This window comes from Notolabrus celidotus, chromosome 12 (genome assembly GCF_009762535.1).
Source record: "Notolabrus celidotus isolate fNotCel1 chromosome 12, fNotCel1.pri, whole genome shotgun sequence".
NCBI lineage: Eukaryota > Metazoa > Chordata > Actinopteri > Labriformes > Labridae > Notolabrus > Notolabrus celidotus.
The window spans coordinates 3,147,385-3,363,264 of record NC_048283.1 but is presented as its reverse complement, the minus strand read 5'-3'; the positions used below and the strand labels follow the sequence as shown (position 1 = coordinate 3,363,264).

General features: G+C 41.9%; 5 protein-coding genes across 16 annotated transcripts; 4 read left to right on the top strand and 1 right to left on the bottom strand.

The window, feature by feature from the left end:
* The first annotated feature begins 18,655 nt into the window (after positions 1-18,655).
* Positions 18,656-27,487, top strand: LOC117822379 (homeodomain-interacting protein kinase 2-like). 3 transcript variants are annotated; one of them, XM_034697078.1, is made up of 15 exons: positions 18,661-18,818; positions 20,155-20,415; positions 22,394-22,585; positions 22,707-22,888; positions 23,014-23,137; positions 23,260-23,373; positions 23,490-23,746; positions 23,884-24,380; positions 26,027-26,141; positions 26,252-26,374; positions 26,472-26,597; positions 26,695-26,835; positions 26,918-26,988; positions 27,140-27,197; positions 27,346-27,487. In XM_034697078.1, the coding sequence occupies exons 1-15, from the start codon at positions 18,816-18,818 to the stop codon at positions 27,431-27,433; spliced, it is 2,352 nt and encodes a 783-aa protein (XP_034552969.1). In that variant the 5' UTR covers positions 18,661-18,815; the 3' UTR covers positions 27,434-27,487. The 3 variants fall into 3 exon arrangements, with proteins under 3 accessions (XP_034552971.1, XP_034552970.1, XP_034552969.1); XM_034697079.1 differs by lacking the exon at positions 26,472-26,597 and having other exon boundaries at positions 18,658-18,818; XM_034697080.1 differs by lacking the exons at positions 26,252-26,374; positions 26,472-26,597 and having other exon boundaries at positions 18,656-18,818.
* Positions 27,488-37,328: 9,841 nt separating this feature from the next.
* Positions 37,329-133,874, top strand: cspg5a (chondroitin sulfate proteoglycan 5a). 9 transcript variants are annotated; one of them, XM_034696889.1, is made up of 6 exons: positions 38,055-38,606; positions 66,408-67,335; positions 92,963-93,151; positions 106,044-106,119; positions 111,739-111,795; positions 119,199-120,097. In XM_034696889.1, the coding sequence occupies exons 1-6, from the start codon at positions 38,507-38,509 to the stop codon at positions 119,364-119,366; spliced, it is 1,518 nt and encodes a 505-aa protein (XP_034552780.1). In that variant the 5' UTR covers positions 38,055-38,506; the 3' UTR covers positions 119,367-120,097. The 9 variants fall into 9 exon arrangements, with proteins under 9 accessions (XP_034552781.1, XP_034552783.1, XP_034552777.1 ...); XM_034696888.1 differs by having other exon boundaries at positions 106,041-106,119; XM_034696890.1 differs by lacking the exon at positions 111,739-111,795 and having other exon boundaries at positions 37,329-38,606; positions 106,041-106,119.
* A 4,255-nt stretch (positions 133,875-138,129) lies between these two features.
* On the top strand, positions 138,130-142,180 carry elp6 (elongator acetyltransferase complex subunit 6). The gene is made up of 7 exons (XM_034698576.1): positions 138,130-138,618; positions 138,802-138,880; positions 138,972-139,042; positions 140,747-140,871; positions 141,069-141,264; positions 141,371-141,532; positions 141,673-142,180. The coding sequence occupies exons 1-7, from the start codon at positions 138,565-138,567 to the stop codon at positions 141,796-141,798; spliced, it is 813 nt and encodes a 270-aa protein (XP_034554467.1). The 5' UTR covers positions 138,130-138,564; the 3' UTR covers positions 141,799-142,180.
* A 1,386-nt stretch (positions 142,181-143,566) lies between these two features.
* Positions 143,567-193,458, top strand: scap (SREBF chaperone). 2 transcript variants are annotated; one of them, XM_034698603.1, is made up of 23 exons: positions 143,567-143,788; positions 155,402-155,602; positions 162,124-162,244; positions 162,610-162,767; positions 164,751-164,971; positions 166,051-166,156; positions 166,421-166,593; positions 167,441-167,567; positions 172,127-172,239; positions 172,910-173,004; positions 173,202-173,300; positions 174,900-175,112; positions 175,285-175,670; positions 176,712-176,861; positions 182,272-182,473; positions 182,573-182,688; positions 184,092-184,635; positions 184,737-184,822; positions 185,224-185,306; positions 185,519-185,685; positions 187,108-187,188; positions 187,839-188,045; positions 188,226-193,458. In XM_034698603.1, the coding sequence occupies exons 2-23, from the start codon at positions 155,481-155,483 to the stop codon at positions 188,469-188,471; spliced, it is 3,816 nt and encodes a 1,271-aa protein (XP_034554494.1). In that variant the 5' UTR covers positions 143,567-143,788; positions 155,402-155,480; the 3' UTR covers positions 188,472-193,458. The 2 variants fall into 2 exon arrangements, with proteins under 2 accessions (XP_034554494.1, XP_034554493.1); XM_034698602.1 differs by lacking the exon at positions 143,567-143,788 and adding an exon at positions 149,051-149,648 and having other exon boundaries at positions 188,226-189,419.
* On the bottom strand, positions 193,456-214,686 carry ptpn23a (protein tyrosine phosphatase, non-receptor type 23, a). Its single transcript, XM_034698601.1, has 24 exons — positions 214,439-214,686; positions 211,049-211,123; positions 209,585-209,712; positions 209,253-209,329; positions 207,380-207,429; positions 207,155-207,286; positions 206,995-207,075; positions 206,769-206,900; positions 206,591-206,638; positions 206,006-206,062; positions 205,830-205,888; positions 205,289-205,368; positions 203,564-203,678; positions 203,403-203,468; positions 203,114-203,259; positions 202,584-202,901; positions 201,293-201,447; positions 200,821-201,152; positions 198,144-200,727; positions 197,833-198,017; positions 196,569-196,673; positions 196,297-196,435; positions 196,018-196,131; positions 193,456-194,701 (listed from the first exon to the last, which is right to left on the bottom strand). Exons 1-24 carry the CDS (start codon positions 214,520-214,522, stop codon positions 194,102-194,104), a joined length of 5,862 nt encoding a protein of 1,953 aa, XP_034554492.1. The 5' UTR covers positions 214,523-214,686; the 3' UTR covers positions 193,456-194,101.
* Positions 214,687-215,880: the final 1,194 nt, after the last annotated feature.

The window sequence follows — 215,880 nt, the reverse complement described above, 5'->3', positions numbered from 1 at the left end:
GGGGGAACAGTGATGGTGCAGATAAACTCATGAAGCTCACACGTTAGCCCTAAAATCACTGGATGCTGGATTTTAAACTCAGCTAACAAACCTATTTAGAAAAAGAAGCAATGATGCAAGATCTGAGGTTCCAACAACTGCAGTATCTTGAGTGACCAGTAGAGGCTTGCCCCAAAAGTGAGTCAATCACCATTAGAGGCGTTTTTCAACTGGAGGAACTTTACCCAGGAAATACGTGCTTTTTGACTGGTGGACCCAGGGTCTAAATTTAGTTCAGGGTTAGATTATCTCCCCCCTAAAAAGCCCCTGCTCCTTCGATGGTCCCGGGACCTCTGGGGGCAGGGCCTGCAAGCTGCACGTTTCTGATTGGTTCGGCATTTGTAGCGTTTTCATCGGATCCACCATGTTTAACACACTGCAACTGCACACTACAGTGTTAATTTTTTCATTTCGCTATAACCACGGGTATTTAGAGCCCAACATGATTGAGAAGAAGATCTACGACCGGTGGTGCGATGAGGAGGTGCAGGCCTACCTAGCAGTGTACTCCAAGGAGGAGATCCAGCAGGAGTTACGTATGGCTGTACGGAACAATAAGGGGAAAATGTCCGCAAGACTCACCAAGATGGACACACTGGGAACCAGGTCTGAGAGAAGCTTAAAAAAACTGCAGCAAGACCAGAGTACCAGCAAGTGGTTAGACCGCCTGGACACCAACCATCAAAACCCCCCCTGCGCATGCAGAAGATACGGCCTGCGGCTTGCTCAATGCCATGTCCGAGGACGCGGGTAGTGAGTCTGCTGACTGAAGGTAAATTACTCAATAACACATGACCCATGTTTAGCTTTGTAGGTGCCTTTACCTTAAGGCCCCTTATTAAAATGTTATGTATGTATGTATGAAGGTAAGTAAAATGTAGGAGATTTAAACATATTTAAAGCCAACAGAACTTTAAAAGCCAATTTTTTATAAGTCTCCAATTTAAATCAGAAAGAGTCTTGACATGGTGCATGATATGAAGCGTGTTCCCTGTTCCTGTGTGTGATGCAAAACCTGAAGAGGAAGTGGAAGTCCTGTCGTCTAAAATGTAAACATGTTTTCAGTCACTAAGTGGTGAGTTAAGAAATACTTTCCTATCCATTTTTTTTAGCTAGCATCCTCCTGCAGAATTAGATGAGGTATTTGTTTTACAGCTGTGAATGAAATGCTAAATAACAGCTGTTATATGCATACAATTACAAGTTAGCATGTTAGCATGACTATTCAATGTTAAGCATGCCAACATGAGCATGTTAGCATTTTCTATCCAGTGTCCAAGTATATTCAAGCTAGCAAATGTCAGTGTTATCAATCTAATGTTACTTATCAAAAGTAGGGCTGCCACCTTGGATTTGTGAATAAAAAGGGACACTTGATCAATTGTGTGGGACGGAGAGCTCGGCCACTATTACCAGTTCAGACGACCAAATGACAATAAAATTCGGACATAGGACACTGAAGCTCTGCCGCTGCAACCTTGTCTTCTTCTGGTGAACCTTTTTCAGTCATAAAAGTTTCAATGGCTGCCTGTTCATGTTTGTTTGAAACCACAGCTTGATACTTTTTTGTTTTTGCGTGGATTTCCTATGCGTTTTTTTTTCCCCTTCATATTTTATGGAGATTTTCACTGGACACAAAACGCATGGCGGAAAAATTGTCTCCCTGGGTCGGCCGTACTCTTTCAAACTCTGACCGTGTCACCCAGTCAGGATTGTAACTAGTATATCGTGTTTTTTCATGCTGGTGGCTTGCATGTATTTGCTCCATCTCCTTCCTCGCCAGTCCTCTCCTCTCATTTCAAATGGAGACGCCACATGTTGGTCAATTCAGCTTGCTGTCTCTCTTCGGTCAAGTTTCCCTCCCTGCTTGAGCCGCTTTGAGTGCTAGGGTGTCTGTGTGTGACGTACGCATAGACGGGACGAAAACAGAGACAATTTTAAATAGAAGCAGAAGCAAGGGGGACCTTTCTAGACTACAGAACGAAGGAAATCAAATGAGGTTTTTGTGTTTCCCCCAAAAAACGTGACAAATTGTGTCCCAGGAGAGATTTTTAATATTCCCTGGACAGCTGGTGAAAAAAGAGACTAATTCTGGGAAAACTGGGATGGGTGGCAACTCGAATCAAAAGGATCATGCAGGGCTAGCATGCAAATATACTAACATTTTGCGTAGATTATTGTGTAAGGATGCTATCGCTGTGCTAATTTAGTGTAGCTGATGGGACGTCTTAACTTATCTAACATTGGTTAACAGGAAGTTGTGTTTGCATCTATGTAGCTCAGAGTAGCATCCTTAATTTTAACTAAGATGAAGCTAACTTCATTGTAGAAGTCATTTTAAGAGCAAGAACTGAGAAGAGAGAGAGTCTGTTTATTTTTCTGTCAAATCTGATTCAAACAGGGAACAGCCCAGCAATAAAAACACACTGAAGACAGACGTGCTGCCTGACAGAGAGGCTGTAGAAACAGACCAATTTACATTTTGCTGATGTTCCAGCTGAGAATATCTGACAGAAAGTGAAGAAAAGAAGGTTGAGTGTTTCACACAAGGGCATTTAAACCCCACACATGAGCTCAAACCGTGACCTTTTATTTACAAAATGCTGTCTGCGTTCATGCTGACTGAAGAGGAGTTGATATTTAGGTATGAATTGAATATTCTTGGAGCTTTAACTGTCTATTCCTCTCATGTCTGAATGATATGAGCAGAGCTGACAGCGGAGGGTTAAATGATTGACGTGTGTCTGTTGAAATTTGTGTTGCGGTCATATCTGGATGTAAATTGTGTCTCTTTCCATCACTCAAAGAAATGATGAAACCACATGATGAGACTTCATACATGTCAGGAGACGGAAAACCTTTGAAGCAGTAGATTTATCAGGTGATAAACTCAATGATCAAGATGTGTTTACCTCATGTCATAAATGTTGTTCACTAAAAGAGAAGATTGATTTCACATCAAGAAAATCCAGGAGCTACAATATTACATCAGTGTAATCAACTGCATAACAAGTACAAACTTAGGATAAAACCCGAGCGGCAGCCTCCGGTGTTGAAAAGTGAAGCCAGAGTAGAAGTGCAATGGCAGCAGTTCTTTGAGTGTCCCCTTGAGGCTGGCTCCGAACTCCATTCACTCAATAGACTGTATAAATAATGGATGTAGTATCCATGACGTCACCCATCTGTCCCTGAGCGCTGTTTAGAGGCAAATTGTCGGCGGGTGCCATACTGGAAATGCTGAAAACAATCAAACTTTGTCCAAGGTAGTGTGGAGTAAAGAGGCGGGCCTTAAGCCTTTTGGCTAACAGCTACAGTGTGTCTGCCTGTCAATCACGTCAGCAATGTCTTTATTTGGGCAAAACTTGTAAGTTTAATATCTTAGAAAATACAGAGTTAAAAAAACTACCCCCATACAGAGAAGAAGAAGAAGAAGAAGAAGAAGAAGAAGAAGAAGAAGAAGAAGAAGAAGAAGAAGAAGAAGAAGAAGAAGAAGAAGAAGAAGAAGAAGAAGAAGAAGAAGAAGAAGAAGAAGAAGAAGAAGAAGAAGAAGAAGAAGAAGAAGAAGAAGAAGGTGAAGAAGAAGAAGAAGAAGGTGAAGGAGAAGAAGAAGAAGGTGAAGGAGAAGAAGAAGAAGGTGAAGGAGAAGAAGGTGAAGAAGAAGAAGAAGGTGAAGAAGGTGAAGAAGAAGAAGAAGGTGAAGGAGAAGAAGAAGAAGAAGAAGGTGAAGGAGAAGAAGAAGAAGAAGAAGAAGAAGGTGAAGGAGAAGAAGAAGAAGAAGAAGGTGAAGGAGAAGAAGAAGAAGAAGAAGGTGAAGGAGAAGAAGAAGAAGAAGAAGGTGAAGGAGAAGAAGAAGAAGAAGAAGAAGAAGAAGAAGAAGGTGAAGAAGAAGAAGAAGAAGGTGAAGAAGAAGAAGAAGGTGAAGAAGAAGAAGAAGAAGAACCCTCCTGACGGCATTAAAGAGAGCTGAGATGACAGAACAGGGCCTGAGTGATTTCTAATTCCTTTAACTTCCTGGAACACCTGCTTTTTTTCACAGGGATTCAAGTCTTTCAGCTCGACTCCAACTATCCTGGAGCAGACTTTAACAATGTAATTAAGACTCTTCTTGTTCTCCACGGACAACCTATTAAACCAGCAAATAAAAGAAAACGTTAAAAGACTACAAAAAGGGGCGCTGGGGGCCTAGCGGTCTAAGCGCCCCACAGACAGAGGCTACAGTCCTCGTCGCAGGGGTCGCCGGTTCGATTCCCGGCCAGTCGACCATCTCCTGCATGTCTTCCCCCGCTCACTACTCCCCACATTTCCTGACTCTCTTCAGCTGTCCTATCGAATAAAGGCAAAAAGGCCAAAAATATAACTTAAAAAAAGAAAAAAAAAGACTACCAATAAAAGATAAAAGCTCATCAAATGTTCACAGAGACACTAAAAGAGTTCAGCTTCCTCATCAGGTGTTTTCTTCTGTGTGAGTCAAACACTGTTCCAACATGCGGGTATGTATCACTTATTTTAACCTCTGCATGAATGATGCTGGCTTTGGATTTCAGACAGTTTTCTTATCTTCTAACAGTCAATAGAAATAAGCAGGAGAATCCTTGATTCAGTGATTACCATGGAAAAACCTTGGTCACATGACTCCAGCGGTCCGGCGGTCCAGCTCCGTACTACGTTCCGAAAACGCAACCGGTGGGTGTTGACGGATGAAAGAACACGGAGCCGGACCAGACACGGATCTGGTGGAAGTCCTGTGTGAGTTTAATGTTGTCCCGAGTCCAGCCCTGAGTAAATGTACAAACACTCTTCTACTGTCGCTATCTGAACTTTCTGTATTCCTCTCGGTCAGAGACACTTTATGGATATTTTTATTGACAGAGTTGGTAAACAACTTCTAAATTCTTAATTTCTCCCAGACTAATCACTAACTCATCGTGGTCGTAGCTTGTTCCCTCGGTTTCATCCATCCTGGTGGCGTCTTCATTATGCCGCCCTCCTGCTGCTGCTGACTGTGAATAAATGAACAAAGTAGCTGCAGAGGGTTTCTATCATTTTTGGGAACATTTAAAAAATATAAAAATCATCGCCTCTTATTCAGTCTCCTCAAAGCTCTTCGCCTCTTCATCGACCAAAGATGTGAAGAGATGTGTGATGTGTCTTTGGGTTCACACTGAGTGTGTCTGTAGTGTGAGTGTGTGTGTGTGTATTTGAACACACACACAGTCTCCCAGCATGTTTCATAATTAACAGGGTCGCTCCCTCCGGCCTCCCACATCTGCACTAAATCTGCCACTCCTGATGAGCCTTACACTTTACAACTCAACCGTTCGGGTTCTCCTTCTCTGGGTTTGATCTGTCCGATCTCTCCCCTCACTCTCTTGCTTTTCAACGTTTCTGACAATTTTACCTCAGATATCACCTTCTCCTCCTGGCCGCACTCTTTCTTTTCAATCATACCAGCTGCTTAGGACACAAAAAACATCAGTGAATACAGTTCAAATATGACATTTGGACAACTGGATCAGTCACCACAGAGTGTACTGAATTGTTAACTAAGCAAGGTCTTGATCCTCCTCTTGGACATTTGAAACTTCTTCTCTCAAAGAAAAGCAAATCAGGAAAAGAAGAAGGCTGAAACATGTTTAAAAACAGAGAAGAATAAGCTGCCAACCTGCATGGTTCCCAGTCAGTGACGTTCAGGGAGCAGCAGCCTGGTTTCAATCTTCTGAATCCTCTCCTTGTGTGCTCATTTATAGTTTCTTTTTCTATAAACCAGTAAGAGCTATGTAGAATGACTTTTCAGTCTTCTAAGAGACGAGCACTCGTCTGTCAACATGCTTCTTTTAACCTGCAAAGCCCTTAAAAATCCGGCACCCTCATATCTTAAATAGCTCATAGTGCCCTATTACCCCTCTAGAACTCTACGCTCCCAACATGCAGGCTTGCTAGTTGTACCTAAAATCTCTAAAAGTAGTATGGGAGGTAGAACCTTCAGTTATCAGGCCCCTCTCCTTTGGAATCATCTACCAGTCAGGGTCCGGGAGGCAGACACCCTCTCCACTTTTAAGAGTAGGCTTAAAACTTTCCTTTTTGACAAAGCTTATAGTTAGAGCTGGATCAGGCTTGGACCAGCTTTTGTCATGCTGCTATAGGCTTAGACTGCCGGGGGAACTGGCACACTGACACACTGGGATCCTAGCTCACCCCCTTCCCCCCAACCCCTTCATCACTTACTTTAACTCTGCCTGTCCCATTAAAGTTACTAACCATAGACCTTTCTGGAGTCCCTGAGCTCCATTGTCCAGTAGATTCCTCTGAGCTGCCGTAGACGTCCTCCTGCTGTGGACGATCTGGACTCCAGCTGATACGGACGATCTGGACTCCAGCTGCAACAGCTTCTACTACTCATCTCATCACTATCACTTCTCTCTCTTACTCCCCTCTATGTCTTTCCAGACCCAACTCGGTCGAGGCATGATGGCTGTCTAACATGAGTCTGGTTCTGCCTGAGGTTTCTGCCTGTTAAAAGGAAGTTTTTCCTCGCCACTGTAACTTGCTAAATACTGCGAGGTGCAATGCTCATGATGGATTAAGGTGGGGTCAGACTGAGTCTTACCCTGTCTTGGTGTTGGGTCTCTGTTCATAATTTGACATAGAGTGGTCTAGACCTCCTATGTTTGTAAAAGCGTCTTGAGATAACGTTTGTTGTGATTTGGTGCTATATAAATAAAGATTGATTGATTGACTTTCAGTTTGTGTTGATATTGCGTCCCTGTGGACTTAGTGGTACTTGTAATCTGTTTGCTGTTTCGTCCTGAACATGAATAAATTGTGATTTTATTTTAACAAAAAAAGCCTTGAGTTGCAAGAAACCTGCACACTGTCCAACTTGCAAGTAAAAAGTTTGATGGCAACCTTTTGGTTGTCCAGCACCGAATTGTTGCTGTTAAATTTTGAATTTTGTGACCTTCTTCTCACTTCCCTTCTACGCATTTCTCCTTTGAAGTCGATGTGTGAAGCCTTTTCTTAATTTTTGTATGAAAATAACCTTCCCTCTTCTTTGTTTTAGGAATTAAATGTACAGACATGGACATAGTATCTGTGATGTCCCCCATCTGTTTCTGAAGCGCTGTTTTGAAGCCAATCGTCGGCAGCAGTCATATTGGAAATGTTGAACTCAACATAACTGATGTTGAGCGAGTGTGACGTAAAGAGGCGGGCTTTGAGCCTCCTAGCCAACAGCTACAGTGTTCCCGCCTGTCAATCAAGTCAGCTGTGCCTCTCATAATGGAAAACTCGTAATCTGAACATATTCAACATTGCAGCGTTATGAAAAATTCACCCCCATATGTGCCGATCGAGAAATGAGCTATCCAGACTACACTCATTTCTTGAATCAGGCTGTAAACATGTTTATTTCTGCTGTAAAGATCAGTTTCTTTGAATTTGTGGGTATGTGGTTTCCAGTACTTCTGGAGCCAGCCTCAAGTGGATCCTCGATAAACTGCAGTCTTTAGTACCTCCTTATTGGCCTGATATTTTTAGACCTGAGGTTGCTTGGTACAGATGTAAGAAAAAGAAAGGTTATTCAGGCAGAATGCTTTTTAGCTCTCGCTCAGACACCTCCCTGCAGCAGCAGCTCCATAAAGGATGATATAGAAATAGTCAACAGGCTTTATGCTGATGGTATAGCTTGCCTTTGTGGGTCAAGTAAGGCAACAGAATTATTTTCAGCCTGTTTCATAACCAGATAGAAAGTCCTTACATGAGCTGAGAGAGTCATATTGATTTAGTTTTCACTTCAAGGTGCTTTCTGAGGACTTTCAGAGGAGTCATTGGTGGTTGTTAAAAAAAAATATTTTTCGGGCTTCTTGAAAATTGTTCTTTCCAATACTATGCGTGGTGTAATGGTAATTTTGGTTCCTTTGTGTTCAACTGCTTGAGATGCTGCACCTCCTGTTTTCTCACCAAGATACCAGGTCCATGTGTGTTTTAAATTGTGATGTCTAGACCTCCTAAACCTCCTGCCTGGATACAAAACCCCGTCCTGGTGCAGATACCTGCAGCAGACAAAGGGTGTGAAGCATACCTTAGGGGGCGTTCCTCAGGTATAAATGTTTAGGTCTCCCCATGCTCGGGGTCTTTTTTCATTCTGACCGCTCGTGTGTTGATCGACCGTTTCTTCGCAAAGAAAATAAAAACCTTGTCGGCTGGCAGAAGTCTTTATTTCATTATTCACCAGTAGCGGAAAACTTCCACAACAGGACATGGATTTAGTCTAAGTGACATCACCTGTCAGTTTCTGAAGAGCCAACACATCACGCCTCTAATTATGTAAATATCTGCATCACTCTTAGCCTGAATACATCAAAACTCCTTATGCAGATGTGATGAAATGAGAAATGAGCTCCTAAGAGAAAGACTGTTGTTTGTACCGAAGTGTCAACATGTTTAATTCTGCTGTCAGACGGTCTCCAGCCTTTAGTGGACACTGCAGTTTCAACTCTTCTGTACCGGTGTCATTTTTCAACTCCAGAGGTTGCTTCTTGCAGAAGTGATTGATAAAATGTGTCCTCAGCCAAACCCTGTTCCTTCCACTTCAGGAGCCATCATGTGATGCATACCACTACAGAGCCAGTCTGCATAAATTCAATCACTGAAAACCTGTTTGATGTCCCATGTGTTTGAGCCTCACATATTTCAGTGACTTTGTGTTTTTCATTGCATCCGTGTGTTTGTGTGTGTCTTGAATCCTGCAGCAGCTGAGCCGCTTCAGGTCCTTGCCCTTTTGTTGGAGGAGCTTGTTGCTATAGTGATGGTCCCTTAGTAACAGTGGATGAGCCCGTGGCGCCCGGCGTTCCGTCTGGCAGGTAGGTGTGTGAGGCCAAAGGCTCGGCGATGATCGCACATGCTTTTGGTATCGTCGTAACCCCAAAACCACCTGCGGCACAGAGATGTGTTTACAGGATTCTGCTGCTAGAAAGAAGATTTCTATCAGATAGATCATGTTTGAAAAAACCTACAACAGAGAAAAACACGTGACCCAAATGTATGATTATGTAAGCTGCTGTGAGTCGACTATTAATTCACTTCATCATGAGGAATTTGTCACATGTAATTAAAGGAATAGCAGCAGCTTTCTCACAGTTTAACTCAAAGAAATGATCGGAAATTAGGAGTCGGTCACTTGTTATGTGCTTAATGAAACAGACAGGTGACTGAACATTTTGGGGCGTTTACTCTGTCCCTCTCGTGTGATATGTGCCAAAATTTCACATTTACCAAAACAAATCTGCACTTTTCTTTCACATGCCAGAAGAGAGAGCATTATAGCTTAATTTGATAAACAAGCAAGTCATTTTTTCTGCTTTATTTAAGTGACAGCCCATAGGAAAATGAATTTAGAGAGGAGATCTCAAAAGTGTTTCATTTATGTCTCCTAGACAACAATGCTTATGTCTCCTGTTTCTCATTCTTGCCTCCAGAAAAAAAGTTGCATAAAGTCTCAGCTTAGTCTCCCTTTCAGGTCAAAAGAAGATCTGGTCAAAATCTGAAATGATTCTCAGGTATTTCTCAATTTTTGTGACTCCTTTTGAGCTCGGGTGGAGAAATCAGGGAGCTCTCTCAACTGTCTCAATCTAACCTCATCCATTTGTTTTTGTCAGACTCAGTTTTTGTGTCTCAAGTTGAGCTCAGATGGAGCAAAGAAAGAGCCTGAGCTCATCTTTTCATCAACATTTATAGTGCCCTGCAAAATTAAGATTTATATGTAATTGTCCACAAACTTACAATTCTCATTAAAACATTTGAACCACTTCAAGATCAGCTTTTTAGATGTGAAATGATCTCTTCTTTAACTTCATTATATGGTCATTTCTTTACAGTTTGAGAACAAAACAACTTCACAAAGATTTAATGGATTTTAGAGAAATTGCAAAAGATAGATATTTCATACCAGGTCTGACAGACCATTTATTTAAAATATGGGCCGCAAAAGAGCTGACCAGATTTAGCCAGATTATTACAATTAAAGGAGTAGATGATTTTGGGCGCTAGTGGCCTAACGGTCTAAGGGCCCCACATACTGAGGCTACAGTCCTCTTCGCAGGGGTCGCCAGTTCGATTCCCGGCCGGTCGACCATTTACTGCATGTCTTCCCCCGCTCACCACCCCCCACATTTCCTGTCTCTCTTCAGCTGTCCTGTCAAATAAAGGCAAAAAGGCCAAAAATTATTTTAAAAAAGAGAAGAAAATTAGCCATTAATGAGATCTCTCATTTTAGTCTCAAATAAGACTCATGTCATGGTCTCAACTATTTCTCCTAGTGAATTTTAGGAGAAACTAATGAGAACAATTTGAAACTTGAATGAGGCTGAAGTGAGAATCTCAATTTTGTCTCTAGAGACTTAGAAGAGAAAGCCTTGAGCAGTAAATTTTTCCTCTCCCATAGGAAAATAAATTGAGAGGAGATCTCAAAAGTGTTTCATTTATGTCTCCTAGACAACAATGCTTATGTCTCCTGTTTCTTATTCTTGCCTCCAGAAAAAAAGTTGCAAAAGTCTCAGCTTAGTCTCCCTTTCAGTTCAAAAGGAGATCTGGTCAGAATCTGAAATGATTCTCAGGTATTTCTCAAGTGTTGTGACTCCTTTTGAGCTCAGGTGGAGAAATCAGGGAGCTCTCTCAATTGTCTCAATCTAACCTCATCCATTTGTTTTTGTTAGACTCAGTTTTTGTGTCTCAAGTTGAGCTCAGATGGAGCAAAGAAAGAGCCTGAGCTCATCTTTTCATGAACATTTATAGTGCCCTGCAAAATTAAGATTTATATGTAATTGTCCACAAACTTACAATTCTCATTAAAATATTTGAACCACTTCAAGATCAGCTTTTTAGATGTGAAATGATCTCTTCTTTAACTTCATTATATGGTCATTTCTTTACAGTTTGAGAACAAAACAACTTCACAAAGATTTAATGGATTTTAGAGAAATTACAAAAGATAGAGATTTCATACAACAGGTCTGACAGACCATTTATTTAAAATATGGGCCGCAAAAGGGCTGACCAGATTTAGCCAGATTATTACAATTAAAGGAGTAGATTATTTTGGGCGCTAGTGGCCTAACGGTCTAAGGGCCCCACATACTGAGGCTACAGTCCTCTTCGCAGGGGTCGCCAGTTCGATTCCCGGCCGGTCGATCATTTACTGCATGTCTTCCCCCGCTCACCACACCCCACATTTCCTGTCTCTCTTCAGCTGTCCTGTCAAACAAAGGCAAAAAGGCCAAAAATTATTTTAAAAAAGAGAAGAAAATGAGCCATTAATGAGATCTCTCATTTTAGTCTCAAAAAAGACTCATGTCATGGTCTCAACTATTTCTCCTAGTGAATTTTAGGAGAAACTAATGAGAAACTAATGAGAACAATTTGAAACTTGAATGAGGCTGAAGTGAGAATCTCAATTTTGTCTCTAGAGACTTAGAAGAGAAAGCCTTGAGCAGTAAATTTTTCCTCTCCCATAGGAAAATAAATTGAGAGGAGATCTCAAAAGTGTTTCATTTATGTCTCCTAGACAACAATGCTTATGTCTCCTGTTTCTCATTCTTGCCTCCAGAAAAAAAGTTGCATAAAGTCTCAGCTTAGTCTCCCTTTCGGTTCAAAAGGAGATCTGGTCAAAATCTGAAATGATTCTCAGGTATTTCTCAATTTTTGTGACTCCTTTTGAGCTCAGGTGGAGAAATCAGGGAGCTCTCTCAATTGTCTCAGTCTAACCTCATCCATTTGTTTTTGTCAGACTCAGTTTTTGTGTCTCAAGTTGAGCTCAGATGGAACAAAGAAAGAGCCTGAGCTCATCTTTTCATGAACATTTATAGTGCCCTGCAAAATTAAGATTTCAATGTAATTGTCCACAAACTTACAATTATCATTAAAACATTGAACCACTTGCAAGATCAGATTTTTAGATGTGAAATGATCTCTTCTTTAACTTCATTATATGGTCATTTCTTTACAGTTTGAGAACAAAACCACTTCACAAAGATTTAATGGATTTTAGAGAAATTACAAAAGATAGAGATTTCATACCAGGTCTGACAGACCATTTATTTAAAATATGGGCCGCAAAAGGGCTGACCAGATTTAGCCAGATTATTACAATTAAAGGAGTAGATTATTTTGGGCGCTAGTGGTCTAGCGGTCTAAGCGCCCCACATACAGAGGCTACAGTCCTCGTCACAGAGTTCGCCAGTTCAATTCCCGCCTGGTTGACCATTTCCTGCATGTCTCCCCCGCTCACTACTCCCCACATTTCCTGACTCTCTTCAGCTGTCCTGTCAAATAAAGGCAAAAAAAAATAATTAGGAAATTAAATTAAATTCACCATTAATGAGATCTCTCATTTAAGTCTCACATAAGACTCATGTCATGGTCTCAACTATTTCTCCTAGTGAATTTTAGGAGAAACTAATGAGAAAAGAATGAGAACAATTTGAAACTTGAATGAGGCTGAAGTGAGAATCTCAATTTTGTCTCCGGAGACTTAGAAGAGAAAGCCTTGAGCAGTTAAATTTTTCCTCTGGGAGAAGGCGTTAAAAATGCTGGTGCATTTCCCAACAGCAGCATGAGTAACCTAGTTTATATACACTAAAAAGTTGTAAGCAGTCTTATCTCCACTAAATGAGTTTTATGACTTTAACTGCATGATATTAATATTACAGCCTACAAATATTTAAAATTAAATGTAAATATAAAGTGTGGTGCTTGTTTAATATACAGCTAGCCTTTACATGAGTCATTCTTTATCATAAACTGGAACTATCAGCATATTTAAAACATTTCTGGAACCCGTCCAAAACATTATATAATTAGTTTGCATTAATATATATATTTTTAAGGCTTGTTGTTAAAATCTCATGCAGGTCTATAAACATAGTGGGTTTTTTTTTTACTTCTTGGAAAGCAGTGGCTTTGGAGATGCAAGGTTTTTCCTTGACTGTGATGATATGTTGGTTACTTTTTGAATAACATCCTGCTGGCTTAGTTAGAAGTGGGTTATAACTACAGGCTGTATGAATAATGGATGTAGTCTCAGTGACGTCACCCATCTGTCTCTGAAGCGCAGTTTTGAAGCTTATCGGCGTCAGCAGCCATATTGGAAATGCTGAACACAACCAAACTTCTTTCAAACTAGTGTGACATAAAGAGGGGGGCTTTGAGCCTCCTAGCCAACAGCTACAGTGTTCCCGCCTGTCAATCAAGTCAGCTGTGTCTCTCATAAAGGAAAACTTGTAATCTTAATACCTTCGAAATTGCCGCGTTATGAAAAAGTTCACCCCCCGTACTGTGTGCCGATCAAGAAACGAGCTATCCAGACTACACTCACTTGAATGTGTGTGTATGTGGTTTCTAGTACTTCTCGAGACAGCCTCAAGTGGACACTCGAGGAACTGCAGTTTTTAACACTTCCACATTGGCTTCAATTCTCACGGCTGGAAGTTGCCGCTTGGTTATAACCACCTACATTTAAATATGGCTGCTGTGCATTCAAGTGTTTATCAATCAGACTTATTTATAAAGCACTTTTCATACAATGACATTGTAACACAAAGTGCTGTACAAGAAAAACAACTTAAAGTAGAATAAATTAAGAAAAAGATCCCAGCCCCAACCCCGACCCCAAACCCACCCCACAATCCTAAGGTTAACAATACAATATGCAACAAAAGTAATAAAAACAATAAAAATAAAAGAAATAAATACAAAAATCTAAATAATGTGCCGAACGAACTGAGGAAACGCTCTCATGTTATCTTAATGAGGAAACACTGGAGGTAAAATAAGATGTTAAAACTCAAAACAGGAAATTAAACTCACCAGTAAAATACATTTCTAAGATAATAAAAGACTAAAATATTAAACCATTAAAAGAAAATAAGATGCAAGACTTAAAATAAATAAATAAAGTAGAATAAAAGTGACTAAATTTGAAATAGATAATATATAAATAAATAGATAAAACTGTTAAGAATAAAAATAAAACTTAATTAAAAGCAAGATTAAAAAGGTAGGTCTTGAGTTTGCTTTTATACAACATGAGAAAGTTCATTCATTATTCAAAGATTTATATTACACACTTCAGGCCTTGTGGTCACGCCAGTTAGAATGAAATGATCTAAATGAGCCTCCAGATACAGTAAAAGTTCTGGACTCCAGCTGATACGGACGTACTGGACTTCAGCGGCAACAGCTTCTACTACTCGTCTCATCACTATCACCGCTCTCTCTTACTCCCCTCTATCTGTCTTTCCAGACCCAACTCGGTCGAGGCATGATGGCTGTCTAACATGAGTCTGGTTCTGCTCGAGGTTTCTGCCTGTTAAAAGGAGGTTTTTCCTCTCCACTGTAACTAGCTTAATACTGCGATGAGCAATGCTCATGATGGATTAAGGTGGGGTCAGACTGAGTCTTACCCTGTCTTGAAGTTGGGTCTCTGTTCATAATTTGACATAGAGTGGTCTAGACCTCCTATGTTTGTAAAAGCGTCCTGAGATAACGTTTGTTGTGATTTGGCGCTATACAAATAAAGATTGATTGATTGATAAAAGCAATTAGCGCCAGGATTGAGAGAACTGATTGGTGTTCAGTGAGGGCCTGTGTCCACCAGCAGCGTTCTTGTACTGGAAGCATCTACTTTGTGCAAAAAAATCTGAATGCATTTTCATTACCAGTGTCATTTCATGTAAAGGCAACATTTGCAAACTCAATGAAAACACCTGAGTGTGATTAAACAGATGAATAGAAGGAAAATAAATCCTATATTTATCAAATATAATACATTACATTCACATACATGTGGCACACTTAAAGAGAGCTGACTCAGTTAACACTGCAAACCACCAACACGTTCCCTGCCTCAGTTAGTGAGTGATCACACATGTTTATATAGCTAGCATTTCACTGTGAGTGTGTGTGTGTGTAGGTGTGTGTGCAGGCGTTCTTAGATTTGTGTGCTGATGAGCAGTGAGTGTGTGTGCATCAGTATTTATGAGTGTGTGTCATAAAATATGTAAAAGGCTAAAGTAGGGCAGCGGTTCACAGCACCATGGGGGCTTGTGGGGTGACGGAGCCGTGCAAAGACACCTCCCTCTCCTCTCCACTCTGCCTTCCTCTTTGTTGTTCATCTTCCTCTTCTTCCATCCATGCCTCCTCTCCTCTAATGACTCCTTGTCTGTCTCCTAACCATCAGGGCTGTTATTTCCTCACTAACTCCTTCACTGGTAAAGTGAGCACAATCATGTTTTGTGATTATAATGCTGCTCAGAGCTGGAATGTGGCGATTTGGCAAATTTAGAAGTGAGGAATGATAACATTTCTGGTGCGTTACTTTACAAGCAAGGTAACAGAGTTCTCCACATTTACAGGGTCATCTATGAATTCATTTAACTGACAGTAAAGCCATGATAATGACCAACAAACATGTCCAGAAAGCGAAGGGTGAAGTAAGAATAAAAATGAAACCCAGGAAAAGGAGGGAACTAAGTGTTTGCAGTTTTAAAGGTTTACAAAAATAAGGAAAAACAAACAACTTAAAACAAGCTTCAGTTGAAAAACACGAACAAAAGAGAAGCTGATCTTTCATAACCATAATCCAAACACTATTAACTTAAACTACAACAAGAAATAAACTCTAAGGCCTCAGAGAAACACCCTCCTTACAATGAAAGAGCATCACTAGTTCTGTCACGATGGGTAAAAGGTGGAAGGAGGACCCAAGTGCAGATTAAAAAAAAAAGATTTAATTTACAAAAGCAATAAACAAAAACTTATTTAACTCAAAATCCATGAAATAACAAAAACACTGGGGATGCCTTGACATAACATCACACAACACACAATGAACTCACATAGAAGGAATGAAACAGAGGCTGTTTTTGAAACTGTCCACTATACCAGCAGTATGTACTGATTTGGCAAAAATTCAGTATGTAGTATGTGAACAAGAGCAAAATCTGCAGCATGCCAAAACCTGGATGTCTACTGATTCGGGAAAATTCCACAGTATGCATCAGACCAGTCTCCCTCACGAACTGTTTCCCGCAATGCACAGCGCTAACGTTCTGCCTCTACTTCTTTTTTTGATGGGGGAAATTCAGTTTTTTTAATCATAAGTGATGCTAAAGAAGCAGTTTATCTATCAGCTTGGTCGTTTTTTACTTCCGCTTTCCGAAACCGGAAATCCAGCGACGCCTGACCCAGCATCCTGCAGAACAGATCCAACAGAACAGTCAGACTACCTTCAAACACAGTATGAAGTACGTACTGCATACTACACATCTAGGAAGTATGTAGCAGGACGTTTCAGAAACAGCCAGAGACTATAAACACACAGGCTGTTTTCGAAATGGCCTGCTACATACTACTTACTAATGTAGTAGACAGTACGTACTGCCTACTACATACTGCGTTTGAATTTAGTATGTAGTATGACTGTTCTGTTGGATTTGTTATGCAAGCCTCCAGGCTCACAATTTTCTTGAGTGGTTGGGTCCATGACCTGGGTATCAAGGTGCTCAACAACGATTGTCGTTATGTTTTCACCAGGGTGAGTATTTTTCAATTAAAGGGGACATATCACGCTTTTTTCATCAATATATATTGGTCTAAGAGGTCCCCAAAACATGTCTTTAAAGTTTATGCTCAAAAAAACACTTTGAAATCCGATTTTGGTTTGCCTGAAAAGTCCTCTTCTTCAGTCCTCATCAGAACACTCTGTTTTCCCTCTGACCACGCCCCCTCCGGAAGTGGATGTGCCTCGGCACTCCAGCACGTTGATCTAATGTTTACATGTTGGCTGAATATACACGGCTGCTCAGAGACCGCGTTACTTCAACCCTCTGAATCTGATCCTGACGGAGAGGCGCCTGTAGCAGGACCTTTCTGAACGATTGGTCATAGATTTAGTGTTTCTTGTTGTTTTATTTATCAGTATGTAGACGTGTGTCTTGGTACACAGCAACGAACATGTAGCTATGTGGCTATGCTAACTAGCGCTAGCACTTATCCATGATAAATACAAATCATCCACTAGATCTTCAAATCTGCAGACATGGGGAGTAAAACCGACCTCTGCCAGAAAGGCAGCGGAACCTTTTCTGAAGGATTGGTCACAGATTTAGTGTTTCCTGTTGTTTTATTTATCAGTATGTCGACCTGTGTCTTGGTACACAGCTACAGCTATGAACATGTAGCTATGTAGCTATGCTAACTAGCGCTAGCACTTATCCATGATAAATAAAAATCATCCACTAGATCTTCAAATCTGCAGACGTGGGGAGTAAAACCGACCTTTGTGTTTATTAAGACAGCCTACAACTAGCATGCCTCCCTCCTAAGCTCCTTGTTAGCACACATTTGTGCAGGTAATGAAAAACGGAGGAGGGATTCAGTATTATTTTATACAGTCTATGGGCTGAACAAGCTCCGAGCTCTGACTCCGGGACAGACCGGATATTGTTGTTACGTAACAAAAACACAGAAGTCTGAAACGGCTCGTTTCACACACATTTACAGAAAGGTGGAGAAATCAGAACAGGGGCAGAATGGATTTTTTTCATTCTCGGGGGGTTTGTAGACATGCCAGGGAAACATATTTCAGGTAAAGAACCATTAGAACGTCAATTTTGCATGATATGTCACCTTTAATTTCCATATGAATTGTCCTCCTCGCCACAATGCTATCAACACTAACGTTTGTTTACTTAGCGCAGGTTAACCACTCTAAACGCTCCAGTCAATGGTAGATTGCAGCAAGTAAAATAATAACTTACATCAGCTATCAGGCTAACATTACCAATTACTACCTATTGTTTGTCGTTAATGGTTAAAAACTCCAGCAGAACAAAGATGGGAAAAATGTAACATTACAATGTATGGAAGGAGTTAGCTCCTTAAACATAGACATATATACAGCATACATATATTACTTTAACTTACCCTGGACAAAGTGGTCACCACACACACGGGCAGAATCCGACTCTGCTCCTCCTGACCATAAACGAAGGTTTGCTATCCATTGTTTCCTGGTTTTCAGAGAGTTTTTAACATTTTCCCCCTTGAGAACCACGACCTTTAGGATATGATAAACACTTGTCGACTTCTCTCTGTTTGATCGGTTAGGGAAACCGTAAAAAATGCAAACTGTAGGCATTTCTCTGTATTTAGACTGCTGCTAACCACTTCCTCATCTGCATTTCGTGCCACTGCCAAGCAACAGAAATGACGTCATATGCAAACAACCTATAGTGCAGGATACAGGGTTTTTAAAGCTAAATGCACCATCCCTCACACAGAGCAGAAATTCCTTGTCCGTTTACTCATTTAAACCTGTGTAAAGTGATTGTGGTGCACTTCTTTAAATTAAAGGATGGCAGTTTTCTAAACATCTACATCTACAAACTTTAAGTTTTAAGATCCTTTAAAGGTGGATTTTATGAACATGGTGGTTTGCATGACAGTATTTAAAAAACAACAACCAACAGGTTGCTGTTCAGAAGCCCATTTCAGTCAACAGCCTGATTGTTATTGTTTGAAAATAGAGAATGTCGGTATGACATTACAGGCTCCATTATGATGCGTTACAATGAGAACTCTGAAGGGTAGAGGATACATGATCAGGTTGTTCATTTTAACTCTGACTTCTTCAGAGTTAGCAGCAGCGAGAGGATCAAGATCAACAATGAGGACCAAGATTTTCAAGATTTGATTTCACACCACAAGTTTCAACTTACAACATGGTAAGATGATCAAGTTTCAGCCTAAATTAGGCACAAATTGCGATCTGCAAGAAAAATGAGCTCAAGCGTTTGTAAAAAACCCAACAAATCTTGCTTTAGTTTGCATGTAATTTAATCCCACTTTTGTACACTTAAAGTAATTGTATCTACTTACTTTTTACTGATTAATTTGACTTTATTGAGAGACAAATTCTGACAGTTGTCTCCCATCAGAGCAGCTTAATTTGCAGCTCGAAATTCAGAAAAGATACAAAGATGTAAACATTTTAATTAAAGCTGCAAGCTTACAAGTCGTTACTGTGCTGCAGGAACAACCAACATGATCTTAATGACCTGGGCTCAAACTGTGAGCATACTCATGCAGTTTGAAGCACAGCATACGTTGTAGTACTGCTTTTGACCAGAAGACAAGGACATGACTTTAACCCTCAAAGACAGACAGCCGGCGGCTACTTGTTCTTAAATGTTTGATAACTTTTGAACCGCTAATCCTATCAGCAAGCTGTAAAAACTAAGTTACAGCAGACATATTCAGCTTTCTATTGATACCACATTTGTCTCAGTCAGCATATTAAAAAATAAACTCAGGAGAGTCTGGCGCCCCAAAAATGGTCTAGGTTAAGGGTTAATGAGGTTATCATCTGAAGAAACGTTTGTGACAGATCATACTATAAGCTGTTATGATGGGACGCATGTTAAAGATAGCTTATGAGAGGAAATACTTCATGTGTCTGATATGTGTTGGTTGTATCTGCAGCACAGTAACGACTTGTACGCAAGCAGGCAGTGGTTGCAGGTGTGCGAGGGCCTGTTGAACGCTGTTTGCAGCTTTAGTTTGTTTTGTATTTCTGCAGCCAAATTCAATCTGGTCTTAACAGGATAACACATGATTGATCAAATACATTTAGGTAACTAGATATGTGGCGTAAGCTTGATTCGTTAATTTACTTAAAGTGAAAGAAATCAATCAAAATGTGCATTTAATGTAACCGTAAATTAGATTTAGCGAATTGGGTCTAACTCTTGAGCAGAGATTTATCTAAACACAAGAGAGGAAGTGAGAGGACTCACTCAGCTGTGATTAGAGGAAACGTTTCCATTTATTAATGTGTCTAAAACTGAAATTTGACACCTTTTTAATTGATTTTCGTTTTGGGTAGATCTGAAGTTAGATTTTTTCTGCCCCAAATATCAACAAGATATAAAAACATTCAACCCTGAGATAATTCAGGGACATTAATATCTGCTGACAATGATCCTTTATAAAATGCTTGTTTTTTTTTAGCAGAGTTTGACTAACACAACATTTTGTGTATCTCATTTCTTTCCTCTCCAGGATACATACAGAGACCAACCACAGTCTCTAACATCATCTGGAGACAGGGACACCAACCTGTCTTCATCCCCTTCTTCAGACGACGAAACAAAGGCCATCCTGGATGTCATCTCCTCCCCGTCATCTGACTACCTGGTTCGCTCGTATGTGGGAGAGGGATGTTTTGGAAGAGTTGCAAAATGTTTAAAGACAGCCACCAATGAGACGGTGGCCGTGAAGGTCATGAAACACAAAGATTTCACACTTCAGGCTGAGAACGAGGTACGGCAATAACATTCGATAACATTCAATGTAATAATAATAATAAGTGTCTGAGGGCAAAACATATATATTTCCTATGTCTGACTGTAAAAGTTATTTAACAATGCAACTTTAAAAAAGAGGAGAAAAAGTAAGAAGGTTTTTTATGTAGAAAATATATTTGACTTCTTCTATTTTAACTCGTTCAACTTAAAGCTCCTGTGCGACGTTTTTAACTGGTTGTGAATAAGATTGAAATTGATGGTGATGCCTCTTTATGACCTAAAAAAACAAAGAGATCCACCAGCTGCATGTTTACAAACGTTGCATTGGAATTTTGAATGCCTGTAAGCGCTGAGAGGGGGTAGGTGTCAGAGCAAACGATCAACAGCACTCCAAAGAAACCGCCTTTTTACACATTTTAAATCAGGAATATTCACAGTTAGTGGTATATTTAACATTTAAAAGAAAGCTGAATGAGATTTTATGTCAGAAAATACTTCCTTGGCATAACAGCAGAGACACAACTTGTCCATAGGGGGCGCCAAAATCAACGCAAACCAAGAGTTCCTCTCAGGAGCTTTAAAATAATCAGGGCTGAAACTTTTCCTGTAATTAGAATAAGTAAATAACTAAATTCAACTTAGAAATCAAAGCATTTCTAATGCTATATCTAAATCATGTGATTGGCAGTCAACACTTTGACTTCCAATTAGAACATTTCAGCTTTAAAAGCTGAGTTTTATTTTATTTTTGACTTATTCTGGCAGAAATCAGCTCCCATACACAACCAATGAAAGAGCTGATTATCCTCTCAATTAACCCTCCTGTTATGTTGCGGGTCAAATTGACCCATTTAAAAAAAAAAATTAAAGTATTTTTCGCTATGCAACTTCTTCTGCTTGGCTTAATTAGCTTGAACAACATACACAATGAAAATGGTTCATTTCACACATTTGCAAACCTCCCCTGCATGCTTTTATTACATTGATACTGTTAGTGGGTCAGTTTGACCCGGCAGTCAAAGTAGAGGCTAAAAGGGGTCAGAGGTGTCAAATATTGAATGTTTCTTTGCAACTATGTGACATATTTCACCCCAATCACTTTCCAATGTACATAAAAAAAAAGTTTTAACATCCCCAACTGAATTATCCTCATTGAACTATGATCTGTGAGAATTAAAGAATATTGATTTAAATGGTTAGTAATGGAGTTAAAGGCCCTGTGAGGAGTTTTTAACTGGCTGAGAAACAGACTGAAACTGATACTGATGCCTCTTTATGACCCTCAAAAGCAAACAAGACCATCTACAACAACACTGATACCTTCTCTGTTCTCATTTTAATGTCTAAAACTGCTCTGAGGGGGTAGGTGTCAGAACAGATGATTGACATCTCGCTTTAGAAACACCCTTTTTTGGCTGTTTTCATTGCAAATAATCACATTGTAAGATAAGTCTAAATGTTAAAAGACAACAGGATGAGGTTAATGCCTGAAGACAATTATTTTGCATGTACAGGACAAGAGATAAGAGGTATCACTTTGTCCACAAGGGGGCGCCAGAATCGATACAAGCTAAAAGTTCCTCACAGCAGCTTTAATAATGATATTTTAATTGGGATTTTTTGGGGTTCTGACACTTTTGGATCATCAAATATGCCCCGGGTCAAGTTGACCCAGGATCATTATTGCTGTGCCTAAGAAAGGAACATAACAGGAGGGTTAATGATGATCTTTAAGTAACTGCAAGACGTAAACACCCTTAGACTTTGATCATAAACATTAGCTTTGTGCTGAAACCAAGGTGCTTCTTATCCTCCCACTGTTAAACTTACAGTTTTCATGATCTAACTATGTTTTTGCACCTTTCTGAGGCGGTGTTCTGACAGCAGCCGTACAAACATCTTTTTCTTATTTCCTTTTTAAATATTTGTTCTCATGTTTGTACGATTGTCTACCAGTCGTTCGGTCTCCTTAACCTCTCACATCTCTCCCTCAGGTGGAAATCCTTAAAAAGCTGAGAGCTTTCGACCCGGACCGATACAACTTTGTCAAATTCTACGACTCCTTTGTCGACAGCGGAAACATCTGTCTGGAGTTTGAATATCTCGATGTGAGTTTGTGGCATTACTTGGAGAAGAAACCTGCATACACTCTCACCGTGAAAGAAATCCGGCCAGTCTTGTACCAGGTATGTTCAGTATCTTTTATCACCGTCAAACAAACTGAACTTTTGGGGTGAAGCATGCGAGTGCAGCTTTAAGTATCAAGTGAAGCAGTGACTGACTATCTTGCATGTTTCATATCTTTAGATGGGAATAACTCTACAACTTTTGAAGAACCAAGGACTAGCGCACTCAGACTTAAAGCCGGACAACATCATGTTGGTGGACCACATTAACCAGCCAATGAGGATAAAGATGATTGACTTTGGATTAGCATGTTACTTTACAGAGACAAAGTGTGGAACATACATGCAGCCAAGACATTACAGGTGAGTAAATGGAAACATGCCAGAAGTCCAGATTTACAATTTCTGTCATCTCCTTAAAGTCCTTTTTTTTAGACTTCCTTTGAAGCAAAACATACATGATTTAAATGTTGTTACTTTTCTTAAAGGGCTCCAGAGGTCATCCTGGGATCTCCCTTCACAGCAGCCATCGACATGTGGTCTTTGGGTTGCATCGCCGCAGAGCTGTACCTGGGTCATGTACTTTATCCTGGAACATGCGAGTACGACATGGTATGTTCATCAGAGGACAATTGCCTCCAAATTGAGCTTTTTTCTAAGCAATTTAACTCTCTTCAAGTCAAATCAGGAAGTGTTAGAAGTGAGTGAAAAGATTGACTGTGTTGCTCCAACAGATACGACAAATTCTGCAGACTCAGGGTCAGTTCCCCTTTCGAACTCTCAACGCCGGATTAAAAACAAGAACCTTTTTCAAGAGGTGGAAGAAGGGCCGCCGATGGAGATTAAAGGTATGGACTTTCACCTGCATTGTCCTCTTTTATATCTCTGTCCTTTACATTCATGTTTTCATCCCATGCTGCTCTTTGTGTTCAAATGAATCTAACTGAACATCATTTCTCTTTAGTCGTTGTTTGAATGTGGATACAGCAGCTTTTCTGATACCCAATATAAGTCCCTGGATGACCTGAAGAAAGTTAGACCAGCTCATCACCTTACAGAAGAGGACACCGCCGCAGAGATGAAGGACCGAGACAGCTTTGTGGAGCTACTGAAGAGGATGCTTCATTTGGACATCGACAAACGGATAACACCCAGCGAGCTCCTCGAGGATCCGTTCATCACCATGACGGACATTGCACAGAGCTTCCCTGACAGCTTTTAGTAAGTCCATGATGAACATTTCTAGTCTTTTTTATTGTGATTAAAGTCATTTGCTTTTTTGACAATCTTATCCCCAAAGGATTGATAGTTATCCACATTTCTGAACTCCTGATCTAATGATTGTTTATTCCCTGCAGTGTAAAATCGGGTTGTGAAATGATGAAGGTCTGCCAAGACTCAAAGGTTCAGCAAGACCAGCAGCTGTGCTTGAACCAGCAGCCTTCCACCAGCACCGCCAGCCCCGTCCAGCAGGACAACTCCTCCCATGTTACCCCAGCTTGGCAGAGTCCCGTAGAACACCCCGTCATACTGACGATCGCATCTTCCGTCTCCAGCAGCCTTTCCATAGACGAGCCCCAAAAATCATCCCAACAGCCGGAGACCGGTTTCACTTTTTCCAGGAAGAGAACCCAGCTGGATACGGATTCACCCATGCACTTTGACGGGGCTCCATCTCCTCACAGAGGTGGTCTCAGACGAGGACTAAGACAGACGAAAACTACAACTGATGATCCCACCAGCCTTGCAGAACAAGCAACAGTGCAAAAAAGGAAAAGAGACATTTTAGAAGAAGATGGAAGCAGAAGTCCAGACGACCAATCAGAACACAGGAAGAGGAAGAGGAGGAGAGCAGGTAAGCTAATGAGGACGTAAGACTGCTTTGTCTCAAACTTTAAATCATCTGTTACTGAGAAAAGAAGTGACAACAGTGTTGAGTTAAAGATGAAAAAGCAACACAGACAACTTTTTAAACTAGCGAAGGTGTGATTTAAAATTCAACATTAAGCATTCATGCACTTTTGCATGACCTTACTGCAGATGCAATGAGCCATAACTAGTTACAACATCCAGACATCCATCTTCTGCCAAAGACAACATATAAACACTCACTTAGTGGTGTATTTAAGCTACGTTTGAACCTACACACTGCAGCTGGTGCAACAACCTGCAGTTCAGATCAGCAGATGGTATCTTTAATTCTCATGTAACTGATGATGTAATGTTTTATCAGCGCTAAATCCAGAGCGCTGGTGTTATAAGAGTCTTTGAACCCAGAAGCTCGTCAGCATATTGGCACAGGTTCCTTCATCCTTAAGTCTGCATGTTTCTTTATTATGTGCTTTCTGTAAGATGTGTGGAATGAGACCTCCATCAGGCAAACATTTGGCAAAGATAGGCAGAACAACTTAAAGCTGGGGTTGGTAATCAGATTTAGATACACTTTTTGTTATACTGGTTAAAATGATCTTTATGTCCCGATAGCAATCAATACATAATGTGTTCTTAAAAAAGAGCAAGAAAGAAAGCTGCTATCTAGAGCCAGAGTCAACCTGGGAAAACACCAACCAATCCCTGCCATCAGGAGCCAAATGATGAAACCAATCAAATCCTGTCCTGCCGTTCTGCCCGCCTCCTGCAAAACGTACATTTCCTGTTTGTTTGTGTTTTTAACTTTCACTTTGAGAATGTTTTGGTGAGGACCAGTTTTGAATCAGTCCCCATCATTTGGTCCCGAATCAGTGGCACTCCTGCATTTGAGCAGGGGCGTGGTTTTGGGGGAGCCCTGAGGGGAGGGGGGGAGGGGTTAGACGGAGTCCTGAGGAAATGCTACATTCAAATTCATGCTAGTTTTCCGTGTCTACCAACCCTAGCTTTAAACCTTAGCTTTTTAAGCCACACCCTTTTTAAGCCTGTCTTTGCAAAATGTTTGCCTGATGAAGGTCTGTTACCCAAATGTTGCAATTAAAATTTTTATTTGCAAGTTGGAGAGTGTGCGTGATTCTTGCAACTCTAATATTTTTACACCTGACAATTATTTTTAATTTGGCTCTTAAAATGAGAAGAAAATAGATTCTCTATTATTCAAGGTTTTTTTTTTATTGTCATTATTATTATCTTTATATACAAAACAAATTCCTCCAAATCTTTAATAAGAGAACCGAGGTGGATCATTTAGACTTCAGATGCTTTAGAGTTATTATGCAGCACATAGAAGAGGTGGTAGGTTTGAGGTAGTTAAATTGACGGTCAACTCAGTTAAGGAGAAGATGTGCGACCGAGTTCTTTAATTTGAAAACAGATTTTGATAAATGGTTTGTTTTGATGCTTCAAATTATCAGAGGATATCGTTTCATTGGTTGAAATGATCTTGCAATCAGGGAGAGTCTAACTCCATCAACATCACATTTTCCAACTTTTTTCTTCTTGTGAACACGCCCCTTTACTTCCTAAAATTAAGTTTTGCTATAACATCATATTTCTTATTTTTTGATGTTTCAGACTCACCAGAAAACACAGAAGACGCATCAGTCAACGCCTCACCAGACACAGACCAAACCAAACCAAACAGGAAGAGGACATGGGACACTTTTATAGCTGCACACAGCAGACACAGGTAGGTGTTATCAGACACACCTGCATTAACTTATACTACAATATTACATGAAATTATTACATCTTTCAAACTCAAAGTTCAAGAGATTAATACATTGTTATCGTACACAGGGAACCAGACAATCCGCCAGTGAGAAAGAAAAGGAGGCTTACCTATGACCTGGAGGAGGCTGAAATTAAACCAACCGGGGAGAGGACATGGGATGCTTTTATAGCTGCACACAGCAGACACTGGTAGGTGTTATAAGACTTTCCTGCATTAACTTATACTACAATATTACATCTTTCAAACTCCAAGTTCAAGAGATTAATGCATTTTTATTGTACACAGGGAACCAGAAAACAATTCACCAGACATGAAGAAGATGAAGCTTACCTGTGACCTGGAGGAGGCTGAGATTAAACCAAACAGGAAGAGGACATGGGATACTTTTGTAGCAGCACACAGCGGACACAGGTAGGTGTTATCAGACTTTGCTGCGTTAACTTATACTACAATATTACATCTTTCAAACTCCAAGTTCAAGAGATTAATACATTTTTATTGTACACAGGGAACAAGACAATAATTCACCTGTGAGGAAGAAGAGGAGACTTACCTGTGACCTGGAGGAGGCTTTACCCAGTGAGGCAGACATTAAACCACAAAGGAAGAGGACCTGGGAAACTTACAAAGCCTCACATACAGGATTAAAGTTGGTGTTTTGTTCACTTTTTTAAAGAAGTTTAATTGAGCTGTAAAGTTCTGTGAATTTAAACCAGGGTTGCTTCTTGCAGAAAGTTTACAAGTGATTCACCAAAGAAGAAAAAAATTAAGATGAACCAGGAGGAGGAGGAGACACATAGAAGTAAGCTCATCTTGGACTCCTATACAAACAGTGCTAAGTATAGCAGCATGTAAACGACACTGTTTTGGTTGAGGTTTGGTGAAACTGCTTGTTATTGTATGATGTTTAAAATCCAAAATGTGACTTAATTATCTTCATTTGTTGCCAACAGATCCCCTTAATAAGTCTCCTGAGGCTGTGCCCAAGAAGAGATCTCGTAAGAGAAACATGTACGTGTTACATCCTTCCTTTTTTTTCATTTAACTTTAATGCTGCTGTAAAATAAATCAAATCAACATTTGATCTGTGCAGAAGAATAAGAAGGTAAAGAATAAGGAGGTATCAGCTCCATAACTTTGTGTTTGTTTGTGGTTACAGAAAGGAAGAAACAAGCACTGAAAAGTCCCCACCTATGACCAGGTCCATGAGAAAAAAAAAAGCCCCTGATAAAGACTGGGAAACATGAAGGGGAAGGTAAGTAGGGAGGTATGCTCATCACCAGCTGACATGGCACTAAACAGAAGTCAAGAAAAGTTTTAAACCCCCAAAAAGACTAGTTTTGATTTTTAGCCCACTCGACACTCAGATATCTCTGGAAGGGAGTTCCCTCTTGTGTGATCCTTCCCAAGGTTTCTTCCAGTTCTCTCCCGTTAAAGGGTCAGCCTGGGAGTTTTTTCCTCGCCCGCTCGAGGGAGGTGTCGTCTTCACGTGGGCTTTAGATTATCATTATTGTTTTTTAATGTAAATACAGAAACACACACAGAAATGCATAAAATAAAGAAATACATAAAATGAAAAAAAAATGAAAAAAATACATAAATAAAGAATTAATCTTAAAAAAGATCATTTTGGATTTGTTGTTCTTTCATTTCATGTCTCTTGCTACAGTTTATTTCTCAATCTCAATTGTGTCCATGATATGTGAAAATGGAACACCAATTTACAGTTTTTTACTAGGGGGGCAACAAAACACAAAATCTGCACCACTATAAGCACAATGTCAGCCTCACACTTTTTGATTAGCAAAACACTAAACACACTTTTATACATTAGACACAGAAGTATATCACTTACCTTGAAATTCCAAAGCACTGACTGTCACATGACCACACCTATGAGCCAATTGGTTTAACACAACCATCAGGTGCACAAACACATTATTGCTTAAGTGTAGAAACACCAATTCACCTGCAACTGGATCCAGTATTTCATGTTTGTCTGATATTTGCTGAGTTTACAGTGTTATGCACACTACTGTACGTATTAGCATGAAAACTGGGACCTGTTTTGTTGTGCTTCTCCATGTTGACATGTTGACTGATTTATAGAGAGAAATAAATGATATTCTCATCAGTCTGCAGCGTTGGTCTTGTGTAGTGTTTGGTGAATTTATTGTAAATGCACTTTCTCTCTGTGTACTTCACTTACAGTTCTCTTATCACTGAGAAGTAGAATTGCTGAAAGTGTTTTAAGTTAGCAGCAGCAGTGTGTAACTGGTTCAAACAGAATTCATTCATATGGTAACCAAATAGAGTTTTGATAAATTAGTGTATAATTTTTACAAGAGTGTTTCATTTAGCAAAGGATCTGAGGTGTGTAGTGTTTTGACAAAATGAGCCCTGTTTTCAAAATCATGTTTAAGCAATTGTAAAAAAAAAACTGTAATCAGATGAGTTAATTATTTTAAAGAAAAATTACAAAGAAGTAATGATAAAAATAAAATAACTCTTCACAGAGTTAATGAAGGCTGTACAACTCTGGACGAGAGCTAGATGAACAAGAAAAGCCTCTGTAAACTTGTAATACTAGTAAAACTTACTTAGTGTCAAGGTGGTATAAGATAAGATAAGATAGTCCTTTATTCCTCCCACAACGGGGAAATTCATGGAGGTACAGCAGCAAACAAAAAGGTGTACAGTACAATAATTTCAACGAGACTATATATAGAAAAGAAAATGTCCATCAGAGACGACAGCTTGGCCATAATTCTCCTGTCAGCCACCATACAACGTCAGAAGATGAATTCCATTCATGGGTTTCACGTGAGATCACACAGCATTTGCAGCATCACCTTTGGGACTGACCTGGGAACGGACGTCAACAAGTGCTATCCTATTACACAGCATGGAATCACCAAGCGGAACCTACATAGGAAAAGTATGTAATCATCACAGCATCTCATTTCCATCTGTGCTGCAAACGTCGTCCTCCATGGAAGAAGCTTGGAGGTGAGTTTCTCCTCTCATTACCTTGGATCAGTCTCAGAGTGCACTAATTAGACTTGATACAGCTGAACCTATAGAGATAGATATAGGTCATTAAATGACCCCAGGTCTGCTGCATACTAACACACTGGCTGTATTGTTTGTTACTGGCTGCTCCAGTTTTCAGGACCAGAACATAACACAGGATTCCCACTTGAGAGTTAAAGGACCTGGATCACCTGTTTTTTTAATGACTCGTACTTCGGCAGCTCAGGTCTCCTCTTGGTTTTTGTACAATATACACTTTTGTGACTTAAATGCAGTTTTAATTCTTGTTTTTTAAGCAGATAAATCAGAAGAATTTCATGTTTCCACCTCAGTGTTCTCTCACTGTAGATTTGTGGTGACCATGTTTGTGTTATATTTCCCTCCTTTAAATTAAAAATAGGAGAATCACTGTGTTTAACTTCTGTAGCACACACGTACTTGAAAAATTTCATTAAAGAATTAAGTTTGATTGATTGGTTGAAAGATATCAAAGTTGATTGGCTTGAAAGGCTTCTTTTGATGATCACATTTTCATTCCTTCCTTCTTCTTGCAGAGAGATTTTCAGAAGCAGTTCATTACTTTTTATTTCTTTTGCACAAATCTAATGAAAGCACACTTTGAGGAAAACAAAACTCCTTCAGAAAATATTACTGTTTGCTGTGTGGAGTTCCAGCTGGAGCCGAACCTGGGTCTCACTGTTTGTTTGACTTTATTGGATATGAGTTTTTTTATGTTTATGGTTATGAAAAAGAAGAAGAAGAGGAGAGAGATAAAGAAGAGGGTAAAGAGTGATGGAATAACTGTGTGTTATGCTGAGGATGGCGTATTATATCGTACTTACTCTCTTAGAGATGGAGACAGTCTGGAGGTCTTTATGTTATGGAGGTGAACCTGAGATTAAATGGCTCTAATCCCCGTGTGGCCCCTATTTAATATCGCTGCAGCAGTTGGCCTGGACCGTCACAACAACAGCACATGATAGCTGTAAGAGGAATTAACCCCGAAATACTGGAAAACACCGTGCTGCCAGACAGCATTAGGCTGAGGGCCAAGTTTGTGTGTCTGTCCTTGTGTGTGTGTGTGTGTGTGTGCGGTGAACATAAACATAGCTCTGTTTTAACGAAGACTTTAAACATGACAATCAATTAACTCTCTGTTTCCTGTCATCAGTTGTGTCACTGTGATGCCAACGAGGCAGATTTTAAATATCACATCAGTGTTCACAGTCATCAAGCTAAGATACCAAACATGCCTTGGCTGCAGTTTTTCACATGTTGGAGGTTATCTCTTGAAATTGTTGTCAGCTCAATATTTCAGGATTTTTTTTCTCAGCTCATAGAAAATATAAAGTTATGAACTCTCATCCAAACGTTAAAAGCATCTGTTGATTGACTTTGCTTTATCTTTAAGTGGATTCAGAGACCATCAAGCAGGTTTTGGATGTGAACACTGCAGATGGAGTTTGTTGTTGTTGTTGGTTAACAGTTCATTGTGCTAGCAGCATCAGCTCATCGCCATTTTTTATCTTGAACAACAGTGTTGGAGCTGTTTACATTGTTTCGTATATTTGATTATTTTTACTTTAATCAATTGATTTATTTATTGTTTAATTTAAGGTGATTAACTTTGATGCCATAGGGGTATTAGTATATTTCGTTAGTCACTTTTATATGTTGATAGTTTTGCCCTGGGTGACGTCTATATAGATTGGCAGGTAAGATAGGAGGTAGGAAGTAGAGACTAAAGGCTGATTTATACTTCTGCGTCGCCCTACGCAGCAGGGGCTGACGCGGACATGAGCCCCTCATACTTCTGCGTCGGTGTGTCTGTGTCGCGCAGCAATTCTCCGCCGAAACGCCTGAGGGCAGTGCGGTCTCTCTGATAGCCGGTCGCCTGCTTCCGGTCCCGCTACGATCTCTGTTTACTTTTCCACATCGATTCAGGGCGTGTTATGTTAATCTACAGCTGATACATGTTGCTGTTTATCATACAGACATGATTACATGAAGAATAGAGAGGAGGAGATGAAATACACGGCCGATGTGTGGCCGATGTCCGGGACCCCGGAAGTGCTGTGAATGCGGGAAAGACAAAGCCGTCGAGCGGACCAATCACAGAGCTTGCGGTCCGCGTCGGCTCTACGCGTAGTTACATTTTGGAGGAGGTGCACGTCAGCTACGTGCGTAGGCCTCTGCGTAGGTACGGGAGCTACGCGGACCTACGGCGTAGGTTACGCCGTCGATTCGACGCAGAAGTATAAATCAGCCTTTATGCACACCAATTGCAATATGATGTAAATAAATAAACAATAAGGGGGAAAAGTTAAGAGTTAAAGTTAAAAGCGCTAAAATAGAAACAAAAAAAGTAATGAGTAATAAAAATTGAAGAGTTAAAAATAAATAAAACTATAGAATATTAAAGTAAATATGAAATGGAATTACAATTATATATTAAAATAAGTTATAAAAAAAGCCTACATGAAAGCCAGAATTATTAAAGGGTCTTTAATTATTTAAATTTAATCTGGTTTGGCTCTGCAACCAAACTAGACAAACACAGACTGCAGCGGACTATAAGGACTGCAGAAAAAATCATCGGTGTCGACCTGCCCCCCATCCAGGACTTGTACCGGTCCCGGGCCAGGAAACGGGCAGGTAGCATCACTGCTGACCCCTCACACCCTGGACACAAATTCTTTAAACTCCTCCCCTCCGGCAGGCGCTACAGATCACTGTGCGCCAAAACAACCCGTCATAAGAACAGTTTCTTCCCCCAGGCTGTCACTCTGATGAACACTAAACCATAACAGTGTCACACCTGTCAGATAAATACTCTCTGTAAATATACATGTAGATACACAATGCAACAATTCTCAAAGCAGAATTCCATATTTCTATTTTTTGTACTATTTAACTTCTATTTTATAATGTAAAACTACCTCTGCACCTCACCACTGCACTTTATCATATTATTTTAGCCTGTACATATTAGTGAAGCCTATTTGTTGTTTCTTTGTATTTATAGCTAAGGTTATTGTTATTATATTTTTATTTTATTTTTTATTGTAGTTCTTATTCTTATTCCTATTCTGCCTTGTACAAAGAGAGCACAGTTTACTGAAGTCAAATTCCTTGTGTGTTCAAGCATACTTGGCGAATAAAGCTGATTCTGATTCTGATTCTGATTAACTTTTAAAAGTCTCAATATTCCTGGCTCTTTGTCTAACACTGAATTAATCTGTTGTATAATTAACTCAAAATCAGTCGTCGTTTTAGGAAATTTCCTTGTTTCATTAAGTTGAAATAATAGCTACAAAAAGTCAGGGATAACTTTGGAGTGAACCTCCCCAGTTGACAAACTACATGTCTGAACTGTTGGCTTGAATGTCTAACTCTTTAAGATTTCATCTATATGTGTCTTTGCAAACTTTGGACCGTTGGTTGCTGGCCAGGTTGATGACCGATTTCAGTCCTGAGCACTAAAATACATCACACTTACTCTGCATAGTTTCCATACCACTCCTTAAATCTCTTGAAGGAAGCCAGAAGAAGGAAAGAAGACGTCCAAGAAGCACATCAATGCAGGGTTAGCAAAGCCAAAGGGCAGATAACACGGCAGCAGATTGAAGTGTTGATAATAGGACTGATTGTGACGGTTAAATTAGCTCTGACAATTCAAGTCAAACAACGACCAGAGGACGGTTAGCATAAGCATTCAGAACAGTGAGACAAATTAATGAAAAAAGGGATGAAAAGACAAAGATCCCTCTTTATTAGATTCTGCTGGATTGGAAGATACGACTGAAATGTGGCCAAAATTGAAGTTCATAACAGATGGGAGGCTTCTAGTTATTGTTCCCCGTCCAACGCTGCTGTCAGCTCATATTCGGATCACACAGCGGAATAGATAAAACCAGTCGCCCGATGAAATCAGATAAAAGCACAAATGAGCAGGAAGGTCGGTAGTGTGCTCATAATGAATAAACTGATGGTTGTGTGGATCTGTGCCCGAGGCGGAGAGAGAGAGAAGTTAATGGAAACAGAAAAAGAGAGAGAGGGAGAGGAATGACAGGTGCTTGGTGCTCAGTCAAGATTTTTTTGACAACATATTTTGGAAGGATGGACATGACATGGGTTTCTATTATGGTTTTAGGTGTGTGGGTGTGTGTGTGTGTGCGGGGGAATTTGATGATTTAGACTTAAGAGCTGACTGGAAATGTCTGCAAACAAAATCATTAGATGTATGAGGAGCAATGTGAAGATTATGACAGTACAAGCATGCCACTAAGTCTATCCAGAGAGTAAAGTCCAGGTGAAGCTGTTTGCAGTTCACCTGGATCAAGTTGGGAAACTTCAAGTAGTGTAGTGCATGTGTGAAAAAGGCTTTTGTAACTTTGCTTACATTGAAAATAAGTCAATGATTAGATCTGTGAGTTCATGGAAACGGAATCTGAACTTTGACGAGAGGTGCCAGATAAATGCTGGACAACCCAAAGAACTGATGGCAGATTTCTGCTCGCACATACCTCGACTTCAGCCGTACTTCCTGCGTCAGCTCAGGAAGTTCAACCTGCCCCAGGAGCTGCTGATCATGTTTTACACCTCCATCATCCAGTCTGTTCTGTGCACCTCCATCACTGTCTGGTTTGGATCTGGAACCAAACTAGACAAACACAGACTGCAACGGACTATGCAGAAAAAATCATCGGTGTCGACCTGCCCCCCATCCAGGACTTGTACCGGTCCCGGGCCAGGAAGCGGGCAGGTAGCATCACCGCTGACCCCTCACACCCTGCACACAAATTCTTCAAACAAAACAACCCGCCATAAGAACAGTTTCTTCCCCCAGGCTGTCACTCTGATGAACACTAAACCATAACAGTGACATACCTGTTGGATCAATACTCTCTGTAAATATACATGTAAATACACAATGCAATAATTCTCCAAGCAGAATTCCATATTTCTATTTTTTGTATTATTTAACTTCTATTTTTATAATGTAAAAACTACCTCTGCAACTCACCACTGCACTTTATCATATTATGTTTAGCCTGTACATATTAGTGAAGCCTATTTGTTGTTCTTTTGTATTTATAGCTGATGTTATTGTTATAATATCTTTTATTTTATTTTTTATTTGTAGGTCTTATTCTTATTCCTATGCCTTGTACAAAGAGAGCACAGTTTACTAGAGTCAAATTCCTTGTGTGTTCAAGCATACTTGGCCAATAAAGCTGATTCTGATTCTGATTCTGACTCTGATAGGGAGCACTCCTAAAGAGTTTTTGGGACACTGTAGTCAATACTTGTGTTCAATAATGCTTACATTGTGCAAAAGCATGTCCAAACATTTTTGTTGTGCATTGTGTGCTGCTGTGTTTTCTAATTTAACTTTTCTAATTATCTGTGCCCTGTGTGGCTTTGCTCTACTTTCATTCTTTGACGCTGTTAGCAAAAGGCACTTACATACTGATATTTAGAGGCGAGATTCTTACAGCCCTGTTACATCTTGTCTGCAGTGTGTAACACAGAGAAGTGTAATGGTGGTGCAAAGTCATACTGCCTCTGATCTTCCCTAAGAGGTAGAAATATGTGTTGTTTCTGGTGTCCTTGGTATTCTCTTCTCTGGTTGCATGAAGCTTATTGTTGGTTTCTAATTTTGTTCTATGTATTTGTTTTATTTATTGTTTCTGTATCAAATGTATCATATAATATTGAATCTTATTGCATAGCATTGTATCAGAGGTAGAAAGGAATGAAGACAGTGGTTGTGGCGGCTTTGCTATGGGTTTCTGCCCCCTTCCTCAGTTCAGAGGAGACCTGCAGTCCTGATGCGCTCCAGTTAAAACAATCAGTCTGGCTTGGATTAAACTGAAGATTTATTACTGTGGATGGTGCAGTTTCCACAACAAAAACATGAGCACAATTAGACTTGGTTAAATAACGAAAAAAAGAGAGCGGTCCAAAAACAATACAGCTCTCCCCTGTCTCATCAGCAACACCTCTCACCCACTCCCTTATATCTCATATCCAGGGAGGAGGATCTCATAATATAAACATTTACACAGCTGAAATAAAAAAATCAACTTAGAGCCATTAATCATTTCATTGTCCAGAATGTATATTATTAATAATAACGATAATCAAGCAAAATATGCAGAAATGGCTCTAACAGTGGTGATGTGTACCAGCTGAGCCGGCATGGCAGAACAGTGTCGTGTGTGTGTGTTTTGGTGTGTGCATGTCTGAATGTGTGTTGCACTCCTGCTGTGTGTTTACACGCTGAGCCATTGGTACTTTCTCCGTGCTACAATGCGATGTAAAATCACACACTTGGACTCCATTATTGCGTCACTGTGGAGCTCAACGTGTGAGTACAAAGGCTTAATGATGGTTTCAGGGATTTCAGCGCTGTTGCAGAATTTAAGAGGCGGCTCAGGGCTCATAGTAAGCAGCAACATGCAGCTTCTATAGATGAAATTTTAATGGAGATGTTCTGATCAATACGAGAAAACTATGGCTCTTATGACACTCTATTATCAAACACACATTATCTTACTGCCTCCCTCCATGATGATTTGATGCCATTAATTAGGGTCTTATCCTACTTAATATTGTAATGAAACATATCCTACTTTAAGCATTCATTCTCATTTACAATTTTATGTAATTTAAGGTTAAATTTGACAAATATTTGGATTTAAAGTTTGTCAGTTTTTAGAGAGCTTGCTGGAAAAGGGTTCATGTTTAATGTTATTTAAAAAAGAAGCCACCCAAATTTAATCTTGACCTACTTTTCACATTTCACCAAACACGTTTTCTATTCCACTAAACATTGTGGATTTCATCCTGGCAGTACCACACACACACACACACACACACACACACACACACACACACACACACACACACACACACACACACACACACACAACAAACTGCAGTTACTCACACACACACACACATTTACACATACAAAACATCGCCTGTTGCCCAGCCCCTCTCTCTCTTTATGCTTTTTTTGTGTGGAAGAATGGCCACGACCCCCACCACCATCATTACCCCCGAGGCCCTTGAGCATTCATCACCATGTGCATCCCCCCATTTACCCCCCCAACTACCCAACAACCCCCCTTATCACCCAGACACCCCCAAACCCCCCACCCACCCATCCTCCTCCTCTTCTTCCTCCTTCTCCCTTTTGTTTGCTTCTCTGTGTCACACCATTAGACAAAGCTGGTTGTTTTGATGGCATCAACCCCACACTTATTATTATTTTTTTTTTTACATAATCTCAAAATGCTGCATCCTGTCTGACTCAGACACACACACACACACACACACACACACACATTTACATGCACACACAACAACACACACACACAGATGAGGAAAGTTAAGCTCCTTCAAAACAGATCGAGATCCCTCTGGGAAAAAATAATGGCGACCAGTGTAGAGTGTGCACTATTGAGATCCAACACACTCAGATGAATGAGGAATAACTGAAAGCTTCAGGAGGGAGAAAGGGAAGGAGGGAAGGAGGGAAGGAGGGGGAGGTGGAAAAGTTTTGGGAAGTGAACAGAGGATGTGGAAAAGATTGGGAACAAGAGTGATGTAGGAGAAAGAGGAGGAGGAAAAGTTTGAGTTTAACAGAAGAGGGAGGAAGTTTTGGGATGCAGCTGAAGGAAGGAAAAAGAATTAGAGGGAAGAAAGGGAGGAGGAGGGGAAGGAAGGAGTTTGGTGGATGGAGGAAGAAAAGGTCAGACAAGAAAAGCAAAGGGAAACATCAGTAACAGGTGTCGGAGACAGACGAGACATTTAGTGGAAGACAATATGGAAAAAGTACGTTTCAAAAAGTCTTGGAAGACAACTCTGTGAGGAAAGAAAGGAGGGCAAAAGTAGGATGGAGTTAGATGAGTTGGAGGATGCAGAGAGGTAACAGAAGAAAAGAGAAATGAGGTTAAAACAAAAAGGTCTGGAAAGGTTAGGAAGAAGGGAACAAAAAGAGGAAGAGACGTGTGTTATAGTACAAAAATAGCACAAAGGAAGGATGGAGAAAGAAGAGGGAAGTGTCTCAAGGAGGAAGTGGTTGGAATGTTTTGAGGGAAAGGAATTGAAGACACTAAGCAGAGGAAAGGTAGGAAATTGAGAGTCTATGAAGGGAAAGATAGAAATAAAGAAAAGAGGAAGGTTAAAAATGTTTAACAAATAAAGAAGTGGGGATGAACACAAAGGAAAAATCCTCATGAAAGAGGGAGTGGTAGAAACAGTGGATGATGTCTTGGAGAAGGAAAAGGAAAGACTCCTTTAGGAAGGAAGGCGAGGAGACAGAGACATCTTGGGAAGGAGGGAAGAGGAAAAACTTCATGAGAAACTATTTTGGGGAGAAACCAGAAATATTATTTAAACATTAGACGGTTGAGAGGAAACAGAAGATGTACAGAGGGAAAAGAGGAAGAGAAATAGATGCTTTCAGAGGCAACAAAAAGACTGACATGGGCAGTGATTGAGATGATGGGATCCAACTTTGGAAACATGCTTAGAGGAAGATTCAGAGAAGGAAACTGAGAGGAAGAGAATAAATCTTTGGGGAATTATTTAATATGAGGAAAAGAAGAGATGTTGCATGAAAAAGGGGGAAAAGATTGGAGGAAAGGAAAGGATGGAGAGAGGAGAGGAGGTGGGAAGCTTCTTGGGAAAAGAAGGGAGGAGGGAGGGATGAAGTTCTGTGGGTGGGGGGTGAGGGGCATTAACAGCCCTCCTCCACCCCCCTCCCTCCTCCCTCTCCTGATGATGAGGAGGCTCCGCCGTGCGTTTTGTTCCCTCGCAGTCACAAAGTACCCAACAAGCACCGATCCGTTTCCGAGCCAGACCAAGCCAAGCCGAGCTACGGCGTGCGTCTGCGCCCCTCAAACACCACCCCCCTGCCTCCAACACCACCACCACCACTACCACCACCACCACCCCACCCTCGCCTCCACCGTCTCCCACCGCCGTCTCTCTGGCAATGGAGCCGTGAGCGAGCCTCTGTGTGTGTGTGTGTGTGTGTGCTGAACTGAGCCCGAGCGTGTGAACCAGCAAGCGGACCCGAGGAGACAGCTGAGACCGAGCGGCTATGGAGGAGCAGCGCAGGGAGGCTGGAGTCTAGACCTGCACACGAATCAACAAGAGCTGCTTTATCCGGATTACTTTTTTGTGCAACATTTTGAACTCTCTTTCTGTGACTTGAACAGGGATTTGATTTTGTCCTCGGTCTGATCATCTTGTGTCATTGCACGGTGAGGATGCAGGGGAAGGAGAGGAGCGTTTTCTGCACGGGATGCTGGAGACTAACGCTGCTGTCGTGCGTCCTGGCTCTGCACTTGATCCCACTGACTGTGCACGGTAAGAACATGTTTCTTTACTGTGCATTTAAATCATGCAAGAACAATTACACTGAATATTCGTGCAGCAGCAGCAGAAGCAGTAGCAGAAGCGTGTCCTCTGTGGCTTCAGGGTACCTAAACACACTCCCATAGAGCAGGCAGAAACGAGGTCAGTGAGGCTCTGGATTGTGGGTTAGGAAAGCACTTTACACTCAAATAGCACTCAGCAAAATTTCTTTGCAAAAACATCCTTTTTCCAGTGACTGCAAATTGGAAATAAATTGGATTTTGGACAATCTGTCATCAAAAAAAATGCAAGTAATGCACATTCTGAGAGCTTGAATCGCCTTTGGATCATACAAAATGAATATTCTATTAATTTTAAAATTCTGTATCAGTGCCTCAGGGACACAAATGTCAAAGGTATGTTATTATTGAACCCTTTGTTTCTGTAGGACCATCCTAAAGATGTCACATGAGACAAAAAAGCGCATGAAGCAAAATTAGGTCACAATAAAGACACAAGTAGACAGTCCTAAATCCTTATGAATATTATTTAGACACAAGAGGAGGCAGCATTTAGGTCAATATAAATTCATTGGACACACTGCAAAAGCAGAGATTATGGGACATTGATTCAAATATTATGAGATTTTCCAGAGGAAGGAATTACATTACAGGAATATCATGAAGATATTTTGCACAATGAGGTCACTGTCAGCTCCACGCTGAGTGTGGCAGACATTTGTAAGTCATTAGACAGCATGGGGGGGTTAATAATGTCATTTAACTCAACCCAGACACAGAGCAAACACTGATATGGCATGTTGGGATGGGAATCAGGGCAAAAACAGGTCACTAAATCTACAGCATGGTGCACTGTGAGCCACTGTGTGTGATATTAAAGGAGGAAATTACAGAGATGTGTGAGAGTGACAGCGGCCAGCCGATGCAGTAAACCGGATCCCCTGGAGGCGCACTGGAACTACAGAGACACAAAGGCTCGGATTAGAGCCCAGGGATCTGATGAATAATTCATGAGGGGGATCTGGACGCACATTCTGATACACACTGAGAGGGATGAAGAGCAAAGAAAACACACACACACACACACACACACACACACACACACACACACACACACACACACACACACACACACACACACACATGGGTAAACATAAAAAAAAAAAAGGCTCCCTTTGTTTGAGAGTCATTGCGCGCGGCGGGCAACATTACTGTCAGATTAATAATGCAGGAGCGTGCACGAGATGGAATCACTGTGGCGTTATAATCCAATATAATCTGGCTGATTCTTGTCATTGCATTGGCTGAGATTCATGGTGTGTGTGATTGCAAGGTGTGTTTGTGTGTGTGTGCGTGGGGGGGTGGGGTATATGTGGAGCGCAGGAATCCATCTGGATCGTCAGTGGAACATCCAAGAGTAGTGCTGCCTGTCAGGTGCATGTCTACCTGTGTGTCAAATATGGCTGCACACTGATGCTTGTTTCAGTCACCTCCATTACTTCAGATTTCCTCCCAAAATTCAAGATTTCTGCAGGGTTTGGTCCCTAATCCAAGATATACATAAAGCTCCAGTTTTTTGAAAGCTTGTCCAGATAGTGATGCTCATGAGTTTAATAACAGTGTGCAGGAACCTTGCCTTTATCCCTCTTAAAAGAACAGTTTAAGTTTTGGTTTTGCACTTTTGCACTTACACCTGTCTCTTGCCAGGAGTGGGGTTAGTCTGTATATGAATCCACAAACAGCAGTGGGTTAGTTTGGCTTAGTATGAAGAGACAGACTAACCAGACCTTTCACTCCTACAACCACATGGTCCTTTGTTCCTACCCTTGACTCTGACCTATGGGAAGGCCTCCTGAAGTGCAGCAAGCAACACATCCTCCCATTGCAAGCTCGCTCACTCACTCACTCACTCACTCACTCACTCACTCACTCACTCACTCACTCACTCACTCACTCACTCACTCTTCAAACACATGGTTGATGTTGTTAAATGGTTGCAGTCTTGTTCAGTTGGGGTGCAAAAACTGCTTCTGGTAAAGCAAATTAAACACTTAAATGTAAAGTTCTGAGAATAAGATCATGTTGTATGCTAAGGTATGCTGATGATGTTAAACTTAAAGAAGTTGACCCTAGCTCTTTAAGTGCAAGTTTGAGCATTGCTGAAACAAAGCGCTCATGCAACGTGCTTTTGGGTTTTTACGTGGTATTCAGAATTGCATCATACAAGTCCCAGTGTGAGATTTTACATGACCTTTAAGGGTCTTGCATTGATCTGGTGATCACCTTAGTTTTGCCTCTGCTATGGGACAACACCCACATCCAAGCAAGACATTACTGGGCGGTAAAAGTCCCACCTTGAACTGGTGATGTAAAAGAGGTGACTGTTGCAACTCAAACTCTGGTTTAAAGTCTTCTGGTTGTTAAGCCAATGCTTTGTCTCCACATGCTCTACATACCTGATACATTTTCCTTCTTGCACTACAAGAAACTCTCGTATCACATCATTTTTGACTGTTGCACCTCTCAAAACATCCTCTTTTGCAGCAAAATCATTTATTCTAGTTGAAATATTTGTTTTAACAAGCCAGTCTCACTGGAAACAAGAAAACGTGTCCATCTGCAGAGGAAACAGGGTGTAGCTCTCTCTGCTCAGCGAGGCTGCTCTCTGGCACTGTGGTGCTTTGAGCTTAATGATGCTGAGCAGGTGTAATGAGCACCACAAATGTTTCTGGCTCTGGAGTTTACTTTGGTGGTGTGTAGCTTCTTGTTTCTCTTGCTGGCCCTGGCTGTGAGTCTTTTTCTAATAAACAGGGGTGCATCAGGGATTTTGGGCCCCATGAAGGGATATCACATTTGGCCCCGCTACTGATACGATTTAGGGCCTCTATACCTTAAAGTCATCCTGACTTTCATCCCCCAAGGGACGCCCTGCTTATAGAATTTCCAGCTGCAGAGGGATTTCTCTTCAATGCCACTGGGAATGTCACATCTAGGGCTTAATCGCATATCAATAAATTTAGCTTACATGTGTGCAAATATTCTGTCATGAGTTTGATGAAGTGCAGGTGAGGCTGATGGAAATAATGTTAAGTTTTCAGCTTTTTTGACAGAAACCTCGTGTTCTTCATGATGATCGTGCAAGATTTCAAGTTTAGGGATCACCAACATTTTTGTCATTCTTCCTCCTGGGAAAATAATCATCTGTGAAAGCTTTAATGTGACTCATCCAACAAATCAAGTCTTTTAGTCTTGAACAAAGTAATCAATGGACCAACAGATATTTACATCTGGTTTCATACAGCTTGTGCAGCTGAACTGACTTTTTTCAATGTAAGAGAAGACCTGGACATCCTCAAGTTATTACTCAATCAATCAATCAATCAATCAATCAATCAATCAATCAATCAATCAATCAATCAATCAATCAATCAATCTTTATTTGTACAGCGCCAAAACACAACAAACGTTATCTCAAGATGCTTTTACAAACAGAGCAAGTCTAGACCACTCTATGTTAAATTATGAACAGAGACCCAACACCAAGGCAGGGTAAGACTCAGTCTTACCCCACCTAAGCATCCACCATGAGCATTGCACATCGCAGTATTTAGCTAGTTACAGTGGTGAGGAAAAACTTCCTTTAACAGGCAGAAACCCCGAGCAGAACCAGACTCATGTTAGACACACATCTGCCTTGACCAAGTTGGGTCTGGAAAGAGGGATAGAGGAGAATAAGAGAGAGAGAACAAGAGATACTGTAGTTATCTGCTCCATTACTGTACCCAGTTTGATCATCTGTTAATGTAAATTACAAAAGTGTAACATAAAGGCAGCAAACTTTGGAAATCTGCAGGTGCGTTAAAATAATGCACTCTGGAAGATGCATTTGGCCTGCACATGTAAGACTGCATTTATAACTGATAAATGCAAATATTGCATGTTTTAGCCCACGTGCTGCAGGTTAGTTATCATGCAGGAAATGAAAATAAGAATGTATGCTCTTTCAAATTTACCTTCGAGCATTAACAAGCAGCCCATTCTCCCCCCTCAGGTGTGTTTTGTCACTCTGCATCAGAGCAGCAGGGCAGTCGTGTCGGCTCAAACCCAGGTGGATTTTAAACAGAAAGATGTTGGCAGATCTGGTGCAGACACTGTAAAACAACCTTGGGCTAACCCTCCGTCTCCAACCCCTTTACAAGCCATCTCCACACACACACAGACAGACAGACACACACACACACATTCTCGCTTCACTGGTGGAGTGTGGAGGCAGCAGCTTGCCCCACATCTGTGAATGATGCTCAGACGACAAAGCCTGAATACAGCAGACCAGGATGCTGTCATTTTCTGTCATTTTTTTTCCCTCCGCTGGCCTTTTGCACTTCCTCAGAGTCAAATACAGATAATTAACTCCCTCATCCCGTCCTCCCCCTCCCCCCATACGTGGTTAAGCTAGTATATAGGTGATTGTTCGAATGCCGGCTTCTCATTCCTGCACTGAACCTCATGCATGTGCAGCTTTTTGGATGCCCTTCTCTCCTCTTCTTTCTTCCTCCTCCTCCTCCTCCCCCTCCTCTCTGTCTCCCTCGCTCTCTCTGGCCTGCTGACACATATCTGCTCGCTGGCAGATCATCTTTGATGTGCAGTGGGTTAATCTTCGAGCCAAATCCTCCCACTATGACTCCACTAACCCAATCTTTTTATTTGCAGTGAACAAAACAAAAAAAACACGTTTAAAAAAGAAGAAGAAGAAGAAGAAACGGACGACACTGAGATGTATCCCGCTATGGCTCTGGTTATTTGTGAACAATGGCTTTTTCACAATCTCCTCTGCATCCTCTCTGTCGCCATGGAAACCACACACATCGCTCAACACCGGCTGGCAGAACAGCGTGTTCATATCTCAGCACATGAATTCTTCGCACTTTGAGTTCCATTAAGGCTGAAAATGTTGGTTGCATTTCGGCATTTCTGGTGGCTTAACGCCTACTGACCATGCATTTGTGTGTGTGTGTGTGTGTGTTTCTGTGTTTGTGTGTGTGTGTGTGTGAAGCCACCGGCAATGGGTGTAGTCCCATCAATACTAGCTCTAATTTGTAGATGATATCAGTATTCATGTGCTGGCGTATTCATTATTTCTGCATAATGATTTCATGAGTCGCTTGTGGTGTTTGAATTTCAGCAGATGCACGTTTCACTGTTGGCTGTGCAAACATCAATGTTCTCACTCTGATTGAAATGCAAGATAGACGACGGCATTCTCAGATTCACCAGACTCACTGTTGTCTTGTTTTTTAGCCTTATAACCGGCTGCTGCTTTGAGGGTCTTCAAGCTTTCTTCACCTGGTCAGCCGTGCAGGTGAAACCAGCTTCTTTGAGCTTCTCGGACACCCTCTGAAATATGTCGATATTGCAATGCTTCCACCCATCATCAGTAAATTCCTTTATGTTCAAATCTGTCATGATTTGAATTTGCAGATTTGTCTCATCCTTGTGTGACCAAACACACAAACTACCACAACTCCTTGCAAACGGATCATGCAGAAATACTGAACTAAAAGGTTCCTGTGCCCCCATTGTTGTCTGCGTTTCGACCGTGGGGCCTAAGCCCCCGGTAGATTGTGCAAATCAGGCCAGTGACGTATGGAGGAAATAAAAAGTAAAGGCAGTCCACCACCAGACCGGTAGAGGGCAGTAAGTCAAAGATGAATACCATCCATCACAGATGACACCATAGAAGCAGATGGACAGGCAGGTATCACAACAGTTAGCCTGTTAGCATGAAGAGACTCAGCTGTTTTAGATGGTGCTATATTTCATCACAGATGGATTCACTGAATCAACACGTGAGAGGAGATAAGCGCGAGTAGCAAAGACGTTTCAACACGGCTTTAAAATCCTTTTGAACTCAACAAGCCGTGGCAGAGATCGACCGGTGTTTTGGTTTAAACAGCGACCCTGTTAACTGGAGACTCTCAGCCGAATGCATCCCTCATAAACGACAATCATTAAATACCTGATGAGGATGGTTTTTGGAAGAAATTGAAATAAAGAAACATTTTGAAAAATAAAGTTTGAAAAAAAAAATAGAAATAAAACATTTTGAAAAAAAGAAATTTGACGAAAAAAATTGGAAAAAAAAAATTTAAATTGAAAAAAAAATAAATAAATTAAAAAAAATATGACAAAAAAAAAAAAAAAAATGAAAAAAAAAATTGAAAAAATTGACAAAAAATTTGACAAAAAAGTTGACCTGGAAGCCTGTGTTTCAACAGCTGTGTAAACTCCACAAACACTGACAAGCTCAGCTGAAGGTCTCCAGTTTACAGGGTCATTTTTAAAACCGGAACACCGGGAAGGACGAATTCACAGTGGGCTGAGAGAAGACTACTGAAGAAAGAGTAATCAACTGAATCACAGATGGAAAAAACAATTTTTGAATGGTTTTTGGAAAAAAATTGAAAAAAAGAAAAATTTTGAAAAAAAAAAAAAATTCAAAAAAAAACTGAACTAAAACATTTTGACAAAAAAAAATTGACGAAAATTTGAAAAAAAATAATAATAATAATTTGAAAAAAAAAATTTTGACCAAAAAAAAAAATGTTGTAATTTTTCTTAAAAAAAAAAACATTGGACAAAAAAGTTGACCTGGACCTGTGTTTCAACAGCTGTGTAAACTCCATAAACACTGTTTAATTCAGCTGAAGGTCTCCAGTTCACAGGGTCGCTTTTAAAACCGGAACACCGGGAGAGACGCATTCACGGTGGGCTGAGAGAAGACTACTGTTACAAGCTGCTAAATCAAGAGAATCACAGCTTCTTCTTTTGAAAAGTACACACACATACAAAAAAGATAGAACAAATAAAAACTAATGAAAGAAAGAGAAATCAAGTGAATCACAGATGTGTGTGATGTTATTGTGGATGGAGGGAGGAATAAAAACACTGCGGTTAATCTACCAACCAGACACGTTCAGCATTGCAGGCCCTGCCCCCCAAAAGCCCCGGGGCTTTATGAAAGTACTAACCACCTAGCAGGGGCTTTTTAGGGGGAGATTATCTAGGGGTAAAGTCCCTAGTTCCGGGGTAAAGTCCCTCCGGTCGAAAAACGCCTTAATATTCCATGCAGGAGCATTTTCTGACTAACGTGTTTCCATGAATTACAAATTTACAAATGCTTTGAATTCCTGCAAAATCAAAGAGAGTGTCTTTAGATGCAGCATCATATCTTGTGTCATTAAGGTCTTTGATGAGTGATTGACATACACAGTAGTCACAGTTGCCGCCTGATGATTCACCAGATCCCCTCTCCAAACTGCTGAAGCCTTAATGAGCCCTGTTAGGAGAGTAATTAGCAGTAACCGGCATCATGTCAGCAGAGTGACAGCAGACAGAAAAACTGCAGTGATAGTCCCTTTGTCTTGAGTCAGAGGGTTCACTCTTATGCTCTGTGTCTCTAATGTGAGTACAAACTAAAGTGTGCCGTATATAATGAGTCTATAGAGACACGTCTTGACTTGGCTTAGCAGGACTTTAAAGGTGGAACTTTTACAAGATTTAGAAAAAGGATGTTAAATCTTTGGCGATTAGACTCAATCGTGATGCTCTTACATTTTAAAGGGAGGGTGAGGCAGACTGCAGGATAGGATACTCCCTGATGATGGTGTTGGAAGGAAAGGTGCAGGATGAGATGAAGGTGGACATCTGAAGAACTAAACCTGGACTCTGAGAATAAGGAGTGGCTGTGATTGAGATGTTAGGCAGTGTAATGGTCCATGCTGATGCCAAAGTGATGAACAGAGAGGATTTACAGTGTTACAGTTTGGCAGCAGATGATGTGATTGGACCTTTCCTGGTAATACAAACAGCATTGGATGGACCACAACATTTATTTTTGTCTCTTTATGAATCCTAAAGTTGTACAACAAGCTGAACCGCTTCAGGAGCCATGCAGAGATTTCTCCCCAGGGATCATGTAGGGACAGAAACTTTTCCCTCAGCACGACACCAGGATCTGTGAGCGGGCTATTATGGGCATCATCCCAGATAAATCTGCTTGTTGGGAAACTAAGTGATCCTAATCTCATTTGTATTATCCTCCCACCTGGATCTGCAGGCAGGCCGACGTTAGCATACGTAGGTTTGCCACAGGCTCGACCCGACCAGCTGCTGGATCCTCTCTGCGTTACTGTGCGTGGTCACACATGTTTGTGTTCACCCTTAAGCTGTGAAGAAGACTGAAGAGCAGGTTTGCATTATCAGAGTTTTTATTAAGGCAAGAAATGAGCATGTTTAGTTCAGCCTAACATTCACACAGAGGCATCTGTATGGGGCACACTGAAAAACACAGAAACAATTCTCCACATTAGACTCCAAAATGTCTTAACTATTTTTAAAAGTCACTTTTTTTTTTATCACATTTAGAGGAATATTTGTGATCTTATTCACATTTAATATTGTTGTGACTAATATGTTTAAGATATAACCACTGTTAAATCTAAATGTTAAATATAAACATAAATGTTAAATCTAAATGTTAAATATAAATTTAAATGTTAAATCTAAATGTTAAATATTAAACTAAATGTTAAATATAAATGTTAGATATAAATCTAAATGTTAAATATAAACCTAAGTGTTAAATATAAATGTTAAATCTAAATGTTAAATATAAACCTAAATGTTAAATCTAAACCTAAATGTTAAATCTAAATGTTAGATATAAACATAAATGTTAAATATAAATTTAAATGTTAAATCCAAATGTTAAATATAAACCTAAATGTTGAATATAAATGTTAAATATAAACATACATGTTAAATATAAATTTAAATGTTAGATCTAAATGTTAAATATAAAACTAAATGTTAAATCTAAATGTTAAATTTAAATATAAATGTTAAATCTAAATGTTAAATATAAATTTTAAATCTAAATCTAAATGTTAAATTTAAATATTAAATATAAATTTTAAATCTAAATCTAAATGTTAAATTTAAATATTAAATATAAATGTTAAATATAAATCCATATGTTAAATGTTAAATCTAAATCTAAATGTTAAATCTAAATCTAAATGTTAAATCTAAATCTAAATGTTAAATATAAATCAAAATGTTAAATACGAATCTAAATGTTAAATACGAATCTAAATGTTAAATATAAATATAAATGTTAAATATAAATCTAAATGTTGAATATAAATCTAAATGTTAAATATAAATATAAATGTTAAATATAAATCAAAATGTTAAATCTAAATGTTAAATATAAATATAAATGTTACATTTAAATGTTATATCTAAATGTTAAATACAAATCTAAATGTTAAATATAAATATAAATGTTAAATATAAATGTTAAATACAAATCTAAATGTTAAATTTAAATATTAAATATAAATGTTAAATATAAATGTAAATGTAAATATAAATGTTAAATATAAATCTAAATGTTACTTTCCTCCAAAACTGCCTCTCCAGCATTTTTAAGGCGGGCAGTCCGGCTATAACCCGTGGGAGTCAGTACTGACAGACTATGGTTAGGATATCTGTATCGCTTTATGATGCTTTAATTTTGGTACTTCCTCTAGGCAGCAGTGTGAATTTGAATGAGACGCCGTTAGTACCAAAATAAGATCTTCATAAAGCGATACAGATATCCTCACCATAGTCGGTCAGTACTGACTGTACATCTAGAACTGGTAACATTTGATCAGAGTCTATCACATCAACGTAAATCAGGAGAGTTCATTTAGAGTGTTCTCCACCTGAGGATCCAGCTGTTACAGATCCTTCCTCTCCTCTAAATTAAAGACTTTAAAGTGTCCGTGTTGTGAGGTAACTGAAAACAGAGAGTACACAGCTGTGAATGCTTTTGAACGACTTTTAACAAGCACTCATAAAAACTGTAATTAATGAGCATCTAACAGATAAATTAACCACACCCTTAAATTCTGCAAATATTTGTCCGCCTCAATAAAATCAAAACAGATAAGTAATAAAAAAAATCCCCCCTAGTGTGTGTGACTCAAGAAATGAGCCACTCAGACCAAAACAAAGTACAGTATCTTGAGGTTGTAGCTTCCCGTGAAGCAGCTTTGGAAGCTTTTCATGGTGCACATCACTTAATATAAGAAAACCTGCTTTCTTTGTGAGTTTAAATACATATTTAACAAAGACACAACCTCCAATGACACTTCTGACTCTCACTAAAGCGCTGTGTCATCCTAGAGTCCTTTGTGCAGGTGTTTCTCCTCAATGTCATCACCCTCGTCAGCCTCCAGGTGTTATTCCTCTTTCTGTGTGTGTGTGTTCTGCAGCCCTGACTCACAGGTGTGACAGCTTTGGATGTCGTTGTCATCGTCCTTGTCAGCGGCTGTCCTGAAGTTGTTTTTTTGTCACAGGTGGGAGAAGGTCATAAAAAAGTGAACAAAGTTTCACGAGCAGCCGGACGGTGACGGGCTGCTCTCCTTCCTCTCTGCTCAAAGTCGAAACAATTAGCGTACAGTGTGTGTGCTTTTTTTGTTAGCAGTGCTGAGTTGGCGTTGTTCTCAAACTCTGGCTGCCCTTGAACAATAATTTACATGTTTGTGTGTGTGTGTGTGTGTGTGTGTGTGTGTGTGTGTGTGTGTGTGTGTTCCTGTAGGTGGGTTGTGTGTAAGGTAAGATGAAGGGAGAGCTCATCGTTTTGTTCATGCGTAGGCTTGCACCTGTCTCCGTCTGTGCGTGTGTGTGTGTGCGCTACAGTAAGCTGCTTTCTTCTGTCTACAAGCATGAAGTGTGTGTGTGTGTGTGTATGTGTGTCTGTTGTGTAGGTGTGAGACTGTCTGTGTGTGTCCTTGCTGAAGCGAGTCATTGAGTTCACACTCGTGCACACACTCCTCTCTCTCCTCCTCCGTCTGGAGACTGTGCGCGCTGCTCGTTCCTCCTCGGCTCTCTTCCTCTGCAGACTGTCATATTAGCATTCAGTCTGCCCATCACAGCGCTCTGTGAACACACACACACACATGTACAAACACACACACATGTACACACACACACACACACACCTGTCATAGTAAGAAACAGGTTCAGCAGAGAGAGACTGTTATGTAGACGGGAGCATTGATTTGCCTTGTGGTGCGTTTTCTTGTTGTTTTCTGGGTTTATGTTCAAATGTAAAAATAATACTCAACATCTGAAGCTGACTTGAATGTCAGTGACTCTGAAATTAACATAACACAATAAAAATGATACACAACAGACTCCTCAGTAATCAGCAGCATGGTGAGAAATGTGCACACGTTGATGCAATGTGTGCAGATAAAAAGGCTGATGGTTTCTGCACGGCTGATCAGAATTTAGTGCACTTCCAATATTCTTAAAATCATGACCCTTTAGTGCAACATTTAAAATGTAAACTATAGAAAGAGAACTCTCAAAAGGGGCACATCAGGTGTTTCAGCAAATCTAAGTCTTTAAGTTGCAGCCGTAGTTATCATGGCTCTTGTCTCCCAAAAGCAGCAACAGGAGTAGGATTGTTTTGTTGCTGCTGCAAAGTCTGCAGACCAAGTCTTTTTTGGGGTACCAAGGTGTCCTTACAATGAAACATCTGGGTAATGGTCAAACATGTACACGCTCCTTGTCCAATGCAAACATTCTTCTTGATAGAAAAGTTTTCATTCAGACGTTAAGTCCTTTAAAGCCTCACTACAAGGCTGCCCTTGTCGCTGGATGTACAACAATTCTCAAACTGACCCAAAGTATCATTTATAAGGCAATTCTTGGTCTACTGCCACACTACCTCTGTGTCTTTATCACACATTAAAGTGCTGGACAGTACTTACTGTGCTCCCAGTCCCAGGACTTTTTAATGCTTTCTGTCCCAAAAGCTCGTACAGAAATTGGGAAAAGGGCTTTAAGGGATTCTGCACCCTGGAATGAAACTCAAGGAGCTGGTGTCACTTAATGTTTGTCAATCTAAAATGAAAGACCTGGAAGTTGAATCTTTAGGATGTTGTTGTTTTAGTGTACCTTGTTACAACTGCCTCCTTGGTAATTGCTCTTTCTGCGACAGAGCAATCGTTGTGCTTGTAAAGTGTACTTTGGTTCTCTGTGTGTCTGTAACTTTGTGTTTATTTGCTGCTGACTGTCTTGGCTAGGTCTCTCTTGAAAAAGAGATCTTTGATCTCAATGGGACTAACCAGGTTGAACCTTAAAACGGTCAAATCCTCTGTTTCTAGTGTTTAAATAAAAGAACCAGGATGATGAAATTCAGACAAGCAAAGGATTGAACCTACAAATCACAACAGAAGTTTCACGGCCAAATTCCACCAGATCCATGTCTGGCCCGTCTCCAATCCGTCATGGCACCAGATCGGATAGGTTTCTATTCTAGTCAATGTGTTAACTTCCACTGGATCCGCTCCATTGCGCTCCAGCTGCGTCTCTGATCTGGCAGATCGGAGCCCTACGGATCAGATACACAAGACTTCTATTTTTGCCGGATGCTGGAGCACGATGCATCAATCTCAACAGAGCAGATGGAGCGGGACAGGAAGTCAGGTTTCACCAAAACAAAATGAAAACATCTGGTTAATTTCAGAATAAAACACTCTGTGTTATCACCAGATCGTATTTCACTTAACTACAACAACAAACCTTCATTGCGAGCGGAGCCAGGCCTGGAGTCAACAGGTCAGAGGTTTTCAGAGGACCGGAAAGACAACATGGATGAGGAGAGGAGGAGGAGAATCCTTGATTCAGTAATTACAGCAGGAAAACCTCGGTCACATGACTACAGCTGTCCAGCAGTCTTGCTTCTGACCGCAGCGGATCAGAGACAGACCAGAGACGGATCTGTTGGAAGTCCTGTGTCCGGTCCAAGGAAAGACAGAAGTCCTCCCTTTTTTCGGCCTCTTTTCTGAAGTCATGATGTGACCAGGTGCATCGAGTTCACAGTCTTTGTCACCTGAAAAGCTGGAGGCACAAACAGAAGCATAGAGGGGACAAACAAATCAGGGGGAAACAGGATTCTTGCATCCAAAAGCTGACCACCACAGAGGATGCTGACCTCCATACATCATTTTTAGTACATCATTTTATTCTGCACATTAAGCCTCTCCAAACTCAGAGTGTATGGGGGGGACACATGAAAGTTGCGTGTGAGCAGGAGTGGAAACATACAGACATCCTCACACGCATACATGTCAACTCAGTAGAATTTAAATCGAGTGACCGATCTAAACCAGGTCACAGCGAGGGGAAAAAGATGCATGGATGCACACATATAGTATGCATGCATTTACTATGTGCACAAAAACACACACGTGCGTATTGAGCTATAACTTATGCATGGCCACACACACACATGTTCACACAGAAACACACCCAAGAGCTGCACAGTGTCCCATAATTCAACCTCTAAACGCGCCTCTTCAAATCTAGTGTGTGTGGATGCAGATCTCGTTGCGTTTTTTTTTTTTTTGCACAGCGCCATCAGCTCTAGAGGAGGCCGGGAACCGTGTCCATGGCAACACATCCTTCCTCCATCCCACCACCTGTGGAGTCAGAAATGAAAGGATTAACGCGATGGACAGAGATAAAAAGAAAAAAAAAAAGGGGGAGAGAGAGATACACAGAGCGAGGGAGACGGATTCACGGGATGAATGTTTGGTGAAAGAGAGAGAAACGAGCAATTGCAGGAATGAAAGGATGAGCGGAGAACAAAGAATAAAAGCCTCTGGATGAGAAAGAGAGGATGGGCAGAGCAAAGATGAGTGAAAGAAGACAAGATTTAGGAAGAGTGGGAGCGGCTGGTGTAAAATCGATGCAGAGGTTTTCAATTAGAGCTGAACGCAGAGCGATGCATTTCCTCTTCATATCGATATTAATGAGCAGCGTTAAGTAAAGATAAAAAGCCTCATGTGTTATTCATTAGTGAGTAAGTGTGGGAACGAGGAAAGAGGGGAGTGTGTGTGTGTGTGTGTGTGTGTGTGTGTGTGTGTGGTTCTCCTGTGGTTTAGGACAGGCATTTGAAGCTGAAATCAATGAGAGTGAGTTAAAGAGGCTCTCTCTCCTGAAGCTTCTCGTCCGATCATTCAACATCATTGGTCTTGACTGTGGTCCGCTCAGTGCAGCCATTTTAAAAAACACTAATTGAATCATCTTTGTTTGAGCTGCACGGTGGTGGAGTGTGCTGGTTCGAGTCCCCGATCGGGCAGGTGCCTCTCTGTGTGGAGTTTGCATGTTCTCATTGTGCATGCGTGAGTTCTCCATCTTCCTCTCACAGTCCAAAAATATGCTCCCCAGGTTAATTGGTGACTCTTAATTGCCTGTAGTGTGTGCGTGAATGGTCGTCTGTCTTTCCATGTTTGCCCTGTGGTAAGTTGGCGACCTGTCCAGGGTGTACCCTGCCTTCTGCCCGAAGTCAGCTGGGTTTGGCTCCAGCCCCAGTGATCCTGAATGGGATAAGCGATCAAGATAATGGATGGATCTTTTTTATTTTCAATGTTTTATTTTAGGGCTTTTTTTTGCCTTTATTTGATAAGACAGCTGAAGAGAGGCAGGAAATGTGGGGAGTAGAGAACGGGGGAAGACATGCAGGAAATGGTCGACCAGTCGGGGGACCGAATCGGCGACCGCTGCAACGAGGACTATAGCCTCTATACGTGGGGCGCTTAGACTGCCAGGCCACCAGCGCCCCTGGATGGATGGATCTTTGTTTGAATTTAATGTTTACATCCTGAAAAAACAACAAATTGAGGTCAGCTGTTCAGGTTACAGAGAGCAGTAGAGACCCTGTTTTTTTTTTTGAGGGGTTGGCCACATAAAGACTTTACATCAAGGTTAGAGGAATCAGTAATAGTAAGGATCTATAGGAGCACATCCAAACTGAAGACACATTATGAATGGGTGATTATCTATTTGCACAGATTTGTCCAGATTTTTCAGTCAATTAAAAATGCCACAAACTGCAGTCTTAGTCGTTTAAGTTAAAGAAAACAGAAAAATCTTCTGTGAGTTTTATTGAAATTGAAAGTCAGGCATCACTTCACTCTTTTTCTTGGCTAAACATGTGACTGTTGCTGATTTCCTGGTGCAGTGATTCTCTACCTTGCACGATCATCTCTGGGGGTCAACAGATGGTTGTGGATTAAAACAAAAGACAAATAAAAAATGAAAAACATACTTTCAACTGTGTAATGGTTTTAACATTACGTCACCTGTAGCAGTGACATAATTGTTTTCAGACTGGCAGTGATCGCTGCGTGACAGCTGCAGGTGATGGCTCTGGCTCATGCTGTCACAGACGGGTACACTGGGATAGGGGCTGTGATTAAGTATGATATTACTGTTAGGTGGACTCCAAACAGTTGAGATCCACTTGCCTCATGTGTCCGCCATCATAAAGCCTTTGTACTTTCATATTGGTCCCACAATGAGAGTTAAACACACCCCGCTGTGTTGCTCCAATTTCTAACCCTTGTGGTGGGAGCACTTGGTTCCACCGTCACGGCTCTGTGACATTCACACTGAAGGTGAGACGGTGCTCCGGGGTAGATATCCTGCCTTGAGTTTTAACAGCTCCCTGTCACATTTATGTTTAGTTCAGTGTGCTTAGAGAGAGTAGGAAAACAGTTTTGGCACATATTTCTACACCATGCACTAGATTACAGTCTATTCAAACGGCGACTGAGTGGCAGTGACTAGACCTTGTTTCAAACACTTCCTACAGGAAAAGTGTCAAAAGCTTTTATGATGTGCACCAGTTTGTGGTGGAAATGTTGCCTACGCCTCTTTTTGCTGTCATGATGAGTATTTCAGAGGTTTTAGCTGCAGTGAATAACTCATACTGGAAGTAACTAGTTACATGAAGACCCATTTATGAAGATATCACCTCCAAACCCTCCACGATAAACCCTCTGTATTGTTTCCAATAAGAGTCTTAAAGCTTTTGTTCATCTGCCATCCACCGTCCTCTCCCCTCTCCCCCCCAGTCTGGGTCAGCAAACTGGCCGGCGGGCCTTAACTGTCACAACCAATCAGGTTCCTCTTTACAGTCTGTCACAGCCAATCGGAGCGCCCCAGGTCTGTGGGTGGTTTAGTGGCTTCCCCTCTCCAAACTGATCTGCGACAGACAAAAGCGAAGCCCGAGGGCCGGCGGCTCGCCAGCGCAGGCTAACAGCACTTGGCCTTGAGGCGCCATCACCCTCGAACAATCAGTCTGACACACACACACACACACTCTGACACACACACACTCTGACACACACACACACACACTGTAGAAGAGCCAAAAATCTTCTCATAATGACCATCCACACCCTACACAAGAGGAGCTGGAAGCCACCCCAATTACCAGTGGGCTATACTGGCAGAGAGACAAACACATATACACACCCACACTCACACACACACTCACACACACCCTAACATAAACAAATTAACAATCTCCTTATGTCATGCTGTTTGACTACCTCATGTAACGTGGGAGAAAAACAAACAAAGCCTCTTTTATTCCCTCCGTCTCGTCTCATTTGGGTCTCAGCCGCTCCGTCTTGGACCAAGACCGAGTCTGACACCCTGAACCGACTCGTCCTGAGTCGACCTGACTGCGACTCGGTCTGGTCTGCCAGCTCCGGGGCTTTAATTGGGAGAAAAACATGCCGGTCATTGTTGGTTTGGATAGGCTTGCCTTTTCTTGAATAACTAATTGCAGAATCATGTTTTGTGGAATTTTTCCCGTCTCATTTATTCCTTTATCGAGCTCTGGAGTGTTATTTTTCTTGTAATAGTCAAAGACGCCGACACAAAGTTCAAGCTAGTTCCTGACGGTATTCAGGGTGAGGGAAATACTAATTGACTAATTAAGCAAAAATGCATCAAACTATGTGGATCCAGCTTCTGTCCTTTGTTCTGTAGCTCTGTGGAGTGAATACTTTAAGATTTGAAGTGTTTGTGCACAGCAGGAATTAGTGAAAGGCCTTTTTCATAACTCTCTTTCACTTAATGGAGATAATGATTGATTTTGATGCTCCGGCATGTTTGTGTTTTGTTGTTTGTGTTGATCAATAAATTATGCAATCTTTCTACAAAACTCTTATTGCTGCAAGTCGGACCTCCGCACAGCTGATACAGTCCACGCATTTACTCCAGTACTTCTCTAGAAATACTTAAAAGTCCTGTAATTCCACTGATTTGTTCGAAGACATGGCATACCTTTACAGATGTCTATTTTGTCAGGGCGTTGGTGGTCTAGCGGTCTAAGTGCCCCACATACAGAGGCTACAGTTCTCATCGCAGAGGTTGCCGGTTTGACTCCGAGCCGCAACCATTTCCTGCATGTCTTCCCCCACTCTCTGCTCCCCACATTTCCTGTCTCTCTTCTAGCTGTCCTGTCTAACCCTAGAACACTATCGCCGGGTGATTTTCACCCGAGCAAACACATTTACATGATTTTCAATATGTTGCGTTTGTCTGAGTGTCATGGGTCCCTGGGTAGCTTCAGCATCGTCATTGACGTCTTTGAAGGCCTGGGGGTTTGCCAACTCCAAAGCACGCTTTTTCCTACAGGCACGTGTTCGGGTGAATTTTTTGTTTCTCTCCTGCAGCTGTTTGTGTGTCATGGAGACTGTGCCTTCAACAGGGAAGTCTCAAATGTCCCAGGAATGGGGGGAACAAACACCAAGTTTCCATTTTCATCATTTTTTTTTTTTAGGAATTTTTGGTCCAGAATTCCAAATTTTTCAGTAATTTTGGAGCATTTTTATAGGGTCCCCCCTCAATGGTGTAGAATTGTGTATGGGCCGTATGGACGTGTCCCTACCAATCTCAATGGCTGAAATGTACCCTCCAATATAAAGGTTGAAGGAAAAAAAAAAGCGCTTTGTGTGGCACACAAAGGGTTAAATCCTTTACCACTTCGACTAGCCTCTGAAATACGTCTTTGAGACCGGTCTGTTTTTTGATTGGCTTAGCTCCCTGTAGGCTGTTTCGCTTGCAGGTTTCACCAGTGTTGAAGGTGCATTCATGTCTGAGGATGTCGGCAGGCAAGAAAAGAAAGATGAACATTAGAAGCTATTTCAACAAACAAAGTTTAAGTCACCAGAGGACAATAGTCCCTCCTCATAGGCAACCGCTAATGAATGCAAAACATTGTTTCTGTTGCAGGCGGAAACACAGGCGGACGCTGGGAGGACGTTTTTCTTCTTTCAACTTTATTCATGTACTTAACAAAGATGCACATTACACGAAACTCCTTCTCAGCTCCACTTCTTGTTCCCACCAATGTCAAAATCAAACCTACGCCCTTGTCCCCCCATGATACATTTTTTTCATTTTGTTAGAGTTGGGCACAGTTTGAAATAAAACAACACTACTCTAATTTATCATGTATTTTCATATTTTGATATATTTTGATGACAAGACCTTTTTATTGGGTCCTTTATGTAGAGTACACCCAGCGTTAGTGATGGTGTTTCTCATTTCAGCGACAGTTTTCTAGGGCTAATAAACGTAAAAGCCAAAAAATTATAACTTTAAAGGTGACATATTATGCTCTTTTTCATCAAAATATATTGGTGTAAGAGGTCCCCAAAACATAAAAACACTTTGAAATCAGATTTTGGTCTGCCTGTAAACCATTCTTTTTCAGCCCTGCCCAGAACAGGCTGTTTTCTGTGTCTGTGCCTTTAAATGAGAATGAGCTCTCTGACCACGCCCCCTCAGGAAGTGGATGTAGCCTCGGCTCTCCGGCACGTTGATCTAATGTTTACATGTTGGCTGAATATACACGGCTGCTCACAGACCCGCGTTACTTCAACCCTCTGAATCTGATCCAGAATCTGATCCTGACGGAGAGGCGCCTGCAGCAGGACCTTTCTGAAGGATTGGTCACAGATTTTGTGTTTCTTGTTGTTTTATTTGTCAGTATGTCGACGTGTGTCTTGGTACACAGCTACGAACATGTAGCTATGTGGCTATGCTAACTAGCGCTAGCACTTTTCCATGGAAAAAAAAAATCATCCACTAGATCTTCAAATCTGCAGACGTGGGGAGTAAAACCGGCTCATTTCAGCACACATTTACAGAAAGGTGGAGAAATCAAAACAGGGGCAGAATGGAATTTTTTAATTTTCGGGGGGTTTGTAGACAGGGACACATATTTCAGGTAGAGAACCATTAAATGTCGATTTTTCATGATATGTGACCTTTAAATGTCCACTTTTCGTTTGAGTTGTGAGTCATATCCAACAGAAGTCTGGATTCCTACTATCTCTCCTGACTTGTGTTTGATAAAATGTTCAATACAGCCGTAGTTTGCACTGTGATGACATAAATCATGTCTCAGTGGATCCATCATGGACTTATTAACTCATATGTGCCCACTAATGTTAGGCTTTTATGGACTGTTTTGAAACCAAGTCTCCACTTGTTGTCTTTTGTGTTTATCAAACAGAACTGAAGGAAATAATGAGACTTCAGAAACAGTCAGAATCATATTTGTGCATTTCTGCTTTATTTAGTCTGAGCTTGTTAAATCATTGAGTAAAGCCAGTTAAACTGAAACTGACACATATAACGTCACTCATTGTCTCCACTGTAACTACGAAGCATCAGCGCTACTGGAAAACAAAGCAGTTGTGTACCAAATTGTCTTCCTTGAGCCCTCACAGCGCCGCCACGCTGCTCCTAAACCAGCTGTCCATCAAAAGGTTTCTCCTCGTTAATCCAATTAAGCTAACGAGGCAGTGAAAGGGAGACATCTCCACTTAACTGGAGCTCAGTCCAGAAGTGCACAGAGAGGAGTTTGGCACACTGACACCCCTGAGGTCTCCCACAGCACGCTGCCTGGGTCCTGAAAGTGTGAGTGTTTGTACCTGTCTGTTTATGTGTTTGTTTAACAGTCTAACATGATGAAACAGGAACATTTCACAGGACTTGATGCCTGCTCCTGTTACTGCATGTTGAGGAGTTGGAGTAACTTGGTCGTAGAACTCTTTCAAGAGGTCTTTGGTTAGTTTAGTTCTGCTGTCACAGTGTCTCAAATTAATGTGATGCAATGGTTGGATCCTGGCCTGCTCTTTGGATATAGAGTTGTAGTGACAGAAAGGTGCAGTTTGCTGGGAAGAGTATGAAGTAAAGAGAAATAAGTGACTCAGTCGTGTCTTTCCAGCATGTAATGTTAACATTACAGCCTCAGTTCCCACAGATAACACAAACCACTGCACACAGAAGGTCAAAAGCTGCCCCTGTGGCTGCTTCTGGTTTATTTTTCAGTGGCGTACTGATCCCAGAAGCAGCATGAGAAACAATTTCATCCCTGGAGTTGTCCTGATAGAAGTGACCCTGCAAGACTCTGTAGTCTTCTCAGTGTGTTCTAGTCAGGCGGCAACCTGCAGTGTAGAAAACTGAAGCTTGTGCAGAGGTAATACAACTGCAGTTCCTCAAGTGACCACTTGAGGCTTGCTTCAAACGCCAAGGACAGCCCATTAGAGCCCATGTTAAAATGCTAATGCAGAAATAACATGTTTAAGAGTTTTGGTCTCCATCCCTCCATCCACCCATCCATTTGCTTCCGCTTATCTGGGGTCGGGTCCCAGAGGTAACAGTCCAAGCAAATTGACCCAGACATCCCTCTCCCCAGCAACACTTTCCAGCTCCTCCTGGGGAATCCAGAGAAGATCCCAGACCAGACGGGATATATAATCCCACCACGAGTTCTGGGTCTTCCCCAGGGCCTGGACCTCTGAAGGGAGGCGTCCGAGTAGCATCCTTATCAGATGCCCGAACCACCTCAGTTGACTCCTTTAGACGCAAAAGAGCAGCGGCTGTACTCCAAGCTCCCTCCGGATGTCTGAGCTCCTGACCCTCTCTCTAAGGCTGAGCCCAGACACCCTTCAGAGGACACTCATTTCAGCCGCTTGTATCCAAGATCTTGTGCTTTCGGTCAAGACCCACAGCTCATGACCATAGATGAGCGTTGGAACGTAGACCGACTGGTAAATTGAAAGGTTTGCCTTCCAGCTCAGCTCCCTCTTTACCACAACGGTCTGGTACAACGATCTCACACTCCATTTTACCCCCACTCTGAGTTTTGGTCTCTGTATCTCTTATTTGTGTTGACCATAGAGAGGCTGAATCTCCTGTAATGGGAGTGTGCTTGTTTTTTTAAAGGGTGTTTGATTGACAGGTGACTCACTCTCAGCTGTGTTGGTTTCTTGCTCCACCCAGACTCCACCTCTGTTTATCCAAATTGGCATATCAGTCAGGCCTCACACTGTTGCTACGAATGAAGCAATGGTAAAAACCAAACACAGGGAGGTCCTGCCAAGAATAAGATGCTGGTGTCATTGAAGTGATGTCAGGGATTCTGACCAGATTGTAAAGAAATAGTGAAAGTATCTTGGTGTAAGCTCCAGAGTTGACTATTTAATGTGGTATTTTAAAGGAATAATCCCAGTGGTGGAAATTGCACAGCACTGTTGCATGTTAAACCAGGTCTACTCACTGTCTTGCACCAGGGCCACAATTTCCCAGATTTTAAGTTGTCATATAAATGAGAGGAATTTGATTCTGGAGGAAAAACATTTCACATCATATTTTCAAAGTATGTTCAAGCCAAAATAGCAAATCCCTGCAAGAGTCCAGTGGCATGAGTTGCTTCCTCCTCAGCGTGTGTGAGATTTGAAACCACTGATGGCTGATAATGCAGACTGAAGATGTCTGTTGTGTGTTCCTCGTCAGATACAGTTGTAAAAAGTCCAAGAACCCTTCAAAGATCATGAAAGCATCTCCTTCACTCTCTCTGTCATCATCTTATTCTCTCCATCTCTCACTTTGTCACACTCTTCGCTTGTTTTCCCCTCGTTCTGTCTTGATGTGTCACTTCTCTCTGTCCCTCGTTACCGTCTCTCCTCATCACCCCCTGTCATGCCCTGTGGTTGTGCGGCAGCCATTAATGTCTGTTTCCCAGTGTGTGTGTGTTGGTGTGTGTGTGTGTGTGTGTATTCATCAGACTGTTGCAGCATCAGGATGAGGAGTGTCAGCTGTGTTTACAGCTAACTGGTTCCCCCGTGAGATTTACCCTAACTGCATGACAAACTGTCACTGAATGAGTGTGCTGCTGTCAGGTGAGATAAAGCAAACAAGAGTCAGTTTCTTTATTGTCGTGTGTTTAAGAGTGAGGCGGACATTAGCAGCGCTGAATCCTGATTTCCTGATTAACATCAACCATTCAGTGTGTGTAAAATGCCTCTATGTGGTCAAACTAAAGCCTATGTCTCATCAAGGTGTGTGTGTGTGTGTGTGTGATTTTGGCGTAGTACCCCGGGCTGCTCGGTTGATGTGTTAAACAGGAGTGGATTGTGGGACTGCTGCGGGGATTAGCCCTAGAACGACCCCGGCATCAAAGACGCAGCTGAATGCTGCTGCATAAGAAAACAACACCCTGAAAAAACTGTGGCCTTCCACACTTTACACGGCACAGAGAAAAATGACAGCCTTACGCCTAATGATGACAACGTTACTCACATTCATCCATATACTTTAATATGGGGAAGAATATATTTTAATAATGCATGAAACATCTTCTTTGAAAACCACTGTCCTTCTTTACATCCATGCACAATTCAACTTTGTATATCCCTGCAAAAGACAAGACACAAGGCAGACTTATCTGCAACAACTTATTGAAATATCATAAACAAGAAGTTGCAGCTTTACAGATATTTGGTTATCTAAAGCAGGGGTTCCCAAAGTGTGGGTCGGGAGGCACAAATGGGGGGTCCTGAGATGTCTACCAGAATTTTTTTTAAGTTATCTAAAAATTTGCATTATTATTTATTTTTGTTTATTGACCTTGTTTTCTTGTTTTTATCTTCCTTTGTTGTTTTTACTGTTAATTATTATTATTTCTTTAGTATTTATTACTTATTATTAATTTTCTTTAAAAAAATGATTTTTTTTCTTCTCCTTGTTGGTTTTGTATTACTTGTATAATTAGTTAACTTGTGGTAAACACAGAAATCCAGAAAATGAGCAATACAAAAAGTTGAATGAAAAAAGTTATCTAAAAATAGTACATTTTACCCATTATAGTAAAAAATATGGACAAAAATAGTAGCTAAACTTGAAATAAAACCTTCAAAATAGAAAATGTAATGAGTTTTCTGCCTTTCTTTATTGCCAAATGTTTCCTAAGTTTAGGGTTAGTGAACAGTTAATTATGTAAAGCATCAGTAGCAGCAGGTTAATTCATAACGGCACAGGAAACACAGACACATGCTCATATAGGTAGGGTCATTTTCTGCAGACCAGCTAAATGAAGACACATTAAATCACTTAGTGGGACAGTGGGGGTCGCAAGTCTTTGGCACCTATGTTTTGGGGGTCTGGGAACCCCTGATCTAAAGTATGACACAGCTGAATTATAGTTTTTGTCCATATTTTCTCTCCTTTTTGGGCTTTGGAGTTCATTCAGCAGACTAAGATATTGCCCAGATTGGTCAATACTGATGAATCAGACATAATCAAACGATGAATGGCCGGTGATCGGTTGTCTTGGTTTGATCTTTGTTATCTTTTTCTTTGAGGTATGTTGAAAAAAAAGCATCAAAGTGGTTCTAAGACTTTCTGATCTTCTGCTTCAGTTTTTAATTAATGATATCATAAGATTGCACCTCGTTAAAATCTGAGGGTGTGCACCTTACATTCCTGTTTTTCCATGATGAGACATCACGTCATACAGGTCATAAACATTTTTTTAGAGGCTGCAATAAAAGATACAGTAATGGCTGTATAAATGCAACCTTGCTGAGCGTTGAGGGGACGTTTACGGACAAAGAGATTAAAATCCCAGAGGGTCAGAGCTTATCTGCAGTCAGCAAAGATCCCCAAAGATACCCTCGCATATGTTATTAAGTGGAGGCTGTTTACTAAAGCTCCTTATGTGACCCCAAGTACACAGCATTCATTTATTTTCAGTGAGCGGTCAGGGAGGAAACTAAACCCCGAAACGCTCAGACAGGACTGTTTGTCGTCTTAGATGTGAGGTGAGTCAACACAGGACTGATAAAGATAACGGTGGTGTAAATGTGTCACTTTGTTATTCAGTTAAAAGGATAAGCAAATTGATGCAGAGTCATCGAGTTATAAAGAAGGGCCTTTATCTAACACCAATCTGTACAAAACATCATCATGCATGCAGAGATTAAACTGTGATTTAACAGGAATATCTTGCACTTCTTTCACATTGAGGACCAGCATTTTATTGCATCTCACCTGGCTGCAATAAAAAACCAACTCTCAGCTGATTCAACCAGGGTTTATGACCTCAACCAGGGTTTTAAGTCTTCTTTATCATGGTATAATGTCTTTATTGTACCTTTATCCCCATTTGTAGTAAAAAAAAGATGACTGAGATATAGTTGTGGGCATGGCTTATTGTGATTGACATGAGGGGGATCATATCAAATCATTGTCTAGTCCAAATGTGGTCACTTCGGTCTTTAAGATCCAACATGGTGTCTTAAGGCCTCCAGTGGTCGTCCATTTTTCATATTCAGTCTAAAGGGGATCAGAAGCAGACATCTTCTTCAACATGAGCAACATTTATCTACAAGAAACTGAATCCAGCAATATTTATTTATTGCCTATAAGTAGCCTTGTGTCTAATGGAAATGGGAAATGGATGCTACTCATTACATCCACCCATGCACCAAGTGCAACTTCGGGTTCAGTGCCCTGCCTCACAACATTTTGGCGTGTGACTGCAGGAGCTCGGACTCAACCGCAAACCTTCCGATTTAGAAGCGATGAACTCCACCACTGAGCCACAGCCGCCCCACGTCACCACTGCTTTATTTAAAAGTGTTGCCCTTGCACAAAAACATCCCTGCATGGACGTTACGTTAGGTGATGTAGTTGTTTATTTAAATCAGCTTGGAAATTGTTTTTTCATCCCTCCAAATTATGTGAAGTAGTTTGAAGGAAGGCTATTCTCAAGTTGTGGAACATACTTAGTATGTTCATGATAAAGAAAGAAAGTATTGGAGCTCTTTTAATGTGTGGGTGTTATGTGGATTTTTGTTCAAGGATGACGGATATCTTTTTTATTCTCAAAGGACAGTTTGTTTTCCATTCCCTTTGACCTCATGAATAAAAAGGCAAACAATGAACAATAACTTCCAATAAACTTTATACAAATCCATAAAAATCACGTCATGATATTTAAAAGAGCAGCAGTGGAGCCAACAAACACTTTAATTGGCAAGTGTATCTAAGGCCTGTAAGTTAGCATACGTTTTGGTGAGCTGCAGGTATTTTTGACTTCATCAGACACATGCAGCAGACTCCAGACTCAACCTGGACTTGAGGTTTGGGAGTATTAATCTCATCCAAGTGTGTTACCATTTAAAACTCATATTTCTGACTGTAGAGAAGAAAACAGTGTCTGACTCCCTCCTGCAAAGCTACAGCTGTCATATTATTTTCCATCCAGGAGGATAGCTGTTCTTTAGAGGGAAAAAACACTTATTGACATTTTAAACCAAGGAGGCAAGGTTTCCAGTTCCACTTATGTATACTACACACTGTTGGCTGACTTGAAGGGACGTCTGTAGTTGTCTTTTCTCCTCTGGACCTTTATTAATCTAAACATCTTTACTATTTTTGCATGTTTTTAGTCTTAACTCCTGCAATTAGTGAAGTTTGAGTTAGAGCACTTTCTCCAGCACCAAAGAGAAAGCAAACATGGTGGAACACAGGACATGGAGCGTGGTGTTAGCGTTACAGCAGCTGGTTCTGGTGATGAGCTGGTGAACTGCTGAGATAGGGAGGCAGGGGGAAGGCCTTTCCAGGAACTTGCTTGCTCGTTATGTTAATCGAATTAAAGTTACAACCTCAGTCACCGCAAATGAACCGCTGCACACACAAAAGGGGGTACTGTGTCCCGTTGGAGTCCAGTTGGAGCAGGCTTTCTTGTAGTTTGTGACTCAGAAGTCTTCAAATGAGTCTTCTAGTCTTTTTACAATTTATTCTTATGGATGGTATCCACTAGTTTACCTTTCTTACTGTAACAGATCATCAGATAAACAGTCTTGATCAGATGCTCAGGATGCACCGTCCTGTTCGTGTCATCCTCACATATTTACCTCTTTCTTATAATTGTCCAGACTCTGTTTTGTCTGTCTCCTCAAGATCATCACTTCCCCCCCTGCAGGGAACCCCCCAAAGTCTCCCAAATCCCTCCTTCTCAAACCCCCATAATCCATAATCCCACAGCCCCGCACCATTCAAATACATTAGTGAATTATTCCTTTAATCCAAAGGGGGGAGCGTCCGTACCGCAGCTTTCTACATGACTCAACGAGCCACCCCGGGATGAAGTAATCAACTAGGGGATAAGCACACAGCCAATCACGTCTTGTTTTAATTTGTTTCACCCGGTCAGTGGGGCTCAGGACCGGACTCGTCCAGCCCCCCGTGTCTCTCTCATAATGCTAAAAGTCTTCAGTCTGTGATGACAGTGTGTGGCCAGGGACCTCTGGTGTGTGAGGCTGTTGTCTTCAGAGCAGAACCAGTTGTTGATCATATGTTTATGTTTGTGGTCCAGATACAAACACCAGCAGATGTTGATTCAACAGCCCAGTGCCTTTTCCCCAGCAACTTCTTGGCTAATATTTGCTTTACAATTTTCAGCTCCTGTGTTCTCGTACAAAACAATCAAACACATTCAATTTCATTAATTGAATATCTTTACTTCTGGAATGACAGCATGCCATAAAGTGATGTCACTGTTTTCATCTTTGTGGCTCCAACCAGTTTGTACTAAACCCTTTGATTGTTGAATTTATCATAGTAATGGTTTCCTACCCTCTGGGGTCATGGTGGTGTGTGGGAGGTCAGGAGTTTGGTCTTCTGCTGGGTGCACAATTGCACATTTTGACAGTCAATGCAATGTGCATGAGCTGATTTATTCATCATTTGCAGACTTTTGGTGTCAGTATGACTGAAACTTTCCTCTGCTGCAGGATCAGGCTTTAACTGTACACATAACAGGAAGTCTGAAGTCATAGATGAGCTACAGCAGTGACTAATCCATGGTTTTCAACTGTTTGGCAACATTGTTGGGGACATTGGGGACACAATTGTCTTGTTTACTCTGTTAGGGTGGTTTTAAGTGTCAAATTTGGAACGCTCAGTCCAGATCACACTGGGAAGGCTTTTCTAAATTCATAATGATGAACTACGGCGACCAATTGAAGTTGATACAGAAGCTTCAATACCTCAAACGCAATGTACCCCAAACTTGGTATTCTCTGATCTTGATTCAGTTGATATTTTAAGCAGTTCTGTATAAACTTACACTCTCTCAGAGTCAGTATTTGACAGTATTTGTGGTTTAAATCAAACAATGTGTTCTACATCTTCAGACGTCTCATTAATGAGCTCTGCACTCCACATTTCAGAGTTTCTCCTGAGCTGATCGATACAAACTGTGGTCCATATTTTGAGAAGGACCTTCAGAGTTATTTACATCTTCTCTTTTCTTTCTGTATCCTTGTATTTTTGCCTTAATGTGAGTAAGTGAGGGTTTACATCTGTATGCTCAGTCTGAGAGGCGAGCTGAAAGGTAAAGAAGAAAGCCTCCACATTTTAAAAATGTATAAAGCAGAGTAATAATTGATGAATCCTGTAGCTTCAGGACGGATTACAAAGCTTCTGTTTTCCTGAGAAAGCTTCAGAACAATCTCAGCCATTGTTGAGTCGTTGTATTTGTGTTAAAATCAGTTTCCTTGTGTGTTTGTAGGAAACGTTGCGGGGACCAATGCCACTGAGCCTGACAGCGCGGCAAATGTCACCTCGCTGCTTAACGAGGCGGAGGGTCCAGACAAGGTCAATGAGGTGAGCGTCTCAGCCAATCCCGACCCAATCAGCACTGTGACCCCGAGGGCGGGCCGGATGCCCCGTGCAGGCGAGGAGGATGAGCAGAGCAGCGGCATGTTTGGTGAACCAGTGGTCCCTGCGGTGGAGGAAGTGGGCGTGGCTGCCCCGCCCCGGCTCAGCCCTGATTCTGCTGAGACGGAGCACCTGTTACCCAGCAGCCCACGTGAAACTGAGGTGGTGTCGATTGAGGAAGAAGAGGAAGAGGAGGAAGAGCGTCTGCCGCACACCGACCCACCTTGGATTCACGCCAAGGACACAGCTGTGTTTGACCTGGATCGCCTCTTCACCACCACCCCTCCACCCGCCACCAACCCCTCCAACCCCGACATCCTCCACGTCGACTTCTTCGATCCCTCCTCCCGCGGGCGCAACCTCGACTTAGCCCCTCCCTCTCCTTCATCACTGGCCCACGAGCTGCAGGGCGGAGACCCCACCTCCTGGGCGATGCCGGACAACTACGACTACCTCACCCCCTACGAGGACGGTGCATCCCCCACTGCTGATGAGTACACCTACAGCACCACAACTGACGCCTACGAGACGGACGAAGACCTCCGTCTCTCTGCTGGGTCTCCAGCTCGCTCCAGGCCCAGGGCCCCAGCTTCCGGCTCCCTCATCCCCGGGGCTCCTCCAGTAGCTGCACCTGTGGATGGATCAGACGGGATGGGAGGATGCCGTGTGGGCTATCAGGTGTCGAATGGAAGCTGCCGCTCGCCCTGTGACATGTTGCCTAACTACTGCTTCAACGGAGGACAGTGTTACCTGCTGGAGGGCATGGGAGTCTTCTGCAGGTAGGAATCACATCTTACATATGATTTTTGTGCCATAATTACTTTAAATGTTGGCTTAACTTTAATATAAATGATGAGGGACATTTCTAGAGAGTGATGACTTACATAGTGATGCTGAGTAACTTTTAAATTCAGTGTAATATGGATTTGTGTTGAAAAAATAGTCATCCTTGATGACAATATCCCACAGAATATCAATTGTCAGCTCAAAAATCTTATTTTCAAAGCAGTTAGACAAACAACAACAAAACCATGCATGAATAGACCCAAGACATTGCAAACAATTGTTTCATCAAATGCGTAGGACTTCATTCATGTCTTCTACAACACAACTTTTGTGTGTAACACAGTTGACAAAATAATGAACCTGGTGTTTATTTTGATTTGAATATTTAAGAAATCATTAGAGCTTAAGCTTGCCAATTAATGGATTTAGCACAATCCAGGGGTTTACTGTGGAAACAAATAGAATATTAAGCCAAAAAGCATACTGATTTTTTCACTTTTTGCTTGATCTGAAATCAATCAATCAATCAATCAATCAATCAATCAATCAATCAATCAATCTTTATTTGTATAGCGCCAAATCACAACAAACGTTATCTCAAGATGCTTTTACAAACATAGGAGGTCTAGACCACTCTATGTCAAATTATGAACAGAGACCCAACTTCAAGACCGTGACGTCACCCATCTGTTTCTGAACGCTGTTTTGAAGCCAATCGGCTGCGGCAGCCATATTGCTTCTGTCGAGCCAGTGTGACTTAAAGAGGCGGGCTTTGAGCCTCCTAGCCAACAGCTGCAGTGTTCCTGCAGGCAGCTGTGCCTCTGATTGGAGGACTAGTAATCTCAATATCTTCGAAATTGCCGAATTAGAAAAAAATTCACCCCCCTCACAGTGAGAGGACATCGAGAAATTAGCTATTCAGACTACACTCATCTTTTGTACCAGGCTGTAAACATGCTTATTAATGCTGCAAAGATCGTCTTTTCCCCATTCATGTGTATGTGACTTCTGGTACTTCCGGAGCCAGCCTCAAGCGGATCCTCGATGAACTGCAGCTTTTAACACTTCTGCATTGACTCATATTTTTAGACCGGAGGTTGCCGCTTGGTCTGATCCCACCTTAATCCATCATGAGCATTGCACATCGCAGTATTTAGCTAGTTACAGTGGCGAGGAAAAACTTCCTTTAACAGGCAGAAACCTCAGGCAGAACCAGACTCAAATGTACCCCTAATTATAGAATCACTCACATACACATAAACCTAAGGCGTTTTTGGACCGCAGGAACTTTACCCCGGAACTACGTGCATTTCAACGGGAGGAACCAGGGTCTAAATTTAGTTCAGGGGTAGATAATCTCCCCACTGAAAAAGCCCCTGCTAGGGGGGTAGTACTTTTCAAAGGTCCTGGGACTTTCAGTTGAACGTAACAGTTTGTGGAGTTTACACAGTTGTTGAAACACAGAGGGAGTTCCTGGGAATGCAAACTAGTTTAGTTTTTTGTTAAGATTTCAAAATATTATTTAGTATAATTTATTTCCTCCGTACGTCACTGGGCTGATTTGCACAATCTACCCGGGACTTCAGCCCGCGGTCGAAACGCAGACAACAATTTTTTCACTCGTGTTATTTTTTCATGTCATGCTACATGCACAGTTTTTTAGTATATATACATAGAGTACAATCATGCACACACACAAGCAGTAGACATGCACCTAAGGAGAGATGTCAGAGTGAGGATGCTGCCATTAACCAGCGCACCCCAAGCTGTTGGGGGTTCGGTGCCTTGCTCAAGGGCACCTCGGCAGTGCCCAGGCAAGTGAACCAGCACCTCTCCAGCCACCAGTCCACTTGCCAAACTTCGTCCATGCTGGGACTTGAACCGGCAACCCTTTGGTTCCAAGTCCCTATGGACTGAGCTACTGCCGCACCCAGGAACCTTTTAGTTCCGGGGAAAGTAGTTCTGGGGGCTAAAAGGCCCCGGAACTCTTGGTCGAAATGCACCTCTACTGATTAAGTAAGCACTGCATACTGAACTAAACAAGCTGCTATAACTCAAATATATACAGAGTTCTTGCAGGCCAATCATCAACCAAAGCAGGATGGGGACTGTAAGACACAAACACACAATACACAGAGTGCTGCAGGGATTAATGTGTTTTTTTAAACATGTATTTTAGTTTTGGGAAATGCCCTCTTTCTCTCCACAAAAGGCTGATGGGATGCATCAATTTAATCTGGGAGCACAGCTGAAAATAGCCTTTTTTAAAGATGCATATTTTAAGCTAAAAAGTTCACCGAAAACACAATCAGAGCTCTGCAGCAGTGTCAGGCCTCATCAGGATCATCATGTATAATCACTGATAAATACACCATGCACAACCCACAGTGGGTTCTTCAGAGCAATCAGACAGCAGCATGTAAAATAAAAATGCTCTGTCACATGATGTGCAAAGCTCCATGAGACTCTGGATTTACTCTGCTCTGCTCATCAGGAACATGTGGAATAGCTCAGCGCTGAATACAACCCAGCGCGTTATTGTTGTTTTAACGAGAGAGTTTTATGAGGAAATGTCCCAACCTCTGCCAGGCTGTATGCAGACATTCTGTTTTATTGTGCAGGATTTGGTTTTTCTTTTGTCATGCAAACTGGACACAAACACACATCAGCTCAAACAAGAACACATGCACAGCAAGGCTCTCTAAACATCCTATGTATGGATAAACTCTCTTATTATTATGATGAACTTACTATCAGTCATTAGTGCAACAAACTGCAGCCATGACTTTCATCACCGCTCATCCAATCGGGCTGCAGCGATGATAAATCTAGGTCAAATGTCAAATGGATTAACAGAATTATTTATGAAAATATGGTGTAAGCCCCGGAGTATTTTCAGTGCAATGTGAATTCTTTGCCAATGCATATAAAAGTTGACAACCACAGCGCATCCTCTGATGAAAACACCGTGATCTGAGCTGAAAACAGGGACGGCTGGGCTAAAGAAAAACACATCAGGGGATTACAGTTGCTGCAGATGGGCGAAGGGTTATATATGGGTCGGCAGCTTTCATACTGTGATTTAGAGCAACCACTGCTTTTCATTTATTATATGGAGAATTAATGAATCAGTTCTAGATCTGGAGGGTGATTGGCAAGAAGCACGGTCATGCTTTACAGTCAAATACATTTCATTACATTCCCCTTTGAACATTTTCCTCTCCATCTCAGCCCCTTTTTCTCTTAGTTGCATAACAACTGCACATTTTATTCCCAGTACCTTTTAATGCTATGATGTCTAGTCATGTCATAAATGTTGACAATGGTATTCAGCCAAGCATTCATAAAAAACAAGAGGTGATTAGTGACACAGAGACTCCTTGCAGAACTAGTTGGGGAAGCATGGGTTATCCCTGTGTTCCTATAGGGTCCTGTGTTCACTACATTGTATAAGATTGGTGAGAGCTATGTTGACAGGTATATTAAATAAGAACAGAAGAACACAGATGTTTCAAATAGAGTGTGAAAGGTACAAAACCACTCTGCAGACATGGACTTATCAGTGCTTGAAATCAGGGAAACTGCAGCCTGTCGCTGAGCAAGATTGCATGCCAAGAAGTAGATGCTCACAACAATAACTTATAAGTTTCATAGGTGATATCAGAATTGACTTAATGACTTAAAATAAGGAGGGAAAGCTATTACAATGAACATAAAAGCCTTTAAAGGTCTCTGTAATGGGTCCAAATGAGAGGTTATTAAATTAGATATAGATCTGCTCTCACCAGCAAGCTAACTGATAAACGCTAGCAAGCATGGACACAGGACAAAAGCACCAGTCCCTCAAAAACCTACTTCCTATGACTTCCATATTCATAGCTTAAAATTTGAACTCCCCGTTGCATTTTGTCGCCATTAAGAAAGCGCTGGTCTTTCTACTGGTTCAAGTTAATTAAGACTTTCCAAGGCAATCCTGCCGATAGCCAAACTATTGTAACATCACCTGTAAATACTCCATTTGCATTGCAATGAGATGAAAATGGAAAATGTCCGACACATTGTAACTCAAAGTCAGACTTGTGTGTCAGTCTCTGAGAAAAAAGAATAGACTTCTTTCTGCAGCCACCATTTCGTTCTGCAGGTCAACATCTGTACTGAAAGCAATCCATCAAACCGAAGGCAGGAAAGATCAATTTATACACCCACGGTAGGTTTGAGAGAAATTGGCTGCACAAAAAGGCGGCTGTAAGAGCAATTTCATCACTAAAAACACCCGGACAGGGACTGATGAGAACCAGCCATGTTTGATCTGAGACTGATTTTCCCCTGCCTGTGTGTGTGTGTGCTATCCTTCGCAGAAACACAGGCTGCAGATTTCAGAACGCTTTTACGTACGTTTCCACACAATCACGAAACAAATTAACCAACCAATCAGTCAGAGGAGACTTCCAATTAGTGAGCAGCTGCACTCATTGAAAGGCAAATTTATGCAGGGCTGGGGATCTGCCTCCTGACTGGACCTGATGGAGGAGATATTCTCCTGCCAACAGCTGCAACATCAGACACAGAGACAACTACAACAAAACCATTCTGTTACTTAACATTTCTTGAAAAAAATCATTAAGAAAGCTCATTAAGAAACCAACAAACAAACAAACATTAAACATCTGGCCTTCACATCCCGAGTGACCTCCCCCAGCAGCAGCATCCACCAGTGTTAAAAATTGACCTGCCAAGGGACTGCAGATGTAAATTAGCTTTAAGCTAACTCTGGTACAATGCATCAAATAGTGACATTTATGTTATATATTGTACATGGTCCGTTTACAAATAAATCAAATAAATAAATTGTGAAAAATTGAATTAAAAAAAAAAACAGCAGTTCCTGAAGTGTCCACTTGAGGCTGGCTCCTAAAGACAGAAAACCTCATTACAGCCACAGTTTATTGAGCTTCCTTACAGCTTTGATTTAGCTGATGCATTAGTTTGACTTAACTCATCATGTCACACCCACAAAGGATGCAAGAAGCAATGCAGAAATAGATGCTTCAAATACAAGGCACAGCAAAAGTCTCAAGAATCTTCAAGAAATGCAGATATTATTTTTTTTGAGGCACTTTTGCTTTATTTGATAGAACAGCAGAAGAAACTCAACTCAACTCAACTTTATTTATAAAGCACCTTTCATACATAAAAACATGTAGCCCAAAGTGCTTCACAGAGTAACAGACAGTAAGAAAACAACAGCAATGGTAAAATTATAGAAGGCATGATTTAAAAAGAAGAAATACTTAAAAAAGAAATGAAACTCAACACAGTAAAATTAATAAAATAATTAAGAGTGGAAATAAAAGTTGGAAATAAGGTAGAGTTAACGAGATCAGATGAACACAATAAATAAATAAGATAAATAAAAATGTTAAAACAATGCTTTAGATAATAATGATAAAAATAATAAGAAGAAATAAAATAATAATAAAATTAATAATAATGATAATGCAGTCCAGGGCTAAAATAAATTACTCCAAATTAAAAGCTAGATTAAAAAGGTAAGTCTTAAGTTTACTTTTAAAAACACACAGAGAGCTCGCTGTTCTGAGTTCCACAGCCAAGGGGCATAAAAACAGAAAGCCCTCTTGCCGGTGCCTGTGTGAGACACATGAGGAACATTTAAAAGGGAAGCATTCGAGGACCTCAGTGATCGGGCTGGAACATAAAATGACAGGAGATCAGTGATGTATGGAGGAGCAAGGCTGTTAAGAGCTTTAAAAACAAGTAAAAGGACTTCAATCAATTCTAAAAGAAACAGGGAGCCAGTGCAGAGTTTTTAAAAGAGGAGTTATGTGGTCAGTTTTCTTTCTCCTCGTTAAAACTCTAGCTGCAGCGTTCTGAACAAGCTGCAGCTTTCTGAGAGATTTTTTGGGCAGGCCTGTAAAAAGGGAGTTACAGTAATCGATGCGGCTTGTAATAAAAGCATGAATTAAAATTTCGGCATCTTTCTGCGTTTAAAAAAGGTCTGACTTTTGCAATATTTCTAAGATGATAAAATGAAAGAAAGAAAGGACATGTGAGGTAGAAAGAGTGCTGGGAAGACCATAGACTGTAGACATAATGGACGTAGTATCCGTGACGTCACCCATCTGTTTCTGAAGCCAATCGTCGGCGGCAGCCATATTGGAAATGCTGAACTCAACTTGTGGCACTAGTGTGAGGTAAAGAGGCGGGCTTTGAGTCTCCTCTCCAACAGCTACAGTGTCCCCGCCTGTCAATCAAGTCAGCTGTGCCTCTCATAATGGAAAACTTGTAATCTTTATATCTTCAAAATTGCCACGTTATGGAAAAATTCACCCCCCGTACAGTGTGTGCCGATCAAGAGATGAGCTATCCAGACTACACTTGTCTTTTGTACCAGGCTGTAAACATGTTTATTTCTGCTGTAAAGATCGGCTAAATTGAATTGGTGTGTATGTGGTTTCCGGTACTTCTGGAGCCAGCCTCATGTGGACACTTGAGGAACTGCAGTTTTTAACACTCCTGCATTGGCTTCAATTCTGCTGCTTGGGGAAGACACGCAGCAAAGGGTCACGACTGGGAGTCGAACCAGTGATGCTGCAACGAGGACTTTAACCTCTGTTCATGGGCAATGTGCTTGAATGTGAAGCCAACACCCAAACACTGCAACTTAACACATAACAACATTAGAAAATAAATAAGTATTTGTTTGGTGAGGTGATATAATTAGAAACATTAAAGTAGGATTTAAGATAGTCAGTATAATTCAGTGAGCTAAAAGAGACAGGATGAAAAGAGTTACAGCGATGCAAGATATGAATAAACAACCTTTAAAGAGGACGCTTTAATAGACTGACTCACATGCTGCCACATCCTGTAAATGTGTTTATCTGACTGAGGCATCTTTGCAACTAAAGGTAATTGTGTTTAACACCTCAAACATTTCAGGCAATTAAATTCTAAATAAAACAAGGCGTCCTCTTTCCCTCCTAAACTTGCTCATCAATAACAGCATCTATCTCTATGTTTTTAAAGCTGTTCTTTAGATAACTAATTAGCCACTGACAGAGAGCAGCAACTAATTAAGATAATATGATTTAGAATTACCCGTGAACAAGCTCTTTCCTCTTTCAAACAGCGGTTCATGTTAAATATTGACCAAAAGGAAAACGCAGCTTTCCTCGCACAGCTAAATCTTGCTAAACAGACAACTTGATCCAGATATTGAGGGCACATTTTGGTCCTCAGTCAGCAGATATTAGCAGTGATGAAGCTCCAGAGAGTGAGTCAGGCGAGGCTGCAGAGAGACCAGGAGGCGTTTCACTGCTGGGCAGGAGTGCAATATGGGTCACTGGAGCGCTGGCACAGATGAGCTCCAATATGTTCCTCTGTATGCGTGCATGTGTGTGTGTGTGTGTGTGTGTGTGTATGGTGTGTGTGTGTGTGTGTTTGCGTTTGGGCATGATTTGTGTGTCTGGTTGCACATGTTGACTAAGTTTTGCATGCACATGTGGGCCCGTGAGTCCATGTGTGTGCTCTGCGTATGTTTGTGTGTTGGTTGTTGGTGCGTGCAGCTGGATTTGAGCTGCTTCATGCATCAGGCCAATTCAATTACAGCAGGATGAATGTGCGGGGCCTTAAGCTCTCTGCAGTAAAACACATGACCCTTTGAAGTGCTGTCCACTGACCTCAGACCAGCCTGTCCTGTGTCTCTTCTACAGGCAGAAATATGGACCTGCTGAGCTGAGAAGCTCACCTTCATCAGTGTAGCTGATAACCCAAAGACCAAGAGGAGGTTTAGATAAGAAGTTGTGACAGATATAGAACGTAGTTATCATTTTTCCGTCCACACTTGCACTAAAACTATATTTATTGCACAGTTTTGATGCCTTAACTCTGCCTGAATAGATTGCTTTGAATAAACACCAAACAACGGCATGAGTAGCTGTCATAATATCAGCTCTTTAAATTAATTTATTAAATTCCTATCAAGTCATGCACATCACAAATTAAATGCTTTATATTTCTACACACAGCTCAACCCGACACGTCCGGTGTGTGTTTCACTCTAAGCCAGATTTATGCCTGATGCTTGGTGTCAACTGCAAAGCTTTTAACAAAGCCAGCTGCCAAAAACACGGCCAAATACTCATTTATGTCCAGCCAGCGTCATCGTCATCATCATATGAAGTTTTGCATTAAATAGTTTGACTGAGAAGTCACAATCCACTTTGGATGAGAGTTTTACTGCAGAGCAGCTTGTTATTAAGATATGTGGTCTCTGTCAGCCCCTCAACTCAACTCTCAACTCAACTTTATTTATAAAGCACCTTTCATGCATAACAACATGCAGACCAAAGTGCTTCACAGAATAACAGAGAGACAGAAAACAACAATAATGGTAAAATTATAAAAGGCATGATTAATAAATTAAAAGCTATGCACAAACATTAACATGGCACATGCACCGATCACCTCTTTGATTTACATACAGGACTATTTAAGTCTTCTTTTTAAATTCAAACTGTCATTTTTTAGAATTCAATAAAAAAATCGAAACACCGGATGCAATCATTTCACTAGATTTAGACATTTTATGGAGGACTTGTAAAACTTTGCTGGCCAAATGTGTAGTATTGTCTTTTTTGCAAAACTACTCTGCAGGGATGAGCCAGGTAAACAGAATTGTGTCATTGAACAAAAAATACTTGCATGCTGTTCTTAATTGTCACTAATGTATTTTTAATAGAAGCATATAGCGTGTGATTTAAGGTCGACGTGACCTTTTGAAAAACTTGATTTTACTTAGGTTTGTTGCCGTCTGCTCTGAACTAACCAATGCACTGAAATATGTGGGTTTAAAGTGATAAATAACATACTTAAAAATAAAATAAAATCAGTAAAATTAATAGAGTTAGAGTTAGAGTAGGTAGAGGTAACAAGATCAGACAAAGACAAGAAATAAATAGATAAATTAATAATAAAATTTTATAAATAAATATATATATTTTTTATAAATAATATAAATAAATGTTTAAGCAATGATTAAAATAATAATGATTAAAAGAATGATTAACATAGTCAAAATAATAAAATAGTAAAATTAAAGAAAAAAATAAAAATAATGAAAATAACAAAAATAATAAAAAATAATGAAAATAATAAAAAAAATAATAAAAAATAATAAAAAAATAATAAAAAGAATGAAAAGAATAAAAAGAATAAAAAAGAATAAAAAGAATAAAAAGAATGCAGTCCAGGGCTAAAATAAACTACTCCAAATTAAAAGCTAGATTAAAAAGGTAAGTCTTAAATTTACTTTGAAAAACACCCAGAGAGCTCGCCGTTTTGATGTCCAGAGAGTTCCACAGCCTCCTGCACACACACACACACACACACAGCTTTCCACAGCTGCTGAGAAATGACTGTACTGCATGCACTTTATATGCACTTTACATTAAAGTGTTATATTCTCAACAATGTGACATTTGCAGTATAAACCTGCTGCTGCCGTTTGTCTTGCAAACTGAGGTGAAAATATATTAACGTGTCCTTTCCCTGATGTTGAAGTCCGCTTTAGATGCACACAGCAGGAGTTAAACTAAAACTATCTAGATAGAGAGGGACAGGAAATACTTGTCTTTACTTTCTGCAAACTTTAAATCACAGACTCTCAGCTGTCACACAAAGTCAGTGTCTGCTCCTAGTTTATCCTCAGCACGTGTTTCAAATCGTCACTTCCTGAGTTTATTTGTGTCCAAAACAGAGACCGCAGAGAGACTTATAAAACTTTAGATGAGATGGAAACCACCTCCTATAAATGTGCTCCGTTCAGGAGAGTTGAACTCAATCTGATAAACACACCACAATGTGATCTCCTCCCTTTGTTTTCGAAGCAATCTAAGGTATCTCCTCTGTTGAATAAAGGGATCTGACAGCGTTAGCGTCGTAAATCGCTTCTTCCTCTGAAGCTGCAGGACCCACGACCATATTCGGAGAAAAAGATGAAGAAACCGAGAGAGGGAGGGAGGGAGGGAGGGAGGGAGGGAGGGAGAGAGGACAAAGAGGGAGAGTGTGTTTATATTCTGAATGTTTACCAGATATTGAAAAGGAAAGAGAGGGAGAGAGTGATGGAGAGGAAAGAGAGAGTGAGCAGGAGAGAAAGAAAAGAGTTGAGAAGTGGACGGAGAGAATGAAGGCGGTGGAGGAGAAACTGAGAGAGAGAATGAGTCAGAACTTTATAAAGCCTGCCAGTATGGAAACGACTCGGCCGAGCCAGGTCGAGTTAAGTGTGTGTGTGTGTGTGTGTGTGTGTGTGTGTGTGTGTGTGTGTGTGTGTGTGTGTGTGTGTGTGTGTGTGTGTGTGTGTGTGTTGCAGCTTGATGTAATTAAGAGAAGTTCTGAACACCAACAACAGTTTGTATCCATTTTAGATTTCATGATCACATCATGGAAACCCACTAATATACACCCCCCACACCCACCACACACACACACACACACACACACACACACAAACACACACACACACAGAGGATTATGTGTGTATTAGGGATCACTCCCAAGTCAAAGAGCGTGGGGTCATGGAATCAGGCCAGGGGTCAAACACACACAGATTTATGAGTGCTGGGGAGGACAAAAGACACACACAAACACACATTCACACACAAAACACAGACACAATTGCACAGAAATACTCATACACACACACACACACACACACAGTTTGTTATTGCCAGAGGTAGCCTGGCCTGACATATTCAATTGTTGACACTCACATACACATGCACAAATTTGTTTTTGGCTGAGGTCTTTTTGCTGCAGGGTGACGACTCCTAGATTCACAACACAAACTCACATGCAACTACACACACAGACACACACACATGCACTAAATAAAGATGTAGTTTTTAGATATTTATCATCTTTATGTGGGCGGGGCTTACTGTGGCAGGTTGTGCACTAATCAGAATCACAGCGGTCTGATGCCGGTCTCCTCATATTAACTCAGTGTGGTGTCATCCAGCAATCAAACATGAAATGAACGCTTTGCAGGAGGCGGGCAGAACGGCAGGACAGGATCTGATTGGTTTCATGATTTGGCTCCTGATGGCAGGCATTGGTTGGTGTTTTCCCAGGTTGACTCCAGCTGTAGATAGCGGCTTATTTTACCTCTTTTTTAAGAACACATCGGGACATTAAGATCATTTTAACCAGTATAACAAAAAGTGGGTCTTAATCTGACGACCAACCCCAGCTTTAAGCCTATAATGTTTGTGTAAATTCCTCTGCATGGTTTTATTTTGGAAGAGTTGCAGAAAGCACATCTACAGTTTAGCCTTTTTGTCATAGACTGTATCAAACATAGACGCAATCTCAGTGACGTCACCCTTTGGTTTCTGGATAATGCTATCTCTGTTTTCGCGACAGCCAATCAAATCCATGCCTATCAGCTCTTTATCCACTGATCGCAGTCAGTCCCTTAAAAGTTCTTGATTTCTGTGCTGATTCCCTGAGCTTTTACTCACCAAACTTACTAAACATCCATTCTGATGTAAAGGTAACCTCTTTGTTAAAGGTAACCATATATCAGCCTGCCTGAGGGCAGCGTGAGCATCTCGACAGCTCATAAGCCCGGTTCCTGGGTGATCGTTAAAGGGACTAAAAGTGAGGGGCACATCTGCAGACTGCTAATTGGTTCACAGTTTATGGGATTGTGAGGGCTCTCTGGGGACTCTGGGGTTTATTCCAATAGGTTTATGGTCACAGACATCCTGATAGTGATTGAGTCTTAAAAGTGTGAACCAGCCTGTTTGTATACATGATACTATCAGGCCAGCCCCCTTTCTCTGACCATTAGAGTAAATCATCCAGGTGCTCGTGACATTAAAGGTACAGGATGATCTATTGGATGCATGTGGCACAGGTCTTCCTCCTCTTGCTCTCCCCACTTGGCTCAAACTGTGGTGAAAATAACCAGTTCCCAAAACTGAAATATCTGAAAATAACCGACTATTATTACCTTGTTTGTAATCAGTCGGATTCATCTGTTGCCAAATGTAGTGCAGAGATTACGATTCACATCTCTTCCCAGTTTTTTCAGATTGCAGGATTTAGCATTACAGGCTGATTGGATGGAGCCGTTTTCTCCCACTGCGGTTTCTAATAAGGTTATACTGGTTCCATCTGCATAATGGAAGCCCGTGATGCAGTGATATTTTATTTAAGCTGGTTTGTTTTGAATGTGCAGCAGAGGGCCGGGTGCCTCGGGGAAATCCAGCATGCTGGCTGATGAAAGACAAAAAGCGTCTGACCTAAAATAATAATGTGAGTGCTGTCAGACGGAGGTGGCCTGGATCTGGGCGTCACTTTCTTTTTGTTGGCTTTTCTGTTCTCTTGGTTTTTATTAGGTTTGTCGTGCGGCAGCTGCTGAGTTGCTGAACCTTTCAGACATCCTGATCTCGTTGAAGCACAGACCTCCAGGCTTCATGATCGGTTTGACTTTTCATCATCTCGCTCCCATCTGATAAAGAAGCATCACATGCTCTCAATCAGCTGCAGAGCCAGGCATCGCAGTGACAGTGAGAGAACAACTGTAGCTGCAGAGTGTCCGTATTCTGTTCTTCGCTTTATTAAGAACAATGAAGGTTGACTTAGCAGATATTCATACCACATAAAATAAATCGTACTCAGATAATGATCAATCAATCTTTATTTGTAAAGCACCAAATCACAACAAACTTTATCTCAAGACGCTTTTACAAACAGAGCAGGTATAGACCACTCTATGTCAAATTATGAACAGAGACCCAACACCAAGACAGGGTAAGACTCAGTCCTACCCCACCTAAATCCACCATGAGCATTGCACCTCGCAATATTCAGCTAGGTACAGCGGCGAGGAAAAGCTTCCTTTTAACAGGCAGAAACCTCCAGCAGGACCAGACTCATGTTAGACAGCCATCTGCCTCGACCGAGTTGGGTCTGGAAAGAGGGATAGAGGAGAATAAGAGAGAGAGGGAGCGGTGATAGTGATGAGACGAGTAGTAGTAGCTGTTGCCGCTGGAGTCCAGCACGTCCGTCTGAGGATGTCTACGGCAGCTCAGAGGAACCTACGAGGCAAGGGAGCTCAGAGACTCCAGAAAGGTCTATGGTTAGTAACTTTAATGGGACAGGATGAGTTAAAGTAAGTGATGAGGGGGTTGGGGGGAAGGGGGTGAGACAGGATCCCAGTGTGTCAGTGCGCCAGTTCCCCCTGCAGTCTAAGCCTATGGCAGCATAACTAAGAGCTGGTCCAAGCCTGAGCCAGCTCTAACTATAAGCTTTATAAAAGGAAAGAGTCTCTTGAATCATGAGTGAAAGGTGCTGGCTCATTAGAAATCCTGAAAAGGCTGTAATTAGTAACAACTTTAAACTTCTTCTTCAAATAGCTTGAAACTAGAGCTGTCAGAAGATTTGTTTTCAATGCATTTAATCAGATGTTCATACATTAATTAGCATTTTAAAACAGTTTTATGTCCCTTCTAACAATGTAAAGCAAACCTCATCAGTGTCTTAATTTGGGAATCAAAGAAATGTCATGAAATGCACTTAATGATCTTGACTTTTAGACGTATTACTCAAATAAATGCTGCACCACTACGCCAGTGTGGTCTGAAACCATGAGCTATAGGTAGAAAACAGCTTCAAAGTGCATCTTCTGTTCATATATTATTTTTAATTTAGATTCCCAGTAATTTCAAGTTGGGCTCAAAACCTTTTAAAAGCAGACACAATATTGAGACAGGTAATATAATTCAGAAAATGATCCCTTCCTTCTCAACTCATTCTTTGTTTTGAGGGGCACAGTGATCCAAAACTGTCTGGTATTTCTCAATCAAATTAAACAACAGAGGAAAGGAAATTAAAAACATTTCACCCAGCACTCTATGCACGCTTCCCTCTTTCCTAACATATCTCTGATCCTGTCTGGTTTGATTTATCTTTTATTTACAGCATTTTTAAAGACTACAACACACAAAAACTTACACCATGTTGCTTTAACTTAAACATAGAGGCTGGGATCATCAAGTCATGACTCTATCCCACAAGAGCACTTTAAGAAACCACCTTATTCTCAGTCCTGAGAAGTTATTGTTTTCCTTTATTAAATTGACTTTTAAGCCGGGTGGTCAACTGGGATACAACTCTGTGTCCCCCTCCCTGCATTTAAAAAACACATCCAGTTTTTAATCCTGCCCCCGACCTGACCAGTACATACTCCTCCCCTCCCAAAGCCCTCAGAGTGGTGAGAAAGTTTGCTGGGATGGGGTTTTGTTTCAGAGCACAGCATTAAAGCTGATGTTTTACGGTCCTAAGTTGTTATGGAAAAAGGTTTCCAGTGGCATGAGCCCTCACTCTCCTGTCCTCAGATCCACCTCTCCCTGCAGATTGTATTCAGTTTATCCCCGCTCTCTGCAGAGATTGCATAAGAAAACAGTCTTTGCTCCAAGGGAAAAAAAGACATGTAAAAATAGAGTTGTTTAATGCAAATGGAATGTATGCTAAATGATTCAGTAAAGACAGTAGCATGCCCTTTCCTGTCAGTTCAGCTCTCGCACTTTCAGGTCCGGTTTCCTGCTGCTCCTTGTACAACCTTCCAGTGACCTTTTTGGAACTAATTTATCATCTCAGCTTGATCTGCAGCTTTAATCAGCTGACATCTGTTGTTTGGAAAAGTTTAGATTTATGCTTTCGCCTGAGGAAAAATGACTTCTTTGAATATATTGTCAATTTCTATCCATAATATCCAACATGTTGATTATCTTGTCTCCAATCTCCGAACCCTCTGGCTGTCAACTAAATCTAATATTTGCCCCTTGGAGCCTCTTGTTTCTGTGCTTACAGTGCAGCCAGTGATTAGTCACAGAGGACTCCAGCCAACACATCTTTCCCTTGTGTTGTCTTTGTTTAGAGTCAACATCTGAAGTGAGGTTAGGGTTGGAGTTCAGATACAACTTGAGAGTTATGTGATGCATTTATCTATTTATGGAGATGAATAAGAGCCAAATAGCTGTCAGATAATACAGCTGATGGTACCTCGCATTGCATCACAGCAGATTGCGTTTGCTTCTGCTCTCCGTACAGACTCTTTGCCTGTGTTTAGACAGAACCCTCTGAAGTGCTAGAGAGTAATTCTACAGGGACTAGAATCATAAACAAGAAGACTCCTGAGACCCAAACCTACAGAATATGCATTTCTACACAACATCTGTTTGTAGAGATCGGCTTGTCAGTAACTATATAACATGTTTTTAGTTTGACTCCATTTAATAGGTGGATGTAGCCACTCTGAAGTCACTCATTGGTACCTCCAGTTTGACTGTCAACATCTTAGTTTTGCAGCCAGAAGTGACTGGACAGCGTAACATACTTCAGCATCTATTTTGCCCTACATGGAACCATCATTTACAAAACTGTCATTGTGTTGATTTGAAGAAGACTTGAAACAAGCAGCAGAGACCATAAATGTATTAGAAAATGTTTGCGGTGATATGAAATCAATAAAAGTAGGATTCCCCTCTAATTGACGTCTTTAAACCTGATGAAGTCGCCCCCTGCTGGTGATTAGAAAGAACACGGGTTAGACACATTTCCTCATTAGCTTCATTTTAAAACAAAGAGGCTATGTCCACTTCTTATTCATAACTTAATGGACACATTCCACCAGATCAGTGTCCGGTTTGTCTCCGATCCGTCACAGCAACGGATCTGATTTCTATTCTAGTCAATGTGTTAACTTCCACTGGATCCGCTCCGTTGTGTTCCGGCTGCGTCTGTGATCGATCAGATACACAATACATTTATTCCTGCTGGATGCCGGAGCACGATGCATCAATCTCAACAGAGCAGATGGAGCGGGACAGGAAGTCAGGCACCGAAACCAAATGAAAACATCCGGTTAATTTTCAGAATAAAACACTGTGTTATCAACAGATCGTATTTCACTTAACTACAACAACAAACTGTCTTGATGAGCGGAGCCAGGCCTGGAGTCAACAGGTCAGAGGTTTTCAGAGGACCAGAAAGACAACATGGATGAGGAGAGGAGGAGGATATTCATTAATTCAGTAATTGCTGCGGGAAACCTCGGTCACATGACTCCAAGCTGTCCGGCGGTCCTGCTCTGTGCTGCGTTCTGAAAAGCAACCGGTGGGTGTTGATGGACGAGAGACGGATCTGGTGGGAATACCTTGTTAGCTTCTTGAAGTTGTTTTCCTCTGAGAGTTGTAGGCTGTCAGCTGAACAAAGAAACTTTGAGGACACAAACTTTACCATCATACCAGAACAACTACAGCTCAAGTGATATAAAAACACACGTGAAATGTTGAGATGTTTTTATTTAAGAGTGACATTTATGTTTGTAAGACATCATACCATATACTTTGGCATTGCTGACTTCTCAGGTTAAAGCTGACAGCATTATTTCTACTTCATAAACAGCTCCCTCTGTGTGCTGGCCCTAACCCAACCGTCCGTCCTGGTTCAGCCTTTCTCCCCTCCCCTCCCTTCTCACCCTCCATTAGTCCTCATCAAAACCATCAGGGGGTCTTATTAGAGGACCACGACCCCATCTGCACCATTGTCACCATGTGCAAGTTAAATTAAAGACTCCCTCTCTCTGTCCCCCGCTCCGTCTCACGCCCCAGTGGGCCGGTCTAATCAGGTAAATATCGAGAGCGTTTGTTAGTTCTTTGTAAAGTGACTCAGGGTTGACCTCATACTAAATCTGCTGTATTCCCGCCAGGCTACAACCACGCTTTAAATACGCCTGTGATGGAGATAATGACAGGTTGGGGAGGAGGAAGACTCACAATGGGAAGGCCTGTGGGACGTGTGGGAGGTTTTATAGTGTAAGGGGCTGGGAACATGGGAGGCAGGTCCACACATCTCAGACAGAGGGGTCAGGTCTTTGAGTGTTGGAAAGCAATTTGACAGTAGAAGTTTTTCTGTCCCTGATGGGGAGTCATTCCAAGATGATTTCAGCTCTGTGCATCCGCCCAGGAACTGAGACTACAGAAAGGAAGGAAATTCAATCTTAAAGACTGTCTTCTAAAATCATCCAAGAACTGTTCCCAAAACTGTGCTCCAACAAAACACGATGGATCAGGCCACTATAATTCTTTGTTTGATACAGATCGTCCAAAAAGGAGCCGAACCAATAATGTGTTGGCACAAACACGACTCAAACGGGAATATTTCAGCTACAGATTAACACAAATCGCGTGCCTCATATCTTTTAACAGCCAAGTCATTCCTGGAAACTTTTAGTCACAAATCTGCACATAAATAGTTATTCTTGAAGAATGTTCAAATAACAAACTCACAATTGTCTTTATGAGCAATAAGCTGGGAACAGTTATGTGACATGCATCACCCGAAACAGGCTGCAAGGAGCAAATCCTGCAATCCTTTGTTCCAGTGTGGTGCTGTGACCATGCACAATGCTGAAGACTGTGGTGGACTTGGCACTTGATAACACACTTGCACGCTAAACAGAGTTGTACAACAATTTACACTCGCTTCAAATTAGCATGTAAGCTTCATTATGTTTGAGCCAAGCGGCAACCTCCAGTCTCAAAATATGAAGCCCATATGGAAGTGTTATAAACTGCAATTCATTGAGCGTCCACTTGAGGCTGGCTGCAGAATAACCAGAAACCACATAGTGTTGTAGTCAAGACCACATTAACTGAGACCAAGATATGTTTGAGACCAAGACAAGACCAAGACATTTAAGGATTGAGACTAAGACAGGGCAAGACCGAGACAACACCGAGACCATACCACTGGCAGAGTAGCATCATGCTAACAGAGCTAACACCGGACACGAACGCCACATTGGAAGGATTTCACCTGCTGTGGGCGGACAGGGTACAGGAGAGCAAGACTGAACACACTGGTGAAGAAGGCCAGCTCAGTCCTGGACCCTGTGGAGGTGGTGGCTGACAGGAGAATTAAGGGCAAGCTGTCGTCTTTGATGAACATTTCTTTTTCTATATTCTTGTTGAAATTCTTGTACTGTACACCTTCTTGTTTGCTGCTGTAACTCCATGAATTTCCCCGTTGTGGGACGAATAAAGGAGTATCTTATCTTATCTTATCTTATATTATATATCAATGAAAAATCACCATGAGAGTTAACAAAATAAAAGACTTCTATTTAAGTTTGGTTTAAGTACAATTGACAGCAACAAACAAGGTGTGATTTGGTCTTTGTTGCCTTTCGTTTGACGCGCTGTGAGGGACTTTTGACTCCTTAAGTTTGGTTTTGGTCGTCGTTGGTTAAACTCTTTAGATTAGAGTTCAAACTGTGTTTTGGTAGGAGGTCGTAGCGGTAACTGTGCAGGATTATTTTGTCAAGCCTTGTTTTCTCATTAGTCGTGTGCATTTTCTACTTTCTAATATTTGTATGTTTTGTAATATCTGCCCAGTCCCAGACCGAGTAAAATTCAAGTTTTTGGACATGCTACACACAGTTTTTTTGGTATACACATACAATCATGCAGTGAACATGCTTAGGGAGAGATGTCAGAGTGAGGATGCTGCCATAAACCAGCACAACACGAGCAGTGCCCAGGCAAGTAAACCAGCACCTCTCCAGCCACCAGTCCACTTGCCAAACTTCATCCATACTGGGACTCGTACCGGCGACCCTTCGGTTCCTAAGCCAAGTCCCTATGGACTGAGCTACTGCCAATTTAAGGACATGATTGACTTGATTGACAGGAGCGAACACATAGCTGTTGGGCTAGGAGGCTCAAACCCCGCCTCTTTACGTCACACTAAGCTTGGTTGAGTTCTGCGTTACCAATATGGCTCCTCCACAGCGCTCAGGAACAGATACAGTCTTTGGTTTGAGCATGTTAATATGCTGATGTAAGCAAACTTAACTAAACTAAAGTTTGCATTCCTTTAAGCTGCTGTTGTTTGTTTAAAAAGGTAGTATGCTAACCTATTAGGCTAAGACGATACTACACATTGCACCTGCTTGACATAAACATGTTATTTTGGAAATGTTAGTGTATTAAATCAGGATTCAGGTCAAAGCTGCCTGGTCTAAAACTCCTTATATTCTGTCGACTCAGAGGAACACTACCTCAGGAATTATAAACACAGGCAGCTCTTGTTAGTACAATTCAGCTCGATTGTTTTGTCATTCCTTTGCAATTACAAACGTAGCAGGACATTCACCCCGGACTGCTGGGTTGTGTTTTTTTTCTGAATGTCAAAGAAAGAGGAAAAAAAAAATCAGTTGCACAATGTCAAAGCCAAGGCATGATTCAGCTGGAGGCGCTCGGCAAAGTGCAGGAGAGGGGAGGAGGAGGAGGAGGAGGATGAAATGGGGAGGTAAAGAGCCAGTGAACAAGAAAAGAGATTTAAAAGAAGACAAGCAGCAGGAGAGGAGGAGGAGGGAGGGAGGGGGGGAGGGGAGGAGGAAGAAGGGGTGAAAGAGGGAGGGAAACAGAGAGGAAGAAAGACAAAGAAAATTGGAACTAGCTGCTAAAGCACGACTGTGTCCCTGTGGACGGCTGAGTGAGGATGCATGAGTGTGCCTGTGTGTGTGTGTGTGTGTGTGTGATGGAATGACATGTCAGCGCCGCATCTGCTCCGTTTACCACTCAGCTGGGTTGCCATGACGACCAGCACATCCTCGCTTTGCTCGCTCGCCTTCTTTCTTTGTGCATCCCTGCCTCCCCCGCCCGCCCTCCCTCTCTCCCTCCCTCCCTCCCTCCGTCTAACTCTGACTTACATAAACCTCTTCTTTGTGTGAAGGCAGAATTGCTCTCAGGTTGAGTGTGTTGAAGTCTCCTTGAACATGTGATATCGGGGCATCATCATCATCTCTCTCTCTCTGAGTCTCTCTGTGTCCCACATGCGTCCACGCTCAAAATGTCCCCTGGCTTGTTTCCAGCTTTTCAATTCATCTGACCAAATTAAAGCATCGAGCATTCAGGAAGGATACAGGAAATTCGTTTGCTGAAAAGGAGCCTGCTTAGCATGTAGAGACCGTATCAGGAGCGGCCTTACGCCCCAACACCTCCATTCATTTATACTCCCTGATGTGTGTGTAGATATAGGCGTTTTTCAACCGCAGGAACTTTACCCTTGAACTATGTGCTTTTCGACCCGGAGGAACCAGGGTCTAAATTTAGTTCACGGGTAGATAATCTCCCCCTTAAAAAGCCCTTGCTAGGGGGGTAGTACTTTTCAAAGGTCCCGGGACTTTCGGGGGGGCGGGGCCTGCAATGGGGAACGTGTCTGATTGGTAGATTGTCCACAATAACATCACACACATCTGTGATTCACTTGATTTCTCTTTCTTTCATTAGTTTTTATTTGTTCTATCTTTTTTGTTTGTGTGTGTACTTTTCAAAAGAAGAAGCTGTGATTCTCTTGATTTAGCAGCTTGTAACAGTAGTCTTCTCTCAGCCCACCGTGAATGCGTCTCTCCCTGTGAATGCGTCTCTCCCGGTGTTCCAGTTTTAAAAGTGACCCTGTAAACTGGAGACCAACTTTTTTGTCCAATTTTTTTGTCCAATTTTTTTTTTTCAAATTTTCTTACAATTTTTCTTTTTTAAATTATTTTTTTTTGTCAAAAATTTTTTGTCAATTTTTTTTTTTTTTTTTTCAAATTAATTTTTTTTTTTTTTTTTTTTTTTTTCGTCAAATGTTTTTTGTCAAAATGTTTCTTTTTTTTCAAATTTCTTCCAAAAACCATTCAAAATTTGTTTTTTTCAATCTGTGATTCAGTTGATTACTCTTTCTTCAGTAGTCTTCTCTCAGCCCACCTCGAATGCGTCTCTCCCGGTGTTCTGGTTTTAAAAGTGACCCTGTAAACTGGAGACCTTCAGCTGAACGTGTCAGTGTTTGTGGAGTTTACACAGCTGTTGAAACACAGAGGGAGTTCCTGGGAATGCAAATAGTTTAGTTTTTATTAAGATTTCAAAATATCCTCATCAGATATTTAATGATCGTCTAAAGACGTTTATGAGGGATGCATCCGGCTGAAAGTCTCCAGTTAACAGGGTCGCTGTTTAAACCAAAACACCGGCCGATCTCTGCCACGGCTTTTTGAGTTCAAAAGAATTTTAAAGCCGTGTTGAAACGTCTTTGCTACTCGCGCTTATCTCCTCTCACGTGTTGATTCAGTGAATCCATCTGTGATGAAATATAGCACCATCTAAAACAGCGCCAGCTGAGTCTCTTCATGCTAACAGGCTTACTGTTGTGTTGCTCATGATGATACCTGCCTGTCCGTCTGCTTCTATGGTGTCATCTGTGATGAATGGCATTTGTCTTTGTTTTACTGCCCTCTACTGGTCTGGTGGTGTGGTGCATTTACTTTTTTTTTTTCTCCATATGTCACTGGCCTGATTTGCACAATCTACTGCGGTCGAAATGCAGACAACAATGGGGGCACAGGAACCTTTTAGTTCATGGTACAGTAGTTCTTGGGGCTAAAAGACCCCGGAACTCTTGGTCGAAATGCACCTTAACATGCGAGGACCTCCCTTCCTTTCACAGACGCAACAGAAATCATGGTGTTTATGTGCAGAGAGATGCTTAAATGGTAAGGTTATTTCAGCAGTGATGCAGCAGACATGGTTATGGCAAGTCTCCATGAATTTGATGTAATTCCGTCTTATGTCCCCTTAAGTGACAGAAACAGGAATGTGTGTGTGGGTGAGAGCACAGTACCGCTCCATCATTCTTTAATTGCAGCTGCTCTGTTTCTACCATTTCACCTACATTTTCAGCAGGGGAACATTAATTGAGAGTCTCTGTGGTCCTCTTTGTTGAAAGTGAGTACCTTGACACCAGCATGCCCCTTACTGAAAGGAAGCAACATATTTGATAGATATGAAAAATACATGAGACAGAGAACGAGACGTTTTTCCCTTCACGCTTGAAATACTTTCAGCAGTTTTGTATTTTCACTTTGTGCATGTTTCTGTCAGATGTTTTGACAGCCTCATGGTACAAAAAAACACAAAGAAAAACAGTACAAGACTGTCTTTAAAATACAGCACACCCATGGAGGACGACCTGTAGCTGGATCTTCTCTTTCTCTGAGTTGCCGTCAGCTCAAATTTCTATTTATGCATCTAGTTTGCTCATGTAAGGAGACCTTTTATGTTTAATGCTGAAGAGCTGATTATCTCAGATTTATTATCAGTTCAATCAGGAGAGACTTAGTTATGAGGGAACCATTATTCATTTCACAAGTTTAGAAAACATGAGAAATGTGCAATGCTTTTGACGATTTGACTCCATCATGTAGTTGTGGAAGGACACGTCTATATGGAGTCTTGACACTGGTGGTGTTGAAGGAGGATGCAGGATGAAGTGAGGAGCTGGAGCTAGTTTTTGATGAGATGGATCAGAGGTGACTGGGATGGAGAAGGGTTGCAATCATAGGCTGTATAAATAAATGACGTAGTATCCATGACACCACCCAATCGTCAGTGGGAACCATGTTGGAAATGCTGAACTCAACCTAACTTCTGTCCCGGTAAAGAGGCGGGCTTTGAGCCTCCTAGCCAACAGCTACAGTGTTCCCACCTGTCAATCAAGTCAGATGTGCCTCTCATTGGAAGACTTGTGATATTTTAAGAAAAAATTAAACATGTTTATTTCTGCTGTAAAGATCAGCTTTTTTGAATTGGTGTGTATGTGGTTTCCTGTACTTCTGGAGCCAGCCTCAAGCGGATCCTCAATGAACTGCAGTTTTTAACACTTCTGCATTGGCTTCAATTCTTGTGGCTGGAGTTGGATGCTTGGCCACACCTCAACCATGCCTTTTCTGACACTATTATAAGGTCAAACCTACCCTTCTCCTCCCCTTTTGTTCTCAGAAGCCACATCCTGCCTTCCAACCCCTTATCTTCCTATTTCAGTCAGACAACTCACGTTTAAATTGTTTATTATAGCAGCAATACATATTCAAGTTTGGCGCCCAGGCTCTGGCCTCATCACTCCCTGCAGATAAGTTTGCATGCAGACATTAAGGAGTGATGAGCAAAACATACTGAACACCACCCCCGGAGCCTGCAGGTGGATGCTGGGGTGGCGGTGGGGATGAGAGAAAATTCAGCAATAGGCATGCAGCAGCAGAGGCGTAGACAGGCAGAGGGAGAGATGGGAGATTTCCCCAGTTTAAGTAGACCGCCAATTTGAGAGGCAGCAGAGGGCAGGATTGGATGATGGTTATGAGAGTGGGACATGTGACGTGTATAGCAGTCCAGCTTGAGTTGTCTGCCTGAACTAGCTCACAGGCGTCACTCCATTTCTTCCTTTCCTACCATACATAGGGCCCTTAAGGAGGGTTCTTTCTCTCCCTAAGATGGATCCCCTAATAAGCTTCCCAAAACCAGTTCAATCAGACAACTCAAGTTTAAATTGTTTATTGTAGCAGCAAATACATATTCATGTTTGGCGCCCAGGCTCCGGCCTCATCACTCCCTGCAGAAAGTTTACATGCAGACATTGAGGAGTGATGAGCAAAACATACTAAACAACCCCGGAGCCTGCAGGTGGATGCTGGGGAGGCGGCGGGGAAGAAGAAAATATCAGCAATGGCATGCAGCAGCAGAGTCGTTGACAGGCAGAGGGAGAGATGGGAGATTTTTCCCCAGTTTAAATAGACCGCCAATTTGAGAGGCAGAGGGCAGGATTGGATGATGGATATGAGAGTGGGACATGTGATGTGTATAGCAGTCCAGCTCGAGTTGTCCGCCTGAACTAGCTCGCAGGCGTCGCTCCATTTACAGCAAGAAGTTTAACTTCATATTCAGAATCACTATTCCAGTTAAATCAATAAATCATTGTCAAATGTACATCCTGATGGTGGTGTGGTCCTTGCTAGTGAAGCTTAGCATTAAAAGCTTAGCATTAAAAGCTTTGAAAAATGTTATGAAAAGGTTCACCCCCCGTACAGTGTGTGCCAATTCGGAAATCAGCTATCCAGACTACATTAGTTTTTGTACCAGGCTGTAAACATGTTTAAATCTGCTGTAAAGACCACTTCTTTGAATGGGTGTGTATGTGGTTTCTGGTACTTCCAGAGCCAGCCTCTAGTGGACACTCGATGAACTGCAGTTTTTAACACTTCCTCATTGGCTTCAATTCTTGCGGCTGAAGGTTGACACTTGGTTGCATTGCTCAAACTGAAACGAGAACAGATGTATTTGTTGGGCAGCTGCAGGATGATTGGTCGATAGAGGTAGAAGCTGAATCTGGTTGGTTAAGTGCTGGAAAGAGTTATCGCCCACAATTAGCTGATCAGCAGAAGGAGAGAGATTGACGTGACTGAATGATGACTCAAGAATGATTTAATGACTCCATGAAACAGTCTTCCTGCTTGAACTTAAGAACTACAACCAGGTCTTCAAAAACCTCATCATCAAGCATCTTTCCTGTCTATTTTATCTGCAAGGACACTGAAATGTATGAAGGTCAATTTGTGGTGAAACTGGATCAGATGTGGTTCAAAGATATGAGGCAGTAGTAGAAGTCTAAACAGGCATTACTTTTAGAGTTGAAGATAAATCTCAACATGATCCATTATAAAGCTGGACATGAAACCGCACCACATTCTCCCACACGTGAGAGTGAAACAGCACAGCTCAGTCTCATTAAGAAGTGAAATATATTTGCTATATTACACGCCAAACAGTGTGTAGACAAAGCCATCTGCTGCTGTCGTTTATGTCCCCAGGCGGACACCGTACTCTGCCAAACGACTGAAGAGAGAGTCTGGGACTCTGATGGCAGCTGTGTGTGTTTTAGTGTGTCACATATGTGCCCATAATGTACATCTACACATGGATGCCCGTATGCATTGTGTAAGATCTTATGAAGCAGCATCTTTCATGATTGTGTGTGTGTGATAGAGTATGTGTGTGTGTGTGCAGTGAGTGTGTTTGTAGCTGGAAAATCCCCAGGGCTCCATTTTTTTTTTGTGTGTGTGTTTCTATTTCTAGACTCACAAAGTGCTGATATTATCCCTGCTTTTGAATTCAGCGTTCGAAAACCTGCTGTCCACTCTTTCATTCTGCTCACAAGCCTGTGGTCGATCGCTTCACAAACACACCGACCGTTTCATGTAACATCCGTCATGCTGTGAAGTTTTGAGAGTTAAATCTGGAGAGATCCAACAAAAGAAGCAGAGGAATTTAAACACAGACGGAAAGTAAATCCTGAATGTTCACTGGCAGACTTTATTCAATATGGAAGCGTGATTATTCAAGGACTCATTGAAGCCAAATTACAAGGATTAAAAAAAGCACACCCTGGTTCTACCCATTTGATTTGAAGTTATATTTTTGGGCTATGATGCCTTTATTTGGAGAGGACAGTGGAAAGAGCAGGAACCCAGAGAGAGATTGGGGAGTGACATGCAGGTTGGGATCGAATCCTGTCCGCCCGCTTCAGAGCCTCTCTACATAGGGCATGCAACTTAACTGCAAGGCCAAACTGGCACCTCAGTCCTATTTCTATGCACAAGCTTATCATTTGAGAAACATATCCTCACTAATTCCCCGTCTCTGTCTCTGTCTTTCTCAGATGTAACGTCCAGGATTACATCTGGCACAAAGGCGCTCGCTGCGAGTCCGTGGTGACCGAGTTCCAGGTGATGTGTCTGGCCGTGGGCGCCTCAGCTCTGGTGGTCCTGCTGCTCTTCATGATCATCGTCTGCTTCGCCAAGAAGCTCCACGTGCTCAAGACGGAGAACAAGAAGCTGCGCAAACGCAGGTAAGGCTCCATCAAGACCAACAAGACAGAGTTGTTCACACACTGTGAAAACTCAAAATTTCAAGGCAACTAGATTTTTGATTTTTGAGGCTAACTAGAAATCTTACATTTGAGCCAACTGATGAGTTTTTGTTGAGATAACTTATCATTCATATGTAGTGTAACTTCAAGTTTTGAGTTCTACATACTAAGAAGTGAAAGTTGTGCCAACTTATTATTGTTTGTTCAGAAAATGTCCCTTTGTTCCTGCATGTTACTGCACATGTTTTCACACCTGCAAGGTAGCTAGCTAATGTTCAAGGTGGCTAACTATTGGTAATGACCATGCCTTATTAAACTAACTAAACAAATTAAAGTGACAGTAACCAGTAATCAACTCACCATCAAATGACCAACTGTAAAGCTAGAGTTTCAATACAATACTCAAACAAAACACTCACCTGAGCTGTGGCTCAGTGGGTAGAGTTGGTCGTCTATCAATCAGAAGGTTGGCGGTTCGATCCCAGCTCCAGCAGTCACATGCCAAAGTGTCCTTGAGCAAGACACTGAACCCCAAATTGCTCCCTCTGTTGTTCAGAGGTGTGTGAATGTGAATGAATGGGATTAGCTAACGCTGATGGTCCCTCACTACATAGCAGTCTCTACCATCAGTGAGTGAATGGGTATGAATCGGTGAATGTGACAAGTAATGTAAAAGCGCTTTGAGTGGTCAAACAGACTAGAAAAGCACTATATAAGTACAAGTCCATTTACCATTTACCTTTAGGGCGATCAAATCCACACAGGACAGGAGATATAAGATAGTCCTTTACTCATCCCACAATGGGGAAATTCAAGTGTCACAGTAGCAAAGTAGACTGTGCAAAAAAAATATAAAGCAAACAAGAGCCTATAAAGAACAAAATTAAATTAAAGAGGTAAAAAATAAGCATATCTACAACATATATTGTGTTTATACATGTATTCCTGTACAGACGGTGACAACAAATCCTCTTGTTAAGGACAAATAAAGATCTATCTATCTATCTATCTATCTATCTATCTATCTATCTATCTATCTATCTATCTATCTATCTATATATCTATCTATCTATCTATCTATCTATCTATCTATCTATCTATCTATCTATCTATCTATCTATCTATCTATCTATCTATCTATCTATCTATCTATCTATCTATCTATTTATATTATTGGTTAAATAGTCTGACCACTGCAGGAAGAAAAGACCTGCGATATCTCTCCAAGATATCTGAGACACCGCGGGTGAAGAAGTCTGTCAATGGCGCCACATGTGGGAAATTGAAAGTGTGGAAGACCCCTGTAGATTTGAGTTGGAGACCCCGTTCTTTGCCTGAAGCAGACTCATATAATTTAGCCGAGCCTCAAACCCATAATATAAAGTTTTGCCGACCTGACTTATGAAATGAGACCAACTTTACACAACAAAACTTAACACAGCTAAAATGGAACATTTTTTGTTTACTTAACCAAAAAATCATTTTCAGGTGAACAATTTGAAGTTTTCATTTGTACAATGTATTTTGTTTTCTTCTGTGATAGCGTGGAGCACCCTTTCCTAGCTGTGTTCCTTCAAGTCTCTTTCTGAGGCGATACCTCAGGCTTATACTCCTTATGTTTATGTTCAGTAATGCTAACGAGAGATTTCAGAGGAAATATAGTCGTTCTTAGAAACATGCTTCAGATGCTAAAATAATAGACCCAAGTTAGCTCCACCTCAAAAGAGCTTCTTTGACTGTGCATGATTTGCTCTGCAAGCTCCAGGCTTGTCTTTCAATAAGAGGATTCATTTGTTCAAGTTTAAAAGATCAGTCAAACAACACTCAAAAGTCGAGTCTTTACTGCTTTGCTCAAAGGCACACCGCTGCAGCACAGTCACCCAGCAGACACTCAGAGCCTCTGCTTCAGCATATTACTGTCATCGATGTTAAAGATTGAAAGAGAGTTGTGAGAGTCTGTTTTTGTGACTGGAGCTGCCTCTCAGCCAAAGTGATGCCCTGGGTTGTGTTTAGTGTGAAGTTAATAAAATGACAGAGACGTACTGGTCCGTAGAGAAAGAGCAGAGCGGGGGAAAGAGGTTTAAAAGAGGAAGAAAGAACCTTGGCGGAAGAACCGAGGGCCTTAGAAACTGAAGAGAAAAAATCAATACGCCTGTTGTATCCAGAAATAAATCTTACGCAGGGGGAGATGTTTAGAGAAATGAAGAAAGTAAACATGCTGTATTTGAGTATTAATGTTGATCACAATCAAAAGCCTACAGGGATCCATCCTGACAAAGAAAAGACAGTCCTTCACTAAAGGTAAAATGAGGATATGGGATCTTATGGCTCATTTCCACCAAGCGGTCTGGTGTGGATCAGTACAGTTTGGCACAGGTTGGATCGGTAACGCCTGATCCTGTTTGCGTTTCCACAGCCAACCGTGCCCTGGGGTCCATCGCTTCACAAACACACCGACCGTTTTATGTAACATCCGTCATGCTGTGAAGTTTTGAGAGTTAAATCTGGAGAGATCCAACAAAAGAAGCAGAGGAATTTAAACACAGACGGAAAGTCAATCCTGAATGTTCACTGGCAGACTTTATTCAATATGGAAGCGTAATTATTCAAGGACTCATTGAAGCCAAATTACAAGGATTAAAAAAAACTCACCCTGGTTCTACCCAGGATTTGATTTGAAGTTATATTTTTGGGCTTTGATGCCTTTATTTGGAGAGGACAGTGGAAAGAGCAGGAACCCAGAGAGAGACTGGGGAGTGACATGCAGGTTGGGATCGAATCCTGGCCGCCCGCTTGAGAGCCTCTGTACATAGGGCATGCAACTTAACTGCAAGGGCAAACTGGCACCTCAGTCCTATTTCTGTGAAGAAGCTGATCATTTGAGAAACATAACCTCACTAATTCCCCGTCTCTGTCTCTGTCTTGTTCAGATGTAACGTCCAGGGAAAAAATCAATAGGCCTGTAGTATCTAGAAATAAATCTTATGCAGGGGGAGATGTTTAGAGAAATGAATAAAGTAAACATGCTGTATATGAGTATTAATGTTGATCACATTCAAAAGCCTGCAGGAATCTATCCTGACTTGGTGGGCGGCGTGTAAGCCTGATGCTGATAGCTGTGTCAGCTACGTAATAGCATGATGTCATGGCAGCGCGTCACAGTGTACCCCGCTAATAAATCCAACAAAGAAGAAAAACGTAAGGAAAGTCTGCACCTCCGCTGGCGACCATGGAACGCTGGCGGGGTTTAATGCTGTTTTATTACCGCTGTCGCACGGGAAGTGACGATTCTTTCGACCAATCAACAGACTGCAGTGTTTCTAGCTCCACCTCCTGGGGTCAGATCAGTATGTCTGGTACCCCAACAGAAGGGTACCAAAAAGTGGGACGGTACGGCTCTGTAATTTGGGGACCTGTCCCGGTTTTAGTCAATGGAAATGCCACAAAATGCATGCCGAACCAAGACAAATCGAACTGAACCGCTTGGCGGAAACGAGGCTTTAGTTGATTGGATAACAGCGTCAAGATAAAAGTATTCCTTCTATGTGAGAGCAAACAATCATGTCACACCATGTCTCACTTTGCTGCTTGTTTCACTCGCCTGCTCAAATGAAAGAAGCTTTTTTTCTTCTGAGAAAGTTTCTGAAATTCCTTCAGATTTTGGACAAAGTCTCGGGTCAATAAATCTTCCCTCCCTGTTCCTCTTCTTCTCATTTCTCATGTCAGAGCCTTGTGATAGAGTCCAGCTTAAGGTCTAGGAAATCAAGCAAGGGTCTTATTTTACAACAAAATGTGTCTGCTTCTTATGATAGCAAAAAAAGAGAACAGTTTGTTCAGGATGTTGTATCTCATTATTCAGTCAGAACACTCTGTTTTTATTAAACCGTATTGACTCCACCTGTTAGTGTCAGCTGAGCTTTATTGGAACTTGAGAAAACTCATCAGCAGAACTAAAACAAAAGAGGAAGGTCATGTCTTACCGTGCAGAGGAAATTAGGTATTAGTCATCTTACAAAAATGAAAAGAATGCCTGCAGTTTAAAGGAGAAAACAGACAGATTTGCCCTTTGCAGGACCCGAGGAAAATCAATCTGCTGAGGCTTTTGTGTCCTGAAGAATCATTTCTCTCAGAAATAACTTCTTTTCACCACAAATGAGTCAGACTGACGGAGGCAGGAGAGATTTAGAGCCTTAATTGAACCTGGTACTTTACAGCTGTAGTGCAGTCATGATCACAAATACACAACTTCAGTCCCAGCATGCAAAGATGTGCAGTGGAGGTCATTTAATTCACCTGGTTTAAACTAATTATGCAAACTCACACATTGATGTAGAAGACTGTGAAGGTGCAGCAGATGGGATGTCAAGGTTAGAAAGCTGCATCAGGAAGGATGAGGGGAAAGAGGAGGATGAGGAGGATGTGTGAGACAGAGGAAGGTGGGGATGGGGGGGATGGGTGACAAAGAAAAAGAAGGAAACAAGGACAGTCTGAGGGAGGAGGAGGAGGAGGAGGAGGAGGAGGAGGAGGGGATGGATAGATCAGCTGAAATAGGAAGCGAACAAGTGAGGAAGACAGTGAGCGAGGAAGAAGGAGGGAGCTGAGGATGAGCAGCCGGTGAACACTCTGAGGAAAGAGGGTTCAGCTCCTGATGAAGGTTTTCATTTAGTAGGTTAAAACTCAACTGGACTTATAGAAGCTTATCTTCCTGTCTGAAGGTTTATCTTGGTTTATTATAATATGTATGCACAGAACATACATTTGATGAGTTAAAGGAGATGAAGAGAACAAGAAAACTGAGATACTAGAAATAGGCTTTTATTCAGAAAGTTGGACCTCTTAGAAAATGTCCAAAATGGACTCTAAATATAAATATAATAACTCTAAATATAACCTTTACAGTGAGTGTTATGTTCAGTTTTAGGTGATACTATTAGATATGTGTGGATGTTTGTGCATTTTTAATGAGGTCAGTTAAATCTGGCATTGTTCATTCACTTCAATTTTTGGATTTTAAACTCTCCTAAATACACTACCAGTCAAAAGTTTGGATACACCTTCTCATTCAATGGTTTTTATTTATTTTAATTATTTCCAACATTGTAGATTAATACTGAAGACATCAAAACTATGAAATAATCTGGTTTTACCATAATCTGGATTACAACAGTAGTCAAATAGGGCTATCCATTGTGTACTAACCCTACCTCTGAACAACACAACTGATGGTCTCAAACACATTAAGAAGGCAAGTCATTCTACAAATGAACTCTTCACAAGGCTCATGTTAATTAGAAAAACCATTCCAGGAGACCACTTCATGAAGCAGACTGAGAGAATACCAAGAGTGTGCAAAGCTGTCATGAAGGAAAAAGGGGGCTACTTTACAGAATCTAAAATATAAAACCTATTCTGCTTTGTTTAACATTTTTGTGTTAGTTAAATAATTCCATATATGTTCTTTCATAATTTTGATGTCTTCAGTATTAATCTACAGTGTTTACAATAATTAGAATAAATACAAACCCTTGAATGAGAAGGTGTTTCCAAACTTTTGACTGGTGAAATAAACAATTCCCTCAGTAGATATCAAAGATTATTTAGTAATGCCATCCAAACTGTGTTTCCTTGACTTAACTGGGTCGTTTCTGGACCAAAACTGAACCAAACACACACAAAAGAAAGAGGTAGACGTGGAAACAGACTCTTAAAAGACTCTATCTGTGTCTGTTGAAGAGGCAAACCGTGTCCCTGTTTCCTCTGCAGTGGTACTCTGACAGAACTGTAAGAAATCAGCTCATGTGAGGCCATCTTTGTTTGTATTTGGCAAGATTTTAAAGGAAAATGATCTACAGAGAGTTTTCTCATGAGGTACAATACAACAATAGAAAATGCCATTTTGTATGACTCAAAAGTATATATGAAGATGGATCTATTGTTGGAAACATTGCCCTCCATTTCAGATTTTTCCTTTTTTCTGTAATTTAAATAAATGTAATCCTGTGAGGCTCATTGCAAGGTACAATAGCCTGAAACGTGCTTTTATTGACCTCATTAAAACTGAGCATTAAAGCAGGCACTTCATGATGATCTGCAAAAAGGTTGCAAACTGTTAATTCTCAGTTATGTGTGCAATAAAATGTTCTATATCCCTGAAGTGACCCAAGAACCATCGAAGAAGCTGATTTTTCTGAGTTAAACAAGAAGAAAACGTCCGTCAGAAGGAGCTGAACTGAATATTCATTAGCACAGAACAAGAGTGACAGACAGATTGAAGGATTGAATATAAAGAGGACTGGAGGCTGGAGTGGAAGGTTGGAGGATGGGGGGTGGGGGTGCCGGTTTGGCTTTGCTTCGCCAGTGTTTCAGCGGCTATCTCCCTAGCAACAGAGCAGCCGTGGATGAGAGCAGCCGCCCGGCGATCGAGCGCCGAGGATGCAAATGTAAGCCGAAGCACCAAATCCTCAACGCCAGATCCAACGCTAACGGGTCTATTTTTATCAGGGACGGGGAAGGTTAGCATGCTGGTCATGGTGGGGGAGATTATGGGTGATGAAGATGAAGGTGAGGAGGAGATGTGGTGCAGTCGGTGTAGTCGACTAGCTAGCAGAAATAAAAAAAAGAGAGAGAATGGTGATGTCATTGGTACTCTGCATCCAGCTGAAAGTAGGGCAGTCTGAACAGGAGGGGGGAGGGAGGGGGGAGGGAGGAGCAGGGGGAGGAGGGGTTGACCTACATACAGCTGTGCGACCTGAGGGGTGTGTGTGTGTGTGTGTGTGTGCGTGTACGTGTGTGCAGTGGCGGGGTGCAACATGAAAGAGACAACACAGCCTCATCAAGTGGTCGGCAAAAAGAAATCGAAGAGGAGGGGGAGGAGAAGAGGAAGAGGAGAGGAAAGATAAGAGGAGGAAAAAGGAGGGCAGGATGAGACGGGGATGGAAGGGGGAAGTGAGGGAGAAACTGTTGCAGGAGAGGAGAGGAGAGAAAGAGAAAGTGAAAGAGGGAATAGGAGAGTGGTTGAAGAGAAAGAAGCTCAGTGTGACACATTCAGGGGTGTGTGTGTACGTGTGTGTGTGTGTGTGTGTGTGTGCACTGCTGACAAGGCTCATGAGTATATGAGACTCCCACACACACCCATCTGCTGCGTGTAGCCGCAGTCGCAGTGTTTTAGTGCTGCAGTCGAGATCAGAAGGACAGAAAAAAGTTAGAAATTAAAGGAGAGATAAAAAAAGGGATGAAAAGAACGATGCATGACGTATTTGTCAGAGGATGTTTGAGATGCCGGCTTCATCTGTCCATCAAACTAATAGCATTCTGGTTTCCTCCCTCAGGTTAGTGTTTATCCGTGCAATCTGTAACGACATGTAGCAGCGTTTTTCCATATCTTCTTTGCTTGACCAAAACATTTAAAAAATCACACAGAGGTGCTGTCTCCTCCTGCGTCGTATCTATGCCTCAGGTTTGCATAGCCCTGTACCCATCAGAGGCCTAGCCTGACGTGCACCTCCTCAAAAATGAAACTACATGTCGAAATTGGATGGGAAACTGGTGATATGCAGTAACTAGCATATAAAATACACTGCCAATTAGCGCTAAGGTGGAGTATTGCAGAGGGTTGGCCAATATGGAGAGCTATGGAGTACAAAGCAAGAGTATAAACCAGGTTAGAGTCATGTTAGACTCTGAAACAAGCTCATACTTTTTTGGTTTGACTCTGTTGACAGCTTGATGCTAAAATGTATAGATTTATTTATTTAAATGTATTTAACCAGGAAAACCACATTGAGATTAAGAATCTTGTGTCCTGGCCAAGATCGGCAGCATTACGTTCCAGCAAACTTACAAACAAACAACACAGAATTGTAAAACATGACAACAAATCATGGATTTCAGAACAAAAGTCATCAGTCAGAGCATCTACAAGCTGATGCATCTTCCTCAAGAGCCTTCAGTCTGCTTTTAAGAACATTTAAAGAGACAAGCTCCCTTAAACCCAGGCTCTCTTGCAGCAGATTCCAGGCTGCAGGAGCAGAGGACCTAAAACTCTTTTTACCCATTTCAAGACGCACTCTGGGGACCGAAAGCAAAAACAAGTTTTGTGACTGTGTCACAGAGCGGAGACTGAAGCTTCCAGTATTTCTTAAATGGATAAAATCACATAAATACAAGGGAAGCAAGTTAAGAATCACCTTATAAACAAGGACATGCCAGTGATGTAGCTGACGGGTAGACAATGCAGTCCAGCCAACTCGAGCATGATGGGTTAGAGATTTAAAACTTGTAATGAACCTCAGAGCTCCATGAGAGTGAAGGCATTGAGTGGATGTATGTATATATAAAACATCACCATAATCAATCATTGGGCATGAAAGTAGCAGCAACAAGTTTTTTCTTTGCAGCAAAAAAAAAAGAAAAGGACTTTTGACATGACTCTTGATATGGATGATGATCCTCTATCTCCTTCCCTTGTAAAAAATAACTTAAAGGTGACATATGCAAAATGGACTTACTCCCCACACCTGCAGATTTGAAGATCTAGTGGATGATTTTTATTTATCATGGATAAGTGCTAGCGCTAGTTAGCATAGCTACATAGCTACATGTTGTAGCTGTAGCTGTGTACCAAGACACACGTCTACATACTGACAAATAATACAACAAGAAACACAGAATCTGTGACCAACCCTTCAGAAAAGGTACCGCTGCCTTTCTGGTAGAGGTTGGTTTTACTCCCCAGGCCTGCAGATTTGAAGATCTAGTGGATGATTTTTATTTATCATGGATAAGTGCTAGCGCTAGTTAGCATAGCCACATAGCTACATGTTCGTAGCTGTGTACCAAGACACACGTCAACATACTGATAAATAAAACAACAAGAAACACTAAATCTGTGACCAATCCTTCAGAAAGGTCCTGTTGCAGGCGCCTCTCCGTCAGGATCAGATTCTGGATCAGATTCAGAGGGTTGAAGTAACGTGATCTCTGAGCAGCCGTGTATATTCAGCCAACATGTAAACATTAGATCAACGTGCTGGAGAGCCGAGGCACATCCACTTCCTGAGGGGGTGTGGTCAGAGAGAAAACAGAGTGTTCTGAGGAGGACTGAAGAAGAGGGGTTTTCAGGCAGACCAAAATCTGATTTCAAAGTGTTTTTTTGAGCATAAACTTTAAAGACATGTTTTGGGGACCTCTTAGACCAATATATATTGATGAAAAAAGCGTGATATGTCACCTTTAACTCAGTAAAGAAGGCTTTTGGAGCCACGTCATATCCCCTCTTTTTAACACGAAATTACTGATTAAAACTTAATGAAAGTGACATAAGTTAGCAGAAGAGCTTACTATAATGGGAGAAAGCCTGTTTAAAAAAATGCATTTCCATCTGTTAACATAAGAGGAGGCAGAGCTTTAAGACCCAGACTGCAGCCTATGTCTAAAAGTTTTGGCTTCATTTTAGGAGAGCTGTTATGTCGTCCATTTTTTATACAGTCAACCACTCTATTTCTAAGAAGTTCAGCTCACCAAAGTCTGCACTGACAATATCATTTAGGATAAGTAACAAGAGGTGCTCGCCTTCAAGACTTTCTGACAGAAAGCTGGGCCTTATTTTTTAATATCAGGAAAGATGGCGCCCTTTAACCCGAGGTCCAATGTGCAAGAGTAGACAATCAAAGTTCAGGGTGAGGATCAAGGAAGCATCTCTCTCCCTACAAGACAGTGCAGATAGGGGAGACAAGTAATCTGGTTCTGACTTAAGAGCAACTAAAACCAAAACCAGCACCTCTTTGGCGCAGTAAGAAAAAATGACCGCTCATCTGAACTGATGAATGTGAAGGTAATAGGAAAGTAGCCAACAGATGTGAATGCTGGAGCACACAAATGCTACCTGTTGCTAATTGGCTGGAAAAGTGATGTACTTTTTTGTGTCTCATTTACAAACATCAGATCCTGTTTGTTTAATCTCTCCATAATCCAAACTGGGGTTCATGTGAGGAACTATTTCTTCATAGGTACCTCATAAGTATTTCATGTGCACAGACAGACAGACAGCACTGAGAGGTCCAAAGCCAGCGTGTAGTGCTCGAGTCTGAGATCACAGGAGATGACAGGAGAACAGATTTCTGTCTCTCATCTGTGATTGTTCTGTCACTGAGTCATGAATTTTAAATACAGAAGCCTGCATGAAGACAGACGTATAATAGCTCACCGTGTCTTTAACTAAACACATGACAAGGCGGTAAGGAGGAGACAGGAGAGACATTAAAGCCTTTCGGTGTTTTTAAATTGTAAGGTTGAAAGGTAGGAGGCAAATGACGGATACTTGTGATGTGAGAAGGATGAGATGAGAAGAGGAGAGCAGAAATCTGTGACATTCTTGACAAAGGCCCTCTGAGAATTCAGTGAAGGAAAAGAAGAGAAGAGTAACTCGGTCAAGAGGGAACTCCCAGAATCTGGCTTTCCTGACAAGCCGAAGAGATCTGAAGAGAAATCCTCCTCTTGCCTCAAGAGCATCTCAATCATAAGGAGCTTAAAATCTCTCTTGACTGTTGCCATTTTTCAGACGGCCTTTTTGGCCTCTCTTTCTGTGGACACCACACTCAGTGACACCGTTTCTTACCTGTCTTACAGCTGTTTAATGTCTCTGCTGTGTGATAACCTTTATCTTAAAGTCAGCATCATGACTCCGCCTCCTTTGTTTAATAACTTGGCCGACTTTTGAGACATGCTCTAGATCTGGGCGATCACTGTGTCTCTCCATCTCTCACCCCCCCTGGTGCTGTAGTTGTGAGTGAAGGCTGGTCTCAGTCATGAGTTAAACACTCACTTTACATATTAACAGGTGCAGTCCTCTGCTGTGAGCAAGCATTGGCATTCAAATGTCTAGACCTTGCTCATGAGATGATCTCAGTTTTTCAAATATACTTCAAGGAAACAGAAGCCCGTCTGGTGTTGCCAACTCCTCAGTGAGGACAGTAGCTACTGGCTGTCCTAAAAGTAGCTAGAAGTCGCTAAATTACGTCATCATGCAATTTGCATAATTGGAATTGTAATAGACGCTGCAGGAGAAACGTGTAACGTTGAGGGAGAGACAAAAAGAGGTTAAAAATCACCCCAAATATGTTTATAACTACACTTAGGAAACCTACAACAAATCAAAGTAAAACATTACATTTTCAAGCGGTGTCTTCGTACATGCATGATACATTTGCAGTCTGGATGCAGAGGGATGAACGCCTCCTGCTCTGAATGCAGCTAGGAGGGACTCACAGCAGCATCCACTGCTCAGTGAGTAGAGTAAGAACGATGCATGCTTTCACATCAGTCTGCAAAAGTCTCCATTAACACCAGAAAAGGTTGCTAGATTTGTAGCTAGTCGCTTTTTTGAAAAAGAGTCACTGGAGGGGTCTGAAAACTTGTTAAATAAAGAGACAAAGTTGCTAAGTTGGCAACACTGAGCCCGTCTTACTTTCATGTTTACAGTCATTAAAAGTACATCCTGAGGTTCCTTTAAATATACAGGCTGGTTGGATCAACAGATTAGGTGTTACCATTAAATAAGCATTTTTGCAGTTGTCATCACCATGGAAAAAGAAAACAACATGCAGGTGGTTTGGTTGTCATCAAAAAGTGAGATGGTTGTTGCACAATCATTTTTCCTGCAGTGGACTTCCATGCATGTTTTCAAAAACAGGTCCTTCTGCACTTTTAGTATAGTGCTTACAAGTGTTTACTGAAAGACCAATTCCTGAAGTATTGCACTCGCTGCTCTCACACAGCAGCGTCATGTCATGTAATAACAGTGTTCATTTACAGGACTATACCAACATGGGTTCATTAATCCATCAGATCAGAGAATAATCATGGTCATATATCTGCAGATGGGGTCATGTATCTATATGTATAGATGGAATTAATGCTTTTATCTGGAAACCCAGTGGAAAGCATGGGATTAGTTTTATGCAACAGTTGAGTGTGTACAAAAACGATTATATGCATCAATGTTTTAATCACTTCTGACTTCACCGAAAGCAAACCTCTGAATTAAAGAAGTCTGTTTTCATCTCTATATGAAGACTTTACTGGGTCACATGTTTGAAATATTTGAAACTATTCTGGTAAAAATCTGATGGTCAGAAATGTTACTCAGTTTGTTGCATCACAGATTAAATGTGTGTTTGTTTGTCAGCTGACAAACAGACGACCTGCTCTCTAACTAATGCTGCTTTCTTGCTTTTTTCTCCCCCTCCTTTCTCTCTCAACTATCCCTTCTGTCTGTTGTCTCTTTGAATATAAACTTCTTCCTAAATATGTCCTTTTTCTTGCCCCTTTTTGTCCTTTCATCCACCTTCCCTTATCCTCCTTTGTTCATTTTGTTTCACGCCTGTCTTGGTCTTTCTCTGACTGACCCTCGTTTGCTCTCACCTTCTGGATCATTGCTTTTAAATGTGTCTCACCCACATTTCTTCCTCCCCTTCTCAATCTCCTTTTTCCTTCTCCTAAATTCTTTCTAAATCCTCAAACTGTCCTGTTCTTAATCATCTTTCCAATCCTCTTTTTCATTATCTGGAACCCCAATTTCACCTCTTTACCCTCGTCCTTGTTTCCCCTTGGCCTCTCTCTCTCTCTCTCCATCTCCTTCATTCTGTACTCCCAAATGTCCTTTACTCCTCTCATACTTTACATTTGCATCTCTGTCTTCCCAAATGTCTTTCTTTCAAACTCCTCCATACTCTCTCTTCCCATGTTTCTGCCACTTCCATAAAATGTCTGTCTTCTCTGATACCTCTTTTCCCCTTACCATATTTGTTTTCCTCCATCTTCCTCCCCCACTCTCACCCCTCCCCCCTTCCCTCCATCTTCCGACACTCAGCAGTAAGTACCGGCCTACATCGGAGACGCACAATGATAATTTCTCGCTGTCCACCATCGCTGAGGGCTCCCACCCAAATGTAAGGAAACTGTGCGACACCCCTCCTAACGTCCCTCATGCCCGTGCATTGGCTTACTATGATAACATTATCTGTCAGGTAACGTGGTTCTCGCCTCTCTCTCACCCCTTTTTCTGCATCTCCCTCGCAAACCCTGCCCGGGCCCCCTGATTCCCCCCGAACCCACCCTAATGCATGGGCATGAGTGTTTCTGAAACTCCGAGGTGTGCTCAGCTTGAAGAGCGGGTGGGGAGGGGGGCGGAGCTTGATGAAGGGTGGGGGAGTTTTCTCAGGTAGAAAAAGATAAGAAGACAAAGACTGACTGATTTAGACATATGGATCAAACCTGGTGCATCCAAAACTTCTTATGAACCTCGTTTGAAAGATGTTTTCTGTCATGAAGTTTTGTCCTCATGGCTGATACTGGAGCAGGATTAGCAAACGAGTATGTTTTCTGTTGAAGTAGTGTTTTACTCAGAAACTCTAAAACCAGGGCTTTGCTATCTAATACACTGGAAAAATGCCCCTCCAAAAACAAGAACAAAATAGTTATTACAAGGGACTTTTACCTTGAAATAAGCAAAAAAAAAATCTGCCAATAGAACAAGTGAAAATTTTTCTTTGTAAGATTTCTAAAAATAAGAAGTAATATTTAGAAAACTGTGATCTTAAAATTAGCAGGGAAAACTTATTTTAAGCAATATTTTAAAGCTTAGTGTCTCAGAATAAGACAGGAATGATAACAATTAGTATTTTTCACTTAAAAAAAGTTTTTTGGTTTTTTTTACTTTATTTTTCAAGTGTGTTACACCAATGTGACATACAGCAAGGTAATCTCTTTGTACACAACAGTACAAGTAGACACCTAAACAGAACAAAACAAAAGGAAAAACAAAAGGAACAACAAAAGGAAAAAGACAGATTAATCCAGCATACAGTTGGACAGATTTAAAGTTTTGTACTGACAATTAAACACACAAAAGATCCATAAACTTTGTATCATACTCCACCCTTTCTATTGTTCATCCCCACATGCAGTACCTCACCTGGGGTGCATAGCATGATGGGAAAAGAATAAAAAATCACAAAAATAAAAAATAATAATCACAAAGCGACGAACAAAAAACAAACAGACAGACACATAGGTACAAAACCAATTTCCCCTCAGAAGTATTTATATATGTAGTACAGTTGGCAGTGAAGAATTAATTAATCGCTATCCCAAATTGAGGATATGCATATATATCCATATACATACATATATACATACATGTACACATACACATATACATATACTCACATACTCACATACACACGCACACATACACACACATACATACATACATACAAAAAAAGATTTCTGCACAAATAAATTTCACGTCAACTTCTTCATTTGAGATATATTCACCTTAATTTGAGTTGTATTATAGCGGCACTTCTCTAGGTTTAAGACCATCTTGTACTTGAAATAAGATGACAAAGTTTAATTGCATCATTTTGAGATATAATGTCTTCTCATGCTGAGCTGGATATACTAATATTCAGTCATGTTGTTCTTTAGGATAAGCCAGCTATGCTCTAAAGGAGGTGTTTCATTGTGTGCATGGAGTTTGAGGATGAATATTTTATCTGATTCAAAGAAACAGTGTCTGAAAACTGAAACTCACCCTTAAAAACAACAACTTTTCTTTCTTTCTTTTATCAATGGAGCTGTTTTCTGATAGATTACACAATAAAATGCATTTACTTAAGTGTTTAAATCCAGATTATCTGTCTTCTACAAATAAGATCTCAGCTTGAAAAATGTCTGAAATGTTAAATAAACCTTGTTTCTTCTAAATTACAACTCAAAACAAGATCATTTCAAGATTGTTTGACTTAACAAGATAATTAAGATGTCTTAAAACAAGTCCCTCTATCTTGCTCAAATGTTACTTGTTAAATAAATGTATCTTAAATGAAGTGGGACTAAAAATGAGACAATTTAACTTGGTAAGATTTTGAGTTTTTGCAGTTTAGAGCTAAATGTCTATGAACAGGATTTAATGTTTATGCCAAAGTGTGAATGCTTCACTTCTCTTTGAGGACTAAAACGGTGTGCTTATCTACATTGTTCAATATTTTATTCCTCTTTTACACCCGATCTGACACCATGAAGTCTGCACTGTAAGATCTGAAAGTGTGCACATGCAGGTTGCTACCATAGCAGCATCAGATCTTATAGTTTCATTGTGTTTATTGATCCAATTCCTCTGGTTTATTGCTCATTGATCCGACACACTGAAGAAATGTCAAAGAGTGAAAATAGTTCAGCAGCAGTATCAGCCTTGTGTAGCAACATTTGTTGTTTTTCTTCAGGGTGAGACTGTCTGGAAAGATCCAGTCTCCACCAGTTACGTTCGGCGTGTCAGCCCTCATCCCTCTGCTGTATTTTGACTGAACAGTGTCATTTCACTGAGCGCTGACAGACAGCAGACGCAGCAGCTCACTGCATTAACACAGCAGAGGTCAGAGGTTAACCTCCCCCTGAAACCATGCAGTCTGCACACTGATGCACTCTCCTCCCAGCACAGTGACAGTAGCAAGCAGCCAGGCTTAACCCTGACCCCTTTAAGAGAAAACTCCCACAATCCTTTGCTCTGACCCCCGCCCGACCCGCCCTCTTTCTAACCTGCTCTCTCTTTAATCACCTCTTGCATCGGTATGTCATGGCATTAACGCGATGCCGCTAACATGCGCCAGCTGGTGGACATGTTAGCTACCGCAGCTTTGCTTTGCTGTTTGTTTTTCAAATGTGAACTTCAAAAAGATGTTTGTTTATCCTGAAAATGAGTGTTCAAAACATGTCCTGTGGTTTTGGGAGGGTGGGGTTGGGGTAAGGATCACAAGCAGGTAAGGTACATGTGTGGGACATGATGGGAGAAATGGTCGGGGTCAGGATAAACATCTGAGATGCAACGTGTCGCTGCAGCCTGAGGGCGGCAGCAGAGAGCTAACTGACGCCTCACTAACCAACGCATGGGTAGCAAGTAGCGGCTACGCTTCCGTTGTAGCAGCATGGGTAGTTCTGTGCTACAACTGAGGTAGAAGTTTGTTTCTTTAAGGTTGTGGTACCACCCTCTATCTACTCCATCAGTAGTTTGTGTTCACTTACAAAGCTAAAGAAGTGTTTCTCTGTGGTATTCATAGCTTGATAGTTCTAAGTGTCTCCTTTAATATCATCTAAATGCCATCATCATAACCCTAAAAGACCAAAAATCCCTGAAGAGTATTTATGAAAACATCCATCACCTCCTCTTAACAACATCTAAAAACCTCAACCCTCTAACTCAACACAATCTACAGAACCTCAAATCACCCATCATCCACTGGACTGAACAGTTGTTGGGAAAAACTTCAAGTTCTTTATTTCTATGAACTATAAAGTAGCCTTTGAAGGTTTTTGATCAGTGCTATGATAAAAGGGTCTGAACATATATCGAAGGATTCAACTGGTTGTTAGTTGGTGGCAGTAAAGAGCCAAGAAATAATGATGTGCACCAAAAAGTAGAGAAGAAGCAGCACTTCAAAGTTATACTTTTGGGCTTTATGCACCTTTATTAGAGTGTGGAGGACAGTGGATGGTGTTGGAGACAGGGAGAGAGTGTGGGAATGGGGGAGTGATATGCAGGAGGGTGGCCAAAGGCTGGAATCAAACCCGGGTCAACCGCTTCATGGGCGTGCAATCTAGCCATCAGGCCAAATCCACGCCCAAGAAGAAGCACTATAAGTGGAAAGAAATACCGGTCTCCCCTCTATACTCTTGTTGGAGTGTGTATCGTGAAGTTTGGAGCCACCCCAACATTGCTGATGGCTTCTTTTAACTCCAATTACCTCTTTTATCCAACACCGTAGAGACTTAGTTTAGTTTGATGTAACTCTCTTTTGAAAATGGGTAGTTTCATGTACTGCTCTTGAAAAGATGCAAGAGACAGGGAAGGGAACTGGCAGCTGGTTAGAGGTCCTGGCATGCCGTAAAGGTCCCGATACATTAAGGCGCTAAACCAAAACATACTTCCCTCTTAAAGCACTGGGAAAATGACCGTAAGCTAACAAACAGGGATGTGAAAGATTAACTTTTTGATTGAAAGCTGCAAAGAGTACCATGATGTATCCAAGGTTCCTGGTTTTTGCTTCTATGTGTAGTTTGACTAAAGTCCCAAATTCACCAAGGTCTAAGGCTAAAACTTAGTAAACAAAACTTACTCTCTTCATTATTCAAAGATAAATATACATGACATTGAACAAAGCTGGTTCCTCATCAACCATTGCTGTCAGAATCAGTGAAAGCCAAGTCACTCTCCAACATGTCTAAATAAAGTAAAGCTTTTATCTCCTCTGATTTCACTCCAGTCACCAGGCTGCCAAAGAGTGCCTGGAGAAGAAAGAAGCATCACAAACTTTAATTATCAGTCTGCTGTGTAGTTTTGCGGTCAGAAAAAAACTTAGAGAAGTGACTGCCTTCCAATTTATCTGGATGATTTACTTTAATTTCAGAAGTCTGATTGCTTGTATGAGAAGTCTCACTGCTGATTCAGGACACCTGGAGGAAGTCGTTTTTAAAGGATGAAGAGTCAGTCTGAATTACTTTTGCCAATCAATGCTGAGTCATGATCTCAAAAACTTTCTTTGAGTTACAGTTGTGTACAAATCCCAAACACTAAGATGTTTGGTGATGAACTCAAAAGCAAGAAAGTGTCTTGATACGAAGATTAAGACATAAATTCAGGTCTTATTTTGGCTTGTAATATCTTGAAATAAGACATTCATCTTGACTTAACAGGTGCATGTGGCTCATATTAGGTCTAATAAGACACTTTTTGCAGAAACACTTGCATAGTTTTGAGTTTGCAGTATAAAGTGAGTCAAAGGGAAGCTTTAGAAACGCCAGATTTGTGTGAGCTCTTTAGCTGTCGTTGTTGACATGTGAACAGTCTAAATGTGGCACGTTTGCCCGCTCGTCCATCCATTCCTCCTCAGATAAATATACATTTCCAGCAGCTATTCAGTCCAGAGTTATTTCCTAACACATACCCCAACCACGTGCAAAACTCACACAGTCAATAGACCTTCCCAAACCAAAAACCATGACAACTCATCGTTTTCCTCCAAAATAAACCCACTAATAAAACAAACAACCCCGCCTCCCTTCCAAACCCTGTGACGGAGGAGAGCCTCTCCTGAAATAACCACACCTTTTTGAGACCTGGGACACAGAATGGTGTGCAGCAGCTCCTCCAGAGAGTCTGTGTTCGAACAGTGTCTGCCTCAGAGACGCTGGAGCCGGCTGGGAATATCAGCTGACATCTGAAAGGAAGTTACTCCTACTACTGTTCTCTGCCTCCAACACTCGATCTTCTCTCTGTCTATTTTATCTGTCTGCCTCTATCTCCTCCTCTCCGTCTCGTCTTCTCTCTTCCTCCCACTGAGTCTCTTTGTATCGTCTCTGATCTGTCACTCCTTCTCCTTATTTCTGTCCACTTCGATCGGCTTTCTCTGTCCCCCACTCTCTCTCTCTTTCTTGATCTCTCTCTCTCTCTGAGGATGCCTGATGTGGTTTTTTGAGGAGTATAACCCTTTGCCCCATCCCCCTCCCCTCAGAAAACCATGAGCAGATACACCTGGGAGTGTAAGACCAAAGAGGAGTCCGACTGTGAGGTAAGACCAAGATCCCAAATATCAGATAGCCTCGCCCCCCTTTCTCTCTCTCTCACCTTCCTGAACAGCTCTCTCATTGTTACTGTGGCCCTGTCAATCACCCTCTCTCAACTCGGCAGTGGATCAATCCGAGTCTCATCCCCTCCACCGAATAAATGAGCAAAGATTAAACGCTGGATAAAAACATTACATCCTCTAAACTTAAGACTACATACAATCATATGTTAAAGATTTTAAATGTCACACTTTGTCTTGACATACTAAATCAGAAACCATCATATTTAGTGAACACTATGAAGAAGACACATTTTTGAGCTCCTGTTAATATAAAAAACATGCAAAGAAGCACCGATAAGGATAATAATGATGTTTTTATTTCACTAAAGTTTCAGTTTATGCTTTAAAACTGAGTAAAAACTAAATATCTTCCTTTATGCATCACATTAAAGGACTGATTCTGACATGTTTATGTCTATCTGAAACAGGATAATGTCTACAAATAGAGAAAGGCTGCAGAGACTGGATGCTGCATTATCTAGTACTTACATAACGCCTGTTAGAGCAGTGGAGTATACTCTTTAGATACAACATTCACTCACCCACTTATGCATGGAAATAGAAGAGGACAGGGTTACAGCGAGTCACAATGCAAAATGCATTCAAAGCTACGGCTTCTACTTCCTTTGTTTAAATAATTAACAGTTCATTATTTGAAATGCATTTAAAGTTCCTTAATCCAGATGAGCACGCTCACCCACACGTAATCTGGAGGCAGATTAAGGTGAGATGTGTTGTAGTATATTTCTTCATACATAGTAGGTGTGTTTTAGGCATAACTGCATCACATAATCAGAGGGTTCCTCCTATTAAAAGCAAGAGGCATTTTGGATTCAAATGGCGAAAGAGAAATAATCTGACTTTTTAACAGTAATAAGCATAAACAGTGTTGTGCAGTGTGTGCTGCTCTGCACTGGCGCTCAGACTGATGCTATGCCTCAATGTGATGTATACAGAAAAAGTATATATATATATTTTTTTCTTATTTAAGTTTATTTAACCAGGAAAACCACATTGAGATCAAGAATCTCTTTTAAAGTGTGTCCTGGCCCAGATCAGCAGCAGCACGTTCCAACAAATATACAGACAAACAACACAGAATTCTAAATCATGGATTTCAGAACAAAAGTCATCAGTCAAAGCATCTTCAAGCTCATGCATCTTCCTCAAGAGCCTTCAGTCTGCTTTTAAGAACATTTAAAGAGACAAGCTCCCTCAAACCCAGGCTCTCTTGCAGCAGGTTCCAGGCTGCAGGAGCAGCATATCTAAAACTCTTTTTACCCATGTCAAGGCGCACTCTGGGTCACAGAATGGAGACTGGAGCTTCCTGTATTTCTTAAATGAATAAAATCGTATAAATACGAGGGAAGCAAGTTAAGAATTGCCTTATAAACAAGGACATGCCAGAGATGTAGCCTAAGGGTAGACAATGCAGACCAGCCAACTTGAGCGTACAGGGAGCAGTGATGGTTTAGATTCTATTTGCATCCTTTTGAACCTGCTCACAATACAACCTTAACATGCCACCCTAAAAGGACACACAGAGTTATTGAACATGTAATCCCCTGCAGGAATAAAACCATGAACATCTTGTGAAATCACACTTTGAAGAATGAAGCGCCCCAAAGATAAAATCCAAAACCAAACCCTGACCAGATATGAAAACTGCATCAGACCTGCAGCAAGAGTCTGCTGACCTTGTGAGGACTTTGTAGCATGTCCAGACAGGCGGTGCATCACCCTACCTCTGCTGCACGCAAGAAACACACACGCACACGCAGTTTCCCTGAAACACACTCTCACATGCTTTGATTGGACAAAGAAAAATTCCCTGCAGTTTGGGGAAAAACACTGAACTCACAACATGTGCGAGCATAAAACAACCGTGCAAAGAGGACACGAAAACAGCTTTTTTGTATATAAGCCACACACACACATACACACACACACACACACACAAACACACACACAAGTCAGTAAGTTCTGAACACAAACACACAAAGACCTCACGTCTCCCTCAGAAACAGCGCATTGTGCACCCTCCACTGTGGCAGATTGAACTCACTTGTCCTCAATCTTCCCTTCACAGTAATTTAACAGAGTCCAGCCACACAGCTTCCTCTGCAGAAAACGCTGAGATGGAATTGTTTTTTTTGTCAATACTAAACAAATTCGACACAGAAAATGAATAGACCGGGCAGGGCTGGCTGTAATTTCAAAGAAAATGTCATTTCTATCGACTGAGTGGGCTCTCAGGCTGACGGATCAAAACCGAGCTGACCTTAAAGTCCAGAGGTTGCAGACATGCAGCAGAAGCGTGCACTTAAATGAGTATATTCACCCTTTAAAGTAAAAGTATCTTAAGTTTATGAGCAGCTCTTCTCGTCGTCATAATATTCCTCTGCACAATAGCGCTCACACACGTGACACCAACACTCACACCTGTGCAAACACAAATATATGCTCAGGGAGAAGAGCCGGTCTGTAAACACAAACACGAGCAAGTGTGTACACACACGAGTCTTGGAGGGAGCAGCACAGGCAGGCTAATACTCACTCTCACACACACACACACATATTCAAATATTTAAAATGTTATGCATCCAACGCGTACAAAATAACCAAAGCTAATAGACTCACTGATCGGCAAACAATCTACATTTAAACACATAAAATCATCTGCAGGGAAAGAGGAGGAGCGAATCCATAAAACAAACAGAAACTCTCAGAATATCTACACACACACATCTCCGTTTAAATGTGCAAATACACCAAATTTGAATATATGAATCAACACTTTGGTCATTCCTGTGCGTCAGGAGGAACATGAAGTTCAAGTTCATTCAAGTTACGGTAATGAAACCTCATTTTTAAAACCACATTTCCCATAAATCCAATCACTGTCAGCATAAAATGTTTTGATATTTTACTGAACAAAAAGCACCTTTAATAACTTTCACTTAAACATGTATTTATTCATGTATTTATTTATACGTCACCTTTAAAAAAATAAATAATAATAATAACTTTATTTATTATTTATATAGCACCTTTAAAAAAAAATGGTTACACTTCACCAGTGCTTTGACAAACAAAGCATGGTTTGAGTAACAAAGTAAACCTTTTGTCAGACAGGGAGGAGGAATTTTAATAATTCAATACAGAATACAACGTGAGGTTAAAAATAACACATGTAAAATAAACAGAATGGAGTGGTGTGACAACAGACAAATAAATCATTGTTTAAGAGGTTTTTCAAGGAGAAATAAATAGATAAAAATAAATAAGTACAAATATATGAGTAAATAAAAGCATTAAAAAGAGGTTTTCAAAATGAGGGGACATCATTTTTCCACACAAGTGAAAATGATAAATAAGGAACATTAAAATAATAAATGAAAAATAAATAAATACATTAAAACAATAAATAATCAAAAAAACTATTAATTAGTTGGATAAAAGCTAAAAATAAAAATAAAATAGAAGTAAAAGCGGTTAAAAGGAGGAAGTCACATAAAAGCAAGTCTGTAAAAATGGGTTTTAAGAAGAGATTTAAATGATTTCACTGACTCTGCGAGCCTTAAGGCTGATTTATACTTCTGCGTCTCCACTATGCAGCAGGGGCTGACGCAGACATGAGCCCCACACACTTGTGCGTCGGTGTGTCCGTGTCGCGCAGCAAATCTCCGCCGAAACGCCTGAGGGCAGTGCGGTCTCTCTGATAGCCGGCCGCCTGCTTCCGGCCCCGCTACGATCTCTGTTTACTTTTCCACAGAGATTCAGAGCGTGTTCTGTTAATCTACAGCTGATACATGTTGCTGTTTATCATACAGACATGATTACATGAAGAATAGAGAGGAGGAGATGAAATACACGGCCGATGTGCGGCCGATGTCCGGGATCCCGGAAGTGTTGTAAATGCGGGAAAGACAAAGGCGCTGAGTGGACCAATCACAGAGCTTGCGGTCCGCTTCGGCTCTACAGGGAGTTACATTTTGGAGGAGGTGCACGTCAGCTACGTGCGTAGGCCTCGGCGTAGGGTACGCCGTTGATTCAACGCAGAAGTATAAATCAGCCTTTAGCTCCTCAGGGAAGTCCTTCCAAAGTCGAGAAAGCTGTTTACAATAGTTCGAAGACAGAGAAGCTCTAGGCAGGAAGTCAGGTGGTAACAGAATAAACCTTCAACAGTGAGGTCAAAGAGACGAGTCGAGAAAATTTAATCTGATGAAAGAAAAAATGCAAAATAAATGGTCAACAAGAAATTATAAGAATTAAAAGTGATAAAAAAAGACAGATGTTTACCAGCAGTTCAGCAAAAAATCAAAGCAAATGGAGAGATGTATTGAAGAGTTAAAACAATATAAGACGATGGGTTATCATACTTCATGTACATACAGACGGTAAAAAATATGGTTTGTCATTAAACTACAATCAAACATAAAAGATGCTTTAATCACAAAAACAAGTCCATGTTTATTTCCATCTGCTATAAATTCCCAATCTTGTATCATGCCTTTGGCCCCAAACAGCAAACTCACAACCCAACCTCAAAGACAAACAGTCCACGTGCCTCCATCATCATCATCGTCATCATCGTCATCATCAGAACCCTCTTTATCTCTGTTCCCAGTCCCCCCCAAAAAACGACACCCGCTCTAAAGTCCTCGTGACTCCGTATCTCCCTCCCGCTGCCCGCCCGCCCGATCCCACCTCCAACAATGCACTTCAATGAAATCCAACAAACAAAAAAATTTTCCAGTTTCACGCCGACGGGAGGACAGAGGGCCCCTACCCCGTAACCATGGAAGTGACGTACCCGCACGTCCTGCCTGAAGTTACTATCTAGGCCAGCGACCAGCGGGTAAATGCTCTCACTGCTTTGATTCCATTGATTCAAACAAAAACAGTCACTCAGGGTGTGTTTTTTGGAAATGGCATCAGCCTCCGGGTCAGGGGGATGATGTGTGTGTGTGTGTGTGTGTGTGTGTGCGAATTAATGATTCTGTGTGTGTGAGAGAGAGAGACAAAGAGACGCAGACCGGTGCCCTGGGATGCCTGGGCGCAGCAGGGTCGATGATGCCATGCAGTATTAATGGGGGATAAGAGGCTGGAAAAACAGAACTAAAATGGACTCACAATCAATTTATTTCCCTGCTCTGACCTTAATTAAGCTCACATGAACCGAATTGAAACCTCTTAAAACACATCTACGGTTCCCTCCCCCCCCACCCAGCGACTGCTTGGGTATGTATGACGGTGGTACCCACAGATAAAAGACCAGGACGGAGAGTTTTATCTGCACTTTTTCTTTCATTTTGGGACATTAAATACAAAAAAAGGAGGTGAAGCAGGAGGAGATCCTGCATGAGCGATCATTACTGTCCGTTTGGGGAGGGAGGGGTTCTTGCATGTGGATGTGCATGTGCTTCCTGGGTTGCCTGAGAGGGGAGGTGAGGTGAGGGGGGGGGGGTCAGTTGGTGTCGCTCATGCAGCTCACCTCGCTGTGCACTGAAACAAACACAACATGCCGGCCGAGCATGATGATTATCAGACACTGGAGCCTCCAAACATTGGAAATGGCTGCCACTGAGATTGGTATTTGTTTGAAGTAAGACAACAAAAGCTGCAATTAATTTTAGTTTTGATTATTTGAGAGCATTCTGCTGCATTCTGGCGGCCTCTAAAGGATCACACCTGTGTTTACTTTAAAGGATTCTCTTTTCTTTCAAATTTAAGATACAAAGCTGCTTAATTGATATTTAAATGTCTAAATTACTCCAGGTATCCATAGGTTCTGTTCATTTCTGTACAATGTGATCTCCTGATTTATTAGCTACACGCTTGCGCTGTATTACCTGTAAGAACAACCAAGAGTTTCTGCAGACTCGTCCAACTGATCCAAGCTTGGAGAGAGAGCTGATTGATTTCACACTGTACAGAAATTAAAGAACACCAAGAGCTACCCAGGATGATAAAGTCTGAAACAGTAAAACAGGTCTTTAGACGTGATACGAGGAAGGTGTGGCGTAAAAAGCATGAAGGTTGGACTTGAAACATTTTCAAGTGCATGAAGCAAAAGACTCTGAGCTCTTATTCCAAAGCATACTGAACCGAAGGTCATCTTTATCCTCTTGATTGCACAATACATAAGAACAATAAATATTGGACGATTCTGCAAAACACAGATTTGACAAGTTTTATGTCCAGTGCCAAGTTAATACAGTGCCTGCACAAGGCAGCAATGGTGTGGTGCAGGTTAAGGAAATATGCAATGGTCTAGAATCAGAATAGTGAGAGTTATGCTACTAGAGAAAAATTCACCTAACAGTGCTGAAAGAAAATATATGGATTGCAGGTCAGTGACAGGATGTGAGTTCAAAACATGCAACACAAACCATTTAAAGAAAGCGATGGTATTCTGTTAACCCTCCTGTTATGTTAGTTTCTCTGGAACAGCAAAAATGTTCCTGGGTCAATTTGACCCGGGGCATATTCAATTATCCAAAAGTGTCAGAACCCCAAAAAATGCATAGTTTTTAACTCCATTACTAACCATTCAAATCAAGAATTAGTCCATTGGGTTCTTTAATTCTCACAGATCATGGTTCAATGAGGATAACTCACTTGTTTTTCATTCAAATTAATGTTAAAACTTTTTTAAATGTACATTGGAATGCCCTAAATATAAATACAATAGTTTCACATGACTTAGATTTTTGTTTATTTTATTTCAAATTTTGAATTTATTTATTTTTATGAAGTGATGTTGATACATTGACACGACACCTCTTCTGTCACTTGCTGCCCAGATTTTAATGCTGCATTTAGCAGGTTTGCAAGACATATAATGCCTAAAATAGACTTTAAAAAAGGTCAATTTGACCCACAACATAACAGGAGGGTTAAGTGAAGCACTGTTGTGGGAAACTTTGGATTAAAAGACTTCTTGATTCACACAAACTGCTGAACATCCAGGCTTTAATGGATGCAAGTTAAGGGGATTTGGTCACATGCAGTGGGTCCGTACACCAAAGCCATTAACTACTTCCTGAACTGGTACTTCAAGTTGGCATTGGACATACAGTCAAGGTGCAGAATTGTCCAATATTGTTGTATTTCCTTGAGTTAGAAGGCTGGATTATTTGTCACCGCCTTACATAAAGATGAATGTCATCTTGAGGAGAAAGATTTCACAACTCGGTCAGATTTTGCTCCAGAAGCTTTTAAAGAACACTAAAAATTTAAACCGGCTCAGAAATGCAGCTCAACATAAAAGTGCTAACTCTTGTGGTGGTTCTAATTGTTCTTTCTGCCCCTACCCACCTCCTCCACCCCTTCCTGGGTAGGATGATCCTAATTCCCAGAACAAGCTGGAGGACCCGGTGAAGGCCCCGACCAAGGAGGATGACTCCCTCAACATCCACAACTCTCTGACCCCCAAACACGAGAACCACAAGGTCCTGGGCGAGGAGAACTCCTCGGAGGTAAACTCACTGCAGAACAACATGATGTGAAAACAAAAAACAAAACAACCCCAGCAACCTGGCAACGCGACAACGAAAACGTCAAGGTGCGCCGGCAACGGAAGCCCCCCCCCCCAAAACCCCCCCCTCCCCTGCTCTCCGTCTGTCCGCTGCCGAGTGCGCCTAACCGGTCAACCAACAAACCAGCCTGTCAACAAACCAGCCAACCAACCCAGTCTGCAACCGTCTCCGACACGGCAACACTGCCACCAAGCGGCTTCCACCGCTGCAAAAAACGTACACCACCATCACCACCACCACTACCGCCGCCACTGCCCCAGCCGAGAGTAAAAACCCTCCACCAGCCTCTCCCTGCCGCCGCCTCGCAACCCCCCCCCCCCCTTTCCCCCGTTTACATCCAATCACATCCCTGTTTCGCAGCCCCGCCCCCTTGTTGCTGTCACTCTTCTCTTCCTTTTCTCTTCCTTCCGCACACACACACACATACACACACACACACATAAGAAGCATACACATACAGTGAAAAGATGACGACATGAACGCGCTTATATGTAGACACACACACACACACACACCTCCCCCTGCCTGCATTGGTGTATTTTGTAAAAAGAAAGAAATCATACAGAAGTTTAAAACGTACGTAAAACGTCATTGTAAAAAAAAAAAAAGTAAAGATAAAGCTACTGAGAGGTTTTGATGTTTGTCTGACTAATCCAGTGAGTATGTATAAATATTGGAAAAAAATTTGCTTGGATTGATTTAAAAAAAAAGAAGCAACACAATGTGTCTTGGTTTTCATTGATGTGATTTCTAATCCTTTGATGTACTTGTTTTTTTGTTTTTTTTTTGTACTTTTTTGGGACTATCGAACAGAGAATAAAACAAACAAGATTCAGACAGTTGTTGAAATAAACCTTTTTAACATGATCTCTGTGGATCCTGTGTTTTCCTCTGTGTGGTGTCCCCCTTAATAACCCGCTATCTCCAAAACCGTCTGCATGGCTTCTAACTCGGCTTCTTTAGATGTATGTCGTAGAAACGCTGCCCTGCTTACATACAAACATGCACCAGGTCAACATTTATTATGAGCACTTTTTCTACTCTATAACCTCAACATTCACAGAGCTGATGAACTCTCTTAACCACACCTGCAGGTAATAGTTCCTGGTGAAGTCTTAATATTTTCACTTATTCCAAAAACACTTTAGTTTTTGTATCTCACAGTTCCCACAGCCGATGGCCTTGTGATGGGGCTGCCTTGGTTGTGTTACAGACTTCCCCGAGTAGATGTATGAGTGAAACTAATACAGCCCTAACATGAACAGTGATATTAAGGACTGGTTCTCAGTAAGGGGAACTGTAAAGGGTCAGTCTGCAGGACTATACTGGACGGCGTGGGTGGTGAGGGGCCAGCCCAAACTTCTTCTAAGAGTTCAATAGTTATTTTTGTTTAGTTGGGATAAGTTTAAAAGCGCTGTTGGTTCACCAAGGTTTCTCACCTCAATCAGGTGACGTCATACAAACAGGGCCAACCACCTTTCATGGGTGGCACCTCAGGAATAGGGTGCATTTAACAATGTTGGACAAACCAGTGACAGCCGAAACCAATCCCAATTTCCCACATGAGAACCAGTCAAATCAAAATAAAGAAAAGAAGAGGAGGCTTAAGGTACCCCTTTGTCCTTACTGTTGTAATGGAGATTTTTAGCTGTTGTCACATGGTGCCAATGCAAAACTTGGCTTACCCAAACCACCAAACCATCTCCAAGACAGCTGAGCCAACCAAAGCTTGGGAATAAACATAAAAGCTGATTTTATGACGGGGTTTGGTTTGTCAAAATCATTGATTTGGATCCACACAAACAGAAAATTAACCATCTCATCAGATTTGATGTAAAACTCTTTGTTGTGCTGCTGCTCATTTTTTGCATTTCCACTGCAATGTGGAGCAAATAATGCAGCAGCAGCAGCAGAGAAAGGACCACTAGGGATAAACACAACACAAGCACAGACAAAACTTTTTGAATAACTACTCTTCAAACTCCACAGGGCCCCTCTTACTAAAGCAAAGCTCATTTGTGAGAAACAGTGGTAGAGTACCAACAGGGCAAAGTGAAGCTGACCCACAGTGTGCCCACTAAGCCTTAATTAATTAAAAACATTTGTTTAGCACCGTTAAAAAACTGCATCAACTTATACGATGTGGAGAGCCTCTCTTGAAAGAGACCAATAATCTCGGTGTCCAACTAAGATGGTAAATATCATACAGCCAACTTTGGGCCAGGTTGTATCTCAGCCTAAATATTAAGCAGTGAGCTGGCCCACATGCTCAGCTGAGAAAAACACACAACCATAGGTTTTATACAAGCCAGACAAAATGTAAAGGAGGTTGTTTGACTTCATGCAGGCAGCTGGTTTACTGATAGAAAAATGTCCATGCAGAACATAAATCACAGACAGAACACACCAGGTACCAATCTGCTGCTTCTGCATGTTTCCTGACTCCAGAGACGTCTCCCTGCTTCCAGCTGGACACACTTCACACACACACACGGACTCACACGGACATGCTAACACTTGCAAATAAAAAACGCTTGAAGATGCACACATGAAGAGTGAAAACATGTCTTTTTAGACATGCAACACAGCCTCACATGCAAATACATTTTTACCATATATGTTCTGAGAAAGTGGCCGACAGCACAAACTAAGTGGCATTTTACTATCATCTTACAAACTCTCATTTAGGTGATTAAATAGATTCAAGGGGTTGTTAACTGCGATTCCAGTCAAGCCCCTTTTTTGAGAAACCGGGCCGAGCTCATTGAGGAAGCTCGGCTTTCAACCCCTACAGACAAACTCAAATCTGCACATAATTTAACTAGTTTTAAGGAAGTCTGGCCCACATGCTGCGCTACATTTAGAACATCTTCAGTGCTTTACTTTGCCATCAGGAAGCCACTTTGTTTTAGTTCTCTTCTTAGATGCAGCACATACTCGTTCCTCCGCCTGCAGCGCACTGATCCGCTATTTGGGTCGCCGATGTTCGAGTCAACTTGACTTTGCCCGGAAAACGATACTTCTCTGAATTTGATATCAGTGCGTTTTCATTTGAGATCATTTTGAGCAACAAATGCTGAACATTCAGCTGACACTATGGCAATGGTGAAACTATCTGCTGCACAAACAGGTGAGTAAGACTCTTACTTCATATGAAAGAAAAGGGCTGAAATCACAAGGGTTGTGAGCACTGACTTTATTTGAACATCTTTACTTTAAGAGGCGCACACTGCAACCACAGGTGTAAAGAGGAGTCTGAACACCTGGGTGTTTTGAAAGATACCAAATACAGAAGTCAGAAACAGGACAGTACAAATGTGAGGACAGCTGTGGACAGTTCACTAGCAAGGACCACGCCACACAAGGAGATAAGTTTGAACATATAATTATTTATTGTGCATCATGTAGCCCAGCAGAAGGAGACTCAGGATGGAGGTTACGTCTCGGCGTTATCCTGCCGGAGCTGATCTTGACCCCAGGCTGTACCTGGAATAAGACAAGGGCACAGAAGAAGGGAACACAAGTTGAGTTGTAAGGGATAAGGGTAATTGAGGTGATGGAGGGTGGGTTGAAGAGTAAAAGAAGAACAGTTTAAGCAGGCTTATCAGGGGATTGAGGGTGTGGTTTAGGCGTGGTCCTGCTCCCGAATTGAAGTTAACACCTTAACTTCATTTATGATCAGTCAGTCAATCATCAGAGTCATTTGAATTGACCTGTATGTTGTCTTAGGGGAGAGGGTGCAGACTGGTGCACACAGATGCAGAGGTGAAAAGACACCTAAACAAACCTGGCGAGCGCTCCAGAAGAACCTGTACTATACACTACACATATAATCCAGAATCTGACCTCAAACAGGAAGAGGCAACTGCTGAAGTGTTCCAGCTGAAGTCCAACAGCATGTTTCTGAGTGGTACATTAAAACCTGAGAGGTAGTCCGTCTCTCTTGCCTTTGGTGTGTAACTTTATGTGGTCAGCCCTCGTTGCTGGAGCACACCGAGGTAAATTGGTTGGCACAAACAAATTATCACCAACAGTTGCTGGCATGTCTTTGTGGAAAAAGGAAAAACAACCAGTGTTTTCTTTGGTCCTCCGCTGCTGGAACAGACTAAAGGCATTTGTGTTGGTTTTTGCAACCAACAACAGAGCTGTTGGTGTGTCTGGCTCAAACCTCTATCATCTTGACTTTGCAAAATTGAAGCGAAACCACAATAACAGATTTACTAAAGGAGGGGAAATTGGCATGGGTTTTGCATGCATGCAGATGCAAATCACTGCTGCCATAAATCACCGCAGGAGCAGATTTATCTCGCCTCATAGAAGCTGCTGTATGTTTTCTCAGTAGGTGGGCTGCAGAAACAATACAGAGACTTCTTTACATCCATATTCTCAGGGTTGGTATAGGCTGGAGGATGACTAAAGTGTGTGGATGTAGAGGCATGATAAAGTGTGTTTTAATTACCTTTAAGTTGATGTATATGCATGCATAGCTTCAGTGTTGAATGCAGGAGTTACATTTGTAAAATAATCTGTCTCCACTGGTTTTTTTCTACTTTTGCTTAATAACTAATCATCTGTTGGCGTGAGGAGCTGAGGCTTAATGGCCCGTGTATAATGATGTTTGATTTTAATGCCTGAGAGAAATATGTTTGTTAAAAATGTCAGAGCTGTCAGTGTTTGTGTATTCAACCTCTTTCTTTTAAACGATCGTATAGAAATGAACTCTTCATATTCATCCTGCCTCCACACAGCAACACACACCTCCCACGCATGTTTCAGCTCCACTCTATACAACTTTCCTTCTATTCAGGAGGCTAACTCATACAAAGGAGCGCACACACACACACACACACACACACACACACACACACACACACACACACACACACACACACACATTGACACACACTTGTGCACACTTACATTCATTCATTCACAAAGCATCTGTCACTTTCCCATGCTCACTGCCACTTTCTTTCACACACACACATCCATAATGCTATTCATGTGAGGACATTCATTATGGTTATGTATGGATCCAACTCAGACTTAAAGCAGAGCTGTGTTTGAGTCTCACAGGGCCAAGTCCAAGTCATTCACAAGTCTGTTTCAGACAGGTCTAACCATAGTTTGAAGTTAATTTAGCAAAGTCACAAGTCAAGCTTCTATAGTTCTTCAAAAGAGGTTTTAAGTAATATGAGTGAAGTCTCAAGTAATTCGAGAAAGGTCCTAACATTCAAGTCATTTGAGACAAGTGCAAGAGGAATTTCAAGTCCTGTTTCAAGTTGTTTGAGACAACTTTAGGTTGGGTCTAAACTTCTAGTTGAAAAGTTTAGACCGCATCTTATCTAGTCCAAATCAGGTCAAAAGCAAGATCATGTTTTTTTTGTTCAAGTCAAGACATTCAAGACAAGTCTTAGCCGAGTCCTAAGGTGCAAGCTCACGTCAAGTAATGCTGAACAAGCGTCAAGTTCATGTCTTCAGAAAGCCTTTAATAGTCTCAAGTTTTGTGTCCCATTGGACGCCATTGGACACAAGTAAGAGTTGGTCATTTGTTAGTCAGGACAAGTTCCAATGATATTGGACAAGTCTCAAGTCATTGGAGCCAAAAGCAGGAAACCTTTTGAGTCTTTCATGTCTGAACCAAGCGGCAACCTCCTGCAATTCATCAAGCATCCACTTGAGGCTGGCTGCCGAAACACAGGAAACCACATACACACTGTCAGGTTCAGGAATCGTCACAGCAGAGTCAAGGAACACACGGACAACTTATTCAGCTTTAAGCTTGCTTTGCAAAGGGAAGACTGATCCAATGTTCACCACAGAGTGTGACAGATCATCTTCAAAGTCTCCTCTGTTGCTCAGCTTCTTTTATTGTGAAAGCATAGGCGTGATCGTATTACAAAGGGCGTGATCGTATTTCATTGGTTTGCACGACAGTCAGTCACAAACTTCTTGTTGCTGGGCAGAATCACTTTGAATCATACAATGTAAATGCTGGCGTAAGCTGTTTCTCTCAATGTGCTGCTTCCTCTTATCATATCCTGAAAGAACTCAAGCTGCTGGCAGATGATAAGAAGTTTGCACAGTTCTCACACACACCCATTCAAAGAAGACAATCTTTACAGCAGAAATAAACATGTTTACAACCTGGTACAAAAAACAGCTTTGATCTATGTAGCTAATTTCTCTATCGGCACACACTGTGCAGGGGTGAATTATTTTCTAACGCGTCAGTTCAGAAGATAGTAAGATTAAGAGTTTTTGCCCAAATAAGGACATGACTGACTTGACTGACAGGCGGGAACACATAGCTGTTGGCTAGGAGGCTCAAACCCCGCCTCTTTACCTCACACTAAGTTTGGTTGAGTTCAAAATTTCCAATATGGCTCCAGCCAACGATTGGCTTCAGAACAGCGCTCAGGAACAGATGGGTGACGTCACCATACTACATCCATTATTTATAGTCTATGGTCTGAACTTGTGCTTGAAAAGTCCAGGTTGAGTCTCATTCATGGTAAGCCACAAGTTCAGTCTAAGTCAGTTTTAAAGAGGGTCAAGTCTTAAGAGGACAAGTCCATGTCTCAAAGTCTCAATGCCAAATATTTGTGACTGAGTCAGGTCCAAGGCTTAAGTCTGAAGCTCTTTAGCTTGACTTAAACCCTCGGGGTCTTTTTTAAGGGTGGGATGGTCAGTGTTTTTTTTACACAAATGTAACAGTGAAAACCCCAAATTGGTTCCCACAAGGCTAGAAGTGCGACATCAATGCACACACACATCCCTCATGTGATAAACAACCCTGACTGTGTCTCAGAAGTGGCTGCTGCATCGCCGGCCCTTTGTCGGCTTTCCTTTTAGGATCACTGAAAGCAACGGGTTAAACAGCGTCATTGTGGCGGATCCTTCCCAGGGTGCAGGGGTGCAGATGAGTGGAGGGTGGGGGAAGGTCTGAGTGCACTTTTCTCTTTTTTTTTCGAATAAATAAAGAGGAGGAGTAAGAGACCAGAGGACAGAAAGAAAGACTCTTTTTTAAAATCTAGAGTAAACAGCAGGAGAGGAGTCACACCAACAGCAACAGCAGCGATTATCACCCTTTAATTCCTGTCAGACCCTTTTTTACTCACATACACAAAACCAGACCTGTGAAAGTTGGCACAGGCAGAAGTACATGACTGCACATGCTCAAACACCTACACACAGACACTAACAGAGGGAGGCAGGGAGCCATGGCAACAAGTGGGTATTACGCGACTGACGGCGAGAAGTGAAGCACGATGGGGGAGTTGCTGTCATCCTCTGAGAGCAGCACTGAGCCTTAATGTCCGTGTTCACGAGGAAAAGAAGCTCAGTTTGAGTTTACTTTATTTCAGAGGGATTCAATTCAACACAGAGAGAAGTGTGCCTGGTGTCAGGATGAGGACAGTGCAGCACCTTTGATTTTAAAGGTTCCCTTCACACAGCTCTTGCTTGTATAACCACCTGTTCATGATACGTCATCTTGCTTGTTACTCCTGTAAGAAGGGATAACTGAGCTGAAACATCTCTTCTATGCATGCATGAGTGAAAAACACAATATTAATGTTCACAAAGAGGGCTTAGAGATGACACACTTGACTTTAACTCTGTTGTCAGAGCCCATGTTGACGTCACCCATCAGTTTCTGAAGCGCTGTCTTGAAGCCAATCGGCGGTGGGAGCCATTTTTGACGTTTAAGTACCACCCAATCACCCAACCCTATTGTCTTAGCATTAACTACTTACTTAGTTAACTACATTTACTTTCAGGATGCATCACATTAAACAGTCAAGGTTTGAGAGTTGGTGCTTCAGTCTATTCTGGCTCTATACTTTTCTTTGCCGATGCTAAGCTAACCACGTTTCTTTCAGTTAGTTGCAAACAAAATGCTTCTGCAGCTAGAAATAACGACATATACATTACAATATTTTGTTCCCTTAAACACTTATATATATTGATTGTTGATGGTAGCACATTTGCATGTTCCTACACATCAGGAAACAGAACAACACAGTGCCTTTAGCTGTAATATGTGTTGTTGTAGTGTAATTGTAACTTCTACGTAACTCCTATGTGTTTGGAATGGGATCTGCTTCTACATTATTCAATGTGGAAGTATTGAGTGTTAATGGCTGGGCAGAGATTTCCGGGAGTCAGATTAAATCCGATTAGAGGGGTCAAGGGCAGAGATGAAAAATAATTGACACAGCGTTCATGTGAAGATTAGACCGACGAGTTCAAAGAGACTGACTTTGACCGACACCGTGGATGAGGAAACCGTGACACCTGATCCATCTGAGATAAACAGCTACTGGTCCTCTGTCTGTCAGAGCTGCAAAAGGACACATTAACCCCCTTTCAGTGTGTGTGTGTGTGTGTGTGTGCATGTGTCAGTGCATGTTTGTGTGTGTGTGTGTGTGTGTGTGTGTGTGTGTATGTCTGTATATGTGTGTGCATGTGTCAGTGCATGTTTGTGTGTGTGTGTGCATGTCTGTATATGTGTGTGCGTGTGCATGTGTCAGTGCATGTTTGTGTGTGTGTGTGTGTGTGTGTGTGCATGTGTGTATGTTTGTGTGAGTGTGTGTGTGTGCGCATGTGCGTATGTGCATGTGTGCATGTCTGTGCGTGTGTGTGTGTGTGTGTGTGTGTGAATGTGTCTGTATGTGCGTGTATGTGTGTGTGAGTGCACGTATGTGTGTGCATGTGTATGCATGTGTGTGTGTGCTTGTGTGTTCGTGTGTTTGTGTGTGTGAGCGTTTGTGCATGTGTGTGTGTGCTTGTGTGTTTGTGTGCATGTGTGTTTGTGTGTGTGTGTGAGCGTTTTCCCACAGCTTACCACTGACCTTTCAAACATTTTTACTCTCTCTCTCCCTCTCTCTGTCTCTATCTCTCTCTCTCGCTCTCTCTCGCTCGCTCTCACTTTCGCTCTCTCTCGCTCGCTCTCACTCTCGCTCTCTCTCAATCTCTCTCTCTCTCAATCTCTCTCTCGCTCTCTCGCTCTCTCTCTCCCTCTCTCGCTCTCTCTCTCTCTCTTTCTCACTCTATCTCTCTCTCGTTCTCTAGCTCTCTCGCAACTCTCTCTCTCTCTCCCTCTCTCTCTCTCTCTCTCTCTCTTTCTCCCTCTCTCTCTCTCTCTCGCTCTCTCGCTCGCTCTCACTTATCTGCTGCTGGCGGCAATTTCATGCATCTTCAGACAGAGGGAGCGTTGTTGCCATGGAAACCCGCTCTGATGCTACAATCTCAGCAAACAAGATCCAAACTCGGTGACCTCCGGGCTCCTCTGCCTTCACACGCTCACCGCAAGAACACACATTTAGCGTCTGCACGAGGCAGATTAAGAGTCTCTTCTGCAGCTTTACAGACATCGAGTGATAAAGTGTCGCCTATCAGAGCATTAACGCTACTCTGCACTTCACATCAGGTTAGAAGTTAAATCCTGCCATCTCTCCAGACGACCCTAATCCTCTCCTCCACAGCTGTCCAGCTGTCACTTACAGTTGTGACACACACTCTTGCAAACACACACACACACAAGAGAACTGTCCTCAATATGACACCCAACAGGTTTTAGTTTCCAGTTGCATTAGCAAAGCTTTCTGAATGCTGATGAAATCCACTTTTTATAACTTTATTTATGGTGCTAGCTGTCATCAGTTGGGAGAATAGAGTGTGTAACCCCAAATTTATACAGGATGCGCAGCTCGACAGCTTGCGCCCTGCTACACAGGGTTTGAAGCATAGCATCACCTCAGACCTGCCAGGATCAGCTGGGTCCAGCATAGAGAGAACAACATACAAACAACAGGTTACAGAGCCTTCCTGTGGTTGAATCATTTAGATAGTATTCTGTTACTTTTGTGCTTCTATCATCACTGAGTGTGCTGCAAAAATTTGCCTCTATTTTGTTGTCCTGTTACCTTCTGACACAGTTATCATCTTAAAGTCCTGTTCACTAGCAAGGACCACGCCACACAAGGATATAAGTTGAACATTTAATGAATTAGTTGTGCGTAGTGTGACCCAGCAGAAGGAGACTCAGGATGGGGGTTCCGTCTCAGCATTATCCTGCCAGAGCTGATCTTGACCCAGGTTGTGCCTGGAAGTAGACAGGGCGTTGAAGGAGCGAGCACGAGTTGAGTAGGAGAGGACAAGGAAATGGGTCAAGTGCAGTAGAGTAAGGTGAGGGTGGGTGGGTTGAAGAATCACGGACAAGCAGTTGGAGTAGGCTGGCTACGTTTAAGTAGACTTGTCAGGTGATTGAGGGTGTGGTTTAGGCGTGGTCCTGCTCCTGAATTTCAGTTAACACCTTAACTTCATTTGTAGTCAACCTGGATCACTGATAGGTGGCTGTTTGTAGCTTACATCCATAATCGATGAGTATTTCTGATCTATACGATCTTTTAAACCCGTCCGTATGTCTGACTTCCTGTCCAGGTCGGTCTTTTCTGTGCAGATTTACAAGTGCTGGGCGCGGGCTCTGTCGAAAATGGACTCGAAGCGTATCTCTGGCGGACTGGAGTGTAAGCACCCTCCTGAACATGAGCATTGACTAGAATGGGACATATTGGCTGTGCAGTCCGCAGTGCAGCTGTAAAGCGACGCTGCGCATCCTGTATAAATTGGGGGTAAGTAGGGGGACGACGTGACAGCTTCCCCAAAGTGAAGCCAAAACCTTGAGAGCTCCCTCTTCTGATTGGCTATAATCATGCTAACAGATGGGACATGGATCATCTGAGCTCAATACTGTGGCTTCAAGTGCATCACATAGCAGTGCTGATAAAGGGGTATGTTGGCTTCATTTTTGTACGATGGGAGGAAGGAGAGATGCATTGACTATCTCTTTGTATAGTCACTGGTGGGTCATATTTAGAGAATGCAAATAAACAGCTTTCAAATCTAGAACTGAATCATAGAACCCAATAAGTGTTGATGCAAATGTGGATCTGACACAAACGCAATGTCTGGGCATCCATCGTTGTGGTTATCCCTTAGCTTAATGCATTATTATCCTGGCCCAGGTCTGTGCTTTCCGGGTGCCCCTCTAGTTCTAGTTTTTTTTCCAAGGGTGATTCAACTTAATTACTTAATGACACTACTAAAAGAATGTTCTATGAAGTTGCTTCTTATAAATATCACTCATGATGTGACTCCTTGAAGAGGTCTTGAGGTTGGATGTGACTGGTGTAACCTATAGCTTTTTCAGAATGATATTTAAGTTTTGAATCCAAAATTTGAAAGTGCTTAATTCTATCAATGTAATGTTGGATAAATGTAGTGAAGAGGGTAAAAACAACAGTATTTCTCTGTAGGTGACATGTAAAGAAGTATAAAATGAGATGATTTAATCAAAATAAGCACAAGTAAAAAAAGAAAAAAGATAACAGAAGAACTAAATTACAATCATTCTAGTTTTAATCAGAAAGGAAGCGTTCCTGCTCTTATCACAGATCGACTTGAGCCCACTGAGGTATAAAATGTGTCAGGGCGGGGACTGAGGGTACAAGGAAAGGAAATAGGAAACAGAGAACATGGTGGAGGCATGTCATGATTTCTCTTTTTTCCTATCTGCTGCTCTGAGTCAAACCTGCTGGGACTCGGGATTCATCAGCACTCTGTGATTGGCTGACGATGTGGTGGAATGATGGTGTCAGGGTCTTGAAGGAGCGGCTGTGATTGGCTGATGCAGGCACGCACACATGCATGATGTAGCCACACACTCCAAGCACACACACAGAGAGACACATACAGAGTCATGCATCTATGTATGTAAAAACACACACATGAAAGTGCTTAAATCAACACAAGATGTGCCAACCGGACAAACATGCATGCACTTTAAAACACACGTGAACACAAATCTCACAGTTGTGTGTAAATTCGGACAGAAAACTGCACAGTGCTCTTAATTTAGAATTACATGCATGCACGCACACATGCACACAGCGTGTCTTACAAAGCCGCATGAAAAGAAGGGATTGAAACCCAAAGGAAAGAGAGGAAAAGCGAGGGGGGGTAAAATCTAATGAATCGTTCTGGCAGCGTCTAGTTTACTAATGAGGCTCTGAGGAATGCTGATGATCAGAACAGGACCCTTTGGCTTCTTTTCTGATGGAAATGCAGCGATATATTAACCGTCTGAAGCAGAGTAAACCCCCCCTGCTCCCTTTCTACGAGGCTACGTGTTGAATGAGCCACTGGTTTGGCAGCAGGAAGGTTTGATGGCTGCGACTTCAGAGGGCTGAGAGTGATGTCAGCGCACTGTTCGCTTCAGGAAGACTAATGATGGTGGAGCTGCTTGACTTCATAAAGTCTTACATTGTGTTGGGGAGGGGTCAGTGAAAAGGGGCTTCTTTCTTTGCACCACAGGTTTGGTTTGATGTCATGTTTTTAACCAGATTATCTTACTTGTCGTTTATACTGCAGTCCCTTAAAACATGGGCATATACCTGGTCAGTGCACTCTGCTTAATCTAGCCTAACATTGCCTATATTTAATTTTGGGTGGCTAGGATTCGCTGATGGCTACAGTGTGCCTGTCTGTCAGCCAAGTTTAATAATAATAATTGATAGCACTTTTCCAAGTACTCAAAGTCACTTTACATGAGGTGCAAGTTTAGGTTAGGTCATGAAGACATTCACACCTCGTACAGTGTGGGCGGATAGAGAAATAAGCTTTTCAGTCCCAAATCGTTTTTTGTATCAGGCTTTAAAAATGTTTATTTTTGCTTTAGATATGTTTTTTTTTGTTGTTTTTTTTAGATATATTTTTGGGCATTTTTGCCTCTATTTGATCAGACAGCTGAAGAGAGACAGGAAATGTGGGGAGTAGAGAGCGGGGGAGGACATGCAGTAAATGGTCAAGGCTAGAATTAAGCCTGCTACCTCTGCAACGAGGGCTATAGCCTCTGTATGTGGGGTGTGCTTAGACTGCTTGTTTGTTTTTTTCTAGAATGGTTATGTATGTGTCTTCCAGAGCTTTTGGAGGCACCCTCAAGTGGACACTTGAGGGACTGCAGTTTTTAGCACTTCCGCATTGACTTCAATCCTCAAGACACAAGGTTTCTGCTTTGTGGTGACCAGTTGTTGGAAGAGGACTGGTGCTGGAGACACTGGTCAGTGTCAGCTGATTCCATAATTTAACTGAGCTCCTATGTCACTAGTTCTTTAAATGGAAATAAGTGCCAGTATTTCCATTATTCACTTGGCGTTTGCATCCTGCAGCAAGTAGTATCAGTCCTCGAAGCAGGCGGCCAAGGTTCACTACCGACCTGTGGCACTTTCCTGCAAGTCATCCCTTGCTTTTCTTCCTGGTGTCTTACTCTGTCCACCTTTGAATAAGTAATAATAATAATCTTCATTTCTATAGCATTTTTCTAAACAAAGTTACAAAGTGCTTCACAGAAAAACACAAAAATACACAAAGAAGAAAAAAATATATAAAAAATAAGTATAATAATAATTTTAAAAATAAATAAAAAATAAAATAAATAAAAATAAATAAAATGAATAAAGGCATTAAAATAAAAAAAATTGAAAAAAAGACATGAGGTATAAATTCTATCCACTCTGTTTTGAGGTCAGTATATTTATCCATTTGCGTCTCATTAACCAGCTGATTTCTGCACTGCTAGGTGTCCATCGACTTGGAGATCCACCTCGTCAAGAAGGCTAAGTTGCAGTCCCCCAAGGGTCCTTTGGCCCACTATGACATCTACCTCACCAGGATGCCCAACAACAGCAAACCTAGAATCCAAAAAGGGCCCCGTGCCAAAGCTGTGAACATTCCCAGCAAAGCTAAGGGCCGAGTCCTTCGGTGGCAGGACGACGTGGAACCTCCTTCTCCTCCTTGCTCCATCTGCAGCCCGGTCAGCACTCGCTCGCTGCCTGCCTCTGTGATCTACGAGAGGCCCATACCGTGGACTATGAACCCTTACACCCCCTGAAGAACTGAACCTCATATCTGGGTGTCCTGAATGTCATCTTAAAACGGTGTGAATGTAAATGTAGCACTTTGATGGCGTTTATATGAAACAGGAAGTTAGAGCTGTGTTTAAAGTATCAGTCAGAGGAAGATGATGCTGGTTTGCACTTTGCTTTAGAAGAACTGTGACCTCCTCTGGCAGCTGTCATTCAAGATATTGTTAATGTACGAGTCTTAAGGAGAGGAAAGAGTTTATTGAGAGGATTGTAGTATGTTTCAAATAATTATGATGGTATTTCTGTTTCAATAAAAGTATATGTTGTTGGTTTTGCTGCATCACTGGTCTGCCTGGAGGAGCAATTAGCATCCCAGGAAAGGCAAGATGTGTTTTGCATGTCCTTTTTTTCTTCTTCTTTAGTTGTGTGATTATGTACGGTGGGAAGAACTAAATAAAACTACAAATGACAAAAAGCACTAAAAAAAAAAAAAAAAACTGTGACATTGTTCAGCCTCAGTGTCACCCTCAGGAACACTTCAGGGACTGTGGGAGCTTCCAACGCTCGGTAACCTTTGCAGAAACACAAACACATGAATTCATTTTTACACTGATGTATCTGTGCCAACATGTGCAGTCAGTCTGCAGTCTGGGAGACAAGGACTGACATCTGACTCATTCACGTCTCACTCAGCTGTGTGAAATAAATGTGGTGTCTGTGTATCATTATCTGGTGCTTAATTGATCCCTGCTGGAGGAGTTACAGACGCTGCATGTGTGTGAACTTGATAACTTCATGATGCTTCTTGTGCATGACCTCATTTACAGCTCGGTATCTGTTTGGTAGAGCTAACAGACTAACGTGTAGACGGAGGTGGAGGATTGAAAAGATGTTGATTTAACTGTTAACCTGCTGATAGATGTTTATAGATCACATTTTTAAAAGCACACATGGGTGAAATGCTTAAATGTGACATGAAAGTTGTTGGCCATCACTTTACATCTCTTTCATCTAGCCTTTTGGAAACTTTCAGTGTTTCCACATCTCATCCTTTTTGTTTTTGAAAACATGTGTTTGCTGTTTCCTTAAGTTTCACTCCTCTAATCCATTCTGCCTTTTAAAGAGAGTAAAGCTCTGATAAAACACTTTATGCTGCCTGTACAGCTTAACAGTAAAACTGAAGCCGTGCTTTTTGGCCCCCAGGATGCCACCAAACTAATTCACAATAACTTTTGATTCAGCCCTCACTTTTGATTCCCAGGTAAAATCAGTGGTGAAAAATGGTTTCTTCCAGCTCAGAGCCATCTCAAAGTTAAAACCAGTTCTCTCTCAAAACGACCTTGAAATAGTCCTCCATGCTTTCATTTTGTCCCGCCTTGATTACTGTAACTCCCTGTATTCTGGAATCAGTCACTCAACCTTGTCCCGCCTGCAGTCGGTCCAAAATGCTGCAGCCAGGCTTCTGACTGGTTCCAGGAAGAGGAGAGGGCGTCTTGGCTTCCCTCCACTGGCTTCCAATTTGCTTCAGAATTGATTTTAAGGTTTTGCTTTTTGTTTCTAAAGCTCTGAATGGTCTGACCCCTCCCTATATAACTGACCCCCTGAGACCCTTACAAAACCTCCAGGCCTCTGAGGTCTTCTAACACGGGTCTCCTGGAAGTCCCTCGGTCAAAATATAAACTAAAGGGCGACTGCGGTTTTAGTGTAAAGGTCTTTGGAACAGCATCTCCCCCTCAATCAGGGCCGCCCCCCTCTGTTGACTCTTTTAAGACTCGCCTCAAAACACACCTTTATATTTTAGCATTTGATTCCTCTCGCCCTGAATAGGTTTCAATTCCCAATGCTGCGATTTCTTTGTTGTTTGTCTCTTTCAAATAATTCTTTGGTTTGGTCTCACACTGTGTTCTTTATTTTATTTTATTCATTGATTTAATTCTTTTTTTTTATGTATTGTGCAGCACTTTGGTCAGCTTCTGCTGTGTTTTTAAATGTGCTTTTCAAATAAGCTTGACTTGACTTGACTTGACTCGCTGCAACAGACAAATTCAGTGATAATCAGGTGAGCAGAGTTGAGGATTCAGCAGCTAAAGATCTGGATACTTCCTCCAGGAGTTGACCTACACGAAAGACAATTGAAATATAGATCAATACTGATACTGCTCTGTGGCTGCCAGGTGTGTTTAAGTTTAAGTGCTCTGAAGACTTCATAAAACAATAATATATTAAAGCTGCAGTAAAAGCAATATCTTGATTAATTATTGTCCTCCCTAAAGCATGGTTACTCTCTCTTTCCCTCTCTCTTTACATCTGCCGTGATGCTTTAGTGATCTTCATGGACAGGATCTCAACCTGCAGCCAGCTTGGGAGCGTCAGGACCCCATCTCTGCGTTTTGCAGACCATGTGGTTCTGTTAGCTTCTTCAGGCTCAGACCTTGGGCGGTTTTCAGCTGAGTGTGAAGAAGCAGGGATGAGAGTCAGCACCTCTGAGTCTGAGGCCGTGGATCTCTGCCGGAAAACTGGGTGGCTGTCTCTCAGTAGGAAGTGAGTCTTTGCCCCAGGTGAAGTACCTCAGGGTCTCGTTCACACACAAGTGAGGGTAAAATGAGGCAAATTGGTGCAACGTCAGCAGTAATGATGGCATTGTGCCGCGTTGTCATTGTGAGGACGAAGCTGAGCTGGAGGGCAAAAGTATCTACTCAGCTGATCTGTGTTCCAACCCTCAACTTCGGTCATGAGCTTTGGATTGTGACTGAAAGAATTAGGTTGCATGCAAGTGGACGACCACCTTTTGGAGTTTTGGAGATAAGGTCAGGGGCTTGAAGCTCAGAGTAGAACTGTTGCTCCTTTACATCGTAAGGAGTCAGGTGAGGTTGTTCAGGTTTTTGATAAGGATGCCTCCTGGACCCTCACTTTTGGGTGTGTCCAACAAGATGCAAGCCTCAGGGAAGCACAGAAACAGTTGCAGTGAAGATGTTCAGGTGTACATTTTAAATCCTAACCTGCAGTGCAGCCGCTCAGGATGCCATCGCTCTGTCTGAGACGTCTAGGAGAGAGCTCTGTTATTAGTAGGTCATAATGGAACACAGTTAAAGATTAACATGCAGATTCACTGCAGTCACAGCCTTGATGTGTCTGATATGAAGCTGCTTCAGAGCGACACACTGCCATCTGCTGACTCAAAAAAAAACTCATGTGCCAATGTCCTCCCATTTTACCTCTGTGTGTTTTATTCAGCTGCTCTGCATGAAGCTCCAGTGTAAGATGGATGAAGCACAAATCACAGCCTGAATTTAATCACAGACAGAACTACTCCTCTTTTGCATTTACAGGTGATACATATGCATTTAATATTTATAAGACATTCGGTGTCTGCATGTCTGTTACTGAAGTGGTAGAATGCATAAGCTGTTTAACTCCGTGGCAGCAAGGCAGGCACAGTTATCAATTTACTAAGACATCAAAACTATGAAATAATCTGGTTTTGCCATAATCTGGATTACAACAGGAGTCAAATAGGGCTATCCATTGTGTACTAACCCTACCTCTGAACAACACAACCGATGGTCTCAAACACATTAAGAAGGCAAGTCATTCTACAAATGAACTCTTGACAAGGCTCATGTCAATTAGAAACCATTCCAGGAGACCACTTCATGAAGCGGACTGAGAGAATACCAAGAGTGTGCAAAGCTGTCATGAAGGAAAAAAGGGGGCTACTTTCTGAAACATAAAACATGTTCTCGTTTGTTTAACACTTTTTTGTTGATTAGATAATTCCATATATGTTCTTTCATAGTTTCGATGTTTTTAATGTACAGAGTTTAAAATAATTAAAATAAATAAAACCATTGAATGAGAAGGTGTTTCCAAACTTTTGACTGGTAGTGTAGTTCTGCCTTAATCGGTTTGTCCTTCAACTGCACCCTTAATGTTAGTTTATAGTATTTGTAATGTCACTTAAATATCAGGTAAGAAACCTCCAATGTGAGTTGAATAGCTCTGCTGATTTCAAAACTCTCAACATATTCACCTTGCTGTTAGTACACTGTAGTGTGAGGGTAATGTGTACAATGGATTTATGGATGGATGGATGGATGGATGGATGGATGGATGGATGGATGGATGGATGGATGGATAGATAGATAGATAGATAGATAGATAGATAGATAGATAGATAGATAGATAGATAGATAGATAGATAGATAGATAGATAGATAGACAGACAGACAGACAGACAGACAGACAGACAGACAGACAGACAGACAGATAGATAGATAGATAGATAGATAGATAGATAGATAGATAGATAGATAGATAGATCTTTATTTGTCCTTAATAAGGAAATTTGTTGTCACGTCTGTACAAGAATACATACATAAAAAATACATAAATAAACAATAAACACCCACCCAGCCTCACAACAATGGTGCACATTATCCCACATATATACACACCAGACACAAAAATGGTATTCATACAGGTGGGGTTCCCAAAGTGGGGGTCAGGACCATCTGGGGGGTCGGAAGATGTTTTCCAGAATGTTTTTTTTTCTTGAAGTTATCTAAAAATGCATCTTTTACGCACTATTATAAAAATAAGGACAAAAATATTAGTTAAATTTGAAATAAAACCTTGAAAATAAATATAAAATGTATTAGTTTTCTGTCTTTCTTTGTTGCCAGATGCAGCAGGTGGCGCTGTGGTCTTATTAACGAGGACAGAAAACCAACGAAGAAGTCAAGTATTTACAGCAAAGATCGTCTATTGAGATTGATGCGCATGCGTGTCACCATGACGACCAATCTGGGACAAACCCTAAACGACTCTTTCCAAATTCAAAAAGAATCTGGTACCTTTCAGTTTGAACGCTCGTTTACACATTAATCCTTTTTTAGTTTACTCAATGAAATATAGTGAAATATAATAAACTATCTTTTATACTAATGCAACGTGGAGACTTGCTAACGGCTAACCTGTAGTCCGACTTGCCTTTAAGGTGCGGAGTGAGACCTCTTCTTCAATTTCTACCCATCTTTGTAAGCATGCTCACTCGTGTTAGCACAGCAGCTAGCTTACCTCAGAGGAAAACATCCAAATAAACCTCACTTTGAAGCCCTGACATCACTCTTAAACCTGTTCAAGACCTCCACATCAACTCTTGCTGACACGTCCTGTGCTGAGACATTATTTGTGCTCACCTGTATATAATTAATATTGTTTTATGAGAAGTTGAATTAGCTATGTTTACAGAGCTGAACAGTATCCTGAACGCCTCACCAGACAGCATCACACAGGTGAGGATTAAACTACCTGTATATGTTTGTATTACATGCTGATGGACACTACTATATTAAACAGTGATTTAATAAACTGTAATTTGTTGTTCAGAGTGTTTGTGAAGCCTTAAGGCCACATGTTATTCAGAATATGCAGTGTTTGTGTTTAATACCTGATTATAATTTCATTCTGACCCACAGGGAGAGTTCATCTTAATCTCAGACCGACACAGTGATGCTTCTTTCCTTATACACCACTTCCTCTCCTTTTACCTGCGAGGTGAGTCTTAATTCTACATGTTAATCTGTGACAGTTAATGTAAGTATACCTGAACTATAACTGATGTATTTGTATTTCTTTTGCATGTCAGCACGCTGCAAAGTGTGCTTCCTGGGTCTGGTGCAGTCCTTCAATCATTACCATGCAGTCAGTCAGAGATTGGTGAGTCTGACACAGTTCTGCATCTCATTTTGACTCATTGGACATGTTTGCATTTTCCAATATGAAACTCCAGATGAGAAAAATCAAAGTTGATACAGCAAGACTTCATTTAATTCTGGATTTTGTTTCTGATTTTGTTTTGCACACATGGAATATTATTATTAAATCCACTTGTATCTGTTATGTTGGTGCTTCATTGCACTCGTGGCTTAAATTGGCTTGTTTGTGGCTTTTAACTAGAACAAAAAAATGTCCCACATCCCCCCACTTTTAGCATCCTTACACTGGCTCCCTGCTGTTTATTAGGATCAATTTTAAGACACTTTTAATCACATTTAAAGCACAGCATGGACTCGCCCCTCAATACATTTCTGAGCTTTTATCCCCCCACGAACCAGGACGCAGTCTGGGATCCTCTGGCAGTGCTCTGCTAGTTTTTCTACTGTCTAGACCAGGGGTGTCCAAAGTACGGCCCGGGGGCCAATCACGGCACAAGTTCCATTTATTTATGGCCCCAATCTTCCATCTTAAATTGTGTTATTTATAGCACAGAAATTAATCACATTCTGAATCATCTGTACATTTGCAGTTTCTTTCAAGCACACAAACAAAACTAAAGTCAAACCAGAAACGTCTCAAAAAGCTTCACATGGACTACTTTTATAAAAGCAAAGCTCTGGATATTCTGCAAGAATATAATTAGGAGGAAACACAAGAACTCTTAAAGCTGACAGGTTTCCCAAATTAATGTTTTTATCATGATGTGAAAATGTTCTTGATGAACATTAAAAGTTCAGAAGACACAAAAGAGGACACAAGACAAGATCAAAATTATGAAATTGTGCAGAAAAGGCCAAATTTGGTGAATAAAAATAGTTCAGAATGCAGGACAAGAATTATTTAGCTCTTAAATTGTTGTCTGCTGGTCAGAAAAGTCTTAAAAACAACATGAAATAGAAGTGTGATGAAATCCAGATCGTGATCCTGCCATAGGAAAAAAAATGAGACAATATTTTTCCCACATTGCCCGACCCGAAAGAAAAACCTCTTCCTCCAGAGGAAGATAACGTTTGCTAATGTTAACGTTGCTACAAGAACTGAGGACTACCTAGTTACTGATTTATTGAGAATTTTTTTTAAAATAACTGTTATTAAATGGAGATTTCATATATTACTTTTGTGATTCCTAAGTCTCAGTATATAGGAGCCACTGGCCCTGAAGTATTCAGACAACATCAAATGTGGCCCTCTTTGAAAAAAGTTTGGACACCACTGGTCTAGACTAAAAACTAAAGGTGACAGGGTCTTCGCTTTCAGAGCCCCCTGACAGTGGAACAGCCTGCCAGAGGAAATCAGACTTGCAGAGTCAGTCCCTCATTTTAACTCAAGACACACCTTTATAGTGAAGCTTTTATTTTGTTTTTGTTTTTTTATAATTTATTTTATTTTTAACGTTTTACCTCTCTGCTTTTATTTCTTCTCTGCTTTTATTCTGTTTTAATTCTTTTTGTGAAGCACTTTGTTGCTTGTATTGAAAAGTGCTATACAAATAAAAGTATTATTATTCTTATATTTAATTAAAGTTAGCTTTAATTGGGACCAGGATTACCTGCTTAAATTGTTGAGTTAATACTGCTACTCTGTGTCTGTGAATGTTCTCTTTTTAACCGTGTGCTAATCTGTTTTGGAATTGTGTCCCCTCAGGGTGTAAGCTTGTTACAGGCCAGAGAGAAAGGTCAGCTGGTCTTTCTGGAGGGCCTGAGCGAGTCCCTGTCTGTTTTGATCCCTCAAGAGAGCAGCACAGGAAGTCAAGCCTTGGACTTTCTGAGGTACTAACAACTACATTTCTGAGGTTTTTGCTAATTTATTGATATAGAACTATCTGTGTACTTAGTTTTTGCTCTAATAGAATATAAAACTTAATATTTTGTACATATTCCGACATAGTTCCAAACTTTAAAACCATGTAAAATCATGATTTAATCAGCTGCATCTCATCTCTCTTGCCGTCTCAATTTCCCCCCAGGAATCCTGCTGTCGGTCTGAAGAGTCTGTATGAGTTTGTCAGGTCCAGTCTGAACGGTTCTGATGGGGCAGAGGAGTGGGGACCTCCTGTGCTGCTGGTGGATGACCTCAGCGTGCTGCAGAGTCTGGGGGTCAGCGTTGGAGCCGTGCTGGACTTCAGCCACTACTGCAGAGCCGCCGTCTGCTCACAGCTAAAGGTCAGATCACAGCCTCAAGTAAACTTTGATGATTGGAGGATTCTTTCTTCTCTCAAGGTAGATTTTATTTTCACTCTCGCCACCGCTGCTTTGACTGTGATCGCAGGGAAACGTGGTGATGCTAACACGCTGTGATGGGAGAGAAGAGGAGGATGATGGAGACGATGAAGGCTCAGAGAGACTTCTGAAGGGTCTGACCCACCAGTGTAGCCTCACCCTTCATGTACAGGGTCTCCCCACTGGCTACTGCAGGGACATACATGGGCAGGTGTGTGTTTATGTTTTTGTACTGACTGAACATTTTCTTTTAGATGCTCTTTGAGTCTGTGCTTATATATCATCAGTAAGTTAAAATGATTTCTTGATTCCTTGCACTTGTAATTAAACTAACTGATGTTTTGTTTTCAGGTGGAGGTGTGCTGGAGGAGGAGACACGATGTCGGGCAGTACACTCTGAAGAAGCTCTTTCAGTATAAGGTCCACGATAAAGGAGCCTCCTTCTTTGCTCCTGGGACGTCCAGCGCTGTTCTTTAGTTACGCCTTAAACATCATGGATTCTCTTCTGTCTCCTTTTTGTGTAAACGGACGAGAGCACAAGCTCTGACTTTGGATGCTTACTTCTGTAAAGGGCCCAGTTTGGACTCTGGGCTGTGTGGAGGGAGAACATCTGGATCCTCACAGCTGATAGCCGGCCTCCAGACTTCTCCATCACTGCCTACTTCTTCTTCTTTTTTTATTTAAGTATATAACATATGGGAAATTCATCTTATAACCAGGGCAGTCTGTCGAAGGTGTGACTGCAAGTAGCCCACACTATTACTATTGTAGTGTGTTCACAGCATGCTATGACTGCAGACTGTTTACGATTGTGATGTGTATGATACATTAAAGGGAGCTGTGGCTACTTTCAACCTTATCTCTACCTATCAAGCTGTCAGCACTAACATTTGACACAATACTCTCTTTACAGACTTAATATTTTGCAAACTAGCAAGAATGCCACTACAAAAGAAAAACAAGGGATGTTATTGAGAGAGAGATACTCTATACAGCTTTTTGATTAACTTGAAAAGTCGTTCATATTGAGCTGCTTTCATTTTAAGATATTCACAGAAGATATTGTGATGATGTGGCTGTAGCTGTTCACAATGCTTCCTAGGAGTCCAAATCTTGATCCAAAAGGTTCCTGGACTACATGGGTGTCCAGAGAGCACTTTTTCTACGTTTCATACATTTTACTAGGAATCCAGAGGGCATTTTTTTGCATTTTACACATTTGAGGGGGATTCAGAGGGCACTTTTTCTACTCCTTATACATTGGTGGGGCATCAAAAGAGTGCTGTTTTGCATTTTATACATTTGAGGGGCATGCAAAGGGAACTTTTTTTGCATTTTATACATTTTAAGAGTCATCAAGAGGGCACTTTTTAGAGTTTTTTTTTACATTAGAGGGGCATGAAGAGGGTGCCTTTCTGCGTTTCATACATCTGAGGGGCATCCAGAGAGAACTTTTTTACGTTTTATACATTTCAGGGGCATCAAGAGAGAACTTTTTTACGTTTTATACATTTCAGGGGCATCAAGAGAGAACTTTTTACGTTTTATACATTTCAGGGGCATCAAGAGGGAACTTTTTACGTTTTATACATTTCAGGGGCATCCAGAGGGAACTTTTTTCTACTTTTTTCCCATTGGTTGGGCATCAAAAGTGCACTTTTTTTTGCATTTGATACATTAAGGGGGTACTTTTTCTAAATTTTATACATTGGCGGGGCATCCAGAGGGAACTTTTTTTTGCATGTTTTACATTTAATAAAGTACTATCAATAAAGTAATATAGTAAAAGTAATATATAATGTTAAGAGGCATCGAGAGGGCATTTTAAAACATGTTTTATACATTGGTGGGACATCCAGGGGGAACTTTTTCTACGTTTTATACATTTGAGAGGCATGCAGAGGGCAGGTTTTATTTTTTAGGCATTTTCAGAGGCATCAAGAAGGCACTTTTTCATGCATTTTCCTCAGAAAGGGCACCAGAGACATTTTTAATGTTTGATCTACTACAGTGGAATCCAAGAGGGCCCTTCAGTGAGTTTCTTTCGGACATCATGGCATCAAGGGGGGTCGGTTTCAGGTTCAGGGGTTGTGTTTTATGCTGAGAGATGCTCCTATAATGAATAAAATCAGTATTTCCTCTCAGAAATGTCCCATCACTCAGTACACATTGGTGTTCTAACATCTCACTCTCATTTGATAACATTGTAATGGTCCTTATCACCGCTAGAGGTCGCCCTGTCCCTGCTGTGGGACTCTGCAGGGTGAGAGGTCGGAGTGGAGAGGTCCCTGAAGGATTTGACAACCAGTAGATTTGAAACGCTGCTCTGCATGTCAGCATCACACTCGAGTTAGCTTCAGCTAATCTCCGAAGCAAAGGAATACTACAGCAGCTGCTCGTCCCTTTAAACCCAGAGTAGGCCTGACTTGGAGCTACCTCTGAGGATCTCTTTGTGAAGTTAGTCCAGGTAAGAGAACATTTATCCCTTTAGCGTTAGCTGCTACAGTAAGCTAGCTATCTCTGCTGCGGAGGGAAGCATGGAGCTGAATTATCTGCTGACATAACATGAGCAGCTAGGCGTTCATACAGCCATGGCAACGAGATAACAGCAGCTTGGCTCGTGCACAGCAGTTTTATTTAGTGAACAAGACACCAGCTGTAGATATGACTTCACCATATTTACATTGAACGTCGTCACTATGCTAATACAGCTAACTTCAGCTAACTACAAACTATGAAGAGAGTCACATTAACAGCTGCATTAAACATATGTTAGTCATTTCACCCATTTAAAGCCGAAGAACCCTTTTGTTTACTTCGTTTTGCTTTACAAGATAATATAAATACTGTTTGGGATAGCTTTACTGGTGTGCTGTCAAATACTGCTACCATTATAGATGTGATTCTGCAGGCACAGACATGCGCAGAGCAGCAAACCAGGGGCACTTGCAATCTTGCCCATATTTAATGCAACCCAGCTTTGAATGTAGAATAGAACAGCCTTTATTGTCAGGTGTACAATGAAGTTAGAAGCACATCTCCTGAAGGTGCATGTGGTAAATACAAATATAATAAAAACAGTTAGAAAATATGATTAAAAGACAATATAAATGCAATGATGATATAAAACAAATGTCAAATATATACAGTCAGGTGGGGAGAAGAGGTAACTGGGTTTAAATATGCTTTAAAATGGACTATTCATCGAAATCTTTGGCCTCTAAACATATATACTTCTACATAAACACACTTATTTATTTTTTGAGTGTAGAAATAAGCTGAATATGTCGTGAAACTAAGGACAAATGTAGCTCTTCATAACATTGACACCATATTTTGCTGTGGCCTTCCCTTTCAGCTGTTAAAATGCAATAATAGAATAAGTTTAAATGAATTAAATATTATTATTTTAGTCACTAAATGGAAATAGAGATACTGTTCCCCTCAAATCACTTTATGTTGTATAATTACTTTCTACATTTAAACTCAACCCTGTTAGTAAAAGGAAAAACAGAGTTAAATAATTCATAATAAAGAGAGAGTCTAAGATGTGCAAAAATGGAAAAAGAAAATTCATAAGGTAGCATTTTTCGATAGGGTAGCACAACTTGGCGTAACACCAGTAGCAACATTAGCTAAAGCTAGGCACCTGCTAGCTTGCTGTTATGGACGTTAGCCTTTCGCTTTCACAAGTTGTCTGTTTGCTTTGAGAAAGTCACGAAAAACAAGAAGTAACGTTGTAATAACATGGGTATATTTAGTCGTGGTTATAAACAGAAGAATTAAAAAGCATTGTGGATTAAATTCGGTGTTATAGCTCTCGTGTGCTATGGTAACGGAATGCTGTTTACACATGCAGCTTAGCTAGCTAGCTAACAATTAGTGGGGTTTCATTAATTATACGGAAGCCCTAAAAGGACATTCAGCAGGTATGTTATTTAATTCGGTTTTAGCCTGATTAGGAGTTCACTTCAGGTGTTTTCTTGAGATCATACCTCATTAGTGTGGGCTATGACAGCACAATATGGAGCAGGGTGGCCTATAACAGTGAGATAATGTAACAAATTAATACCAATATAGCATTTTGATTTAGAAAGATAAATCTCTTCTTAAGACCCACTTTTTAAAATTTGTTTTTTTTTATCATTTTAACCACTTTATATTTTTATTTATTATTATTTTAAGTTTTTATCTAACTAATTAATTGTTTTTTTATTTTATTTAATTATTTATTGTTTTATAATTGCTTCTATTGACTTACCAGTTTTATTTATTATTATTTCTATTATTATTATTATTATTTATTTATATAACCCACTTTATTCTGTTTAATTTACGTTTATTCTTTTTAACCTCAACTCAACTTTATTTATAAAGCACCTTTCATACATAAAAACATGCAGCCTAAAGTACTACACAGAATAACAGAGAGACAGAAAACAACAGCAATGGTAAAATTATAAAAGGCATGATTATAAATAAAATACTTAAACATAAAATATTAGAATACAGTAAAATTAATAAAATAAGTAAGAGTGGAAAGAAAAGTTAAAAACAAGATAGCGCCAACAGGATCCGGTGAATACAAGAAATAAATAGATAAATAAATAATTAATTGAATAAGATAAATAAATGTGAAAGCAAAGATTCAAATAATATTGATTAAAATAATAATTAAAATAATAATGCTTTAATAAACCTCTTGCGTTGTATTTTGTTTTTACATTGTTAGAACTCCTAAACTCCTCTGTCTGTCAACAGGTTAATTTGTCATTATTGAAAGATGCTTGGCTTGTCAAAGCACTTTGTAAACATTCCTTTTTAAATGCGCTTTATAAATAAAGTTATTATTATTATGTAATGAGAGTCAAAGGCATGTTATAAGACACTGTAAGCCAGGTAGCTGTCTGGACTAGGGCTGGGTGTGAAGGGACACTTTACAAGCCAATAAATGGGTTCCAGTTATGAAAATGTAATTGCCTAGTGTTGTAAAACCGTGAGCCACTTATCTTTTAAAATGTAATAAATTAGAATATTATTTGCATGTCCAGCTCAGTGGTTGTGTACACCTTCTCATGTGTCCAACCTTTGACATATCTGACATCCCTTTGTGGTACATCATTCCTTCTGCAGAACACATGTTCTGAATTCCCCAATGTTAATCTCTCATGCCGTGTAGTTTGATATGATAAAACTGAGAGTACATTCATTCAATGGCACATGCTTGTTTGTGACTCTGGCCTCCTGTGCTGGCTTGTCCCTGGCAGGTGATGTTGCGACAGAGTTGCATCAGCGCCATCATCCCTGCACGTGTTCACTTGTCTTGATAGAGGTTTCACCATTCTGGCTTGTGGACTAGATTTTCAAAGCAGTTGCACGAGCTGACACAAGATCATTTTGACCCTTCACCATGTCGGCTGATGGTCAGATGTGAATGTGGGGATGACAGAAAGTTGGATGTTTGTTTTGAATCAGTGTGTAGTGAGATGCAATACATTTAGCTTTGTCATTTGAACTCTGAAACATATTGAAGAATGTAAACGAAGTAGTGACACTTTCATCAAACTTGATGGAGTAAAACAACAGAACATACATAATGGAAGATACCACCAATAAATACTTCCTTAAGCTCTCCTCTTTTGAGAAATGTGTCAGAAATCCTGGTGTGGAAATGCACCGACTGTAACACACCGTTCGTTATTGCGATATCTTTACTCATTAACAGGACATTTCCCTCTTTTGTCAACAGCTGTGGTTGTAAAAGGCTGTGTTGCTGTAATCCGCTCACCCACATGGAGCTCGTCTCTGCGTTTACAGCCGGACTAATGGGAGTAACTGATCAAAGGAGCATGCCTCCACATTATGCAACTGTGGGACTGAATGGTGATGCAGTTATGTCGCGGAGAGTGGACACGGCCTGACGCTCCGTGGAATGTTTTTGCGGACATGTGTGGAGATTTTGACGTCCCGCAGGTTTTCACTTGAGGGGTAATTCGTTTGGCATGTAGATGACAGAGAATATTAAGGATTATGTCATTTGAATCTATTAGCCCCGGGGATGCCTTCAAGCTGGGCATTTTGTGCAGTGTGGAGAAAAGGTGAGCTGGTCATTTACTCCTTCAGAGTCCTCCACTTCAGTGTAATGTGTTTCTGAGTGTGGACTTGAAACTCTTCATTGGAGCTCCATTTGAATCTGGAAGTCATATAACTAAGCTGCAGTGACCCACAGTGATCTTCCTAACTTAATTTGAGCTTGCAATGTGACACACTGTCATGCCTGTAGCTGTGTTTTTGTTGCGAGGGAGTGTGCTGGGTCCTCACGTGGGAGCACATATAGACTGCTCTTTGTTGGACTGTTAGTTGCTCGGCATGTAAAGGCAGAAGCGTGGAGACGTTTTGCATGCTTTTGTCAGAAAGATTTGCTTGTGGTTTTGCAGCGATGTCCTCTTACACGCCTCAGATGCAGGAGCGGCTTAACCCCTTCAAACTATGGGGCAGCGTTTGTAAAGTTGTGCACGCTGAAAATAACATTTCTCCACATGTAGCTCCAAAACATCATAAACATGTAGAGTCAATTTTTAAAAGTCACTTTTTTGTCACATTAAGAGGAATATTTGTGATCTTCTTCACGTTTAATTCTGATGTGAAAAATATATTAAGTTAAAATCACTGTTAAATCCAAATCTAAATGTTAGATATAAATCTAACTGTTAAATCTAAATGTTAAATCTAAATTTAAATGTTAAATCCAAATCTACATGTTAAATATAAATGTAAATGTTAAATCTAAATGTAAATATAGGATATAAATCTAATTGTTAAATATAAATCTGAATATTAGATTTAAATATAAATGTTAAATATAAATGTAAATGTTGAATATAAATGTAAATACAAGATATAAATATTAAATATAAATATAAATGTTAAATATAAACATAACTGTTCAACGTTAAATCTAAATGTTGAATATGAAATCTAAGTATTCAACATTAAATATAAATATTAAATATAAATCTAAATGTTAAATATAAATATAAACATTAAATATAAATATACATTTTAAATATAAAACCTAAATGTTAAATATAAATGTTCAACGTTACATCTAAATGTTAAATCTAAAATCTTAATGTTCAATGTTAAATATAAATATTAAATATAAATTTAAATGTTAAATATAAATGTAAATATTAAATATAGATGCTCAACATTAAATCTAAACGTTAAATATAAATATAAATGTTAAATATGAATGTATATATTCAACTTTAAATGTAAATATTAAATATAAATATAAATGTTAAATATAAAAAAAAAATATATATATAAATATATAAAATATAAATATAAAATTAAAGTTAATATAATTTTTCACAACAAGTTAAATGTCAAGAAAATCACAAATATTCCTCTAAATGTGATATAAAAGTGACTTTTAAAAATTCACTCTCATTTTTATGTCGTTTTGGAGCTGAATGTGGAGAAATGTTATTTTTGGTGTGCACATCTTTACAAAAGGCGCTCCATATCAAACACTTCTTCACCAGACTAAAAGGACTTCCTCACAGTTGCTGGTTTTGCGCCTGAGTGTCTGAAGAGAGCTCAAACTCAAACAGTTCACCTCCTCTCTCTCAGTCAGTGCTGGTCTAAAGTTTTGCATATAAAGGCTCCTTCAAACGTGTCATGCTCCTGATTGTCTGGGCATGCTGCGACACACAAACTGCCCACAGGCTGTGCACAGAGTCGGAGGGAGGCAGCAGGGGGTGGCCACAGGCCCTGAGCGGCTGAGCCCTGCATGTTGTGTTTCCGATCGGCTCAATCCCGGATTAGTTCACTGACGGAGATGCTGCTGAGCCTTTCGCCAAATCAGGTCTCATTGCTACACCCACGGAGCCGCACAGCACGCAGCAAACGGGACGGACCGCTGAGAGATGGAGGCTCTCACTGAAAGTTTTCTCTCATCGGACCGTGAGCGGGACCAGAACCTGGCTGAGAGCAGAAACGGAGATCAGAGAGGTTTTACTTCAAAGCCCTTTTTGACCCTTTTAGAAGCCATTGTGCGAGCTGGCCAGGACTCTGCTGTATTTACTGTATAGGGTATTTATAACAGCAGATCAAGAGACTCCCGATGTGAATTCCTCCCGGGGAATGTTTCCGTTGCTCTCGGGGGGACGAGCCGAGCCGTCGCACACTCTGCCCGAGTCCAGAGGGGAGCTGTATGTAAACCACAAGGCACCGCTTCAGCTAAAAAAACCTGCCGCTGCTTCTTTCAAGGGACACAAATGGCCGCGAGGCAGAGAGGTAACCTGGCCTCCCATTAGCAGGTACAGTCTCAGAACAGTTCAAGGCTTGTATGGTGGATACAGCATGGTAACGGATGATGTGACAGAGCCGTGTTGTTGTGTGTTCGGCATCACATGAGAAGCTGTGAAGGTGGTAATGTTGAATAGGATTAGATACAAATCCAGCAGCTGCATGTGTGCCAGCAGAGCGGCCAGTTAAACATTGTAATAGAGCAGTGTGTAACTACAAACACTGATAGGCGGCGTTGAACCTGTCTGCTGAGCAAACAGAGACGAAAACTGAGATTGGGCAGAAAAGTCAACAGGAGATGGAGTTGATATGAGGAACTGAAGGGCTGCTGTTGTTTGAAGTTTGAGGAAGCAGCCGGTGGGCACAGATTTCACAGATTTTGGACTCCGATCTTGTTTATCTTCAATCAGTGGTTAGACCGCTTGCAAAACTGCTTTTTGAGTAACATGTAGTTTGGAATAGGCCTCCTCTAAAGTTCAATATTGTCTGTTCATTGACAGGATGAAAAGTGTGTCACACTGCAAGTTCCAGTGCATGTTTTAAGAAAGTTGTGAAGCATGTAGTTGAAATAAATGACCAGTTATGATTAAAATTAGAATTAGCAGTCAGTTAAACGAGTCGTAAAATGTCAAAATGCTGGTGTGTTGTGTTTAAGCCAAGCAGCAACTTCTGGTCTCAAAATATGAAGCCCATGCAGAAGTGTTACAAACTGCAATTCCTCCAGTGTCCACTTGAGGCTGGCTGCAGAAACACCGGAAACCACATACACACCAATTCAAAGAAGACGATCTTTCCAGCAGAAATAAACATGTTTACAGCCTGGTTCAAAAAACAGCTTGGCTCTACGTAGCTTATTTCTCTATCGGCACACACTGTACGGTTCAGAAGATATTAAGATTACAAGTTTTTGCCCAAATAAAGACTTGACTGACAGGCGGGAACCCATAGCTGTTGGCTAAGAGGCTCAAACCCCGCCTCTTTACATCACACTTTGACTGGTTGAGTTCTGCATTACCAATATGGCTGCCGCCGCCAAATGGCTTCAAAACAGCGTTCAGGAACAGATGGGTGACGTCACGGATACTACATCCATTATTTATACAGTCTATGGTTTAAGCTGGAGCTCAGGCACCCACCACTAACTAGGCTTTAGCTTTGTTGAATGGCTTTTTCCATAATGCTATAATGCTCTGCTACCTGGATGTAAACAAGCACAGATGATGGATGATATTTTGATCTAAAATATGAAGATGCAGTTAGAGCTGGGCGATCTTGAAAAATATATTATGCCGATAACATTTTTCATGTCAGTCGATATCGATAATTATCACGATAAATTTCAAATCATTTCATTTAAATTTAAAGGCAGATTTTTGCTTCTGAGTGAAAGTTGAAGACAGTTTGTTAGTTTGTATCTGGATTTAGTTTTCTGATGAGCTTCTTGAATCCATCATTTCTGATGGTGCTAACAGGAAGCGGGTCTTTATCTAAGATGGGATTTTTGTGAAGCTTTAGTTAGTAGATTATTTTCTTCAGTTTAGTTGAGTGTTACTGATTCCAACAGTGCAGTGAATGCATCACGGTTATTCAGCGTTCAGTTGTACTACGATCGCAATGGACATTAAATGTGTTAGAAATGAACAGCAGAAGTTGTCTCTGTGTTCTTCCTTTACCCACATCCTGAAAGTAGATTTAATGAAGTTTATTAAGTTAATAGTTAACTCAGAGTCGACACAGTGTCAGACTAACGACTCTGCTTTGAGCTGCTAGGTTTCGCGTTTTCTTCCGTGTTGCTGTTGCTCATTTCAGCTGTGTTTACACTCCACTCCAAACGTCTTTAAGCCCCGCCTACCTCTCACTGCGACACGATTGGCTGTTCAATGCTGTCTTCTTCTGTCTAATGTTGGGTGGCAACTAGCGTTTAAAGGTGACATATCATGCAAAATGGACTTTTTAATGGTTCTCTACCTGAAATATGTTTCCCTGGCATGTCTACAATGAAAAAAATCCATTCTGCCCCTGTTCTGATTTCTACACCTTTCTGTAAATGTGTGTGAAACGAGCCGTTTCAGACTTCTGTGTTTTTGTTACATAACAACAATATCCGGTCTGTCACGGAGTCAGAGCTCGGAGCTTGTTCAGCCCATAGACTGTATAAAATACAACTCAACCCCTCCTCCGTTTTTCATTCCCTGCACAAATGTGTGCTAACAAGGAGCTTAGGAGGGAGGCATGCTAGTTGTAGGCTGTCTTAATAAACACAAAGGTCGGTTTTACTCCCCACGTCTGCAGATTTGAAGATCTAGTGGATGATTTTTATTTATCATGGATAAGTGCTAGCGCTAGTTAGCATAGCTACATAGCTACATGTTGTAGCTGTAGCTGTGTACCAAGACACACGTCTACATACTGACAAATAAAACAACAAGTAACACTAAATCTGTGACCAATCCTTCAGAAAAGGTCCTGCTGCCTTTATGGCAAAGGTCGGTTTTACTCCCCACGTCTGCAGATTTGAACATCAAGTGGATGATTTCTATTTGTCATGGATAAGTGCTAGCGCTAATTAGCATAGCCACATAGCTACATGTTCATAGCTGTAGCTGTGTACCAAGACACACGTCGACATACTGATAAATAAAACAACAAGAAACACTAAATCTGTGACCAATCCTTCAGAAAGGTCCTGCTGCAGGCGCCTCTCCATCAGGATCAGATTCTGGATCAGATTCAGAGGGTTGAAGTAACGCGATCTATGAGCAGCCGTGCATATTCAGCCAACATGTAAACATTAGATCAACATGCTGGACAGCCGAGGCCACACCCACTTCCTGAGGGGGCGTGGTCAGAGAGAAAACAGACTTCTGAGGAGGGCTGAAGAAGAGGGTTTTTCAGGCAGACCAAAATCTGATTTCAAAGTGTTTTTTTGAGCATAAACTCTAAAGACATGTTTTGGGGACCTCTTAGACCAATATATATTGATGAAAAAAGCGTGATATGTCACCTTTAAGGCTCATTAGCGCCCCCCCTTTCAAGTGGTTGGGGTTTGTAATTACAGGTTTATTTATATTGAATTTTTATCGAGCATTTGTTATATTTATATCGAGGAAAAATGATATCATGATAATTATCTAGATAGAGTTGTATGTAAGACTGTGTCTGCTTAAACTAGACCGGAGCAATGTATAACCAACACAGGCATGTGGACGGTAACCTGCAAGATGGATCACAGTCTGGTGGAGCTAGATCTGCTAACCTTAGACACACTTTAACTTTGTTTACCCACAGACCGTGACCCCGTGTGGGTTTAAGACTAGACGCTTAGTCTGAATTGAAAGTACTGTTTTTACATGGCAAGGAAATGAGTCACTTTGTACCATTCCTAGTTTTAGTCATTGATGGATTGCTAAAGTTCATGTTTTGTTGATTTTAGAGCCCCATGTGGACAAGGTGCTACTATTTATCTTGCTGCACATGTACTCCTGCACATGTGCAGAAAGATTCCTCCTCATTCCAGTCTGTTTCATCAACACTGGAAAACTCCACACAGTAGCTTTAACAGTGTTGTTTTTCTCAGAGGTCTCTTGCCAGTTGAAGTCTGTTCTTGAGTTCATAGATGTGTTAATAGAAGAGCTGCGTAACTTATTGAAAAGATGGTGAAATGTCCCTCACAGAAAGTTCTCATATTTAAGAAGTGAGTAATCAGGGATGTGAGCTTTTGAATAAAACAAACAAGTGTTTTTTAGAAGAGGAAATAGTCTGTGGACTTAGTGCCATTCCAGCGTTAAGTTAAACACTTAAACGCTGCTGTCTCGGCCAAAGTGTCCCTCTGTGTTTGTCTCTCCTAACAGCAGTGAGGTTTACCTGCCATGTCCAGTAACAAAAGGCTCTTATCATCAGGAAACCGGTGGTGGTGGGTGGTGTTTTTCTTTTCTTTTTTGTACCCAGGTGTGATCGATGAGACGTTTGTGTGTTTGCTTGAGGGTAGCTGCTCAGCCGGAGTTGCTTGTTTCCCACTGGTGGGAATGCGTCCACACCTTTTTTTTCTGCTGCTGAATGAGCCGTGTGTTTAAGTTCTGTGGGGCATGTGATCTCAGTGTGAGCCGGTCTGAAGGAAAAACACACCATGTCTGCAGTCAGCAGTACATGGATGAACACGTGGAGTGTGTAACTAATTAGGAGTCTGGGACAGAGGCTCTGTATAAGAGCTGGGGGTGTCTTTTTAAATTCAATTGATTTTTATAAACACTTAAAAACCCACTCTTATGTTACAGATTATTCTACACATGTTCTTGTCAATCATTGGCTGGCATCAAACACCCCAGAGGTGAAAAATAAAAAGAGATATTAGATATACAGCATCTTTTCTTGGACTGTTATTGTTTCAGTAATATAAGTTTATTTTTGAATATTCAGCATTTAAATACAACCCTCAATCAAATTACACACATGAATAGACGTTCATTGAGTGCTCGTCAACTTGAATTATTTAACTGCTTTAGGTTTACCACTCTGATTTATCAACACTGCTCTTCAGCTTCACATTAAAATTCAGTAAAGACGATTATTTTAAGACTTTTTTTCCTCTGCAGGTCGTTTATCAAGGAAATGTGACAAAACTTTGATTGTAAAAGTCCTAAAAACTTTAAAAACTTTGCACCTTTACTTTATCAGCTGCTTCTAAAAAGTAGAGCAGAAGCAACAGCACAAACTCAGTAAACCTGAGTCCTGATATGACCTTCAGTGTTCATTGTTCCCTTATTTTTTTATCAGCCTAAGATTGCTTTACTATCAGCTAACCTGCTGGTCTTGATTGTTTAATCTTTGTTTTTCTATAAAAGGTCTAAAAATGGTCAAATATGCTTCATGTAATTCCCCACAGCACAAGTTGATAAGTAGAGATTATATTTTCTGTCTCACAGTCCAAAAACCCAAAATCTGAAAGTAACAAGGAAAGGAAAAGAAGCAAGTCGTCACATTTCAGGGAAGTTTGGCATCGCCTATGAAAAACCTTCAGCCAAGATTAAGCACCTTAAGGAAAGTCTCCATTAATATTTGACCAATAGACTCATTGTTTCAACTCTAAATATTAATAATAATAATTACTAATGATTTTATTTGTAGAGCACTTTTCAAAAACCAGTAACAAAGTGCTTCACATGAGCAGCAAAATAAAACAGGCAGTTCATAAAATCACACAAGTCAAGATAAAGAAATAAAACATATTTCAGACATAAAATCCCCCTAAAAGAACTCTAAAGGAATACAATTATTTCAAAATATGTTTCTTAATACAGTTTAAATTAAATTAAATTAAATTCAATTCAATTCAATTCAATTCAATTAAACAAAATTAAATTAAATTCAGATAAAATCAGGAAAGGCTCTACGATTAAAGTATGTTTTCAGAAAATATTTAAAAGAGCTCACTGACTCAGCTGACCTCACCTGAAATAGTTCTCTTGCTAAAAAAGTAAATCAAAACAACTGCAAAAAATAAATCTGTTGAGTGTCAAATCCACCAAAAGCTTTATCTTAAGAAAAAAACAGAGCGTGCAACCCTCCAAAAGCGCTTCATGAAGGCATTCTCTTTCCTTAACAGTTTATTATTAAAGTTTTTCAAATATATTTTCCACTGTCTTCCCTTTGGATCAAAGTTTTCATCAGAGTAAAGTGATATTAATGCGTCTGTCTGTGATATCAGTGTAAGTGCGTCATGGTGTGCAGGTTTGAACTATGTTTAAAACTCATTCTCATCCTTCAGGTCCCTGGATGCCCCGCGGCGCACCGTCCTCGGCCGCGCAGTGCTTCCCAATGGCCGGGAGTTGACCCCGCCCACCAGGATGACGCTGCGCGAGCAGCTGAGAGAGAAGATCTCGGCGGCCTTCTACCGCCACGGGCTGCTGTGTGCCTCCTACCCAGTACCCATCATCCTCTTCACCTCCGCCAGCATCCTCACCTGCTGGTAGGCGTCCTTACCTTAGCTTCTGTGTCTTTGCTCAAAGTTTAGACGTTTAAATCTTTTGATTGTATCGTGAGATTTCTCAGGTGGGTGTTTGAATTTACAGAAATCTCCTCAGAGAAGTGTATTCCTCTACGTCAGACGGATGTCGCTGCACCTTTAAGTGTTCATTGTTTCAGGGAATCGTTTTCAGTGTTTTATTTGTGCAAAAGACAGATTTTGTTTTCATGTTTGGCTTGCAGCATGGGCAGTGGTTTGACTTATTTTTGGTGCAGGCTGCATTAAAATTTAAGAGAAAGCCAGTCATGTTTACTGATGTGGACAGACTGAATTGTGTAGTGGTTTGAAAGAGGAGACAAGTAACCAGCTCAGCTCGTCTGAACTGGAACCATCTGCACACACACAACAGCCCCCCGCTAACTCCATAACACAAACATTCACTTAACACACGCACACATCTCCTTTTACCAAAGCTCTTGGTCAAAAGAGAGGACATAGGTCAGAGAGTTGGCTCGGCTTCATCAGCTAAGGCATTGTAAAACAATCCGAAACACACGCATGCACCTGCTGCGTGCTGTCCTCGAAGCACCTTACAGCAGGGTTGCTGACCACATGGGCCACATGGACCACTGACCACCACCCGGGGGGTGGGGGGAAGTGAAAGAAAAGGGCTTGACGGCGGGGATGTTTAAGGCACGACCAGAGCAGAGGGCTGTGAGAAAGTGGGCCTGTGAGAATAGGAGGCCTGTCCCTCCATCTGCCTGACAGGAGGGGGGCTGGCTCTGCACAAAAGAGGCCTTTGTGGAGGTACAGTGACCTTGGAGAGTGGGGGAGGCAGTGGGAGGGAGAGGGAGGGAGGGAGGGAAACAGAGAGAGATTTCTGTCCGTCCAACTTACAGGCACCCTTCTCAAAGGAATATAAGTCAATCCTGTGTGAAACTACAGCTCAGTCCACGTGGAAGCTGAGGCTGTCATGGATCAATAGCAGTGACTCAGCAGAAACGTTATCACCCACTCCTCAGTTGCACTTTCACGACCCTCCAATCTCAAACAAAGCTGTATTTTGAACTCAATTATAAAAGGTTTGGATCATCTTCATCAAGTGTGCCTTTAAAGGTTTGTCAGACAAGAATCTGGCACAAAACATCCCATAAAGAGTCTGAGACAGAAGCTTCTAAAAGAACAAACAACAGACTCAAACAGAAGCAGAAATCACATCAGACAATGATTAAGAGGTCTCCAGTTATGCATTCACTGGTTGAGTAATCTATAATCTGATTTTCTAATCTTCCATGATTGAAAATAATCTAGTTTTATAAAACTCTGCAGCTCGTTCTAATACCAGAGAGCAGAAACTTTGAAGAGCATGACAGACATAATTAGTCCGCCTGACTGAAGCCTGCAGCGACTGTAAGGAGTCGTATAAGAACAGAGCAGTTTATGTTGTACAGCCAAATAATGAAACTACATCAGAGATGGAGAGATGAGGATCAACGCTGTGATTCTTTGACATATCAGAGAAGTGTTTGGACTGGTGTCTTTGCTAACAGGTGACTTGTGTGAAGTGGTTCATACGTATTGAGTAGATGCATGTCACCTGGATCAGTGTGACCATACAAAACGGTCTCTGTGAAATCAACGATTAGCTTCTGGGGAGACATTTCAAATCCAACGTCCAAGTGGACACTCAAGGAACTGCAGTTTTTGCACCTTAGCTTGTTTTTGTTAACACCTGTTGCACCAGCTGTGCGTAAGTTCATACGTAGCCTAGTTTGAACGTAATTTCTGTAATAGCTTGTTTGCATATGACGTCGTCATCGTCATCGTCATTTCCGTTGCGTGGCAATGGCGCGAAATGCAGATGGGGGTCAGGAAGTGATTTGCAGCAGTCGGCGGAGAAACATAAACACATGAAACATGCCTACGGTTTGCGTTTTTTACGGTTTCCCTAACCGATCAAACGGAGAGAAGTCAACAAGTTTTGATCGTGTCCCAATGGTAGTGGTTCACAAGGGGAAAATGCAAAAAACTCTCAGAAAAAACGATGGAAACAGTGGATAGCAAACCTTTGTTAATGGTGCGGAGGAGCAGAGCCAGATTATGGCCATTTTACCGGTAGTAAAACGATGATGTCAAAGACAGGCAGCCTGAATTGAGTAACATTTAACGTCTTTATCATTAAAAGTGAAAAAAAACCCACATCCATATAAAGTCTGCCGTTCTTAAATCCAATGTGTTATTTCCTAGTATCGATACAATCGATTTATAACCTTTAAAAATGATGTTAGATCGATATATGTCATCTGGAAGGCCAACTTGCCGAGCACAGATCGATGTAGTAGATGAATCGTTACACCCCTACAGTCTATGTTTAGGGTGGTCTTTACACCCTAACTTAGGACTCAACCAAGCAGCAACCTCCAGTCTCAAACCATGAAGCCCATACAGAAGTGTTACAAACTGCAGTTCATCAAGTGTCCACTTGAGGCTGGCTGCAGAAACACTGGAAACCACATACACACAAATTCAACGAAGACAATCTTTACAGCAGAAATACACGTTTACAGCCTGGTTCAAAAAACGGCTTGGCTCTACGTAGCTACTTTCTCTATCGGCACACACTGTACGGGGGGGGTGAATTTTTTTCCAACATGACGGATCAGAAGATATTAAGATTACGAGTTTTTGTCCAAATAAGGACATGACTGACTTGACTCCCGGTAGGGAACACATAGCTATTGACTAAGAGGCTCACACTACATCATACTCTGCCTGGTTGAGTTCAGCATTTCCAATATGGCTCCCGCCAACAATTGGCTTCAAAACAGCGCTCAGGAACAGATGGGTGACGTCACGGATACTACATCCATATTTTATACAGTCTATGCGTTTAACGTCTTTATCATTAAAAGCGCAAAAAAACACATCCATATAAAGTCTGCCGTGCTTAAATCCAATGTGTTATTTCCTAGTATCAATACAATTGATTTATTACCATTTAAAACGATGTTAGATCGATATATGTTGTCCGGAAGGCCAACTTGCCGAGCACAGATCGATGTGGTCAGATCACAGGAGTTTAAATCGATACATCGATGTAGTAGATGAATCGTTACACCCCTACAGTCTATGTTTAGGGTGGTCTTTACACCCTAATGTGGAACTCAACCAGGCGGCAACCTCCAGTCTCAAAATATGAAGCCCATACAGAAGTGTTATAAACTGCAGTTCATCGAGCGTCCACTTGAGGCTGGCTGCAGAAACACAGGAAACCACATACACACTAATTCAAAAAAGACGATCTTTACAGCAGAAATAAACATGTACTTACAGCCTGGTTCAAAAAACGGCTTGGCTCTACATAGCTAGTTTCTCTGTCGGCACACACAGTTCAGAAGATATTAAGATGAGGACATGACTGACTTGACTGACAGGCGGGAACACATAGCTGTTGGCTAAGAGGCTCAAACTCCGCCTCTTTACGTCACACTTCCTGGTTGAGTTCAGCATTTCCAATATGGCTGCCGCCGTCGATTCGCTTCAAAACAGCGCTCAGGAACAGATGGGTGACGTCACGGATACTGCGTCCATTATTTATACAGTCTATGGACTCAGCTTATGCAAAGCTGGGGCCACAGGCTGCAGAGGTTTCTGCTCAGGCTTAACTAGCTTGGAAATGTCAATCAATACAGGAACCTGAGTTAATGTTTCAAATCCTTAAGTCAGGATATTCACAGACACAATCAGATTAACAGGGATAGTACAAAACCATATCACAAACTACAAATCAGCCGGTTAATACATTTAAGATTCATGAGTTAATGCCAAAAGCAAAGTATTCAACTTTGGTCCACAACATGACTTTTAACTGCTGTAATTGATGGCCATGTGGTCGTCTCTAAATGAGTTCTCCCAGTCTAAACTGTGTTCCCTGTTGTACCAACACCTCGTGAATGCAGGGTTCAACCTTTACCCTTTTAGATAAACAGACCGGATTGATCTGATATGATGAGGCTGGAGAGAAAGCTGTCTGAACTGGATGGGGACTAAAAGCGATCTGCCAGAGCAAATAAAACATGAGCGTGGAGGTTTTTCTGGTTCCCAGGCTGCTAGTATTACTCAGCTGAAACACTCCTTTTTCTGAAATGACATTTTAGAACAAAGATTTGAAGTCTTTTGTCTTCGTTATTGTCGTACTGTAGCTTCTGTGGATCACTTTTAGTTTCTCACTCTCTCTTTTTTCTGATCAGGCCCCTCTTCCAGAGTTAATGTGTGAACTTTGCTCCAGCCTGACTCTTCTTCGTCCTGTTGACAGTCTTCTTCAAGTGTCCCGGATCGACCGCCTACTTTAAAAGCTGATAATGTCATCAGACTTGAACAACGTCAAGGGCTTAGTAACATTGAACGCTAAAGGTTTTCTCTCCCACGATTTGACGTTAAGAAGGAGTGGAATTAAACGATTCTGTTGGTCGGGATGTGGGCACACATTATCAATAAGCAGAAAAAAAGAAAGAAGGTAGAGAGATCAGAAACACACTCGTCTCTCCATCACACGAACACCGTGTGAGAATCTTTTTAAGCTCCATCTCATTATCTTTCCATCTCTGCTGCCACCACTGAGAGATCAGTCCTTCAGCTATGTATCAGGGTTGCTCAACACTGTTTCAAAATGAACCTGTTACCCCTACACACACAAGCCTGCGCACACACACACACATATTCAAACAGACACAGCACAAGGAAGCAGTGGTTTAGGGCTTTCGGAGAACTTGTTTCATAACTACCTTCTCATTTCCAGGGGAGAGAGGGAAGGGGGTCTCCAGGTTGAGAGCCGTGGGCCCTGGTGTCGTTTTTCAAGAGTTTTTGCATACAGTGAACACACAAACACACAGATGCACAAACACACACACACAGCTAAAAGGTGACTCAGTTATCACACCGTCTGTCCACCTACACATTTGTTTGTGTTTGTTGTCAATATTAATTATTAAGATTAGAACATGAGACTTTTTCTTTATTTGTGTGTTTTTGTTTACATGGTCAGGTACTGTCTGCTGGGTTTAAGTTGTTGTGCAGCTGTACATGGACTCACATTCAGTCTGGTTTCAGGAATACATGCTCTGAAACTTTAAAGCTCACTGTCAGTTTGAGAAGAACGTAGTGCTCTGGAAACTTGTGTTAGGTTTAAGTGATGAACTGATATAAAAAAAGTGACCCTGCTGTCTTGTCATTGGTCTCCTGAGGCTGAGTGCACCGGCGGGGCATACACCTGGATTAGGGGTGTAAAGTATTCTCCGTGATCGATCTTTGGAAATGTTAACAATTAATTATCGATTAATCATTAAAAAAAACGTAAACGTTCTCCATGTCGAAAACAATGCCAAATGCGTTTTTTTCCCCGAATCAAATTTCCTTTCACAACGTAATGTATAAAACTGACAGTATTGAATATCTACAGATCGTATTGAGGTGTTCAAAATGTTAAACACGCTGAATATCAACATGTGGAGCAGGCTCATTATCTCCGCAGATATACAGTCATATAAAGTGAAGGCTCAGACTTCAACAAGGGAACTGAACAGAAACATATTTCAGACTCACAGTGTCCAGTTTTCTGTCTACTCGTTCTTATGTAGAAGCATAAGCATGTGAACGCGGTCAGGTGTCAGCCGGGAGTGGAAACATGTCATAATCAGTCCGGTGGTGGAGAAAAAAAGCGCTCGTGGAGACCTGTCACTCAGCCGCAGCCCCCAGCTGAGTGTCACAGCTGTGCGCAACACCTTCAGTCACCTGATTCCCATCGAAACATGCTTTAAACTTAAAACACCTCCCTGATAGCTGAACCAAATATGAGACCACATGATGTTTGTTCCACGTGATAGAAAATGGAAACAAAAAAATGTGTTCGAGTAAGTTCTTAACAATCAATTAATTGTTGACATCCCTACTGCAAATTTACAGCTGCATAAGTTCCTGTATTTTGCTATCTGTATTTATTTTCTAGAGGGTTGTGTTAGCTAGATTTTCTGCAGAGTGGATAGAAGTGTGTCACTCACTGCTCTGTGAATGTTCACATGAATGTGCATAAGACGGGGCACAGGTAAGACATTCTCAGTCAGGCTTGGTGCACTTTGTATAAGTTTGAGTGGAAGAGTTGGACGTAGCCAAGCGGCATAGTTTTCACCCAGCTGCTGCACTCGTCCCTTGGTGTATGACATCAGATGGAGGCGCTACATTCACTGACTTGGGAAACCCTTTTTAGACGCTTATTACTCAATACTGTGGATTTTTTGGTTCTCATCTATAAAGCTGTACAAACCCTGCCTCAGATACAACACAGCTTTAATGACCGAGTTGCAACATGGGCCGAACTGAGTGTTCCTTTTGAAAACTTTCACTCAGATGAATTTGGCAAACTGTGAGAGCTTCAGTCATTCTCACACTTGTGTTTCATATCTGTGACGCACCCTGTGACTCCCCCCTCCTCCTCATCTTCCCATTATCTCTCTCTCTCTCTCTCCCAGCTATCCATTATTGAGGCTTCCCCTGCCTGGGACGGGTCCTGTGGAGTTCACCACAGGGGTGCGAGACTACAGCGTCCCTTCCCATGAGCCCCAGGGAGACCTCGGTGAACGGCCCGACTGGGTATGACAACAGAAAGCACATTCATACAAATTCATCTACAGCCCTCGATTGTTGGGGTTTGACGTACTTCCTGTTTCTTTATTCCTGAATGTTGAATAATATTCTGACACAGAGAAACGCATGCAACCTAACAACAAAGACAGAGCCCCATAAATAATGCAGATGAACACACAGCAGTGTCTCTCTCACGTGTCAGCAGTAGTTTTAATTTACCTTCAGTACCTGTGTTCAGCGTTTACAGTAGACCTATGTAACATGAGTTCTAGTCTCGTTAGATCACCTGCCAGTGTGGCTGATCGAGTCCACAACCAGCATCACGTTGTGTCTAAATGTGTCACCTACATGTTTGTGTTTCTGTGCTGTAGTATCGGGGTCCTCCGGTCGCCTACATCCAGCAGGTGTTGGTGAAGGCGGCGGTGTCTCCGTGGGACAGCAACCTGGTGCCGGTGGACGTGTTTCGGTCGCCGCTCGGTCGAGTCTTCAGCTTGCTGGAGGAGATCCGCAATCATGTCCAAACCGATAGGTAAACACACACATACGTACATTTTCTCATGACCAATGTCACTGAAAAAAACAGGGCTCTAGTCCCTGACCCCTGACCCATGATCCATGATCCTAGAAATGAAAGGAACAGAAATTATTTAAAGATTCAAGATGATGCTGAATAATAACACAGTTCATGTTAATAATTTAGTCATAATGTAAGACAGGACAAATTCAGCAATCAGCAATCCATATAACCAAACAAAATCATCATCTCATGCAACAAAATCCAACTCCTATGATGCGACATCGTAAAAATGTGTTTCCAATCCTTCTAATTTGCTGCTTTGCTTCCTGATAAACCCAAAAGTCCAAATCTCTCTTTGACATCAATCAATCAATCTTTATTTGTATAGAGCCAAATCACAACAAACGTTATCTCAAGACCCTTTTACAAACAGAGCAGGTCTAGACCACACCAAGACAAGACTTAATCCACCATGAGCATTGCACCTCGCAGTATTTAGCAAGTTACAGCAGCGAGGAAAAACTTCCTTTAACAGGCAGAAACCTCGAGCAGAGCCAGACTCATGTTAGACAGCCATCTGCCTCGACCGAGTTGGGCCTGGAAAGAGGGATAGAGGAGAATAAGAGAGAGAGGGAGCGGTGATAGTGATGAGACGAGTGGTAGTAGCTGTTGCCGCGTGAGTCCAGCACGTCCAGGATGTCTACGGCAGCTCAGAGGAACCTACGAGACAAGGGAGCTCAGGGACTCCAGAAAGGTCTATGGTTAGTAACATTAATGGGACAGTGAGAGCTAAAGTGAGTGATGAGGGGGTTGGGGGGAAGGAAGGGGGGGAGATAGGATCCCAGCAGTCTAAAGGCCGATTTATACTTCTGCGTCTCCCCTACGCAGCAGTGGCTTATGCGGACATGAGCTCCACATACTTGTGTGTCGGTGTGTCCGTGTCGCGCAGCAATTTTCCGTCGAAACGCCTGAGGGCAGTGCGGTCTCTCTGATAGCCGGTCACCTGCTTCCGGCCCCGCTACGATCTCTGTTTACTTTTCCACAGAGATTCAGAGCGTGTTATGTTAATCTACAGCTGATACATGTTGCTGTTTATCATACAGACATGATTGCATGAAGAATAGAGAGGAGGAGATGAAATACACGGCTGATGTGCGGCCGATGTCCGTGACCCCGGAAGTGCTGTGAATGCGGGAAAGACAAAGCCGTCGAGCGGACCAATCACAGAGGTTGCGGTCCGCGTCGGGTCACATTTTGGAGGAGGTGCACGTCAGCTACGTGTGTAGGCCTCTGCGTAGGTACGGGAGCTACGCGGACCCCCGGCGTAGGGTACGCCGTTGATTCAACACAGAAGTATAAATCAGCCTTAAGCCTACAGCAGCATAACTAAGAGCTGGTCTAAGCCTGATCCAGCTCTAACTATAAGCTTTATCAAAAAGGAAAGTTTTACAGTGGGTGTTAACTTCTTTAATTTGGTTCATTTTCTAACCGATAGTCAGTATATTCAACTTTTCAACATTCAAACGAAGAGAAAACAGGACGCTCAGAACTGCTCAAAAACAAGTACCCCACCTCCCCTGAGAGGTGGAGGTAAAGACAAGCTTATTATAAGTGCTTTAACCACAGCTGCTTTCTAAGAAAACACTTGTGTGTCCTCAAAAACATAATGCAAGTCCAGTCATGAACCAAAACTATTTGCCCTTGGCACGAGTCAAGGGAGCAGATTATCCATGACCCTCAAGAGTCACCGTGGAGCCACTTTGACTTGTAGAGGCCAGGCATGTGCTCTCTTTGATTGACAGCTGTTCTGATTCCTGAACAGGTTTTCCTGGAAGTACTAACAGTGCAGCTGATCCAATAGTTATGCTGGAGGACTGATGGATAATTGATAGTCTGACGTACAACTTTGATCTTTAGCGATTACTCGAGGAGCCTTTGGTGTTTGTGTTTTTCAACAACCACACCATCTCTGTCCTCTCCTCTCTTCTCCATCAGCTCTGGGATTCGCGGTCTAGAGTCGCTGTGTCTTCAGGTAACGGACCTGTTCCCGGGGTTACGGCGGATGCAGTCTGTGCTGCCAGAGCACGGATGCCTGCTTCTTTCTCCCAGCAACTACTGGCAGAACCAGCGGGAGCTGTTCGACTCCGACCCCGACCTCCTCAAGACGATTCAGAAACATGAACCCAAAGGCCTGCACACCTCGGCCACGCTGCGAGGTAGGTACAATCTTTGCCCAAACAATCCAGGTGATGGTTGGATTAGATATTTTAGAAACAACATGACGTTGCAAAACTTAGCAGTGGAGTTTATTTAGAGGCTTTGTGCTCTGGCTGCCTCAGCGGAAGGAGTCTGCCAACATTGGACAGTAATCATAGGGAGGTAGTGAGCCGGGGATTAGTGGTATCGGAAAGTTAAGAGGCTTTTTTATTGACAGAGAACAAGCAGTTTCATTCCTTGGACACTTACTGAATTCTCTCTGAAACTTTACCCACTGACATAGTGACCATTCCCCTCCCTCCCTCCCTCCCTCCCTCCCTCCCTCCCTCCCTCCCTGTGTCACTAAAGCCAGCTCAGCATTCTGCCTCACCTTCCAGCTCAAGTGATTTAGAGAGGGGGAGGGGGGCTGGAGTCAGGGACAGTCTGGCTGCCAGCTACAGGCAGACTGATAACTCTTGTTCACATGGAGCTGATTGAAGGTTTGCCAGACTGCCTGAGGAGCCTGTATAGAGATCTCCCTGCAGCCCACAACCAAGAAAGGGGGTCCTACATTGCAGTCGACCTCACTCTCTCTCAGTGCAAAACCCTGATTTGATCGCTCACGGCCAAATTCCACCAGATCTTGGTTCGGTCCGTCTCTGACCGTCACGGCAACGCAATAGATGTGTGTTGCCAGACTGCAGTGGATCGTAGACGGACTGGACCGGACTAAAGGAAGTCCCCCATCAGTCAGTGCATTTAGCATACTTTAGGGGGCTAATTAATGATAGGATTCTATAAATCCTGTGTTTACTTTAGTTGACCATCATCTTCAAAGACATACAGTATGCCTCAGGGAAGGATGACCACCTCATCTGACACTAGATTAATTGTTGACATCCCTACTCTCCATACAGACTGTTTTCCCTTATACCAAACGGGATTGGTCAATCCTACCCTGACTACAGTCCCATCACAAATAGAAACCTTGAATACTTCTCGTCCTCAACTCCACGCTGGATCATAATTATTTTACTTTGTCTTCATGAGTGCAACATGACAACAGTTTCACTAATGATGTATAAATTGTGTGTTTTAGACCTGCTGTTTGGCGTTCCTGGGAAGTACACTGGGGTCAGTCACTACAACAGGAAGAGGGTTGTGACGTACACGATCACTGTAGTGCTGTCCAGCTACGATGCTAGGTGAGCTGCAGTAGATGAGAAAATGCAGAAAGCAGTTTCTTGTTCATTTTATTACAACTTTTTTTAGATTTGCTGCTGTGTGAGTGGCTATATCTTTGTGTGTGTGTCCCTGTGTGTTGTATACCCATGAGTTAGTGGTGAGGTTTCATGCAGTGTTGTATTTGTGTTTACATCTCCCTGTTTTTCAGACTCATCGTGTGTTTAGGGAGTGTGATGTTTGACAGCAACTGATCATGATGCTGATGTGTGTGTTTGTGTGTCCAGGTTCCTGGGCAGCCTGCGGGCCCGCTTGAAGCAACTCCACCCATCAGCCAACTGCAGCCTGAGGGACGACCACATGGTTCACGTTCACTTCAAAGAGGAGATTGGCATCGCTGAGCTCATCCCCCTCGTCACCACATACATCATCCTTTTCGCCTACATCTACTTCTCCACACGTCAGTACGACTCGCTGCCTACATGTTCGGTCCATCTCTGCCTGTCTCACTTTTTTCAATATTTATTTTATTTGTTCCACTCGTTCTTTGAAATGTGTCACAGATCCAGGTTTAGACCTGCTGCACCTTTGTGCATGTGTGTTTGTGTGTCAGTGTTATTCCTGTCTGGTACAGAGATAATCCTCACACAGGACACAGGTTCAGTAGTGCAACAAAGTGAACTCACCTTCAGCAACCGGCCAGCTCAAACATTAGTTCCTGAAAAAAACTAACATATACAAAAAAATGTTTTTAAAGCTGACTGATTAATCCATGTTTGACAACTCCAAATAAGGTGGGTTTTTTTAATGTAATGTCCAAAACTAAAATGAAAATTCCCACTTCTTATTTATTTGTTGTTTGTTTTATTAATTAATTCATTAATTAATTAATTCTTTTATTTAAAGATTTCAAAATGTTCCCCTACTTTTCAGGAATCATTATTCTTAGTTATTCCCCATCATAATAGTTTTGCTAAATTCTGGCACATGGATCTTTATTGTGTACGGATTTTCAGAATAAGATAGACTCAAAATATTTTTGATGAACTAAAATAATCAGAAAAAGTCAGCATTTTCAAAGATCTTAACTGAATTATTTTCAAGCTATGTATTATAACCCCTGCTTTAACTTAAGTTGCATCTAAACACTGTACCTATTAATCCTTTAGTACTATCAGCTGTTTCAGTAGCACTGTCATGCCCTCTTTTTGGGGCCATCTTCTACAAAACCCTTAAAAAAGTAACTGAATAAACTGCAGCAGCTGTGTGAAACGTTTGTCCATATCCTCTCCTCCTCCTCCCTGCAGGTAAGATCGACATGGTGAAGTCTAAGTGGGGTCTGGCTCTGGCTGCTGTGGTCACAGTCCTCAGCTCCCTGCTGATGTCTGTGGGACTGTGTACTCTGTTTGGACTGACACCAACGCTGAATGGAGGGTAAGGAAGACCCCAGCTTCTCTGCGTTCATACATTCTGATCATTTTGAATTATGTTACACTTTTAGGCAATTCAGTTTTATCTAAACAGTAATCATGAAGGAATCCAGGGCCTCAAGACGGCTTTTTTAGTTTGCTAACGACTTGATGAGTGACAGGAATGGTGCAACATGTTTGAAAAGTTTGGTGAATATGTGCATTTTCCAGGAGCAAACTCAAACTTCAGTGTTAACCAGTGATGGTCAGTTTCCTAACAGCTTCAATGATTGACTTAAGAGAGGCACATTTTAAACAAGGACCTTTTTTAAAGCCTTGGGTTGAATGAATAAGTCATACTGAATAAGATGGAGTCCTGAGGACTACCAACCCTAGCTTTAATGTGGCCTTGACTACAACACTAATAAGAAGGCTTTTTGATACAGACATGTTTTCAGCCATGATTTAAACAAAGATAGGAGGCTAACATGTCTTGAACATCATAACACCAAGTGGAAACCAGACCAGTTGATCTCTGACATTAGAGTTGCAGCAATTGACACCCATTTCAAGTGAAAGGAAAAAATGACTTTTTCCAATTGTTCTTAGCTGTTTAATTTTTCATCCCTAGATATCAACAGATTAACTAACGAGCATGCAATTACCAAAATAATCTGCATGATTAATTCCCAACAGATATTTTTCTGGACATCATTTAACAAAGCACAGGAGCATCTCTGCAGACCTCATGTTCTTTTATTGACATTCATTCTGTTAATATTTACAGCCCCAATAGACCGTTACTGTTTCATCATTATCTCTCAGATTCACAGAAAGACAAGGACAGGTCTACTGGCACACACACACACACACACACACACACACACACACACACACACACACACACACACACACACACACACACACACTGGCTTATTGACTCTCCACTTCCCCTGCATTGACTTCACATACATCTGTGTTAATGTTTAAAGTGCGTGGGCAGAGATTCAGTGTGTTTGTGTGAATAAGGAAGATAACAGTGAGACATGTATGTGGGCTGAGCTTCAAGAGGGGGCGGAGAAATAATGATATCGATGTTAAATGTTCATCCAATCACTTCAGGATTACTAGAAAGCAGACGTGATGGCGTGATCACATCTCACTGCTGTCCAACCACTGACTGAGATCCACGGATACACACTGTGGGCCGGGCTGTACTTTCTGTGTGTTTGCTTACACTTCAAAGCTAACACAACCAAGACATGCATACAAGAGATGCCTAGTCATGGTTGAGTTCACACACTGGGCTGCTTAGATAGCGCTCGCGTGTTTGTGTGTGTGTGTTTATTATGCCCAGTGTTACTGAGTGCGTCTGATGTAACGTGCAGAGCTGTTGACTCCTCCGTGACCCAGTTTTACACTAACTTCTAAAGTACAAGCTTATCTACACTCCCAAACTAATCTCTCAGTTCACTTAAACAGAGAGGGGAAATTCCCCGCAGACACATGACAAATATTGATGGAAAGGTTTCCTGGAGCTTCTCTAAAGGCTGAAAGGGTTTTAATAAAACAGAGAGGAAGGAATCAAACATGTGGCTGCTCTGTCCTGTGCATCGATCTCCTCCTGCTACTCTTTTTCTGTAAAGCTTTGTGGGGTAAAAAGAGAGAAAGGCTCTTTCTCTCTGCATCATAACAGCGGTGACAAACAACAAACCACTTAGGAGTCAGAGCCTGTTTGCTTGATGATAGGTTATTTTGTAGGTCAGAAAGAGACACATCTGTTTTAAGACAAGTCTGCTTTATAGTCAGTTTAGAGCTCTTCCAAAGTAGGTGTAATTTACCTCACAGTCACTGGTTGTGCACCATCAATCAATCAATCTTTATTTATATAGCACCAAATCACAACAAACGTTATCTCAAGACGCTTTTACAAAAAGGGCAGGTCTAGACCGTACTCTATGAATCCCAGTGTGTCAGTTTAAGCCTATAGCAGCACAACTAAGACCTGGTCCAAGCCTGATCCAGCTCTAACTATAAGCATTATCAAAAAGGAAAGTTTGAAGCCTACTCTAAAAAGTAGAGAGGGTGTCTGCCTCCCAGACCCTGATTGGTAGATGATTCCAAAGGAGAGGGGCCTGATAACTTAAGGCACAACCTCCCATACTATTTTTAGAGACTTTAGGTGAGAGGAGCAAGTAAAGGTTGAAGGAAAAATTGTCAAGCACAGTAGCCTTTGGTAAGACATCCAATAGCTTAGAGCCATTATTTCACCTTCCTTATTTCTATGGCTTTCACTCAAGTGGCCACCTCCAGTCTAAAAATATGAGTCCAATGCGGAAGTGCTAAAAACTGCAGTTCATCTAGGATCTGCTTAAGGCTGGCCTGAAGTTGGCCTCAAAACAGCGCTTCAGAAACAGATGGGTGATGGCACGGATACTGCGTCCCTTTTTTATACAGTCTATGGTTTTATCATGCTTGTTTGTGTGGTGTGCTCAACCTTGTAAGGGAGGATGGTTGTGACCAAGTGTTGGTGATTGGAACTCATGCCTCTATAAACTCAGTTGCCTGTGAGAAGCCAAGGGGGGAAACGGTCAGTCAAGGACTCCAGAATCTATTCTGTTATGAGTTCAGTTATTCTTACTTCCTTTTGTTAAGTTATTTTTTGTTATTTTTGTTTACATCTTCTTGTTTTATAAGCTTCCTGGTTGCACTTGTAAATGAATCTCCACTGATGGAACCTTCATTTAAGTGCTCCGAGTCTGCCTCCTCTGGCTAAACTATCTTACAGACCTGAAACCCGGATGAATGATTTTGAGTTTTGCTTAAAGGTGACATATCACACTTTTTTCATCATTATATATTGGTCTAAGAGGTCCCCAAAACATGTCTTTAAAGTTTATGCTCAAAAAAACACTTTGAAATCAGATTTTGGCATGCCTGAAAAGCCCTCTTCTTCAGCCCTCCTCAGAACACTCTGTTTTCTCTCTGACCACGCCCCCTCAGGAAGTGGATGTGCCCTCGGCTCCCCAGCACGTTGATCTAATGTTTACATGTTGGCTGAATATACACGGCTGCTCACAGACCCGCGTTACTTTAACCCTCTGAATCTGATCCAGAATCTGATCCTGACGGAGAGGCGCCTGCAGCAGGACCTTTCTGAAGGATTGGTCACAGATTTAGTGTTTCTTGTTGTTTTATTTATCAGTATGTAGACGCGTGTCTTGGTACACAGCTACGAACATGTAGCTATGTGGCTATGCTAACAAGCGCTAGCACTTATCCATGATAAATAAAAATCATCCACTAGATCTTCAAATCTGCAGACGTGGGGAGTAAAACCGACCTTTGTGTTTATTAAGACAGCCTACAACTAGCATGCCTCCCTCCTAAGCTCCTCGTTAGCACACACGTGTGCAGGGAATGAAAAACGGAGGAGGGGTTGAGTTGTATTTTATACAGTCTATGAGCTGAAGCTCCGAGCTCTGACTCCGTGACAGACCGGATATTGTTGTGACATATGAAAAAAACACTGAAAACTGAAATGGCTCGTTTCAGCACACATTTACAGAATCAGAATCAGAATCAGAATCAGCTTTATTCGCCAAGTATGCTTGAACACACAAGGAATTTGACTTTAGTAAACTGTGCTCTCTTTGTACAAGGCATAAGAATAGGAATAAGAATAAGAACTACAATAAAAAATAAAATAAAAATATAATAACAATAACCTTAGCTATAAATACAAAGAAACAACAAATAGGCTTGACTAATATGTACAGGTTAAAATAATATGATAAAGTGCAGTGGTGAGTTGCAAGGTAGAGAAATCAGAACAGGGGCAGAATGGATTCTTTTCATTCTCGGGGGGTTTGTAGACATGCCAGGGACACATATTTCCATTAGAGAACCATTAAAAAGTCGATTTTGCATGATATGTCACCTTTAAGTCTGTCTGCCTCTCTAACAGGAAGAGAGCTCTGCTTTAAATAACTGGTGTAGTGTTCATCTGTTCCATTTCCTCAACATCACTCCCACTCTGATTGATAGATAACGTGATGATTCACTGAAACTCATTGTAAATGATCATCCTGATGGCCACACACTTCATTACTGAGAAATGACTCATTGAACTTGAGACACGTTGAATTGTTGTGGTTTTTCTTTAGAAAGTGACAAGCAGACGATCCACCACACCCAGCTTTACCTCACACATTCCTTGCTCGGGGATTTCTTTTAACTGAAAATGCATCCGGGACTAAAGCATGATACACTTTTGAGTGAGATGTCACACTTCTTGTGTGAAACAGTTCAAAAGAGGGCCGTATCATTCTGTCGAGGGGGGGGCAAACTGAAGCTCGGCCTGAGCATCATTTCTTTAAAACTCTGTATAGAAATGTTTCAACTCTGCAGGTTTTACAAGAAGCCTTTCTGAGGAACGATATTTGATAATGCAACATGAGAAAGAGTTGAACCATCACTATCAGACCTATCCTTACGAGTTCGGATCAAGCATCAGGAAGACAGTCCTGGTTTTCTCTCCTTTCTTTGACTCTTGTCTTAACTGTTCTTATTTTCTGTCTGCAGAGAGATTTTTCCATACCTGGTGGTGGTGATCGGTTTGGAGAACGTCTTGGTGCTCACCAAGTCGGTGGTGTCCACGCCGGTCGACCTTGAAGTCAAACTGCGCATTGCTCAGGGTGAGAACAGATGTGTGTGTGTGATGAGTGCTTCTGTTACAGGTGCACCAAGAAGAGCAACTAGATGCAGCTAAATGACTGCATTTGTTGTTGAAGAGTTAAAGGGAAAGGAGCGCTTGCTCTTTTAAGTTTGGGCAGTTTTCAGGGTGGTGTATCTATAAGGATACGTGGAAGGATGAGGAGACGGTACTTTTGCTTAGCTGCTGTAAGGCCAGCAGTATTTATTCTTTTTCACAGTCTGGAAAAAACACACTGTAAACAATAGAAGGCGCTGGTACAAAGTAAAATGTAAATGCATTGACATGCATAAATGTATGGGAAAAAGGATATAAACACACGCATCAAAATACATATACATGAAATCCAACACTTAATTTTCATCAGTGACCCAAAATAAAGCTGCTTGAGGAAGGAACAGGAGGGACAGGTATAACTATAGACTATACTGTGAAGCACACAAAACTAGTACTCTGCCAGTCTCTCCCCAAACATGTGCCCTCTGACCAAAGCTTAAGAAGCATGCAGCCAGAGCGGGATCATTAAACCCTTACTCCTCGATCCTTTGATACACTAGTCTTTCTTTTTCTTGGATTCAAAGTGTCCTTATGTGCAAGTTGGTATTACAAGCTCCTCTAATTTGTCTCTTAAATGTTGTTTTTTTCTGCTGTAGGTCTTAGTAATGAGAGCTGGTCTATCATGAAGAACATGGCCACTGAACTGTGCATCATCCTCATCGGATATTTCACGCTGGTGCCGGCGATCCAGGTAACGAACACGGCTGATCTGATTCTGCATCAATAGGAACAAAATTCAGGAAATAAAAGATGTGTGTCATTGACTTGAGCAAAGTATGTTCATGCAGTACGACAGAAATTTGAAGCACAATCAACGGCAAACTTGCAAATCTCATTTTCTATGATACAGAAATACTGATGGTCTTGACTTGTCTTTGTGTCCTGCAGGAGTTCTGTCTGTTTGCTGTAGTGGGGCTGGTGTCTGACTTCTTCCTGCAGATGTTCTTCTTCACCACGGTGCTCTCCATCGACATCAGACGCATGGAGGTGAGAACAAACATCATGTTGTGCTTCATACAATCATTTGTTTAAGCTGTAATTCATATAAGATATCATAATCAATCAATCAATCCATCTTTATTTGTATCGCGGCAAATCACAACAAACGTTATCTCAAGATGCTTTTACAAACAGAGCAGGTCTAGACCACTCTATGTCAAATTATGAACAGAGACCCAACTTCAAGACAGGGTAAGACTCAGTCTGACCCCACCTTAATCCATCATGAGCATTGCACATCGCAGTATTTAGCTAGTTACAGTGGTGAGGAAAAACTTCCTTTTAACAGGCAGAAACCTCAGGCAGAACCAGACTCATGTTAGACATCCATCATGCCTCGACCGAGTTGGGTCTGGAAAGACAGATAGAGGGGAGTAAGAGAGAGAAGTGATAGTGATGAGACAAGTGGTAGAAGCTGTTGCTGCTGGAGTCCAGCATGTCCGGATCAGCTGGAGTCCAGATCGTCCGCAGCAGGAGGACGTCTACGGCAGCTCAGAGGAATCTATGAGACAAGGGAGCTCAGGGACTCCAGAAAGGTCTATGGTTAGTAACTTTAATGGGACAGGCAGAGTTAAACCCCATGAGGGGGTTGGGGGGGAAGGGGGTGAGCTAGGACCGCAGTGTGTCAGTGTGCCAGTTCCCCCGGCAGTCTAGGCCTATAGCAGCATGACAAAAGCTGGTCCAAGCCTGATCCAGCTCTAACTATAAGCTTTGTCAAAAAGGAAAGTTTTAAGCCTACTCTTAAAAGTGGAGAGGGTGTCTGCCTCCCGGACCCTGACTGGCAGATGATTCCAAAGGAGAGGGGCCTGATAACTGAAGGTTCTACCTCCCATACTACTTTTAGAGACTTTAGGTACAACTAGCAAGCCTGCATGTTGGGAGCGTAGAGTTCTAGAGGGGTAATAGGGCACTATGAGCTCTTTAAGATACGAGGGTGCCTGATTTTTAAGGGCTTTGTAGGTTAAAAGAAGGATTTTAAATTCTATTCTACATAAAGCTACATTACATAAGGAAGACAGTAGCATAGAGCCCCTTTCTCACGAGCAGATATGGGTCACACAGGAGGTCAGATGGCAGTCAGGCCCACATACATTCACCACATAGTTTTCAGATTACTCTAAATAAACCACATGTGCACTTCTTATTTCAAACCTCTTACTGCTCTACTTCTGGACCTTTTCCTGTCACACACATACTGAAACCTTTCATGGGAGTTTAGCTCAGTGGCCTGGTAACTAAGCATTAACCCTGTAAGCCTATACATTAACATGCTCAGAATAAATTAGATTTAAGTACATTTAAAGCCCTTTATCCTGCGAGGAGTAAGTGGTAGAAGTAAAATAGGGATTAATGTGACTGAAACAAAGCATATTCAGTCTTTTAATGTAATCAGTTTGAAAAAGTTTACATAATTCATCATATTCAGTAGCTAGCTGGGTCTCCAAATCCTTAACAAGTGATCATGCATCATAAAAGCTAGAGCTGGTAGCAGGTTTGATGACATCACTACCTCATCCAGTCTCAGAGTCTGAGGTGTGTTAAAGATGGAGTCAATAACCGGTCAGTAACACACGTGTAACCCCTCAGCTGGCCGACCTGAACCGCCGCCTGCCAGCCGAAGCCGGCCTACCACCACCCAAGCCTGGCCCGCTGCGCCCACGTGAGGTCCCCCCTCCACCTCGACCCTCCCCCCACACGATCACCCTGCAGACCCCGGCCTTCAGAAACCTGAGGCTCCCCAAGAGGCTGCGCGTGGTGTACTTCCTGGCACGCACACGCCTGGCACAGCGAATCATCATGGTGAGATTTTACTTCTGACACAGGGATTCTCTCATACATGTAAACATGCATGAGAGGAATTTGTAGTATTCTTGGTTTGAGACTCAGTTCATCAGTTTAATAAGAGTAAAAACCAATCCTGCTGAAGCCTGAATCTCATCTGATGAGCATCTTTCATGTGTCTCATCTCCAGGTTGGCACAGTGATCTGGATCGGTATCCTCGTCTACACCGACCCTGCTGGAATACGCACCTACCTTGCTGCTCAGGTGTCCGAGCAAAGCCCTCTGGGAGACCCCGGAGGAGCCGGTCTGCCTCCTCACCTGGGAGTAGCCCCCGTCTTTCGTGGCGGGGACCCTACCAGCACCCTCAGCATCCACCCTGCACCCGATCCAACTCCCTTACCTGAGAACCAATCACAGGGCCACCATGGCCCGGCCAGGGCGGGGCTTCTCCCTCAGGCTCCACCTCCTGTGCCGCAGATCACCTGGGGGGCGGAGGATGAGGAGGGCTGGAGGAGGCTGTCCTTCAGGCACTGGCCGTCTCTGTTCAGCTATTACAACATCACGTTAGCGAAGAGGTGAGTGAAGAAGAATAGAGACTCTGAGCTGAGACACCTGAGTGGACATCTGTTCTGACCTCAGAGAGTCAGTCTCATGTTGATATGGATTTGATTCAGACGTTTGGATCAGTTATTGAGCAAATTAAGACATCATAAGCTCTTTTACCAACTATGAAATCTATGGTTGAGATTTAATTTGAGTTGAATCTTAAAAAAGGAGGGTTATGTAGAATTGTATTTAAAGGTACAGTGTGTAGTGTTTAGCAGCATTTAGCAGACTTTTTAGATATTGAATATAATATTCATAAGTGTGTTTAAATTAGTGAAAAATCACCTGAATATGAAAATAATGGGGTTTTTTTTAAGTTAGAATTAGACTTTTATGTCTACACTCTTGCACCGCCATGTTTTTATAGAAGCATAGATTTAACAAATTATTCGCCATGCACCTTTTTTAATGTTCAGCTGAAAATGCACCGGTGGAAAGATGAGCAGAAGAGTGGTTATTCTTGTGCATGACATACTTTGTATTGATTTAAGTTTTTGATTGTAGAAACTTGACAAATGGAGGATCATACTCATCATGCATCACAGGAGCTTCTTCTCCTCAAAGGCCAACGCCACTTTCACTGACTCATTTTAAACACTCTACCTTTGAATAAAACAAACGTGTGAACAAAATGTTCTACTGCTCTGTTAAAAAAACAGCTAAATGACAGAGACATTAAGTTCGTAGAGTTCTTTCATGCTACTTGATACATCTCAATTACTTTAATCAACTTTAATTACTCGGCATGTTCAAAGAAAGGCACTCTGACTTCAGACATGGTTTTTTGGGTGTCACACTGATTTACAGCTGCAGGAGTTACATGTTTTGTTTTGTTTTTTGCAGTTAATAAACGTTTTTAATCATCCTCAACATTCTTTAGTGTCATGCAGAATTCATAGAACAATAATATTTGGCGACTTGTAAAACTTTCACCTGCAAAGGTTGTAAAGGTGTGTTACAGACTGTATCCTGTTTTGTTACAACACTCTTTATACTCTGTCTTTATTAAGGTACATCAGCATCCTGCCTGTCATTCCTGTCACCGTTCACCTGAGCCCCCAGGAGGCTATCGAGACACGTCACCCTCAGGACACCAGACATCCTCCTCCACCCATTCCCAAAGTGTCTGCAGATCTACAAACAGACCTCACCCTCTACAAGTTAGTACACACACACACACACACACACACACACACACACACACACACACACACACACACACACACACTTCTTTCAACCCCAACTGTGAAACGGAACATGCTCATAAATCACGTCATCGGTTTGGTCAGTCTTAGAGGGCTCAAAATTAATCCATAAACATCACTTTTTCCTGTTTACTTGTGTTTAAATAGTAAATCATGTTTTAACACATTGAAGGACACACATCTCCGAACCCTGTGTGATCTCTCTGGGTCCAACTTGCTGCTGAATATTGATGCACTTTGCAGAGTTACTGTTGTTATTTTGTACCTTGACACATCAGATAAAGACCCTTGGCCTTGGGTTTCCATTGGGGGTGTCATTGACCTAATTTTACAGTAAACACTGAAACATTTGCTTTAGTCCTTTCTGCATTAGTCATCCTTTGGAGGTTATCTGTAGCCAAGGTCATGCACAGCGCTCACGTTTGTACCACAGATTGAAGGCCAGCAGCTCTGAAAGGATTTATGACATGTAGGACCTTTTGTTTTTAGGGGTTGGGTTTGATTTATAACTTTTGATTGGTGAGGTTATAATTCCGTGTGTGAAAAGACATCCTCTCTGATTCAGTTATTTGTATGGCTCAGTCTGTCTTTTCTTTTAAGAACAGAGAGAGGTGGAGCATTATCTTTGACTCTTGGTGATTTTCACATCCTCTCAAGTGTCACCAAACGACTGTTACTTAACCTGGAGAAAATAGAGAGTCCATAAATTGAACAAAGAAGAAAAGAGGTTGTTATTTTTTCTGCCTTCAGCAAGTATTACCTCGCCCTGACCGGACCAGCTAGTCAGACCGGTTTCTTTCAAATCCCCTGTGGTTATTGACGTACCAGTAGAGACGAGGATGGTTGATTTCTTTAAGTCTGAAACTAACCCAAAAAAATCATCATGCTTTATTGGTTGAATGCATTTCTTACTTTTTCAAATACATAAAAAAGTCTTGTTTCTTTACCTCCATCAGCTCTCTGGGTATCTAAAACTTGAAACACTCAACAGTTATGAGCAGATAAGACATGCAGCTGTAAGTCAGCCAGCTTCCCTTTGTATAAGAAGCTAAGGCAGTAATTTTCTCTTGTAAAGTCTCTTGTTCTCTGTGTTGGGATGTCTCAGACTGAGATGTTTTACTTTGTCCGTGCACTTTGTTGACATTTTTGTCTCAGGTAATCGAGCGTTGTTGGCTGCAGCAAAAATTGTTACTTAGCCAGATTTTTTTGTGCTTCTTTTGATGATATAGTATGCAGAAGAGGTTTGCAAAAGCACCAACAGTTTCCTCCTGGATATCAGACAGTAAACTTTCTTATGCTCTGGGTGGTTTTTTGAAATTGTTGCATGCATAAAAAAAAGAAAACTGGCACCTCAAAACTGAGCTTTCAGACCTCTATGCTTGACTATCTAAACAAGGGCAGACTCTATCCTGAAGGACCCTTCACACCACAATTAGCAGCTCCTTCATCAGGCGGAGGCTTTTAAGTGCTGCTGGCAAAAGAGAGATCATCCAACGACACTTTAATGATCCCTCAGTAATATGTTTTCAAAGATCTGTTTATTTTAATTTTTACACATTACATACAAAAGATCAATGTAAACAATTAGAGCAAGTGATGTTTTTATATAATAAACAGAATAAGTAAATGAACGAAAAAGCAACCAATAATGATATATGATAATAATTTAAAATAAAATATAAATAAATAAAAAAGGAAAATAAAAAAATAGGGAAACTACAATAAGATAAATAGGTTAATATTTAAAAAATAAATAATTGGAAAAGGTAAAAAATATCAATAACAACAATTAAAAATCTATATTAAAAACAATATTAATATAAATACAAATAAATAAATAAATAATAATGATAGTAATCATTATACAAAAAAAAATATTTTTCAATGAAGATCAAATCCAGGCAGCTGTTGATTGACTGATTGATTGATGGATACTAAAGTTTCTGGCATCTTGAATGTTGAGTTACGCAATTTCAGTTTGAAGTTTCTCTGAACACAGAGAGCATTGTCTCGATGATCAGGATTGATTCATTTAATCACACATTTATCTTGAAGAGTAATTCCTTATCTTGGTAATTACTTCCTTCACTTCCTCTCGGCCTTGTAACATCGGTTTTATCAGATGATTCAGGTTCCTTCCTTTATTCAGCGGAGGTGTTTCTCCTCTCTGCAGACGTTGCAGTGCAGGTTTTCACTGTGCAGAGTTGTGTAAGGCGGTGTTGTTGTCACCGAGTGGAAGGTTGTGTTCTTTGTTTCATCTTTGAACGGGAGATACGAAGGCTATCAGCTGAAGGCGGGTCAGGGTCAGGACCTTGACAGTGGGGAAGCGTTAGCTGAGTTTACAGGCTGTTTAGATGACCCTGAAACAAAGAGAAGGCCACTGTGACAAAGGTGAACACGCCGATACAACCAGATCCAGACCAGATCCAGAGAAAGCAAGAATAAAAAGCTGTTTTATAGTTGGATGGTTTGATCACATTCAGTCATATAATCAAACAGATTGATCCTTAACACTTCACTACTGCTGGTTGACCACTTCCTGTTTCAGAGTAGACTAAAACCTCTTCATCCTCCTCCTGCGTTAGTATGGAGAGCTGCCTCTAATGTGTATCTTATAATGTTTTATCAGAGGGGATCCACACAGGCAGTCTGAGCTCCAGTTATTGGCTACTGTCGTAATGTTAAAATGCCCTACCACTATGGTCTGCATGAGCCAGGGTAACGCCCCAACAGAGCATTACATTTAATGGAGGTAGATCCCACCATTACAAGTGCTAACGGCAGGATTAACTCACCTGTTAGGCTGTTTAAAGGATGGAGGACATCGTGCTTATGTGTTACTGTTTAAGAAGAAATATGCAAAGACAACGGATATCTTGGGATTGAACGAATCCTTCAGAAAAGTATGACGATGTTGAAATATACAGCAAATTTAGATTTAGGAGAGACAGCTTTTTTCAGTTAACAGATGAGATAAGGATGTAGTTCACGCCAAATCATAACCATGCAAATAAAAGTACTTCTGTAGATTATTTCACAGGAATCAATTAGAACATAATTCTTAGGTAACCTACCAGAAGTGAAGTGAATCCTTCCCAAACAACTCCGTTAACAAGTCCTCATCCTTCAATGGGGCGACAAGCTGCTTTCATGTTGCTGATTTATTTTGTAGGTCTTCTACTGAGCGCGCTCAGAAACATCACACGCATTGACCCGGTTCAAGATTTGAAGCCAGACTTTCCCTTTCTCCTTGTTTGTTATCTTTGAGGATTGACTTGCTGATAACAGCTGTTTGTTCATTCTATATTCTTGTAAGTCTTGCCATTATTTTATTTCTGCTTTTGTCTTGTTTTCAGTCGCTGTAAAGCACTTTGGGTTGCATTTGATTTGTATGAAAGGTGATATATAAATAAAGCTTGATTAATTCATTGATTGATTGGTGAGGAAACACTGGAGGTAAAATGAGATGTTAAAAATCAAAACAGGACATTAAACTCAGCAAAATAAAATAATAAAACACTAAAATATACAACCAGTAAAAGAAAATAAGATGCTGTACTTAAAAGGATGACAAAAAAAGTTAACTAAATAATAAATAAATAAACAGGGTTCCCACGCGTCCTGGAAAACCTTGAAAACAGTTCACCAGTTTTCCAGTCCTGGAAAACACCTGGAAAATGGGAGAAAAAGTCAAATGTCCTGGAAAATTACTCCAACATGACTGTGTACGACCTGACAAGGTTAAAAAACACATCCCCATTCAACATTTGTGGCCATTTTTGTCATTCAGTTCTATTTAGGTCAATTAATGCACTGATCCTCTGATTATTATTATTATTTATTTATCTCAGTAAGGCAGCTTCCAGAGTCCTTTGCTGGCTCTTTTGTTTTTTACTTAGATCATTTAATATTTTTTGAGCAAAGAGAAAGCTGAAATGAGAGTTGCACATCATTGTTACTTGGTTGCACTAATAAAGTGCTGTACATCTGTGGTTGCATTGTTCAATCAATTTGCCATCATTTTTAAGCATATAAGAGATGATTTCATGGATAGCCATAGACTGCACGTCTTTCAATGTAGACTTCCACTGAGAGGAACATATTAGACTATTTAGGAACTAAATTAGGAACTAAATTTAGACTGTCATACCAGCTTGATCATCTCTGAAAATGTACTGGAAATGTCCTGGAAAAGAGTGGGAACCCTGATAAAGTAAGGTGAAATAAAAACTGTTGTAAGAATGTAATGTTTCTTTTCTTGACATGAAATTTTTTAGAGCTCGGTAAGTCAAAAAACGTTGAACACTTGTGGCTTCAGATTCTGTTAAACTCTGCAGATGTTTGTAATATTTAAAATACAATTAATCAGTCTGAAACAAAACAGTTACTGTGCCATGAACATTTTAACTGGACTCATCTCTGAAGAAAGACTGATCACAGAAATAATCATCACATTAATCTAATGAAGGATTAATGACCGTTTAGCAGCTTCAGCACTCTCTGACATGCCCTCCATTCATCCGTCATGCATCACATCATAAACCAGACACTACAAACACATTGTTGGCTTCAGGAGATATTGATCAGAAGCTTTTGTGCTGACTGATTTAGATCTGTGTAATTTCTTGTCACCAGCACAAGGACAAGATGTTCCATTAAAGGCCCTGTTTACACTCTCAGGCTGCGTGTCTAACTGGGCTTCATTGTTCAGATAAAAGAGAGGTGTCTGTATCCGGAGTCAGAGCGAGGAGTACAGATGGCTTCACACAAACAGATTTCATCAAACATTTCAGAATCAAGACTTAGTTTATCTTCACTTGTCAAGTCTAGGTAGAGTTGTTCCTAATAATGACTCAGCACAAAACCTCTCAGGTCTTTAAATTCAGTATGTACTTGTAGCTTTTTGTTACAGACGGGGCTTTTCTGGTGTTTCAGGCAGAGGAGGTCACACTACTCCGACAAGTTTCATCATCACAGTTATGTTAAATTCCCCAGCAGGTAGCAGAGCAGGCAGAAATGCTGTGTCATGGTCTGCCAGGTGGAGAGCTCAGCAGATTGTAGCGCCGAGTTTGAAACCTTAAACCTGTGAGGGATTAGAAGAAAACTGAGGATTCCCAGTTTACACGTTGTTTTAATTCTTCAACACTTTAGTAGAATAAAAGGAAATGCAACTTTAGAAGGATGTGCATGTTTCACAAGCATAAGTTCAAGTCTTCCATATCCAAGTGAAAATTAAATTTAAGGAGCTGTTGTGTAAGGGAAATAATTGAATGAATACAGAGATCTGACGAGCAGATATCCGCTGTGTTCACAACATGAGATATGATCTCTTTGTGACTCCTCTGTCGTCTCTTCTTTCACACAGGGTTGCAGCTCTGGGCCTGGCAGCCGGCGTCCTCCTGGTCCTGCTGCTCTTCTGTCTCTACCGGGTTCTCTGCCCCCGCAATTACGGGCAGAACGGCATCCCTCACGGGCGCAGACGCCGCGGGGACCTGCCCTGCGACGATTACGGCTACTCGCCACCCGTCAGCGAGATCTCACCTCTGCTGCTCAGGGGCCACAGCATGGTGAGGATGCACGAGCAGGAAGAGAGAGAACTAGATTACAAAGTGCAGACATTACAGTTCATTTGTTACATTCTTTTCACGCTCTGTGACTTCCTGCAGGACATCGAGTGCTTGGCCAGTGATGGGATGCTGCTGGCCAGCTGCTGTCTGGCAGGACAGATCCGGGTTTGGGACGCGCAGACTGGAGACTGTTTGACCGTTATACCAAAACCTGGGTGAGTCACAGTATTGGTTTATAGTTTGTTCAGGGCTTTAATGAATGATGGACAGAATTAAAGACAAGAGTGACCACCAGACCGATGTTTACCCACACTGTTAAAGCCTCTGGAAACGTCATCATAACTCTGAAAAAACTCTGTTCAACAACATCTTATTTTACAGGTCAGAGCATTTCTCAGGACTGTGTGGGCGTGGCCTAACTCTTTGATTGACAGGTCAAGAGAGAGTTCACAGCCTGCATGTTTGAGCCGTCTGACTCTGAATCTAAAGACATCAAAACTCCAGAATCTGAAAACTATTCATTTCAAATGGTCTCTGAGTGCTGAGTCACAAAATACTTCAGAATCAGGACTTCTATCATTTATTAGTTTTATCACTCCGTAGTCTCCGGAGCAACAGGACCATGGGACGCCCAGAGCAGAGGAGGCTAAAGTGTAGTATGTGCACGCAGAGGAGCTCGGCTCCGGGTGTCAGACGGATCTGTTTGTCTAAACTCTGAGCTGTTTGCAGAAATTTAGTGAACCGGTCCTGAGGAAAGTTAGTGAACCGGTCCTGGGGACAGTTAGTGAACCGGTCCTGGGGAAAGTTAGTGAACCGGTCCTGGGGAAAGTTAGTGAACCGGTCCTGGGGAAAGTTAGTGAACCGGTCCTGGGGAAAGTTAGTGAACCGGTCCTGGGGAAAGTTAGTGGACGGGTCCTGGGGAAAGTTAGTGGACCGCTCCTGGGGAAAGTTAGTGAACCGGTCCTGGGGAAAGTTAGTGGACCGGTCCTGAGGAAAGTTAGTGAACCAGTCCTGGGGAAAGTTAGTGAACCGGTCCTGGGGAAATGAGAGGAGCATATGTGGGACTGCTTTAGCCACTCGGCCGCAGCTCAGCTCAACTGGGTCCCAAAGTTTCCACAAATCACAGCCGTTAGAAGCATAACAACAAGCTGTTGTGTGAAACAGTTTGAAAACGTGTTAAAAAACATAATTGAACATATTTGAAAATGGATCAAAGTTGAGTTCTAATATTTTGACATAGTTTTTAGTATTTACATTTGGTCTGAAATATCATAGGTAGAATGTTTTTGTTGATTTGGGTTAGCAGATGCTTAAGATATTTAGTGTGACTCAGATCAATAAAATCAGAGCAGCTCTTTCAATTTTCAAATAAAAAAGTCAGTTCTCTCTGGTCAGAAAACAAAGTGAAGGCGATGCTGTTTTTATTTTACATGTTTCATATCTTCCATCATCACCTTACAACATTTCTGCAGATATTTATTCTCCTCTTCCTGATGGTACTGGTTTACTTTGACTCATGCAGACGGATCCATCTCTCTGTTAAACTGTCACAGTTAAACTTCAGCGAATTCAATGATATTTCTCGCCCAGCAGTCCTGAGTTTTCTTTTCCTCCTCAGGTTGAGGCGAAGCAGCAGCAATGGTTGCTGGGAGCAGCGTGACGGCTGGGACAGCATGGGCGGAGCCTCCGAGTCCGAGTGTTTGGGCTCTGAAAATCGTGGCCTCTCCATCAATGGTGACGGTCTGATGGAGGAGGAGGGCTACCCGCTGAGGCGCCGCTCCGCTCCCACCCGACCGACTCTCTTCAACGACCAGCCCGACCTCACCCCGCTCATCGACACCAACTTCACCTCCACGCCCCCCTCCCACCTCCTCTCCACCCCGCCCAGAGCGGGCTTTGACTTTGGAGGTCTGGTGGAGCGGGCTTACATGGAGCACGAGCCCCCCTCGCCCTCCGCCTACCCCTCTCCTTCATCTACCTCCTCATCCCCGCCCACAGGGGCTCAGCTGCAGAGGAGGCCAAGCTTAGGGGACATAGCAGCAGCTTTACCCCAAGAGAGACCCTCCATGTCAGGGCCACAGGCGGACTGGGAGAGCTCCGTGTGGGCCATGGAGCTGAGAGGAAACCTGATCGCTGCTGGGAGGAGCAGCGGGAAACTGGAGGTGTGTAGAATAAGAATTATTTTATTTTGATAGTTCTGTAATTGCACTTGTTTTCACAACTGTGTGAATTTCATGCACCTTGTAACTCGTGTCTGTTCCAGTTGTGGGACGCAGTTGAAGGATCGTTACGCTGCTGTAATGAAGATGGAGTCTCTGGGATCACAGCTCTGGCCTTCCTCAACAACAGGTTAAAAACACACCGATACATAAACACAATAAACCACAGTGCTTCCTTCAGCTAAAGACGCCTCTCACTTGTTTGAGGTTTAATGTAAGCCTGGTTTGAGGGCATAATTAAAGTCTTTCTTGTTGTGCAGTTTATTTTTTTGAAGTAAATTAATGTAGCTTCTGTTAATCCTCTAAACAAAGGGTTGAAATGCTTAAAGCCATTCATTTCCATTCACTAAGGTAAACGTGGATTTCTTTACTTGAGGATAAATTAAAAAGTCGGTCAGCTTTGTTTGGTTCATGCTCATAAATAAAACTAAGTGCAGCCAATGATTTGTAGCAGGAGATTCAGAAGATATGCAACCTCAAAGGACTTTCCTTCATCCTGACCCTCTGTGTGTTTCTCTTCTTCCTCCTCAGAATCGTAGCGGCTCGGCTGAACGGGTCTCTAGATTTCTTCACTGTTGAGATAAACAAACCTCTGTGTCTGCTGCAGTACAGAGGTGAGGCTCAACATCTTCTCTGTGATGCATTTCTCTGTACAGCTGTGTTTTTCATGTTCAAATCAACAAGCTTCATGTCTTTTGTTAGCTTAACTTAAATTAAGATTATTAGAATTTGAAATAGTGCATGCAAAAATCAAACAAGGGAAAATGAAGCTGCTTTAATATTAAGACAAACTCTCAAACTGTGTCTTCCTTTCCTCGTCCTCCAGGAGCTCCCGGGCGAGGCAGCGTGCCTCCCTCTCCCTGTTACAGCAGCGAGGACGTGATCAGCTGTCAGCTCACGCGCTCGGTTCAGTGCGCTCACCAGAAGCCGATCACTGTGCTGCGAGCGGCCGCCGGGAGGGTCGTCACCGGCAGCCAGGACCACACTGTCCGGGTAACACAGCGTATATTAGAAAATGTCTGACTGCTGACAGATCTATGCTCAGAAAATTAAGAAACACAAGAAATACTTTAGAAGACAGGATGTTTATATCCTGACAGCAAGAGAAAAATTAAGAGGTTTAAATTCCAGGTAGCACCTAGTGTGAAAGTGAAACACTGATGTGGCCTTCAAGTGTATTAAAAAGACAGTTATAGTTCTTCAAGCATTATTTGAAAAACATTTGTTTTCTTCAGTCTTTCTACATTTCTTTCTTTTTTTGTAAAAACAGAAAAGTTAGTCAAAATTGTGGCATTTTCAAACAAGTCTAAGAATACCATTGGATGCATATATTTAGATTAATAAGAAAGCAGACTGCATTTATCAAATAATGAGTCAGGCAAGGCAAGGCAGCTTTATTTGTATAGCGCATTTCATACACGAGGGCAACTCAATGTGCTTTACATTAAAACATTAAAAGCATTGGAGACATTCAGACAGGCATAAAATAACACAGAAAACAGAAAAGAAAAGGAAAATTAGAAATATATTAAAAATTACATTAAAATTGTAATTTAAAGTGGGTTAAAATAATCTAAGATAGGAAGGCAGTGGCAAATAAAAAGTCTTAGTCTTTGATTTTAAAGAGGTGAGAGTTGGAGCAGACCTGCAGCTTTCAGGGAGTGTGTTCCAGATATGTGGAGCATAATGACTAAACGCTGCTTCACCATGTTTCGTTCTGACTCTAGGGACTGAAAGCAGACCAGTACCTGATGACCTCAGAGGTCGAGGTGGTTCATAAAGTAGTAGTAGATCAGCAATGTATTTTGGGCCTAAACCATTCAGTGCTTTATAAACCATCAGCAGGATTTTAAAGTCTATTCTCTGACAGACAGGAAGCCAGTGTAGAGATCTAAGAACTGGAGTGATGTGGTCTACTTTTTTGGTCCTTGTTAGGACTCGAGCAGCAGCATTCTGTATGAGCTGCAGTCGTCTGATGGACTTTTTAGGGAGTCCTGTAAAGACCCCGTTACAGTAGTCTAGTCTGCTAAAGATAAATGCATGGATGAGTTTTTCTGCATCCTGCTGAGACATGAGTCCTTTAATCCTCGATATATTCTTAAGGTGATAGTAGGCTGACTTTGTAATTGTCTTAATGTGGCTGCTGAAATTAAGGTCTGAGTCTATGACTACACCAAGGTTTCTGGCTTGGTTTGAACATTTCATCATTGCAGATTGGAGCTGAGCAGTAACCTTTAACCTTTCAGATGGAGTGTGATTTAATAAGTTTGTACCTCCTCCCACTCCTTTTCAGATTTTTAAATTGACAGGTTGTTTTGCTTTATGTTTTTCTTTGTCTGTGATTTGTTTTTGTCTTTTTTGTTTGTTCATTTTTTTTTCACATTTTCAAACTCTCAAACTCTAACTCTGTTTCAGATTTATCGTCTGGAGGACTCGTGTTGCCTCTTCACCCTGCAGGGTCACTCTGGAGGGATCACAGCCATCTACATAGACCAGGTCAGTGATGAACCTTCCTCTGATCCTGTTTGATACCACAACAACAAAACAATCAGTACTAGTTATTATCCTCACGTCCTTATTGTGCTGCCCACACTTGTAAACAAGGCTGGGATTATTGCTGAGTCATTAGATGAAAGTATAGAGTGAGTCATCATCTTCATCATTTAGGGTCCTCTATGACTCTAATGTCATCTCTTTATTATCAATCAATCTTTATTTGTATAGCGCCAAATCACAACAAGCGTTATCTCAAGATGCTTTTACAAACAGAGCAGGTCTAGACCACTCTATGTCAAATTATGAACAGAGACCCAACTTTAAGACAAGGTAGGACTCAGTCTGACCCCACCTTAATCCATCATGAGCATTGCACATCACAGTATTTAGCTAGTTACAGTGGTGAGGAAAAACTTCCTTTTAACTGGCAGAAACCTCAGGCAGAACCAGACTCATGTTAGACAGCCATCATGCCTCGACTGAGTTGGGTCTGGAAAGACAGATAGAGGGGAGTAAGAGAGTTATTAGTTATTGTTGATATATTTATATTTGGGACTAAATTGTTTTAAGGTAACATTTCTTAAACTGAAAATAATTGCTTCAACATATAAAATTAAATCCTTTGTTGTCCTGATCCTGTGTCTCCTCAGACGATGGTTCTGGCAAGCGGTGGGCAGGATGGCGCCATCTGCCTGTGGGACGTCCTGACAGGCAGCCGTGTCAGCCATGTGTATGGTCACCGTGGGGACGTCACCTCTCTGGTCTGCACCACCTCTTGTGTCATCAGCTCAGGACTGGATGACCTCATCTGTATCTGGGACCGGAGCACGGGGATCAAACTGTACTCCATACAGCAGGTACGGTGGATCAGTGGACTGTATGTTTAGTATGTGGATTCATGTTGTGTCTCTTTCTTCTTCTTCTGTTTTAATCTGTTCTGATTGTGATCCTGGAGAACGAACCAGTGTGTCCCATAACTCAACTCATGATAACATGACCTCCCTGATTCTAACCCTCACGCTCTCTCTCCTCACCAGGAGGCCGGCTGCGGTGCAAGTCTAGGCGTGATCTCAGAGTCCCTCCTAGTGACGGGGGGTCAGGGCTGCGTCTCGTTCTGGGACCTGAACTTTGGGGACCTCCTGCAGACGGTCTACCTGGGACAGAGCAGCGACGGGCAGGGCGTCCGGCAGCTGCTGGTGCTCGACAACGCCGCCATCGTCTGTGACTTCGGCAGCGAGCTCAGCCTGGTGTACGTGCCGTCGGTGTTGGAGAAGCTGGACTGAGGCAGGTGATGTTAGCTGAACATCCCTTCTCCTCTTCATCACCTTTTGGGTTTTCCTTTGTTGTTCTGGCACTCAAAGGAAACACGACCATAAGGAGTACACGCCTGGATGTAACGAGCACAGGACTGATTGTCGTGTGACCTGCTGCATTCTCTCTGAGGACGACCGGCTCGAACTCTTCTGAGCGCCGTTCAGCAGAGATCTGGAGTCACCAGTTTGTGCTTTTGCGTGCGTGCGTGTGTGTGTGTGTGTGTGTGTGTTTATTTCGTGGCTCTGCCCTCTATGCTGCTGACACGGGCGGGGCTTCACTGTGACCCCCCCGCCCACCCTGAGAGGAAGATAAACTGTCTCCTTATTTTTTAAAATATTCCTGCTGCCTCTTACGCTCGACGGCGAAGGTGCAGCCACCGTTAGCCCGGCGGGGTCCGCCGCGGCTCGACGTTAATGTCCATGACGAATGAAATCAGAGCTCTTTTTACGACGAAACCCTGCTGAGAACAAAAACTGTTTGGTTCTGAGTGAAGCGTGTGTGTGTGAGAGTGTGTGTGAGAGAGTGTGTGTGTGAGGGAGAACAGATGATTACTGTACAAAGTGAGCCTCCAGAGGGGGCTGTTTTTATATGTATAAATCTATTATTTATTAGTGACACATTTTGGAATAACAGTTTGTTTATGAATTGCTAATCCCGGCTCTTAAAGGAGAACACCATCATGTGGAGGTGATGATTTCATGTACGGCGGTGATGATTGGTCAGCAGGGTTGGGGATGTTTTGTGATACTGAACTGGAAAACATTGAAGTGTTGTTTTTGGGGTTACTGATGCTGTACGAAGGGGGGGGGGCGTCCCCCCTCCCCCATGCTGTGGCCCCTCTGCCCTGCGTGCTACACCTTCATCAGGCTACCTCCATTTTCCAAACTGCTTGAATACTGAAGTCATGTTTACAATGACTGCTTCTTCTTCTTTTTTTTTCATTTTGTGCCCTTTAGAGATTTTATTTTACAACCACTGTTTACTTCAAAAACTCTTTCAGATCCACGATCCTTCTAACGAACACAAAGAGCTTCACCGTGCGTCTGTCGTCATCCCCGTGATGTTGGTGTAACCTTTGACCTGAGGAGCTTCTTCTGAAGCAGAGAGAGAAAACAAAGGAGACACAATCATAATCAAATAGACCCCACAGCACCTCTCATTTAGAGGCTCAAAACTACCTGCTGTAGTAAACTAGACTCTCGACCCCCACTGTCCCTCAAAGTGATTTCATGTGGCTTCATTTAGCTGCTCTGCAGAAAATGACCTTACCTATATGAGCATGTGTCTGTGTTTCCTATGCTGTTATGAATTAATCTACTGCTACTGATGCTTTAGATAATTAACTATTCACTAACCCTAAACTTAGGAGTCATCTTGCAAAAAGAAAGGCAGAAAACTCATTACATTTTCTATTTTCAAGGTTTTATTTCAAGCTTAGCTACTATTTCTGTCCATATTTTGTGCTATAATGGGTAAAATGAAGTATTTTTAGACATTCTGGAAGACATCTATGCATCAGTCTGTTTTTAAATGCAGAATTCAGCATCCATCTTCATCAGGTTCCCTTTTTTAATCCAATGATTCTTCCTGGTTTTATGGTGGGGGTTTCCTCGTCAGTTTAAACCCTGAACTGATTTTTTACTACATCTTTTAATCAATAACACCTTAGCTTGATATAACACCCAGAAATGTGCCATCATGATAAGACAATGCGAGCCTCAGCAGCTGTAACTGATCCACTTCAGAGCTCCACACTGAAACTGCAGGACTACTAAAGTCTGTTGCACTTACAGAGGACAGATGAGGACCAGCAAACCAACACAATGTGAAGAAAACACTGACGTAATATTTCAACAAACTTCAAATAATATGCACAACTCCTTATGATGGAGGTGTTTAGTTTGAAAGGCAACTCTGCAGCTTTGCTGAGAGAAAATGATTCACTCTGCCACATTGAGTGATGTAAGACTTTATGTTATTGTAACATGTTTACTCAACTTACATGGTGGGGCTTTGAGGTAGATCTATGTTAGAAATCCATCCATCCATCTTCCTCCGCTGCAGCAGACTCAGCAGGGAAGCCCAGACCTTCCTCTCCCCGGCCACTTCCACCAGCTCCCCTGGGAGGATACCGAGGCGTTCCCAGATCAGCTGAGAGATATAATCTCTCCAGTGTGTCCTGGGTCTTCCCCATGGCCTCCTCCCAGACAGATATGCCCGAAACACCTCCCCAGGGAGACGTCCGGGAGGCATCCTGACAAGATGCCCGAACCACAGCAGCGGCTCTACTTTGAGTCTGAGCTCCTGACCCTCTCTCTAAGTCTGAGCCCAGACACCCTGCAGAGAAGGATAATTTTGGCCGCTTGTATTCGCCATCTTTTTCTTTTGGTCACTACCCACAGCTCGTGACCGTAGGTGAGGGTTGGAACGTAGATTGACCGGTAAATTGAGAGCTTTGCCTTCTGGCTCAGCTCTCTCTTCACGACGACAGAACAGCACGGACAGCACCAATCTGTCTGTCAATTTAGCCCTCCCTCTCCCCTCACTCGTGAACAAGACCCCAAGATACTTAATACTTTAACTGCTCCGCCTGGGGCAAAGACTCTCCTCCGACCTGTGCAAGCCACCCTTTCCCAACTGAGTACCATGACCTCAGACTTAGATGTTTCAAATGTTGCACAGAAAATGTGCAAATCAACTACCTGTTCTCTTAAAAAAAAAAAACTTAAATAGTGTTAGATAGTTACATTGAGAACTCAAAAAATTATAAGAATTTTTCAGATTTTTCCTTCATTTTTTTCTTGGATTTTACCTCTAAAAAATTGCTTTTTTTCCTCAAAATGTGTAAAAAAAAGTTAAATTTAATCTTGTTTCCTCTTCTAGTTTTAACACATTTACTAGAACCCCAACAGAAAGAATAAGGCACCTCTCAAAGCTGTAAAGTAATTTGGAAAATGCTGAAATGCTCTTCATAGATGAAATTAAAAAACTGTCTCTAACATTTTAAATCAAAATCAACAGAAGACTAAACTTCAGGACTTTGAAACCCTTTGTGTTCCCTCCTCTCTCTCCTCCCTCCTGCTGGAAGAAAGAAGCTCTGCAGGTTTCAGACTTCCACCAACACCACCCAGAATGTATCTCCTCCTGATCATCCATCTACTGTAGCGTTCATCTGAATGTAATCCCAACAAGGTGTGACGAACAAATCCAGCGACTCCATCCTCCACGGGGGGGTCGCATCACGACACTAACTCAATGCACTACGTACCGCCCCTCTCTGGGCGCTTTTCAAACGCCGGCTTACTTATAGGAAGACTGGATTAATTTCACACCTGCAGGCAGCACTAGTAAACACGCACACTGACGACTCTGTGAGGCCGGGGGTCAGGGTCTGGTTTTTAATGGGACTCGGTGACAGAGTCCAAAACAAGCAGCTGATGACGAGTGAGGAGTGTTCATAGTCTTTCTGTAACATGAAGAGACGAGTAGACGCCTGCTGTTGCTGCGTCCCGTTGAAACCAGACTCTGGATCTCCTCGGCGTTGTTACCTGTTAATTTATTAGTTTGTGTTTTTTGTTATTAACGGTAGTGTCGAGCTTTAGAAACGGGGAAATGTGTAGCTTTTATTTTTTTGTTCTGTAGCTGAAGATGGACAAAGGGGGATGGTTTTCACTCTGTGGTGGAGAGCTGGGATGAGGAGCGAAGAGGTGTGTGTCATCACGGCCTGATTCCACCAGATCCGTGTCCGGTCCATCACAGTTTCTATTCTAGTCAATGTGTTAACTTCCACTGGATCCGCTCCGTTCGTTCTGGCTGCGTCTCTGATCCGGCAGGTTGGAGACCTCTGGATCCGAGACGCAGGACTTCTATCTTTGCCGGATGCCGGAGCACGACGCATCAAACCCAACAGAGCAGATGGAGCGGGACAGGAAGTCAGGTTTCACCAAAACAAAATGAAAACATCCGGTTGATTTTCAGAATAAAACACTCTGTGTTATCACCAGATCGTATTTTACAGATGAGGATTAGGGCCATGGAAAAATATATATATATATCATTTTTTTTATTATTATTATTATTATTATGAGAAAAAGTCAGAATCCTGAGAATCCAGAATTTTGAGATTAAGTAAGAATTATGGGATTAAAGTCAGAATTCTGACTTTTTTCTCACAATAATTTGACCTTCATTTTTTATAGTTTTCCAGTGGCCCTAATCTTCTTCCTTAGCTTTCAATTTAACTACAACAACAAACCTTCATGGTGAGTGGAGCCAGGCCTGGAGTCAACAGGTCAGAGATTTTCAGAGGACCAGAAAGACAACATGGATGAGGAGAGGAGGAGAATCCTTGATTCAGTGATTACTGCAGGGAAAACCTCGGTCCCATGACTCCAGCTGTCCGGTGGTCCTGCTCCGTGCTGCGTTCGGAGCCAGATGGGACACAGATCTGGTGGAAGTCCTGTGTCAGTCTCTTCGAGTTCCTCTCCATCATGAAGAGAAATCAGACTATTCCTGGAAGGAGAACGGTGTGGACATGTCAGTGGAGTCTTAGCTTTTTGAATGTTTTCATCACATATGGACTTTGCCTTGTACGATAATCCATATCAAACACTCACTGAAGACTTCCTGCTCTGCTTTGTCGTAGCATCATATCAGCGGTTTGAGGACGCAGCCATGATGTCATCTTTCTTATCTTTAGTCGTTAAAAGAAGAAAAAGATGATGTCATGGCTGACATTTAATGCTCTGATTGAAGATGTCTCTCCTCAAACAGTCGTGAGAGCTCCAACAATTAAGTCTCCTCTTAGCTCCGCCCCCTCTGTCCTCCTCTTCTAATTGGCTAGCTACAATCTACGCAGGCTGTAGTAGTGGAGGTAACTTATTTACTATTTTGTAACACAAACCAGTGCAAGACTTTTTACTAATTTTCAAATAAAGAGGCTTTGATACCACGTCACATTTTCTGTCTACTGGCTTTATTTGATAAATTTTACATGATGAATGATGATTAGTGATTTCTGTAATAGTCTAGTTTTCTTTATTTAAGATATTTACAGTGTTACAGGATGAGAAATCAACGTGTTAAGACGTGCTGATTCGTATGCTGCTCTGTGACCGCTGAGCTACACGCGCTGATTGATTTCAGGGGGGTCCTTTAAAAACATCTCCACCCGGCTCCTCCTCTCGTCCGTTATCACAGTTAAAACTCCGTCAGACCGTAGTGACGACCACCTGCAAAAAGGAGGCTTAAAAAAAAGTGGAGTGCATGCTGGGATTTCTTCCTTTTTTGGGGGGCCCAGATCTGGTGCTATAAGTGCAGAACATCCATACATCACAGACGTTTAAAATAAAAAGAAAGCAGCAAAAAAAAGCGACAGAAGGAATGAAGGAACGCAGACGAGTGCATAGTGATCTGGTCCCAGAAGCCACCGGTGATGGAAGGAGAAGAAGCGACCTAACTTCAGAACTGATCCTCTACCGTCTGCCACCAGGCACGTCTTGGTAATCAACACCCCTAAATGTCAGGACTCTGAGTTTATCTTCTTAAAAGCAGGATTTAGAAAGAGCCGAGAGAAAAGGCAGCGGTTTGTGGACTCGTCTCAGGTTTTGTTGAGGCTCCACAAAGGGTCCAGGCTGCTGAGCGGGTCGTCTCCGCCCTCCTCCCCTCCGCGGGTCCCGTGGAGACCCGCACCCTCCGCCGGCTGCAGGAAGCTCTGCTTAGTCACCCGCTGCTTCCCCTTCCCCCCGCCCTCCATGGAGAAGGCCTCGGGGGCGAGCGAGGCCAGCAGCTCCAGAGACGACGGAGCGGGCGCCGAGGAAGGAGGAGGGGGCGGGCTCAGGCTGGACGCCGCCTCGGGGTGCGGCTCGTGATTGGTCGGCGGTGTGCAGGGGGAGGCGGCATCCAGGCCGTTCGGAGGGGGAGGAGACTGAGTCGGGGAGGTGAGAGGAGGGCTGAAGGAGGAAGGGGGCTGGTGGTCTGAGGGGGGAGAGGGGTCCTGGGTGGGCTGGACGTCACCCGGCGGGTAGAGCTCAGGTACGGTAGTGTTGACTTGTTCGTCCAGGACAATGGGGGCGTCCATGGAAGGGTCTGTAGCGCTCGGGGGGCGGATGCTGAGCTTGGCGATGGTGGCCTGGATGGAGCTGATGGGCATGTCACCACCGAGGACCAGATCCTGCTGGGACTCCTGTCTGGAGTAAGGCTGCAGGAAGAACAGAGAGACACATTCAGATAAGAGGAAATGTGTCTCTATTGAAAACACAATCAGAACCTCCTCAGACCAGAACTTTGAAATCCTTCACACATTCAGGAGCAGAAGAGAAGTGATGCTAGAACTGAACGGATGATCAAAGTGATCAGGGTCTGCAGGGAATGAGATGTGAAGACTATGCTGAAGGATCTCCCTCCTACTCTTCTTTTTGATGCTGCTTTGACGTGACAGTCAGAACAAATATTCAGACTCTTTAGAAACTTCTGTTCATACTTAGTACAATGATTTAAGATGCAACAAAAAACTGGGTATTGAAATAGTGAGAAAATACATTTCCAGTTATCTTTCAACTGATTCATGTTTCAGTCAGATGAAATCTCAATGTGTTTATTGAGATTCTGAACTGAGACTGAGTGTATCTGTCTGTTTTAATCCTGACTGTAAATGAAGAGTCATTTGATTTCAGACTGTTCATGACTTCTACCCCTGTCATGTCAGGATCGGGTATCTAGAAGAGCTCTAAATAACTCCTTTCAGTTTTTCCTATTTTTTTTAGACCAAATTATCAATCATTAAGTAATGGTAGCTGCAGACTCACGATCATTTTGACTAAGATTGATCTCCTAGAAATTCTCAGTACTACTCTGATTTCATTTGCCTGTTAAAAATCTTTCAAAGGTCACAAACCTGGGAGTAGTTTTAGATTCAGATTTTAATTGTAATGCTCATTTTAACAAGATCCTAAGTACTTAATTTTATCATCTCAGAAACATAGCAGAAATCACACCTCAATTTAACAATTTTTGGGTTTCAACAGGACAAAATAAGGAAATCACAGCCGTCCACTTTAGCATTTTTCATTTTTTTCTGTTCTTGTTGTGTCTCCACATTTGACAAAATTCATTGCATTAGAAAAAGTACCTTCTAGTAGTCTTAGCTGCAGCCTCTACCTGTTATCAAACAAACCTTGTGAATCATTGAGTTCATGCTGAAGGCTGCACATTAATTAAATCTTTATTAGTTTTGATTTTTGTAACGCTGTGTGGCTTTTTAATCAATCTAAAACATGACACATTTACACTCAGCTCTAAAATGAGCCTGCATATGATGGATTATTGGACACTGCAGGTCAGTGAAGCTTAACACGACATAAACTATGATTACAACAATTTTTTCAAACTATGTATTGAAAGCTAAAAGCATCGTCTTGGCACGGGGGCAGCTAAAGGTCAAAACTCTAAATGAAGTGTATCTCATTCACCCTCTGCTACATCCGGTAAGAGTTTTGGGCTTTGAAGGAGTCAGACCTTTGTGGATGCAGAGGCGGCGTTCTTGCTGCAGGTGGCGGTCGTGATGCCGTGTCTCTGAAGGACCTGCTCAGCGTGCTTCAACACGGTCTCATAGCAGAACTTCAGGTGGAGCTGGAGAAGAAAGGAAAAGGAGGATTCACTCTTTGTTCAGTTCACAGTGTTCTCCATGTTCGATGAATTATTCATGAAATTAAGTATTTAAGATGTAAACAAATCATTTGTTCTCTGCATATTAATGTTATAAATCAAACACATCTTCAGATTTGTGTCTCTGACCTTCTCCTGCAGCATGTTCTTCCTCTGTTGTCTCATCTTCTTCACCAGCAGAGGGAGGTCTGGGATCCCGTTTCCTGCCTCCAGCTCCTGCAGTGCAGCGTACAGCAGGCAGAAGGCGCCGGTGCGTCCCACACCCGAGCTGAACCAATCAGGGGACAGGACGGGCTCATTAGGACAATTTCACCATGATCACAACAATTACAGGTGGTGTTGCTTCTGTTGCCTGTTTGATTACATCTTTTGCAGGATTGTTCTGAGATATTCTCACTCACCTGCAGTGCACCACCACGGGTGTGTGTAAGGGCCTCTGGTGGAGGTAGTGTCCATGAACCTCCTGGATGAAGCGCAGCAGGTTGCTCTTGCTGTCAGGAAGACCCCTGATGGAAAATACCAAGCAATGAAAGTCAATGAGATTACCTGATGAAGTAAAGGTTATGAAAACACAAAACTCACTGAATCAACACGTGAGAGGAGATAAGCGCGAGTAGCAAAGACGTTTCAACACGGCTTTAAAATTCTTTTGAACTCAAAAAGCCGTGGCAGAGATCGGCCGGTGTTTTGGTTTAAACAGCGACCCTGTTAACTGGAGACTCTCAGCCGGATGCATCCCTCATAAACGTCTTTAGACGATCATTAAATATCTGATGAGGATATTTTGAAATCTTAATAAAAAACTAAACTAGTCTGCATTCCCAGGAACTCCCTCTGTGTTTCAACAGCTGTGTAAACTCCACAAACACTGACACGTTCAGCTGAAGGTCTCCAGTTTACAGGGTCACTTTTAAAACCGGAACACCGGGAAGGACGCATTCACAGTGGGCTGAGAGAAGACTACTGAAGAAAGAGTAATCAACTGAATCACAGATGGAAAAAACTATTTTTGATTGGTTTTTGGAAGAAATTTGAAAAAAAAAGAAACATTTTGAAAAAACTGAAATAAAACATTTTGACAAAAAAAAATCTAAAAAAAAAAAATCTAAAAAAAAAATTAATTTGACAAAAAAAAATTGACAAAAAAATTTTGACAAAAAAAAAAAAAAAAAAAAAAAAATTGTAATTTTTTTTGAAAAAAAAACATTGGACAAAAAGGTTGACCCAGATGGGTTTCAACAGCTGTGTAAACTCCATAAACACTGTTACATTCAGCTGAAGGTCTCAAGTTTACAGGGTCACTTTTAAAACCGTAACACCGGGAGAGACGCATTCACGGTGGGCTGAGAGAAGACTACTGTTACAAGCTGCTAAATCAAGAGAATCCCAGCTTCTTCTTTTGAAAAGTACACACACATACAAAAAAGATAGAACAAATAAAAACTAATGAAAGAAAGAGAAATCAAGTGAATCACAGATGTGTGTGATGTTATTGTGGACGGCGGGCGGAATAAAAACACTGAAAAGTACTACCCCCCCTAGCAGGGGCTTTTCAGGGGGGAGATTATCTACCCCTGAACTAAATTTAGACCCTGGTTCCACCAGTCATAATGCACATAGTTCCAGGGTAAAGTTCCTCTGGTTGAAAGACGCCTAAAGACTCACAGCTCCGGCCACGAGGTGAACTGTAGGTGGACAACAGTGCGCTTCAGGCTTTGGTCGCGGTACTGCAGGCTGATCATGCGCTCCACATGAGTTGGCGTCGTCTTCTGTGTGCTGAGGGCGAGCGTGATTGGTCCCTGAGAGAGCTGCTGCCCACGCTCCGTTGGGAAGTAGCGCATAACCTTTCCCTGGGAGAGATCAAGAAGACGGCGTTAAAAACAGAAACGCTGACAAAGAAGAAGACTCATGCGGTGGTTATGGATCAATATTGTTCCCAAAGATGCAAATACAGATGCCAAATACTTTCTTCTTACCTTGTCAAGCTCTTGTTCTGAAACCAACATGACGATCAGCGACACCTTCTGCTCGTAAACCATCAACCAGAAGTCTGCCGCCGTGCCCGTGAGCGGAGCCTGCGTGGCAATAAGGCGTGGACAGTACGGGGACAGGTCTTCCACATAGCTGGCGTTGATGTAGTCGTCTTTCCCTGACTGCAGCACCACCCGGTTGAGGTCATAGGGCATGACGTCCTGGTGCCGGTTCTTCATGGTGTAGCAGCGGGCGATGGCGATGGAGAGTTGGCGTGCGTCCTTCTCCTGCTGGTCTTGCAGCTCTTTCCAGCGGGCGTCCAGCACCGACAGCCCGCCCTCGCTCTCTGAAGGGTGCTCCAGGGAATCTACCTGGGACCTGTAACGTTCTAGTTCACCATGCAGGCGGGCGACACGCTCTGGAGCTTGATATGGGTCACCCTGAATCAGGAGAACTCCCTGGGAGCTCCGTCTTCGGCGCTCTCCATCCTGTGGGTCGGCTTTGGTCGGTTGCAGGACGTTGGTCGGGGCCTTGGTCCCTCCTGGTTGGCTCTCAGGGCTCGAGGAGAGAAGGTCATCTGTGCTTGAATTCTGGCGCTGAAACAGCGAGGTGGATGGCGAGACGGTAGAGGGGGAGGGGAGACTGGGTGGAGCTGTGCTACCAGGGGTGGGAGCTGGAGTGGGTCTCTGCTGGGGGTTCACACCCAAAGAGGCCGGACCAGGAGAGGGAGACGGAGAGGGGGAAGGTGAAGGAGAAGGAGGGACAGGGGTTGTTGGTTGAGCCACAGGGGGACCTCCAGGAGAGGGCTGGATCATGTGCTGGGCAGGGGGAACATGTGGACCATGTGGGCCCATGGCAGTGGGCTGCTGTGGAGTACTAGGAGGTACAGTAGCTCCAGGACCTGAAGGGTACATTATAGGAGGCTGTTGATGGGTCATTGGGAGGGGAGCCTGAGGTTGTTGGGGGGGCGCGGGTTGTGGTGCCAGAGGCTGCTGTGGAATCATTGGAGTCGCTCCTGGGTAACAAACTCCCCCTGAATGTGGGGGAGGACCTTGTGGTTGGCCGGGCATCCTTATTGGCTGCTGGGGCATGTTTGGTATCGGTGGCTGTCCGGGGTGGGGTTGGTGTTGTGGGGGTAGTGCACCAGGAGGCATCTGTGGCATAGGGCCCCTTGGCATGTGGACCTGAGGACCAGGGACCATATGAGGTTGTGAAGCAGGAGGCATCTGTGGGCGCATGGTCGGGTGCAGGTTCTGGTTCGTGGGAGGCATGTAGTTCTGTGGAGCAGGAGGCATCTGCTGACTCGTGGGGGCCATGTAGTTCTGTGAGACCGGAGGAATCGGCTGACTTGTGGGGGGCATTTGTGCTCTGGGACCACCTGGCATCTGGATCTGTGAGTGGGGGTGGGGTGGAAGCTGCTGGGCACCGGGGGGCATGTGTGGATGTTGGGGCATCATGTGTTGGTGAGGGAGTCTAGGGGGCATTTGTTGGTTGGGGTGGGGCATGTAGGGTTGGGATACGGGGGGTGCTGGCTGAGAGGTTTGGGGCATCTGTGGATGTACAGTCTGTGGTGGCATCTGGACCTGAGGTGGTGTTGGCATAGAGCCCGGCATCATCTGAGGGTGCTGCTGGGGGATGTAGCCCTGTGGAGTCTGGTAACCTTGGGGTATCTGAGGCCGGGGGTGATAACCATTTTGCTGATGTGGTTGCAGCTGACCTGGGTATGCCTGCTGGTACTGGGGAGGAACACCTGGCTGAGGGGGCATATACCCATGTGGGTATGCAGCCTGGGGAGGGGGGTGGGGGCCAGGAAAAGCCCTTGGTCCAGGCTGGTACCCTCTAGGCATTGGTTGCCCAGTGGGCTGGGGAAACTGCTGCTGTGGCGGTTTCTGCAGCTGTGGTTGGGGGGCAGGAGCTTGGGCTTGGCCATGCATTGGCACTCCTGGTTGGGGCATGAACTGGGGGTAACCCCCCATCTGTGGGGGTACCGTGTAGCCAGTTGAGGCTGCAGGTGGGATCGGATGGTGTGTAGGGGGGTAGCTGGGGATTGGAGCCTGGATGCTATCAACAGTGGTAGTGGAGGGCCGGACTGGGGCAGGAGCTACAGGGCCAGGTTGAGGGACTTGTGGATGTGGTGGTCGGTAACCCGGCACGGCTGCCTGGTTTTGCATGTGAGGAGGCATCTGTGGAGTCATCTGAGGGAGGGGTCCACGTGGCAGAGGCCCAGAAGTGGGGAACTGGGCTATCCGTGCCAGGAGTTCTGGGGGAGGAAGGTTGGCAGGGAAGCGAGGAAGACCAGCAGCTGGAGCACCGGGCCACGGCAACGAGCTGCTGCCGCCCAGGTTAGCACCAGGGGGGATGTAGGCTTCGGGACCTGGCATACGGACTCCAGAGCCGGGGTGGGAAGGAATGTCTGGGGGGAGGCTGCGAAGCTCTTCAGGTAGGTCGCCCCCCAAGGCCAAGATGGCTGCACTAAGCTGAGCCAGCTCCGGGTCGTCAAGGCTGGAACAGGCGGAGTCCACATCAGAAGCCTTTGTCTTTAAGGAGGGCTTAGCTGCTGTAGGCCGGGCTGGAGGTTTCTTTGAGTCTCTGAAAGAGGAGACACACAAGAGATCTTTGAAACACCACGTACAGGTCTAGGATTTATAAAGATCTCTTTCAATGCATTAACATCTGCCTTACCTCTCCAGGATGGGTCTCCTCTCCTCTGCCCTGGTCTGACAAACGGTCTTGGACCTCTCCAGCAGACGTGATGCTTTGGCCTCCAGGTCTTCGTAAAACTCCTTCCCCTCCTGAGACTTCTTCATCAGGTCCTCGTAGGCTTCGTACGAGCCCACCAGTCCCTGCACGGTGCCGTTCCACTGCTGCTCGGTCTGGCTCAGGCCCTTACGAACCGTAGCGTACTGGACATTAGCCTCGGTCAGGGCCTTCAGGATGTTCTCCTGAGCGGCCAGGTTCTGGTCGATGTAGACCTTCACCTGCTCGTACTTCTTCAGCTGCTCCTCGAAGATTTGCTGGAAGGATACAGGTTTGTTAGAGAGCCCACACCAGAAACCAGAATCTGAGACAAATAACTATCAACATCAGGCATCATTTCAGGTTTTATGTCTCTTTTACTTCATCAGGTTAAATCTGAATTTGTGAAACAGCATACCTTCATGTCGGCTCTCTCTGTGGTGACCAGGGTGGAGGTGATGTCATCCTGCTGGATCAGGTCCCGGAGCTGTTTCTCTAAAGAGCTTCTCTGTTCCCTCATTTCCTGCACCTTAGCAAGGATTCTCTTCATACACTGCAGCCCTGCCACTTCCTCTGCAAACACAAACACACACACAGACTTCACACTGTGTACCTTTCACAAGATATTGTAGCAGCAATGCCTCATTTACAAAATCTAAACCCAACTTTTCAGCTGCAAAATGATCAAATCAAAGTAAAATGGCTTGTCAGTTTTTCATGAGGTCAGTCGACAGTACATTTAAGAGCAACTGTTTGATGATTTTTTATTGTTTCAACCTCATCTTGAAGTGTATTGAATATCTTAACATCCACCTATTTACAAGCCAGTTTCCATAGCGTCCAACATGCTTTCATGAGGCTCCAATTAGTTTTAAACTCTAAGAAAACTAAATGCATGGTTTTTAACAGAAACATATCATTGGCTAACAGTCCCCTCAAAATCTCCTCCCTGGATGGTTCAGAGATTGAGTTTGTTGACAGCTACAAATATCTAGGGATCTGGCTTGACAGCAAACTTTCTTTTGAAACACACATAAACACACTGCTCACTAAGGTCCTCCTTCACACACTCTGCTAAACAGCTTCTGGTTAAGAAGACAGTACTCCCAATTCTCGACTAAGGTGACATAGCCTACAGGTCTGCTTCCAACACTCTCCTTCACAGACTGGATGTCATTTACCACACTGCTATCCGTTTTGTCCCTGGAGCCCCGTTCACCACTCCCCACTGTCACCTGTACTCTCAGCTGAACTGACATTCACTCCACTCTCACAGAAAAACACACTGGTTTCTATTCATTTACAAATCCCTCACTGGTAAAACCCTGTTGTATCTACAGTCACTAATCAAACATCACAGCTCAAACCGGAGCCTGCGCTCAAGTAACTTTATTAACCTCATCACACCCAAAGCCTGGACCTCCTTTGGTCGCACCTCCTTCCAGTTTTCTGCTGCAAATGATTTGAATCACCTGCAACAATCCCTAAAGCTGACCTCTGTCATTCCACCAGCCACTTTCAAAAACGTATCACATCCCATAACTCTTGTTTTTTATTTATTATCATGCCACCTGTGTTGCCTCTTCGCCCAGGTCTGAATTGACTTACCTGGTAAAATAAAGGTTGAATAAATAAACCTATTCCAGTCTTCTGGAGCAGAAAACTTTGACTTAACTGATAAAGGAAAATAAAAACATCTGTACACTCACCTTCATTGAGCTGAGGCCGAGGCAGAGCCTCCTTCAGACTCTCCAGCGGACCCCCCAGCAGACGCAGGTTGCTGATGTGCAGGTTCATGGCTCGATGGAGCTCCGTGTTGGTGAAACTTGCCTTCTCGTGGGCCTCCATGTATTTCTCCAGATCCCTGCGGATTTCAGCCAGAGCCTGGGCCTGCGCTGCTGGGTGCACCTCGGCTGCAGCGGGGCCGCCGGCCTCCAGAACGGCTCGCTCGCCGATCTCGTCTACCTCCAGGACATCTCTGATCTCTTTCAGGGAAGACTCCACGTCGGTGAAGACACCCGAGAGTCCTACAGAGGGAAGAAATGTGAGAGGCGTTATTAACACAGAGTTAGATTTAGTAGAAAAGTTTGATTCTTTATAAGGATATTCTTCTTGGGCATACTCAGGAAAGTTCTATCCTTACATTAAAAAAAACACACAAACTTAAAGATCATCATGAAGAAGAAGGATGGTAATACATGTGTTTGTCATGATAAATGAGACCCTGATGAACACTGACCCTGCATGGACTGGATCAGGCTCTTGACAGTGTCGGGTCTCACACTGAGGGCGGCACACTTCTCCATCAGGATGGGGGGGATGTGGCTGTACATGTCCAGGTTGTCGACTGACTCCGGTTCCAGGCCCAGAGAGTCCATGAACTGCCTGCAGATAAGAAAGTGAGACCACTACTCTGAATATCTTCTTGTTTATGGACATATTTGATCAAAGACTGGGTGATGCTGTTAGTTCCTTCTAAATATGATCACATTTTGGCTCAAATTTCACACAGAGAAGGAAGAACTCACTCTAGTGTTTCATTCTTGCCCTCAATCTTCATCATGATGTCCCTGAGCAGTTTGGCCTTCTCCTCACTGGAAAAGAAGAAGAAACATAACCACACTTTATTATCTTTCTTCGTGAGAGGCAGACTCTGTGTCTCATGTTGAAAGAAACTAAAGGTGCTCGCCTGTAAAGTGAAGAAGCTTCGTGGGCCGCCATAGGAACCAACTTGGAAAACAGGTCCGGTCCTGTGACACTGGGGTCTGTGGGGTTGACTGGAAGAGCTCTCACCAGTGGGGCACCTGGAGGGGAGCAGGGTGGGTGGTTTTAATATTAATAGTAACTTTATTTATATAGCACCTTTAAAAACAAATGTTTACAAAGGGCTTTGACCAACAAAGCATGGTTCCAATAACAAAGTAAACCTTTTGACAGACAGGGAGGAGGAAATTTAACAATGCAAAACAAAATAACACAAGGATAAAAAGAATACACGTTAATTATAGTTGTTATTATTAGCATTTTAATATATTTCTTTATTTTATTTAGGTTATTATAATTTTTTTAATTTAATTTGAATATTATAATTATTTTTCTTCTTTATATATATACATATGACTGTTTAAAACAAGTAAAGATGTAAAAAATAATAGTAAAATAGAAGTAAAAGCAGTTAGAAGGACAAAGTCACATAAAAGCTTATCTGTAAAAATGGGTTTTAAAAAGAGATTTTTTTTTAATGTTGTTTTAATGCTATGCTAACACTCAAGCTAGTTATATCCAAGCAGATCAGAAGAAAACCAGAAATTAAAGTCAACATGAAAAGATGCAAAAGAACCAGCTTCAACTTCTGCTGTTTGTCGTGTTTGTCCTGTTAACACAGAACACAGCTGTTTGATTCAGAGTGTCAATTCAGTGATGATGCTAATATTTGTTATTTGTTATATATTTGCCTAAAAAAACAAAAGAGCCATAGCCATCTTCTTTAGAGAAGAGAATGCAGTTCAATCTTGGGTTTTTAAAAGGGTTACATTATTTTTATATGATTGAACACCAAGGCAAAGAGCACACAATCCAGGATCAATATAACCTAATTTATATGAACTTTTAAGTCTGTTCACAGAGACATAAACTCACTAACTTGTCCTTTGACGGAGGGTGGTTTGGATTAGTTGTGTGCTTTGAATAAACAAATGCAGACGTTTTCTGATAAACTTGAGCCACCAGCTTGGAGTTGTGCACCTCTGCTTACCTTATCTTTGAGTATAGAAATCTACATAAGGATGTATCACCCTGAAGAAGGCACATGTAGACCTAAATCAAGCAGGAGAGCTCACAGCACGATCACTTACAGGAGGAAAATAATACCAGATAGTGTCTCTCTGTGTTCCTCTAGAGAGAGTCTGACTGTGAGTCGCCTCTTCTTTCTCTCAACAGCAGGATGAAGGAAAAAGAAAGAGTGATATGAGATAGTCCATAAATGGATCCGAGGTTGTGTCGCTCTCTTGGACGGGTAAGAAAACAAAACCATCAAAATCTAATCAGTTCATCCGAGAGTCAGAATGAAAGTCTGGAGTCCTCCCCTCCAGACATCCTAGACACTTCTTTAAGAAGATGTCAGACGAGCAGTGATAAAAAGTGAAGCCTCCGGCTGAAGCAGAGGTGGATGAATAACTGTGTCAGACTGACTGTGTCCACGTCGTACATGTGAGTCGCTGAAACCTGCTGAGTGACTTACTAATTAAACACACAGGATGTCCTTGTAAACACAGGAGCACCCAGTGAACCAGTGACAGATCTATGACCCAAACGTCAGCCTGCATGGTGCATGCATCTGTTCAGAAGATCACATCATGCAAATGCAGCTTTGCATGCACGCGATGATAAGAGTGCTGAAGCTTCCTCCTCTCACCTTTGACCGAGGCCAGAGTCTCCAGAGAAGGAACCGTCTCGTGATAGATGAAGTCGTTGTCTTTTTTGGCCGAGTTAAACCTGTGAATAAAGTCAGAGGAGGATATGATGAGACCATAGACTGTATGAATAATGGACGTAGTATCCGTGACGTCATCCATCTGTTTCTGAAGCACTGTTTTGAGGTCAATCGGAGGCGGCAGCCATATTGGAAATGCTGAACACAATATAACTGCAGTCAAGCGATTGTGATTGTGGGCTTTGAGCCTCCTCGCCAACAGCTACAGTGTTCCTGCCTGTCAATCAAGTCAGTTGTGCCTCTCATTGGAAGACTCACTATCCAGACTACACTCGTTTTTTGTACCAGGCTGTAAACATGTTTCTTTCTGCTGCAAAAATAGTCTTTTTTGAATTGGTGTGTATGTGGTTTCTGGTACTTCTGGAGCCAGCCTCAAGCGGATCCTTGATGAACTGTAGTTTTTAGCACTTCCACATTGGACTCTTGAACTACATGAAAACAAGTGAAAACGTGTTGTACTCACTTTCCCCCAATAACATCCATGGTGAATCTGAGGGCATCCTGCACGCTGTCGGGCTGACCCTGGTTTAACAGAACGACACAAAGCAGAGTTTAATTTTATATAATGATGGGAACAGATACACAGAGTGATATCCCAATGATCTCATTTTGCACTGCTGGCAATAAACGTCATTCTACCTTGGCCAGCTTGATAGCTTCGGTGAGTTTGTCCAATGAGCTCTGCAGGTACGCCAACTGTTGACACAGAAAATCAAAGTCAGCAACGCAAAGAAATACACGGGGGTGGAAAACTGGAGAAGACAGAAACAGATTAACATCTGTGTGTTTGAGATATTGAGCAGAAGAAGTAGCAGCTGCAAAAGTAAAACTGACACATTGAAGTTTTGAGGCAAAACTTTTGAGACCATTATTTTTTTTATGCTTTGAGGTAAAATTAAAATATTTATCCTTTCAAGTTAATTCAAAACGTCCCACTTTTTAAAATAATCCAGGCAGACAAAAGCAGTCACACAGTTCAGAAGTTCATCTCTTCCACGAGGGAGCTCCAGGTATCTTGTAGTTTTCCTTATACGGTTGGATTTAAAGACGTGTAAGATCGCACAAATACTGCAAGCAGTGGTTGAAAGTGTTTCATCTCTTTTAAAAGTGAAGGACAGACTTCTCATTTTTGTCTGGAGATGCAGCAAAACTCCAACAAAGCAAAACGAAACCACTCTGACGATCAACAGAAGAAAATTATATACACATGACATCTGGTCTTACCCGCTCTCCGAACTTCTGCTGCTCCTCTGCTTGTTTCCCCATGTGGAGCTGATGACAAACACACAAGAACACAAGTTTATGTGTAAGAGAGTGAGTTATCAAATACATATTGAATCACCACACACACAAATATACATACATACACACAACCACTTTCACTTCCTTCTATTTGACTCACATGTGCGATCGCAGCGAAGTAATAGATCTTCATCTGAACCAGTTTCTTCCAGTCTTTCTGAATCTTTCCCAGCATGGACGCCGTCTCAGAGTTCTCCAAAGCTCTGCAGGCCTCTTTGTAATAATCCACCACCTGCAGCAGAAGACACAATCATTAACCTCCAACATTTCAACCACTGATTGATTGATACGGTGTAATCAAATGTACTTAATGACAAGAGGCCGACCTGAGCGCTGATACGAGCAACCAAGAAACTCTTCCTGTTATCCAACATGGACTTCTCCAGAAGACACTCCTGAGCCTGACCCTGAACGACAAACACAAGCATGTGAGACAGTTTTCTATGTGTGTGTTTGTGTGTGTGTTTCTACATGTGTGTCACCTACCAGCATGAGGTTAATGTTGAGGTTAAGGATCTGGTGTGACATGTCCACGCTGAAGTTGTGGCTGAAGTTGTCTCTCAGGTAAGAAAAGGCTCCTGCAGAGCACTGGAAGTGTGTGCACGACACCTTCATCCCCTGGACAGAGAGCAGAGAGTCAGCGGGAGTGTTTCAGTGCATGCATGTGTATGACATGATGTGTGTGTGTGTGTGTGTGTGTGTGAATCTTACCTCCTCAGACACTCTGTTATCCATGGCTCCCAGCATGGAGTGCAAGGCCCCTGTAAAGAATCCACAGGTAAGAAAACTGTCATTAAAATATTAAACTCACGCCCTGAGATTAAACCTCAGAGAGAGAATAGTCAATAATTACACTTAACCGAAAATGAATGTGCAGCTTTTTAAATGATTGGTGATATTTTAGTGTTTTATTATCTTAGTGATTCATTTTATTTTGGTGAGTTTCATTTCCTGTGTTGAGTTTCCTCATTAAGATGTCATGACAGCGTTTCCTTGGTTCGTTCAGGGACTCTTTTTTGGTCATTCATTTATTTATAAAATAAGATTCTATACTTTAAATAAATAAAGGAAGGTGAAATAAAACTGTTATAAGAATGAAATGCAGTTAAAAGTGAGACTAAATGGGTGCTGGTGGCCTGGCAGTCTAAGCACCCCATGTGTAGAGGCTACAGTCCTTGTAGTGTGTCTTATCTCTTTGCTTGACTGGATTTCTTAAACATATTAAACACAAATAAAATTCTATTACAGGGGATTTTTTTTAAAGGAGAAAATAAACACAGATGTATTTATTTTTTGCAAACAAAGTAAAAAATGGTCTAAGAGGTCCCCAAAACATGTCTTTAAAGTTTATGCTCAAAAAAACACTTTGAAATCAGATTTTGGTCTGCCTGAAAAACCCTCTTCTTCAGTCCTCCTCAGAACACTCTGTTTTCCCTCTGACCACGCCCCCTCAGGAAGTGGCTGTCCCCTCGGCTCTCCAGCACGTTGATCTAATGTTTACATGTTGGCTGAATATACACGGCTGCTCACAGATCGCGTTACTTCAACCCTCTGAATCTGATCCAGAATCTGATCCTGACGGAGAGGCGCCTGTAGCAGGACCTTTCTGAAGGATTGGTCACAGATTTAGTGTTTCTTGTTGTTTTATTTGTCAGTATGTCGATGTGTGTCTTGGTACACAGCTACAGCTATGAACATGTAGCTATGTGGCTATGCTAACTAGCGCTAGCACTTATCCATGACAAATAAAAATCATCCACTAGATCTTTAAATCTGCAGACGTGGGGAGTAAAACCGACCTTTGCCAGAAAGGCAGCGGGACCTTTTCTGAAGGATTAGTCACAGATTTAGTGTTTCTTGTTGTTTTATTTGTCAGTATGTTGACGTGTGTCTTGGTACACAGCTACCAACATGTAGCTATGTGGCTATGCTAACTAGCGCTAGCACGTATCCATGACAAATAAAAATCATCCATTGGATCTTCAAATCTGCAGACGTGGGGAGTAAAACCGACCTTTGTGTTTATTAAGACAGCCTACAACTAACATGCCTCCCTCCTAAGCTCCTTGTTAGCACACATTTGTGCAGGGAATGAAAAACGGAGGAGGGGATTCAGTATTATTTTATCCAGTCTATGGGCTGAACAAGCTCCGAGCTCTGACTCCGTGACAGACCGGATATTGTTGTGACGTAACAAAAACACGGAAGTCTGAAACGGCTGGTTTCACACACATTTACAGAAAGGTGGAGAAATCAGAACAGGGGCAGAATGGATTTTTTTCATTCTCAGGGGGTTTGTAGACAGGGACACATATTTCAGGTAGAGAACCATTAAAAATTAAATTTTGCATGATATGTCACCTTTAATAATATTTTGAAAGAGCTTGACCTTAAAAATCTGAACAATCACTTGTTTTTATAAACCAGGTCAAAAATAAATAATAGACTCAAAGGTGTGAAAGTAAAAACATCGTCAGTGTCACTCTTCAAAGGATTCTGTCATGGTTGCATGGTTTAATGCAAATGCTTAGACTTTGTTTTGCTCGACTGGTGTTGATTTAAAAAAAAACATGACTACACTCACCCAGATTGTAGAGGATGCATGCTTGCTCATAACTGATGTCATCATGGGTGACTGTTTTTCCAGAGAAGATTTCAGTCCTGCAGGAAAACCAGGAATAACACAGATCAGGATGGATTTAGAACACAACAGAGCTGCATGTGTTCACTCATGCTCATGTACCAATGAGGGGAAAGTAAAAACAACACAGTCTGATCTCAGTCTGTGTGTGTGGGAAAGGGAACAAACAGGAAGTCTGAAACAGGGAGTGGTCATTAAGCCCACAGTGGGTTGGTGGTGTACTGCTCAGTGTTTTGGTTGTGCACGTGTGTGAATTCATGCATGTGCGTCATCACCATGAGATGGGTACAGCCGCCTCCTGACCGGTTCCCATGGGGACTCGGCTCTGAAGGTAATGCAGCTGGCCGAAGTACTTCCTCAGGGTGCTGCAGCCCTCGAAATCCCTGGTCACATTTACAGCACTCTGTGAAACACACACACATCATGTTTCAGCTGTACATCATGCTTGGAAGACATCACAGCAGATATCACTCAGTGGTTAGATCAAGCATCTCACTCTCCAATCTAACATCCTGATTTCCCCCAGGACGTATAGAGTACCATAACACACATATATGATCACATCCACATCACTAATGAGTTTCACTCCTTGTTAGTCCAGCATTGGGTCTGTGGTTGTGAGGCATCAAATGCATGTTTCACTGTCAGTGGATGAGGAAGGAGGCAGGGTGTGTGAGTTCAGCATGCTCAGTAACTGTATCCAGAGGAAGATCAAGGAAAAGGAGAAATAACTGGGAGTGAACATAACTATAATTTCATGGAGGTTCTTAACAGTAAAGTAAGACTTCATCTTAATTTTAACCACCAATTAACCTCAGAACTTGAGGGATGGACTCCAGACAGAGGCGTCACTATCTCTAAGCCACAACCTCATCTTATCTTAAGTGTTTTGGTTAAAGAACATTCAATCCCAAGAATAAAACTCATGAATTTATGCAGACAAACTGATGAAGAACTAATGCGACAACAATCAGGTATTATTTCTGCACCAGGCTTCAAGGTCAACCTGTGCTGTAAGAGTTGCTGTGATCGTCTCCTGATCACCTGTTGCATTTATTCAAAGAACACTTCTGATGATTGTTTGAAAGAAAAACTACAGGGAGATTCTTTTACTCTAAATCCAGGTAAAAAAAGATCTAATGCAGTTTCACTGCATCTTGGTTCTGGATTATTCTGGTGGATACGTCACAGATGTCTAACCCAAACTGATACTGTTATTCTGTTTGCATGTTTAGCTGCGGCTTGTAGAAAAAGTAAAATTACCTCCATTATCTTGAGGTTTTTCTTAATATGGTAAAATTGACAGGTAATTACAGGTAATAGCACATTTACACTCTGATTGAACTCTAATATTTCCCTATGTGTTCTTTTTAGTGGTCATAAATGCTGACAAAGACCATAAAGACAGCCCACATTACACCCATGTTAAAGTCTCTGCATTGGCTCCCTGTATCTTTTAGAATAGATATTAGGATTATTTTATTGGTTTTTTTAAATGCTCCTTCTTATCTATCAGATTTGCTTTTATCATATGAGCCAGTGAGAGCCCTCAGGTCTTCAGGTAGTGGACTTTTAATGGCACCAAAAGTTAGAACAAGACCCACGGTGAGGCAGCTTTTTGTAGTCAGTGCCCACGTCTTTGGAACCTGAAGATCTGAGGGCTGCACAGAGCATCAACATTTTTATCTGACAGGAAATAAATCTGCTGCGTCTCTGGAGATGTGTCACACGGTGCTGACCTGTCGCAGGGTCTCCAGTTTCTTCATCTGTTCGTTGTAGTTGTCCGGATTCTCTCCATAGTTCTTCAGGATGAACTGGAAAGAGAGAGATGAGGGAGAGTGTTGATTGAAGTCACATTTAAAATAAACATCAAGCTTTTATGAGGTTAACCTGAAAAACAAGAGTTAAAAAAAAAAAAGAGTTCTGGCTCAACAGACTACTTAATACATGTTGAAATAATCTGGAGCCTGTGTCATAGGCTCTGGAGTTTCCCATCATGCTTTGCCAAGACTTTCCCCCGTCCCCATGATGCACAGTGATAAGCAGCGAGCTACTTAAGGCCAGGTCAGGAGGCGGACAGCGCTGCAGACAGACCTGTTTCTGTCTGTTTTACTTGATTAAATTATGAAAGCAAGGCTTGGTGTTAAGATGCACGATGACACAGCAACAAGACAGGCATTGTCTCGTCCTGCTCTCCTCATGTGGCCTTCTGTTTGGAGAGAGGGGATGAAATGGTCACTGATTTAGATGTAGGCTAAATGATCATGAGAGACGTGTTAGTTTGAGTGGAACACAGAATCAAACTCATTCAAAGAAAGAAAAACCTGCCTCATAATAATAGTTAAAGGCTGAGCATATTAATGGAGTATATTTCACTGTAGGAGTCACTTCATCACATCAGCATGTGAATATCTAAAGTGAGTGCCAGACAATGATTGTAATGCAGCTTTTTTGAATGACATCACGAGTGAGGGAAGTTCATTTAAGTGCATTCCTCTCAGGTGTGTGAGTGGAAGAAGTTACAGTAACCGAGGAGAGCAAAGGTCTCTTATTTTATCAGCATGAGAAAGCTGTTTGAAAATGGGTCACCAGATAAAGATGGAAGTGAGTCACTGATCCACACCTTTAAATATCATTTCAGAGGCTGAATCAGTTTGGATGTAGGACGAGCTTCTCCCTGTCGTATCCTCAGTTATGAGAGGAATGTGTATCACAGATATGGAACGGCATTGGGGTTAAAATGTTATGTTCTGCACACGATTCACATACACAGACACCCTCAGAGCAGAGATCTAAAGCACTGAGTTTAGAGTCAACACCTAAAACATCTCCATCAGAAACTCCTAAACCATGCTGCAAGAGCTTCACTGGATGAAATACCTGAGTGACAATGGCTCATGTCCTTCACTTAAAACCAGAAATAATCATTTAACTCACTTTGATACAGATAAATATGATGCTATTATAGCTGCCGCCCAATCCCTACTGCACCGGACCCCTGTGACTCCCCCTGTGGGTGGTGAGCCCACAGGAGGATGAACCCATGTCACCCAATCGGGGTTGGGGGCCCCATGAGTGAAGGCCCGGCCACCAGGCGCTTGCCTGTGGGCCAGGGTGGGGCTCCGGTGGCCCTCCGGACAGGGTACACTTGTTACTTATCATTAGGTGTCTGGGAGCCGCACTTTGTCTGTCCCCTCACCTAGGACCTGTTTGCCTTGGGAGTCCCTACCAGGAGCAATCCTACCAGGAGCAATCCTACCAGGGGCAATCCTACCAGGAGCAATCCTACCAGGGGCAATCCTACCAGGGGCAATCCTACCAGGGGCAATCCTACCAGGAGCAATCCTACCAGGGGCAATCCTACCAGGGGCAATTCTACCAGGGGCAATCCTACCAGGAGCAATCCTACCAGGGGCAACCCTACCAGGAGCAATTCTACCAGGGGCAATCCTACCAGGGGCAATCCTACCAGGGGCAACCCTACCAGAAGCAATCCTACCAGGGGCATCCTACCAGGAGCAATCCTACCAGGAGCAATCCTACCAGGGGCAATCCTACCAGGAGCAATCCTACCAGGAGCAATTCTACCAGGGGCAATCCTACCAGGGGCAATCCTACCAGGAGCAATCCTACCAGGAGCAATCCTACCAGGGGCAATTCTACCAGGAGCAATCCTACCAGGGGCAATCCTACCAGGAGCAATCCTACCAGGGGCAATCCTACTAGGAGCAATCCTACCAGGAGCAATCCTACCAGGAGCAATCCTACCAGGAGCAATCCTACCAGGGGCAATCCTACCAGGGGCAACCCTACCAGGAGCAATCCTACCAAGGGCAATCCTACCAGGAGCATCCTACCAGGGGCAACCCTACCAGAGGCAATCCTACCAGGGGCAATTGACAGACGGATCGGGGCAGCGTCTGCAGTGATGTGGATGCTGTCAATCATGGGAATATCTTGGAAGTAAGATTTTCCTTTGCATGAAAACGTGAGCTCAACCCAGCATGATGTCTCATATCTCTTCAGTATTTAAAATAAACATCATGTATATGTAGCCGGACCCAAACTCCTCTGTCATCATTTAAAACACACCAGATTGTATTTATTCATGACCACAGGGTCCAAAACAAACTGCTCAAAACATCCACAGTGAACTGTAACAAATTATATTCACTTAAGTAAAGTTGTTCTTAATGTTATTCTTATTATTTCAGGGATGCAAATCTGGAAATGTTTATTCTTCGACTTGAAAAAATGTGTCTAATGTTTCCTAAATAAACCTAACATAGCAGATTGTACACCCATGTATTCTTTACTCTATACATGCACTTTGAAAATACTATTTTGTTTTGAAACTGCAGTTTGATGCAAGTATTTTCAAAGCAAGTACTCCTGTATTTTAATATTTGATCAGGAGCATCTTTACTTTGATTCAAGGAGACAAATTGTGTACTTTGGTTGAGTTTTCTTCTTCTTAATGTTTTATGAATGCAAAGCAAATTATGCAACTAGTTAAAAAAACAACAAACTTTTGGTTGGGCTCTGGAAATGAGGTGAAACTTGGTTTGTTGTTTACCTCTCCTGTTTGTCTCTGCAGTCACGTGTTAAATAAACATCCTCGTTTAAAAACAGAGGCTATGTGTTGTTTTGAAATCTTCTTTCCTTTGGCAGACAGCCTACATTACAGGAACCTGCTGCAGTCAGGTGCATGTGACACTGAGATCACTGCTTATTATCATGTGTCTGTAGAGATCCAGACTGGGCCGTGAGGAGTCCTGATCCTCCTCTAAGCACTGTGACTCCTCTGACTCCTCTGAGTCCACTTGCTTTGTTTCTATCCCTCAAAGTCAGCCTCTTACTGGAGGCTAATTATGAACTTCGACTTGAGCTGCTAGCTTAGTACTAGCTAGCAGGAGGCTAACGTTAGCAAACAAAGGCGGTGGTCAGGGGGATTTCTCAAGACCCAGACCCGAGCTAGCTGGTCTGGAAAATCCCCCGACAGACAGCGACAGGCATCAGACTCTTTGGAGGTTCACTAAGGTCAGCTCCTGGACCTGGTTTACCCAGTCGTCCATAATCCTTGTTTAGTTGACTTTCAGCCCTGTTGCTCCATTCCCCACCCAGCTCACCTGCCTGACGGCCGGGCTGAACTGGAACTCCCCTGCCTCTTTCAGATCCAGCCAGATCATCGGCATCCGGGGGACGGCCTCCATGGCGGCCAGCTCTGCGGGGGGCCGGAGGCCGGGACGGGGTCAGAACCGCGTCGGGGGTTTAGTGGACGTGAACGGTTTTCAGAAAGATAGCTTTCCTCCAAACAACTGTGTCATGTATCCATTTACACTCCAACCGGAAGCTCTGGGCGCAGGTGACGTCTGCTCGCAATACGTGCCGCAAGGGATTGTGGGAAATGTAGTTAGAAATGTAGCTGTCGCATTTACAGGTTCAGTATAGTTCAGTTATTAATTTAGTAGTATCCTAAACATAAATATTGCTTTACATTCTTTTTCAATCAGAGTTTAAGTGTTTTTTCTTCTCTTTATTTTCTCGATAGTAATGCAGCTATGTGCAATAATTACTTCATCCCTCTCTTCTTACATGTGCAATACTCTTTTTCTACCCATCTTCTCAGTTCTGTATATTGTTTTTAACCTATGTTACAAGTCTGTGCACATTTGTCACCGCCTCACTGGTTTTGAAAATATTTGTAAATTTAATTATTTAGTTGTGTTTATACATTCATAAGATATGTTTATTTTACTTCTTTAATTTTAATTGCTAATAACTTTTGAATAATTGCTATTTATGCTTTTGTTTACTTCATACTGTTTTGCACTGTCTACTCTGCTGCTGTAACACTTTCAATTTCCCCATTGTGGGACGAATAAAGGAATATCTTATCTTATCTCTTATGAGTATACAAATAAGAATACAATAAATAGGCTACAATCATGTAATTGATTATTATTATTATGATTATTACTATTCCTATCATTATTATTATTATCAAGTAACTTAAATTGCATTTTTTTAATATTGTACTATGTAATGACCATATAAAATTGTAATGTTTATATTTTTCTGTCACCTGAACTTTACAGAAAACTAAAATTGTCCTTCAGCTGCTCTCAAATATGTTCCCGAAATATTTATCCAGCTACTTTTACTTTATTAAAAAAAAAATATATATAACAATTCTTCTACCACTGAGTCATTGATGGATGAAGACACTGAGTTTTTGTTATTTTGTTATAAAACAGTAATCCCTCTACCCCAAATTAATTTTAAAATAGAATTAAAATTAATTAAATTATTTTAAAAGCAGAAAAAGCAGCAAACTCGCTGTCATATTTCATATTCTCATAAACTATACTATACTTGCAAATTTGTGTGGATCATGAATTATAAAGAACAACACTGGTTCATCACAATCAGTAATACTTTACAAGGTAAGATAAACAGGCTTTAAGTATGTAGGTATATACTGTTAACAGTTGTTTACTGTTAAAGGCTGATTTATACCTCACAGAGTTCGTCTCCCCTGCCAGCAGATGTCACTGGTGTATCTCAGGGA

Coding starts and splice junctions, on each gene's coding strand:
- ptpn23a (XM_034698601.1), bottom strand. CDS start 214,522: ATGGAGGCCGTCCCCCGGATGCCGATGATCTGGCTGGATCTGAAAGAG. Junction 206,639..206,768: donor ACTTCGCTGCGATCGCACAT/GTGAGTCAAATA, acceptor GTTTGTCATCAG/CTCCACATGGGGAAACAAGC. Junction 194,702..196,017: donor CCGCCTCTGCATCCACAAAG/GTCTGACTCCTT, acceptor TTCTTCCTGCAG/CCTTACTCCAGACAGGAGTC.
- cspg5a (XM_034696886.1), top strand. CDS start 38,507: ATGCAGGGGAAGGAGAGGAGCGTTTTCTGCACGGGATGCTGGAGACTA. Junction 67,336..92,962: donor GGCATGGGAGTCTTCTGCAG/GTAGGAATCACA, acceptor TGTCTTTCTCAG/ATGTAACGTCCAGGATTACA. Junction 93,152..106,040: donor AAGAAGCTGCGCAAACGCAG/GTAAGGCTCCAT, acceptor TCCGACACTCAG/CAGTAAGTACCGGCCTACAT.
- scap (XM_034698602.1), top strand. CDS start 149,473: ATGTTTCCGTTGCTCTCGGGGGGACGAGCCGAGCCGTCGCACACTCTG. Junction 173,005..173,201: donor CGCTGGTGCCGGCGATCCAG/GTAACGAACACG, acceptor TGTGTCCTGCAG/GAGTTCTGTCTGTTTGCTGT. Junction 176,862..182,271: donor ACAGACCTCACCCTCTACAA/GTTAGTACACAC, acceptor TCTTTCACACAG/GGTTGCAGCTCTGGGCCTGG.
- LOC117822379 (XM_034697078.1), top strand. Junction 22,889..23,013: donor ATGCAGCCAAGACATTACAG/GTGAGTAAATGG, acceptor CTTTTCTTAAAG/GGCTCCAGAGGTCATCCTGG. Junction 26,598..26,694: donor GCAGCACACAGCGGACACAG/GTAGGTGTTATC, acceptor TATTGTACACAG/GGAACAAGACAATAATTCAC.
- elp6 (XM_034698576.1), top strand. CDS start 138,565: ATGTTTACAGAGCTGAACAGTATCCTGAACGCCTCACCAGACAGCATC. Junction 138,881..138,971: donor CCTCTCCTTTTACCTGCGAG/GTGAGTCTTAAT, acceptor TTTGCATGTCAG/CACGCTGCAAAGTGTGCTTC. Junction 139,043..140,746: donor ATGCAGTCAGTCAGAGATTG/GTGAGTCTGACA, acceptor GTGTCCCCTCAG/GGTGTAAGCTTGTTACAGGC.